The sequence below is a fragment of the Bombina bombina genome, chromosome 5 (assembly GCF_027579735.1).
Source record: "Bombina bombina isolate aBomBom1 chromosome 5, aBomBom1.pri, whole genome shotgun sequence".
NCBI lineage: Eukaryota > Metazoa > Chordata > Amphibia > Anura > Bombinatoridae > Bombina > Bombina bombina.
In genome coordinates, this window is record NC_069503.1 from 96890182 (window position 1) to 97141123 (window position 250942).

Below are 250942 nucleotides of genomic sequence, written 5' to 3' on the forward strand. Positions count from 1 at the left end.
GAGTCTAAACACCCCTAATCTAACACTTATTAACCCCTAATCTGCCGCCCCCGCTATCGCTGACACCTGCATTATACTATTAACCCCTAATCTGCCGCTCCGGACACCGCCGCAACCTACATTATCCCTATGAACCCCTAATCTGCTGTCCCTAACATCGCCGACACCTATATTATATTTATTAACCCCTAATCTGCCCCCCCAATGTCACTGCAACCTAACTACAAGAATTAACCCCTAATCTGCCGACCGGACACCGCCGCCACTTACATTATCCCTATGAACCCCTAATCTGCTGCCCCCAACATCGCCAACACCTACATAATATTTATTAACCCCTAATCTGCCCCCCCAACGTCGCCGCAACCTAACTACAAGTATTAACCCCTAATCTGCCAACCGGACATCGCCGCCACGATTAATAAATGTATTAACCCCTAAACTGCCGCACTCCCACCTCACAAACACTATAATAAATTGTATTAACCCCTAATCTGCCCTCCCTAACATCCTCGTCACCTACCTACAATTATTAACCAGCCCCCAACGTCGCCGCTACTATAATAAAGTTATTAACCCCTAAACCTAAGTCTAACCCTAACCCTAACACCCCCCTAACTTAAATATAATTTAAGTAAAACTAAATAAATTTACTATAATTAAATAAATTAATCCTATTTAAAACTAAATACATACCTGTAAAATAAACCCTAATATAGCTACAATATAACTAATAGTTACATTGTACCTATTTTAGGATTTATATTTATTTTACAGGCAACTTTGTATTTATTTTAACCAGGTACAATAGTTATTAAATAGTTATTAACTATTTAATTACTTCCTAGTTAAAATAAATACAAATTTACCTGTAAAATAAATCCTAACCTAAGTTACAATTACACCTAACACTACACTATCATTAAATTAAATAAATTAATCCTATTTAAAACTAAATACTTACCTGTAAAGTAAACCCTAATATAGCTACAATATAACTATTAGTTACATTGTAGCTATTTTAGGATTTATATTTATTTTACAGGCAACTTTGTATTTATTTTAACTAGGTACAATAGCTATTAAATAGTTAATAACTACTTAATAGCTACCTAATTTAAATAATTACAAAATTACTTGTAAAATAAATCCTAACCTAAGTTACAATTAAACCTAACACTACACTATCATAAAATAAATTAACTATAAGTACCTACAATTAAATACAATTAAATAAACTAAACTAAAGTACAAAAAAAAACCAAACACTAAATTACAAAAAATAAAAAAAGATTACAAGAATTTTAAGCTAATTACACCTACTCTAAGCCCCCTAATAAAATAACAAAGCCCCCCAAAATAAAAAAAAATTCCCTACCCTAATCTAAATTACAAAAGTTAACAGCTCTATTACCTTACCAGCCCTTAAAATGGCTTTTTGCGGGGCATGCCCCAAAGTAATCAGCTCTTTTGCCTGTAAAAAAAAACACAATACCACCCCCCAACATTACAACCCACCACCCACATACCCCTACTCTAACCCAAACCCCCCTTAAATAAACCTAACACTTCCCCCTGAAGATCTCCCTACCTTGAGTCGTGTTCACCCAGCCGGGCCGAAGTCTTCATCCGATGGGGCAGAAGAGGACATCCAGACAGGCAGAAGTCTTCATCCAAGCGGGGCAAGAAGAGGTCTTCCATCCATCAGAAGTCTTCATCCAGGCGGCATCTTCTATCTTCATCCATCCGGAGCGGCAGCATCCTGAAGACATCCGACGCAGAGCATCCTCTTCTTTCTTGATCCGACGATTAAATGACAGTACCTTTAAGTGACGTAATCCAAGATGGCGTCCCTTGAATTCCGATTGGCTGATAGGATTCTATCAGCCAATCGGAATTAAGGTAGGAAAAATCTGATTGGGTGATTGGTGGTGGGTTGTAATGTTGGGGGGTGGTATTGTGTTTTTTTTTTACAGGCAAAAGAGCTGATTACTTTGGGGCATGCCCCGCAAAAAGCCCTTTTAAGGGCTGGTAAGGTAATAGAGCTGTTAACTTTTGTAATTTAGATTAGGGTAGGGAATTTTTTTATTTTGGGGGGCTTTGTTATTTTATTAGGGGGCTTAGAGTAGGTGTAATTAGCTTAAAATTCTTGTAATCTTTTTTTATTTTTTGTAATTTAGTGTTTGGTTTTTTTTGTAATTTAGTTTAGTTTATTTAATTGTTGGTAATTATAGGTACTTGTAGTTAATTTATTTAATGATAGTGTAGTGTTAGGTTTAATTGTAACTTAGGTTAGGATTTATTTTACAGGTAATTTTGTAATTATTTTAACTAAGTAGCTATTAAATAGTTAATAACTATTTAATAACTATTGTACCTAGTTAAAATAAATACAAAGTTGCCTGTAAAATAAATATAAATCCTAAAATAACTACAATGTAACTATTAGTTATATTGTAGCTATATTAGGGTTTATTTTACAGGTAAGTATTTAGTTTTAAATAGGATTAATTTATTTAATTAATTTAATGATAGTGTAGTGTTAGGTGTATTTGTAACTTAGGTTAGTATTTATTTTACATGTAATTTTGTATTTATTTTAGCTAGGTAGCTATTAAATAGTTAATAACTATTTAATAACTATTGTACCTAGTTAAAATAAATACAAAGTTGCCTGTAAAATAAATATAAATCCTAAAATAGCTACAATGTAACTATTAGTTATATTGTAGCTATATTAGGGTTTATTTTCTAGCGCCTAGATTTAGAGTTTGGCGTTAGCCGTCAAAACCAGCGTTAGAGGCTCCTAACGCTGGTTTTGGGCTACCGCTGGTATTTAGAGTCAGTCAGGAAAGGGTCTAACGCTCACTTTCCAGCCGCGACTTTTCCATACCGCAGATCCCCCTACGCCATTTGCGTATCCTATCTTTTCAATGAGATCTTTCTAACGCCGGTATTTAGAGTCGTGGCTGAAGTGAGCGTTAGAAATCTAACTACAAAACTCCAGCCGCAGAAAAAAAACAGGAGTTAAGAGCTTTCTGGGCTAACGCCGGTTCATAAAGCTCTTAACTACTGTGGTCTAAAGTACACTAACACCCATAAACTACCTATGTACCCCTAAACCGAGGTCCCCCCACATTGCCGCCACTCTATTAAAATTTTTTAACCCCTAATCTGCCGACCGCACACCGCCGCAACCTACATTATCCCTATGTACCCCTAATCTGCTGCCCCTAACACCGCCGACCCCTATATTATATTTATTAACCCCTAATCTGCCGCCCCCCAACGTCGCCTCCACCTACCTACAATTATTAACCCCTAATCTGCCGACTGCACACCGCCGCCACCTACGTTATCCCTATGAACCCCTAATCTGCTGCCCCTAACACCGCCGACCCCTATATTATATTTATTAACCCCTAATCTGCCGCCCCCAATGTCGTCTCCACCTACCTACAATTATTAACCCCTAATCTGCCGACCGCACACCGCCGCCACCTACGTTATCCCTATGAACCCCTAATCTGCTGCCCCTAACACCGCCGACCCCTATATTATATTTATTAACCCCTAATCTGCCGCCCCCAACGTCACCGACACCTACCTACAATTATTAACCCCTAATCTGCCGACCAGACCTCACCGCCACTATAATAAATGTATTAACCCCTAATCCGCCTCACTCCCGCCTCAATAAGCCTATAATAAATAGTATTAACCCCTAATCTGCCCTCCCTAACATCGCCGACACCTAACATCAAGTATTAACCCCTAATCTGCCGACCGGACCTCACCGCTACTCTAATAAATGTATTAACCCCTAAAGCTAAGTCTAACCTTAACCCTAACACCCCCCTAAGTTAAATATAATTTTTATCTAACGAAATAAATTAACTCTTATTAAATAAATTATTCCTATTTAAAGCTAAATACTTACCTGTAAAATAAATCCTAATATAGCTACAATATAAATTATAATTATATTGTAGCTATTTTAGGATTAATATTTATTTTACAGGCAACTTTGTATTTATTTTAACCAGGTACAATAGCTATTAAATAGTTAATAACTATTTAATAGCTACCTAGTTAAAATAATTACAAAATTACCTGTAAAATAAATCCTAACCTAAGTTACAATTAAACCTAACACTACACTATCAATAAATTAATTAAATAAAATACCTACAATTATCTACAATTAAATCTAACACTACACTATCAATAAATTAATTAAATACAATACCTACAAATAAATACAATTAAATAAACTAACTAAAGTACAAAAAATAAAAAAGAACTAAGTTACAAAAAATAAAAAAATATTTACAAACATTTGAAAAATATTACAACAATTTTAAACTAATTACACCTACTCTAAGCCCCCTAATAAAATAACAAAGCCCCCCAAAATAAAAAAATGCCATACCCTATTCTAAAATTAAAATAGAAAAGCTCTTTTACCTTACCAGCCCTTAAAAGGGCCCTTTGCGGGGCATGCCCCAAAGATTTCAGCTCTTTTGCCTGTAAAAAAAAAACATACAATACCCCCCCAACATTACAACCCACCACCCACATACCCCTAATCTAACCCAAACCCCCCTTAAATAAACCTAACACTAAGCCCCTGAAGATCTCCCTACCTTGTCTTCACCACACCGGGTTCACCGATTCGTCCTGGCTCCGACGTCTTCATCCAAGCCCAAGCAGGGGGCTGAAGAGGTCCATGATCCGGCTGAAGTCTTCATCCAAGCGGGAGCTGAAGAGGTCCATGATCCGGCTGAAGTCTTCATCCAAGCGGGAGCTGAAGAGGTCCATGATGCGGCTGAAGTCTTCATCCAAGCGGCATCTTCAATCTTCTTTCTTCTGAATCCATGTTCATCCCGCCGACGCGGAGCATCCATCTTCACCGACGACTTCCCGACGAATGACGGTTCCTTTAAGGGACCTCATCCAAGATGGCGTCCCTCGAATTCCGAATGGCTGATAGGATTCTATCAGCCAATCGGAATTAAGGTAGGAAAATTCTGATTGGCTGATGGAATCAGCCAATCAGATTCAAGTTCAATCCGATTGGCTGCTCCAATCAGCCAATCAGATTGAGCTCGCATTCTATTGGCTGTTCCGATCAGTGGCTTGGATGAAGACGTCGGAGCCAGGACGAGTTGCAGTGGCGGTAAATATGCTATACGCTTCCTTTTTGGAGCCTAACGCAGCCATTCTGTGAACTCTAAATACCAGCGGTATTTAAAAGGTGCGGGCGAAAAAAAGCCAGCGTTAGATACGCGGGTCGTTACCGACAAAACTCTAAATCTAGCCGTAGGTAAGTATTTAGTTTTAAATAGGATTAATTTATTTAATTATAGTAAATTTATTTCGTTTTATTTAAATTATATTTATGTTAGGGGGGTGTTAGGGTTAGACTTAGGTTTAGGGGTTAATAACTTTATTATAGTAGCGGCGACGTTGGGGGCGGGAGATTAAGGGTTAATTATTGTAGGTAGGTGGCAGCGATGTTAGGGAGGGCAGATTAAGGGTTAATAAAATGTATTATAGTGTTTGCGAGGCGGGAGTGTGGCAGTTTAGGGGTTAATACATTTATTATCATGGCGGCGATGTCCGGTCAGCAGATTAGGGGTTAATACTTGTAGTTTGTTTGCGGCGACATGGGGGGGGGGCAGATTAGGGGTTAAATAATTTTATGATAGTGTTTGCGATGTTGGGGGGCCTCGGTTTAGTGGTTCATAGGTAGTTTATGGGTGTTAGTGTACTTTGTAGCACTGCAGTTAAGAGCTTTATATTCCGGTGTTAGCCCATAAAGCTCTTAACTACTGACTTTTTTTGGTAGATTCGGATGGCCGTGTATTACACTATTGTACAGTATATTAGGTTTTAGGTTATATCACTCTGCTATGGGTTACACCTAATATACAGTACATAATACTAGTCTAATACACTATCCCACCTAACACATACCGAAATTCCGAATTTCGGAACCGAACCGAATTCAGCTAAATTTATTCGAATCCGAATAAATCCGAAACAAATTCATTCAAATTTTGCCGAATTCGAATCGATCCGAACCGAAATTCGAAAAAATCTGAATTAATTCGAACCGAAACAAATTTTTCGATCATGCACATATCTAGTTGTACTTCTTTTTTTACAGGTAAAAGAGCTGATTACTTTGGGGCAATGCCCCGCAAAAAGCCCTTTTAAGGGCTATTTGTAATTTAGTATAGGGTAGGGAATTTTATTATTTTGGGGGGCTTTTTTATTTTATTAGGGTGCTTAGATTAGGTGTAATTAGTTTAAACTTCTTGTATTTTTTTTTTATTTTCTGTAATTTAGTGTGTGTTTTTTTGTACAATAGTTTATTTTATTTATTATTTTTTATTATTTTTTTTGTACAATAGTTTATTTTATTTAACCCCTTAATGACCGCAGCACTTTTCCATTTTCTGTCCGTTTGGGACCAAGGCTATTTTTACATTTTTGCGGTGTTTGTGTTTAGCTGTAATTTTCCTCTTACTCATTTACTGTACCCACACATATTATATACCGTTTTTCTCGCCATTAAATGGACTTTCAAAAGATACCATTATTTTCATCATATCTTATAATTTACTATAAAAAACATTATTAAATATGAAGAAAAAATGGAAAAAAACACACTTTTTCTAACTTTGACCCCCAAAATCTGTTACACATCTACAACCACCAAAAAACACCCATGCTAAATAGTTTCTAAATTTTGTCCTGAGTTTAGAATTACCCAATGTTTACATCTTCTTTGCTTTTTTTGCAAGTTATAGGGCCATAAATACAAGTAGCACTTTGCTATTTCCAAACCACTTTTTTTCAAAATTAGCGCTAGTTACATTGGGACACTAATATCTTTCAGGAATCCCTGAATATCCATTGACATGTATATATTTTTTTTTCAAAGACATCCCAAAGTATTGATCTAGGCCCATTTTGGTATATTTCATGCCACTATTTCACCGCCAAATGCGATCAAATAAAAAAATTGTTCACTTTTTCACAAATTTTTTCACAAACTTTAGGTTTCTCACTGAAATTATTTACAAACAACTAATGCAATTATAAAATAAATGGTTGTAAATGCTTCTCTGGGATCCCCTTTGTTCAGAAATAGCAGACATATATGGCTTTGGCTTTGCTTTTTGGTAATTAGAAGGCTGCTAAATGCCACTGCGCACAATACGTGTATTATGCCCAGCATTGAAGGGGTTAATTAGGGAACATGTAGGGAGCTTCTAGGGTTAATTTTAGCTTTAGTGTAGTGTAGTAGACAACCCCAAGTATTGATCTAGGCCCATTTTGGTATATTTCATGCCCCCATTTCACCGCCAAATGCGATCAAAGTAAAAAAACGTTAATTTTTTCACAATTTTAGGTTTCTCACTGAAATTATTTACAAACAGCTTGTGCAATTATGACACAAATGGTTGTAAATGCTTCTCTGGGATGCCCTTTGTTCAGAAATAGCAGACATATATGACTTTGGCGTTGCTTTATGGTAATTAGAAAGTCGCTAAATGCTGCTGCGCATCACACGTGTATTATGGCTAGCAGTGAAGGGGTTAATTAGGTAGTTTGTAGGGAGCTTGCAGGGTTAATTTTAGCTTTAGTGTAGAGATCAGCCTCCCACCTGACACATCCCACCCCCTGATCCCTCCCAAACAGCACCCTTCTCTCCCCCACCCCATAATTGTCACCGCCATCTTAAGTACTGGCAGAAAGTCTGCCAGTACTAAAATAAAAGTTTTTTGTTTTTTTTTAAGAAAAAAAAAAAAAAGCATATTTACATATGCTGTGTTTAGGATCCCCCCTTAACCCCCAATCTCCCTGATCCCCCCAAAACAGATCTCTAAGCCTCCCTCTCAGCCTTATTGGGGGCCATCTTGGGTACTGGCAGCTGTCTGCCAGTACCCAGTTTGAACAATCAAATGTTTATTTATTTATTTATTTTTTTCTGTACTGTAGCTCAATCCCCCAAACCCCCCCCCCCACGGACCAACCCCCACCACCTAAATGACACCTAAGGTTTTTTTTATATATTTAAATTTTGTCCCACTTTTATTTTGGAACACATTTTTTCCGTAGTGTAGCGGTTCCCACCCGCTCCCTCCCCGTGCACGCGCGCGCCCCCGGACTTACCCGCCCACAATCCCGCCCCCCTCCACATGACCAGGGCCATCGATGGCCGCCACCCACCTCCCACACCGGCTCCCACCCACCAACGATACCGGCCATCGATGTCCGGTGCAGAGAGGGCCAGAGTGGCTCTCTCTGCATCGGATGGCCGTAAAAGGTTATTGCAGGATGCCTCCATATCGAGGCATTACTGCAATAACCGGAAAGCAGCTGGAAGCGAGCAGGATCGCTTCCAGCTGCTTTCCACACCGAGGACGTGCAGGGTACGTCCTCAGGCGTTAACTGCCTTTTTTCTGAGGACGTACCCTGCACGTCCTCGGTCGTTAAGGGGTTAATTGTATTTAATTTTAGGTAATTGTAGTTAATTTATTTAATTAATTTAATGATAGTGTAGTGTTAGGTGTAATTGTAACTTAGGTTAGGTTTTATTTTACAGGTAAATTTGTAATTATTTTAACTAGGTAGTTATTAAATAGTTAATAACTATTTAATAGCTATTGTACATAGTTAAAATAAATACAAGGTTGCCTGTAAAATACAAATAAACCCTAAAATAGCTACAATGTAATTATTAATTATATTGTAGCTATCTTAGGGTTTATTTTACAGGTAAGTATTTAGTTTTAAATAGGAATACTTTAGTTAATAATAGTAATATTATTTAGATTTATTTAAATAATAATTAAGCTAGGGGGGGTGTTAGGGTTAGACTTAGGTTTAGGGGTTAATAACTTTATTATAGTGGCGGCAACGTTGGCGGCGGCAGATTAGGGGTTAATAGATCTAATAGGCTTTGTGGGCTATGGCGGTTTAGGGGTTAATACTAGAATAGGGTTATTGCGGTGTGGGCTATGGCGGTTTAGGGGTTAATAATTTAGTTATTACTTGCGGTGTGGGCTATGGCGGTTTAGGGGTTAATAATTAGGCTTATTGCGTTGTGGGGGGTTGTCGGTCTAGGGGTTAATACATTTATTATTCGGAGTGAGAGGGGGGATTGCGGATATAGGGGTATACGTGTCTGGCTTATTTTTGGGAGGCGTGTTAGACAGTTACGGGAGATTTAAAATTTTAGTTACTTTTCTTAGGCGCCGGCAGTTTCTAAAGTGCCGTAAGTCACTGGCGACTCCAGAAATTTGTATTTACGCTTATTTCTGTACATAGCTAGTTTATCCGACTTACGGCACTTAGGAAATGCTGGCGCCTTATATGTAATACCCCGATGTGCGAGGTGAAATTACGGGCGGCGCAGGTTTCCACGCTTGCGTAGAAACCTATGCCGTATATTTGATTGCGCCCCTTGTAGGTATAGGGTGTACCGCTCATTTTTTATCCTCCCAGGCAAACTCGCAATACCAGCGCTATTGTACCACTGATTGTATATAACTATGTATTTAAAGGGACAATCTACATCTTGGTCATCTTAAAGTCTTACCTTAGATTAAGCTGCAAATAGCCTCCTGCACCTTTTCTATATCATGCAGCAGGAACAGTAAAAAAGTTATTTTAAAATGAATATTGTTTCTGGCCACTTTGAAATGGCTGCCAAGCTCAGTCCACTGATGACATCATGATCTGGGCTGCATATGGCATCCAATCACAAAAGGCTCACTAGTTGGATTTAACAGACTGTCATTGCTATTCAGCAGAGCAGTGGAGTATTTAGGTTTTGTGCTGCCCTAGGCACTCACAATTCTGTGCTGCCCCCCACACCCCCCTAGGTTTTAGGCTTTTTTCAGCCATATTTTTACACCCCAGGACTTGCATGTATGTATGTGTGTGTATGTGTATATATATATATATATATACACACACATATATACATAGTGTGTGTGTATATGTATGTATAATATGTATATATATACACGTAGTGTGTGTATATATATGTGTGTGTATGTATAGTGTGTGTATATATATATATATATATATATAGTGTTTGTGTGTATATATATTAGTTATGCTGTGTCTGTGACTGTGCATTGTGTGTGTAACGCGTCAGGTGTCCATCTGAACCTGCACCAGCTGTTTGGCAACCTTGCTGAATAAACATACCTTTTTGAAACAAGTTTCCTGTCTTCGGGTCTCCTACTTCTATTCCCTCATTGGGATACTTCGTCTCTCTCTCTCTCTCTATATATATATATATATATACACACACACAATGCACAGTCACAGCAGAACTAATATTTCCAGCAGTAGCCCATCACCTCTGGGAGCAAAGAGGTTAAAAAAGTCTGTTTTCTGCTGTGAGCAGGAGGGTGGAGGTATTTATGACCTGTCCTGCAGCAGCAGCACTCATGATTTACAACCAGGGATTGCTATAACATCCCCCTCTTACCACATTCACTGCAATATACTCTGATCACAGACCTGTCCTTTGCCCTGTCTTCAACGTGTTGTTCACTGCTACTGTCTTGATCTGCGTGGCTGCGTGCAGATGCTGTGAGTGAAAGCAATGTCGGCTGAGCACAGCACTTGGGGGGCCAGGAAGGGGGGAGGGAAGGAAACGGCTATGCTATTAGGCACTGTCTACACTCCTCGCTCTTTGTCAGCCCTAGCCTACCAGCCCGCTCTCATTAGTGTGCACTGTGCAGCAGCTAACACTTAATGCCTCCTCTGCTAGCAACATTAATATTTTATTGCCTAATGATTAGGCAATAAAATGTTGATGTCGCTAGCAGAGGAGGCATTAAGTGTTGCTGTCACAGTGCACACTAATGAGATAATTCCTCCTACCTACTGTCAGGACTCAGCCCGCCCATACCTGAGTTAAGTTAAAGTCCTCCTCCACATGAGTCTCCGTCTGTCTCTGTCCCCACTGACTGGACTCCTTGTTCTCCAACCCGTTGCTGCCAAACAATGTGCGTGCGTGCGCCAGTGTTAAAAAAACAAAGCAAATAAATGCAATTGGTTGAGATGAAGCGGCAGTTTCAAGTTTAATTTTTTTTTTTTAATGATCAGCCGCATATTCAGTGCAGCACGGCAAGTGCCGCCCCTCAAAATCTGCCATGCTAGGCACCGGCCTCATTGGCCTATGCCTTAATACTCCCCTGCAGCAGTGTTTTGTAAAACCTGATTTCAAAAAACCTTTTTTCCACTTTCTAATAGGGTTGCCACCCATCCGGGTTTCACCAGCAAAGTCCAGGTTTCAAATCATTTTAGTACCTCTCAACAGCACTCTTAGTCCAATATACTTTTTACTAAATAACAATAGTTTACAACCTCTATAAACTACCTACTGTGCAATCTCACCATTAAACCATCTGATAAGGGTGGAAATCTGGTACTACAAGATACTTCCAGATATAGGGAAGAGTGTTATAGACAGCTTAATGATAGGGCACAGTATAAACAACTTCATGATAACCCTATTAAAATGAGAACTATTCTACAATTTGGTTTAATGAACAATATTATTTCTAATAATGAATTTGATTTTTTATTTCCTCATAATCCAAATATTCCAACGTTCTATACCATTCCGAAGGTCCATAAAGAGGGGTGTAAATACCCCCCGGGAAGACCGATTATAGCAGGTATTGAAGGACCTTTGGAGGGTATAGGACAATATATTGACCACTTTCTTAAATCTTTTGTCCAGTACTTAACTACTTATGTACAGGACACACCTGATTTTTTAAGAAAGATTAGTGGTATCAGTAATGAGGAGGACATGATTTTGGAAACAATTGACGTAGAGTCGCTGTATTCCCCATACCAAGGGATTACAGGCTACACGATTTTTCTTACAGCAAAGGGGCAGCTCTTTTCAGAGACATACAGACTTTATCTGTGATCTTCTGGAATTTGCTTTAACTAACAACCTCTATGTATTCGATGATAGATATTTTCTCCAGATAAGGGGCACGGCTATGGGGGGCGAAATTTGTGCCCTCATATGCGTGCCTCTATCTGGGATTCTGGGAGAATATCTATGTACTTTACTCAACCACAATGAGTAACCATGTCCCTATGTGGCTTCGCTTCATAGACAACGTGTTCCTCTTGTGGAGGGGTACGGAATTACACTTGAGGTCCTTTGTTGAATCTTTGAATAATGAGACATTTAATCTCAAGTTTACTCTTACCTGTGATCCTAAAACAATTAATTTTTTAGATGTGACTGTTACAGCACAAGAAGGAATTTTGGTAACAAAGGTTTACCGAAAAATTACCTCTACAAACAGAATACTGAGAGCTGACAGTTTTCATCCCAAACATCAAATTAGAGGCATTCCGGTGTCACAATTCTTTCGGGCTCGAAGGAATTGCACAACTAATAATGACTTTATTGAAGAGTCTAGAGAGCTGACAAAATGTTTCAGGGATAGAGGTTATCCAAAAAAACTGATCAGTCAGGCATACCAACGCCAAAGTGATCAGTCTCAAGAAAGAAGTATTTTCAGTGTTTCAGCGAATAAATCTTATAAGAGGGGAGGACAACAAGGGACAATACGTTTTTTAACAAGGTATAATGAGAGTTGGGATGACTTACGTAAAATAATGCAGCGGTATTGGCATATTCTTCAGACTGATACCAAACTAAATCAAATCCTTACTACCCAACCGCTTATGACACCACGTAGGACACCTAATCTATGTGACAACCTGGTTCACAGCCATTTTATTCGACTACAAAACAGTCAAAATTGGTTGAATAGCACAAGCATAGAACCAGGCTGTTATCCATGCAAAGCCTGTAACTACATAGAGAGAATGTTTCTTCTCTGATGGCAAAGTTTACAAGATCCGTTCCAAGATTACATGTAGGACAGAAGGGTTGGTTTATCTTGCTAAATGTAATTGTCCCCTTTACTATGTGGGCAAAACCACAAGGGCCCTCCATGATCGAACTCTTGAACACATAAGGGACATTGAACATGATGTTACAACTTCCAGTGTGCCAAGACACTTTACAGAATACCATAACTCATCCCCGAAATGTTTTAGACTAATTGGTATTGACAAAGTCAGTTTGGGAATTAGAGGGGGCACTATAGATAAAATATTGCTTCAACGTGAAAGTAAGTGGATTTTCAATCTAGGAACCCTTACTCCCCATGGCCTTAACGAAGAAAACAATTTGGGTATTTTTTTTATAAATATAAGATTTATCACTGTAGTGTAAAATGTGTTCAGCTTAATTTAATTACCGTTACTTTAAGAGAACCGACCAGTGTAAAATGAGTCCTAAATAAGTATATCACTGTCACTTTAAGATAACCATGTCTGCCAATAAAACAGCATTAATCAAATATATAGCTACTAGTATGTATAAAATACTGGTGAGCAAAAATGGGTTAAAGTATTTATCACATGCTTAACACATATGATTATTAGCTGTATACAGAAGAGTTGGAATGGATTAACATATTTATTGCATTTATGTAACGAACTGTTGATATAGGAACCTATATTCACCAGCCTTAATTCCGGAGGTTGCACATTGTAAAGCCTTAAAAGAGGACAATGCTAAACTCTATTATACACTTGCTCGGATAAAGCCTAATCAGTGGTGAAACGTACGTTGGCAGAGCTCAGTCTGATTCTGAGCATCACAAAGGAAGACGCATTCAGCGGTTACAGCAGGAGACATTTCTGTTACGGTTTCCGGCCAAGCAGGAAGTGAGTCGGTGTAGGAGGAGAGAATGTCAGGATTGCGACACACGGTAGCGCCACGGCTTGCGTGTACTGGATTACCTGGTCTTCGGCCATAAGTGTCTGTGAGGAGCTCCTTCCATGATCACCATTTTCAACTGCACAAGTTACCCTGCTACAGGCCTGTATAACTGTATATGTTGACGGATTACAAATATGGAAACTTATCTATATAATACGGTTTACAGAAACAAGCTGAATCTTAAGGACTGCAGCTGCTTTTGGTCCTAAGCTTACAACTAACGATAAGTATCTTATACCACTGCTGCTTATCATGAACTTGCTGCTATAATACCGCTTAATTTATTTGCTTGTGTCTGTTCCTTTTTGTTCTCCCCTTCCCCTCTCCTCTGTTTTAATGTGAATTTGACAGGTAACTGCTTATACTTACCTGTTTGAATATTTTCCACATTTAGTATTGTGTCTACTGTGCACAGTAGGTAGTTTATAGAGGTTGTAAACTATCGTTATTTAGTAAAAAGTATATTGGACTAAGAGTGCTGTTGTGAGGTATCTTTTTTTTTTTTCTTTTCTTTATTTATGCATATGTATTGTTATACCTTAGCACCAATATTATCTTATATCTATTGTCCTAACTTATTATAGACCTGAGCAGAGTATATATTTTAGTATTTCAAATCATTTTGAGTCATGTGTCCGTGTGTCAGATAGGGTTGCCACCCGGACAGTGTAGGCTGCACACAGATCATCAGAAATCTGTTCACACTTTGTGTGTGACCAGATGCAGGAGGAAGGGGGGCGTTACACATACATCAAGCAGGAAGTCTACAGGGAGCTAAGGCAACTGTGAGGTCAGGAATTTAGGGTACTCTGAGCTGACCAAACTCACCCATGTGCAGGCACCTTGGAACAGCAGTTATCTGTTACACACGGAGCCTCAATAAACTGATGTGGCAGAGAGGTCAGTGGCTGCTTAGTGTTACATTACACAGTTCAGTGTAGCATCGAGGAAGCTCTAGTGAAGTAATGGTCCTCTAAGTGACACAGTAGTTCTTAGTCTGTTTACTAGAACCTGCATTACTTATATACTTTATTCTGAACAATAAAATATGTATCAGCAAAAAATCTAAATAAAAACGTCTCAGCATTTACATAATGTTTTTAATGCATTTCTTTGTTAATATAAAATGTTTAGTCATCAAGTTCAGTTTAAATCTTCCTTATATGTCTCTTCCTGCTCATCTTTCTGTATACCTATCTGTCTTTCTGTCTGTTTATCTATTTATCTCTGTCTATTTGTATTGCTCTCTATTATCTGTCTGTCTATTTTCTGTCTATATTGGTCTGTTTATAGGTAAGCACCTATATACTAGTCTGTATCTATTTATATATCTGTCTATCTCTTTATGCCTATCTCTTTTCTATCCATCTGTTTAAATGTCTGTATCTACCAATGTATGTATGTATATATATATATATATATATATATATATATATATATATATATGTATATATATATATATATATATATATATATATATATATATATATATATATAAATATATATATATATATATATATATATATATATATATATATATATAAATATATATATATATATATATATATATATATATAAATATATATATATATATATATATATATATATAAATATATATATATATATATATATATAAATATATATATATATATATATATATATATATATAAATATATATATATATATATATATATATATATATATATATATATATATATATATATATATATATAATGTCTCTCTCTCTGTTTATGTATATACCTTTCTGTTAGTCTGTCTACCAAACTGTATATATCTCTCTCTCATATCTTTGCTGGGTGTATTAAATTAAACATTATAACACTCAAACCTTAAATGGCAGACCAAAAAATGGTATATATCCACACAAACAAATGCACCCACAGGACTTTTTTTCAGGAACAACAGAGATAAAGTTTAATGAAACGTTTTCAGGTAAACACTACCCTTCATCAACATAACGTAAAATGACAAAAAACACACAAGATATAGGCAAACAAATCAATTCTTAATTACAACAAACACACTCCAACCTGTGTATTAATGAAAAAAGCGCCAAAGTGAGTAGCTGGCACGCACTGCTGCGTTCCACTGTTTCGTGTTACCGGAAGGGCAATTACGTCACTTCCGGTATCGCCGTATCTAACCGGCTTCAATAACATAAAAGGACACCTAAGGTCCCAACTAAAGTGTATATCAAAGACTAGTGTGTATAGGACAAACGTGCTACATGATGAACATAATACAGTGTTCAGAATACAAACATTAATCATTATTTATGTCATCAATATAATAGTGCACATACGTTTCCATGCCAACGAAACCAAACATCCGGTTTTGTATACCTTTGGCCATATATTAAATAGATATGTGATCACGCAAAGGAATCCTACTTATTATACATATCATCAGATTACATACACTCTAATACAGTGTCATCATCCCAAGTGTATCCTAACCCAATTTCTAAACAAAAAAGAAGAATGTTATATCGGAGGTAGGAGGGGGTAACCATGGCAACCAAACCGACAGATTTACACTTCTCAGTTAATGAATGAGTGTAACAAACCATTGAAAATATCATAGCTTCAAAAACATTAGTGTGTGTCCTAAGGCTTACTGTCAACTGCCACCTGTTCGCTACAATTACCCCTCTAAACCTCCTATAATGCTAAAATAAGAATGATGCAATAAGTGCTATTTAAGCAAAAATTGCAATAACTAAAATGTAATAAAATGTAGCACTTATGGACTTCACTATCAGCCAATAAAGCATTTGTTCACAAAGTATATTCTGAGGGACCACCTATACAATATACATGATCTTATTACTCAAAGGGAAAAAAAGGGAACAAGAAAAATTGTGGTTTACAGATGTTGTACTTCTCATATTTACTGGAATGTTGGTGAATAAATTATACTCAATCAATATATGAGACTTCTGTCAACCATTAATGATCCACTGCAGTCCTCCGAGACCCATGTAGAACCACATACCCACCCTATTATATGCAGCTTAAATCTGAAAAGGTTACTCAAACCCATGACATAGGTTAAATACACACATACACATGCACCTGTCAATGTTTGATAAAGGACACTGTTGGCTTACACTAGAAACATGTCTGGGTGGATGGTTGAGTGACCACCCAAGTAGCACGGACTAGCCCACACCCCCCGGGCATCCACTGTCCCAGGGGCTGCGGGCCACCGGACAGGGAACAGTCCAGACCCCCACTCTGTGAGGCCTCCAGAATGAACCCCCAGTGCGTCTCAGCACCACGGGCTAGCACCCCCAGTACGTGTTGCACCCACATGATCTAGATCAAAAGCTTCAAATCCGGTGTCAAACTAAGGCCACCAGGATGTATTGTGCCGAGTCTGTATATCAATTGGGCTTCCAGTAATAACAGCAATTTATTTCTATCTCTGCCTCTGTCTGGCAATGGTACATGATCGATTAAGATGTATCTGATTGAAGATACCCCGTGGCGCATCCTAGCACAGTGCCTCGCCACCGGCTGATCTGAATCTCCTTTCTCGAGAGCCACACAGATGGCCCTCCTATGGTTGGCCATACGTTCTCTAAGTGTTCCGCTTGTTTTTCCAACATAGGCACTTGAGCATGGACAGAGTAATAGATACACCACATGTGTGGTAGTGCATGTCAGCGAGTAGCGAATGGTGTATATCTTGTTAGAGTGAGGGTGATGAAAGGTCTTGATGTTAATGAGTCCACTGCATGTCAGATTCTTGGCAAACTACAACTTCTGATCTGACACAACGATCAGCCAATGAGTTCTCAGTATCTGTCCCGCACTGGCAGTAGTGGGTGCAAATGTAGTGTCCATAATCAGTTTACCCCTAGTGGATTTTGGAGGCTTTTCTTTAATCAAATCCTCCTGTGACAGTGTAGATACCTCTTGTAAGGTGTCCCGAATCTGCTGTGGCTTGTAGCCCCTCTGTAAGAACTTGTCCCCAACTCCAGACAGCTGGGAAATCCCAGTTTCTCTGTTAGAGTTGTTCCGTATAGCCCTGATCATCTGTGATCTGACAATTCCCTTTAAAAGGGCCGGCGGGTGACAACTCTCAGCTCTCAACAGCGAATTTCTATCTGTCAAATTAAAAAAGGTTGTAGAGAGTTGCGCCCATAAGTTTTAGGGATGAAGGTAGAATATAATCAAATATAGTATAATTGTATTTATACCCACAGTATTTCTGCAAATGTATATCTAAAAATTATTTATAGTTATATATAAACACTTAATCACCTAATACAGTATAAAGATTTTTATTTTATAAATGCATTGAAAATATATATATACATTCCTAAAATTAAATACAGTTTAAAAATACAGTTTAAAAGATTCAAGTTGTGGCCACAACTATCTGAATGTATAATACTGGAATATTCCGAAATGTATCCAAGTCCCAAAATTATATGTAACTGCAAAATTGCAACAGTTTAGTTGTTTGTTTAGAGTTAGATACTTGTATTATTCCAGGGTTTTTAATATATTAAATTTCCTTTATCAGTTCAGTGTATGTTCGTATATTTACCGCAATCAGTTTTCTATGAAATGTCTTTATATGAAAAAGGCTTTTCCCAGCCGTTAATAAGCTCAGACAAGCCGTGACAATAGAGTAGCCAATCAGCTTACAGGTCTTGAATTAAAATTTCAGTCCAGTATACAGGCAATTTTTTATAGTCCACAATACTTTAATATACGCCCTTAAGCTTGTTTCGGTAGCGTTAATTATATTGTTCAAATGTCTTGAGTAACGTAAATTTTGTTAACTTTTAATAAACGTTAAGACTCTTAGTTTGGTGCAACTTTCTAACCGCAGTGTTAGCGTGTAGGGGGGCTCTTACCTTTCTTGGTTCGTTCATCAGTTGCCGATATCCACTTAGGTGCAATATGAGGTTTATTACCGTATTTCAGCTGTATTTGAGCTTACCCCTTATTTGTAACCGGGTATCTTGGAAAGTGCCCAACAGATTCCATTGTATATCCTTCAGCTGAATTCATGTCAGCTTTTTCAAATGCGGTTCCAGCTGTCAGTGCCGATCAGCCGTTCTATAGTGAAAAACTTTTCTTTAGCCAGGATTTTGCTGAACTCGTATCAGCCGTTTGTTAGCACAATTTCACAGTCTCAAACTTCCTTCAATTCTATCTGTTGGCTTGCTATATAATGTTGTGCCTATTTTGTTACCCTCAATAGAAATATTAAGATCCAAAAAGTGTATCTCCTTTTTACTGTAAGTTAATTTGAATCTAACTGTTGTATCAGTACTATTGAATGTCTGGAACCACTGCTCAAGCTCTTGTTGCCCCCGACGCCATATTAAGAACATGTTGTCTATGTACCTTCTATAGAAGGTAATAGACTCATCACATTTACCCCAAAGATAATGTTTCTCGAAATGTGCCATAAAGATGTTCGCATATGACGGGGCCATACAAGAGCCCATAGCGGTGCCCGCTATCTGAAGATAAAAATTCTCTTCAAAGCGAAAATAGTTCTTACACAGGCACAGGTCAAGTAGCATTAGTAGAAATTCGATAGGAGGTCCACTGTATGTCTCATTCTGAGTGAGGTGTTCCCTTACTGCTGCCATACCAACCGTATGTGGGATGATAGTGTATAAACTGTTGACATCCAAGGTGACCAAAATGTCTCCTTCTTGGATGTCAACAGTTTTGAGACGCCTGATGAGGTAATTAGTATCCAGTAAGAAAGAACGGATGCTTCTAACCACTGGTTGGAGGAGAACGTCTATGTATTGCGCAATGGGTTGTAATAATGAACGAACCACCGACACTATCGGCCGTCCAGGAGGTTTGTGTAAAGTTTTGTGTATCTTCGGGATAGTTTATAGAATTGGGATTCTAGGATGTACCGTGGTGCAAAAATCCTGAATTTGTTCAGACATAAATCCCTGTTCAACCCCAAATTGAATACACTTATCCACCTTTTTCTTGAAAATATGTGTAGGGTCATTAGGAAGAAGTTAGTATGTATTCTGGTCAGCTAGTTCATCAAGAATGTCCCTTCTATAGTCAAAGTAGTTGGCCGGCCTAATGACTATAGAGGGGTCATTCTGGAGAGTCCACCCAGACATGTTTCTAGTGTAAGCCAACAGTGTCCTTTATCAAACATTGACAGGTTCATGTGTATGTATGTATTTATCCTATGCCATGGGTTTGAGTAACCTTTTCAGATTTAAGCTGCATATAATAGGGTGGGTATGTGGTTCTACATGGGTCTTGTAGTACTGCAATGGATCATTAATGGTTGACAGAAGTCTCATATATTGACTGAGTATAATTTATTCACCAACATTCCAGTAAATATGAGAAGTACAACATCTGTAAACCACAATTTTTCTTGTTCCCTTTTTTTCCCTTTGAGTAATAAGATCATGTATATTGTATAGGGGGTCCCTCAGAATATACTTTGCGAACAAATGCTTTATTGGCTGATATTGAAGTCCATAAGTGCTACATTTTATTACATTTTAGTTATTGCAATTTTTGCTTAAATAGCACTTATTGCATCATTCTTATTTTAGCATTATAGGAGGTTTAGAGGGGTACTTGTAGCAAACAGGTGGCAGTTGACAGTAAGCCTTAGGACACACACTAATGTTTTTGAAGCTATGATATTTTGAATGGTTTGTTACACTCATTCATTAACTGAGAAGTGTCAATCTGCTGGTTTGGTTGCCATGGTTACCCCCTCCTACCTCCGATATAACATTCTTCTTTTTTGTTTAAAAATTGGGTTAGGATACACTTGGGATGATGACACTGTATTAGAGTGTATGTAATCTGATGATATGTATAATAAGTAGGAATCCTTTGCGTGATCACATATCTATTTTATATATGGCCAAAGGTATACGAAACCGGATGTTTGGTTTTGTTGGCATGGAAACGTATGTGCACTATTATATTGATGACATAAATAATGATTAATGTTTGTATTCTGAACACTGTATTATGTTCATCATGTAGCACGTTTGTCCTATACACACTAGTCTTTGATATACACTTTAGTTGGGACCTTAGGTGTCCGTTTATGTTATTGAAGCCGGTTAGATACAGCGATACCGGAAGTGACGTAATTGCCCTTCCGGTAATACGAAACAGTGGAACGCAGCAGTGCGTTCCAGCTACTCACTTTGGCGCTTTTTTCATTAATACACAGGTTGGAGTGTGTTTGTTGTAATTAAGAATTGATTTATTTGCCTATATCTTGTGTGTTTTTGTCATTAATTGTTATGCTGATGAAGGGTAGTGTATACCTGAAAACGTTTCATTAAACTTTATCTCTGTTGCTCCTGAAAAAAGTCCTGTGAGTGCATTTGTTCGTTTGGATATTTGCTGGTATTCTTGCACCCAGGCAGTTGGCATTGGTGGTTGTAAGCTTTTTTTTCTTTTTTTTTATTAAAGGGACACTCCGGTCAAGATGAATTACATCTTTGGATAGAAACATATTTGGAATAAACATGCATTGGCAAAAATGTTTCTTGTAAAAGTTATCACTATTTTAGTGATAATATTTTTCTCTGCACGTGCATGTGAAGCATAATTATATATTCTCAGTTCACCAGCATTTTAAACACTGCAGCTGTTCATAGCACCAGTGGGTCTTGTATCATTTCAGCAATAAACAAATTGAGTCATTACTGTGCATACTTAAATACACTTTTGAAACAACTATAACTTTTATTAGAAGCATTTTTTCTAATACATGTATACAACAAAAATGCTTCTACTCAAAACTGAAATGCATACACGTGAGTTCCAAATTTGTCTGGAATGTCCCTTTAAGGTCATGTTTAGCCACACCCCTAATCACATCCTCAACCACGCCCATTTGCAAAGTGTCAGATAATCGGCTGTGCAAAAGGTAGCAACCATACTTTCTAAACATGTTAAAGGTTTCTTCCCTTGTGAATCCTTTCATGAGTTTTCAGACTACTCTTTTTTGTAAAACTTTTTCCACACTCTGTACATGTGAAAGGCTTTTCTCCTGTGTGAATCCTTTCATGAGTTTTCAGATTACTCTTTTTTGTAAAACTTTTTCCACACTCTGTACATGTAAAAGGCTTTTCTCCTGTGTGATTCATTTCATGAATTTTCAGACTCCTCTTTTCTGTAAAACTTTTTCCACACTCTGTACATGTGAAAGGCTTTTCCCCTGTGTGAATCCTTTCATGAGCTTTCAGACTACTCTTTTCTGTAAAACTTCTTCCACACTCTGTACATGTGAAAGGCTTTTCCCCTGTGTGAATCATTTCATGAGTTTTCAGATGACTCTTATTTGTAAAGCTTTTTCCACACTCTGTACATGTGAAAGGCTTTTCCCCTATGTGAATCCTTTCATGAGTTTTCAGACTACTCTTTTCTGTAAAACTTCTTCCACACTTTGTACATGTGAAAGGCTTTTTCCCTGTGTGAATCATTTCATGAGTTTTCAGTTGACTCTTATTTGTAAAGCTTTTTCCACATTCTGTACATGTGAAAGGCTTTTCTCCTGTGTGATTCCTTTCATGAGTTTTCAGACTACTCTTTTCTGTAAAACTTTTTTCACACTCTGTACATGTGAAAGGCTTTTCCCCTGTGTGAATCATTTCATGAGTTTTCAGACTACTCTTTTCCTTAAAACTTTTTCCACACTCTGTACATGTGAAAGGCCTTTTCCCTGTATGAATCATTTCATGAGTTTCCAGTTTACTCTTATTTGTAAAGCTTTTTCCACACTCTGTACATGTGAAGGGTTTTTCCCCTGTGTGAATCATTTCATGAGTTTTCAGACTACTCTTTTTTGTAAAACTTTTTTCACACTCTGTACATGTGAAAGGCTTTTCTCCTGTGTGATTCATTTCATGAATGTTCAGACTCCTCTTTTCTGTAAAACTTTTTCCACACTCTGTACATGTGAAAGGCTTTTCTCCTGTGTGATTCCTTTCATGAGTTTTCAGACTCCTCTTTTCTGTAAAACTTTTTCCACACTCTGTACATGTGAAAGGCTTTTCCCCTGTGTGAATCCTTTCATGAGTTTTCATACTACTATTTTTTGTAAAGCTTTTTCCACACTCTGTACATGTGAAAGGCTTTTCCCCTGTGTGAATTCTTTCATGAGTTTTCAGACTACTCTTTTCTATAAAACTTTTTCCACACTCTGTACATGTGAAAGGCTTTTCCCCTGTGTGAATCCTTTCATGCTTTTTCAGATTACTCTTTTCTGTAAAACTTTTTCCACACTCTGTACATGTGAAATATTTTTCCCCTGTGTGAATCATTTCATGAGTTTTCAGACTACTCTTTTCCTTAAAACTTTTTCCACACTCTGTACATGTGAAAGGCTTTTCTCCTGTGTGATTCATTTCATGAATTTTCAGACTCCTCTTTTCTGTAAAACTTTTTCCACACTCTGTACATGTGTGTGGTTTCTCACCTGTGTGAATTTTGTGATGTTCTAGTAGATGTGACTTAGATCTAAAGCTTTTCTCGCATTCTGTAGATTTGAATGGTTTCTCCTTTGTATGACTTATTTGGCTAGACTGTAGATTTTTCCCTTCTTTAATATGTTTTGAAAACTCAGTAAATGTGTGTGGTTTATCCTCAGGGATAATAATTTCACTAGATAAGGCATCAACGGTGTCCTCTTGTTTGATGTCTAAATTACTCTCTGTACATAATGATTGCTGCCCAGTTCCTGACAATACACCATCTCCTTTAAATATCTGCTGTGATATCCCCAATGTTTGTGAATAGTCATTGGTGTCTAAGACTTTTGGAGTTTTCGATATCATTCTGATGCTTCCTGTAGTGAAGGATAGATATGAACTATTGACGTGTTTGTCTACATAAAAATAAATGGAATAAAGAAAAAAAAAGAATGTTTATTCTTTATAATATAATCCATCTCAATTAAAAAAAAAACTTTTTTATACTAAAAAATGTCTTCCTTTTTGCATTTTTAAACTTATTTACCTGTAATCACAAATTAAAAAAGGAACACATAGAATGTAGACATTACTACATAATAGTAACCTAAATTACTGATGACAACAAGTTATAGGGCCGCAATAAACAAGGTGCGTGTGGATAATGTTCTCAGCCAGGGAACAAGTACATCTGTATTCTGGGCAAGAGAGGTGCATCCACCATTCTCATTTAACAAGCAACTGCACATACAGCTCTGCCCGGCTCATGCTCAACCAGTTGAGTGAGAACATGATGCCTTAATCATCACAGACAAATGATAAGTGTGAGATGTTTTGAGAGGGTGTGGTTGTTTGATTTATATAAACAGCCAAAAACTTTATTAGTTTAATAATAATAATCATAATAATAGTCACTGTAAAATTAAACACACAAATCAGTGGTGGTTCTGGGGTGGGGAATACTGGGGGAGTTGTGGGAACAAGGTAGGCATAAGTGTAGTAATGGGTGTTCCATGAGCGAGTTCAGGGCAGAGGAAGATGAAGTTGCAGGTGTTCTGAGTAATGAACCAGGTCTGGGGGTGAGGTTAAGTAGTTGGACATGATCTGTCTAAAAAGACAGAGGGGGGGGTAGTATTTTTTTACCCTACTCCTCAGCCCAATAGAGGTTGCTCTTTCTTTATAATGTCACTGACACAAATGTTCTTAAAAGATGCAGATATAAATTTAATAATAATATAAATATAATAGTTTATATGTTTAATGAGTGATCTATTCTATTTTCCTAGTAATTAAAGTCAGTATAATATCTATTTTACTCACCTAACACATATGAGTTCATGCTGATAACAGGCTCCAATGTCTGTGCTCAGGAAGAAGGTCCCCTTATTCACTCCAGTTACATCAATACCTGATATCTCTCAGTGCTCTGGCCATGTCTGTAAAAAGTATATTAAATGGTTTAAAGGGATAATAATAAATAATGGTTCTGATTAACTGTGCGTATGGTATAATTAAAGGCACGCATAACAATTAATGTGATACAGATCAGCTGATTATGTTATTACATATGTGCTATTGATTCAGCACAAGCATTTAGCACAGATATCTCTGTGTGTGTTATAATTGTCCCTTAAATATGAATCCTCCCAGAACTATACAACATAATGGTAGAAAATCTATTTAAGTGGGGCCATATCACAATGTTACAAATATATTATAACTTTGTTCTCTATCATTTATATGAAACAATATTTTCTCCTGAAAGAAATGTTAAAAATAATTTGTTTAAATATGTTAATTTGGATACTGCAGCATTGGTATTGTACTTCCTACTAATTATCACTGTCAGACATCTTGTCATGTGCTTCACCCCCAGTCCTTTAACTTCTCTTGGTCAATACTGAGTTGATTTAAATCACACTGCTAGAGGGTGTGGGAGAGATAGGCAGTAAAATGTTAATGTCAATTGTTTTCTTGGATAGAGTTAAGAAAACTTTTGTGTTTACATAGAGTGATAATATAATGAGATGTTATTTTGGAAAATTCAGTCCATTTAAAAGGACCATAAAATATAGAATTACAAAACCACAGATGCATAATAAAAATATAATGTAATAGGGGGGCTTCAGGGCGGCAGCCATCTTAATGGTCTCACTGAGCTTCAACTCCTTAAGTTATCTCCAAAAATCACTAATATTGTGAAGCTAAAACTGGATATATATTATTCAAACTATTGTAGAAACTGGTCTGTGGACAGCCTGATTTGAAAATTAGGGTTTTGAATCTTGATGTTGCTTAATTGCCCTCAGTACTGGGCTATTCATTCTGAGGCATTCCCCTCTCATAGAAGCCTCAACACCGTCCCCATAACAAGCTGTGCCGGAGTGCACAGTCCTTCCTCTGAAACTAGCACTGTCCCTATTGCTGAGAGGACTACATATTCTCAGCATACTAAGGCTAAAGTTTATGCTATCCCCTACATGCTAACTGAAAATGGAGGTAGCTTTCTTTCTTATGCAATTGCAAGCGACACTACAGTTGCATGTCCAGAAACTGGATGAAACAATGGCGGTGATCTTTTACCCAGCTCTCCACAAGCCGGATAGGGTAAGACCAACCGGCTTACAAGAGACCGACTACTTGGACTCCGACCCAACAGACACAGATACGGCGAGAGGGGACTACCCCACAGCAGGGAAAAGAGCTTCCTCTCTGGCAACCAGGATACTCTACATTTGGAGACAGTGGATATACCGATACAGCTTAGCCCCAACAGCCTGGCTATAACAGCAAGGGAAGAATCTGCGCCTGAAACTGCCACATTCCAGCTTTAAATCAACAAACCAACAGATGGAACAAACAGGAGCTGCGCAAGCATGGGAGAAAATCTTCCTCAGATGAAAGAAACTTGCGGTGGTTCTGCTGACATGGAAGGATCATCTCTCACAGCAAGCTTGGGATACACACTGTCAACAACCCCTGAGATTGCAGCTATTCTATTGAATACACCAAACACAGAGGTATGGCTGCATTTCCTCATCACTCTTGGCCCAGCCACCGAATTGATTAGCAGAGATGCTGCAAATTACCGGGTCTCCCGACAAATGCCAGCTATCTGTGAATACATGATGATGAGGAGTATACTCCGGGACTCAGACAATCTTTCCCAACTGAACCAAATGTCTTGCCTCAAGTTTGAGTTTGCTGAAATGGCTCCCAAAGCCACCTCGCTCCTAGAAAAAAAAACTCTTCCAATTATCCAGGTACTGAACTATCGCATTGGAATGGGCTGAGAATCCCCCCCGCCCTAATTTAACATGCTTCCCTTCTACGCTGAGAGCAGTTTGGGAGGCAAAAGTAAGAACATCAAGGATCTTAACCTATTAACTAAATTGTCATGTAAAGCCATGGACAACAATATGTTTTTGTATTTCATATTATGAGACATTATTATTCCTTTTCTAACTATTAAGTTCCCCTATGTATCTCACATGCCTATCACCTTTGTTTATTATGGATGAAATGTTTTCCTACATGGATAAGAGAAACCTATATGCACTACCAATGTGGTCTGGAGTAGGTCTTAACTTTATATTTGTTAAAATCTATGACTGGGTAATATATGATGTTCAGCGTACCCCTCTTAACATGGTGCTAGTGACGACCGCATGGTCTGACTGCAGTAATAACAGAGAGATCACCTGGGAGGTTGTATACCCTCATATTCCTCATTTCTTCTGCTCTAAATTACCAAATATATTAAACCCTCATAAGTTTATATCATGTATGTTTGTTACTGAGATCTTTGAAGTCCAATGTACATAAAATATACACTGCTGGGGGGCGGAGTTTAGCCATGCAGGATGATGGCTGCTTTCTGTTAGAGCTCCCATCTCCTTTCCCGGCTTACAGCACTCTAAAGGCATGTAATTAATTTTCCTCATCTCCCTAACCCTGCTTTGGGACAGCACAAGTTACCCCTACCCCTCTTAAGCAACTTCTAGGGCCGTCGTAGGGAGTAGCAAGCCATAGGTGGTACCGGACCTGAGACTAGCTGTTAACATACAGCCCTTGCACACCGGGACAGACCTTCCTGCCGGATCAATTCAGTTGCGGCCCCTAAGCCTACGGAACCTACCACCGCCCGGTCCGGGCTAACAACAAAGTCAGATGACCTCTTCGAATTGGGGAGTATACACCAGAGCTCCGTATCTGCGACATACGCTACAGCTCTCCTAGTTGCCATCTTGACCCCACGTGGCTGATCGCTAACACCTCTCATCAGGCAATCTCTCAGTCTGGACGGCGGCGGTGACAACTGGAGACATGCAGCTAAACATCAGTAAGTTCTTCTTTGCACAAATCACCTACAACTTGACTTGAGACTAGAGGTCTGAGGGGAACCTAAACCTTACGATTAAACAACTGGGCCCTTACATTTATTGCAGCCTGGCACCACTTCACTGCAGCATAACACACAACTTACAGGCAGAAACTGCTGCCTTGGACAAACTAACACCATAGAGAGAGTGAACTGCCTTTTTCTCATTACTATCTTGGTAGGGCTGGAATAGAATTACTCACTATAATCACGCACTCCACGCTAAGCAGTGAGTCTGGGGTTTGTTGAGATTGGTACACTGCCTTACATGACTCTCCTTCATCTTCCATTTATAACCACTGTGTCCAGTCACCAATGTAATGCCTTGTAAGAAGAATAATAAATCCGACAAACCCACTACCAACAAAACCCTCAATCACTACCTCAAACCTGCAGAGGGTCCCACGCCTGCTTGCCCAACCTACGTATTAACCCCCTCAACACTTATACCAAACCAAATGCAACCCGCTGAACCTCCTACTAATATGTACCTAACTAAAACAGACATTCTGCATCTCTCCTCAAAGGAGGACATTAAAGAAATCATGCAGGAGATGAGGAGCTTGTTTGGAGATCTCCGCAAAGACATTGGAGCGCTTGATCAGAGAGTTGCCTCCCTGGAAGAAAAGCAAGTTTCCACAGATATCAAAGTTCAGACACATACCACCCATATCCTGGAACACGACCATAAGATCAATCTCCTTGCCGACAAACTGGAAGACCTAGAAAATAGATGTCGGCGCAATAACCTGCTAATAAGAGGGGTCTCGGAGTCTGTTTCCCCTCCTGCTATAGAGGGATACCTACAAGCCCTATTTAAAATTATAACAGATAACCCATCTGCAGATAATATACCTATTGAAAGAGCTCATAGGGCTATTAGGCCCAAACCTCCACCAAAGGCCCCACCCAGGGACATTATAGTCAAATTCCTGCAATTTAAAGATAAGGAGGAACTCCTCCGCAGCGCACGGTCCAAACACCCTATCTACCATACTGGTGAAGAAATATCCTTGTTCACAGATCTCTCCCAGACAACTTTACAGAAATGGCGTGAAATGGCACCCCTAACTACCGCTCTGAGGAAACACAAGGTCCAGTATAGATGGGGGTTCCCTGTATCCCTGATAGTCTCCAACAATAACAGAACAGCCATCTGCAGACCTGGGGACGATCCTGAATCCTTCTGCAAGGAACTTTCCATCCCCATAATAATCCTACCCCCCATCCACTGGAGACCCACAGACCTGCAAAGAAACCCACAAGTGGAGAAACCCTAAGCTAAAGACACCCTCCAATTCTTTTGGCAAATAGCTTGACCCCATTTTGCTTCTTCAGGCGAGACTTTACTGCTCATAAGAGGCTGAACATAGCTCACTGTGCTTGCCTCCCTGGGGCATAGTGGACTCCCAAACTCTTCCAAGAACAATGTTTAACATCTTGACACGAAGGGCCCTTGGGTCCTTTCTCTGCAAGAAGATGTATCCTTTTTATTGAGGTGGACAATTGACAATCCACTACATCCTCTATATGTTATATGTTCTCACTTATGGTACTTTAATGTTGAAATGTTAACCTCTATGCATGTCTGGCAATTAGCTTAGCCCTGTTTTGCTTCTTTACGTGAGATTTTGCTACTCATAAGGGGCTGAACACGGACCACTGTGTCTGTCTTCATGTGACATTGCAGACTCCTTAATTCTCACAAGAACAATGTTTAGCATCTCGACACGAGTGGCCCTTGGGTCCTCTTTTTGCAAGAAGATGTATCCTTTTTATTGAGGTGGACAATTGACAATCCACTAAATCCTTTGTATGTTATTTGTTCTCATTTATGGTTCTTTAATGTTGACATGTTAATCTTTATGCCTGTTCAATCAGTTTCATGGATAATGAGTCCTCCAGACTCTATTATCGTTTACATTATTTTATCCCCTCTACTTTTCGCCATCACTATTGAAATTTTAGCCCAAAAAATTAGGAACAATAACAACATCAAAGGCCTTAAAATAGGACAAACAGAACATGACAGAGGCAGAAAGCTCTGTTCCCGAACGTTTATTGGAACTGAACGCCTACGGCATAGTGTCTAACTTTAAGCTCAATATCTCAAAGTCGGAAATTTTAAATATTAATACCCCGCATAAAATTTTACAAGATATCACAGATACCTACTGTATCCCCTTGGCCCAAAACAAATTAAAATACCTTTGAATACAACTGACCCCAAATACCCAAGAGCTATTCAAACATAACTATAGCACCCTAAAAAACGACATTGCACATGATTTGTCCTCCTGGAGAAACAAGCCCCTGTCCTGGCTAGGCAGGATAGGGGTGATCAAAATGAACGTTCTCCCCAGAGTTCTATATTTGATGCAGGCTCTGCCTATACCACTTCACAACAATTTTATCACCCAACTACAAAAGATTATAGAACAATTCATATGGGCAGGCACCCACCCAAGAGTACCAAAGAAAACACAATACCTTCCCAGAGACAATGGAGGACTCGGTGTCCCGAACCTCCTGGCTTACAAACAAGCAATCGTACTTAGACATGTAGTTGAGTGGGCACACAACACTGACAACAATATATGGCTCCAACTAGACAGAGACATCCTCAAAGTAAACAACATAGCATCACTAGCATGGACACCCCATCAACAGAGACCCAAGCACATACAGCAGTATCTCATCACGGCACATACTCTGTCTGAATGGGACAAGCTTCTATTCACCAACACACACATTTCCTCTAAATTTGGACCGCTTTCCCCGCTCCTGGAGTATGTAGAACTCCCCTATCACAGACTGAAAAGTAAAATTCCGGTTTCATACCACCTTAGAACAGGCACCATCCAGTTTATCTCAGAAGAGGGCAAATTGAAAACGCAAAAGACCCTCGCGGAGACCCATGAGGGAATGTTCTCCTCATGGCTCCATTACAACCAACTGGTACACTACATTTCGCATCACAAGAAAAGACATGATTTTGGAAGAGAAACCACATACTTTGAGAAACTCTGCATACAACCTAACTACCCGGCACACTTGATTTCCAAATTATACAAAATTACTGTCGCACCTTCTGCTACCTCTCTTCCCTCATACACATTTTCCTGGCAACGGGAACTAAACCAAAATATAGACGCTGAAACATGGATGAGGACATTCAAACTTACAAGGCGCTCTTCAGTGTCAGCTAAAATACAAGAAATTCACCTCAAACTCACCAGCCGCTGGTATTTAACACCAGTGAGACTAAGCAAAATGTTTCCTAGAACGACCAACACTTGTTGGCGAGGGTGTGGGGAAGTAGGCTCCCTTCTCCACGTTTGATGTGGCTGCCCTCGCCTAACAGACTACTGGACGGCAGTATTTAACGCAATGACAGAAGTCTTAGGCACAACAATCCTACTAACACCACAAATCCTACTATTTTGTTCCCTGCCCCGGTAAGTGGGCCAGGGCAAACAGGCTCTACTGCTTTTAATGCTGACCGCATCCAAAAAAATCATTCCAAAGTACTGGAAAACCCAGACGGTCCCCACTGTACAAGAATGGAGAAATCAAGTGAGTGACCTACTGATACTTGAGAGATACCACTACCTAAAAACCCATAAGCTAGAACAACACGAACTAATACTTGCGTTCTGGAACAGAACCATCTAGTGTAACCTCCCACCTAGTAATGAGACTGATGCCTCCCTTCTGATTGCGTGATCTGGATCCCATCCCCACCCCTCTCCCCCTTTTTTTTTTTCTTTCATGTAATTAGCAAGAGTCCATGAGCTAGTGACGTATGGGATATACATTCCTACCAGGAGGGGCAAAGTTTCCCAAACCTTAAAATGCCTATAAATACACCCCTCACCACACCCACAATTCAGTTTTACAAACTTTGCCTCCTATGGAGGTGGTGAAGTAAGTTTGTGCTAGATTCTACGTTGATATGCGCTCCGCAGCAGGTTGGAGCCCGGTTTTCCTCTCAGTGTGCAGTGAATGTCAGAGGGATGTGAGGAGAGTATTGCCTATTTTGAATGCAGTGATCTCCTTCTACGGGGTCTATTTCATAGGTTCTCTGTTATCGGTCGTAGAGATTCATCTCTTACCTCCCTTTTCAGATCGACGATATACTCTTATTTATATACCATTACCTCTGCTGATTTTCGTTTCAGTACTGGTTTGGCTTTCTACAAACATGTAGATGAGTGTCCTGGGGTAAGTAAGTCTTATTTTCTGTGACACTCTAAGCTATGGTTGGGCACTTTGTTTATAAAGTTCTAAATATATGTATTCAAACATTTATTTGCCTTGACTCAGGATGTTCAACATTCCTTATTTTCAGACAGTCAGTTTCATATTTGGGATAATGCACTTGAATCAATTATTTTTCTTACCTTAAAAATTTGACTTTTTTTCCCTGTGGGCTGTTAGGCTCGCGGGGGCTGAAAATGCTTCATTTTATTGCGTCATTCTTGGCGCAAAAAATCTTTTCCGTTTCCGGCGTCATACGTGTCGCCGGAAGTTGCGTCATTTTTGACGTTCTTTTGCGCCAAAGATGTCGGCGTTCCGGATGTGGCGTAATTTTTGGCGCCAAAAAGCATTTAGGCGCCAAATAATGTGGGCGTCTTATTTGGCGCTAAAAAATATGGGCGTCGCTTTTGTCTCCACATTATTTAAGTCTCATTTTTTCTTTGCTTCTGGTTGCTAGAAGCTTGTTCATTGGCATTTTTTCCCATTCCTGAAACTGTCATTTAAGGAATTTGATCAATTTTGCTTTATATGTTGTTTTTTCTCTTACATATTGCAAGATGTCTCACGTTGCATCTGAGTCAGAAGATACTTCAGGAAAATCGCTGTCTGGTGCTGGAACTACCAAAGCTAAGTGTATCTGCTGTAAACTTTTGGTAGCTATTCCTCCAGCTGTTGTTTGTATTAATTGTCATGACAAACTTGTTAATGCAGATAATATTTCCTTTAGTAATGTACCATTACCTGTTGCAGTTCCATCAACATCTAATGTTCAGAATGTTCCTGATAACATAAGAGATTTTGTTTCTGAATCCATCAAGAAGGCTATGTCTGTTATTCCTCCTTCTAGTAAACATAAAAAATATTTTAAAACTTCTCTTTATACAGATGAATTTTTAAATGAACATCATCATTCTGATTCTGATGACTCTTCTGGTTCAGAGGATTCTGTCTCAGAGATTGATGCTGATAAATCTTCATATTTATTTAAAATGGAATTTATTCGTTCTTTACTTAAAGAAGTACTAATTGCTTTAGAAATTGAGGATTCTGGTCCTCTTGATACTAATTCTAAACGTTTAGATAAGGTCTTTAAATCTCCTGTGGTTATTCCAGAAGTTTTTCCTGTTCCTAGTGCTATTTCTGAAGTAATTTCCAGAGAATGGGATAAATTGGGTAATTCATTTACTCCTTCTAAACGTTTTAAGCAATTATATCCTGTGCCGTCTGACAGATTAGAATTTTGGGACAAAATCCCTAGAGTTGATGGGGCTATTTCTACCCTTGCTAAACGTACTACTATTCCTACGTCAGATGGTACTTCGTTTAAGGATCCTTTAGATAGGAAAATTGAATCCTTTCTAAGAAAAGCTTATCTGTGTTCAGGTAATCTTCTTAGACCTGCTATATCATTGGCTGATGTTGCTGCAGCTTCAACTTTTTGGTTGGAAACTTTAGCGCAACAAGTAACAGATCATGATTCTCATAATATTATTATTCTTCTTCAACATGCTAATAATTTTATCTGTGATGCCCTTTTTGATATTATCAGAGTTGATGTCAGGTTTATGTCTCTAGCTATTTTAGCTAGAAGAGCTTTATGGCTTAAAACTTGGAATGCTGATATGGCTTCTAAATCAACTCTACTTTCCATTTCTTTCCAGGGTAACAAATTATTTGGTTCTCAGTTGGATTCTATTATCTCAACTGTTACTGGTGGGAAAGGAACTTTTTTACCACAGGATAAAAAATCTAAGGGTAAAAACAGGGCTAATAATCGTTTTCGTTCCTTTCGTTTCAACAAAGAACAAAAGCCTGATCCTTCATCCTCAGGAGCAGTTTCAGTTTGGAAACCATCTCCAGTCTGGAATAAATCCAAGCCTTCTAGAAAAGCAAAGCCAGCTTCTAAGTCCACATGAAGGTGCGGCCCTCATTCCAGCTCAGCTGGTAGGGGGCAGGTTACGTTTTTTCAAAGAAATTTGGATCAATTCTGTTCACAATCTTTGGATTCAGAACATTGTTTCAGAAGGGTACAGAATTGGTTTCAAGATGAGACCTCCTGCAAAGAGATTTTTTCTTTCCCGTGTCCCAGTAAATCCAGTGAAAGCTCAAGCATTTCTGAATTGTGTTTCAGATCTAGAGTTGGCTGGAGTAATTATGCAAGTTCCAGTTCTGGAACAGGGGATGGGGTTTTATTCAAATCTCTTCATTGTACCAAAGTAGGAGAATTCCTTCAGACCAGTTCTGGATCTAAAAATATTGAATCGTTATGTAAGGATACCAACGTTCAAAATGGTAACTGTAAGGACTATCTTGCCTTTTGTTCAGCAAGGGCATTATATGTCCACAATAGATTTACAGGATGCATATCGGCATATTCCGATTCATCCAGATCATTATCAGTTCCTGAGATTCTCTTTTCTGGACAAGCATTACCAGCTTGTGGCTCTGCCATTTGGCCTAGCTACAGCTCCAAGAATTTTTACAAAGGTTCTCGGTGCCCTTCTGTCTGTAATCAGAGAACAGGGTATTGTGGTATTTCCTTATTTGGACGATATCTTGGTACTTGCTCAGTCTTTACATTTAGCAGAATCTCATACGAATCGACTTGTGTTGTTTCTTCAAGATCATGGTTGGAGGATCAATTCACTAAAAAGTTCATTGATTCCTCAGACAAGGGTAACCTTTCTGGGTTTCCAGATAGATTCAGTGTCCATGACTCTGTCTTTGACAGACAAGAGACGTCTAAAATTGATTTCAGCTTGTCGAAACCTTCAGTCACAATCATTCCCTTCGGTAGCCTTATGCATGGAAATTCTAGGTCTTATGACTGCTGCATCGGACGCGATCCCCTTTGCTCGTTTTCACATGCGACCTCTTCAGCTCTGTATGCTGAATCAATGGTGCAGGGATTACACAAAGATATCTCAATTAATATCTTTAAAACCGATTGTACGACACTCTCTAACGTGGTGGACAGATCACCATCGTTTAATTCAGGGGGCTTCTTTTGTGCTTCCGACCTGGACTGTAATTTCAACAGATGCAAGTCTCACAGGTTGGGGAGCTGTGTGGGGATCTCTGACGGCACAAGGAGTTTGGGAATCTCAGGAGGTGAGATTACGATCAATATTTTGGAACTCCGTGCAATTTTCAGAGCTCTTCAGTCTTGGCCTCTTCTGAAGAGAGAATCGTTCATTTGTTTTCAGACAGACAATGTCACAAATGTGGCATACATCAATCATCAAGGAGGGACTCACAGTCCTCTAGCTATGAAAGAAGTATCTCGAATTCTGGTTTGGGCGGAATCCAGCTCCTGTCTAATCTCTGCGGTTCATATCCCAGGTATAGACAATTGGGAAGCGGATTATCTCAGTCGCCAAACGTTGCATCCGGGCGAATGGTCTCTTCACCCAGAGGTATTTCTTCAGATTGTTCAAATGTGGGAGCTTCCAGAAATAGATCTGATGGCGTCTCATCTAAACAAGAAACTTCCCAGGTATCTGTCCAGATCCCGGGATCCTCAGGCGGAAGCAGTGGATGCATTATCACTTCCTTGGAAGTATCATCCTGCCTATATCTTTCCGCCTCTAGTTCTTCTTCCAAGAGTAATCTCCAAGATTCTGAAGGAATGCTCGTTTGTTCTGCTGATGGCTCCGGCATGGCCTCACAGGTTTTGGTATGCGGATCTTGTCCGGATGGCCTCTTGCCATCCGTGGACTCTTCCGCTAAGACCAGACCTTCTGTCGCAAGGTCCTTTTTTCCATCAGGATCTCAAATCCTTAAATTTAAAAGGTATGGAGATTGAACGCTTGATTCTTGGTCAAAGAGGTTTCTCTGACGCTGTGATAAATACTATGTTACAGGCTCGTAAATCTGTATCCAGAGAGATATATTATAGAGTCTGGAAGACTTATATTTCTTGGTGTCTTTCTCATCATTTTTCTTGGCATTCTTTTAGAATTCCAAGAATTTTACAGTTTCTTCAGGATGGTTTAGATAAAGGTTTATCCGCAAGTTCTTTGAAAGGACAAATCTCTGCTCTTTCTGTTCTTTTTCACAGAAAGATTGCTAATCTTCCTGATATTCATTGTTTTGTACAAGCTTTGGTTCATATAAAACCTGTCATTAAGTCAATTTCTCCTCCTTGGAATTTGAATTTGGTTCTGAGGGCTCTTCAAGCTCCTCCGTTTGAACCTATGCATTCATTGGACATTAAATTACTTTCTTGGAAAGTTTTGTTCCTTTTGGCGATCTCTTCTGCCAGAAGAGTTTCTGAATTATCTGCTCTTTCTTGTGAGTCTCCTTTTCTGATTTTTCATCAGGATAAGGCGGTGTTGCGAACTTCTTTTGAATTTTTACCTAAAGTTGTGAATTCCAACAACATTAGTAGAGAAATTGTGGTTCCTTCATTATGTCCTAATCCTAAGAATTCTAAGGAGAAATCGTTGCATTCTTTGGATGTTGTTAGAGCTTTGAAATATTATGTTGAAGCTACTAAGTCTTTCCGAAAGACTTCTAGTCTATTTGTTATCTTTTCCGGTTCTAGAAAAGGCCAGAAAGCTTCTGCCATTTCTTTGGCATCTTGGTTGAAATCTTTAATTCATCATGCCTATGTCGAGTCGGGTAAAACTCTGCCTCAAAGGATTACAGCTCATTCTACTAGGTCAGTTTCTACTTCCTGGGCGTTTAGGAATGAAGCTTCGGTTGATCAGATTTGCAAAGCAGCAACTTGGTCCTCTTTGCATATTTTTACTAAATTCTACCATTTTGATGTATTTTCTTCTTCTGAAGCAGTTTTTGGTAGAAAAGTACTTCAGGCAGCGGTTTCAGTTTGAATCTTCTGTTTATGTTTTTCATTAAACTTTATTTTGGGTGTGGATTATTTTCAGCAGGAATTGGCTGTCTTTATTTTATCCCTCCCTCTCTAGTGACTCTTGCGTGGAAAGATCCACATCTTGGGTAGTCATTATCCCATACGCACTAGCTCATGGACTCTTGCTAATTACATGAAAGAAAACATAATTTATGTAAGAACTTACCTGATAAATTCATTTCTTTCATATTAGCAAGAGTCCATGAGGCCCGCCCTTTTTTGTGGTGGTTATGATTTTTTTGTATAAAGCACAATTATTCCAATTCCTTATTTTATATGCTTTCGCACTTTTTTCTTATCACCCCACTTCTTGGCTATTCGTTAAACTGAATTGTGGGTGTGGTGAGGGGTGTATTTATAGGCATTTTAAGGTTTGGGAAACTTTGCCCCTCCTGGTAGGAATGTATATCCCATACGTCACTAGCTCATGGACTCTTGCTAATATGAAAGAAATGAATTTATCAGGTAAGTTCTTACATAAATTATGTTTTTTCTTTCCTTTCTGCTTTCTTCCTTCTTCTCTTCCTTTTTCTACCAGAACCTTCTGGTCTGTTTAATTACCCACTCATACATACATTATATTTATTCAATAAAACGTTATACAAGTGAATTTTTGACAAATCAACTAATGCATACATAAAGCATAAATAGAACAAAAAAAACAACAGCACAACTTTAACGTGTGTTCAAATGTGTTTCTGCTTGCAAACTGTGATGTGAACAAATATCTATTATAAACACTGAATAGTGGCAAAACTTTGTGATTGGATTTAAATTGAACACAGGCTCTAAATTGATACCCTAAAATTTGAATCTAAAGGGCTCAGAGTTGCTAAGCTAGATATAAGGGACTTGCTCAAAGGGCCTTGAGATGTTAATTAAAAGAGACCATATAATAACAGTGGTTTAAAAAACGGATGATATAACATAAAATGCTTAAAAGTATAAATAAATATTCAAATTGGATAATAAGAATCTTGCTATAGTCTATCTCAATATGGATCCCAACTGCTGATTATGTAGACATCTTCTTGGGCGGTAGTTAACAAATAATTCCAACTTGCAATGTTGTCCCTTACCTGCCAAAAAAGGAAAGACAAACAAAAAAGGAAAGGTAAAAAAGGAAAGGCAAACAATAGTGCAGATGGCTTCTTAATGTGATCACAATTAAAATACTCCTTACCAGTCAACCGGTTTCGGTCTCGACTGACCTTTCTCAAGACTGTGTCTTGAGAAAGGTCAGTGGAGACCGAAACCGGTTGACTGGTAAGGAGTATTTTAATTGTGATCACATTAAGAAGCCATCTGCACTATTGTTTGCCTTTCCTTTTTTGGCAGGTAAGGGACAACATTGCAAGTTGGAATTATTTGTTATTTACCGCCCAAGAAGATTTCTACATAATCAGCAGTTGGGATCCATATTGAGATAGATTATAGCAAGATTCTTATTATCCAATTTGAATATTTATTTGGACTTTTAAGCATTTTATGTTATATCATCCGTTTTTTAAACCACTGTTGTTATATGGTCTCTTTTAATTAACATCTCGAGGCTCTTTTAGCAAGTCCCTTATATCTAGCTCAGCAACTCTGAGCCCTTTAGATTCAAATTTTAGGGTATCAATTTAGAGCCTGTGTTCAATTTCAATCCAATCACAAAGTTTTGCCACTATTCAGTGTTTATAATAGATATTTGTTCACATCACATCACAGTTTGCAAGCAGAAACACATTTGAACACACGTTAAAGTTGTGCTGTTGTTTTTTTTTGTTCTATTTATGCTTTATGTATGCATTAGTTGATTTGTCAAAAATTCACTTGTATATCGTTTTATTTTGAATTCATTGTTTATTTTGAAAATAAGGTTCACACACCCCTGCAATATTTTTCTCACATTTTTTCACTTATTAGGATTTACACCCTTTTTGGATAAACACATAGGCACAACCTCAGGTCTTATATTTTGAATTCAGGTTCTAGACATTCCTGTAACATTTTTTGTCCACCTGTTAGGATTTACACAATTTTGGATAAACACATAGGCAAAACCCCAATTCGGAGCCACTTACATTTCACACCCACCGGTTTCAAACAACCTGGAATCTATCCACCTGTGCATTGTAACCCATTGTTTTTATAAATAGAGTGTGCATAAGCGCTCCTAGCATTCACATATTAGAATTTAAGCTTTATGCGATAGACATTATTTGTTAGATTTTTTTTGTTGTTATTTATTGTTCCACAAGCATTTTTAAATTGTTCCAAGTGTTTCAATATATATTTTAAAGTGTAACATGGATCCATGACTAAGTGTTGTATAATTTTAAATGTACCAACTTTTTTATCTTATGTATTAAATCATATTATTTCAACCTATTGTTACCTTTGGTATTTGACTATCTACCCATAGACCCTGCCTACGTTGTTTGGCGCTCTGATATCCAATCTTAAAATTGAATCCACCCTTGGCAACTAGGTGCCAATTTATTAGAGCTGGAGGTCTGTTGCGTTATATAGTTGGTGCTTAGTTATCACCTTTCCATAAACATAAGGTGTACCTGCATGCGTGACCAGAGGGGAGTGATGAACAGCTCTAGGATAGTGGACAATTATGTAATAAGTGAGAAAGGTATCTTAGGATCAATTTGCACCAGGTAAATTAGAAATTAACCTAAGTGGTTCATATGTAATGTGAAGCCTGATAGAGTTGCGCCACATTTATCCTACATAAAAAACATCAGTTCTAGTTTAATAGGATCAGACAGGAGTTAGTGTGTGTAGGTAGTAAGAACTATAATGATTGTGTGATCAGTTCAGCTGACATGTCTTGGTTGGCGGCTATGGGTATACGAAGGACAGAGTACTTTGATGTGTCACAAGAAATATAAATACTAAATGCCATATTATGTGTACAAGGGTATAACAGCGCTTAAAGATTCCTCATCTAAAACAAGAAACATATAAAATAGTAACTGTGTGGATAGGATTGAAGAAATAAATAATAAAACGTAATTATACAGTCTTGTAGGATATCAAGTGCAAAATATAATGCAAGATTAGTAAGTGTCAATTTAAATATTCTCTTAAGTATTCTCTTGTAATGTAGATCCCGTTACCAGAATTTACCTCAATCTAATGAGGTAAGTTGCCGCACTGAAAGGGGTACTCATATACTGGTACAGTTAGGTCCGGTGTAGCGAGGGGTGCCTTACAGATCTCATCCACCGTTTGTAGTGATGAATAGATTCACATCCAATACTTTCCTCCCAGGATATTCAAGTATGCCATCCACCTCTTGGAGTATGTAGCTTTAAATTTTGTTTCCACCTCCTCTTCAGCCATTTCAATTCTCTCTTAAAGTCTAGGTCAGGGTATTCAGTAGGCAGCAATCACTTTGTTTCCTGAAGAGGGGGACTTGTGCAAATATAATCCACGGCTATTATGTGCAGTACTAGTGGCCGTGTCCTCCACTGATTATAGCCTTAGTGCTGGCAGAGATTGCCAAATCCGGATTCCTCCTTGAGGTAACGTCAGTAAGGCATGGGAGGTAGGTGAGTGACGAGATTGTCTCGCAGCCAAGAAAAGTATGCATGAGCAATATTCTGTTCAGGAATATTCCTCATGCATGCTTTTCTTTTTCTTTTTTTCATCATAGTTTTTTATTAGAACATTAGAGAGTGTACAATAACAAAAGAAAAAAAAGAAAACAGGAAAAATAGATACATAATAATACATTTTGCAATCTCTCTATGACTGAAATAAATAAATTAAATTAGCTTCCATTTTTAGTAAAATAAAGACATAGCTTAATCTTTCCTGCTTATCCTCTATCAAAGAGTTTCCTTTGTCACCAGTTGTCAATCGTTAATAAATTATATCCATACTTATATATAGCTTCAAACAACACATATCGACATCAGTGTTCTCTTCATCATTGGCACAATATATCTACACCTCTAACATCCTTAAAGGGACAGTCAACACCAGAATTTTTTTTGTTTTAAAAGATAGATAATCCCTTTATTACCCATTCCCCAGTTTTGCATAAACAACACAGTTATAATAATACACTTTTAACCTCTGTGATTACCTTGTATCTAAGCATCTTCTGACAGCCCCCTGATCACATGACATTTTATTTATTATCTATTGACTTTCATTTTAGCCAATTAGTGCAGTGTCTGCCACAATCCACGGGCGTGCTCACAATGTTATCTATAGGGATTACCTGGACTAGCTCTCCCCTGCTGTGAAAAGCATGTGATTAGAGGCAGCCTTCAACGCGGTTAGAAATTATCATATGAGCCTTCCTAGGTCTAGCTTTCAACTAAGAATACCAAAAGAACAAAGCAAAATTGGTGATAAAAGTAAATTGGAAAGTTGTTTAAAATTACATGCCCTATTTGAAACATGAAAGTTTTTTTTGGACTTAACTGTCCCTTTAATTTTCACAAATTAAATTATACAGGATTTAGTTTGTCACCTCATCCTAGAGCAATAAGTACTTGAAATTGGGGTCATTTTAACATTTAACATATTTAATTTATAAGGTATTCTAGAATCACAATTTAGCAATGAGAACAAAACAAAAGTAACAAAAAAAACAAAAAGGAGGCTCTTTTCCTCTCCCCCTCCCCGCACTCTCCCTATCCCTCCGCTTCATCATTAATTCGTACCTGGCTCCTCTGTAGTAAATACTCCACATAATTACATGTGTAAAAGGGAGCTAGAAACTTAGCTTGAGTATTTTTATCATATGACTGTATAAAACTGTACCATTTGTTGCAATATTTCTTTATACGTTGTTCTGAGCCGGTAGAACAGTCGAATTGCTCTATTACCGCTTGTTTCATCATTAGATGTATTAAATTGTGAATAGAGGGATTTTTTTTTATCTTTCCAACCTTTAAGAATCAAATATCTACCACCTAGGATCATGCAATTAATAAAGTGTACATTTAGTTGTCTATGCGTATCATAATCGACTAAAAAAAAATATATGCTTTTTTTCCCCAACTTAACCGTGACCTGTAATACTTTACTTAGCCAATAACTTATCTTGACCCAAAATTGATAAATTTTGGGACATGTCCAAAACATATGTATTATATCAGCATTGATATTTGTACATCTAGAACACACATGTTCAGAGTTATGTGACCACTTATTTAAGGTGGCAGGAGGAATATAACTACAATTTATGTTTAAATCTTTTATTAGTTTTATAGATAGGTAAAACAATATAACAGATCATTAAGGCATATTTATATAGGTATGTGCATAACCATAGGTCCTGACATGTCGACAAATATCCTTCTTTTAATAAAGACAACTATTCAGGACTTATTATCCAAATATCAATATGCATCAAAATATACAATTATATATAGAGAAGGAAAAAAAACGAAGAGAAAGAGGATAAGAGAAAAAAACAAAGAAGGAAGAAGAAGAAGAGAACTCAAAGACTCAGTGGAACTCCTAACAACATCCAGCTCATATGTTTATTATCACTTATCTTCCTTATGTGGGATATCTGAGAGAGCAAGAGTAAGAGAAAAGTAGGGAGAAGCGGGGTAGGGGGTGCAGGATCGACATGGGAAAGGGGTAAGTTAGAGTAGTGTAGGACTCCCGGGCTCCTCCCGCCTCCCCCCCCCCACGGTCATTGCAGCTTATGGGTCCTGTCTCACTAATAAATCTCAACGAAGACTAAGTAGCTAAGTTACTATTAAGTGTCCAATAAAACCAGACTCTCTCAAACTGGGTTTGAGTATCTAATATTTTCGAAGCTGCCTCATACATACGATACGTCAGGTTCAATTTATTCCTCACCTCCTCCCATGTTGGGGCCCTAATTTTCCAGTATCTTGCAATACACATTCTAGTGACCGTACACGCTATCTTGATGAATGTATTTATCTGTTTGTTGTATTGTGGTAACGGTTCATGTAGTAGAGCCTGCATCGGTTTTAATAATATTTGTTCCTCCAAGATCACCCCTAGGAGGGAGGACAACCGAGCCCAAATAGGCTGTATTATGGGGCAGTCCCACCACATGTGGAGATATGAGCCTACCTCTCCACATCCTCTATAACAGAGTCTGTTGTTTGTGTTGGTCATATGATATGTTCTAGTCGGGGTCAGATACCATCTATAGATGGTCTTAATGGTATTTTCTCTGAAGTCAGCACTAAGGAGGCCCGCGCATGCCGACTGTAGAATCTCATCCCACTCTTTTTTAAGTTTATGTATGTTTAAATCTTTTTCCCAACTTAAGATTATTGAGGGTTTTGTGGAGTTATTTTGGGATTGAATCTCCACATACAGTTTAGATATCATCTTTTTAGGTCTGTGAGCTAAGTTCATTAGAGACTCTGTAAGTGAAATGGTATGGGTCCCAGCTAATCTAATATAGTGTTGAATAGCGGAATTGACTTGGAGATATTGAAACCACAGCAACTTTTGAGGTGTTATTTGGGTTTGGATTTGTATGAATGTCTTAGGCTTACCCCTTTGCAACCAGTCTGCGACCCTGTAAAGTCCCTTATTTGCCCATTTATCCACCATCATTTGGGTGTCAGAAGTGAGGAGATATCTAATTGGGCGCATGGTCGATTGAGTGGGAGACAGTCCGAGTTGTTTACTTACTAGGGACCATAGGTGTGTGGTGTGGTCGTTGATATGTGAGCGATATCTGATTTGTGATATTTCTGTCGGTTGTTTGCACCACAATATATCATCCGTGTGAGTGGAACCCCTTAGGTCTGCTTCTAGCTCGGGCCAGAGGACTAGTTTTTCCTTTCCTCCCACAAGCAATGTCTGAGCAAATCTCGCCGCTTTGTAATAGTCAACTAAGTTAGGAGCCCCTATTCCTCCTAGACCCTTGTGTTTTGTTATGAGTGAGGATGAGATCCTAGCCATTTTCTTCCCTCTAATAAATGTCAAGATTTCCCCCTGTATTTTTTTCAAGTCTGAGATCGGGGCCTCAATGGGGAGTGTCCTGAATAAATATAGTAGTCGGGGCAGAATCGTCATTTTTACAGATGCAAGCCTACCCATCCATGAAAATGGGTGCAGCCTCCACCCAGTCAGGTCTCTCCTGATGTTTTTATATATGGCTTCATAATTATGTTTGTATAATTGATTGACTAGTGGGGTTAAGTAGATCCCCAAGTACTTAAGGGAGTGTGCAGGCCACTTCATATCAAAGTTGGCTTCAATTAGTTTTTTTGTGTGTGATGGTAGTCCTAGTGATAATGCCTCACATTTGTCATGGTTAATTTTGTATCCTGAGATTTGGGAAAATTCTTCTAAGATTTTGTAGAGATTGGGTAGGGAGATTAGTGGTCTAGTCAGTGTGAGCAAGATGTCGTCTGCAAATAGTGTTAGTTTATATTCCTGGTCCCCTATCGTTACCCCCGAGATATCCAGTGTCTGTCTAATTTTGGCTGCCAGTGGCTCTATGCACAAAGCAAAAATAAGGGGTGACAGGGGGCAACCCTGTCTTGTACCATTTAGGATAGGGAAAGATTTCGATTTATAACCTGATATGGATACCTGAGCTGTTGGTGTAGAATAGATCTTTCTCATAGCGGTAACAAAAGATCCCTGAAATCCCATCCGATGTAGAACTGCCATCATGAATTTCCAATCTATTCTATCAAATGCCTTCTCTGCGTCCAACGAGAGAAGCAGAGAAGGCATCTTGGTTTTTCCCACATATTCTATGATATTGATTAATCTACGAACATTATCTGGTGCTTCCCTGCCTGTAACAAATCCCACCTGGTCCAAGTGTATCAATTTTGGTAAGATAAGTTTAAGGCGATTAGCTAATATTTTAGTAAGGATCTTCAGATCTTGATTAATAAGTGAGATGGGGCGGTAACTAGAACAGAGTTTGTGATTTTTCCCTGGTTTTGGTATCACCACGATCCTTGCCTGCAAAAGGTCTTCTGGAATATCATGTCCCTCTAGAACACAGTTACAAAAGTCTGTAAGATGGGGTACCAGTATTCCCCTGAATGCTTTATAGTACTCACTAGCAAACCCATCCGGGCCTGCCGCTTTCCCTGACTTAAGGTCTTTGATGACCCCGAGAACTTCTATATTAGTTATGGGGGCATTCAAGCTCTCTAGGTCTTCCTGTGAAAGGGAGTCTAGTTTGGTTTCCTCTAAAAATTTCTCGCTTTGAAAAGCTACCTGTTGTGAGTGTATTACTTTGTTTCCATCATACAGTTTCCCGTAGAAATCTGCGAAGGCGTTCACTATTTGTTGTGGGTGAGAAACTAAGGTGCCACATGGAAGCATAATAGATAGTACCGAGGATGCCTTGCATCTCTCCCTGAGTTTGTGAGCCAGAAATCTGTCCGGTTTGTTTGCGTATATATAGTATTGTGTGTTAAGTCTCTGGATCGCTCTCATTGAGTGGTCATTTAGAAGTTTGGCTAGGTGTGTTCGTTTGGATTCCAGCCTGGGTAGTAATTCCTGCCTGCCAGTTAGTCTATGTCGAGTCTCCAGGTCTTGTATTTCGTTATGTAGTTGTGAAAGTAGGGTCTTAGTTTGTTTGTTGCGTATTGCTTTTTCCCTAATGAGTAGCCCTCTTAGGTATGTTTTGTGTGCTGCCCATGGGGAAATGGGGTTTGCTGTGGACCCTTTGTTAATATCCCAAAATTCTGTAAGTGACGTATGAAGTCTCTCCCCTATCTGGGGATCCTTGCTAAGTAGTGGGTTGTAGGTCCATGTTCGTGTTCTCAAAGTATCAACCAGACCTTCTAGGTGTAAAGTGAGGACAGAGTGATCTGACCAGACACAGGGATGGATCTTAGAATTACCATATAGGGGTTGCAATATTTGGCTTGTATATATGTAATCTATTCTCGTGTATTGTTTGTGAGCTGAAGAATAAAAGGTCGTGTCTGATGTTTGGCCATATAGTGTGGTCCAAGAATCTATGAGTGAGTGTGGGGTCAAGTGTTCCTTAATGGCATTAACTATTCTATTGTGTCTAAGCTGTTTGGGAGATAGCTTGGTACCCTTCTCAGTATGGTTAATCATTGTTATATTGAAGTCTCCCGCTACTATTAATTTGTGTTGGGACCAGTTGGTAAGTAAATCAGAGATATTCTGAAAAAACGTGTGCTGGTTTTCATTTGGTGCATAGATATTGCATAGTACCACTTCCGCGTCTTGAAGACGTCCTTTGACTATCAAATATCTGCCCTCTTTGTCTGCTATGGTGGATTCATGGTCAAAAAGTAAGCTAGAATGGATCAATATCGAAACTCCCCTTTTTTTTGAATCTGTAGTCGCGTGGTAGTGTTGTGTAAAATGTTTGGCCCAATATTTTGGGATAATAGCTTGTGTGAAATGGGTTTCTTGGAGAAATATAATATTTGCTCCCAAGTGTTGGTATTGATTCATCGCAGTGCGCCTTTTGAGATTCGTATTTAACCCTCGAACGATATAACTACAATTTAACAATTTAAAGTGACTTTCTCTCCAATTCGCCGCCAAAGTAGCATTTTCTACCCTCTGTATACTTCTAGTAATATCTTCTTTTTGTGTATCTTGGAAGTCTGCTGTCCACCTAACAAGCAAGCGTCCAAGATTCTCCTCACCTGACTGTTTTAATATTACCTTAAGCCAGGGGTGTCCAAACTTTGCTCTCCAGAGGTTTTGGAACTACATTTCCCATGATGCTCAGCTAGATAAAATGCTGGCTGAGCATCATCGGAAATGTAGTTCCAAAACCTCTGGAGAGCAAAGTTTGGACAGCCCTGCCTTAAGCCAATATTTTAGGGAATGGATACCTGCTTGATATAGAATTATTCCTGAGGATATATCAGAATTTACCCAAGTATGATTTGGTCTCCTAATAATTGAATTATACCAATACCGTAATTGTAGATATGCATAAAAGTCTGAGGCCTAGATTTGGAGTTTGGCGTTAGCCTTTCCTCCCACAAGCAATGTCTGAGCAAATCTCGCCGCTTTGTAATAGTCAACTAAGTTAGGAGCCCCTATTCCTCCTAGACCCTTGTGTTTTGTTATGAGTGAGGATGAGATCCTAGCCATTTTCTTCCCTCTAATAAATGTCAAGATTTCCCCCTGTATTTTTTTCAAGTCTGAGATCGGGACCTCAATGGGGAGTGTCCTGAATAAATATAGTAGTCGGGGCAGAATCGTCATTTTTACAGATGCAAGCCTACCCATCCATGAAAATGGGTGCAGCCTCCACCCAGTCAGGTCTCTCCTGATGTTTTTATATATGGCTTCATAATTATGTTTGTATAATTGATTGACTAGTGGGGTTAAGTAGATCCCCAAGTACTTAAGGGAGTGTGCAGGCCACTTCATATCAAAGTTGGCTTCAATTAGTTTTTTTGTGTGTGATGGTAGTCCTAGTGATAATGCCTCACATTTGTCATGGTTAATTTTGTATCCTGAGATTTGGGAAAATTCTTCTAAGATTTTGTAGAGATTGGGTAGGGAGATTAGTGGTCTAGTCAGTGTGAGCAAGATGTCGTCTGCAAATAGTGTTAGTTTATATTCCTGGTCCCCTATCGTTACCCCCGAGATATCCAGTGTCTGTCTAATTTTGGCTGCCAGTGGCTCTATGCACAAAGCAAAAATAAGGGGTGACAGGGGGCAACCCTGTCTTGTACCATTTAGGATAGGGAAAGATTTCGATTTATAACCTGATATGGATACCTGAGCTGTTGGTGTAGAATAGATCTTTCTCATAGCGGTAACAAAAGATCCCTGAAATCCCATCCGATGTAGAACTGCCATCATGAATTTCCAATCTATTCTATCAAATGCCTTCTCTGCGTCCAACGAGAGAAGCAGAGAAGGCATCTTGGTTTTTCCCACATATTCTATGATATTGATTAATCTACGAACATTATCTGGTGCTTCCCTGCCTGTAACAAATCCCACCTGGTCCAAGTGTATCAATTTTGGTAAGATAAGTTTAAGGCGATTAGCTAATATTTTAGTAAGGATCTTCAGATCTTGATTAATAAGTGAGATGGGGCGGTAACTAGAACAGAGTTTGTGATTTTTCCCTGGTTTTGGTATCACCACGATCCTTGCCTGCAAAAGGTCTTCTGGAATATCATGTCCCTCTAGAACACAGTTACAAAAGTCTGTAAGATGGGGTACCAGTATTCCCCTGAATGCTTTATAGTACTCACTAGCAAACCCATCCGGGCCTGCCGCTTTCCCTGACTTAAGGTCTTTGATGACCCCGAGAACTTCTATATTAGTTATGGGGGCATTCAAGCTCTCTAGGTCTTCCTGTGAAAGGGAGTCTAGTTTGGTTTCCTCTAAAAATTTCTCGCTTTGAAAAGCTACCTGTTGTGAGTGTATTACTTTGTTTCCATCATACAGTTTCCCGTAGAAATCTGCGAAGGCGTTCACTATTTGTTGTGGGTGAGAAACTAAGGTGCCACATGGAAGCATAATAGATAGTACCGAGGATGCCTTGCATCTCTCCCTGAGTTTGTGAGCCAGAAATCTGTCCGGTTTGTTTGCGTATATATAGTATTGTGTGTTAAGTCTCTGGATCGCTCTCATTGAGTGGTCATTTAGAAGTTTGGCTAGGTGTGTTCGTTTGGATTCCAGCCTGGGTAGTAATTCCTGCCTGCCAGTTAGTCTATGTCGAGTCTCCAGGTCTTGTATTTCGTTATGTAGTTGTGAAAGTAGGGTCTTAGTTTGTTTGTTGCGTATTGCTTTTTCCCTAATGAGTAGCCCTCTTAGGTATGTTTTGTGTGCTGCCCATGGGGAAATGGGGTTTGCTGTGGACCCTTTGTTAATATCCCAAAATTCTGTAAGTGACGTATGAAGTCTCTCCCCTATCTGGGGATCCTTGCTAAGTAGTGGGTTGTAGGTCCATGTTCGTGTTCTCAAAGTATCAACCAGACCTTCTAGGTGTAAAGTGAGGACAGAGTGATCTGACCAGACACAGGGATGGATCTTAGAATTACCATATAGGGGTTGCAATATTTGGCTTGTATATATGTAATCTATTCTCGTGTATTGTTTGTGAGCTGAAGAATAAAAGGTCGTGTCTGATGTTTGGCCATATAGTGTGGTCCAAGAATCTATGAGTGAGTGTGGGGTCAAGTGTTCCTTAATGGCATTAACTATTCTATTGTGTCTAAGCTGTTTGGGAGATAGCTTGGTACCCTTCTCAGTATGGTTAATCATTGTTATATTGAAGTCTCCCGCTACTATTAATTTGTGTTGGGACCAGTTGGTAAGTAAATCAGAGATATTCTGAAAAAACGTGTGCTGGTTTTCATTTGGTGCATAGATATTGCATAGTACCACTTCCGCGTCTTGAAGACGTCCTTTGACTATCAAATATCTGCCCTCTTTGTCTGCTATGGTGGATTCATGGTCAAAAAGTAAGCTAGAATGGATCAATATCGAAACTCCCCTTTTTTTTGAATCTGTAGTCGCGTGGTAGTGTTGTGTAAAATGTTTGGCCCAATATTTTGGGATAATAGCTTGTGTGAAATGGGTTTCTTGGAGAAATATAATATTTGCTCCCAAGTGTTGGTATTGATTCATCGCAGTGCGCCTTTTGAGATTCGTATTTAACCCTCGAACGATATAACTACAATTTAACAATTTAAAGTGACTTTCTCTCCAATTCGCCGCCAAAGTAGCATTTTCTACCCTCTGTATACTTCTAGTAATATCTTCTTTTTGTGTATCTTGGAAGTCTGCTGTCCACCTAACAAGCAAGCGTCCAAGATTCTCCTCACCTGACTGTTTTAATATTACCTTAAGCCAGGGGTGTCCAAACTTTGCTCTCCAGAGGTTTTGGAACTACATTTCCCATGATGCTCAGCTAGATAAAATGCTGGCTGAGCATCATCGGAAATGTAGTTCCAAAACCTCTGGAGAGCAAAGTTTGGACAGCCCTGCCTTAAGCCAATATTTTAGGGAATGGATACCTGCTTGATATAGAATTATTCCTGAGGATATATCAGAATTTACCCAAGTATGATTTGGTCTCCTAATAATTGAATTATACCAATACCGTAATTGTAGATATGCATAAAAGTCTGAGGCCTAGATTTGGAGTTTGGCGTTAGCCTTTCCTCCCACAAGCAATGTCTGAGCAAATCTCGCCGCTTTGTAATAGTCAACTAAGTTAGGAGCCCCTATTCCTCCTAGACCCTTGTGTTTTGTTATGAGTGAGGATGAGATCCTAGCCATTTTCTTCCCTCTAATAAATGTCAAGATTTCCCCCTGTATTTTTTTCAAGTCTGAGATCGGGACCTCAATGGGGAGTGTCCTGAATAAATATAGTAGTCGGGGCAGAATCGTCATTTTTACAGATGCAAGCCTACCCATCCATGAAAATGGGTGCAGCCTCCACCCAGTCAGGTCTCTCCTGATGTTTTTATATATGGCTTCATAATTATGTTTGTATAATTGATTGACTAGTGGGGTTAAGTAGATCCCCAAGTACTTAAGGGAGTGTGCAGGCCACTTCATATCAAAGTTGGCTTCAATTAGTTTTTTTGTGTGTGATGGTAGTCCTAGTGATAATGCCTCACATTTGTCATGGTTAATTTTGTATCCTGAGATTTGGGAAAATTCTTCTAAGATTTTGTAGAGATTGGGTAGGGAGATTAGTGGTCTAGTCAGTGTGAGCAAGATGTCGTCTGCAAATAGTGTTAGTTTATATTCCTGGTCCCCTATCGTTACCCCCGAGATATCCAGTGTCTGTCTAATTTTGGCTGCCAGTGGCTCTATGCACAAAGCAAAAATAAGGGGTGACAGGGGGCAACCCTGTCTTGTACCATTTAGGATAGGGAAAGATTTCGATTTATAACCTGATATGGATACCTGAGCTGTTGGTGTAGAATAGATCTTTCTCATAGCGGTAACAAAAGATCCCTGAAATCCCATCCGATGTAGAACTGCCATCATGAATTTCCAATCTATTCTATCAAATGCCTTCTCTGCGTCCAACGAGAGAAGCAGAGAAGGCATCTTGGTTTTTCCCACATATTCTATGATATTGATTAATCTACGAACATTATCTGGTGCTTCCCTGCCTGTAACAAATCCCACCTGGTCCAAGTGTATCAATTTTGGTAAGATAAGTTTAAGGCGATTAGCTAATATTTTAGTAAGGATCTTCAGATCTTGATTAATAAGTGAGATGGGGCGGTAACTAGAACAGAGTTTGTGATTTTTCCCTGGTTTTGGTATCACCACGATCCTTGCCTGCAAAAGGTCTTCTGGAATATCATGTCCCTCTAGAACACAGTTACAAAAGTCTGTAAGATGGGGTACCAGTATTCCCCTGAATGCTTTATAGTACTCACTAGCAAACCCATCCGGGCCTGCCGCTTTCCCTGACTTAAGGTCTTTGATGACCCCGAGAACTTCTATATTAGTTATGGGGGCATTCAAGCTCTCTAGGTCTTCCTGTGAAAGGGAGTCTAGTTTGGTTTCCTCTAAAAATTTCTCGCTTTGAAAAGCTACCTGTTGTGAGTGTATTACTTTGTTTCCATCATACAGTTTCCCGTAGAAATCTGCGAAGGCGTTCACTATTTGTTGTGGGTGAGAAACTAAGGTGCCACATGGAAGCATAATAGATAGTACCGAGGATGCCTTGCATCTCTCCCTGAGTTTGTGAGCCAGAAATCTGTCCGGTTTGTTTGCGTATATATAGTATTGTGTGTTAAGTCTCTGGATCGCTCTCATTGAGTGGTCATTTAGAAGTTTGGCTAGGTGTGTTCGTTTGGATTCCAGCCTGGGTAGTAATTCCTGCCTGCCAGTTAGTCTATGTCGAGTCTCCAGGTCTTGTATTTCGTTATGTAGTTGTGAAAGTAGGGTCTTAGTTTGTTTGTTGCGTATTGCTTTTTCCCTAATGAGTAGCCCTCTTAGGTATGTTTTGTGTGCTGCCCATGGGGAAATGGGGTTTGCTGTGGACCCTTTGTTAATATCCCAAAATTCTGTAAGTGACGTATGAAGTCTCTCCCCTATCTGGGGATCCTTGCTAAGTAGTGGGTTGTAGGTCCATGTTCGTGTTCTCAAAGTATCAACCAGACCTTCTAGGTGTAAAGTGAGGACAGAGTGATCTGACCAGACACAGGGATGGATCTTAGAATTACCATATAGGGGTTGCAATATTTGGCTTGTATATATGTAATCTATTCTCGTGTATTGTTTGTGAGCTGAAGAATAAAAGGTCGTGTCTGATGTTTGGCCATATAGTGTGGTCCAAGAATCTATGAGTGAGTGTGGGGTCAAGTGTTCCTTAATGGCATTAACTATTCTATTGTGTCTAAGCTGTTTGGGAGATAGCTTGGTACCCTTCTCAGTATGGTTAATCATTGTTATATTGAAGTCTCCCGCTACTATTAATTTGTGTTGGGACCAGTTGGTAAGTAAATCAGAGATATTCTGAAAAAACGTGTGCTGGTTTTCATTTGGTGCATAGATATTGCATAGTACCACTTCCGCGTCTTGAAGACGTCCTTTGACTATCAAATATCTGCCCTCTTTGTCTGCTATGGTGGATTCATGGTCAAAAAGTAAGCTAGAATGGATCAATATCGAAACTCCCCTTTTTTTTGAATCTGTAGTCGCGTGGTAGTGTTGTGTAAAATGTTTGGCCCAATATTTTGGGATAATAGCTTGTGTGAAATGGGTTTCTTGGAGAAATATAATATTTGCTCCCAAGTGTTGGTATTGATTCATCGCAGTGCGCCTTTTGAGATTCGTATTTAACCCTCGAACGATATAACTACAATTTAACAATTTAAAGTGACTTTCTCTCCAATTCGCCGCCAAAGTAGCATTTTCTACCCTCTGTATACTTCTAGTAATATCTTCTTTTTGTGTATCTTGGAAGTCTGCTGTCCACCTAACAAGCAAGCGTCCAAGATTCTCCTCACCTGACTGTTTTAATATTACCTTAAGCCAGGGGTGTCCAAACTTTGCTCTCCAGAGGTTTTGGAACTACATTTCCGATGATGCTCAGCCAGCATTTTATCTAGCTGAGCATCATCGGAAATGTAGTTCCAAAACCTCTGGAGAGCAAAGTTTGGACAGCCCTGCCTTAAGCCAATATTTTAGGGAATGGATACCTGCTTGATATAGAATTATTCCTGAGGATATATCAGAATTTACCCAAGTATGATTTGGTCTCCTAATAATTGAATTATACCAATACCGTAATTGTAGATATGCATAAAAGTCTGAGGCCTAGATTTGGAGTTTGGCGTTAGCCGTGAAAACCAGCGTTAGAGGCTCCTAACGCTGGTTTTAGGCTAACTCCGGTATTTGGAGTCACTCAAAATAGGGTCTAACGCTCACTTTTCAGCCGCGACTTTTCCATACCGCAGATCCCCTTACGTCAATTGCGTATCCTATCTTTTCAATGGGATCTTTCTAACTCCGGTATTTAGAGTCGTGTCTGAAGTGAGCGTTAGACATCTAACGACAAAACTCCAGCCGCAGGAAAAAAGTCAGTAGTTAAGAGCTTTCTTGGCTAACGCCGGTTCATAAAGCTCTTAACTACTGTACTCTAAAGTACACTAACACCCATAAACTACCTATGTACCCCTAAACTGAGGCCCCCCCACATCGCCGCCACTCGATTAAATTTTTTTAACCCCTAATCTGCCGACCGCCACCTACGTTATACTTATGTACCCCTAATCTGCTGCCCCTAACACCGCCGACCCTGTATTATATTTATTAACCCCTAATCTGCCCCCCACAACGTTGCCGCCAGCTACCTACAATAATTAACCCCTAATCTGCCGACCGCAAAGCGCCGCCACCTACATTATAGCTATGTACCCCTAATCTGCTGCCCCTAAAACTGCCGACCCCTATATTATATTTATTAACCCCTAATCTGCCCCCCACAACGTCGCCTCCACCTGCCTACACTTATTAACCCCTAATCTGCCGAGCGGACCGCACCGCTACTATAATAAAGTTATTAACCCCTAATCCGCCTCACTAACCCTATAATAAATAGTATTAACCCCTAATCTGCCCTCCCTAACATCGCCAACACCTAACTTCAACCGCTATTCTAATAAATGTATTAACCCCTAAAGCTAAGTCTAACCCTAACACTAGCACCCCCCCTAAATTAAATATAATTTTAATCTAACGAAATTAATTAACTCTTATTAAATAAATTATTCCTATTTAAAGCTAAATACTTACCTGTAAAATAAACCCTAATATAGCTACAATATAACGAATAATTACATTGTAGCTATTTTAGGATTAATATTTATTTTACAGGCAACTTTGTAATTATTTTAACCAGGTACAATAGCTATTTGCTGATCCAATCAGCCAATCAGATTGAGCTCGCATTCTATTGGCTGATCGGAACAGCCAATAGAATGCAAGCTCAATCTGATTGGCTGATCGAATCAGCCAATCGGATTGAACTTGATTCTGATTGGCTGATTCTATCAGCCAATCAGAATATTCCTACCTTAATTCCGATTGGCTGATAGAATCCTATCAGCCAATCTGAATTCGAGGGACGCCATCTTGGATGACGTCCCTTAAAGGAACCGTCATTCGGCTAGTAGGCGTCGGGAGAAGAGGATGTTCCGCGTCGGAGGTCTGCAAGATGGATCCGGAAGAAAGAAGATTGAAGATGCCGTTGATAGAAGACTTCATCCGGATCATGGACCTCTTCAGCTCCCGCTTGGATGAAGACTTCAGCCGGATCATGGACCTCTTCAGCCCCCCGCTTGGGCTTGGATCAGGACATCGGAGGAGCTCTTCAGGACGGATCGGTGAACCTGGTAGGGTGAAGACAAGGTAGGAAGATCTTCAGGGGCTTAGTGTTAGGTTTATTTAAGGGGGGTTTGGGTTAGATTAGGGGTATGTGGGTGGTGGGTTGTAATGTTGGGGGGGGGTATTGTATGGTTTTTTTTACAGGCAAAAGAGCTGAATTTCTTGGGGCATGCCCCGCAAAGGGCCCTGTTCAGGGCTGGTAAGGTAAAAGAGCTTTGAAATGTAGTAATTTAGAATAGGGTAGGGCATTTTGTTATTTTGGGGGTCTTTGTTATTTTATTAGGGGGCTTAGAGTAGGTGTAATTAGTTTAAAATTGTTGTAATATTTTTCTTATGTTTGTAAATATTTTTTTATTTTTTGTAACTTAGTTCTTTTTTATTTTTTGTACTTTAGATAGTTTATTTCATTGTAGTTATTTGTAGGTATTGTATTTAATTTATTTATTGATAGTGTAGTGGTAGGTTTAATTGTAGATAATTATAGGTATTTTATTTAATTAATTTATTGATAGTGTAGTGTTAGGTTTAATTGTAACTTAGGTTAGGATTTATTTTACAGGTAATTTTGTTATTATTTTAACTAGGTAACTATTAAATAGTTCTTAACTATTTAATAGCTATTGTACCTGGTTAAAATAATTACAAAGTTGCCTGTAAAATAAATATTAATCCTAAAATAGCTACAATGTAATTATAATTTATATTGTAGCTATATTAGGATTTATTTTACAGGTAAGTATTTAGCTTTAAATAGGAATAATTTATTTAATAAGGGTTAATTAATTTCGTTAGATTAAAATTATATTTAATTTAGGGGGGTGTTAGTGTTAGGGTTAGACTTAGCTTTAGGGGTTAATACATTTATTATAGTAGCGGTGAGCTCCTGTCGGCAGATTAGGGGTTAATGTTTGAAGTTAGGTGTCGGTGATGTTAGGGAGGGCAGATTAGGGGTTAATACTATTTATTATAGGGTTAGTGATGCGGATTAGGGGTTAATAACTTTATTATAGTAGCGCTCAGGTCCGCTCGGCAGATTAGGGGTTAATAAGTGTAGGCAGGTGGAGGTGACGTTGAGGGGGGCAGATTAGGGGTTAATAAATATAATATAGGGGTCGGCGGTGTTAGGGGCAGCAGATTAGGGGTACATAAGGATAATGTAAGTAGCGGCGGTTTACGGAGCGGCAGATTAGGGGTTAAAAATAATATGCAGGGGTCAGTGATAGCGGGGGCGGCAGATTAGGGGTTAATAAGTTTAAGGCTAGGGGTGTTTAGACTCGGGGTACATGTTAGGGTGTTAGGTGCAGACGTAGGAAGTGTTTCCCCATAGCAAACAATGGGGCTGCGTTAGGAGCTGAACGCGGCTTTTTTGCAGGTGTTAGGGTTTTTTTCAGCTCAAACAGCCCCATTGTTTCCTATGGGGGAATCGTGCACGAGCACGTTTTTGAGGCTGGCCGCTTGCGTAAGCAACTCTGGTATCGAGAGTTGAAGCTGCGTTAAAAATGCTCTACACTCCTTTTTTGGAGCCTAACGCAGCCTTTTTGTGGACTCTCAATACCAGAGTTATTTTTATGGTGCGGCCAGAAAAAAGCCGGCGTTAGCTACGCGGGTCGTTACCGACAAAACTCTAAATCTAGGCCTGAGTTAGCTAAGCCATATTGCTGCCTAATTTCTGCAAATGTTTGTATATTAAGGCCACTAGGGTTTTTTAATTGGTAAATATACTTTAGGCCCTTATTGGCCCAGTTTTTAAATAGTTTATTCTTAATTCCTGCTAAAAAATAAGGGTTTCCAACTATCGGTAAATAGTTGGAGACCGTATGATCAACTTTAAGCCAAACACATATACGATACCAAGCTTTTATAATATTACCTATAGTAGTATATTTTTTTATCTTAGGTGGTATCTTTCTTAAATGACAATGTAATAATGCTTGTAAACTGTATGGTGATACAATACTTTCTTCCGCCACCAAAGAGGCGATATAATTACCTTGTATGAGCCAATCTAGTGCCACTTTTCCTAAACAAACACAATTATATATCTCAAGAGAGGGAAGTGCTAGCCCCCCCGAATACTTAGCTTGCATTAGCGTATTCAATGCGATTTTATTACGTCCCTTACCCCATATAAACAGCCTAAAGTTTTTGTATACAATTTCAATATCCTTTTTGGGCATCAGAACAGGTATATTGTGCATCAGATATAAAAACTTGGGTATTAATATCATTTTAATTAAATTAACTTTTGCGGTGAGTGAGAGTGGTAACTTGGCCCAACTTTCTAGGTTCCGAATAATTTTATTAATCAACGGAATATAGTTTATTTTATACCAGAGTTTTGGATCACTACATACATTAATGCCCAAGTATGTAAATTGTGTATTTATTTCCTTAAATGGAGTTTGTATAATTTGTTTCCCATTTTGCAAAATCCAGAATAGTTCAGATTTTGCTGCATTAATCGGATTCCCAGAGAAGGAGCCAAACATCTGTATAATTTCCAATACCGTATCAACCTCTAGACTAGCATCTTTAATAAATAGCAGTAAGTCGTCCGCATATAGTAGCAGAATAAATTTCTGCTTTCCTAAGCATATTCCTTCTAAGCGCTCTCTAAGCTTGATTGCTAACGGCTCAATTGCCAAATTAAACAAGAGTGGTGAAATTGGACATCCCTGTCTTGTCCCTTTTACTAGATCAAAGTTATTTGTTCTAGTACCATTAATCAATAAAGCCGAAGATGCTTTAGAATATAAAGCTTTAATACAGTCTACAAACTGATATTTAATCCCGAATTGTCCTAAGGTAAAGAAAAGATGGTCCCAGATTATCGAATCTAATGCTTTTTGTGCATCTATTGATAATATAGCAGCATTCTGTAATAGCCTGCTTTCCTTCTTATTTTTAGCCAAATTTACACATGCATCCAACAATAGGAAAACTTTACGCAAATTAGCTGATGGATTATGATTAGGCATAAAACCAGTTTGATCAGTACTTATTAAAAGGAGAAATAATTTTTTTCAATCTTTTGGCCAATATACTTGTGAAAATTTTATAATCGGCATTCAATAAAGAAATAGGTCTATAAGAGTCTATAAATTCAGGGTTCTTCCCTTTTTTGTGTATCACTGTTATTAAAGATTCTGGAAAAAAACCTTGAAGGAACTCCTCCTTTAATAAGATAACTATTAAAAAGGTTCATCAAACTCGATGCAATCTGAGCTTTTAATATTTTATAAAATTCACCAGGTAATAGATCCGGGCCTGCCGCTTTTTTGAGTTTTATATTATTGATAGCCTCCTGTACTTCTATGAGAGAAATTGGGGTATTTAAAGTCTCTAAGTTTTCTGTATCTATTTGTGGTAGAGAGATACCCTGCCAAAAACTGGCCTTATTTATTATATTTATTTTTGGGTTGGAGTATAGATTTTTAAAAAATGTATAGAATTCCTCCTGTATCTTAACAGGATATGTTATATATTTATCATTTACTTTAATCCTTCTAATATCATTTTTTACACTCTGTATCTTCACACAATTGGCCAGTAAAGTACTGATTTTATCTCCAAAGCGATAGAATTTCGCACTGCGTCTAAGATCCTTAAAGGGACAGTCTACACCAGAATTTTTATTGTTTTAAAAGATAGATAATCCCTTTAGTACCCATTTCCCAGTTTTGCATAACTAACACATTTATAATAATATACTTTTAACCTCTGTGATTATCTTGTATCTAAGCCTCTGCAAACTGCCCCTTTTTTCAGTTCTTTTGACAGACTTGCAGTCTAGCCAATCAGTGCCTGCTCACAGATAACTTCTCGTGCACAAGCACAGTGTTATCTATATGAAATACGTGAACTAACACCCTCTAGTGGTGAAAAACTGTTAAAATGCAATCTGAAAGAGGTGGGCTTCAAGGTCTAAGAAATTAGCATATGAACCTCCTAGGTTAAGCTTTCAACTAAGAATACCAAGAGAACAAAGCAAAACTGGTGATAAAAGTAAATTGGAAAATTGTTTAAAATTACATGCTCTATCTGAATCATGAAAGTTTATTTTGGCCTAGACTGTCCCTTTAATATTATTTTTTTGTTCTGTTATTAGTGTCCATTCGGCTCTTGCTTTCATATACCTATCCCAATTTTCTTTGTTGGGAGTGCCAATATACGCATTATAACTATTTTTTAAATAATTTGAACACTGAGTTTCTTTCCGATGTGTCTCTTTCCTACAGTTCAAAGAGTATTTTCTGATGTCCCCCCTTAACACTACTTTGGCTGCTTCCCAAAAGGTTTCCTCTTTGTGTATGTCGGCTATATTATTTAATTTATATGTATGCCATTGCTGAATCAACCAGTTCTTAAATTTAAAATTATCTGCAAGATACGTTGGGAACCTATAACTCCTAGTTATATCATTGATTCCTTCCCCCCAATTCATCTTAAGTGAAATTATGGCGTGATCTGAGATTGTAAAGTCTCCGATAACTAATTCTGGTTTTAAACCTAACACTGCTGTTGAGACCAAAAAGAAATCAATTCTGGATAGTGACTTATATTTCTTAGCTTGGCACGTATATGCTCGCGTGATAGGGTTATAAAGACGCCAAGCATCAGTTAAATTAAGATCTTTACAAAATTTCTTAAGAGGTTTATTTGATGTCCTAACTTCAGCCTCCTTATTTGCAGTTTTCAATCTGTCTATATTGTTAAATGTCATGTTGAAGTCACCAGCTATTATCAAGGTACAGTTCAGAAATTGATATAATTTATTTCTTAAATCTAACCAGAAATTAGGTTCATTCTTATTTGGCCCATATACATTACAAATTACAAATATTCTGTCTTTGACTTGGATTTTGATTATTATATATCTTTCTTTACTATCAATATCTTTAGATAGAATTTGATATTCCAAATTTCGATGAAATAATATTGCCACCCCCCTTTTCCTAGATATGCATGATGTTGATATAACTTCTTGAACCCAATTTACCTTTAATTTTTCAGTTTCGGCTTTAGTAAGATGAGTCTCTTGAATTAAAGCTATATCAGCTTGACTTTTTTTAATATCAGCAAGTAATCTTTTCCTCTTTATCGGGTTAGTTATACCTCCCACATTCCATGATGTTATTTTAATGTTGACCATATCTACAAATTATCTCCTATCGGGAGAGAGAGTGAGAGCGAGAGAGGAGAGAGGAAAAAAAAAAAATTGAAAAAAATTGATAAAACCATAAAAATATATCCTATAAAACCAATTTTCAACAATTCCCTTCGCCATTTTTTAAAAAAAATTCTAATACCTATTGATTTGTTCTGAGAAAACTGATTTTATCCTCTGCAATGATCTTAATATTGGCAGGGTATATCATTCTAGCTAAAAAGCCTGCCTGTATCAATTTTGTGCAATACGGCGCCATTTCTTTTCTTTTAGACATAGTTTGTGTCGAGAAGTCTTGAAAGAGTAAAACCTTATTTTGTGCTATTTCCAAGTTATTTATTCCTCTGTATGCTCTGAGAATGTTTACTTTTCTTGGAAATTCAAGAACTTAATCATAATTGGTCTCCTATACACGCCATTTTCTGACGGAGCTTTTAAATATCCTGTTCTATGTGCCCTTTCAATTGGTATTACTCTATCTTGTATATCTATCCCTAGAGCGTGTGGTAGGATAGTGGATGCAAACTTAATTAAATCTTGAAACTCATTATTCTCTGGTATCCCTATAACCCTAAGGTTATTCCTACGGGACCTATCCTCAAGTTCCTCAATCTTCCTCTGCATGTCTGCTATTTGCTCACTGTGTATTTGTACATTCCGTTCCTGTGTGTCCAATGTGTCCTCTACTACTGAGATCCTACTTTCAGCCTCTGTAATTCTTGCCATAAACTGTTTAGTTTCAGTTGTTAATAGTGCTACATCTTGTCTAATCTTGTCCAATTGTGGTAGAAGCAAATTTGCTACTTGCTTTGAAATTTCACTTATATCTGCAGGGTTGATACCTGTTACAACAGTTTCTGTCCTAATTTCAGCGCTATTCTCTACGCTATTCCTTTTTTTTTTTTTTTTTAATCTTTTATTGTGAACCAACATTGGATACAGAGCATCAAAAACATAATAAGGTAATAAAATATGCCTAACAGAGTCTGTTATCCAAATACAAAAACAAGAAGAAGAGTTATCCATATTTTAAACAACTAATAAACACTTTTGTAATAACTTCAATATAATATATGCTCAATGCTGGTATTTTGTATGTAATCATAAAATAATAGAAAGAAAAAGAGAGAAGAGAGAAAAAAAAAAAAAAAAAAAAGGGGGAAGGGGGAGAAAGGGAGAGTCCTACATCTTCTATCTATCTCCGGGGTATAACATAGCCTAAGGGAGTAATGCTATTACCTAGGGTCATATTATTTGTTTTAATTTTAATTTTAATCAAGCCAGTTACAGGGAAAATATCCAGCATATATATTCATTTGAACAAAATCCAAGTTTATCAAGGGCTTAACTAATTGTCTTTGGGCTTGAATTGGCATAGATTTAATAACCACTAACCATTTTTTAAAATAATTTTCGAATTGATCGTTCTTTATATTAAGAATCTGCATCTGTTCTATTGTACTTTGGGCTATTATTATTTTTTTAAATTGTGCAAAACTGGGGGTTTTATGAGACTTCCATGATCTTAAGATAAGATTGCGAGCAATAAAAACCATAGTATTGATCAAATTATGATTTAAGCGATACTCTGAGTATTTAAGTAAAAAAAACACGTTTATTGAGGTCATCTTGAAATTTAAATGGAGTACCGTATTTATCCAATAATTAATTTTAGCCCAAAATTGGGCGATTTTCGGGCAAGACCAGAAACAATGAAAGATATTAGCATTACTGCTACTGCACCTTGTACATAGGTACTTAGTTTTATACCACTTAAATTTTTTTTCTGGTGTAATATAGACGTTGAATAGTAATTTTAGATGCGTCTCCCGCCAAGATGTCATAACCGCTGAATTTTCGGTAATTTTAAAACTATCAGATATATCATATATTGTAATATTTGGAAAGTACAATTGCCACTTAGTTTGAAGAAATTCTAATTGTGCCTTTGTAGAAAGGGCATTCAACATAGTATACAATAGGGAGATGGAATATATGCCATTTTGATATAGTTTAATTCTAGGGGTAAGATCCCCTAGGGACCAATTTAAGTTATAAGTTTGTTTCAGTTCATCAATGTAGTGGCGTATCTGTAAATATGCGTAAAAATCTCTCCTTGTAAGACCAAACTTACTACAAATATCGGTAAAGGATTCCACGTAAGAATCTGATCTAATAAGTTGGCTGATCCATTTTAAGCCTTTATTTTCCCATTCTAACAAAATACTGTTAGAATATCCAGGAATAAACTTGGGGTTACCCCTGATTGGTAGGAACTCAGAAACATAAGGGAGTATATGACATTCTAAACAATACTCTTGCCAAGCCCTAACTATATTTTTAATAGTTATTAAATTACAAGCCATAGATGGTAACTGGGTTAATGGACAATGTAAAATTGCTTTAAGACTAAAAGGAGCTATTAAGTTAGATTCACATTGCAGAAAAGAAATATATTCTTTTTCCGTGATCCAATCTAGCGCTATTTTTCTTAATGTTACTACGTTATATTGCTTAAGATTAGGAAATGTTAGACCTGCCGCTAATCTAGGATTCATTAGTCGTTTTAATGCAATGCGTGGTTTAGTACCTTTCCAGATAAACCGTGAACATAAACCATTAAATAATCGAATATCAGATTGGTATAAAAATAATGGGATATTTTGGAGCAGATACAAAATTTTAGGGAATAAAATGGTTTTAATTAACATTGCCCTAGCTGTTAGAGAGATAGGTAAATGTGCCCAATCTTCGAGTTTTTTTTTGCAAATTTTGAATACTTCCGGAAAATTTAAGTTATACCAGTCATGTGGGTTCTTACCTAGAGTTATCCCTAAATATGTAATTTGCGTTGTCTCTCTAAACGGATGACTAATCTTATTCCCAGGTAATTTATTAATCCATAAAAGTTCCGATTTAGAGAGATTAATCCTATATCCTGAGATTATACCGAACAATTTAATATCTAATAATATTTTTGGGAGACTCACACTAAGATTACTAAGGTACAGCAGTAAGTCATCAGCATAAAGTGACAGTACAAACTTCTCCCGACCTACCATTATACCACTTAAATTCTGACGTAGAAGGATCGCAAGGGGTTCTATCGCAAGATTAAAAAGAAGCGGAGAGATTGGGCAGCCTTGTCTAGTTCCTCTCTGTAAGCTGAATCGCTCAGTTAATGAGCCATTGACAATGATTGAAGATACTGGTTTACTATATATCGATCTAATACAATCAGCAAACTGACCTGCAAAACCAAATTGCTCCAAAGTAAAAAAAAGATGATCCCAACTGATGTAATCAAATGCTTTCTCCGCATCTAATGTTAGTATGGCTAGGTCTGTTGTAGATTTTTTTTTGAGATGTTTGAACTTATTCCAAAAGAAATCTAATGTTAACATCAACTTACGTATATTTTTAATTGGATTTCTACCAGTCATAAATCCCGTTTGGTTTTCATGGATTATTTGATTAAGATGCGGTTTAAGTCTATTAGCTAGAATAGCAGTTAAGAGTTTGTAATCACAGTTTAGAAGTGAAATTGGCCTGTATGAACCCGGCAGTTCAGGGTCTTTATTTTTCTTGAGAATTAGTGAGATGTTTGAAGCTGTAAAATAAGATGAACATTTAGTATCAGAAGAATAATAAAAATTAAATAGTTTATGTATTGTAGGGGCAATCTGGTCTTGCAGGATTCTATAAAACTCCGCAGGAAGAAAATCAGGTCCTGGAGCCTTATTCAGTTTAGCCGACTGAATTCCGTCTACAACCTCTTCTAAAGATATAGGGGAGTTTAATTGTTGTATAATGGCGGGTGAAAGTTTGGGTAGTGTAATTTGATCCCAAAATAATTCTCTCTTGTCTGGTGTTAACTTATCTGCTTTATATAAATCTTGAAAGAACTTAAAAAAAGTCTTCTCAATATCTACATTATTTGTAAATCTGTCTGTGCCAACTTTTATCGCAGTAATGATATGCTTATTTGTAATCTTAGTAATCTTTGCTAGGTATTTTGCAGATCTGCCTGTATGACCTCCATAAAGTGCCCTCTGTTTAATATCCTCTTGTGTTGTTTTTTGTTGTAGAAAAACATCTCGAGCTGATTTGGCATCAATATATTTCTGCCATAATACTTGTGTTTGACTGGCTACATAAGCATTATAAGTATTTTTAACGTTATTAGATAGTTGGGTTTCTTTATATCGTGTTTTTTTTTAAAGCAAACAAAGATATGCTTTAATATCCCCCCGTAACACAGCTTTGGCCGATTCCCAAAATATTTCAATTTTTCCCAGATATGATAAATTAAATTTATAGAATTCCCCCCACTTATTCTTAAGCCAGTTCTGAAATTTAACATTGTTTATTAAATATTTAGGGAAAAAAAATGTATTAGGGTTACGTGTTTGGAGGTCTCTAGTATTAAATTCTAGGGAGATAATGGCATGGTCTGAGATTGCAATTTCTTTAATATCTGGTGTCATGTTCATTCCACTAAGTACTTCTGATACTAAAAACATATCCAATCTAGAGAGTGTTTGATGTCCTTTTGAGACACACGTGTATGCTCTAGTGTCAGGATTGTGCACACGCCATATGTCCTGAAGCCCTAATTCAAAACAAAATTTCTGCAATATACGTTGCTTCCTATCTCTTCTAAAAGCTATCTTGGGACTTAACCTATCAAGATTAGGCATAGATATTATATTCATATCACCAGCAATTATTAAATTTTGGCCAGCATATTTTGACAGTTGTACTGACAGATTATTCCAGAAATTAAAATCTAAATTATTCGGACCGTATATATTACACAAGACGAACATTAATTTGTTGATGGTTATCTCAAGAACCAGATACCGGCCTTCCGGATCTATTTCACAAGCTTTTATCTTATAGTTTAGATTCTTATTAAAAAGGATCGCAACCCCTCTCTTCCTACCATCATAGGGGGCAGCAATAACCTCCCCAACCCATCTCATTTTAAGTTTAGGTGTTTCCAGGTCTTTTAAATGGGTTTCTTGGATCAATGCAATATCGGGTTTATATCGCCCAAGATGTTTAATGATCATTTTCCTTTTAATCGGGGATGTTATGCCCCCCACATTCCAAGAAAGAAATTTGACTATGGGGAGGAAGAGAAAAAAAAAAAAAAAAAAAAAAAAAGAGAAAAAAAAGAAAGAAAGAAAGAAGGCAAAAAAAAAACAAAACAAAAAAACACCAAACCATATAACAAGTAAAACGTATAAAAACAAAACAATACATTTTTAAACTCCATCACAGTGTCTTGACTCTATTGAAGTACAGTTTAAATTAACCTATACTAAACCAACTGATCTGCAAAACGTATCAGCTTCCGCTACACTATTCAAAGTTGTAGTCTTCCCCTCCCTTAAGACAATAAGCTTAGCTGGATATATTAGCCTTATATCAAAGTTGGCGTTCATAAGTTTGAGAAAAAAAGGTGACATCTCTCTCCTTTTTACTAATGTTTCGTTTGAAAAGTCTGAAAACAACATGATTTTATGGTGGTTAATTAGAAACGGATTAAGTTTCTTATAGTACCTAAGATATAGTATTTTATCTTGGAAATTTAGAAACTTAATAATAATGGGTCTGGGCTTGCTCTTGCCATCAGAATTAGAACGAATTGGGCCTACTCTATGAACCCTTTCAATATGCACTGGTTGAGGCAATTGTTGGATGTTCAATAGTTGGGGGAGACTAGAGGAAGCAAATTGCATTAAATCCTGGTATTCAGGTATTTCAGGGAGGCCAATAACCCTCAGGTTATTGCGTCTAGATCGATCCTCTAAATCTTCTACTCTCGCTTGTAATGTAGATATTAATTTGACATGGGATGTTACAATAGGATCTTGTAAGTTAAACCTGTCCTCTAGTTCTGACATTCTAACTTCAGCTTCATCTAGTCGTGTAGAAAATTGTCTAACCTCATTTGTTAACCCATTGATTTCTTGTTTGATTTCTTGTTTAAGTGAATCAAATTGAGGAGTGACCATTTTAGATATTTCTGAAACTAATTCCATCATGTCACAATTAGGTATATTAAGATCAGCTTTATCTTGGGAAGTATCTGCACATCCCTCTATTTGTTTATTACCTTTTCTATCTCCCCTAAGTTTAGGGGGCATGATTGGAGAACTACCTTTTCCCTGGGAGATAAATCTCTCCATGGACACAGCCCTTTAAAAAAAAAAAAAAAAAAAAACGTGATAAAGTGCAATTATAAGCGTGATTTAACTTATTTTACAGCTATAACTTATTTTACCGCTATATTGCTCCACAAACGTGTTGTTGATATGTCTTTAGTGAATTATGTCGTGACAATCAGTTACCTAGTCTAAGGTAATATTAAATTAGTTGTGTTTCTAGGGGAGTTTGCTGCACTAGCAAATAATTCTGTAACTATAATTAGTATACTACAAGTGGATAAAAAAAAAAAAAAGAAGCAAAAAATGTGAAGTTCGTGCTATTAAACAAAAGTAGGGCCATGTACTAGTTTGAGTATACCCAGGTAGACAGGTCCAATATCAATAAATACTTATTCGATGTTGTACAATAAATGCTGAAGATAATACATTATTATCAGTGTTTCCAATGAGAGAGCAATGCATTTATTACTCTAAGGGTTTTTAGGGCTTTTCCCCCTTTTTTTTCCCTTCTTTTCCCTTTAAAAAAGAAAAAAAGTTAGCTCTTATGCAATTTTAAACCTTGAGTACATATTACATACATATATCGTAAAGTCCCGGACTAAGGTATATATATGCAGTGGGGAGGGAGCAGGGTGTCTTTTCCCTGTATAAGAGTGTTTCAGTCACTGGATAATGTAGGCAAAGAAAAGGTACCACAAAACAATTCCCTTGGTTAGAGTTATTGTGAGTTATTGTAAGTCAGCATCCCCAATTGTACCCGTTTTCATTATGTTTTTAACGATATATGGAGATTAGATATCTACCACAGTTCACTTGAAGTCAGGCAATCCGAGTAGGAGGGCTCCTTTATTCCCCAAAACCCCACAGTCTGTACCTTAACTTCCAACGCAGGGTAACCTGTATTTTACTTAGGTCCTGTGGTCTTTGTAGAGGCAGCGCCAAACGTTTTTTGTGCAGTTTGATTCAGGTTTTTAATAAACCAGCCACTGGGAGCCGCGGGACTTATCCGTCCCCCTTCTGATCAGTTGTATGCACACGGTCCGTATACCGCGTCTGCCAAGTTTGGCAGGCACAGGGAGAGCACCTCTCTTGATTTCTTCAGCGCGGATAGCTATCCCACATAGCTCGGCAACTGCAAAGCTTGTATCTTGCGCCCCAAACCAGGTCAGGGTAAAGGTCTCTCTAGTGCCGAATTCTTGCAGGGATAACACCAACAAACTTCCCTGCTGTTTGGAGGAAGGAATGAAGCATCCACCAGGGAGCCACGATATCGGCCCGTCACCTGTCCGGGCAGCGTAAGTAGAGTCCGGTGACAGCGTCTGGCGAAACCGGCTGTGGAGGACCCCTCCTCGTCTCCTCACCTCGGAGCCCTGTTCCGGTTAGCTGTAGCGGGGTCTGATAGTCAGGGGAGAAAAGCACCGGTGGAGTTGCTTGAACCACTAAGCAGTGGTGTCTTGGGGATCTTCCGTCTCGCAGACTATGATAGTCACTTGCTCCAGCCCAGTCGACTCTCTCGGCTAGGCAAGGAGCACTGCGTAGTGGGGAGGTGAAAATGCTCACACCCGGGAGTCATACGAAGTTCCAGTTCACCTGCAGCACCTGTAGCACCTGCAGCACCTGGTAGCTCCGCCCCAACAGAAAGATCGTCCTCTCTACGCTATTCCTCATTGTTACCCTTTTATCCCTATTTTTGGCAGGCATTACGGGTGACTTATTAGATAGAAATCTATCCATATGTGAATATATAAGAAGAGAAAAAAATAATAAAAGAAAAAACTAAGTGAAATTAAGTGAAAAAAAGAAAAGTAAAATTGAAAAAAAAAACAATTTATAACTATATATCTACAAATATAGTGATGCACACTTTACAACCATCCACAGATGGGGTGTAGTAAACAAGCTTGTACTTTTTTTTTTTTTTCCTTATATTATTGTTGTTTCCTTTCCCTTTTAGAGAGCAAGGGTAAAAGGAAACAAAAAGAAAAAAAGAAAAAGTGTATAAATATAATATGTGATAGGTGTTTGTGTAGTATTAATAGTAATGCACTGCTACATTTATTGCATTATCCTCTCATAGAAGCATTTCTTACTATTGATTTTCATCACGTCAATTAATGAGAGTTTCACCTCTAATAATTTGGGATATTTCTATTAGGTACCGCCCTGCTTAAGAAATAATAAGTAAAGGAACCGGTTTTACAAATGGTTAATATTCTTCTACCCGAAATAACATTATTCCTTAGGCGGCCTACAGATATTATAACCTTTTTAAGCATGCAAGTTAACCTGTAATTCTTACTGATCATATATGCATATATAGATCATAAATATACAATATTAGCAAACCACCCAGCACAGCAACAGCGCCAACACCGCACAATACCCAAGGAAAAGTATAGCAAGGTGATCAGGATACAGTCACTTATCTTGACTCCCAGTCTCTTTCCAAAGCTCTCTTATCTTGTTTACTGGCAATTATTTATAGAAATGTCCCTGGGTGATATTTGGACTTTTATACCACGCTTTCCCCGATTAGGTTATAGTATAGTCCAGCATCCGCAGATTTATATTAGGCCTTGTTACTAGTAGATAGTTATAGCAGATGTCTCACATCCCCTGCTGCTTCTTAGCCTCCATATAGCCCCAACAATAAAACAGGGTAAGTTCTTTTCTTTTTCCTGGTGCTTTCCCTTCTATTGTGACCCTCTGCTTCTATAGGCCTACAGAGCTACAGGAACAATAGTTCAGTTAATTCTTACAGTGTACTTTAAGCCTGTAAAGGCAACACAGTTATTTCAGTGCACTTAGCTGTAGGCCGATCAACGGGAGCCGCAAATTTTAATGCCTTTTCTTTTTCTCCATCAAACCAATTTCTCCATAAAGCCCTCTAAGTGTCCACAGAGAGAAATAGAATAGCGTACTTTATAAGGTACGGCCCTACCTGTGACAGGGTACTTCACTCTTTTACCGACTCTGCAAGTTCCCGCTGCCAGCTAGAGCCTCACCTACCCCATAGGTTATACCCCTTCCTGCCAACTCCTCCGCAAGAAGAGAGGGACTGCCCAACCAGGGTCCACAGTGAATCCAAGCGTCAGGTTCTCCCTCCTGTCGTAGGGCCAGTACCGCCAGACTTGTGCAGCCTCCGCGATCTTGGGTCCGTATGCGACGGACTACCGAGAGTTCCTACTCGCGGTTCTGTATTGTGGGCTTCAGGACCATCCAGTGTCCTTGTGAGATGGGATCTTTTCCGGCCAGAATAGATGTAATCCTGGCCTAGGAAATGTACAGCGGTGTTTGGTAGCGCACACGACCACGCGTTCCTCACGCCTGCCAGCTCCTCCTCCTGAGCATGACGTCTAACACCGGAAGCCCCGACCTTGTTTCGTGTGCATGCTTTTCTTGGCTGCGAGACAATCTCGTCACTCACCTACCTCCCGTGCCTTACTGACGTTACATCAAGGAGGAATCCAGATTTGGCAATCTCTGCCAGCACTAAGGCTATAATCAGTGGAGGACACTGATATCCTATTAGACAGTATAATTACGTTTTATTATTTATTTCTTCAATCCTATCCACACAGTTACTATTTTATATGTTTCTTGTTTTAGATGAGGAATCTTTACGCGCTGTTATACCCTTGTACACATTTTTAACCCTTACATCTATTGGGGAGTTCTGTACTACCCTCTGATCTATTTGTCTTTTAACAGCTGCTAAAGACCTTCCTCTCCCTGATCATTGCTACTTTGAGTGCTGCTTGTTTACAGACCAGTACTCTGACCTGTTACATTCTACTTGTATTCATATATGCCATATTAGCCTGGGATTACCATATACAACTGGGAGTATTAAGCATTAAATAATCTCCTAATTTTCAATTGGTAACAGGACAGGGCATAGTAGTTTATAAATCAAGATCGTCATCCTACCACCCTGGACGCAGGAAGCAGGACATGAAAATAGTCATTTAAGTTGTTGCCCTTTCCACTATTTACACGACTGTACCTTACGTTGTTAAACTTTATAGACAAATCATAAAAAATCATAACATATTCTGACCCCTCTTAAACTAGCAGTAAAGAAGACTCTAAAAATATTTCAGGATCAAAGAACATCATTGAAAAGAACTTATTCTACGTCTCAGTAGCTTTTACTGTGCTATATAAAGTTATTTTTGGGACTATGTTGTAACACACTACTATTAATACTTCAGTGACCCAAGAAGTAGGCTCAATAAATCTAAGCAGGATATGAGGCTACTTATTACAAACCGGATCATGTCTCTCATAGACTTTATCGTTAGTTAGGAGATTGTCACTAATCAAAATAAAGACTTGACTGTCTCTGCTGAACAAGCCTGGCTCCGTGTACTGTGAGATGGCCCAGCGATGCATGAACCCTATATCCTGTTTCAGGGATCTAGCCACTCCGTACCAGGACAGGGGTAAAGGTAAGATAGTATCCCTCTCATCTGTATAGAGTACAGGCAAAGAGATAAGAGGACGCTTCTCACTTATAAGCTGTATATCTGAAGGAAGTCCCCCGGGATCTATTGATGCCATCTCCACATTTTACAGGAGAGGTTTAGGCTGAATATATAAGGGTAACTTGGTAAGGGGCATAGGCAGCGAGCTAGAGCGAAGCATCATTGTTTTATATGCATCGCCGGTCTGCAGTCCTTCCAGAACTATAACCGGCTGCTGCATGGAGGTCTGGTAAGAGGCTGCAGCAATAGCTCCGGTCTCGCCATGTGGTGAACCGCTACCTTTTAGTGTCGCCCATCTGCAGGTCTGTAGTGCAACATCAGAGTCTGTCCCTATTAGAGACCCTCGCAGCAGTAGGTTAGGGGGCAGGCTAGTAGTTTCCACCTCTGTATCGCTCATCTGCGCCACATCAGTAAATTGGGTACAGGAGTCCTGGTTAGTGACCGACTGCATAGATTTAAGTGAGTCCTCCTCAAATTGGGCAAAGTGCTGTAAAAGTAAGTTCTCCAAATCCTGAAGTATATGCTTCTCCATGTTTACCACAGCTGGTGAGGTTAGCAGTGTAAAAGCACTCTATACCCAGCGTACAAGATACGGCGGGGGGGGAGGTGTTGAGTGCCTCTTGTTGAAGAGTCTGCCTTAGGCCTCAATGCTCCCGATCAGTAGGGTATCAACAATTTGGCCACTCTCTGGTAAAACAAAAAGTGTTAATTTAAACAAAAATGGTTCCAGTGAGGACCCTTTGTGCCTGCTAAAGGGTTAAAGCTGAAATATTTCACGTGTCCCTTATATGCATCATCTGCTGTTCTGTATATAGCAGAATTGTATGGTAATTAAAGGGACAGTAAAGTCATAATTAGACATTCATGATTTAAACAGAGCATATCATTTTAAACAACTTTCCAACTGACTTCTATTATTTAATTTGCTTCCTTCTCTTATTATCTTTTGCTGAAAGGTTTATCAAGGTAAGCTCAGGAGCAGCAAGGAACCTAGGTTCTAGCTGCCGATTGGTGGCTGCTTATATATATATATCGATTGTCATTGGCTCACAAATGATACGAAGAGAATAAAGGAAATAAGGAAATTTGATAATAGAAGTAAACTGCAAAGTTGTTTAAAATTGTATGTTCTACCTAAATCATGAAATGTTTGTGTGTACTTCAGGTACACTTAAAGGACCAGTCAACACAGTAGATTTGCATAATCAACAAATGCAAGATAACAAGACAATGCAATAGCACATAGTCTGAACTTCAAATAAGTAGATTTTTTTTTTCTGACAATTTTAAAAGTTATGTCTTTTTCCACTCCTCCTGTACCATGTGACAGCCATCAGCCAATCACAAATGCATACACGTACCATGTGACAGCCATCAGCCATTCACAAATGCATACACGCTTATTCTTGCACATGCTCAGTAGGAGCTGGTGACTCAAAAAGTTAAAATATAAAAAGACTGTACACATTTATTTAATGGAAGTAAATTGGAAAGTTGTATAAAATAGCATTCTCTAGGTGACATGCCCTCTGATCTGGTTCTGGAGGAGGAGCTCAGGTGTATGGTTGTTTGTTGCACCTGTTCAGTACTACCTCTACTGCAAGCTGTTGGCGAACTTCTCGTGCCTAAAGCCCTTAGACCCTGGGTGGCTTGCCTAGTCAATTCATCGCTTCTGTAACTGATACAGTGCCATAACATTGCACTGAGCTGTAACCTGCAGCCGTTTGAAGATTTTTGTACTATTATTGATATAAGTATTGAAAGCTGGAAGATAATACTTAGCCCTGGTAACTTGGTATTATATCCCAGCTGGGGACGTACCCAGTCTGACCCTGGCGGGCTTGCTTGGCTGTGACTTACCCTTTGGCCAATTGTATGATAACCGCCAAACTGGGAGCAGAGAACCGGCTGTTTTTCCTACATGCAGAGTCTGTGAGTTCCCCAGCTGCCTCGACTTCTGTGCATGCCGCGCTGTCCTGTTGTGGAGCCGAGGCCTTCTGACCGGCCAGACCTGGGATGATTCGAGCTGATCTTTCTGGCTGCCTGTGAGAGAGAGAGGAGCAGAGGGGTTGTGATACCCGTTTTTGGTGTCCCCTCCCACTGGTGCTGCGTGAGGGGTCTTGAGCCTGCTGCCTTCCACCTTCTACTCTCAGGTGCTGGCCTGGAACCAAGGTAATCGGGCAGTATTTCTGGTTTCTGGTGGACCCGTCTGAAACCCCCCCCCACCGGTGCTGCGCGAGGGGGACCGCACTGGAGAAAGACATTTCATCTAATATGGATATGCTTGGAACCTGCAGCGGGTAACATATCTATCCCTGCAATTATAACTCACGTTCCTTCTCTCCTCCTTTCCCTGATACGGCTATATTTTGTACAAAATAGGGGTAAAACCTGGCCAAGGGAAGGAAAAAACCAAACGGACAGGATCTTGGTTGTCTGGGGCAAACTAGGGAAAGGCTAATTAAGAGGACACAGTTTTATTTTTTGCAAAGCCCTACTAAATCTGACTTTTGTATTGTTTCTACCTGGACTGAGGTTAAAATATTCATAACTGCCTAGAATAGTTACTCATAAGTATGTGGGTATTGGATCCCATAAAGATACCGCTCAGATATTATAGTATCTCTTCCTGCCTTGCTTGATGACAGGCAATAAGTAGTTTTTCTGAAAAAAAAGCCTAACCTGGTTAAAAATTTAACTTAGCAGGGGGACTGCTTACTTTCCCTCTTAGCTGTACTGGACAGATTGGGAAAAAAAGTGCTAATAAATTACTATTTTAGGTTTTGGTTAAACTGTGTATAGCAACCCAGGTGGTTATAGTTTTATTGAGGCTTTCTCTTATTTGTATAATGTTTGGCTGAAGCGGGAGAAATGTACAAATTCCACTGGTTGTAACACAATGTAACAAACTGTATTTACTGTGAATTAAAGGGAAAGTTCACCCAAAAACTTTCTCCCCTTTAAATTATTCCCAATGATCCTTTTTACCTGCTAGAGTGTATTAAATTGGTTGCAAGTAGCTCCTTTACTCATATTTCAGCATTTGAAATAGCTGATTTAGCTTGTGGTTTCCCAGCCTATACTGAAAGTTTTGATACTGGCGTATACGCTATTGAATAGCCTAAGTAAACACAGCCAGCAGAATAGATTACACCCTCAGTGGGGGGCATGATAGTTAAGTAATAAAATGATAATTTTCCATTGTTCTCTCTATGTATTGAGTTGGTGTTCCAGACAAATATAAGATAAGGAAGCAAGTCTGTGTACATAAAAGTGATAACATAAAGAGATCTGATATTACCTGAAGCTCAACCCATTGTAATAGGCTGTGGTTTCAAAGCACAAAACCAGCTACTTCAGATACACAAATATACCCGAAAATGCAATTTCTCAAATATTTTATACTCTGCAGTTGGTATAACAAGTCATTTAAAATACATTTATGGAAAAACAATTTTACAGTGTACTGTCCCTTTAAGGATACATAACTTCTAGATTCCATCTAAGCTAATCTTTTCTTTATACATATTCCATCAAACTATGTTTAACCCTTTAAGGACACAGCTTTCAGTTTGCTCAATTGTTTTATGACGGAAAAATTCCGTCATATGTCCTTAAGAGGTTAATGAGATTAAGTGATGCAAAATTGGTAGAGATATGGTCAATTCTGTTATCTTGCTAAACTGATCCAAGCTATGAGTTTGTCAAAATGATTGAATAGCTATGTAAAAACTGCAGTTTTTTTTCAAAGTGTATCTAGGGATAATCTAGGAAGGGAAACTTTATTTTCTGTTTCTTTTTGTTGCTGTTGAGTTTTATGAAAATTAATTGGGCGCAGGTATAGGCTAATACAGATCCCTTTTTTGCAAATAAACAATTTTTAAGGCACAAGTCCACTAGGATTTCTATCTGCAACATATTCTAACAAAGTGCACTCAAAGTGAACCAAAGATGCAAAATCACTAGAGCTAGGACGTTTACAGTGTAATAAGATTTTCAATTCCCTTCTTCCCTTCTCTTTCAAATTGAAGTTACAAAAATAAATCACGAAGGGTAGGGAGAAAGGGAAAAAAGATTTTTTTTTCTTTTTTTTTTTTTCTATCCCCCTATTTTTTAGAATCACTTGGAAATTAGTTTTTTTGTTATTCTTTAGAACAGTCATTTTCAACCTTTTTTTTGCCGTGGCACACTTTTTTGCATTTAAAAATCCTGCGGCACACCACCATCCCATTACAAAATCACACGTAGCCTAATACAGTATATATATATATATATATATATATATATATATATATATATATATATATATATATATATATATATATATATATTGAAAAATAGAGGAAGAAATACGGAGGGGACGCAACTGTTAGGAGCTTCTAGAAAGAGGCCATATAGTTCCAAAATAAATACTAGTATGGCTGTAATTGAATATGTGGTGCAGACCCTTAAATAAATTTCATGGTTTGACAAGAAAGAGAAAATCCTGGAAAAATTAGATACCAGGATAAAAGACAGGGAAATCAGCACTCTTTTAAAAAAGTTTTATTAAGCTCAAAAAAATGTAATAAGGTGTATCCAAAATGAAAGCTGTAGTGGTTTCAAGAGAGATCAATCTCTGACACTAGAATCCTAGGACAAAATTATCTTAGGAATATACTTAGCAATAGGTAAATACACAAATGACCAAGTAGTGTGTGTAATAGAAACATAAAACGTAATAATTAACAAACCTGACCGGTCAGGGGTGAGTGTTCAAGCATGAACAGGATATATTTATAAAAGACGTTACTTCTATATAATATTAGACAAGGGTATCTCATTGTACTCACAACGCTATAAGTGCAGTATATGTCTTGGGAAACTATAGTCAGACTGCTGCTTCTTACTGCAGTCGGCACCTTGTAGAAATATAAGGCAATCTGCCGAGCAGATATCAAAATGGGAACAGGAAAGTTTCTGACTATGTGCCTCAAGATATAGTACAAGTATATATGATACAGATTTGAGCAAAAGCAATGTGATAATCGTACAAAGTATTACTGAGATATATTAGTGAGGAACAATTATCAAACTACTACACCCTGCTGCGTACGGCACCTTATCAGATAAGGCTTAATGCTTTTATCCTGGTATCTAATTTTTCCAGGATTTTCTCTTTCTTGTCAAACCATTATATATATATATATATATATATATATATATATATATATATATATATATATATATATACATACAGGGCTCAAAATTTCCACTATTTACTAGCCATTGGCGAGTGGAAATTTAACTGTGGCGAGTGAAAGTTAGTAAGTGAAGTTGAATCAACATTCATTTACTGTGGGGTGTTGTTGTAAGTAGAAAAGTTAGCACATTGTATTTGCAAAATATACTCTCCTACTGCAGCACTGTTACACATTTAGGGCTATGTGCTAAAATATTATCTGAAGGGATATTATATTTCCATGAAAGGTTAATTCTTTAGTGATGTAGGGACCCCATTAGTGCTTACACTGTTACTTCTGAGAGGGTAAACAGGTGCAGAGAGAGGAATTGGAGAGGAAAAGTGAAATTGGAGAAGAAAGAGTTAAGAGAGTGGAGAGAAAAAAAATAAACACATGCAAAGAGAGGTAGAGAGTAGTGGGTGTGGGCAGGATCAGAAGTGGTGAGTGACATTTTGCCCTGGCTAGTAGCTTAGGACTTGAAATTTTGATGATTGTTTGTGAATGAATGTCAATATGTCACATATAGTTTGTAGGAGGCATGGCATGACAGTACAGTGTGTGTGTATATGTGTATATATATATATATATATATATATATATATATATATATATATATATATATATATATACACATATATATACACATATATACACACATATACACACACACTGTACTGTCATGCCATGCCTCCTACAAACTATATGTGACATATTGACATTCATTCACAAACAATCATAAAAGATTGTCTGTGAATGAATGTCAATATGTCATGGTTGTAAATTATGCTTGCCTTTCTGCCTGATGAGCCTGTCACATACCTCCCAATATTTCAAAAATTTGAAAGAGGGACACGCCCGCACTGGGAAAAGTGTTAGCTGTGGAGCACAAGATTATATGTGGAGCATGGTATGCTGTTCTGGTGGAGGAGCAAAGCTGAGCTAGCATGCATGGGGGATTGAAGTGTCGCGTGGTGCTGCGTGTAGAGCCGGCACTAGGCATGTACTGTGGGGGTTCCTTCCAAGTGTAAACACAGGTCGGGGAAGGCGAGCTGCCGCTGCAGTTATCCTCAGTCATCATCTCACTCAAAATAAAAAAACGGCCCAGAGTAAAAAACAAACAAAATTTAAAAAATATGTCACACTGTTGTCAGTCTGCCTATTTTTTTTTTTTTTTTTCCTTTCCGTGTTTCTCGTTCCCTCTCTCTTTTTCTCTTATATATAAATGGCTCAGATAGATAAATGTAAAATAGTGTCTTGGAATGTAGGAGGGATTTCTACACCTATTAAACGAAAGGCAATTCTCATACAATTATGTAAATTCCAAACTGATATTGGTTTCATACAAGAAACCCATCTAACCGCAGAGGAGTCCTTAAAACTAAAGACTTCCTGGGTCAAGGAAGTATATTTCGCTCCTGGAATTAAGAGAAAGAGGGGAGTAGCAATATTAATTGGCAAAAAGACCAACCCAGAAGTGGTACACTCTGTGGCCGACCCGGGGGGAAGATATGTTTTATTAAAAATAAAGATCGCTCAGAAGAAGTATACGCTGTGTAACACGTATGGTCCAAATGTGTTCGATCCAGAGTACTGGAATACTCTTCAGTCGAAGCTGTTATCTTATACAGAATGTCAGAAGGTTCTTTACTTATCTGTGGTGATTTTAATATGGCACCTCAATGCCCATTAGATAGGTTGAGACAAGATACTAAGCACCAGAAACAGAAAAGAGATAACCTAGAGTCTAAAATGTATAAAAAAATTATGTATAACTTAGCGTTATACAATATATGGAGGAACCAGAACCCATCCACTCAGATGTTTACGTGCCTTTCCAAGGCTCATAAAACTCTATCTAGAATTGACATATTTTTGATCGATGAGCGTATTTTATCAGCACAGGTCAAGGCTGAAATAATGCCGATACTTATTTCAGACCATGCACCTATTTCTGTTGTGCTACAATTAGCTCACACACATCCCACCTCAGCTCGCTTTTTTTCCCATATTACCTAGCATCCGACGCAAAATTTAAAAACCAGCTTCTAAGTAAGTATAAAGAATATGCATATAGAGAACATCTGAAAAGCCATGAAATATTCTGGGAGACTGCTAAAGCAGTGATGAGGGGGGAAATTATTGCATACAATGCTGCTTTGCTTAAAAAAACTAGACTCAGAGAAAAAGAATCATGCAAATGTTTGCTTAATTTTTACAATCAATATCTACTTAACAAAACCCCTCTTAACTGGGCAAAATATGTGAGAGCCAAAAATGAGAGGGATACTTTTGTTCTATCCCAAGAAACTCAAAAAGAGCTGAAAACTCAGGCCAGAATGTACAGATATGGTAACAAGTCTGGCAGAATGCTGGCTAAATTAATTAAAAATGAAAAAAAACAAAACAATCTAACATAGATAAACTCCAGCATAAAGGGGGATTTCTCACCAAAACTGATGATATTCTGGGCATATTTTATCAATATTATAAGGAGCTTTATACCCTCAAAGTTAATGATGTAAAGAAATCTGTTGATTTCTGGAGCAAGATTAAGTATCCTATATTGGCCCCAGAAATTTCTAACAGACTTAACACCCCTGTTACTGCAGAAGAGATTGGAAAAATAATATCTAAATTATCTTTAAATAAAGCAGCTGGCCCTGATGGTCTCCCCAGCGAATTTTATAAAATTGTGGTTAGTGAAGCTACTTCACATCTTTGTACTCTTTTCAACAGTTTTTTCATTGATGGTAAATCTATTCCCCCTCTTTTTCGCATTCTTACACAACATTGATACTGAAAGGAGGCAAGGATCCCTCTTCCAAGGAGTCATAGAGACCAATAGCTCTTCTTAACGCCGATTATAACATTTTAGCTGCAATTCTGGCGTCTAGATTACAAGGGGCACTTGAAAAAATTATCCATACAGATCAATCAGGGTTCCTAAATAATAGGAACTCTGCTGTAAAAATTAGGGAGGTCCTGGTTGTGACAGAGTACTATGAGAAAATGACTGGTACAGATAGCGGGGGAGAGGACACACAGGACCTTGCCATCATATCTATTGATGCCGAAAAGGCGTTCGATTCTATTATTCATGAACACATCTATTCCTCATTAAATTATTTCGGTATCAGGGGAAAATTTACTGATTTTATAGCGAATCTTTATACTCAACCCTCTACAAAATTGATAGGAAATAAAAAAAATTCTTCTCCTATCTTTTTAGGTAGAGGGACGGGCCAGGGTTGCCCTCTCTCCCCCCTTCTCTTCGATATTTCTATCGAGCCTCTGGCAATTAAAATGAGACAATCACTAGATGGTATTAAAATTTACAATCATGAAATAAAAATTGGGCTCTATGCAGATGATCTGCTTGTTTATATGTCAAACACCAAATTAAACATGCCAAAGCTTTTTCATATATTAGATCACTTTGGTTCCTTTTCGGGATATACAGTGAATATGATGAAATCTGAAATATTTTGGCTTAGGAACAATAAAAATTCTGTATCAAATATCCCCTTTTGACAGGTTAGGGATTCCTTTAAATATCTAGGAATCCATATTCCGATTAAAACTGCGGATCTTTACAATTTCAATATTCCCCCAGTGCTGAAAGAGATTAAAGAGAAACTTAAGAATTGGCAAAACCTACCATTATCAATATCTGGCCGGATTGCCTTATTTAAAATGTCTCTCTTGCCGAAATTATTATATATTCTTCAAAACACGCCATTAATATTGTTAGGAAAAGATATTCGATCAATGCATTTATAGAATTTCTTTGGCAAGGGAAAAGATCAAAAATTTCCTTTGGAAAACTTTCATTGCCAAGAGAATGCGGAGGATTGGCTCTACCTGATATAAGGTTTTAGAATTTGTTTCCTTGCACGTGTAGTCACAGACTGGATTTCGTGTAACAATTATGTTTTAAATAACGATCTGGAATCCAATGTCTGTTACCCGTATCGGCTATCTGCACTGATCCACCTAGATCTAAAAGAAATTCCGAAAGAAATTAAGAAGCTTAAAACAATTTACAACCCACTTAAAGCGTGGTTAAAAATAACTAAGCTCCTCTCAATTAATAGTAAAGCCTCTATATATCTTCCGATACAAGGAAATCCTAAATTCCAAGCAGGCATTCAATCTGGGGTATTTAGAAGGTGGGATTCTGTGGGTTTAAACAAGGTCTATCAAATAATAGATAAGGAGAGAAAATGCATTAAATCATTTCAGGAATTAAATATAGAATTCAACCTGCCAAGCAAAGATTTCTTTGCTTTTTTGCAACTTAGGCACTTCGCGTTGGAATTAGTTAAAGAACAAGGTTGGAATTGGAGTTTGAGCAAACTGGAAGACTGGTTAGTGTTAACTAAGAATGTTCGTATGTCCATTGCACCATGTTATTTTTTAAGTTTAAACAATGGTGCCCCTGTCTTAACACAATTGTCCTTGTATTGGAATACATTAATCGTTCAGAATAATATAAACCCAACAACTCTCCAACTCTCAATTAAAAAGGTTGCCCAGAATACACTCTCGGCTACATGGCATGAGGGCCATGTCAAATTCCTCCATAGAGCATATTTTACCCCCGAGAAAGGCCATAGGTGTGCCAACTTAGGGTTTAATAAATGCCCTAAATGTTCATACATTGGTATGGCACTGTCCAAAAGTTAAGATTCTCTGGCTCAAAGTAGAATATTGGTTAAAGAATGTACTAAAAATAGCCCCTCTTTCTCTAACATTTTATCAGATAGCATTTTGTTTTAAGAAAGAACCTGGCAAACAAAACAATGAAAAAAATTGTAATTTCTACTATCCTGGCCAATAGATATCTTATCTGCAAAAAATGGAAGAGTCGGTCAATTCCAAGTCTCTCTGAAGTGAAAAATTGCATGAAAAAACAATGTATGCTAGAACAAAGAGACACAAACATAGACAATGATCAGGAGATCAAAAGGTTCTATAATAAATGGGCAACATTTCTAAAAATATTTCCTTCTACTGAAATAAATCACATAATTTTTCAGTTTCAAAATACAGAAATTGTTTTATTGGGGAACTGGTAGGTACTAGAAATGGGTTGATAGGAGAGGGAGGGAGATAACAAGTAGGAAGGGTTTTTTTTGTTTTTTTTTCTCTCTTCTTGTTTATTATTATTTTAGCTTTTTGCTTTCCGCACGGGGGGGGGGGGAGGGGAGGTTAGGGATGAAAAAGTAAAATCCCAAGACGATTTCAGAGACAAATATATAAGATGTAATAATACTTTGAATGATATAAAATATAACCTTAAACCTTTTTTTTTTGTTAAGTGTAATTAACATAATATTGTTTAAGTTAAGCAAGGCCATTAGGTCATACTGCGCCTTAACAGTTTGTTTACTGTCAATCTTTTTATTTTCTGTTTTTGTATAAGATAACAAATGTATTTGTTGTTTTTCTTTGGATTATGTTTTGGCTTATAAATAAAAAAAAATTAAAAAAAATGGCACTCTCTATCTGAATAATGAAAGTTTAATTTTGATTGAGTATCCCATTAACACTACTCAGTGGGGTCTACACCTGGGTTGGCTCAAGCAGAATACATATACAATGTATTATAGATTTATTATGGCCATGACGGAAACTAAAGTACAGACCAGTGATTTCTCAATTTTATGCATCTAATTATTCCCTAGACCATGCACATGGGCTCTCACAGGTGGGTTTTCTATGTGTTTCTCTTTTTTGGGATCATCTATGTGAAATTAGGGTGGATAACGCATTTATTTGAATGCACATCTATAGGGTTTCTGTTTTGCTTGGGAGCTCAGCAATGTAAATCTGCAGGGAATGACAGCTCTAATCTTTGTGGTCAGAGTAAAAATGCTTATTTGGGCTCTAGGGACTCAATCACATATGCAGCGTTGCCCGCAAAATCCTCCGCCGCCTGTTTTAATGCGCTTTTGGTATTACATATACGGCATAGCATACAAGTTACGTACATATATTTCACCCGTCGGCCGTATTTTTTTCTCCCATGGATTAACATATAACAGCCGTGCAATTTGGTATCCAATATACAGCGTAAGGACTTACGCACGCAGAATTAAAAAAAAGCTACTCCATTCTCTTCTCGACCCACATTGCAGGTGCAGCAACCCTTGCACTGACTAAAAGAGCAACATAACTCCCTGGAAGCCTTAACAAACACATACATTTAAGCAGCATCATAAATAGGGACAAAGGGACAGTAAACTATGATATTGTTTTTTAAGGTTTATTTGTGTATTTGAAATAGCTGAATTTCTATTTTGAAGCCACAACCTAATCAAATGGATTGAGCTTGTAGGTATAATCAGATCTCATTACTTTATCACATTGTGTACATATACTTGCTTCTTTACTTTATATTTGTTCTTAAAACAATCACCAATACTTGGAGAGAACAATGGGAAATCATAATTGTATTACCTTTATCTCTTTAGAACCCACTGGGAGTGTAATTTATTCTAATGTCAACACAGCTTGGCATTGATGCCAAAATATATAAAGGAACAGTCAAGTCCAAAGAAAACCTTCTTGTTTCAAATAGGGCACCAGCCAGGAGATGGAGTTTAAAATAAACAAATTTTATTGAAACACTCATTAAAAAAGCCAGGATACCAGGCCATATAGTAAAATAGGGAGGTCAGCAAAGCAAACAGCTGACGCGTTTTGGCTTAGAGCCGTAATCGAAGCTGGCAAACTTTGCCCTAGGAAATTCTTACAAAACCCTAAGCTGCCTCCTATTGGTCAATGGATATTTTAATTTGCACATAAGTACACTTACAGTGTTTATTTTAAACTCCATCTCCTGGCTGGTGCCCCTTTACTCTGTACTTCTATTATGCTTGCCCTACCTAGTGAGCACAGCCAGTGATGATACTGGATCACTGATACAGCTCCAGGCGATGAGGTATAGGAGCCAACCAGATACGGCCCAATCACGGAGAAGTGGGACCTACACACCCCCGACACCATCACAAGGGAAGTTATCCTATTGGAGGATTATTGACAAAGGGGCAGTTACATCCCATCTAACTGACCACACACAGAGGATCTGTACAGACGCGCCCCCAGTGACGTCAGAGGAGATCACAACTTGGAAGCGTTAGTGTGAGACACAGAACACTACGCTCCGGCAGGGCATTTGATGCAAGTTAAATACTGCAGGAATCGAGTGAGCCCGGTGAGTCCGTTTCTATAGATCGACTTTTGTACTACTGCAATAGGGTAAGCTGATATGCTTGGTCTGTCATAGCCTCATACGTTGTGGACACTTTGCGACATGGCCTGTATTTGAACTTTATTTTGATGAACTTTGTTTGTTCCCTCCTTACGCTGTTAAGACTACTAGGAGATACCTGCCTGTGTTATTACACTATTATATATACCCATGTGTCAATTTATATTGGATGTGAGATACATTGATTTACATCTTAGAAGTGAATATTACTATATGTACCCTTCATAAACAACTATTGTGGATGTGAGTTATAGTACAAAAATATGTCATAAACATTATATTACCTGTTTTTATTGCCATTTCCACACAGGTCATATTATATGTTTTAACAATATTAGTGTAATAAAACACACCTCACATGGATGTTGATGACAATTATATGGTAAATAACTGAGGACAAGGTTTATGGTGAACTAAAAGAATATTTTATTTTTTTTGGCTTCTTGGATGAGAGAGCCGAGGTGACTGTATTGGATTTCCTTGTTCTCCTGGTTTTAGAAGATTCTGGTGTTTCTGCTGGTGTGCTGGCCACAGATGATATGCTTGAGACAGTGTCCTGCTGGTGTGTAAAGTGCTCAACCAACACACCCAAGAGTTGATTTTGTTCTCTCCATCTACTGTCCATTTGCATCTGCATATCAGACAGAATTCACATTATCTGTGACTGGTTTTGAACACTTGCACTTAATGATGCTGCCATGTCCCTCTGTATAGCTCTATGCTACATTGTTGGATCCTATCTTGGCTCCTGATTAACCTTTCTTGGTTCCTGAAGAACCTCTCTTGGCCTCTTTGTATGCTCTCAGTGCTTGTTATGAGCCTCCTCTGGAGTGCAATGTATTCCTCACCCAGGGGAGAATACAATCCATCCACAGGCTCTTGAGCAGCAGGGCTTCTAGTTGCTTGTGGGGCAGGGTCACCTGCATCTCCTGGTGCAAGGTCAGCTACATCTGCTGGTTCTTGTGGGGCAGGTTCAGCTACATCTGCTGGTTCTTGTGGGGCAGGTTCAGCTGCAACCAATGGTTCTTTTGGGGCAGGTTCAGATGCATCTGATGGTGCTTGAGGTGCAGCTGTAGTTTCTGCTATATTTCCATCTGCAGATGGTGGAGCTCATCCAAGTGATGAGGATGGTGGAGCTCGTTCAAGTGATGAGGATGGTCGAGCTCTTATGGTTGATTGATAGTCCCACTGATGACCAGTGTGTGACCACTCAGCCTGTCCAATTGGCACTTCTTGTGACATAGTCTGTGGGTAAAATCCATGACTGCCATGAGATTGTGTTGTGGGGGGAGGGTAAATACATGGACCCTTTGTGGCTGTCTTGGCTCCCCCTCAAAGCCAAAGGGAGGATATTCCTCTGGCCAGGAATCTTGTCAGGGGTCATATGGCAATGGTGGTGGCATCAGTCCCAAGTCCTCAACTGAAGCCATCCAACCATGCTCATGCCTAGGAGCATACTGTGGTGGTGGTGGTGGCATGGATATTTGTATCATCGTAACAGGAGGTTCTGTGGAGGAGTCAAAGGATGAGAGGGATTAATACAGTAAGATATATGGCCATGTGGGCATACAATGTACATTGATACATGCTAGGGCCTATACTGATTCTCATGTCAAACGTTATAACATGCATGTGAACATTGTGAATTGTTCTCTGATTTAAATATGAGCAGTATACAGGGATGTACAGGGATGTGTTTCATACAATAGTTATGTGTTCATTCAATGAAAACTCTACATGTGACTTGTGTTACTCTGAGACATGTTAGTATTGCACTATGCCACCTCATATCATGAATTTCATTGTGTTAAGTAGCAGTAATGTCAAGTACAATTGTAGATGTTTTTGTTAGTACGCCAAATACCATGCTCCTCATTGTGTACATGAATGTGCGATATTAAAAGATGTTATATCTCAAATACATATAATACTGGTGTGTGGGATGTTACTCACCAGCATGATGTGCTGTGGTTGCAGCCCCTGAGTCATGAGCCCCTGGAAGTCCATGGATTGCTGTGATACTCAGGGACCTGCGTATCACCTCCTGTTCGCTTCTGGTGCATAGCTGCCAGCCCCATCTTTTCTTTGACCTGCCTCTTGTAGTCATTCTAACGTTTTTTAAGGCACTCAGCAGTCCTCCTCTGCGGGGGCCACACTGTTGATGGCATCCTCTAGCACCAACCATGCCGTTTTTCTCTTTTTGGCAATGCCTTTGCCCTTCTCCTGCCCGAAGAGGTCACTGTAATTGTCCATGATGGCCTGGACAAGGGCAACTTTTTCAGCAAATGAGAAGTTGGGACATCTCAGCCTCTCATCCTCCATGGACACTTGGCTTTCTCCCTGTGATGTCCCTGGTGTGGGTTCCTCCCTATCCTCTCCCTCCTCCCCCCTTCTGTCCCCATGTGCACCCTCTGTCCCTCTCTTAGATGTGCCTGCTCTCTGCCAGTACTTAAGATGGCGATGACAATTGTGGGGTGGGGGAGGGAAGGGAGCTGTTTGAGGGGGGTCAGGATGTGTCAGGTGGGAGGCTGATCTCTACACTAAAGCTAAAATTAACCCTACAAGCTACCTAACACCTTAACTGCTGGGCATAATACACGTGTGGTGCGCAGCAGCATATTGCAACCTTCTAATTAACAAAAAGAAATGCCAAAGCCATATATGTCTGCTATTTCTGAACAAAGGGGATCCTAGAGAAGAATTTACAATTACTTGTGCCATGATTGCACTAACTGTTTGTAAATAATTTCAGTGAGAAACCTAAAATTGTGAAAAAGTTTGTGACAAAGTTAACGATTTTTTTTATTTAAACGCATTTGGCATGAAATATACCAAAATGGGCCTAGATCAATACTTTGGGTTGTCTTCTAAAAATGTGGCGCCCTCTTTTTTATTTCTAATTTTCAGACTCTTCACTCCGAGGACCAGAGGAGCCGCCGCTTCACATTTGTGCTACACTTTTGCCCGTCCACACGCATTTCATTCACGATTTACGCTCACCTTTAACAGAGCCACACAGAGTTTTACCTGCCTTGGACTAGACGCAGCATACCATTGACTCACCAGTGTGCTAACCACTGAGAGTGCTAGTCTGCCTGATAGCACCGGTCACAGCACGGTGCATATCCTTTCGGTAAGCCTTTTGATTGTATCTACTTTGACTCAGATCCAACAATATTACGCTATGCGGCGCCCTCTTTTTTATTTCTAATTTTCTACTTGTCTTCTAAAAAAATTCATATACATGTCAAGGGATATTCAGGGATTCCTGACAGATATCAGTGTTTCAATTTAACTATCGCTAATTTGGGGGGGGGGGAAATGGTTTGGAAATAGCAAAGTGCTACTTGTATTTATTGCCCTATAACTTGCAAAAAAAGCAAAGAACATGGAAACATTTGGGTATTTCTAAACTCAGGACAAAATTTAGAAACTATTAAGCATGGGTGTTTTTTGGTGGTTGTAGATGTGTAACAGATTTTGGGGGTCAAAGTTAGAAAAAGTGTTTTTTTTTTCAATTTTTTCCTTATATTTTATACTTTTTTTATAGTAAATTATTGATGAAAATAATGGTATCTTTAGAAACTCCATTTAATGGCGAGAAAATCAGTATATAATATGTGGGGGTACAGTAAATGAGTAAGAGGAAAATTACAGCTAAACACAAACATAGCAAAAATGTAACAATAGCCTTGGTCCCAAACGGTAAGAAAATGGAAAAGTGCTGTGGTCCTTAAGGGATTAAACTAAGGAAATTGTGGGTTTTCCCATCATTAGAATTATAAGTGCACACTACAGGCTTCATAAACCTGACCCTGCTACATGTCTTCCCCTAGTAAGTCTGCGCAGGGGTGATAAGATCATGTAAAACAATACAAGTGTTACTAACAAAATACCAGTGACAACCCTTTGTCTACTCAGTAACAAGATCAAATTGTCTCCTACAAATAAGGCAAACTATGTGTGTGTGGGTGTGGGGGGGGGTTCGCCATTAAAAAACTAAGTGTTAATCTGTTTGGAAAGTGTATTCACTAGGCTTGTATGTTAGATTAATGGAACACCACACACAAATCTCATGAAAATATATTATACTTGCCAGCATTTTAAAATGAATCGGGAAATAACATGAATGTGCCTGCACATGCTAGATGTGCACTCCCTTGCAAGTCCTGGGACTAAAATATCTTTACAGTAGCGTGTGAATATTTTGAGGTAAATATCTTTCTGATTTAACATAAATGTGAAAGCGTGAGTTAAAGTAAAAAGTTCATTCAATAGTGGAAGGATATGTCCATTCCTAGAGGGATCTCTTGGGACAGTGCTCTTCAATATATTCCTCAAAATGGAAGAGAGGAAAAAATAATAGTGTAACTTTGGAAAGTGGAAGACCTATTTAGGGATGTAACAATTTAAGGGTTCATTTTCTGAAAGGAAGGAGAAAATGGGATTGTGTTAAAAAGGAAGTGTTCCCTGCAGGGCAGGGCAGGGGGAGGGAGCGTTAGGAGGAGGAGGAGATTCAGAGCTGATCATAGAGCTGCAGAACTGAAAGTAAAACCACTAACCTGTTTCTTGTCTTGCAGGTTTCAGCATGGAGAGGTCCAAGCGTTCTGCGAAGGCCCCACGAAGATTCGTTGAGGAAGAGGATGCCCCTGCAAGAAAGAAAAAGCCTGGGGTTACTGCTAGTGGTGATATCCCTCTCTCTACTATGGTGGTTTCTGTAGTTTCTAACTTTCCTGTCTCTCAAGCTGTTTCTGTTCCTGTGTGCTCTGTGTTTTCTACTGCTTTTTTCCCTTCTTATTCTATTTCTCTTCCTGTCCCTGCTCCTGGCCCTGTTTTTCCCTCCCCTTCTGTTTCCTAATGTTTCCGTTTCTTCCTCTTCACCTCTTGTGTCTCATCACCCCCCCCCTCTCTTTTCCCCTCTTCTGTGATATTATCTGTCCCTACTGTTTCCTCTCTGTCCCTGTCTAATGCCTCTCAGTTGTTAGGTTTAGTGGGGCAGCCGGTTCCTAGTTGGAATCCGGCTGTTGCTCCCCAATCAGTGGCGGATCAGCTACTGTACTCCCCGAAGATGCTTTTCTCTACGGGGAGTGTCAGGGAATCACCATCCCCCACTTGTGTGTCTGGTCAGAGGGGAATGCAAGGTAGGCCATGCGCTCCTATTATTGAGGCTCCATGTGGGGATCCAGCTTCTTTCTCTGTGCAGCTGCGCACGTGCGCCCGCTCTAGCCCTGCCCACAGCACTTCCGGTCGCCATCTTGGGACCGTCTACGCAGGCCAATTTCTCTGCGGCGATGTCTGGGGCAGGAGCATCTGCAGTTATCTTTGAGGCCCTGGGTCATCAGGTCCCTGCGGTCTGTATCAATCAGGTAGGTGGAGCCACAGGAGGCAGCGGGGTGTCCTTCACTCGTAGGGGAAGTGCTATGAGCAAGGGGAAGGTAACTAAAAAAGGAGTACATAAGCCTAAAAAGAACAGTAAGAAGGGTCATACTGCAATTAAGGGGCCATTAGGGCTTTTTGGGACACCAGTGCATGGGGGGTCAGTTGAGATCTGATGGCAAGTCTGAGGAAAAGATTGATATCTAGGCATATTTCAGGGGGGCATACTACAGGGACTATGATGCTCAGGGGTACGGCTGGGGAGTCCTCAGGGCAGCTTGTTTCTCCCTACGTTGCTCCTACTTTTCCTTTTGTGTCACAGGTTCCCAACACTGCGGAAAGTGCGCAGGATGGCGGAGTGGATGCTGGCAGGGCGTCAAAAGGCAGACCAACGGCTGGAGAGCAGGTAATGGTGGGTGCATCCGGATCCTCGCAGACCGGGGCGACGGCAGTCGGAGTGGTATCGGCATCTGGAAACGGTGAGCTTGCACTTACACAACACACTAGCAGCGTTTTGTGGGAAAGGGTTCACGCGCCAATGAAACTCGGGGCAATCTTCAGGGCACTTAGGGATTACCCGGATAGGGAGATGGCGGATTTTTTGCAGGTAGGTTTAGCTTATGGTTTTAGAATACCAGTTAAAAAGTTAGTTTGTCCCCCATTTGCGGTTCGCAATTTAAAATCGACATACCAATTTCCGGAAGCCTTGCAAGAGAAGATAGATAAGGAGGTTAGATTAGGTAGAGTGGCGGGCCCTTTTTTGTCCCCTCCGCTTGAGAATTTAGTGGTGTCCCCATTGGGCATTGTGCCCAAGAAAGAACTGGGGAAGTTCAGACTCATTTAGCATCCATCACACCCGAAAAGGAATTCGGTGAACGTTTGATGAGGCTGACATGTCAGTGGCCTATCAATCGTTTGAATCGGCATTAGCTATTGTACAGAGTTTAGGGGTGGAGACAGAGATGGCTAAAGTAGACATCGAATCTGCATTTCAGCTTCTACCGACACATCCAGATAGTTTTCATTTGATGGGTTGCAGGGCTGGGGGACGGTACTATGTAAACCGTGCCTGCCGATAGGATGTGCCATCTCTTGTGCATATTTTGAACGTTTTAGTTCATTTCTTCATTGGGCAGTGGTACGCAGGTCTAGCCTCGGTCAGGTGGCTCATTATCTGGATGACTTTCTGTTCTTAGGGGCTGCAGGGTCTGGCGAATGTGCTTACCTCTTAGGGACGATGCCATCTCTGTTGGCAGAGTTTGGGGTTCCTTTAGCTAGTGAGAAAACGGAGGGTCCAGCTACATGTCTTGTTTTCCTGGGCATCAAGTTGGATACAGTGGCTAAGGAGTGTAGACTTCTGCTGGAAAAAATTTGGGCTGCCACTGCGTCCATTTCGGTTTTCCTGGAGACAGATCATGCTACCTTAAGAGAGTTTCAATCATTGTTGGGTACACTAAATTTTCCTACTAGAGTCATGCCTATGGGTAAGATATTTAACCATAGGATGGAGGCCGCTACAAGGGGTTTAACCAACCCGGGGGCACGTATCATGTTATCTAAGGCAATCATTGCTGATTTGCGTGTATGGTTGTAATTTTTGAAAGACTTTAATGGGATTAGGATCTGGAGGACTTCTCCGGTTTCCATTAGAGTTACACCTGTACACGGACGCTGCGGGTAGTGCAGGTTTTGGGGCGTATTTTGACGGCATGTGGTATTCTTCACCTTGGCCGCAGGATTGGAGCAGTGCAGGTTTAGTTAGGAATTTGACCCTCTTGGAGTTATTCCCTATCTTAGTTGCTGTTGAGCTATGGTGGGAAAAGTTACAGAAAAGAGTGGTAGTTTTTTGGTGCGACAATCAAAGCGTGGTTTATGCCATTAATGGGCTTTCTGCTAGTTCTCCACCTGTGGTGAATGTTCTAAGGCAGTTAGTGCTTAGATGTTTGAGGCATGACATTGTGTTCAGCGCTAGACATGTCCCAGGGGTTCAGAATGAGATCGCAGATGCTCTTTCTCGGTTTAAGTGGGATAAGTTTAGGGAACTAGCACCAAAGGCAGAGGTCCGGGGTAACGGGTGTCCAACATATCTCTGGCAGGTGGTGAGTTCTGGGGAGCTGCGGTAAGGCTGTGGAAGGGTTCGCTAGCACCTAGGTCTTGGTAGGCAGTGGGGTACCTTTTTAAAGCTCTTTGATACTACTTGGAGTACACCTTTTGTGCAGTTGTTCATTACTTGGTTGGGTTCAATATAAATGGCAGGTTATCCAATGGTGCTATAGGAGGTAAGGCAGCGGCATTTTTTCTCTAAACTGCATGGGGTAGAGGATGTCACTAGAAGATTGTAAGACAGGGCGGCTTTGAAGGGAGTGCGTAGGTTAGGGGGTAAGAGGAAAAATCTGAGGGAGCCATTTGGGCAGCATCCCAGACAGGAGGTCAGCAGTTAAGATTACTGGCTGACAAAGTGTCAATTAGGTGGTTGGGTAGGAGGGACATGTTGTGGTCACATCTGCACGAGCAGGTTGCTGAAGCCAGAAGGAGATGGGGCAGGCCTCATTTTATTCTCCTAAAGGGTTCCCAAGTGAAGAGGAAACTAAATAGGGATGTCAGTAAGGAGGTGCTGGCTTCAGGGGGGGAAGGTAGTTATGCATTACAATATTCGTATTGATCATGCTGGACTGTTCAGGAAGGATCAGGTGCATTTGTCCGATAGAGGTACTGATTTGTTCCTGGGAAATATTAGGCAGGTCCTGGCTTCAGGTTATGTTTAGTGGGGCAAGAGTACCTTGTCCTCTTTTTGGTGGCGGAAAGGGGTTTGGTATAAAATTCCAATTGGCCGGTAGCATCATAGAAGGAAAAAACAGCGGGCATTCAGGACCCTAGTCATGAGGGGCTAGGGATAGGTCGGCTCGCTGGTCGATCTTCCTTGGGCTGAGACATAGGCGGAATGAGAGCGTCCTCATTCCCAGGGCGACCACACCCTTTAGAGGGTTAATTAGGACAAGATCATCTTGCCAGCTGGGTAGCTATGCATTATTAAAGTTATTTATTTACCTATTTAATAAAGCAACCCCTCCCCCCGCTGGGGAGGTTTTTTTTTTCTCCCAACCCTGAGTGTTGTGTCTTTATTGTAAGTTTGGTATTGTGTAGGGTTGGTATTATGTTGACTGAATTTAGCTAAAAAAAAAAAACCCTTAGGAAAGTGGAGGACCTATTTAGGGATGTAACAATTTAAGGGTTAATTTTTTTAAAGGAAGGAGAAAATGGGATTGTGTTAAAAGGAAGTGTTCCCTGCAGGGCAGGGGGGAGGGAGCTTTAGGAGGAGGAGAAGATTCAGAGCCGATAATAGAGCTGCAGAACTGAAAGTAAAACCACTAACCTGTTTCTTTTCTTCCCTCCCAGCCCTCCCTGTTTTATTGTTGTTCGTTGTGGTTCCTTTACAGGTTCTGAAGCAGATGGAGGTGTGCAGATCTAAGGCAGCTGGCTTAGTTTCCTTTGGCGAGGGGCTACAGTCATGTGGACCTTTGTAAGCTCAAAGGCGCTAATTGGTAGTATGGGGTCTCCCTTCTGAAATAACAGTCTTTTGGCTGGGGGACAGTTGACTATCAAGTGTTGGACACTCCTTTAGCCCTAAATTGTTAGGTTGGGGGTCTGCATGGTGGCATGCTTTCCCAAGTGTTGCGGAAAGGGGTGTGGCATAAAATTCCAATTAGCCGGTAGCATCATAGAAGGAAAGTACAGCGGGCGTTCAGGACCCTAGTCACGAGGGGCTAGGGATAGGTTAGCTCGCTGGTCGATCTTCCTTGGGCCGAGACGTAAGCGGAATGAGGGCATCCTCATTCCCAGAGCGGCTACACCCCTTAGAGGGTTAATTAGGACAAGATCATCTTGCCAGCGATGCAGTATTAAAGTTATTTATTTACTTATTTCATAAAGCAACCCCTCCCCCCGTTGCATATATGTAAGTTTGGTATTGTGTAGGGTTGGTATGATGTTAACTGAATTTAGCTAAAAAATGTAACCCCTTAGTAAAAAAGCAGAGAACACTTGTAGGTAAGGACAAATTCTTCCACTATTGAATGAACTTTTTAGTTTAATTTACGCGTTCACATTTATGTTATTTTGTTTCACTTTGTGAATCATTTGTACATTTATTTTTTATCTTTTTGTTTTAGATTGAGATGTTTGAGCACGTTATACTGACCAATTTGTAAAGTCTGCCCAAGATCTTTCTAGGATTATTAGAACTAAACAGAATAATAATATGATTGAGGCAATAAAAAAAATCAAGGTGTAAGATATACAAATACTAGAAATATTAATACATTTTGAGTATTATAAAAATATCTATAATAAAAGGTGAGGTAAATCAGCGGAATAGGAATAAAATTTTGGGATAAAATATCTTTGCGCCCCAGATTTCTTTTGATGATTTGCAATTCCTGAATCAGAAGTCTATCCATAAAAGAAATGCAGACGTTGATTAAACAAAATGTAAAAAAGCATCTGGCCAGAGTAACTCCATATGGAAGTTTACAAAATGATGCCAGCTGTCATTATATCTACCTTAGTTACATGAATATTACTGTGAACAGGATTTAAAATCTTTATATTGTTCATTCTCTAATATAATTACCCTTAAATATTAATCTTCCAGATCTATACAACATAATGGTAGAAAATCTATTTAAAGGGACATAATACTCATATGCTAAATCATTTGAAACTGATGCAGTATAACTGTAAAAAGCTGACAGGAAAATATCACCTGAGCATCTCTATGTAAAAAAGGAAGATATTTTACCTCACAATTTCCTCAGCTCAGCAGAGTTAGTTCTGTGTAAAAAGTTATACTTCACCTGCTCCCAGCTGCAGGTAAAAATAAAAAAATAATGAAGAAATGAACAGCAGCCAATCAGCATCAGCAGTGCTGAGGTTATGAACTCTTACTGTGATCTCATGAGATTTGACTTAACTCTCATGAGATTTCATAGTAAGCTTCCTTTACCTGATTGGTGAAATAATATGAGAGTTCACGATGCTCATTCCCTAAGATGTCCCAGGACAGACATACTAATATGCTGCTTAGAAATCCTTTACAATGGGAGGTGGCTACTGAGGAACTTTTGAGGTAAAATATCTTTCTTTTTTACATAGAGATGTTCAGGAGATATTTTCTAGTCAGCTTTTTACAGCTATGCTGCATCACTTTCAAGTGTTTAAACATTTGGGTATTATGGCCCTTTAAGTGGGGCCATATCACAACGTTACAAATATATTATATTCTTTGTTTTCTTTCATTTATATGAAACAATATTTTCTCCTGAAATAAATATTAAATATCAGTTGTTTAAATATATGGATCCTGCAGTATTGGTATTTTTTCTTCCTACTAATTCTCACTGTCAGACATTTTGTCATGTGCTCCACCCCCAGTCCTTGGTCAATACTGAGTTGTCTTAAATCAAACTGCAATAGGGTGTGGGAGAGATAGGCACTAAAATGTTCATTTCAATTGGTATATTGGTTAGAGATAAGGAAAGGAAGCCTGTTTAAATAGAGTAAAAACATCATGAGTTATGGTCTCCTGGCAAGCTCAGTCCATTTAAAAAAAGACTATAAAATATAAAATGTGAATTTCAAAAGATCAGTAGATTATTTTTCCTGATATTATTTTCTGCCTCTGTACCATGTGACAGCTATCAGCCAATAACAGACTCATATTTGTATATAATGTAAACTCCTGCATATGTTAAGTAGGAGCCGCTGTCTCAGGTCATTTAAAGGCTGTGTACAATTTAATAATGAAAATAAATTACAAACAGCAAACAGTTATTTCACATAAAAACTAAAGCTAAAAGGTGAAATTTCCCATACACTATTTTATACACCGGTAAAACAAGTCATTAGAAACAAATTAAAGGGACAGCAAAGTCACAATTACACTTTTATGATTCAAATTAAAACAACTCTACAATTTCCGTCTATTATCAAATCTGCTTTATTTCCTTGGGGACCTTTGTGGCAAAGCTTATAATGCACTATGGTGCGCTAGCTGCTGATTAGTGGCACATACAAGCCTCTTGACATTGGTTCACCTTATGTGCTCAGCTAGCTCCCAGTAGTGCATTGCTGCTGCTTCAATAAAGGATACCTAGATAATGAAGCCAATATCATAATAGAAGTATAGTGGAAAGTTGTTTAAAATTATCTGTTCTATTTAAATAATGAAAAACCATTTTGGGTTTCTTACCTAAGATGGCAGAAATTATTTAAAAGGTGGAGGGCTGGAGAGCTTTTTGGGAGGGATCAGGGAGGTGGGAAGGTAAGGGGGTAATCATACACTGAAGAAAATAATAAATACAAAAATGGTCTAAAACTGCGAACTGTCTGCTAGTACCTTAGATGGGGCGACCAGTGGGGGGAGAGGAGCAAACAGAGCTGTTTGAGAGGGGTCATGGGGTGGGAAGTATCAGGCGGGAGAGCAATTTCTACACTAAAGCTAAACTTAACCTTACAAGCTACCCGGTTAACCCCTTCACTGCTGGGAATAGTAAGCGTGGTGCCCAGCAGCAATTCACTTTCTTCTAATTACCAAAAAGCAATGACCATGTCTGTTTGCTATTTTTGAACAAAAGGGAATCCAAATAAACTTTTATAACCATTTATGCTATGATTGCACAAGCGCTATGTAGATAATTTTAGGGAGAATCCCAAACTTTGTGAAAAAGTTTTTTATTTGATCACATTTGGCTGTGAACTGGTTGCATTTACTATACCGAAATGGGCCTAGATCAATACTTTGGGTTGTCTACTAAAAATAACATAATTTATGTAAGAACTTACCTGATAAATTCATTTCTTTCATATTAGCAAGAGTCCATGAGCTAGTGACGTATGGGATATACATTCCTACCAGGAGGGGCAAAGTTTCCCAAACCTTAAAATGCCTATAAATACAACCCTCACCACACCCACAATTCAGTTTAACGAATAGCCAAGAAGTGGGGTGATAAGAAAAAAGTGCGAAAGCATATAAAATAAGGAATTGGAATAATTGTGCTTTATACAAAAAAATCATAACCACCACAAAAAAGGGCGGGCCTCATGGACTCTTGCTAATATGAAAGAAATTAATTTATCAGGTAAGTTCTTACATAAATTATGTTTTCTTTCATGTAATTAGCAAGAGTCCATGAGCTAGTGACGTATGGGATAATGACTACCCAAGATGTGGATCTTTCCACGCAAGAGTCACTAGAGAGGGAGGGATAAAATAAAGACAGCCAATTCCTGCTGAAAATAATCCACACCCAAAATAAAGTTTAATGAAAAACATAAACAGAAGATTCAAACTGAAACCGCTGCCTGAAGTACTTTTCTACCAAAAACTGCTTCAGAAGAAGAAAATACATCAAAATGGTAGAATTTAGTAAAAGTATGCAAAGAGGACCAAGTTGCTGCTTTGCAAATCTGATCAACCGAAGCTTCATTCCTAAACGCCCAGGAAGTAGAAACTGACCTAGTAGAATGAGCTGTAATCCTTTGAGGCGGAGTTTTACCCGACTCGACATAGGCATGATGAATTAAAGATTTCAACCAAGATGCCAAAGAAATGGCAGAAGCTTTCTGGCCTTTTCTAGAACCGGAAAAGATAACAAATAGACTAGAAGTCTTTCGGAAAGACTTAGTAGCTTCAACATAATATTTCAAAGCTCTAACAACATCCAAAGAATGCAACGATTTCTCCTTAGAATTCTTAGGATTAGGACATAATGAAGGAACCACAATTTCTCTACTAATGTTGTTGGAATTCACAACTTTAGGTAAAAATTCAAAAGAAGTTCGCAACACCGCCTTATCCTGATGAAAAATCAGAAAAGGAGACTCACAAGAAAGAGCAGATAATTCAGAGACTCTTCTGGCAGAAGAGATCGCCAAAAGGAACAAAACTTTCCAAGAAAGTAATTTAATGTCCAATGAATGCATAGGTTCAAACGGAGGAGCTTGAAGAGCCCCCAGAACCAAATTCAAACTCCAAGGAGGAGAAATTGACTTAATGACAGGTTTTATACGAACCAAAGCTTGTACAAAACAATGAATATCAGGAAGATTAGCAATCTTTCTGTGAAAAAGAACAGAAAGAGCAGAGATTTGTCCTTTCAAAGAACTTGTGGATAAACCTTTATCTAAACCATCCTGAAGAAACTGTAAAATTCTCGGAATTCTAAAAGAATGCCAAGAAAAATGATGAGAAAGACACCAAGAAATATAAGTCTTCCAGACTCTATAATATATCTCTCTGGATACAGATTTACGAGCCTGTAACATAGTATTAATCACAGAGTCAGAGAAACCTCTTTGACCAAGAATCAAGCGTTCAATCTCCATACCTTTAAATTTAAGGATTTGAGATCCTGATGGAAAAAAGGACCTTGCGACAGAAGGTCTGGTCTTAGCGGAAGAGTCCACGGATGGCAAGAGGCCATCCGGACAAGATCCGCATACCAAAACCTGTGAGGCCATTCCGGAGCTATCAGCAGAACAAACGAGCATTCCTTCAGAATCTTGGAGATTACTCTTGGAAGAAGAACTAGAGGCGGAAAGATATAGGCAGGATGATACTTCCAAGGAAGTGATAATGCATCCACTGCTTCCGCCTGAGGATCCCGGGATCTGGACAGATACCTGGGAAGTTTCTTGTTTAGATGAGACGCCATCAGATCTATTTCTGGAAGCTCCCACATTTGAACAATCTGAAGAAATACCTCTGGGTGAAGAGACCATTCGCCTGGATGCAACGTTTGGTGACTGAGATAATCCGCTTCCCAATTGTCTATACCTGGGATATGAACCGCAGAGATTAGACAGGAGCTGGATTCCGTCCAAACCAGAATTCGAGATACTTCTTTCATAGCCAGAGGACTGTGAGTCCCTCCTTGATGATTGATGTATGCCACAGTTGTGACATTGTCTGTCTGAAAACAAATGAACGATTCTCTCTTCAGAAGAGGCCAAGACTGAAGAGCTCTGAAAATTGCACGGAGTTCCAAAATATTGATCGGTAATCTCACCTCCTGAGATTCCCAAACTCCTTGTGCCGTCAGAGATCCCCACACAGCTCCCCAACCTGTGAGACTTGCATCTGTTGAAATTACAGTCCAGGTCGGAAGCACAAAAGAAGCCCCCTGAATTAAACGATGGTGATCTGTCCACCACGTTAGAGAGTGTCGTACAATCGGTTTTAAAGATATTAATTGAGATATCTTTGTGTAATCCCTGCACCATTGATTCAGCATACAGAGCTGAAGAGGTCGCATGTGAAAACGAGCAAAGGGGATCGCGTCCGATGCAGCAGTCATAAGACCTAGAATTTCCATGCATAAGGCTACCGAAGGGAATGATTGTGACTGAAGGTTTCGACAAGCTGAAATCAATTTTAGACGTCTCTTGTCTGTCAAAGACAGAGTCATGGACACTGAATCTATCTGGAAACCCAGAAAGGTTACCCTTGTCTGAGGAATCAATGAACTTTTTAGTGAATTGATCCTCCAACCATGATCTTGAAGAAACAACACAAGTCGATTCGTATGAGATTCTGCTAAATGTAAAGACTGAGCAAGTACCAAGATATCGTCCAAATAAGGAAATACCACAATACCCTGTTCTCTGATTACAGACAGAAGGGCACCGAGAACCTTTGTAAAAATTCTTGGAGCTGTAGCTAGGCCAAACGGCAGAGCCACAAACTGGTAATGCTTGTCCAGAAAAGAGAATCTCAGGAACTGATAATGATCTGGATGAATCGGAATATGCAGATATGCATCCTGTAAATCTATTGTGGACATATAATGCCCTTGCTGAACAAAAGAAAAGATAGTCCTTACAGTTACCATTTTGAACGTTGGTATCCTTACATAACGATTCAATATTTTTAGATCCAGAACTGGTCTGAAGGAATTCTCCTTCTTTGGTACAATGAAGAGATTTGAATAAAACCCCATCCCCTGTTCCAGAACTGGAACTGGCATAATTACTCCAGCCAACTCTAGATCTGAAACACAATTCAGAAATGCTTGAGCTTTCACTGGATTTACTGGGACACGGGAAAGAAAAAATCTCTTTGCAGGAGGTCTCATCTTGAAACCAATTCTGTACCCTTCTGAAACAATGTTCTGAATCCAAAGATTGTGAACAGAATTGATCCAAATTTCTTTGAAAAAACGTAACCTGCCCCCTACCAGCTGAGCTGGAATGAGGGCCGCACCTTCATGTGGACTTAGAAGCTGGCTTTGCTTTTCTAGAAGGCTTGGATTTATTCCAGACTGGAGATGGTTTCCAAACTGAAACTGCTCCTGAGGATGAAGGATCAGGCTTTTGTTCTTTGTTGAAACGAAAGGAACGAAAACGATTATTAGCCCTGTTTTTACCCTTAGATTTTTTATCCTGTGGTAAAAAAGTTCCTTTCCCACCAGTAACAGTTGAGATAATAGAATCCAACTGAGAACCAAATAATTTGTTACCCTGGAAAGAAATGGAAAGTAGAGTTGATTTAGAAGCCATATCAGCATTCCAAGTTTTAAGCCATAAAGCTCTTCTAGCTAAAATAGCTAGAGACATAAACCTGACATCAACTCTGATAATATCAAAAATGGCATCACAGATAAAATTATTAGCATGTTGAAGAAGAAGAATATTATTATGAGAATCATGATCTGTTACTTGTTGCGCTAAAGTTTCCAACCAAAAAGTTGAAGCTGCAGCAACATCAGCCAATGATATAGCAGGTCTAAGAAGATTACCTGAACACAGATAAGCTTTTCTTAGAAAGGATTCAATTTTCCTATCTAAAGGATCCTTAAACGAAGTACCATCTGACGTAGGAATAGTAGTACGTTTAGCAAGGGTAGAAATAGCCCCATCAACTCTAGGGATTTTGTCCCAAAATTCTAATCTGTCAGACGGCACAGGATATAATTGCTTAAAACGTTTAGAAGGAGTAAATGAATTACCCAATTTATCCCATTCTCTGGAAATTACTTCAGAAATAGCACTAGGAACAGGAAAAACTTCTGGAATAACCACAGGAGATTTAAAGACCTTATCTAAACGTTTAGAATTAGTATCAAGAGGACCAGAATCCTCAATTTCTAAAGCAATTAGTACTTCTTTAAGTAAAGAACAAATAAATTCCATTTTAAATAAATATGAAGATTTATCAGCATCAATCTCTGAGACAGAATCCTCTGAACCAGAAGAGTCATCAGAATCAGAATGATGATGTTCATTTAAAAATTCATCTGTATAAAGAGAAGTTTTAAAATATTTTTTATGTTTACTAGAAGGAGGAATAACAGACATAGCCTTCTTGATGGATTCAGAAACAAAATCTCTTATGTTATCAGGAACATTCTGAACATTAGATGTTGATGGAACTGCAACAGGTAATGGTACATTACTAAAGGAAATATTATCTGCATTAACAAGTTTGTCATGACAATTAATACAAACAACAGCTGGAGGAATAGCTACCAAAAGTTTACAGCAGATACACTTAGCTTTGGTAGTTCCAGCACCAGACAGCGATTTTCCTGAAGTATCTTCTGACTCAGATGCAACGTGAGACATCTTGCAATATGTAAGAGAAAAAACAACATATAAAGCAAAATTGATCAAATTCCTTAAATGACAGTTTCAGGAATGGGAAAAAATGCCAATGAACAAGCTTCTAGCAACCAGAAGCAAAGAAAAAATGAGACTTAAATAATGTGGAGACAAAAGCGACGCCCATATTTTTTAGCGCCAAATAAGACGCCCACATTATTTGGCGCCTAAATGCTTTTTGGCGCCAAAAATTACGCCACATCCGGAACGCCGACATCTTTGGCGCAAAAGAACGTTAAAAATGACGCAACTTCCGGCGACACGTATGACGCCGGAAACAGAAAAGATTTTTTGCGGCAAAAAAGTCTGCGCCAAGAATGACGCAATAAAATGAAGCATTTTCAGCCCCCGCGAGCCTAACAGCCCACAGGGAAAAAAAGTCACATTTTTAAAGGTAAGAAAAATAATTGATTCAAGTGCATTATCCCAAATATGAAACTGACTGTCTGAAAATAAGGAATGTTGAACATTCTGAGTCAAGGCAAATAAATGTTTGAATACATATATTTAGAACTTTATAAACAAAGTGCCCAACCATAGCTTAGAGTGTCACAGAAAATAAGATTTACTTACCCCAGGACACTCATCTACATGTTTGTAGAAAGCCAAACCAGTACTGAAACGAGAATCAGCAGAGGTAATGGTATATAAATAAGAGTATATCGTCGATCTGAAAAGGGAGGTAAGAGATGAATCTCTACGACCGATAACAGAGAACCTATGAAATAGATCCCCTAGAGGAAGACCATTGTATTCAAATAGGCAATACTCTCCTCACATCCCTCTGACATTCACTGCACGCTGAGAGGAAAACCGGGCTCCAACCTGCTGCGGAGCGCATATCAACGTAGAATCTAGCACAAACTTACTTCACCACCTCCATAGGAGGCAAAGTTTGTAAAACTGAATTGTGGGTGTGGTGAGGGGTGTATTTATAGGCATTTTAAGGTATGGGAAACTTTGCCCCTCCTGGTAGGAATGTATATCCCATACGTCACTAGCTCATGGACTCTTGCTAATTACATAAAAGAAATATAGTTTTATATAGGTAAATAAAAAAATAAAAAACAAGGCTCTATTTCTGTTTAAATGTAGTTATGGCAAAAATGCTCTGGTCTTTTGGGGAAGATTTAGTCTGAAATGACCGGTCCTTAAAGGGACACTAAACCCACATTTTTTATTTCATGATTCAGATGGAGAATACCATTTTAAACAACTTTCTAATTTACTTCTATTATATAATTTGCTTCATTATCTTGATATTATTTCCTGAAAAACATATCTAGATAGGCTCAGTAGCTTCTGATTGTTGGCTGCACATAGATGTCTCATGTGATTGGTTTACCCATGTACACTGTTATTTATTTAACAAAAGATATCTAAAGAATGATGCAAATTAGATAATAGAACTAAATTGGAATGTTGTTTAAAATTGTATTTTCTATCGGAATCATGAAATAATTTTTTTGGGTTTAATGTCCCTTTAAGGGGTTAAAGTAAAGTTTTTGCTAATGTGTTATATATATTCACATATACATACACATGACAAGAGGAAACAGAGAGATATTAATAAAACACAGACCAGTAAAGTAACAAGAGATATAAAACAAACAGTAAATAACAGACAGAACCCCAAGGCAGAACATACAGTGATCTGAGATGTCATCACAGAAATGCCTAATTTAAAATTTTATTTTAGTTAAAAATGACCTGCAGAAAGTTTTTCACTAAAAAAATCTCATCGCAGAAAGTGAATAAAAGTTCTGCCTCTGGGGACAGAATATAAAACAAACCACAATATTATCTGAGAATACACAAATAGGGAGAATATGACAATCAGCACAAGGTGTTGTGTAACTGGAAGGAATAGGTGCTGGGGAAGGTGGGGTAGATAAGGTAAGAAGGGAGATAGGGAAGGATAATGTATAGGGGAGTATAGAGCACAGAGGCAGTAAATGACATAAGGTGCTATTAGACACAATGTATTGTCTGTACCTGATCACATATAACAGCCAATGACACTAAATACTGAGCATGGGCTAAATTAGCATCACTGGAGTGAAGCAGTTGGTGCTGTGCACAGACCAACTAATCGATTATGAGATTCGCTGACAACTATTTTAATAATCTATTATTATCGATTATACTGATTAGTTATTGCAGCTCTAAATTACATTGTGTAGTTCTGTATTTAGTTTAAAGGGACAGTATACTGTAAAATAGTTTTTCCCTTAATGTGTTTACAATTGCTTTTTTGTACCAACTGCAAAGTAAAAAATTTATGAAAATTAGCTTTTTAAGGTTTATTTCTGTATATTAAAAAAAATGAAGAAATATTTTAGGTTTAATGTCCCTTTAAAACTGACCCTGCTACACATCTGCCCCTAGTTAGTCTGAGCAGGGGTGATAAGATCAAGTAAAACAATACAAGTGTTGCTAACAAAACAGCAGTGACACTTTGTCTACTCTGTAACAAGGTCAGACTGGCTCCTACAAATAAGGCAAACTATGACCGGGCGCCCCTCTGCGCTAGTTACCGGGCGCCCCTCGATAAAGCAGGGCTGATAATGTTCGGTTTGGGGGCACAGTGTGTATTAACCCTTCACTGGAACAGAGAGCCACACAGTATGTATTAACCCTTCACTAGCACAGAGTGTATTAACCCATTCACTAGCACAGAGAGCAGCACAGTGTGTCTTAACCCTTCACTAGCACAGAGAGCAGTACAGTGTGTATTAACCCTTCACTAGCACAGAGAGCAGCACAGTGTGTATTAACCCTTCACTAGCACAGAGAGCAGCACAGTGTGTATTAACTCTTTACTAGCACAGAGAGCAGCACAGTGTGTATTAACCCTTCACTAGCACAGAGAGCTGCACAGTGTGAGTTAACCCTTCACTAGCACAGAGAGCTGCACAGTGTGTATTAACCCTTCACTAGCACAGAGAGCAGCACAGTGCATATTAACCCTTCACTAGCACAGAGAGCAGCACAGTGCATATTAACCCTTCACTAGCACAGAGAGCAGCACAATGAGTATTAACCCTTCACTAGCACAGAGAGCAGCACAGTGTGTATTAACCTTTCACTAGCACAGAGTGCAGCACAGTGTGTATTAACCCTTCACTAGCACAGAGAGCTGCACAGTGTGTATTAACCCTTCACTAGCACAGAGAGCAGCACGGTGTGTATTAACCCTTCACTAGCACAGAGAACAGCACAGTGTGTATTAACCCTTCACTAGCACAGAGAACAGCACAGTGTGTATTAACCCTTCACTAGCACAGAGAGCAGCACAGTGTGTATTAACCCTTCACTAGCACAGAGAACAGCACAGTGTGTATTAACCCTTCACTAGCACAGAGAACAGCACAGTGTGTATTAACCCTTCACTAACACAGAGAGCAGCACAGTGTGTATTAATCATTCACTAGCACAGAGAGCAGCACAGTGTGTATTAACCCTTCACTAGCACAGTGTGTATTAACCCTTCACTAGCACAGAGAACAGCACAGTGTGTATTAACCCTTCACTAGCACAGAGAGCAGCACAGTGTGTATTAACCCTTCACTAGCACAGAGAGCAGCACAGTGTGTATTGACCCTTCACTAGCACAGAGAGCAGCACAGTGTGTATTGACCCTTCACTAGCACAGAGAGCAGCACAGTGTGTATTAACCCTTCACTAGCACAGAGAGCAGCACAGTGTGTATTAACCCTTCACTAGCACAGAGAGCAGCACAGTGTGTATTAACCATTCACTAGCACAGAGAGCTGCACAGTGTGTATTAACCCTTCACTAGCACAGAGAGCAGCACAGTGTGTATTAACCCTTCACTAGCACAGAGAGCAGAACAGTATGTATTAACCCTTCACTAGCACAGAGAGCAGAACAGTGTGTATTAACCCTTCACTAGCACAGTGAGCAGCACAGTGTGTATTAACCCTTCACTAGCACAGAGAGCTGCACAGTGTGTATTAACCCTTCACTAGCACAGAGAGCAGCACAGTGTGTATTAACCCTTCACTAGCACAGAGAGCGGCACAGTGTGTATTAACCCTTCACTAGCACAGAGAGCAGCACAGTGTGTATTAACCCTTCACTAGCACAGAGAGCTGCACAGTGTGTATTAACCCTTCACTAGCACAGAGAGCAGCAGTGTGTATTAACCCTTCACTAGCACAGAGAGCAGCACAGTGTGTATTAACCCTTCACTAGCACAGAGAGCTGCACAGTGTGTATTAACCCCTTCACTAGCACAGAGAGCTGCACAGTGTGTATTAACCCCTTCACTAGCACAGAGAGCTGCACAGTGTGTATTAACCCCTTCACTAGCACAGAGAGCTGCACAGTGTGTATTAACCCCTTCACTAGCACAGAGAGCAGCACAGTGTGTATTAACCCTTCACTAGCACAGAGAGCTGCACAGTGTGTATTAACCCCTTCACTAGCACAGAGAGCAGCACAGTGTGTATTAACCCCTTCACTAGCACAGAGAGCTGCACAGTGTGTATTAACCCTTCACTAGCACAGAGAGCAGCACAGTGTGTATTAACCCTTCACTAGCACAGAGTAGCACAGTGTGTATTAACCCTTCACTAGCACAGAGAGCAGCACAGTATGTATTAACCCTTCACTAGCACAGAGAGCTGCACAGTGTGAGTTAACCCTTCACTAATACAAAGAGTTAAACAGCACTTAGTAACCCATTGCCTGGCACAAGCAGATGAATAACATGCACTAAAAGAACAACATTTATAACAATTATAAACTTTTTAAGAAGACTAGAAAGTGACTAAAACGTTTTATCACACAATACACACAGCCTGACTCACTCACCCAGCAGCAGCTGCACAGGAAGTAAATGGGAGGGGAACAACAGAACAAAACACTGGAGCTCCACTATAGACAGGAAACATCATGTGACCTCCACTCAAAGGTTTTTTTGTTTGCTTTTTTTTTTTTAAATCAACTTTAATGTAACAAACAACCAGTAGACAATAATTCTGAAAACTAAACATTTTGCAGCTATCTTGTGCTTTAACCCCTTAATGACCACAGCACTTTTCTGTCCGTTTGGGACCAAGGCTATTTTTACATTTCTGCAGTGTTTGTGTTTAGCTGTAATTTTCTTCTTACTCATTTACTGTACCCACACATATTATATACCGTTTTTCTCGCCATTAAATGGACTTTCTAAAGATACCATTATTTTCATCATATCTTATAATTTACTATAAAAATGTTTTATAAAATATGAGGAAAAAATGGAAAAAACACACTTTTTCTAACTTTGACCCCCAAAATCTGTTACTCATCTACAACCACCAAAAAACTCCCATGCTAAATAGTTTCTAAATTTTGTCCTGAGTTTAGAAATACCCAATGTTTACATGTTCTTTGCTTTTTTTGTAAGTTATAGGGCCATAAATACAAGTAGCACTTTGCTATTTCCAAACCACTTTTTTTTCAAAATTAGCGCTAGTTACATTGGAACACTGATATCTTTCAAGAATCTCTGAATATCTATTGACATGTATATATTTTGTTTTAGAAGACAACCCAAAGTATTGATCTAGGCCAATTTTGGTATATTTCATGCCACCATTTCACCGCCAAATGCGATTAAATAAAAAAAATCGTTCACTTTTTTACTAATTTTTTCACAAACTTTAGGTTTCTCACTGAAATTATTTACAAATAGCTTGTGCAATTATAGCATAAATGGTTGTAAATTCTTCTCTGGGATCCCCTTTGTTCAGAATTAACAGACTTATATGGCTTTGGCGTTGCTTTTTAGTAATTAGAAGGCTGCTAAATGCCACTGCGCACTACACGTGTATTATGCCCAGCAGTGAAGGGGTTAATTAGGGAGCATGTAGGGAGCTTTTAGGGATAATTTTAGCTTTAGTGTAGTGTAGTAGATAACCCCAAGTATTGATCTAGGCACATTTTGGTATATTTCATGCCACCATTTCACCGCCAAATGCGATCAAATTTAAAAAAAAAAACATTACATTTTTCACAATTTTAGGTTTCTCACTGAAATTATTTACAAACAGCTTGTGCAATTATGGCACAAATGGTTGTAAATGCTTCTCTGGGATCCCCTTTGTTCAGAAATAGCAGACATATATGGCTTTGGCGTTGCTTTTTGGTAATTAGAAAGCCGCCAAATGCCGCTGCATTTCACACGTGTATTATGGCTAGCAGTGAAGGGGTTAATTATGTAGGTAGCTTGTAGGGAGCTTGCAGGGTTAATTTTAGCTTTAGTGTAGAGCTCAGCCTCCCACCTGAAACATGACACCCCCTGATCCCTCCCAAACAGCTTTCTTCCCTCCCCCACCCCACAATTGTCCCCGCCATCTTAAGTACTGGCAGAAACTCTTCCAGTACTAAAATAAAAGCTATATTTGGGCTTTTTTGTGTGTTTTTTAGCATATTTACATATGCTGATGTGTAGGATCCCCCTTAGCTCCCAGCCTCACTGATCCCCCACCAAACAGCTCTCTAACCCTCCCCCTCTGTCTTAATGGGCGCCATCTTGGGTACTGGCAGCTGTCTGCCAGTACCCAGTTAAGTAAAAATATGTGCCTTTTTATTAAAAAAAATGCCCTTTTCTGTTGTGTAGCTTCCCCCCCCCCCCCCAAGATCAACCCCCACCCCTTCCAGGTCCCTTAGCTGTTTATTTACAGCTTTTAAAACATTTTTTTTTTAACTTTTCCCAGTTTATTTTTCTGTAGTGCAGCGGTTCCCTCCCGCTCCCGCCCCGTGCACACGCCCGCCCGCCGCCCCCCGTGCACGCGCGCTCCCGCCGCCCCCCGTGCACGCGCGCTCCCATGCGCGCTCCCGCCCCCCCGCTCCCGATCCCGCCCCCCTCCATTCGGCACATCGATGGCCGCCCACCCGCCTCCCAGACTTGCTCCCACCCACCAACGTTACCGGCCACCGATGTCCGGTGCAGAGAGGGCCACAGAGTGGCTCTCTCTGCATCGGATGGCCAAGGGGGGTTATTGCAGGATGCCTCGATATCGAGGCATCACTGCAATAACCGGAAAGCAGCTGGAAGCGTGCAGGATCGCTTCCAGCTGCTTTCCAGACCAAGGACGTACGCCACACGTCCTCGGTCATTAACTGTATTTTTTTTGAGGACGTGTGGCGTACGTCCTTGGTCATTAAGGGGTTAATGGACACTGAACCCAAATTTTTTTCTTTCTTGATTCAGATAGAGTATGCAATTTTAATCAACCTTCTAATTTACTCCTATTATCCATTTTTCTTCATTCTCTTGCTATCTTTATTTGAAAAAGAAGGTATCTAAGCTAAGGAGCTAACCAATTGTTGGTTCAGAATAATGGACAGCACTTGTTTATTGGTACTGTTCAATCAGTAAGGACAACCCAGGTTGTTCACCAAAAATGGGCCGGCATCTAAACTTTACATTCTTGCTTTTCAAATAAAGATACCAAGAGAATGAAGACAATTTCATAATTGGAGTAAATTAGAAAGTTTCTTAAAATTGCATGCTCTATCTGAATCACAAAAGAAAAAAATTTGGGTTCAGTGTCCCTTTAACCCCTTAATGACCACAGCACTGTCCCATTTTCTGTCTGTTTGGGACCAAGGCTATTTTTACATTTTTGCGGTGTTTGTGTTTAGCTGTAATTTTCCTCTTACTCATTTACTGTACCCACACATATTATATACCATTTTTCTCGCCATTAAATGGACTTTCAAAATCTACCATTGTTTTCATCATATCTTATAATTTGCTATAAAAAAAAAATACAAAATATGATGAAAAAATGGAAAAAAACACACTTTTTCTAACTTTAAACCCTAAAATATGTTACACATCTACAACCACCAAAAAACACCCATGCTAAATAGTTTCTAAATTTTGTCCTGAGTTTAGAAATACCCAATGTTTACATGTTCTTTGCTTTTTTTGCAAGTTATAAGGCAATAAATACAAGTAGCACTTTGCTATTTCCAAACCACTTTTTTTCAAAATTAGCGTTAGTTACATTGGGACACTGATATCTGTCTGAAATCCCTGAATATCCATTGACATGTGTATATATTTATTTAGAAGACATCCCAAAGTATTGATCTAGACCCATTTTCGCATATTTCATGCCACCATTTCACCGCCAAATGCGATCAAATAAAAAAAATTGTTCACTTTTTCACAAATTTTTTCACAAACTTTAGGTTTCTCACTGAAATTATTTACAAACAACTTGTGCAATTATTGCACAAATGGTTTTAAATGCTTCTCTGGGATCCCCTTTCTTTAGAAATAGCAGACATGTATGGCTTTGGCGTTGCTTTTTGGTAATTAGAAGGCTGCTAAATGCCACTGCGCACCACATGTGTATTATGCCCAGCAGAGAATGGGTTAATTAGGGAGTATGTAGGGAGCTTCTAGGGTTAATTTTAGCTGTAGTATAGTGTAGTAGACAACCCCAAGTATTGATCTAGGCCCATTTTGGTATATTTCATGCCACCATTTCACCGCCAAATGCGATCAAATTAAAAAAAACGTAAAATTTTTCACAATTTTAGGTTTCTCACTGAAATTATTTACAAACAGCTTGTGCAATTATGGCACAAATGGTTGTAAATGCATCTCTGGGATCCCCTTTCTTTAGAAATAGCTGACATGTATGGCTTTGGCATTGCTTTTTGGTAATTAGAAGGCCGCTAAATGCTGCTGCGCACCACACGTGTATTATGCCCAGCAGTGAAGGGGTTAATTAGGTAGTTTGTAGGGAGTTTGCAGGGTTAATTTTAGCTTTAGTGTAAAGATCAGCCTCCCATCTGACACATCACACCCCCTGATCCCTCCCAAACAGCTCCCTTCCCTCCCCCACCCCACAATTGTCCCCGCCATCTTAAGTACTGGCAGAAAGTCTGCCAGTACTAAAATAAAAGGCATCTTTGAATATTAAAAAAAAAAGAGCATATGTACATATGCTGCTATGTAGGATCCCCTCTTAGCCCCCAACCTCCCAGATCCCCCCTAAAACAGCTCTCTAACCCCCCTCTGCCTTATTGGGGGCCATCTTGGGTACTGGCAGCTGTCTGCCAGTACCCAGTTTGCATCAAAAAAAGTGTTTTATTATTTTATTTTTATTTTTTTCTGTAGTGTAGCTTCCCCCCCACAGACTAACATCCCACCAGCCATACCGATCTAGCTAAATTAAAAATAAAATCCCCCTTTTTCCCCACTTCAAATTCAAATATTTCTGTAGTGCAGCGGTTCCCACCCGCTCCCTCCCCGTGCACGCGCCCGCCCCCGCCTCCCCGTACACGTGCGTCCGTGCGCGCCCCCAGGCATCCCCGCCCCCGATCCCGCCCACCTCCGCATCATCCAGGGCCATCGATGGCTGCCACCCGCCTCCCACACCGGCGCTCCCACCCACCAACGAACTTAGCCGTTAATGTCCGGTGCAGAGAGGGCCACAGAGTGGCTCTCTCTACATCGGATGGCTAAAAATGGTTATTGCAGGATGCCTCAATATCGAGGCATCACTGCAATAACCGGAAAGCAGCTGGAAGCGAGCAGGATCGCTTCCAGCTGCTTTCCACACCGAGGACGTGCAGGGTACGTCCTCAGGCGTTAACTGCCTTTTTTTTGAGGACGTACCCTGCACGTCCTCGGTCGTTAAGGGGTTAATGTTCACTCACAGTGGTTTATGCTGGTTGTCATTTATAAAGTAACCACTGTGAGTGAACATTAAGCACAAGAAAGCAAACTGAACAAGGCTGAAATTGTCTTCTTATTCAGTCAGCTTTGTATTCTGCAACCACTTGCAATTTGCAAACTAAAGCTTTATAAGCAAAATATCTAGCATTATTTTTATTTAAATAAAATAATACACTTTCTAAATATCTAAACAAACTTACAGCAGACATCCCAACTGCACAAACTTGTTACATGATCTTATATTGCAATAAACAGATGGCAAACAGGACACAATTGTGATTATGTTTTGAATAAGTAACTGGTATTTTAAAAAGGTTAAAATCCTTTGTACCACTCATTTATGTGGATATATACAGGGCGTGCTAGGGTTACCACCTCGGCCATGTTTTCCTGGACACTTAAAATCGGGTAAAATCCTTTGGGCCACTGATTTCTATGTGGTTATAGGATGTGAGCCCCTTTATACAATCATCGTGTTTTTAGACTGTTCCAAAAATTTCTATGACACAGAAACCCTTCTCAACATATCAGTAATTTATTTAGAAAAGGTAAAATATGTGATTTGACAAGGTTGGCACCAGTTTGCAGTTTGTTAGTCATAAAAAGTTTTGGGCCAGGCTGAAAACATGTCTGTCCTATGAAGGGGCTCACTCCCTGTATATATCCATACAGAAATGAGTGGCCCACCGGATTTTAACCCTTTTAACATACCACTTACAGAAAAGGTCAAATATATGAAGTGGCAAGTTTGGCACCAGTTTGTTTACCATAGAAACCGTTTACCAGTCTGAAAACATATGGATTGTATAAAGGGGCTAATGCCCTGTATATATCCACACAGAAATGCATGTCCAAAAAGATTTTAATCCTTTTAAAAAATACCAGTTACTTAGTCAGAAAAGGTAAAATATATGAAGTGCCAAGGTTGTGACCAATTTGTTTTTCATAAAGAGCCTTGGGCCAGGCTGTTGACATGTCTGTCCTATGATGGGTTCATGGCACGCCTTGTATATATCCACACATAAATGGGTGGCTCAAATGATTTTAACCCTTTCAAATTACCAGTTAATATTCAGAAAAGGTAAAATATATGAGATGGCAAGTTTGGCATGTTTTTTTGCTATAGAAAGCATTGGGCCAGGCTGTGAACATGTCTATCCTATGAAGGGGTTCACACCCTGTTTATATCCACACAGAAATTAGTGTCCCAAAGGATTTTAACCCTTTTTAAATACCAGTTACTTATTCAGAAAAGTTAAAATATATGAAGTGGCAAGGTTGACACCAGATTGTTTGCCTCAAAAAGCATTGGTCCAGGCTGAAAATATGTCTATTCTATTAAGGGGTTCATGCAGTGTATATATCCACACAGAAATGAGTGACCCAAAGATTTTAACCCTTTTAAAATACCAGTTTCTTATTCAGAAAAGGTAAAATATATGAAGGGGCAAGGTTGGCACCGGTTTGTTTGCCTTAGAAACCGTTGGGCCATTCTGAAATCATGTGGATTGTATGAAGGAGCTCACACCCTGTATATATCCACACAGAAATAAGTGGCCCAAAGGATTTTTACCCTTTCCAGTGGCAACTCAAGGAACAATATATAGGGGGAGCACATAAGATACCACAGTCAAAACTGGGGGGCAGCAATAATTTTTATCACAAAATCATACCCCTGAATATACATACACACTCACATACTCATACATACACACTCACTTATACAGTATCCCACAAAAGTGAGTACACCCCTCACATTTATGTAAATAAAAATTAAGGAAAAATGCAGCTAGGCATCAGTCCCATAGGGGGTGCTTCCTAAGTATATACCACTATACACATATATAAATAATAATTGCTATATAGTATATATACACAATAAATTAGTCAAAACATAATTAAAAAAACAACCATTTATCACAAAACAGATGTTAGCCAAATGAAACAAAAAAACAACAAGCAATTCCAGTAATAAAATCTTAGGGTTCCAATGTTGTGGCCACTCTCTGATACAGGATGGTCAATCCCTGGGAATGCGAAATTCTGAAGAAAAAAAGCGACAGAGGCGCCAATGGCCTAGTACCGTCAGGCAGAAGGATGTTAGAATATATGAGATAGGGTACTCACATTGGGTGCGCTGTGTTTGTGAGTACCCTATCTCATATATTCTAACATCCTTCTGCCTGACGGTACTGGGCCATGTTGGCGCCTCTGTCTCTTTTTTTCTTCAGAGTTTTGTAAATATTTTATTATATCTTTTCATGTGACAACACTAAAGAAATGACACTTTGCTACAATGTAAAGTAGTGAGTGTACAGCCTGTATTACAGTGTAAATTTTCTGTCCCCTCAAAATAACTCAACACACAGCCATTAATGTCTAAACCGTTGGCAACAAAAGTGAGTACACCCCTAAGTGGAAATGTCCAAATCAGGCCCGATTAGCCATTTTCCATCCCCAGTATCATGTAACTCGTTAGTATTACAAGGTCTCAGGTGTGAATAGGAAGCAGGTGTGTTAAATTTGGTTTTATCGCTCTCACACTCTCTCATACTGGTCGCTGGAAGTTCAACATGGCACCTCATGGCAAAGAACTCTCTGAGGATCTGAAAAAAAGGATTGTTGCTCTACATAAAGGTGGCCTAGGCTATAAGAAGATTTCCAAGACCCTGAAACTGAGCTGCAGCATTGTGGGCAAGACCATACAGTGGTTTCACAGGACAGGATCCACTCAGAACAGGCCTAGCCATGGTCAACCAAAGAAGTGTAGTGAACATGCACAGCATCATATCCAGAGCTTGTCTTTGGGAAATATGAGTTCTGCCAGCATTGCTGCATAGGTTGAAGGCGTGGGGGTCAGCCTGTCAGTGCTCAGATTATACACCGCACACTGCATCAAATTGGTCTGCATGGCTGTCGTCCCAGAAGGAAGCCTCTTCTAAAGATGATGCACAAGAAAGCCTGCAAACAGTTTGCTGAAGACAAGCAGACTAAGGACATGGATTATTGGAACCATGTCCTGTGGTCCGATAAGACTAAGATAAACTTATTTGGTTCAGATGGTGTCAAGTGTGTGGCTGCAACCAGATGAGGAGTACAAAGACAAGTGTGTCTTGCCTACAGTCAAGCATGGTGGTGAAAGTGTCATGGTCTGGGCCTGCATGAGTGCTGCCGGCACTGGGGAGCTACAGTTCATTGAGGGAACCATGAACGCCAACATTTACTGTGACATATTGAAGCAGAGCATGATCCCCTCCCTTCGGAGACTTGATAAAGGTGATGGACTGGCCAAGCATGTCTCCAGACCTAAACCCTATTGAGTATCTGTGGGGCATTCTCAAACAGAAGGTGGAGGAGTGCAAGGTCTCAAACATCCACCATCTCCGTGATGTCATCATGGAGAAGTGGAAGTGGACTTCAGTGGCAACCTGTGAAGCTCTGGTGAACTTCATGCCCAAGAGGGTTAAGACAGTGCTGGAAAATAATGGTGGCCACACAAATTATTGACACTTTGGGCCCAATTTGGACATTTCCACTTAGTGGTGTACTCACTTTTGTTGACTGTGTGTTGAGTTATTTTGAGGGGCACCAAACTTACACTGTTATACAGGCTGTACACTTACTACTTTAGATTGTAGCAAAGTGTCATTTCTTCAGTGTTGTCACATGAAAAGATATAATAAAATATTTACAAAAATGTGAGGGGTGTACTCACTTTTGTGGGATACTGTACATACCTACACACTCACTCATACATATACATACATACACACACTCACTCATACATACCTATACATACACACTCACTATTACATACATACACTCATACATACAATGCATACACACATACACACTAATGCATAACATGATCACTCATACACACTCACACTAATACACATACACACACTCATACATGCAGGCGTGTATTTATGTATAGACCAACAAAACCGGTGCCTAGTTCGACAGATTTGAGGGGCAGCACTGGCACTGATATGTTTGCAATTGGCAGGTTGGCATTATCATTTTATTAAAAAATAACTTTCCCTTGCGGCGGTCACGTGTCCCGGCTTTTGCTGACATCACGTGACGTTTTCCTCCTTCCGCCCACCTTCCTGTCTTCTAACACGCCACACATGGATTGAGGGAGCCACAGCCACACACGTGCACACGTGATCTCTAAGCAGGCCCGGGCATTGGACTCCTCTCCATGCGGTAAGTCACAGTGACAGATGTGTGAGACGTTGACGGTCACGGACACGGACTATAGACTGCAGTGCAGACAGACTCAGTCAGTCAGTGAGTGCTGTCTGTGTGAAGTGATTGATTGGAGTGGAGCAGAGCCTGGCTAAGAGTGATGAGGACTGGACTGGAGAGGAGGAGGTGAGGCGGCACATAGCAGTGAGTGCACTGTGAAGAGTTTGCAGACACAGATGGTCACGACGCAGGTCAAAAATTGCAAGCCAAGGTACTTTTTGTTTTGTGGTTAGCATTGGGTCATTGCTCCTCGGCTCTATTCTAAGCTAGTAAGCTCTAAATAAATAAGTAAGTCATCCGGCTGAAGTCTTCATCCAAGCGGGGCAAGAAGAGGTCCTCCATCCGGCTGAAGTCTTCATCCAAGCGGCGCAGAAGAGGTCCTCCATCCGGCCGAAGTCTTCATCCAAGCGGCGCAGAAGAGGTCCTCCATCCGGCCGAAGTCTTCATCCAAGCGGCGCAGAAGAGGTCCTCCATCCGGCTGAAGCCTTCATCCAAGCCGGCATCTTCTATCTTCATCCAACCGCGGCTCCATCTTGAAGACCTCTGACGCAGAACATCCTGCTGGCCCGACGGACTAACGACGAATGAAGGTTCCTTTAAATGATGTCATCCAAGATGGCGTCCCTCAAATTCCGATTGGCTTCTATCAGCCAATTAGGATTCTATCAGCCAATTGGAATTAAGGAATAGAAAAATCAGCCAATCGGATTGAGCTCGCATTCTCTAAGGTAGGGTGATTTCAGGGGGTTAGTGTTAGGCTTTTTTAAGGGGGGGTTGGGTGGGTTTTAGAGTAGGGGTATGTGGGTGGTGGGTTGTAAATGTTGGGGGGGGTATTGTATTTTTTTTACAGATAAAAGAGCTGATTACTTTGGGGCAATGCCCTGCAAAAAGCCCTTTTAAGGGCTGGTAAAAGAGCTGATTACTTTGTAATTTAGAATAGGGTAGGGCATTTTATTATTTTGGGGGGCTTTATTATTTTATTAGGGGGTTTAGATTAGGTGTAATTAGTTTAAACTTCATGTAAAAAAAAAAATATTTTCTGTAATTTAGTGTTTGTTTGTTTTTTACTATAGTTTAGTTTATTTAATTGTATTTAATTTTAGGTATTTGTAGTTAATTTATTTAATTAATTTATTCATAGTGTAGTGTTAGGTGTATTTGTAACGTAGGTTAGGATTTATTTTACAGGTAATTTTGTAATTATTTTAACTAGGTAGCTATTAAATAGTTATTAACTATTTAATAGCTATTGTACCTAGATAAAATAAATACAAACTTGCCTGTAAAATAAAAATAAATCCTAAAATAGCTACAATGTAATTATTAATTATATTGTAGCTATCTTAGGGTTTATTTTATAGGTAAGTATTTAGTTTTAAATAGGAATACTTTAGTTAATAATAGTAATATTATTTAGATTTATTTAAATAATATTTAAGTTAGGGGGAGTTAGGGTTAGGGGGTAATACATTTAATGTAGGTGGCGGCTGTGTAGGGGGGTCAGATTAGAGGTAAATATATTTAATGTAGGTGGTGGCGGTGTAGGGGGGGTCAGATTAGGGGTTAATACATTTAATGTAGGTGGCAGCGGTGTAGGGGGGTCAGATTAGAGGTTAATATATTTAATGTAGGTGGCGGCGTTGTAGGTGGATCAGATTAGGGGTTAATATAATTAATGTAGGTGGTGGCGGTGTAGGGGGGTCAGATTAGGGGTTAATACATTTAATGTAGGTGGCGGCGGAGTCCGGGAGCAGCGTGGTGGGGTAAGGGAGCGGCGGTTTAGGGGTTAATATTAGGATAGGTTTATTGCGGTGTGGGCTATGGTGGTATAGGGGTTAATAATTAGGCTTATTGCGTTGTGGGGGGTTGTCGGTCTAGGGGTTAATACATTTATTATTAGGAGTGAGAGGGGGGATTGCGGATATAGGGGTATACGTATTGGGCTGAGATTTGGGAGGCGTGTTACGGGAGATTTAATATTTTAGTAATTTTTTTTAGGTGCAGGCAGTGCCGTAAGTCACTGGCGACTCCAGAAATTTGTAGTTACGCTTATTTCTGGACATCGCTAGTTTATCCGACTTACGGCACTTTAGCAACTGCCGGCGGGGTATATGTAATACCCCGATGTGCGAGGTGAAACTACGGCCGGCGCGGGTTCCCTCGCTTGTGCCGAAAACTACGCCGTATATCGGATCGCGCCCCAAATATCCTTTTTAATCCTTCCTAATACAACCTACCTGAGACTGTATGCAAGCTTTTTACGAGCCCTGGCTGGGGAAAATGTAATTTTAAAATGCAGCAACAGCAAAAAAAAAAGTAAGTCACAACTCCCTAACCAAACAATGATATGGCCAAAAAAATTAGTGCCTAGGGAAGCACAAAACCTAAATACGCCCCTGGTTAATATACACTGTTCTGCTCTCTGTGCTAGTGAAGGGTAAATACACCCTGTGCCGCTCTCTGTGCTAGTGATGGTTTAATACAGACTGTGCTGTTCTGTGCTAGTGAAGGGTTAATATGCACTGTGCTGCTCTCTGTGCTAGTAAAGGGTTAATACACACTGTGCTGCTCTCTGTGCTATTGAAGGGTTAATAAACACTGTGCAGCTCTCTGTGCTAGTGAAGGGGTTAATACACACTGTGCTGCTCTCTGTGCTAGTGAAGGGTTAATACATACTGTGCTGCTCTCTGTGTTAGTGAAGGGTTTATACACACTGTGCTGCTCTCTGTGCTAGTGAAGGGTTAATACACACTGTGCAGCTCTCTGTTCTAGTGAAGGGTTAATACACACTGTGCAGCTCTCTGTTCTAGTGAAGGGTTAATACACACTGTGCAGCTCTCTGTGCTAGTGAAGGGTTAATACACACTGTGCTGCTCTCTGTGCTAGTGAAGGGGTTAATACACACTGTGCTGCTTTCTGTGCTAGTGAAGGGTTAATACTGTGCTGCTCTCTGTGCTAGTAAAGGATTAATACAAACTGTGCTGCTCTCTGTGCTAGTGAAGGGTTAATACAAACTGTGCCGCTCTCTGTGCTAGTGAAGGGTTAATACACACTGTGCTGCTCTCTGTGCTAGTGAAGGGTTAATACAGACTGTGCAGCTCTCTGTGCTAGTGAATGGTTAATACACACTGTGCTGCTCTCTGTGCTAGTGAAGAGTTAATACACACTGTGCTGCTCTCTGTGCTAGTGAATGGTTAATACACATTGTGCTGCTCTCTGTGCTAGTGAATGGTTAATACACACTGTGCTGCACTCTATGGTAGGGAACAGTTAATAGACACTGTGCTGCTCTCTGTGCTAGTGAATGGTTAATACACACTGTGCTGCTCTCTGTGCTAGTGAAGAGTTAATACACACTGTGCTGCTCTCTGTGCTAGGGAAGGGTTAATACACACTGTGCTGCTCTCTGTGCTAGTGAAGGATTAATACACACTGTGCTGCTCTCTGTGTTAGTGAAGGATTAATACACACTGTGCTGCTCTCTGTGCTAGGGAAGGATTAATACAGACGGTGCAGCTCTCTGTGCTAGTGAAGGGTTAATACAGACGGTGCAGCTCTCTGTGCTAGTAAATGGTTAATACACACTGTGCAGCTCTCTGTGCTAGTGAAGGGTGAATACACACTGTGCTGCTCTCTGTGCTAGTGAAGGGTTAATACACACTGTGCTGCTCTCTGTGCTAGTGAAGGGTTAATACACACTGTGCTGCTCTCTGTGCTAGTAAAGGGTTAATACACACTGTGCAGCTCTCTGTGCTAGTGAAGGGTTAATACACACTGTGTTGCTCTCTGTGCTAGTAAAGGGTTAATACCCACTGTGCTGCTCTCTGTGCTAGTGAAGGGTTAATACACACTGTGCTGCTCTCTGTGCTAGTGAAGGGTTAATACACACTGTGCTGCTCTCTGTGCTAGTGAAGGGTTAATACACACTGTGCTGCTCTCTGTGCTAGGGAAGGGTTAATACCCACTGTGCTACTCTGTCAAGGAAAAGCACTGGTCATTAAAGGGACAGTCTAGTCAAAAAATAATCTTTCATGATTCAGATAGGGCAGGTCATTTTAACTACTTATTCTCCATTTTACTTTTATAAACAATTTTGCTTTGTTCTCTTGGTATTCTTAGTTGAAAGCTAAACCTAGAAAGCTCATATGCTAATTTCTTAGACCTTTAAGAACGCTTCTTATCTGAATGCATTTTGACAGTTTTTCACCAGTAGAGGGCGTTAGTTTGTGTGTGTGTCATATAGATAACATTGTGCTCATGCATGTGGAGTTACCTAGGATTCCCCACTGATTGGCTAAAAAGTAAGTCTGTCAAAAGAACTGAAATAAGGGCCAGTTTGCAGAGGCTTAGATACAAGGCAATCACAGAGGTAAAAAGTGCATTAATATAACAGTGTTGGTTATGCAAAACTACGGAATGGGTAATAAAGGGATTATCTATCTTTTAAAACAATAACAACTCTGGTGTAGACGGTCCTTTGAAGGGGTTAAAGGGATATGAAACCCCCAAACAAATTATTATTCAGACAGAACAAACCATTTTCAAAAAGTTTCAAATTTACTTCTGTTTTCAAATTCGCTTTGTTCCCATGATATTCTGTGTAGAAGAAATACCTAGGTAGGCATCTTGTGCACTACACAAAAGGAAATAGTGATACCATTCTTGCAAAACTGCTGCCATATTGTGCTCCGGAAATGGGCCCACTCCTAAGCTTATGTCCTTGTTTTCAACAAAGGATTACAAGAAAACGAAAGAAAAATTGAAGTAAATTATAAATACACTTGAAATTTCTCTGATGGTTAGAGACTTTATTCTCAACACCTCACCCCAGGTCCGCTGCCTTGTAGTGTATTGCTGCTCTGTAGCTGACTTAGGGACATTGCACACTACATTTTTCTTTGCATAAATGTTTTGTAGAGGGTCCATTTATATAGCCCATACAGTTTTTTGTTTTTGTTTTTTTTTAATGTATAGTTTTGCCTATTTTCTCAAATAACATTGTGCTGATTTTCAGACTCCTAACCAAGCCCCAAAGTATTAGATGTATACTGATGTATACAGACTTCAGCTTGCTCCTATTTGTATAAAGAGTCTTTTCATATGCAGGGTAATTGGGGGAGGGGGGACTTCTTTTTTTTGCTTTCCAAACCATCTCACTGGGTGTCCCAGCTAACCTCATCAACAGTGCTAAATTGGGAGCTTCTAAGTACATTTTTAAAAAGGTTTTATACTAGATATTTATATTATGATCTGTGCATATTCTTCTTTGTAGTAGTGTTTATTACATTCAGTTATATGAAAATTGGTGTATACTGTGCCTTTAAATGATTAATCTATTTGCAAGAGTTAAACACAAAATTGTCAGTGGTATGGAATTTTTTAAAAAAAACTACTTGTCCAAGGGACTAAAGCAGGAGCCCAATCTACTTGTCCCTTGTGACAATCTACTTGTCCTGATCTACAAAATAATTTAAACCAAAACGGGGTAATGGGTGGGATCAAAAGTTGTGAGTGGCGAATATAAAGAAATGACTGCACAATAAGGGGGGCTCCTTGCATATGTCTAGCCAATGTGAAACACCTTATTGTGCAGTCTTTTTGTATATTATTTTTGTTTTCTACCATAAATGAAATAATACTACATAAATGAACAAAAAATAAGTGCATAGCAGTTAGCAAGATCAGCTAGGGTTCTGGAGAAGACAACAGCAGGACAGAAAAAGGAAATTGTTGAACTGAGAGAAAGCAGAGTGTGTTGACATTAATGTGAGGTCATAGCAGACCAGGGGATTTTTTTATAATTATAATCTCTCATCTATCTTTTTCCACTCACTCTCCGAATGGAGCTTTAATGGCCGTGTTTCTGGCGAGTCTTCAGACAGTTATGAAGCAGCGGTCTAAAAAACGCTACTCCATAACCCTGTCCGCCTGTTTTGAGCAGGCGGACAGACATCGCAGCAATTCAACCTGATTGAGTACGATTGGATTGATTGACATCTCCCTGCTGGCGGCCCATTGGCCGCCAGTCTGCAGGGGGTGGCGTTGCACCAGCAGCTCTTGTCAGCTGCTGGTGCAATGCTGAATACGGAGAGTGTATTGCTCTCCACCTTCAGCAAGGTCTTGCGGACCTGATCCGTACTGTCAGATCAAGTCCGCAAGATCTTTGATAAATTGGCCTCCTAATCTTCTCTTTACCCTCTCTTCTCTCTCAGGCCATATCTGCTCTTTGATAATTAAATCAGGGAGGTAAGGGTTAGTGAACAATCAAACAAATCCCTCCTACCGTAGTACATACCTATAGGAGGGCAGTGCCTAGTGCCTATATAGATATAATAAGAGAAGAAGAAACACTATTGTGGCACACTAATGCTATAAGCGGGTAATATGTCTAAATAGCCGAAGAGGATTGGAAGACTGGATTTGATATTTAAAACTTAACTTTTACTATGATTATTCTATAAAAAAGGGTGAAAAAACACAAACATTTAAAAACAACTAAAAAAACATATAAGATTGACTGCTCCCTGAGTGTCACACCATATACTATAAGGTCCCAAGACCGGCTTGATAATTACAGATACATATCATAGAATATAAGGATGGTAATTCCTAAGCAAGTAGCTTGAAAAGACACAATTAAAGGTATCGGCCAAAATGGCTGATATAAATTACCATGAAAATCTGAATAGTGCTTATTGTAATTTTACCTTTATAGAAAGGACACTGAGCCTACAAAGGTGAGGGGGGTATGTAGAGAAAGGTATAAACTTTATTACAATGAAAGAGATAGACAGTGTGGTGACTAATATGACAGGTGTAAAGGAATAAAGCTATTGGTCCTCCAGTTAAAGGTTGTGTTCAAATCCTGTTTCAAAATACATGGGTACTATAGGTACCAACCATAGCTCATATATCAATATATATAGTCAATTTATCAGTCTGTTAGTATCACAGTAAAAAGTGACTTGAGTTATACCTCTTAATACCGTATTGCAATAGTAGCCAGAATAGATAAACTAGTAGTATCACAGCCAAAGGGGCTGGATAGTACTTATTAATACTTTTTAATCAAAATATCAGTCTGTTAGTATCACAGCCGAAAATGACTGAAGTTATACCTTATAATACCGCATTAATTAATATTGCCACTAAATATTGCAGCCAAAATTTGCAGTAGACAAAGTGGAGAAAAAGATTAATTTAAAAATCCGGACCCACGTACATATTACAGCAGTTGGGAGAGAGAAGGCTATCAATAGGACATAAAAGCAGGGAGCAGTGCGAACGTCTGACAAACGTTTCGTAATTTCGTAATTGCTTTTTCAAAGGCACCAGTCATTAACCAAAACCACTCCTTTATACCAGCAGAAGCCAATCATATTTGGGAAACACTGCTCGTCACTGAGCATCACTATTCGAGAGATGTCCCTAGAGAGGTAAAATATTGAAGACGATTGGTCAGGGTGAGGGGGTGTTGGCACCAATCATATTAACTGATTCAACACACGCCTTTTTTCTGAGCATATAGTCAGAGCATACATTGCACTGACAGGAGGCGTGTCATGATAATACTTGTAATGGAGGTCCCGATATAGCTGTCATTGTTCAACTAATAATCCTTACTTGATGGTATGTCAAAAAGAGCAAAAATGGCTCTGTATGTACCGTGATCTACTGCTTTATTCACAAATTACCTCTGATCTAATGTAGTCATATATGATGCCACCCCTCTGTGGTTGACAGAAAAGGGTAAGACAGGAGTGTTAGCTTTGGAATTACGCACTAATCACTATAGTTTGAGAAACGAAGGTTTCTGATCTAGGATATAAATTATGTTTTATAACATTAATTTCATTTTATTTACTCTGTCCTATATTATCACATATATTGTGTGTACAGAGTGCCAACAAGTTGTTTCTCTATTAGGACATGTTGTATGTCCTTTATAACGATTGTTAATTCAGGTCAAGTAGTTGTCATTGTTCATATATTAATATTTTATATCAATAAAAGTGGCCCGCATTATTCTCAAGAAAAGAGCGGGGTGGGGAGGGGAAGAGTGCATAGATATTATTACCCAGATGTCCAGGTATTGAAATACATCTGAAAAATATATAAATCATTACGTGGGGGAAAGGTTAAGCAGAAACCCTCTTTTTATATATATATATATATATATATATATATATATATATATATATATATATATATATATATATATATCATATATATATATATATATATATATTGTTAACACAGAAAGGCACTGTAGCTAATTTGTCAATTCATTCATGGTTTCTGCTTTCAGAAGTTCTTTTTCAATATCACCTCCACGTATCCCTAGTTTGATTTTCTGGAGTATCCAGCATTTTAGTTTGGGTTTTCCGTTGTGGTGCTCCAGGAAATATCTTGCAACAGTGGTCAACTTTTTGTTCCTATCTTTTTGCAAATCTTTTTGTGCATTTTTAATGTTGCAGTTATGTTCCCCAAGTCTAGTTCTCAGTTCCCTTGACGACATCCCCACATACCTTTTGCTGCACCTGAATTCAATGCAATATATTATATTTGATGTTCTGCAGTTGTATAATTCAGTCATTTGTCTTTTTCCACTTTGGAAAATATCCATTTCCTTTACATTGGACATATATGGGCAGAACTTGCAAGTGCCACACGGGTACATGTCTTTTAGTTTGTCTTTTCTTCCTGAGATATTTTTGAAGAAATTACTTTTCACTATTTTGTCCCTTATGGTGGGAGCCCATCTCCATGTGACTGCTATTTTGTCACCTAAACTTTTCGCCATATCTTCATCTGTATGTAGGATGCGGAGATGCTTGTTAAGGATCTTGGTAATTTCCTGATTGGCATTGTTGAAAATACCAATGAATCTGATGCGGGTATCTGTGGCCTGTTTGTCCTTAGGTTTAAATAAATCAGTTCTAGGGGTATGAGGTGCCCTGTGATATGCCAGTTTCAGAAACCTACTAGGGTATTGCCGTTGTTTGAGTCTATTTTCATGATTCTTGTTTGAATGTTTCTTTATCTGAACAGTTTCTGCGTAGGCATAGAAATTCTCCAAAGGGTATCCTGTTTTTGGTATATATATATGGTGAGCGCTTTAATAACTCAGGAAATAAGATGGTTGCTGTCTCTTTATGAAAGAGATAGGTTTCCACTCTCACAAACATGTCTCAGTATATGGTGAGATCAAGGAAATTGACTTTCTCGAAGTCAATCTCTGTAGTTAGTCTCATATTCATGTAATTCTTGTTCAGGGTATCGATAAATTGATCGAAAAGATTTCTCTCTCCTCTCCAAAGGATGATAATATCATTGATTATATCTCAACTAAAGCATTACATGCTCAGTAAAGATCTAATTTGAATCACAGAAGATTATCTCCCCCTCCCACCATCCTGGTGCGCATGCCGGGCCCATGAAAGTTCCCCTTGTCTGCAGATAAAAACTGTCATTAAAAAAACGAAATAATTGTGGCTCAACACGAATCTCAGTAACTTAATGATGCAATCACTCTTCAGTGCCATCTAAAGAGTGATTTCATCATTAAGTTACAGTGTGTTCCATATTTAGGAAATACTCCACCACATGGTAACCTCTGTCATGCTCGATTGAGGTATAGAGGGACTCTGCTTCGCATGTTGCCAGCAAGATTTGATCGTCTATAACAATTTCTTCAATCTTACACAAGACATCCATTGTGTCGTGTATATATGAATGTAGTGTAAGTACTGTATTGCATAATCTTATATCAAGGTATTTCGATGCTTGCTCACATAGGCCACCCATACCCAACACAATAGGTCTTCCAGGTGGGACGGCTTTATTTTTGTGTACTTTGAGCTAGTGAATGGTTAATACACACTTTGAGTTAGTGAAGGTGTTACATACTGTGCAGCTCTCTGTGGTAGTAAATGCTTAAAGGGCCATAATACCCAAATGTTTAAACACTTTAAAGTGATGCAGTATAGCTGTAAAAAGCTGACTAGAAAATATCACCTGAACATCTCTATGTAAAAAAGAAAGATATTTTACCTCAAAAGTTCCTCAGTAGCCACATCCCATTGTAAAGGATTTCTAAGCAGCATATTAGTATGCCTGCCCAGGGACAGCTGAAGGGATGAGCCTCATGCACTCTCATGTTATTTCCCTATTTAGTTTAGGGAAGTTTACAATGAAATCTCACAAGAGTTAAGTGAAATCTCATGAGATCACAGTAAAAGAGTTCATGACCTCAGCACTGCTAATGCTGATTGGCTGCTGTTAATTTCTTCATTTTTTTTATTTTTAGAACTTACTCTGCTGAGCTGAGGAGATTGTGAGGTAAAATATCTTCCTTTTTTACATAGAGATGCTCAGGTGATATTTTCCTGTCAGTTTTCTACAGTTCTACTGCATCAGTTTCAAGTGATTTAGCATATGAGTATTATGTCCCTTTAATACACACTGTGCTGCTCTCTGTGCTAGTGAAGGGGATAATACACACTGTGCTGCTCTCTGCGCTAGTGAAGGGTTAATACACACTGTGCTGCTCTCTGGGCTAGTGAAGGGTTAATACACACTGTGCTGCTCTCTGTGCTAGTGAGCGGTTAATACACACTGTGCTGCTCTCTGTGCTAGTGAAGGGGTTAATACACACTGTGCTGCTCTCTGTGCTAGTGAAGGGGTTAATACACACTGCAGCTTTCTGTGCTAGTGAAGGGTTAATGTACACTGTGCTGCTCTTTGTGCTAGTGAAGGGTTAATACAGACTGTGCTGCTCTCCATGCTAGTGAAGGGGTTAATACAGACTGTGCTGCTCTCTGTGCTAGTGAAGGGGTTAATACACACTGTGCTGCTCTCTGTGCTAGTGAAGGGGTTAATACACACTGTGCTGCTCTCTGTGCTAGTGAGGGCTTAATACACACTGTGCTGCTCTCTGTGCTAGTGAGGGCTTAATACACACTGTGCTGCTCTCTGTGCTAGTGAGGGGTTAATACACATTGTGCTGCTCTCTGTACTAATGAAGGGGTTAATACACACTGCAGCTTTCTGTGCTAGTGAAGGGTTAATGCACACTGTGCTGCTCTTTGTGCTAGTGAAGGGTTAATACAGACTGTGCTGCTCTCCGTGCTAGTGAAGGGTTAATACACACTGTGCTGCTCTCTGTGCCAGTGAAGGGTTAATACAGACTGTGCTGCTCTCTGTGCTAGTGAAGGGTTAATACACACTGTGCTGCTCTCTGTGCTAGTGAAGGGTTAATACACACTGTGCTGCTCTCTGTGCTAGTGAAGGGTTAATACACTCTGTGCTGCTCTCTGTGCTAGTGAAGGGTTAATACACACTGTGCTGCTCTCTGTGCTAGTGAAGGGTTAATACACACTGTGCTGCTCTCTGTGCTAGTGAAGGGTTAATACACTCTGTGCTGCTCTCTGTGCTAGTGAAGGGGTTAATACAAAGTGCAGATCTTCTCAGTTCTAGTGAAAGTGCTAATATATATTGTGTAGCTTTATGTATATAGTGTAGCTTTATGTATATAGTTTAGCTTCAATATACTAGTAGAGGATATGGCAGTGACACTGTGCTCAGTTATTAATGTTATGAATTTGCAGAATGTAACCCCTTAACTGCCGACGACGTACAGGGTACATCCTCAAAAAAAATACAGTTAATGACTGAAGACGTACAGGGTACATCCTCTAAAAAAAATACAGTTAGCGACCGTCGGTCTGGGAAAGTGGTGGAAGCGATCCTGATCGCTTCCAGCCGCTTTCCGGTTATTGCAGTGATGCCTCAATATCGAGGCCTCCTGCAATAACACCACTTGGCCATCCGATGCAGAGAGAGACACTCTGTGGCTCTCTCTGCAACGGACATTGATGGCCGGTATTGTTGGTGGATTGGAGCCGAAGTGGGAGGTGGGTGGGCGGACATCGATGGGCCGTGTGATGTGGAGGGGGCAGGATCGGGGGCGAGGTCAACAGGGGTACGCACTGACGAGCGCGTGCCAGGGGGAGGGAGCGGATGGGAACCGTTACATTACAGCAAAAATCTAAATGTAAAAATTGGAGAAAGGGGAGAGGCAATAGTTTTAAAAAAATGACTAAGGGATCTGTGAGAGGGTGGGGGGTTGATCTTTGGGGGGGGAAGCTACACTATGGAAATTTTTTTTTTTATTATTGTAAACTGGGTATTGGCAGACAGCTGCCAGTATCCAAGATGGCCCCCAATAAGGTAGAGGGGGAGGGTTAGAGAGCTGTTTGGGGGGGATCAGGGAGGTTGGGGCCTAAGGTGGGATCCTAGACAGCAGCATAGCTTTTATTTTAGTACTGGCAGACTTTCTGCCAGTAGTTTAAGATGGTTGGGACAATTGTGGGGTGGGGGAGGGAAGATAGCTGTTTGGGAGAGATCAGGGGGTCTGAAGTGTCAGATGGGAGACTGATCTCTACACTAAAGCTAAAATTAACCCTGCAAGCTACCTAATTAACCCCTTCACTGCTAGCCATAATACACGTTTGATGAGCAGCGGCATTTAGCGGCCTTCTAATTACCAAAAAGCAATGCCAAAGCCATATATGTTTGCTATTTCTGAACAAAGGGGATCCCAGAGAAGCATTTACAACCATTTGTGCCATAATTGCACAAGCTGTTTGTAAAAAAATTCAGTGAGAAACCTAAAGTTTGTGAAAAAGGGAACAATTTTTTTTATTTGATCGCATTTGGCGGTGAAATGGTGGCATGAAATATACCAAAATGGGCCTAGATCAATACTTTGGGTTGTCTACTACACTGCACTAAAGCTAAAATTAACCATACAAGCTCCATAATTAACCCCTTCACTGCTGGGTATAATACACAGCATTTACAACCATTTGTGCCATAATTGCACAAGCTGGCCTAGATTTGGAGTTCGGCGGTAAAAGGGCTGTTAACGCTCCGCGGGCTTTTTTCTGGCCGCACCATAAATTTAACTCTGGTATCGAGAGTTTAATCAAATGCTGCGTTAGGCTCCAAAAAAGGAGCGTAGAGCATTTTTTCCGCAAATGCAACTCTCGATACCAGAGTTGCTTACGGACGCGGCCGGCCTCAAAAACGTGCTCGTGCACGATTCTCCCATAGGAAACAATGGGGCTGTTTGAGCTGGAAAAAAACCTAACACCTGCAAAAAGCAGCGTTCAGCTCCTAACGCAGCCCCATTGTTTCCTATGAGGAAACACTTCCTACGTCTGCACCTAACACCCTAACATGTACCCCGAGTCTAAACACCCCTAACCTTACACTTATTAACCCTAATCTGCCGCCCCCCGCTATCGCTGACCCCTGCATATTTTTTTTAACCCCTAATCTGCCGCTCCGTAAACCGCCGCCACCTACGTTATCCCTATGTACCCCTAATCTGCTGCCCTAACATCGCCGACCCCTATATTATATTTATTAACCCCTAATCTGCCCCCCTCAACGTCGCCGACACCTGCCTACACTTATTAACCCCTAATCTGCCGAGCGGACCTGAGCGCTACTATAATAAAGTTATGAACCCCTAACCCGCCTCACTAACCCTATCATAAATAGTATTAACCCCTAATCTGCCCTCCCTAACATCGCCGACACCTAACTTCAATTATTAACCCCTAATCTGCCGACCGGAGCTCACCGCTATTCTAATAAATGTATTAACCCCTAAAGCTAAGTCTAACCCTAACACGAACACCCCCCTAAGTTAAATATAATTTTTATCTAACGAAATAAATTAACTCTTATTAAATAAATGATTCCTATTTAAAGCTAAATACTTACCTGTAAAATAAATCCTAATATAGCTACAATATAAATTATAATTATATTATAGCTATTTTAGGATTATATTTATTTTACAGGCAACTTTGTAATTATTTTAACCAGGTACAATAGCTATTTAATAGTTACCTAGTTAAAATAATAACAAATTTACCTGTAAAATAAATCCTAACCTAAGATATAATTAAACCTAACACTAGACTATCAATAAAATAATTAAATAAACTACCTACAATTACCTACAATTAACCTAACACTACACTATCAATAAATTAATTAAACACAATTCCTACAAATAAATACAATTAAATAAACTAGCTAAAGTACAAAAAATAAAAAGAACTAAGTTACAGAAAATAAAAAAATATTTACAAACATAATAAAAATTATTACAACAATTTTAAACTAATTACACCTACTCTAAGCCCCCTAATAAAATAACAAAGCCCCCCAAAATAAAAAATTCCCTACCCTATTCTAAATTAAAAAAGTTACAAGCTCTTTTACCTTACCAGCCCTGAACAGGGCCCTTTGGGGGGGCATGCCCCAAGAATTTCAGCTCTTTTGCCTGTAAAAGAATAAATACAATACCCCCCCCCCCAACATTACAACCCACCACCCACATACCCCTAATCTAACCCAAACCCCCCTTAAATAAACCTAACACTAAGCCCCTGAAGATCTTCCTACCTTGTCTTCACCATACCAGGTTCACCGATCCGTCCTGAAGAGCTCCTCCGATGTCCTGATCCAAGCCCAAGCGGGGGCTGAAGAGGTCCATGATCCGGTCAAAGTCTTCATCCACGCGGGGCAGAAGAGGATCTTCCATCCGATTGAAGTCATCATCCAGGCGGCATCTTCTATGGTCTTCCATCCGGAGCGAAGCGGCAGGATCCTGAAGACCTCCAGCGCGGAACATCCATCCGGACCGACGACTGAACGACGAATGACTGTTCCTTTAAGGGACGTCATCCAAGATGGCGTCCCTCGAATTCCGATTGGCTGATAGGATTCTATCAGCCAATCGGAATTAAGGTAGGAATTTTCTGATTGGCTGATGGAATCAGCCAATCAGAATCTAGTTCAATCCGATTGGCCGATCCAATTAGCCAATCAGATTGAGCTCGCATTCTATTGGCGGTCAAATGGTGGCATGAAATATACCAAGATGTGCCTAGATCAATACTTGGGGTTGTCTACTACACTACACTAAAGCTAAAATTAACCCTACAAACTCCCTACAAGCTCCTTAATTAACCCCTTCACTGCTGGGCAAAATACACGTGTGGTGTGCAGTGGCATGAAATATACCAAAATGGGCCTGTATCAATACTTTGGGATGTCTTTTAAAAATATATACATGTCAGGGATATTCAGGGATTCCTGATAGATATCAGTGTCCCAATGTAACTAGCGCTAATTTTGAAAAAAAGTGGTTTGGAAATAGCAGTGCTACTTGTCTTTATTGCCCTATAACTTGCAAAAAAAGCAAAGAACATGTAAACATTGGGTATTTCTAAACTCAGGACAACATTTTGAAACCATTTAGCATGGGTGTTTTTTGGTGGTTGTAGATGTGTAACAGATTTTGGGGGCCAAAGTTAGAAAAAGTGTGTTTTTCCTCATATTTTTTTTTTATAGTAAATTAGAAGATATGATAAAAATAATGGTATCTTTAGAAAGTCCATTTAATGGCGAGAACAACAGTATATAATATGTGTGGGTACAGTAAATGAGTAAGAGGAAAATTACAGCTAAACACAAACACCGCAAAAATGTAAAAATAGCCTTGGTCCCAAACAGACAGAAAATGGATAAGTGCTGTGGTCATTAAGGTGGATGTGCACCAATATATTCTATTTTGTGTAATTATTTGGTTTTGTCAGCTGCACCCCTAAGAAGTAAAAAATAATAATTTTGTAAGGTGTGCTAATCCATATGGATTTGTATGTGTGTGTATATATATATCTATATAATAATTACGTTTGTAATGGCCGTCGACAGTTGCGCACGCATCCTCAAAGGAATGTTGGATGCATGTGCAGCCGCCTCACGGGCGACAGACAGCTTCAGGAGCTCCAACTCTCAGCTGTAACATAACAGCTTAGAGCTGGAACTTCTGAAGCTTCAGGCATCTGCCGCATATGGAGCCGGAGCGTGATCGGTGCTATGCCTCCATATGAGGCCAGATGCCTGATCGTTACAGACGGTGACACTGTGTGTGTCACCATCTGTAACGATCTTCTGCTGGTGGAGGTGTGGGCAAACTAACCTGGTGTAGACGACCGGGCGTGGCAGGGGCGTGGCCAGTTGGGTGTGACTGGGGCATGACCAGCCAGGCTTGACATGGCCGGGTCCAGGCAGGAGAGGCCGTTGCTGTCTTCGTGAGAGCGCACAAGAGGGGTGAGAGAGAGCATAAAAGGGGGAAGATAGAGAAGGGTGGGAGAGAGCAAAAGAGAAGGGGGAGAAAGGAAAAGAGACGGGGAGAGAGCAAAAGAGGGGGGAGAGCAAAAGAGAGGGGAGAGAGAGCAAAAGAGAGGGGGGGAGAGAGCAAGCAAAAGAGAGGGGAGAGAGAGCGAGCAAAAGAGAGGGGAAAGAGAGCAAAAGAGAGGGAGGGAAGAGAGCAAAAGAGAGGGGGAGAGAGCAAAAGAGAGGGGAAAGAGCAAAAGAGAGGGGGAAGAGAGCAAAAGAGAGGGGGGAGAGAGAGCAAAAGAGAGGGAGAGAGAGCAAAAGAGAGGTAGGAGAGAGATCAAAAGAGAGGGGGAGAGAGACGGAGCAAAAGAGAGGGGGAGAGAGCGCAAAAGAGAGGGAGAGAGAGCGCAAAAGAGAGGGGGGGAGAGAGAGCGCAAAAGAGAGGGGGAGAGAGAGCAAAAGAGAGGGAGAGAGAGAGCGCAAAAGAGAGGGAGAGAGAGCGCAAAAGAGAGGGGGGGAGAGAACAAAAGAGAGAGAGCAAAAGAGAGGGGGAGAGAGAGAGCAAAAGAGAGGGGAAGAGAGAGAGCAAAAGAGAGGGGGAGAGAGAGAGCAAAAGAGAGGGGGGAGAGAGAGCAAATGAGAGGGGGAGAGAGAGAGCAAATGAGAGGGGGAGAGATAGAGCAAATGAGACAGGGAGAGATAGAGCAAAAGAGAAGAGGGAGATCAAAAGAGGGGGGAGAGGGAGAGCAAAAGAGGGGGGGGGAGAGGAGAGCAAAAGAGAGGGGGGAGAGAGAGCAAAAGAGAGGGGGGAGAGAGAGCAAAAGAGAGGGGGGAAAGAGAGCAAAAGAGAGGGGGGGAGAGAGAGCAAAAGAGAGGGGGGAGAGAGAGCAAAAGGGGTGGTGAAAGAATCCACCTGGATGGCAGGGTGGTGAAAGAATCCACCTGGATGCAGCTCCTTTTATCACCCTGCCATTTTTGGAATCCACCTGGATGGCAGGGTGGTGAAATAATCCACCTGAATGCAGCGTAAGCTGAATCCAGGTGGATTCTAAAAATGGCAGGGTGGTTCTGTCACCACGATAAACCGCCCTTTCCGAAAATGGCAGGGTGGTTCCATCACCAAAAAAGACTGCCCTCTGGGCAGGCTTTCCCACTTATTTATATAAAAAAAGAGTTACAAAATAGGTTGTTTCTACATCTGTAGTGTAAACAAAAATTAGACTGCGCTCATAGAAGGGAGAGAACAAAAACAAAGAAACAAATTATGGTGCAGTATGAAAACACTGGTGTGTCGTGTGACAAAAAAGTGAAAGAATATTGCTCACCTTTTAAAACCTCAAACATTTGAGGTATGTTGGAAACATGGAGGGGATTTAATTCCTATCTGTGTTAAAGCTGTTTTACCGTTTGGGTGATCACTTGTAGTGTGGTGCTTCCTTCTTCCAGTACCTAAAGGTATGGGTGGCTTCTTCTCTGTTGAGTAAGGTAAACCTTTCCTTCTGCAGGATGTGGTGAGCCTCCCTGTTGTGAAAGAGGTGTACTTCTTCCCCCTGGAGTAAGGTGCGCTTCTTTTAAATAGACTTCTCCTCTATGGAGTATGGTGTCATTTTTATGTATAGTTGGAAGCCTATACAATGTGGTAGTGAGGGTTAACAATCCTCCTGTGTATAAAAAATGAGGTGCCCTGGTCACGTACGTTTCTGCTTACGAAAAAAACGCTCCATTGTGCTAATTCATTAGAACTCTATATGAAAATTTGCCTAAGATGGCACTACATTCCTAAGAAGTTAGCACAGTTTTCCCCGACCCACACGTCTCTATGCTGGAGACAATGCGGCCAGGTGGGCTCAGACCTCCAAGTGGTGGTCCTGCCCGGTACTGGGAAAGCTATGGCAAGAGGGTTTATGGGCTATGCAGGTCAGTTTGGATATGTCCATTATGGAAGAACCGGGAGTAGCTCTCCTAAACATTTTCCCGAGACATACACCCAAGAGCCTTACCGGCCAATTAGGCCATCTTTATTTTCGCTGCCACCAAAATCACCATTAGCCAGAAATGGAGACGGCCAGATCCACCTACCCTGTCGGATGTTAAACAGACCTTGGGAACATATGCCCTGATGGGAAAGAGGATTCTACCAACACCTAAACAAAATGGACTCTTACTGGAAAATTTGGGATCCTTGGGATCCATAGGCAAACCCCCTGGAGACCGCTAGATTTTACCTGGACTTTTGGGCCCTGCATTAAATTTAATCTCTACTTAGAGGCCTTCCAAGTTAGGGAAGACCCCCTTGTCCCGCCATTTCTTCTTCTCTCTCCTTTCCCCCCTTGTCCCGGTCCCCTCCTTCCTACTTTTCTTCCCCATCCCCAGGAGTCTCACTATGGGTGGCTTCTAGTCTGTCTACCATGCTTACCCTCTTAATCTGTGTACTTCTATTCCCCCTCCCTTTCCTTCTCAATGTTTCTGGCTCCACCTGCCTGTGCGCCCGAATGATGAGTGGTGGGGGGACGACTGGTGATCCCGGGCGTAGCCCTGACCTGCCTGGGGGAAAAGATACTCCCGTATAGATTATGGTTACCTACCTGAGCGTACTTGGGAGAGTGACAGCCTCTTGGGAGGTCCATAGCCCTGATAGGCAATAGATCAGAAGTTTACATTATTAACTGATGGCCGAGGTGGCTAATGCCCCTCCTGTCCAATGATTCCCATCTACCCTCCCTTCCCATAGGAGCTGAAACATCTTGATAAACCTTTATTATTGACAGAGGGCTAGTACTTGAGACCCATATTTGACCTTTCCATCTAGTGCAAGAAGACTAATCCCCCCCTACTAACCCTATTTAAGAAGTTTAATTGCATTCGCCCAAATAACTACAATGAGCTAATAATCTGATTTGAGAGATACTTTCTTTATTTAAGATGATATTGTTGTCTATCTTTTAGATTAAAACCACATAGGTTTAGACTAATGCTCTAGGTTTTATCATAACTCTACAGGTTTCTTGTTATAAGCAGCGATGGCTTTATTCCTCATTGAGATCTTTTCTAACTGTACAGAGTTTTAACGGAACATGACTTTGTAAACGCTGTTGGCCACTTGTGGCTGAGAAACGACCTAATTGGGGTGCAGTTAACCCTCCGTGTTCTTTTGTAACTTTTGTGAGTGTTATGGACAGGGCCTCCTGTCACTCAGGAAGTTGTAAGAGCATTAACCAATTTGCCTCGCATTTCTGTATTGTACTATTGTTTTTATCTCACTGGTTCATATATGATGGCATGTATTTGTTGAATTTAAAAAAAAAAAAAATAAAAAAAAAAAAAAGTGAGGTGCATAAATTATGCAAAGCCAAATGATATATTGGAGACAACCAGGGTGGCTGTTAAAAACGACTTTATTAAATAATGTCTAAAAAACATAACACAATTGTTTGTGCTAGTTGTATGTGATGTTCTCCTTTTAAACAGTCCCAAAAGAAGTAAGCTGTTGAAAGTAAATTGCAAAGGGTATGGTAAATGTCCTGTTTGCCAAAACGTTGTGTATGATTTGTGGCTTAATGTTCAAATGATGATGGAGGTGGTATCCTGTTTCTTAGGTGCTGTCCTGAAATTGGAGACCGCAGATCAATTATATAGGATGTTTTCTGTTACCTATTAGATAACACTTTTGATCTAGGTAGTTTTATAGAGTCTGGATGTTCTTCAGTAATTCGGATGGCTGTGGAATTGAAAAGGCCTGTCTGTGACAGGGTCCGTTTCTGCTGTATGATGAACAATGGGTGTCGCTCTCTGCTTTCCTCATTAATATTCAGATTCTGGTCTTTAAAGTTAGCAGAAAATCACAGTAACAAACTACATAGCAGTACACTTACACATGCACATACAAAAAAACACTACATACCATACATTTACTACATGCAGAGATACACACACACCTACTTAGCATACACTTACACATGCGCATACACACACACTACATTGCATACACTTACACATGCAGACACGTGCTACATATCAAACACCTATACATACAGATACATACACACACTACATAGCATACACTTATACATGCAGATATACATACACACACACACTACATACCATACATTTACACATGCACATACACACACTACATAGCATACACTTACACATGCAGACACACTACATATCATACATTTATACAGACAGATACACACACACTACATAGCACACACACACACAATTAATTTAGACAGGTACATACAAATCCAAGTATTTTCAACCCAAACACACATCCAGACATTCCTGGATCCAAAGCTATGTACACAAAAATATCAGGATCCTACCAGAACCAACTCTCTGCTGAATCCAGTGATATATTTATACACAAATACAATGTGTTGGTTCTGAAAGGACCTAGATGTTTTTGTGTAAAATATGGTTGGATTCAGAAGTGTCTGAATGCGTTTGTCTGGAAAACACTTATAGACATGGATCTGGTAGGATCCAGCTGTTTTTGTGTGAAAAAAAAGTTAGTTCTGAAAGTACCCAGATGTTTTTGTATAAAATATTAATAAATAAAATATTAAAAATTATTAAATTATTATTAAAAATAATATATATTGTTGGATCCAGAAGTGTCTGGATGGGTTTGTCTGGGATAACAGTTACATTTCTGTTATCTGTCTAAGATTAAACATGGATCCCACTAAATTAGACATGGATCTGTCAGGATCTGACTGTTTATTTTATAAAAGTATTGCTTCTGAAAGGATCCAGAAGTTTTGTGCAAAATATTGTACATCCAGAAGTGTATGGATGCGTTTATGTGGAAAACATTTAAATTTGGTGTGTATCTGTCTAAAATTAGACATGGATCCGGCAGGAAACGGCTGTTATTTTCTGTAAATAAAAGTGTTGGTTCTGAATACCACAGATGATTTTTGTGTTAAAGAATTGGTGGATCCAGAAGTGTCTGGTTGGTGTTTGTGTATAAAACAGTTACATTTGTGTATCCCTGTCTAAACTAGACATTGATCCAGCAGGATCCAGCTGTTTTTCTGTAAAAGTGTTGGTTCTGAAAGAACCCAGATGTTTTGTGTAAAAAATTGGTGGATCCAGAAGTGTCTGGATGTGTTTGTGTGGGAAACATTTAAATTTGTGTGTATCTGTCTAAATTAGACATGGGTCCGGCTGTTTTTTTCTGTAAAAAAGTGTTTGTTATGAAAGGACCCAGATGTTAATGTGTAAAAAAAAAAAATTGGTGGGGATCCGAAGTGTCTGATGTGGTTTGTGTGGGAAAAACTTACATTTGGTGTATATCTGTCTAAATTAGGACATGAATCCGGCAAGATCCGGTTTTTAACCCACACCCCTCTTCTAGCAGTATTTTTTTTTCTGAACTTCTCTAGAATTTGATCCCATCACAATTCTATCTTTTATCATCACAGTCATGTAAGGCAACCGTCTTTAGCTTTGAGATATAGCTGTGTGACCCACTCATCTATAGATTCTGTTGTACCTGATGTCTTTCATAAAACACTTTTCTCTGTACAGTTATGTTTTTTCTTAGGATTACAGTATGCCTCAAACTTCTCTAATAACACATTGGGGATCCTTTTTTACCTTCAGCAGATACAGCTCCACTAGGGGCACTCAATGATCTGCAGATATCTCAGCCTTTCTCTCCAATGCAAATGAAAAACTGGTGCAGCCTTCTGCTCCTGTGTCCACTTGTCAGCATCAGGGCCAGCAAATAATAATTCCATGAGCTCTCTCCATCTTGTCCAGTGCTCAGATACATTACCTTTATCAAAGTCCATAGGAGGCACTTGCAACAAATATAAACAGCAACAACTGAAAGAAACCATTATGATATATTCATTACACACTACATTATATTTTGCGGTCTGACCCCCTTGTTAATTTTCAGAGCGCTTATTGCTACTGAGAGCTTATAGTAGCATTGCCCAGCCACTTTTAATGGCTGGTTATTTAATTTGCACCAGTTATAGACAGGTGAATTTGCCTGCTTACAGCAGGAATGTTTAAATTAGCTCTCCACTTGTAATCTAGCCCTTAATGTTTAAACGTCTCTTTAAATGAAAACCTCATTTACAGGAACACTGTCCCCTTTAGGTCTGTGATCATGTGACATAAACAGGCAGCAGCTGAAGGTGCAGATTTTACTTGCTAAGGTCCTTTACCAACAACAAGAATCAGTCACAGATCAATGGGATTAAACGTTCTGATGATAAACAGGTGCAGCAAATGGAAGTGGAGGGCCTCTAGTGGGCCTGTAGCAAAATTAAGGGGATAGCGACTTGAAGTCTGGGAGGGTTTCTAGAGTGTGTGTATTTACAATGTTGCAAGTGGGGTGGGCGTTTGTACCTCTTGCTTTATAGGGTCCTGTTCCAGTGGATCTGGCCTCTTCCTGCCTCCAGACTTCGGAGGAGAATTTTCCCCGCCCGCCGTCCCTGGATGAAGGTATGGTGGCGCCAAGGTAGTTAAGGGTAAGTCTGTCCTCGGCGGGGGGTAGGTTTAGTTGAACCAGCCCCATAAGCCCCGAGGTTGTAAGATAGGTCATCACCTCTCTCAAGGCGTGTTGGACGACTCGTTTAGAGGGGACGCCTTACTGGGTTGGTGAAGTTGTGCCCTAGCTGGCGGTTGGGCAAGGCCCTGGGAGCAGGCACAGAGAGAGCAGAGTGACGGTTCGAACACAGGGAGAGGTGTCGCCCCACTAAGTGCGGCTTAGGGGATTCCTTTCCCTTTAAAGAGCTGCAGGAGCCGAAGAGCTCTTCGTAACAAATCTCTCTCACTGTGCCAATGAGCTTGCACAACCCCTGTGCCACGTTGTAGACATCGGAGGGGCCTTGACCGGCAATCAGTAGGGGTTAGTTAGTTAGAAGAAGATGCCGCCACCAACTGGAAGGAACTTGTTACAAGTTCAGTGATAAGTTGAAATGAGCTGCCTAATTATTGGCTAATATTAGGCAGAATTAAATATGTTTATTTAATAAACGCGACCGTGACCGGTCTTTTCCCCAAGCAGTTGTGTTGTGTTTTATTTTACGTAGTATAGCACGTAGGACGTAATAGGAGGTTTATCCCTTACAGAAATAAGAAATGTATTATAAAATAAAGTCACCAAATCATAACCATCCAAATGATGGTAGCAAAGGACAAAGGCGCCCTCCATAGGCTATCGTTGATGGTAAACGGTCACCAAGGTCAGCTCTTTTTAAATACAGATGGTCATTCTAAACATAAAAACAAAAAGAAGGTGCAGTATGTTACAACAGATAGGTTCCATATTCCCAAAGACACCCTCTCTAAAAGCAGGTACTCACAAAGGGGAGAGCACTATAATGCAGTGCTATCCAACCGGCTGGATTAATCAGAGCCCCACCAGCTAACTCACATAGGATCCAATGTACCCTCGACTATGTAGTAGTAGGAGAGTAAATTGGGGGGGGAGAGAAAAACACTCCAATAGTGCAGATGGGTCTATTTTAAAGGAACAATGCTCCCAGTAATAAATCCCCACTGAGATTGAATACTCACATACGATGTGCACTATAATGCAGTGCAAGTTGAGCAGGCTGGTATATCTGAGCCCACCAGCTGGCTCACTCCAGTACACAGGAACCAATATATATGCAAGAAATAGGTCCACAGAAGGAATTTATTCCTCAAAAGAAGCTCACAAATCATAAAAGATAAATATCACAAAACATGGGATATAGTTTATTAAAAAATGAATTAAAATCAATACAAACAATCTGCTACGCGTTTCAAGGTGCTAATGGCACCCTTTCATCAGACAGTGATAAGTGAGCTATAAAATACACAACATATATATAGAGCATAACATTATACAATAATTAGAATAACATTAAGAGCACATGGTGACACCAAGTCACATGATTCTGATCAATGATGGTCTGCTGCTGAATGGAGATAAACTTGTTACACTCCCCCTCCACTGGGACAGTGTTTTATAGCAGTTATAAAAATACTTACGGCTACATTACGAGTTTCGTCAGTAAAGACTTGCGTTGCTAACGAGCATTTTTTTTTTCCAGCGCTCACTTTAAACAACGCTGGTATTACAAGTTTTCTAAATGGCTGTGTTAGCCTCAGAAAAGTGAGCGTTGAGCAAATTTAGCTCCACTTCTCACTGTAATACCAGCGTTGCTTACGGTAGCGGTAAGCTGGCTAAAAAGTGCTTGTGCACGATTTCCCCATAGGAAACAATGGGGCTGAGACGGCTGAAAAAAACCTAACACCTGCAAAAAAGCAGCGTCCAGCTTCTAACGCAGCCCCATTGATTCCTATGGGGAAATACTTTTAATGTCTACACCTAACACCCTAACATGAACCCCCGAGTCTAAACACCCCTAACCCTACACTTATTAACCTCTAATCTTCCGCCCCGACATCCTTGCCACCTACATTATATTATTAACCCCTAATCTGCCGCTCCGGACACTGCCGCCACCTACATTATATGTATGAACCCCTAATCTGCTGCCTCTAACACCGCCGACACCTACATTATATTTATTAACCCCTAATCTGCCACCCCCAATGTCGCCACAACGTAACTACACTTATAAACCCCTAATCTGCCGCCCCCAACGTCGCCGCCACTATAATAAAGTTATTAATCCCTAAACCTAAATATTATTTAAATAAATCTAAAGAAAATTACTATAATTAAATAAATTAATCCTATTTAAAATTAAATACTTACCTATAAAATAAACCATAATATAGCTACAATATAACTAATAGTTACATTATGTCATACTTCCCCTTTAAGATCATAGTATCCACCTCCTTCACATCCCTATAGGTAGGTATTATCAACACCTGCATGTTGCTTGATTATTGAAATTGTCTTAGCTGATGCAACAAGCACACGCATTATCTGAAGAAATCTCTCAAGCCTTTATTTGCTTACAATCTCCAGCAGCTCATACCAACCTCTACAAATATCTGGAGTTTTGTACTCACACACAGTAACCGGATCAAGTTACCTGCAAAAGCCGTTCACCTCTCCCATAGTCTGGTTCTCTGACGTCATCTGCAAAACCACCTCAGCTGTGAACTAGTTTACCGCCGCTCACTACCGAGCTCTGTCTATCTCTCCGCATCTAAACTGTGCTTCTACTTTCAACAACTCCTGAGTGGGGTTCGGAGGACTAACTACAATTTACAAGTAAGATCTAATACTTTGAACTGCTTACTATTTCCGTCTATCTAACGGATTTACCCATAGCGTGATCCACGCCACTTAAAAGTAAAACCGCAACTTTGTTACTTGTCAGTTTTCTGTGCTGCAAGAAATAACGGTTTCTACCTCAGTTACATTTCTTAACTCATATATGAATGTCCCTGAATCAGTCTGGTATCTAACAAATATCACACAAGAGTCATTCCATACAACCTGTTTATTTATTTTTGATGATCTAAAACCTATACCGTAAATATCTCAGAAGAGAAGTACCTGTAAAATCCTCTTTAAATTACTGTATATAACTCGGTTAAGAGATTCACTATCAATTTGTTTTATTATATGAACTGCTATTCCTGGTGGATAATTCGCTTATTTAACCCCCGCATAAGATGGACTGAAGAATAGCTACACAAACACTAATTTGAATTTAAAAGTGGTCAGCTGTTTATGATACATAATTAGCTCTATTTAGGATTTATTTCTTATTTTACAGGCAACGTTGTATTTATTTTAACTAGGTAGAATAGTTATTAAATAGTTATTAACTATTAATATTATTATTAGCGGTTATTTGTAGAGCGCCAACAGATTACGCAGGCGCTGTAACTATTTAATAACTACCTAGCTAAAATAAAGACAAAATTACCTGTAAAATAAATCCTAACCTAAGTTACAATTACACCTACCACTAACTCTATAAATGAAGATGAATTAACTAAATTAAATTAAAATAATTACAATTAATTAAATAAACTAAATTACCGGAAAAAACCCCCACTAAATTACAGAAAATAAAAAAAGAAATTACGGGGGCGTGTCCTAGCAGCCGCCATGACCAGATGCAAAACACAGAAGCTCCGGACCTACTAAAGCCAATATTTCACTTATCAGTTCTACAATGGGAAAGTCCGTATCATACTTTGGAGTACAAGATTCACAAGACTGAGCTGAATTCACTAATACCCATTTTATGACAATTACTGCTAAAAGTACTGTGTTTGAGGTGTTTGGACAGAAACAGTGGCGACCTACTATCATCTGCACAACCCCCCCCCCCCCCCCCCCCCCTGTCTGCTGGGTTAAACAGAATTATTCCACTACTAATACTAAGGGGTACAACTATATCTCACTATGGAGGAGTCTTCACCCAGTGGATTACAGGCCCTTTTGATCGCATGAGATCGGAAAATCGATAGCAACTTTGAGCAATTATTATCAGTTCTAAAAGCCTGCCCGAAAGGCAATTGCATACAGAGGTGCAAATGGCGACTGAAACCTATTTGTGTCTTACAGTCTAGTTTGCTCTAGACATCCACTAAGTTCGATCAAGGCTGCTCACCCCGCTACAGCCCATGGGAATCTTTGCACAGTCAGCCGCAGGACACACAGTTGCGACATTGCAGTAGTGGAGGGCCCAGATGACCACGCTTGTCTTTACTACTCTGGAGATCGAGTGCACAGCTAATAGGAGGACCAGACGCGGCGAGATGGGGAGATACGACTGAACACCCACTATACTACAGGAGTTACCCACGGTCCTTGTGGACTAGAGTCACTAAATTTTCCTATTTAAGCCTTGTTAGTAGGGCCCACCAGGCGGCCCCGGTCTCTTCTATCTACCTACAGTCTTCAACCTCGGTAGCTCTGATCCGAATTGAGCAAAGCTTCAGAAGGAACCTAAACACAATACCTTTCATTTTGAGTCCCCACGGGTATGAAGAGAGTTTCGGAAGCACCCGAAAAGGGAATTGGATAAACTCATACTAAGATGGATGATCTTAGTCCTTTTGCAGCACCATATAGGAGACGGGTGGCTCTCTAATCTATATACCTAACTATAAATTTGACAGACCCCCGCGCACCCTATACCCAAAAGTGGCCTATAACTCTATAACTTAAGACTTGTCTCAAATAGTTTTGGACATTTTCCTTTAATACCAGTGCAGATATGGGGGCTGGTAGCGCTTCTCTTTCTTTGGCCCTCCATTTATTAATGACAACTGCCCAGTTTGAAAATAATTGAGGGACTGACTACTATGTTAGCTAATTTTTGCTTAATCCAGGCTGTTAGCATTTAGGTGTCTGAATGATATAGATTCATATTTTATAAACTATGTGGGCCTTTAGGGTTATAATGCTTTTTTGCTCCTCTACTTGGGAATGCATATAAGAATTGCCTATGTATATAGTAAGGTTATGTAAACACTCTTTAATCAAGGTTAAAGAATATACCCTTAAGCTATTGATGCATGTACCCCCTTAAGCACATGTTGTGTAATGAGGTCTGTTGTACTAGTGCTTGTTTCATGTTGTTACTAATCTTGCGCACAGAGTATTAATTCTAAATCTTATAACATAACAATTTATAGGAAAGTTGGAGTTTCTAGATAATGACACTTGTATATACCTCTTAGTTAAACTCCCCTACCATCTATTCATTCAGAGATGGCGGTAAAGATCTGCTCAAGGTAGCCTCCCTAGAATGATCTGCCACAGCAAACGTACTATCCTTGGTTTAAGGTACAAGGCTTCTCTTATGCACTCATAGAACCTGTACCTCCCTAACAACTCTTACTTAAAAGGCAAATCTATAGTCTAAACCATTTAGGAAGTTTTGGCATTTCATCTAACTTAGGTAAGGGAGATTTCATATACTGAAGTATTACCTACACCCCAATCACTATCTATGCAGTTATATGCATTGTACAAATATACTCAACATAATATTAGTCCCTTTTCTAAATATCAGAGAAGCTGCTGTCACTAACACAAGAACCTTAGTCATATGGGAAGTATGGGAATATAATTAGCTAACCACATGTTTGTGGAAATGTAGTCTCAATTTATGAGTTTTGGGTTATAATAGTGTCAGTCATATCTTATTATAAAAAAAGGTCCTATGTAACTAATTTGACTTCATTGTATATGCCCAAAAGATATCATTATATTTTTGAAGCACTTGACTTTATACTTGAATTCCTGCGCATATAACTATAACTTTATATTATTTTGGTTAGTTGAGGCTTGGTCAAGGGTTATCATTGGATACTTCCCTCTCCTTTGTACATTACTATTATTTGCTCGCTCTTAGTTGAAACAGTTAGAGGCTTAATTAGAAGAGAAAACCTATTAGTCTTATAAATGTAACAGAAAACCGCCTGCAACTTTACGCCAAGTTATATATATATATATGGTTAAAAAACTATACTGTTCGGTTATAAGACACTGTTGGCTCTGTCTATGTCATACTGGTTTAAGCCCTGCAGGCCCACCGTATTTCATAATTTTTGGCTAACCTTGCCCTTTTTTTTTTAACAGCCATGGTTGCCCCGGATATTTAGATAGCTGCACAGTTCATTGGTTTGTAAGCCCTTCTCACGTGAAGGCCCTCCTCCCAACCATAGTACACCTCTAACATTACTAGTATGGCAAAGTTCCTTAGAGACCACAACCTTTAGTTGTTACCCCTTAACCAGTTGCTAGTTCCCCTCTCCCCTCCCTATTTGATCATGCATATAACCTATACCCCAAGCGGTGTTTACCCGCTGACTGTTATATGCTATTTGTAGGCCCAAATGAGGCCGCAGATCTGACTACCTTATCCCCTTACATTTTTATAAAGCTAGAGATCTCTTAAGTGACCTCATAACTAGTCAGCCAGCTATGCTAGTATATCAAGAAAACAAAATTTATGCTTACCTGATAAATTTATTTCTCTTGTGGTGTATCCAGTCCACGGATTCATCCATTACTTGTGGGATATTCTCCTTCCCAACAGGAAGCTGCAAGAGGATCACCCACAGCAGAGCTGTCTATATAGCTCCTCCCCTAACTTCCACCTCCCAGTCATTCGACCGAAGACAAGCAAGAGCAAGGAGAAACTATAGGGTGCAGTGGTGACTGTAGATTAAAAATTAAAAAACACCTGCCTTAAAATGACAGGGCGGGCCGTGGACTGGATACACCACAAGAGAAATAAATTTATCAGGTAAGCATAAATTTAGTTTTCTCTTGTAAGGTGTATCCAGTCCACGGATTCCTCCATTACTTGTGGGATACCAATACCAAAGCTATAGGACACGGATGAAGGGAGGGACAAGGCAGGCGCTTAAACGGAAGGCACCACTGCCTGTAAGACCTTTCTCCCAAAAATAGCCTCCGAAGAAGCAAAAGTATCAAATTTGTAGAATTTAGAAAAAGTATGAAGCGAAAACCAAGTCGCCGCCTTACAAATCTGTTCAACAGAAGCCTCATTTTTAAAGGCCCATGTGGAAGCCACCGCTCTAGTGGAATGAGCTGTAATTCTTACAGGAGGCTGCTGGCCAGCAGTCTCATAAGTTAAGCGGATTATACTTCTTAACCAAAAAGAAAGAGAAGTTGCTGAAGCCTTTTGGCCTTTCCTCTGTCCAGAGTAGACAACAAACCATGCAGATGTTTGACGAAAATCTTTAGTAGCTTGTAAATAAAACTTTAAAGCACGAACCACGTCAAGATTGTGTAATAGACGTTCCATCTTTGAAGAAGGATTAGGACACAGTGAAGGAACAACAATCTCTTGATTGATATTCTTATTGGATACCACCTTAGGAAGAAACCCAGGTTTGGTACGCAAAACTACCTGATCTGCATGGAAGATCAGATAAGGGGAATCACACTGAAAGGCAAATAACTCTGAAACTCTTCGAGCCGAAGAGATAGCTACCAAGATCAGAACTTTCCAAGATAAAAGCTTGATCTATGGAATGCAGAGGTTCAAACGGAACCCCTTGAAGAACTTTAAGAACTAAATTTAAACTCCATGGCGGAGCAACAGGTTTAAACACAGGCTTGATTCTAACTAAAGCCTGACAAAACGCCTGAACGTCTGGAACATCCGCCAGATGCTTGTGCAAAAGAATAGACAGAGCAGAAATCTGTCCCTTTAAGGAACTAGCTGACAATCCCTTCTCCAATCCTTCTTGGAGAAAATACAATATCCTGGGAATCCTGACTTTACTCCATGAGTAACCCTTGGATTCACACCAATGAAGATATTTACACCATATCTTATGATAGATTTTCCTGGTGACAGGCTTTCGAGCCTGAATTAAGGTATCAATGACCGACTCGGAAAAACCACGTTTTGACAAAATCAAGCGTTCAATCTCCAAGCAGTCCGACGCAGAGAAATTAGATTTGGATGTTTGAAGGGACCTTGAAGTGGACTCTGCCGCTGAGGCAGGATCTTCTAAGGTGGAAAGGATGACATGTCCACCAGATCTGCGTACCAAGTCCTGCATGGCCACGCAGGAGCTATCAAAATCACTGAAGCTCTCTCCTGCTTGATCTTGGCAATCAGACGAGGGAGCAGAGGAAACGGTGGAAACACATAAGCCAGGTTGAAAGACCAAGGCGCTGCTAGAGCATCTATCAGCGCTGCCTTGGGATCCCTGGACCTGAACCCGTAACAAAGAAGCTTGGCGTTCTGACGAGACGCCATGAGATCCAGTTCTGGTTTGCCCCAAAGTTGAATCAATTGTGCAAACACCTCCGGATGGAGTTCCCACTCCCCCGGATGAAAAGTCTGCCGACTTAGAAAATCCGCCTCCCAGTTCTCTACTCCTGGCATATGGATAGCTGATAGATGGCAATAGTGAACCTCTGCCCATAGAATTATTTTTGAAACCTCCAACATTGCTAGGGAACTCTTTGTTCCCCCTTGATGGTTGATGTAAGCTACAGTCGTGAGGTTGTCCGACTGAAATCTGATGAACCTGACCGCAGCTAGCTGAGGCCAAGCCTGAAGAGCATTGAATATCGCTCTTAGTTCCAGAATGTTTATCGGAAGGAGTGTCTCCTCCTGAGTCCACAAACCCTGAGCCTTCAGGGAGTTCCAGACTGCACCCCAGCCCAGAAGGCTGGCATCTGTCGTTACTATTGTCCAATCTGGCCTGCGGAAGGTCATACCCTTGGACAGATGGACCCGAGATAACCACCAGAGAAGAGAATCACTGGTCTCTTGATCCAGATTTAGTAGAGGGGACAAATCTATGTAATCCCTATTCCACTGACTGAGCATGCAGAGTTGCAGCGGTCTGAGATGTAGGCGGGCAAACGGCACTATGTCCATTGCCGCTACCATTAAGCCGACTACTTCCATACACTGAGCCACTGAATGGCGAGAAGTAGAATAAAGAACACGGCAGGAATTTAGAAGTTTTGACAACCTGGCCTCTGTCAGGTAAATCTTCATTTCTACAGAATCTATCAGAGTTCCTAGGAAGGAAACTCGTGTGAGAGGGGATAGAGAACTTTTTTCTTCGTTCACTTTCCACCCATGCGACCTCAGAAATGCCAGAACAATGTCCATGTGAGACCTGGCAACTTGAAAAGTCGACGCCTGTATCAGAATGTCGTCTGAGTAAGGGGCTACTGATATAGCCCACGGCCTTAGGACCGCTAGAAGGGACCCTAGAACCTTTGTAAAGATTCTTGGTGCCGTGGCCAACCCGAAGGGAAGAGCCACAAACTGGTAGTGCCTGTATTGACCCTCCTGGATCAAAGGAAGGATGGTTCGAATAGTCTCCATCTTGAAGGATGGGACTCTGAGAAATTTGTTTAAGATCTTGAGATCTAAGATTGGTCTGAATGTTCCCTGTTTCTTGGGAACAACAAACAGATTTGAATAAAAGCCCTGTCCCTGTTCCTCCTGCGGAACTGGGTGGATCACTCCCATAACTAGGAGGTCTTGAACACAATGTAAGAATGCTTCTCTCTTTATCTGGTTTGCAGATAAAAGTGAGAGATGAAATCTCCCTTTTGGGGGAGAGGTTTTGAATTCCAGAAGATAACCCTTGGACACAATTTCCAATGCCCAGGGATCCTGGACATCTCTTGCCCAAGCCTGGGCGAAGAGAGAGAGTCTGCCCCCTACTAGATCCGTTTCCGGATCGGGGGCTGCTCCTTCATGCTGAGCAGCAGGCAGGCTTCTTGGCCTGTTTCCCCTTGTTCCAAGCCTGGTTAGGTCTCCAGACTGGCTTAGACTGGGCAAAAGTTCCCTCTTGTTTTGTGTTAGAGGAAGTTGAAGCTGCGCCACTCTTGAAGTTTCGAAAGGGCCGAAAACTAGACTGTTTGGTCCTTAATTTGTTGGACCTGTCTTGAGGAAGGGCGTGACCTTTTCCTCCAGTGATGTCAGAAATGATCTCCTTCAGTCCAGGCCCGAATAGGATCTGTCCTTTGAAGGGAATGTTAAGAAGTTTAGACTTTTAGACCAGGATTTAAGCCATAGCGCCCTACGCGCCTGAATAGCAAAACCTGAATTTTTAGCCGTTAGCTTGGTTAAATAAACAACGGCATCAGAAACAAATGAATTGGCTAGTTTAAGGGCCCTAAGCTTGTCAATAATATCTTCCAACGGGGTTTCAACCTGTAGAGCCTCCTCTAGGGACTCAAACCAGAAAGCCGCGGCAGCAGTGACTGGGGCAATGCATGCAAGAGGCTGGAGAATAAAACCTTGTTGAATAAAAATTTTCTTAAGGTAACCCTCTAATTTTTTATCCATTGGATCTAGAAAAGCACAACTGTCCTCGACAGGGATAGTGGTACGCTTAGCTAGAGTAGAAACTGCTCCCTCCACCTTAGGGACCGTCTCCCGTGTAGCGGCGTCTATAGGAAACATCTTTTTAAAAACAGGAGGGGGAGAGAACGGTACACCTGGTCTATCCCATTCCTTAGTAATAATTTCAGAAAACCTTTTAGGGATTGGAAAAACATCAGTGTAAGTAGGTACTGCATAGTATTTATCCAATCTACATAATTTCTCTGGGACTATAATAGTGTCACAGTCGTCCAGAGTTGCTAAAACCTCCCTGAGCAATACGGAGGTGTTCAAGCTTAAATTTAAATGTAGACATATCAGAATCAGATTGAAGTATCTTCCCTGAATCAGAAAAATCACCCACAGATTGAAGCTCCCCTGCTTCAGCTTCATTATATTGTGAGGGTGTATCAGAGATAGCTACTAAAGCGTCAGTGAGCTCTGTATTTATTCTAGTCCCAGAGCTGTCTCGCTTTCCTTGCAATCCTGGCAGTTTAGATAATACCTCTGTAAGGGTATGATTCATAACTCCCGCCATGTCTTGCAAGGTATACGCAATGGGTGCGCTAGATATACTTGGCGTCCCCTGAGCGGGATTTATAGGATCTGACACGTGGGGAGAGTTAGACAGCATAACTTCCTCCTTGTCAATTTCTTCTGGTGATAAAATTTTTAAAGCCAGAATATGGTCTTTGTAATCTATAGTAAAATCAATGCATTTGGTACACATTCTAAGAGGGGGTTCCACAATGGCTTCTAAACATAATGAACAATGAGTTTCCTCTATGTCAGACATGTTTAAACAGACTAGTAATGAGACCAGCAAGCTTGGAAAACACTTTAATAACTGTGAACAAGCAAAAAATAAAAACGGTACTGTGCTTTTAAGAGAAATAAACAATCACAGAAACTGCTAAAACAGTGAAAAAAGCAGTAAATCTTACGAAATTTTTACAGTGTGTATAATAGGCTGAAAGAGCATTGCACTCACTTGCAAATGGATGATTAACCCCTTAGTTTCAAAACCGGATCAAAAAAACGATATAAACGTTTTTAAAAAGTCACAACAAACTCCCACAGCTCTACTGTGGCCCTACCTGCCCATACAACGACTTTGGAAGGCAGAAAAACCCCTTAGAGAGGTCCTATATGTTCAGGGGACTCCTTCAGGGAAGCTGGATGTCTCAAGCTGCAAAAACTAATGGAAAATAGGCCCCTCCCAACCTGTACTCACAGTAAGAGGGCCTTAAAAAACTATCCCTATGCAAAATCTAGTCAGCCATGTGGAAAAACTGGGCCCCAGAATAAAGTTTTATCACCAATATGAAATAAACGTTTATACACCTCAAGCAAACGTTATATCTATTCAGTAATGTGAGTAAATAATAAAAATATTACCCTTTACAGCAAGCATGATACCAGTCGTTATTAAATCACTGTAATCAGGCTTACCTTAAATAAATCCGGTATTGTCAGCATTTTCTAGCTTATCATTTCTCTAGAAAAATTTAAAACTGCACATACCTCAGAGCAGGAGACCCTGCACGCTATTCCCCCAGCTGAAGTTACCCATCTCTTCAGTTATGTGTGAGAACAGCAATGGATCTTAGTTACAACCTGCTAAGATCATCAAAGACCACAGGCAGACTCTTCTTCAACTTTCTGCCTGAGGCTAAAATAGTACAACTCCGGTACCATTTGAAAATAACAAACTTTTGATTGAAGATAAACTACATTAATGCACCACATCTCTCTAGCTGCTTCCCTTGTCGAGAGCTGCAAGAGAATGACTGGGGGGTGGCAGTTAGGGGAGGAGCTATATAGACAGCTCTGCTGTGGGTGATCCTCTTGCAGCTTCCTGTTGGGAAGGAGAATATCCCACAAGTAATGGATGAATCCGTGGACTGGATACACCTTACAAGAGAAAATAGAGGTTTGAGAAGCCTATTTGTTGACATGCAATGTTGTATTCCAGTCTCGTTCTTGTCTAATAATTTCTTTATATTGCATGTAGTTTACGGATGCATAATTTCTGTGTCTTTCCTGTTGCAAGGCTAACACAGTATGTTGTATTTTATCGCACAACCTCAATAAAAAAAAAAAAAAGAAATTACATTTTTTTAAACTAATTACACCTAATAAAGCCCCTAATAAAATAAAAAAGCCCCCCAAAATAATAAAAATCCCTAACCTATACTAAATTACAAATAGCCCTTAAAAGGGCCTTTTGCGGGGCATTGCCCCAAAGTAATCAGCTCTTTTACCTTTAAAAAAAAATACAATACCCCCCAACATTACAACCCACCACCCACATACCCCTACTCTAAAACCCACCCATTCCCCACTTAAAAAAACCTAACACTAACCCCCTGAAGATCACCCTACCTTGAGCTGTCTTCACCCAGCTGGGCCGAAGTCTTCATCCAATCCGGCCAGAAGTCTTCATCTGATCGGGGCAGAAGAGGTCCTCCAGATGGCAGAAGTCTTCATCCAGGCTGCATCTTCTATCTTCATCCTTCCGGCGCGGAGCAGGTCCATCTTCATCCCAGCCAACGTGGAGCATTTTCTTCATCTCGAGTCTTCTTCAACAATGACCGTTCCTTTAAGTGACGTCATCCAAGATGGCGTCCCTTCAATTCTGATTGGCTGATAGAATTCTATCAGCCAATCGGAATTAAGGTAGGAAAAATCCTACTGGCTGATGCTATCAGAAAATAGGATTGAAGTTCAATCCTATTGGCTGATTGGATTAGCCAATCGGATTGAACTTCAATCCAATTGGCTGATTGCATCAGCCAATAGGATTTTTCCTACCTTAATTCTGATTGGCTGATAGAATCCTATCAGCCAATCGGAATTCAAGGGACGCCATCTTGGATGACGTCATTTAAAGGAACCTTCATTTGTCGTTAGTCCGTCGGCCAGGAAGGATGCTCCGCGCTGGATGTCTTCAAGATGGAGCCGCTCCTCGTCGGATGGAAGAAGATAGAAGATTCTGCTTGGATGAAGACTTCTGCATGGATGGAGGACCACTTCTGCCCTGTTCGGATGAAGACTTCTGCCCGGCTGGAGGACCACTTATGCCCAGATCGGATGAAGACTTCTGCCCGGCTGGGTGAAGACGGCTCAAGGTAGGGTGATCTTCAATGGGGTAGTGTTAGGTTTTTTTAATGGGGGATTGGGTGGGTTTTAGAGTAAGGTTGGGTGTGTGGGTGGTGGGTTTTAATGTTGGGGGGGTTATATTTAGACATGTGCGATTCGTTTCGGATTGATTCGGAAATTTCTGTAAATTCGGAGATTCGGATCGATTCGAATTTCCAAATTAAAATACTTCCGAATCTACCGAATGAATCCGAATTAGCTGCCGAATCTACCGAATAAGTCCGAATTAGCTCGGTAAATTCGGCATTCCCCCATAGGAAACAATGGGGCAGTTTCGGCTGAAAAAAACCTAACACCTGCAAAAAAGCAACGTTCAGCTCTTAACGCAGCCCCATTGTTTCCTATGGGGAAACACTAAGTCTACACCTAACACCCTAACATGAATGGTAAAAAGAAAGACAGCGCCTCATAGTGCAAGTGGGTTCCAACAGTAGTGGATCACAGTGTGAAAATAACAAGTGGTAATATACTCACAAGGATATTGGCACCTTTGTTGAAAGAGGTGCAAATAAGCAGACTGACAATTGAATCAGCAGTCAGTACGCTGGAGCCAAATAGATTCAGATTTCCTGGATGGGCCGCCGTGGACTCTCCTCTGTGAATGAAAGCAGGATCCTCTGGTGTTGTGCTGTGTAAACAAACAGCAAGCGGTTGGTCTATGCGTGTAGCACACGCTAGAGACAGGGACGTTGAAAAGGGCAAACCTCCCAAATAATCGGAAGAATAGTATTGTCTGATAATGACTAATAAAACTTGGCAGGCAGAGTAAAGTAAAAAGCAAATAATGCTTAGGTGAATAAAGTTAAAAACACTTTATTGTACGAGCTTAGGACGCGTTTCTCGGCCGCAAGCTCCTGGCCGTTTCATCAGGTAAAATGTATTACACGTGTGGTTACAGAAAACATTTAAAAAGCCTGCCAATATGTTTGATTGGTCACAGTCTAACCAATCCCAAAATAATACGGTTTGCAAAGCAACAATGTTTAAACGCATAGTGTATAGTTAAAAGACTGAATAGGTTACAATACCAGCTGATATGTTTATACACATATAACAAAGAATCTGCGAACCTGAATAATGAATATTTAATCTAATGGATACTAAATGTGAACATTGTCGACGTATATATAAAAGAACCTAAATGTATATATTTCTAACTAAAATTTCAGATGAATTGCATTTGATCTGAGGAATACATCCAAATCTTTTCTCCATAATAGATCTATGAAGATTAAAGAATCGAAGCAATATAAACTATGAAAAAAGTGTATATTTAAAAACAAAGAGTAAAGCAAAAGAAAGGGAGGAGAAGTGTTTGCTTCTTCTCATCCATGGGATTTTCAAAATTAGCAATAGGTTAAATAAAAGCAGTGCATGAGTCCGCCAGCAATAAGTGACAGCAATATTTCGCCTGTTGCATAGCATGTTTTTCTCATATATCCTATATCCGAATATATATGAGAGATTGCTAAGGTATTTAAAAACAATACACTATAAAAGGGTCTCTGGTTGAGGAGTGTGTCAGGGGACATGAAAAGAACTGCCATTCGTTTTTATGGAGATACTATATAGATAATATTAAAAGCCTGGCAGCATCCGCCGTTATCGGAGTGTGTGGTATCTGATTTTGTGTCATGGACAATGGCTATACTTGATACTCCGATATAGTGAGTGTAGTATCAGACAAGAGATGATGTCAGATGATACTAAAATGTATTTGATTGTTTCAAAAAGGAGATGAGTATAGTATTTTGGTGAATCTAAAAAAATATATATATAGGGTGTAGGGTAGAAAGTGAGATTGGAAGGAAATAGTAATAGGTATAAAGGAAAAGAAAGAAAAAAAGGGTGTGAAAGTAAAAAATAAATTGGTGTGATGGCATAAGGTAGGATAGTAATAAAATAAATCGAGATGTTATGGCCAAATGATGTTACTATTTTAAAGAATGTGCTGCTAAAATTATGACGTATAAGTGCGGGTGACCAGCGAATAGAAGAAATGGAAGAATAGTTTAATTGAATGCTGCTAAATCTAAATTGGAATTGAGGCCCAGTGGGTGTAGGGTTTTTAGTTTATGGATCCAAAAGGTTTCACGGATCCTTAACTGAATTATTCTATTATAGTCTGTGGAAGGTGGGATATAATCAATAGGGTAAAATTTGAAAATATCAAAATTTCCCTTGTGCTTATTTAAGCAATGCTCGGGAATGCTGTGTTTTATCTTCTTCTTGGTACAGTTTTTACAGTTGCGCCAATGTTCCCCCCAGCGTACCTTGGCTTTTCTGGAGGTACGTCCTACGTACTGGATTCCACAACAGCACTCTAGGACGTATACTACATATACTGAATTACAATTCATAAATCTACTGATGGTAAAAACTTCTCCACTGACGAATGATTGAAAGGTCTTTTTCCCAGATGTTATGACTTTACATGTATTGCACTTCTTTTGTCCACATTTATAAACTCCTATTCTATCCAAAAAAGAGGGAATGTTTTTTTGTTTTATTGTCAATTGTGTATTGCGTAATATGTGTTTCACCTTTTTGCTTGGTGCCAATTTACTCCTAAGTGTCGGTGCTCTGGTGTATACTATCTTTGGGTGATCTCCCACAAGTGTTTTTAGAACAGGGTCTTTCCTAATGATATGCCAATTTTTGTTGATGGCTATTTTTATATTTTTTTGTTTTTGGTTTTCCCATATATATGTCTTTCTATATGAATTGATTCAATTACCTGGTATTGATTTTTGCACCTATTATTGGTAACATTTTTCTTTCTTGGACACATCACATACTACTATTTAGGTAATCTTACCCACATCACAATAAGAAAATAATCTTACACAATTCCCACGAGTACTTAATTTATATTTTACAGCACACTTACTTTTACACATCCTTCACGTCATCATTATATATATTCTTTATCTTTTCACCACAAACACATTAGGCGCATGCTATTACCTATTCGTTAATTGGTATCTTTTTCACCCTAACATGAACCCCGAGTCTAAACACCCCTAATCTAACACTTATTAACTCTAATCTGCCGCCCCTGCTATCGCTGACACCTGCATTATACTATTAACCCCTAATCTGCCGCTCCGGACGCCGCCACCTACATTATCCCTATGAACCCCTAATCTGCTGTCCCTAACATCGCCGACACCTATATTATATTTATTAACCCCTAATCTGCCCCCCCCCCAACGTCACCACAACCTAACTACAAGTATTAACCCCTAATCTGCCGACCGGACACCTCCGCCACTTACATTATCCCTATGAACCCCTAATCTGCTGCCCCCAACATCGCCGACACCTACATAATATTTATTAACCCCTAATCTGCTCCCGCAATGTCGCCGCAACCTAACTACAAGTATTAACCCCTAATCTGCCGACCGGACCTCACCACCACTATAATAAATGTATTAACCCCTAAACCGCCGCACTCCCGCCTCGCAAACACTATAATAAATTTCATTAACCCCTAATCTGCTCCCCCAACATCGCCGCAACCTAACTACAAGTATTAACCCCTAATCTGCCAACCGGACATCGCCGCCACAATTAATAAATGTATTAACCCCTAAACCGCCGCACTCCCACCTCACAAACACTATAATAAATTGTATTAACCCCTAATCTGCTCTCCCTAACATCGCATAGTTAAGTTGCGGTGACGTTGGGGGGGCAGATTAGGGGTTAATAACTATAATGTAGGTGTCGGCGATGTTAGGGACAGCAGATTAGGGGTTCATAGCTATAATGTAGGTCGCGGCGGTGTCCGGTCAGCAGATTAGGGGTTAAATAATTTTATGATAGTGTTTGCGATGTGGGGGGGGGGCTCGGTTTAGTGGTTCATAGGTAGTTTATGGGTGTTAGTGTACTTTGTAGCACTGTAGTTAAGAGCTTTATATTCTGGTGTTAGCCCATAAAGCTCTTAACTACTGACTTTATTCGGTAGATTCGGATGGCCGTGTATTACACTATTGTACAGTATATTAGGTTATATCACTCTACTATGGGTTACACCTAATATACAGTACATAATACTAGTCTAATACACAACATATCCCACCTAACACATACCGAAATTCCGAATTTCGGAACCGAACCGAATTCAGCCAAATTTATTTGAATCCGAATTCATTCAAATTTTGCCGAATTTGAATCAATCCGAACCGAAATTCGAAAAAATCTGAATTAATCCGAACCGAAACAAATTTTTCGATCATGCACATATCTAGTTGTATTTCTTTTTTTACAGGTAAAAGAGCTGATTACTTTGGGGCAATGACCCGCAAAAAGTCCTTTTAAGGGCTATTTATAATTTAGTATAGGGTAGGGAATTTTATTATTTTGGGGGGCTTTTTTATTTTATTAGGGGCTTAAATTAGGTGTAATTAGTTTAAACTTCTTGTATTTTTTTTTTATTTTCTGTAATTTAGTGTGTGTTTTTTCTGTACAATAGTTTATTTTATTGTATTTAATTTTAAGTAATTGTAGTTAATTTATTTAATTAATTTAATGATAGTGTAGTGTTAGGTGTAATTGTAACTTAGGTTAGGTTTTATTTTACAGGTAAATTTGTAATTATTTTAACTAGGTAGTTATTAAATAGTTAATAACTATTTAATAGCTATTGTACATAGTTAAAATAAATACAAAGTTACCTGTAAAATAAAAATAAACCCTAAAATAGCTACAATGTAATTATTAATTATATTGTAGCCATCTTAGGGTTTATTTTACAGGTAAGTATTTAGTTTTAAATAGGAATACTTTAGCTAATAATAGTAATATTATTTAGATTTATTTAAATAATAATTAAGTTAGGGGGGTGTTAGGGTTAGACTTAGGTTTAGGGGTTAATAACTTTATTATAGTGGCGGCGGCTGATTAGGGGTTAATAGATTTAATAGGCTTTGTGGGCTATGGCGGTTTAGGGGTTAATACTAGAATAGGGTTATTGCGGTGTGGCCTATGGCGGTTTAGGGGTTAATAATTAGGCTTATTTAGTTGTGGGGGTTGTCGGTCTAGGGGTTAATACATTTATTATTAGGAGTGAGAGGGGGGATTGCGGATATAGGGGTATACGTGTCGGGCTTATTTTTGGGAGGCGTGTTAAACAGTTACGGGAGATTTTAAATTTTAGTTACTTTTCTTAGGCACCGGCAGTTTCTAAAGTGCCGTAAGTCACTGGCGACTCCAGAAATTTGTATTTACGCTTATTTCTGTACATAGCTAGTTTATCCGACTTACGGCACTTAGGAAATGCTGGCGCCTTATATGTAATACCCCGATGTGCGAGGTGAAATTACGGGCGGCGCAGGTTTCCATGCTTGCGCCGAAATCTACGCCGCATATTTGATCGCGCCCCTTGTTGGTATAGGGTGTACCGCTTACTTTTTATCCTCCCAGGCAAACTCGCAATACCAGCGCTATTGTACCACTGATTGTATATAACTATGTATTTAAAGGGACAGTCTACATCTTGGTCATCTTAAAGTCTTACCTTAGATTAAGCTGCAAATAGCCTCCTGCACCTTTTCTATATCATGCAGCAGGAACAGTAAAAAACATAATTTATGCTTACCTGATAAATTCCTTTCTTCTGTTGTGTGATCAGTCCACGGGTCATCATTACTTCTGGGATATAACTCCTCCCCAACAGGAAATGCAAGAGGATTCACCCAGCAGAGCTGCATATAGCTCCTCCCCTCTACGTCACTCCCAGTCATTCGACCAAGAATCAACGAGAAAGGAGAAACCAAGGGTGAAGTGGTGACTGGAGTATAATTTAAAAGATATTTACCTGCCTTAAAAAAACAGGGCGGGCCGTGGACTGATCACACAACAGAAGAAAGGAATTTATCAGGTAAGCATAAATTATGTTTTCTTCTGTTATGTGTGATCAGTCCACGGGTCATCATTACTTCTGGGATACCAATACCAAAGCAAAAGTACACGGATGACGGGAGGGATAGGCAGGCTCATTATACAGAAGGAACCACTGCCTGAAGAACCTTTCTCCCAAAAATAGCCTCCGAAGAAGCAAAAGTGTCAAATTTGTAAAATTTGGAAAAAGTATGAAGCGAAGACCAAGTTGCAGCCTTGCAAATCTGTTCAACAGAGGCCTCATTCTTAAAGGCCCAAGTGGAAGCCACAGCTCTAGTAGAATGAGCTGTAATTCTTTCAGGAGGCTGCTGTCCAGCAGTCTCATAGGCTAAACGAATTATGCTACGAAGCCAGAAGGAGAGAGAGGTAGCCGAAGCCTTATGACCTCTCCTCTGACCAGAGTACACGACAAACAGGGAAGACGTTTGTCGAAAATCCTTAGTTGCCTGCAAGTAGAACTTGAGGGCACGAACTACATCCAGATTGTGTAGAAGACGTTCCTTCTTTGAAGAAGGATTCGGGCACAGGGAAGGAACCACGATCTCTTGATTGATGTTCCTGTTAGAGACTACCTTAGGTAAGAACCCAGGTTTAGTACGCAGAACTACCTTATCTGAATGAAAAATCAAATAAGGAGAATCACAATGTAAAGCTGATAACTCAGAGACTCTCCGAGCCGAAGAAATAGCCATTAAAAATAACACTTTCCAAGATAACAACTTTATATCAATGGAATGAAGGGGTTCAAACGGAACTCCTTGTAGAACGTTAAGAACAAGGTTTAAACTCCATGGCGGAGCAACAGTTTTAAACACAGGCTTGATTCTAGCTAAAGCCTGACAAAAGACCTGGACGTCTGGATTTTCTGACAGACGCCTGTGCAACAAGATGGACAGAGCTGAGATCTGTCCCTTTAATGAACTAGCCGATAAACCCTTTTCTAAACCTTCTTGTAGAAAGGACAATATCCTAGGAATCCTAACCTTACTCCAGGAGTAACCTTTGGATTCGCACCAGAATAGGTATTTACGCCATATCTTATGGTAAATCCTTCTGGTAACAGGCTTCCTAGCCTGTATCAGGGTATCAATAACCGACTCAGAAAAACCACGTTTTGATAAAATCAAGCGTTCAATTTCCAAGCAGTCAGCTTCAGAGAAGTTAGATTTTGATGTTTGAATGGACCCTGTATCAGAAGGTCCTGTCTTAGAGGTAGAGACCAAGGCGGACAGGATGACATGTCCACTAGATCTGCATACCAAGTCCTGCGTGGCCATGCAGGCGCTATTAGAATCACTGATGCTCTCTCCTGTTTGATTTTGGCAATCAATCGAGGAAGCAGCGGGAAGGGTGGAAACACATAAGCCATCCCGAAGTTCCAAGGTGCTGTCAAAGCATCTATCAGAACCGCTCCCGGATCCCTGGATCTGGACCCGTAGCGAGGAAGTTTGGCGTTCTGGCGAGACGCCATGAGATCTATCTCTGGTTTGCCCCAACGTCGAAGTATTTGGGCAAAGACCTCCGGATGAAGTTCCCACTCCCCCGGATGAAAAGTCTGGCGACTCAAGAAATCCGCCTCCCAGTTCTCCACTCCCGGGATGTGGATTGCTGACAGGTGGCAAGAGTGAGACTCTGCCCAGCGAATTATCCTTGATACTTCCATCATTGCTAGGGAGCTTCTTGTCCCTCCTTGATGGTTGATGTAAGCTACAGTCGTGATGTTGTCCGACTGAAACCTGATGAACCCCCGAGTTTTTAACTGGGGCCAAGCCAGAAGGGCATTGAGAACTGCTCTCAATTCCAGAATGTTTATTGGTAGGAGACTTTCCTCCTGATTCCATTGTCCCTGAGCCTTCAGAGAATTCAAGACAGCGCCCCAACCTAGTAGGCTGGCGTCTGTTGTTACAATTGTCCAGTCCGGCCTGCTGAATGGCATCCCCCTGGACAGATGTGGCCGAGAAAGCCACCATAGAAGAGAGTTTCTGGTCTCTTGATCCAGATTCAGAGTAGGGGACAAGTCTGAGTAATCCCCATTCCACTGACTCAGCATGCACAATTGCAGCGGTCTGAGATGTAGACGTGCAAAGGGTACTATGTCCATTGCTGCTACCATTAAGCCGATCACCTCCATGCATTGAGCTACTGACGGGAGTTGAATGGAATGAAGGACACGGCATGCATTTAGAAGCTTTGTTAATCTGTCTTCTGTCAGATAAATCTTCATTTCTACAGAATCTATAAGAGTCCCCAAGAATGGAACTCTTGTGAGAGGAAAGAGAGAACTCTTCTTTTTGTTCACTTTCCATCCATGCGACCTTAGAAATGCCAGAACTAACTCTGTATGAGACTTGGCAGTTTGAAAGCTTGAAGCTTGTATCAGAATGTCGTCTAGGTACGGAGCTACCGAAATTCCTCGCGGTCTAAGTACCGCCAGAAGGGCACCCAGAACCTTTGTGAAGATTCTTGGAGCCGTAGCCAATCCGAATGGAAGAGCTACAAACTGGTAATGCCTGTCTAAGAAGGCAAACCTTAGATACCGGTAATGATCTTTGTGAATCGGTATGTGAAGGTAAGCATCCTTTAAATCCACTGTGGTCATGTACTGACCCTTTTGGATCATGGGTAAGATTGTCCGAATAGTTTCCATTTTGAACGATGGAACTCTTAGGAATTTGTTTAGGATCTTTAAATCCAAGATTGGCCTGAAAGTTCCCTCTTTTTTGGGAACCACAAACAGGTTTGAGTAAAACCCTTGTCCTTGTTCCGACCGCGGAACCGGATGGATCACTCCCATTAATAACAGATCTTGTACACAGCGTAGAAACGCTTCTTTCTTTGTCTGGTTTGTTGACAACCTTGACAGATGAAATCTCCCTCTTGGGGGAGAGAATTTGAAGTCTAGAAGGTATCCCTGAGATATGATCTCTAGCGCCCAGGGATCCTGAACATCTCTTGCCCAAGCCTGGGCGAAGAGAGAGAGTCTGCCCCCCACTAGATCCGGTCCCGGATCGGGGGCCCTCGATTCATGCTGTCTTAGGGGCAGCAGCAGGTTTCCTGGCCTGCTTGCCCTTGTTCCAGGACTGGTTGGGTTTCCAGCCTTGTCTGTAACGAGCAACAGCTCCTTCCTGTTTTGGTGCAGTGGAAGTTGGTGCTGCTCCTGCTTTGAAATTCCGAAAGGGACGAAAATTAGACTGTCTAGCCTTAGCTTTGGCTTTGTCTTGAGGCAGGGCGTGGCCCTTACCTCCTGTAATGTCAGCGATAATTTCTTTCAAACCGGGCCCAAATAAAGTTTGCCCTTTGAAAGGTATATTAAGTAATTTGGACTTAGAAGTTACATCAGCTGACCAGGATTTTAGCCACAGCGCCCTACGTGCCTGAATGGCGAATCCTGAGTTCTTAGCCGTAAGTTTGGTTAAATGTACTACGGCCTCCGAAATGAATGAATTAGCTAGCTTAAGGACTCTAAGCCTGTCCGTAATGTCATCCAGCGTAGCTGAACTAAGGTTCTCTTCCAGAGACTCCATCCAAAATGCTGCCGCAGCCGTAATCGGCGCGATGCATGCAAGGGGTTGCAATATAAAACCTTGTTGAACAAACATTTTCTTAAGGTAACCCTCTAATTTTTTATCCATTGGATCTGAAAAAGCACAGCTATCCTCCACCGGGATAGTGGTACGCTTAGCTAAAGTAGAAACTGCTCCCTCCACCTTAGGGACCGTTTGCCATAAGTCCCGTGTGGTGGCGTCTATTGGAAACATCTTTCTAAATATTGGAGGGGGTGAGAACGGCACACCGGGTCTATCCCACTCCTTAGTAACAATTTCAGTTAGTCTCTTAGGTATAGGAAAAACGTCAGTACTCGCCGGTACCGCAAAGTATTTATCCAACCTACACAATTTCTCTGGTATTGCAACAGTGTTACAATCATTAAGAGCCGCTAAAACCTCCCCTAGTAATACACGGAGGTTCTCCAATTTAAATTTAAAATTTGAAATATCTGAATCCAATCTGTTTGGATCAGAACCGTCACCCACAGAATGAAGCTCTCCGTCCTCATGCTCTGCAAGCTGTGACGCAGTATCAGACATGGCTCTAGTATTATCAGCGCACTCTGTTCTCACCCCAGAGTGATCACGCTTGCCTCTTAGTTCTGGTAATTTAGCCAAAACTTCAGTCATAACAGTAGCCATATCTTGTAATGTTATCTGTAATGGCCGCCCAGATGTACTAGGCGCCACAATATCACGCACCTCCCGGGCGGGAGATGCAGGTACTGACACGTGAGGCGAGTTAGTCGGCATAACTCTCCCCTCGCTGTTTGGTGAAATTTGTTCAATTTGTACAGATTGGCTTTTATTTAAAGTAGCATCAATACAGTTAGTACATAAATTTCTATTGGGCTCCACCTTGGCATTGGAACAAATGACACAGGTATCTTCCTCTGAATCAGACATGTTTAACACACTAGCAAATAAACTTGCAACTTGGTTACAATCTTATTTAACAAAAACGTACTGTGCCTCAAAGAAGCACTAAACGATTAAATGACAGTTGAAATAATGAACTGAAAAACTGTTATAGCATCAATCCTTGAAAACAACACAACTTTTAGCAAAGGTTTGTTCCCATTAGTAAAGTAACAATAATTAAATTTGAAACGTAAAAATTACAGAACAACGTTTTTAATCACAGTCAATATATAAGTCTCACAGCTCTGCTGAGAGAATCTACCTCCCTTCAAAGAAGTTTGAAGACCCCTGAGTTCTGTTAGAGATGAACCGGATCATGCAGGAAATACAAGAGTAACTGACTGGAAATTTTTGATGCGTAGCAAAGAGCGCCAAAAACGGCCCCTCCCCCTCACACACAGCAGTGAGAGAGAAACGAAACTGTCACATTAAAACAAGCAACTGCCAAGTGGAAAAATAATGCCCAAACATTTATTCACTCAGTACCTCAGAAAATGCAAACGATTCTACATTCCAGCAAAAACGTTTAACATAATAAATACCTATTAAAAGGTTTAATGTACATTTTACAGAGTAATTCCAGTGAAGTACCATCCCCAGAATACTGAAGTGTAGAGTATACATACATGTCATTATAACGGTATGGCAGGATTTTCTCATCAATTCCATTCAGAAAATAAAAACTGCTACATACCTCAATGCAGATTCATCTGCCCGCTGTCCCCTGATCTGAAGCTTTTACCTCCCTCAGATGGCCGAGAAACAGCAATATGATCTTAACTACTCCGGTTAAAATCATAGTAAAAACTCTGGTAGATTCTTCTTCAAACTCTGCCAGAGAGGTAATAACACGCTCCGGTGCTATTGAAAAATAACAAACTTTTGATTGAAGTTATAAAAACTAAGTATAATCACCATAGTCCTCTCACAGATCCTATCTAGTCGTTGGGTGCAAGAGAATGACTGGGAGTGACGTAGAGGGGAGGAGCTATATGCAGCTCTGCTGGGTGAATCCTCTTGCATTTCCTGTTGGGGAGGAGTTATATCCCAGAAGTAATGATGACCCGTGGACTGATCACACATAACAGAAGAAAAGTTATTTTAAAATGAATATTGTTTCTGGCCACTTTGAAATGGCTGCCAAGCTCAGTCCACTGATGACATCATGATCTGGGCTGCATATGGCATCCAATCACAAAAGGCTCACTAGTTGGATTTAACAGACTCTCATTGCTATTCAGCAGAGCAGTGGCGTATTTAGGTTTTATACCATTCCGAAGGTCCATAAAGAGGGGTGTAAATACCCCCCGGGAAGACCGATTATAGCAGGTATTGAAGGACCTTTGGAGGGTATAGGACAATATATTGACCACTTTCTTAAATCTTTTGTCCAGTACTTAACTACTTATGTACAGGACACACCTGATTTTTTAAGAAAGATTAGTGGTATCAGTATTGAGGAGGATATGATTTTGGCAACAATTGACGTAGAGTCGCTGTATTAGAGTATTCCCTATACCAAGGGATTACAGGCTACACGATTTTTCTTACAGCAAAGGGGCAGCTCTTTTCAGAGACATACAGACTTTATCTGTGATCTTCTGGAATTTGCTTTAACTAACAACCTCTATGTATTCGATGATGTATATTTTCTCCAGATAAGGGGCACGGCTATGGGGGCGAAATTTGCGCCCTCATATGCGTGCCTCTATCTGGGATTCTGGGAGAATATCTATGTACTTTACTCAAACACAATGAGTGACCACGTCCCTATGTGGCTCCGCTTCCTAGACGACGTGTTCCTCTTGTGGAGGGGTACGGAATTACAATTGAGGTCCTTTGTTGAATCTATGAATAATGAGACATTTAATCTCAAGTTTACTCTTACCTGTGATCCTAAAACAATTAATTTTTTAGATGTGACTGTTACAGCACAAGAAGGAATTTTGGTAACAAAGGTTTACCGAAAAATTACCTCTACTAACAGTATACTGAGAGCTGACAGTTTTCATCCCAAACATCAAATTAGAGGCATTCTGGTGTCACAATTCTTTCGGGCTCAAAGGAATTGCACAACTAATAATGACTTTATTGAAGAGTCTAGAGAGCTGACAAAATGTTTCAGGGATAGAGGTTATCCAAAAAAACTGATTAGTCAGGCATACCAGCACCAAAGTGATCAGTCTCAATTAGGAAGTATTTTCAGTAATTCAGCGAATAAATCTTATAAGAGGGGAGGACAACAAGGGACAATACGTTTTTTAACAAGGTATAATGAGAGTTGGGATGACTTACGTAAAATAATGCAGCAGTATTGGCATATTCTTCAGACTGATACCAAACTAAATCAAATCCTTACTACCCAACCGCTTATAAAGATTTTTATTTTATAAATGCATTGAATATATATATATGAATGTATAATACTGGAATATTCCAAAATGTATCCAAGTCCCAAAATTATATGTAACTGCAAAATTGCAACAGTTTAGTTGTTTGTTTAGAGTTAGATACTTGTTGTATTATTCCAGGGTTTTTAATATATTAAATTTCCTTTATCAGTTCAGTGTATGTTCGTATATTTGCCGCAATCAGTTTTCTATGAAATGTCTTTATATGAAAAAGGCTTTTCCCAGCCGTTAATAAGCTCAGACAAGCCGTGACAATAAAGTAGCCAATCAGCTTACAGGTCTTGAATTCAAATTTCAGTCCAGTATACAGGCAATTTTTTATAGTCCACAATACTTTAATATACGCCCTTAAGCTTGTTTCGGTAGCGTTAATTATATTGTTCAAATTTCTTGAGTAACGTAAATTTTGTTAACTTTTAATAAACGTTAAGACTCTTAGTTTGGTGCAACTTTCTAACCTCACAGTTAGCGTGTAGGGGGGCTCTTACCTTTCTTGGTTCGTTCATCAGTTGCTGATATCCACTTAGGTGCAATCTGAGGTTTATTACCGTATTTCAGCTGTATTTGAGCTTACCCCTTATTTGTAACCGGGTATCTTGGAAAGTGCCCAACAGATTCCATGGTATATCCTTCAGCTGAATTCATGTCAGCTTTTTCAAATGCGGTTCCAGCTGTCAGTGCCGATCAGCCGTTCTGTAGTGAAAAACTTTTCTTTATCCGGGATTTTGCTGAACTCGTATCAGCTGTTTGTTAGCACAATTTCACAGTCTCAAACTTCCTTCAATTCTATCTGTCGGCTTGCTATATAATGTTGTGCCTAGTTTGTTACCCTCAATAGAAATATTAAGATCCAAAAAGTGTATTTCCTTTTTACTGTAAGTTAATTTGAATCTAACTGTTGTATCAGTACTATTGAATGTCTGGAACCACTGCTCAAGCTCTTGTTGCCCCCCACGCCATATTAAGAACACCTTGTCTATGTACCTTCTATAGAAGGTAATAGACTCATCACATTTACCCCAAAGATAATGTTTCTCGAAATGTGCCATAAAGATGTTCGCATATGACGGGGCCATACAAGAGCCCATAGCGGTGCCCGCTATCTGAAGATAAAAATTCTCTTCAAATCGAAAATAGTTCTTACACAGGCACAGCATTAGTAGCATTAGTAGAAATTCGATAGGAGGTCCACTGTATGTCTCTTTCTGAGTGAGGTGTTCCCTTACTGCTGCCATACCAACCGTATGTGGGATGATAGTGTATATACTGTTGACATCCAAGGTGACCAAAATGTCTCCTTCTTGGATGTCAACAGTTTTGAGACGCCTGATGAGGTCATTAGTATCCAGTAAGAAAGAATGGATGCTTCTAACCACTGGTTGGAGGAGAACATCTATGTATTGCGCAATGGGTTGTAATAATGAATGAACCGCCGACACTATCGGCCGTCCAGGAGGTTTGTGTAAAGTTTTGTGTATCTTCAGGATAGTATATAGAATTGGGATTCTAGGATCTACCGTGGTGCAAAAATCCTGAATTTGTTCAGACATAAATCCCTGTTCAACCCCAAATTGAATACACTTATCCACCTCTTTCTTGCAAATATGTGTAGGGTCAAGAAGTTTGCATGTATTCTGGTCAGCTAGTTCATCAAGAATGTCCCCTCTATAGTCAGAGTAGTCCAACAGGACTATGGCCCCGCCCTTATTGGCCGGCCTAATGACTATAGAGGGGTCATTCTGGAGAGTCCACCCAGACATATTTCTAGTGTAAGCCAACAGTGTCCTTTATCAAACATGGACAGGTGTATGTGTATGTGTGTATTTATCCTATGCCATGGGTTTGAGTAACCTTTTCAGATTTAAGCTGCATATAATAGGGTGGGTATGTGGTTCTACATGGGTCTCGGAGGACTGCAATGGATCATTAATGGTTGACAGAAGTCTCATATATTGACTGAGTATAATTTATTCACCAACATTCCAGTAAATATGAGAAGTACAACATCTGTAAACCACAATTTTTCTTGTTCCTTTTTTTCCCTTTGAGTAATAAGATCATGTATATTGTATAGGGGGTCCCTCAGAATATACTTTGTGAACAAATGCTTTATTGGCTGATAGTGAAGTCTATAAGTGCTATATTTTATTACATTTTAGTTATTGCAAATTTTGCTTAAATAGCACTTATTGAATCATTCTTATTTTAGCATTATAGGAGGTTTAGAGGGGTACTTGTAGCGAACAGGTGGCAGTTGACAGTAAGCCTTAGGACACACACTAATGTTCTTGAAGCTATGATATTTTGAATGGTTTGTTACACTCATTCATTAACTGAGAAGTGTCAATCTGCCGGTTTGGTTGCCATGGTTACCCCCTCCTACCTCCGATATAACATTCTTCTTTTTTGTTTAGAAATTGGGCTAGGATACACTTGGGATGATGACACTGTATTAGAGTGTATGTAATCTGATGATATGTATAATAAGTAGGATTCCTTTGCGTGATCACATATCTATTTAATATATGGCCAAAGGTATACGAAACCGGATGTTTGGTTTTGTTGGCATGGAAACGTATGTGCACTATTATATTGATCACATAAATAATGATTAATGTTTATTTCTGAACACTGTTTTATGTTCATCATGTAGTACGTTTGTCCTATACACACTAGTCTTTGATATACACTTTTGTTGGGACCTTAGGTGTCCGTTTATGTTATTGAAGCCGGTTAGATACGGCGATACCGGAAGTGACGTAATTGCCCTTCCGGTAACACGAAACAGTGGAACGCAGCAGTGCATTCCAGCTACTCACTTTGGCGCTTTTTTCATTAATACACAGGTTGGAGTGTGTTTGTTGTAATTAAGAATTGATTTGTTTGCCTATATCTTGTGTGTTTTTTTGTCATTTTATGTTATGCTGATGAAGGGTAGTGTATACCTGAAAATGTTTCATTAAACTTTATCTCTGTTGTTCCTTAAAAAAGTCCTGTGAGTGCATTTGTTTGTGTGGATATTTGCTGGTATTCTTGCACCCAGGCAGTTGGCATTGATGGTTGTAAGCTGCTGAAAGAGTGTGTATGTATATATATATTTATATATATATATATATATATATATATATATATATATTATTTTTTTATTTTTTTTTATTAAAGGGACACTCCGGTCAAGATGAATTATATCTTTGGATAGAAACATATTTGGAATAAACATGCATTGGCAAAAATGTTTCAAGTAAAAGTTATCACTATTTTAGTGATAATATTTTTCTCTGCACGTGCATGTGAAGCATAATTAGATATTCTCAGTGCACCAGCATTTTAAACACTGCAGCTGCTCATAGCACCAGTGGGTCTTGTATCATTTCAGCAATGAACAAATTGAATCATTACCAGATGGTAAAAGCACCTTAGGCTCTCTGAGCAAGTGCTGTGTTTAAAATGCTGGTGCACTGTGCATACTTAAATACACTTTTGAAACAACTATAACTTTTATTAGAAGCATTTTTTCTAATACATTATACAACAAAATTGCTTCTACTCAAAACTGAAATGACATACACGTGAATTCCAAATATCGCTGGAATGTCCCTTTAAGGTCATGTGACCCACACCCCTAACCACATCCTCAACCACGCCCATTTGCAAGTGTCAGATAATCGGCTGTGCAAAAGGTAGCAACCCTACTTTCTAAACATGTTAAAGGTTTCTTCCCTTGTGAATCCTTTCATGAGTTTTCAGACTACTCTTTTTTGTAAAACTTTTCCACACTCTGTACATGTGAAAGGCTTTTCTCCTGTGTGAATCCTTTCATGAGTTTTCAGATTACTCTTTTTTATAAAACTTTTTCCACACTCTGTACATGTAAAAGGCTTTTCTCCTGTGTGATTCATTTCATGAATTTTCAGACTCCTCTTATTTGTAAAGCGTTTTCCACATTCTGTACATGTGAAAGGCTTTTCCCCTGTGTGAATCCTTTCATGAGTTTTCAGACTACTCTTTTCTGTAAAACTTCTTCCACACTCTGTACATGTGAACGGCTTTTCCCCTGTGTGAATCATTTCATGAGCTTTCAGTTGACCCTTATTTGTAAAGCTTTTTCCACACTCTGTACATGTGAAAGGCTTTTCCCCTGTGTGAATCCTTTCATGAGTTTTCAGACTACTCTTTTCTGTAAAACTTCTTCCACACTTTGTACATGTGAAAGGCTTTTTCCCTGTGTGAATCATTTCATGAGTTTTCAGTTGACTCTTATTTGTAAAGCGTTTTCCACATTCTGTACATGTGAAAGGCTTTTCTCCTGTGTGATTCCTTTCATGAGTTTTCAGACTACTCTTTTCTGTAAAACTTTTTTCACACTCTGTACATGTGAAAGGCTTTTCCCCTGTGTGAATCATTTCATGAGTTTTCAGACTACTCTTTTCCTTAAAACTTTTTCCACACTCTGTACATGTGAAAGGCCTTTCCCCTGTATGAATCATTTCATGAGTTTCCAGTTTACTCTTATTTGTAAAGCTTTTTCCACACTCTGTACATGTGAAAGGCTTTTCCCCTGTGTGAATCATTTCATGAGTTTTCAGACTACTCTTTTTTGTAAAACTTTTTTCACACTCTGTACATGTAAAAGGCTTTTCTCCTGTGTGATTCATTTCATGAATTTTCAGACTCCTCTTTTCTGTAAAACATTTTCCACACTCTGTACATGTGAAAGGCTTTTCCCCTGTGTGCATCCTTTCATGAGTTTTCAGACTACTCTTTTCTATAAAACTTTTTCCACACTCTGTACATGTGAAAGGCTTTTCCCCTGTGTGAATCCTTTCATGCTTTTTCAGATTACTCTTTTCTGTAAAACTTTTTCCACACTCTGTACATGTGAAATATTTTTCCCCTGTGTGAATCCTTTCATGCTTTTTCAGAGTACCCTTTTCTGTAAAACTTTTTCCACACTCTGTACATATGAAAGGTTTTTCCCCTGTGTGAATCATTTCATGAGTTTTCAGAATTCTCTTTTCTGTAAAACTTTTTCCACACTCTGTACATGTGAAAGGCTTTTCCCCTGTGTGAATCCTTTCATGAGTTTTCAGACTATTCTTTTCCTTAAAACTTTTTCCACACTCTGTACATGTGAAAGGCCTTTCCCCTGTATGAATCATTTCATGAGTTTCCAGTATACTCTTATTTGTAAAGCTTTTTCCACACTCTGTACATGTGAAAGGCTTTTCTCCTGTGTGAATCCTTTCATGAGTTTTCATACTACTATTTTTTGTAAAACTTTTTCCACACTCTGTACATGTGAAAGGCCTTTCCCTGTGTGAATCCTTTCATGAGTTTTCAGATTACTCTTTTCTGTAAAACTTTTTCCACACTCTGTACATGTGAAAGGCCTTTCCCCTGTGTGAATCCTTTCATGAGTTTTCAGATTACTCTTTTCTGTAAAACTTTTTCCACACTCTGTACATGTGTGTGGTTTCTCACCTGTGTGAATTTTGTGGTGTTCTAGTAGATGTGACTTAGATCTAAGCTTTTCCTCACATTCTGTAGATTTGAATGGTTTCTCCTTTGTATGACTTATTTGGCTAGACTGTAGATTTTTCCCTTCTTTAATATATTTTGAAATCTCAGTAAATGTGTGTGGTTTATCCTCAGGGATAATAATTTCACTAGATAAGGCATAAACGGTGTCCTCTTGTTTGATGTCTAAATTACTCTCTGTACATAATGATTGCTGCCCAGTTCCTGGCAATACACCATCTCCTTTAAATATCTGCTGTGATATCCCAAATGTTTGTGAATAGTCATTGGTTTCTAAGACTTTTGGAGTTTTCGGTATCATTCTGATGCTTCCTGTAGTGAAGGATAGATATGAACTATTGACGTGTTTGTCTACATAAAAATAAATGGAATAAAGAAAAAAAAGAATGTTTATTCTTTATAATATAATCCATCTCAATAAAAAAACATTTTTTATACTTATTTACCTGTAATCACAAATTAAAAAAGGATGACATAGAATGTAGACATTACTACATCATAGTAACCTAAATTACTGATGAAAAAAAGTTATAGGGCCGTATTAAACAAGGTACGTGTGGATAATGTTCTCAGCCAGGGAACAAGTACATCTGTATTCTGGGCAAGAGAGGTGCATCCACCATTCTCATTTAACAATCAACTGCACATACAGCTCTGCCCGGCTCATGCTCAACCAGTTGGGTGAGAACATGATGCCTTAATCATCACAGACTAATGATAAGTGTGAGATGTTTTCAGAGGGTGTGGTTGTTTGATTTATATAAACAGCCAAAAACAGAATTTATGCTTACCTGATAAATTACTTTCTCTTACGGTGTATCCAGTCCACGGTTTCATCCTTACTTTGGGATATTCTCAATCCCTACAGGAAGTGGCAAAGAGAGCACACAGCAAAGCTGTCCATATAGTTCCCCTCAGGCTCCACCCCCCAGTCATTCGATCGACCGTTAGGAGAAAAAGGAGGAACCATAGGGTGCAGTGGTGACTGTAGTTATTTTAAAAATTAAATTTGAACCTGACTGAATTGCCAGGGCGGGCCATGGACTGGATACACCGTAAGAGAAAGTAATTTATCAGGTAAGCATACATTCTGTTTTCTCTTACTTGGTGTATCCAGTCCACGGTTTCATCCTTACTTGTGGGATAACAATACCAAAGCTTTAGGACACGGATGAAGGGAGGGAACAAGTCAGGTAACCTAAACGGAAGGCACCACTGCTTGCAACACCTTTCTCCCAAAAATAGCCTCCGAAGAAGCAAAAGTATCAAATTTGTAAAATTTGGCGAATGTATGCAGGGAAGACCAAGTCGCTGCCTTACAAATCTGTTCAACAGAAGCCTAATTCCTGAAAGCCCATGTGGAAGCCACAGCTCTGGTGGAATGAGCTGTAATTCGTTCAGGAGGCTGCTGTCCAGCAGTCTCATAAGCCAATCAGATGATGCTTTTCAGCCAGAAGGAAAGAGAGGTAGCAGTCGCTTTCTGACCTCTCCTTTTACCAGAATAGACAACAAACAAGGATGATGTTTGTCTGAAATCTTTAGTTGCTTTTAAATAGAATTTCAAAGCACGAACCACGTCAAGATTGTGCAAAAGTCGTTCCTTCTTAGAAACTGGATTAGGACACAGAGAAGGAACAATGATTTCCTGGTTAATATTCTTATTATAAACCACTTTTGGAAGGAAACCAGGTTTGGTACGCAAAACAACCTTATCTGCATGGAACACCAGATAGGGTGAATTACACTGCAAAGCAGACAATTCAGAAACTCTTCGAGCAGAAGAAATGGCTACTAAAAACAAAACTTTCCAAGATAATAACTTAATATCTATGGAATGCAAAGGTTCAAACGGAACCCCTTGAAGAACTGAAATAACTACATTTAGACTCCATGGAGGAGCCACAGGCTTGTAAACAGGCTTGATTTTAACTAGGGCCTGTGCAAACACCTGAACGTCTGGTACAGCTGCCAGACGCTTATGTAACAGGATAGACAGAGCAGATATCTGTCCCTTTAAGGAACTAGCTGACAGACCTTTCTCCAATCCTTCGTGGAGAAAAGACAATATCCTTGGAATCCTAACCTTACTCCACGAGTAACCCTTGGATTCACACCAACAAAGATATTTCCACCATATCTTATGGTAAATTTTCCTGGTGACAGGCTTTCTGGCCTGAATCAGAGTATCTATAACTGATTCAGAGAAACCACGCTTAGCTAGAATTAAGCGTTCAATCTCCAAGCAGTCAGTTGCAGAGAAACTAGATTTGGATGCTTGAAAGGACCTTGAATTAGAAGATTGCAGATAGATGGCAGGAGTGATCCTCCACCCATTTGATGATCTTGGATACTTCCTTCATCGCTAGGGAACTCTTTGTTCCTCCCTGATGATTGATGTACGCTACAGTCGGATGTCCGACTGCAATCTGATGAATTTGGCCTCCGCTAGTTGAAGCCACGCCTGGAGCGTATTGAATATCGCTCTCAGTTCCAAAATGTTTATCGGGAGAAGAGATTCTTCCCGAGACCATAGACCCTGAGCTTTCAGGGAGTCCCCAGACAGCACCCCAGCCTAACAGACTGGCATCGGTCATGACAATGATCCACTCCAGTCTGCGGAAACTCATTCCCTGAGACAGGTGATCCTGAGACAACCACCAGAGAAGAGAGTCTCTGGTTTTCTGGTCCATTTGTATTTGAGGAGACAAATCTGCATAATCCCCATTCCACTGTTTGAGCATGCACAGTTGCAGTGGTCTGAGATGAATTCGGGCAAAAGGGACTACGTCCATTGCCGCAACCATTAAACCGATTACCTCCATGCACTGAGCCACAGAAGGCCGAGGAATGGAATGAAGAACTGGGGCAAGTATTCAACAGTTTTGACTTCCTGACCTCTGTCAGAAAGATTTTCATTTCTACCGAGTCTATTAGTGTTCCCAGGAAGGGAACCCTTGTGAGCGGGGACAGAGAACTCTTTTCTACATTCACCTTCCACCCGTGAGACCTTAGAAAGGCCAGGACAATGTCCCGTATGAGCCTTGGCTCTGTGAAAAGACGACGCCTGTATTAAGATGTCGTCTAGGGTAAGGTGCTACTGCAATGCCCCGCGGTCTTAGTACCGCCAGAAGGGACCCTAACACCTTTGTGAAAATTCTGGGACCGTTGGCCAACCCGAAAGGAAGGGCCACAAACTGGTAATGTTTGTCCAGAAAAGCAAACCTTAGGAACTGATGGTGATCTTTGTGGATAGGAATATGTAGGTACGCATCCTTTAGATCCACGGTAGTCATATATTGACCTTCTTGGATAATCGGCAAGATTGTCCGAATGGTTTCCATCTTGAAAGACGGAACTCTGAGGAATTTGTTTAGAATTTTTAGATGCAGGATTGGCCTGAAAGTTCCTTCCTTTTTGGGAACTACAAACAGGTTTGAGTAAAATAGAAAAGCAACGTCCCAAGCACCCGGCAGCTGTATGTCAGCAAACATAGAAAGAAGGACAAGACTCAGGCTTACTAAGTTTTTTGGCGTTCGTGTATTTCAATCAATCAAGATGTGGCATAAATGCAGGTAATAGACAGGCAACAGCTATAGGGTCAAACGCGTTTCATATAAGTAATATAAACTTCATCAGTGACCATACCTGATTTCCCATAATGCCTGTTAATTTAAAGGGATTACAAAAACACGCCCTTCCTTATTCTACCAATTAAATTATTTAACACTATTATGGGCGTGCATGTGGGGGGATGTGTAATTAGAATGTGAACACAATAGAAAAAATTAACTCCTTCTTATCCAAGAGCTCAAGCTATTCTATATACATATTTCACTTGTACTTTTATTCATAAATTGGACTTGCTCAAAAAAATATAATGTTTCATAATATAAACAGAATTAATGCTGGGTATTAAATAAACCCAACATAAGCTAGTATCAAATTAGATCAAAATTTAAATATCTGATTAATTTCTAATGGTTGTCAACAAACAATTTGACATCCCATTCAGAATTCAAACCTGCTGGCATCCTGGTATCCAGCTGAAATATCCAGAATATTTCTCTTTTACTTAAAGTAATGGCTCTGTTTCCACCTCTTGGATGTCTGGAAATCAGCTGGATACCCTGGAATGTCAGCAGGGAACTGTCAGAGTTATGTACCTTTTTAAAGTGCAGGGAGATTGGCGTAGTTGATTCAGGGTCCTTAATTGAACGTAAATGTTCTAGGATCCTATCTTTTAAGGCCGTTGTCGTTTGACCTACATATTGCTTATAGCACCCCCTGCAGGTCAAAAGGTATATGGACATAACATGAATTGCATGTTATGTGTTCCTGTATCTTAAATTGTTTTTTTGTTTACAAGAAGTATACAAAATCAGTTCCAAGTGTGGCATAGGAGCATGATTTACATCTCCTACTGCCACACTTGAAAAAACCTGGTTTTATGGACAACCAATTAGTACTTTTGACCCCTGGCAACATTGAAGGTGACAAAATGTTGCCAAGAGTCTTAGCTTTACGTGAAACAAAATGAATCCCTTCTTTCAATACAGGTTGTAGGGCTTCATCAGTCTCTAGGATTGGAAGCGCTTTACGAATAATGTTACAAATTACACCATATTCTTCACTGTAAGTTGTTATAAATTTTGGCTTAGAAAGCCTTTTTGTGTCTTTTGGTCTCCTTGTATGAAACAAGGTAGACCTGTCAATCTTGTCAATCTCCTCTTTAGTTGTCATTAATGTTTCCCTACAATAACCTCTCTCAATTAATCTGTTTGTCAAATCTTCTGAGTGTTTATTGTAAACCTGAGTTTTAGTGCAATTCCTTCTGACCCTAATGTACTGGCTTTTGGGTATTGATTTAATGATATGTTTTGGGTGACAAGATTGAGCATTTAATATGGTGTTTCCCGCTGTATCTTTGCGGAATAGTTCCACATCAATGCTCGAGCCAGCCACGTTAGACACTAATCTGATGTCCAAAAAGGACATTGAAGTTTTACTCATGTCCATGGTAAATTTCAAGTTCATTGAATTATCATGAAGGTATTCTAAAAATGTTTCAATCAAATCTTCAGGACCTTTCCAGATTAATAACATGTCGTCAATGAAGCGACCAAAAAATACATTTAAGATACAGGAACACATAACATGCAATTCATGTTATGTCATATACCTTTTGACCTGCAGGGGGTGCTATAAGCAATATGTAGGTCAAACGACAAGGGCCTTAAAAGATAGGATCCTAGAACATTTACGTTCAATTAAGGACCCTGAATCAACTACGCCAATCTCCCTGCACTTTAAAAAGGTACATAACTCTGACAGTTCCCTGCTGACATTCCAGGGTATCCAGCTGATTTCCAGACATCCAAGAGGTGGAAACAGAGCCATTACTTTAAGTAAAAGAGACATATTCTGGATATTTCAGCTGGATACCAGGATGCCAGCAGGTTTGAATTCTGAATGGGATGTCAAATTGTTTGTTGACACCCATTAGAAATTAATCAGATATTTAAATTTTGATCTAATTTGATACTAGCTTATGTTGGGTTTATTTAATACCCAGCATTAATTCTGTTATATTATGAAACATTATATTTTTTTGAGCAAGTCCAATTTATGAATAAAAGTACAAGTGAAATATGTATATAGAATAGCTTGAGCTCTTGGATAAGAAGGAGTTAATTTTTTCTATTGTGTTCACATTCTAATTACACATCCCCCACATGCACGCCCATAAAAGTGTTAAATAATTTAATTGGTAGAATAAGGAAGGGCGTGTTTTTGTAATCCCTTTAAATTAACAGGCATTATGGGAAATCAGGTATGGTCACTGATGAAGTTTATATTACTTATATGAAACGCGTTTGACCCTATAGCTGTTGCCTGTCTATTACCTGCATTTATGCCACATCTTTGATTGATTGAAATACACGAACGCCAAAAAACTTAGTAAGCCTGAGTCTTGTCCTTCTTTCTATGTTTGCTGACATACAGCTGCCGGGTGCTTGGGACGTTGCTTTTCTATTTTGATTCCTAAGCGGTGGTGGATCGCTTTACTCTTAGCACCGGCACAGCTGTTTTCTTCAAGACACGTCATTGGGACGTCAAAGAGGGGGTGTGCCGCCTACGTGAAGCACGCAACACAGTAATCGGCCACACACAGTGAGAGTCTGAGCGCTCCCTGGATGCTGCATTAGGTTTTAGTAAAAGCCCAGTCCTTGTTCTGCAATTTGAACTGGGTGTATCACTCCCATTTTTAGAAGATCTTCTACACAGCGTAAGAACGCCTGTTTCTTTGTTTGGTCTGAAGACAAACGAGAAATGTGGAACCTTCCCCTTGGGGGAGAATCCTTGAATTCTAGAAGGTAGCCCTGAGCAACTATTTCTAATGCCCAGGAATCTGGAACATCTCTTGCCCAAGCCTGAGCAAAGAGAGAAAGTCTGCCCCCTACTAGATCCGATCCCGGATCGGGGGCTACCCCTTCATGCTGTCTTGCACATGATCCCAATGCTTTGAAATGATTGCACACAAATTTTCAAGTCAATTAACCCCTTATTGCCCAAACCAGAGCCAATTGTAGTAAACTACCGGTTTAACACACTACAGCACGGTGCCACAGTCTTTGCTGTGGCCCTACCTTCCTTTTGGGTTATTTGTAGAAGAATATAAGCCTCCCTGAAGTCCTCCTGCACTCTTAGGACTCTACACGTGAAGCTGCCTTGCAAAACAACTGCGCAACTGAGGCGCGAAAATGAGGCCCCCTCCCTCTTCATTCCAGAGTTATGGGGCCTTCCTGAGTCAGATTAGGTGTCTTACAATATGCCAGGCGTAATAAAAACCCCAAAAGTGTTATCAACGTCTAAAACACTGAACAAATATAAGATTACCCTAATAAAGTAATCGATTTAGCCCATCACAGTGTCTACCAGTATTTAAGCCCTTAACTGAAGCCATCCTTTTATACTGCGTCTCAGAAAATGGCTTACCTTCCCACATCGGGATTTCTATCAGTCTTCTAGCATTACCGGGTCTTGTTAGAAAAAATGACTGAGCATACCTGAAGCAGTTAAGCCTGCAAACTGTTCCCCCCAACTGAAGTTCTCCGGTACTCAACAGTCCTGTGTGGGAACAGCAGTGGATTTTAGTTACAACATGCTAAAATCTTTTTCCTCTCAGCAGAAATCTTCATCACTTTATGCCTCAGAGTAAATAGTACAAACCGGCACTATTTTAAAATAACAAACTCTTGATTGAAGAAATAAAAACTACAAATCTAACACCACATACTCTTTACCCTCCCGTGGAGATGCTACTTGTTAGAGCGGCAAAGAGAATGACTGGGGGGGGCGGAACCTGAGGGGAGCTATATTGACAGCTTTGCTGTGTGCTCTCTTTGCCACTTCCTGTAGGGATTGAGAATATCCCACAAGTAAGGATGAAACCGTGGACTGGATACACCAAGTAAGAGAAAACATAATTTATGCTTACCTGATAAATTTATTTCTCTCGTAGTGTATCCAGTCCACGGATCATCCATTACTTGTGGGATATTCTCCTTCCCAACAGGAAGTTGCAAGAGGATCACCCACAGCAGAGCTGCTATATAGCTCCTCCCCTCACTGCCATATCCAGTCATTCGACCGAAACAAGCCGAGAAAGGAGAAACCATAGGGTGCAGTGGTGACTGAAGTTTAATTAAAATTTAGACCTGCCTGAAAAAGACAGGGCGGGCCGTGGACTGGATACAATACAAGAGAAATAAATTTATCAGGTAAGCATAAATGATGTTTTCTCTTGTTAAGTGTATCCAGTCCACGGATCATCCATTACTTGTGGGATACCAATACCAAAGCTAAAGTACACGGATGATGTGAGGGACAAGGCAGGAACTTAAACGGAAGGAACCACTGCCTGTAGAACCTTTCTCCCAAAAACAGCCTCCGAAGAAGCAAAAGTTTTAAATTTGTAAAATTTGGAAAAGGTATGAAGCAAAGACCAAGTCGCAGCCTTGCAAATCTGTTCAACAGAGGCCTAATTTTTAAAGGCCCAGGTGGAAGCCACAGCTCTAGTAGAATGAGCTGTAATCCTTTCAGGAGGCTGCTGTCCAGCAGTCTCATAGGCTAAACGGATTATACTCCGAAGCCAAAAAGAAAGAGAGGTTGCCGAGGCCTTTTGACCTCTCCTCTGTCCAGAGTAAACAACAAACAGGTTAGATGTTTGACGAAAATCTTTAGTAGCCTGTAAGTAAAACTTCAAGACACGGACTACGTCTAGATTATGCAAAAGACGTTCCTTCTTTGAAGAAGGATTAGGACATAATGATGGAACAACAATCTCTTGATTGATATTCTTGTTAGAAACCACCTTAGGTAAAAACCCAGGTTTTGTACGCAGAACTACTTTATCTGAATGAAAGATCAGATAAGATCAGATAAGGAGAATCACAATGTAAGGCAGATAACTCTGAGACTCTTCGAGCCGAGGAAATAGCCATCAGAAAAAGAACTTTCCATGATAGAAGTTTGATATCAATAGAATGAAGGGGTTCAAACGGAACCCCTTGAAGAACTTTAAAAACCAAGTTTAAGCTCCATGGAGGAGCAACAGGTTTAAACACAGGCTTAATTCTAACTAAAGCCTGACAAAATGCCTGAACGTCTGGAACTTCTGCCAGACGCTTGTGTAAAAGAATAGACAGAGCAGAAATCTGTCCCTTTAAAGAACTAGCTGATAATCCTTTGTCCAAACCCTCTTGGAGGAAGGACAATATCCTAGGAATCCTAACCCTACTCCATGAGTAATTCTTGGATTCACACCAATGAAGATATTTACGCCATATCTTGTGGTAAATTTTCCTGGTGACAGGCTTTCGTGCCTGTATTAAGGTATCAATTACTGACTCAGAGAAGCCATGCTTTGATAGGATCAAGCGTTCAATCTCCATGCAGTCAGTCTCATAGAAAGTAGATTCGGATGATTGAAAGGACCTTGTATTAGAAGGTCTTGTCTCAGAGGCAGAGTCCATGGTGGAAAGGATGACATGTCCACTAGGTCTGCATACCAGGTCCTGCATGGCCACGCAGGCGCTATCAATATCACTGATGCTCTCTCCTGTTTGATTTTGGCAATCAGACGAGGGAGCAGAGGAAACGGTGGAAACACTTAAGAAAGGTTGAAGAACCAAGGCGCTGCTAGAGCATCAATCTGTGCTGCTTCTGGGTCCCTGGACCTGGATCCGTAACAAGGAAGCTTGGCGTTCTGGCGAGACGCCATGAGATCCAATTCTGGTTTGCCCCAACGGAGAACCAATTGAGCAAACACCTCCGGATGGAGTTCCCACTCCCCCGGATGAAAAGTCTGACGACTTAGAAAATCCACCTCCCAGTTCTCTACACCTGGGATATGGATCGCTGACAGGTGGCAAGAGTGATTCTCTGCCCAGCGAATTATCTTGGAGACTTCTGACATCGCTAGGGAACTCCTGGTTCCCCCTTGATGGTTGATGTAAGCCACAGTCGAGATGTTGTCCGACTGAAATCTGATGAACCTCAGTGTTGCCTAAACTGAGGCCAAGCTAGAAGAGCATTGAATATTGCTCTTAAACTCCAGAATATTTATTGGGAGGAGTTTCTCCTCCTGAGTCCATGAACCCTGAGCCCTTCAGGGAGTTCCAGACTGCAACCCCAACCTAGAAGGATGGCATCTGTTGTTACAATTGTCCAATCTGATCTGCGAAAGGTCATACCTATGGACAGATGGACCCGAGATAACCACCAGAGAAGAGAATCTCTGGTTTCTGATCCAGATTTAGTAGAGGGGACAAATCTGTGTAATCCCCATTCCACTGACTGAGCATGCATAATTGCAAGCGGTCTGAGATGCAGGCGCGCAAATGGCACTATGTCCATCGCCGCTAGCATTAAGCCAATTAGTTCCATGCACTTGAGCCACCGTGGGGCGCGGAATGGAGTGAAGAACCCGGCAAGCATATTATGAATTTTTGATAACCTGGACTCCGTCAGGTAAATTTTCATTTCTATAGAATCTATTAGAGTCCCTAGGAAGGAAACCCTTGTGAGAGGAGAAGAGAACTCTTTTCTTCGTTCACCTTCTTCCACCCATGCGACCTCAGGAATGCCAGAACTATCTCTGTATGAGATTTGGCAATTTGAAAGCTTGACGCCTGTATCAGGATGTCGTCTAGGTAAGGAGCCACCGCTATGCCTCGCGGTCTTAGAACCGCCAGAAGGGAGCCCAGAACCATTGTAAAAATTCTTGGGGCTGTAGCCAACCCGAATGGAAGAGCTACAAATTGGTAATGCCTGTCTAGAAAGGCAAACCTCAGGAACCGATGATGATTCTTGTGAATCGAATGTGAAGGTAGGCATCCTTTAAGTCCTACTGTGGTCATGTACTGACCCTCTTGGATCATGGGTAAAATGGTTCGAATAGTTTCCATCTTGAATGATGGAACTCTGAGGAATTTGTTTAGGATCTTTAGATCCAAAATGGTCTGAAGGTTCCCTCTTTTTTGGGAACCACAAACAGATTTGAATAAAACCCCTGTCCTTGTTCTGTCCACGGAACTGGATGGATCACTCCCATTACAAGGAGGTCTTGTACGCAGCTTAGGAATGCCTCTTTCTTTATCTGGTTTGCAGATAATCTTGAAAGGTGAAATCTCCCTTGTGGAGGAGAAGCTTTGAAGTCCAGAAGATATCCCTGAGATATGATCTCCAACGCCCAGGGATCCTGAACATCTCTTGCCCACGCCTGGCGAAGAGAGAAGAGTCTGCCCCCCTACTAGATCCGTTGCTGATAGGGGCCGCTCTTCATGCTGTCTTGGAGGCAGCAGCAGGCTTTCTGGCCTGCTTGCCCTTGTTCCAGGACTGGTTAGGTTTCCCAGGCCTGCTTGGATTGAGCAAAAGTTCCCTCTTGTTTTGAAGCAGAGGAGTTGATGCTGCACCTGCCCTTGAAATTTCGAAAGGCACGAAAATTAGACTGTCTTGGCCCTTGATTTGGCCCTGTCCTGAGGAAGGGTATGACCCTTACATCCACTAATGTCAGCAATAATTTCTTTCAAACCAGGCCCGAATAAGGTCTGCCCCTTGAAAGGAATGTTGAGTAATTAGACTTTGAAGTCACATCAGCTGACCAGGATTTAGCATAGTCAAATGAATCAAGTTCGTTTAGTCAAATGAACAATGGCATCAGAAACAAATGAGTTAGCTAGCTTAAGTGTTCTAAGCTTGTCAATAATTTCAGTCAATGGAGCTGTATGGATGGCCTCTTCCAGGGCCTCAAACCAGAACGCCGCCTGCAGCAGTGACAGGCGCAAGGCATGCAAGGGGCTGTAAAATAAAACCTTGTTGAATAAACATTTTCTTAAGGTAACCCTCTAATTTTTTATCCATTGGATCTGAAAAAGCAAAACTGTCCTCAACCGGGATAGTGGTACGCTTTGCTAAAATAGAAACTGCTCCCTCCACCTTAGGGACTGTCTGCCATAAGTCCCGTGTAGTGGCATCTATTGGAAACATTTTTCTAAATATAGGAGGTGGGGAAAAGGGCACACCGGGTCTATCCCACTCCTTACTAATAATTTCTGTAAGTCTTTTAGGTATTGGAAAAACATCAGTACTCACCTGCACTGCATAGTATTTATCCAGTCTACACAATTTCTCTGGCACTGCAATTGTGTCACAGTCATTCAGAGCAGCTAATACCTCCCAAGCAATACACGGAGGTTTCTCAAGCTTAAATTTAAAATTAGAAATCTCTGAATCATGTCTCCCCGATTCAGAGACGTCACCCACAGACTGAAGCTCTCCGTCCTCAGTTCTGCATATTGTGACGCAGTATCAGACATGGCTCTTACAGCATCTGCGCGCTCTGTATCTCGTCTAACCCCAGAGCTATCGCGCTTGCCTCTCAATTCAGGCAATCTGGCTAATACCTCTGACAGGGTATTATTCATGATTGCAGCCATGTCCTGCAAAGTAATCGCTATGGCGTCCCTGATGTACTTGGCGCCATATTAGCGTGCGTCCCTTGAGCGGGAGGCGAAGGGTCCGACACGTGTGGAGAGTTAGGTCTGGGCTGCATAACTTCCCCCTCGACAGACCCCTCTGGTGACAATTCTTTTATAGATAAAGACTGATCTTTACTGTTTAAGGTGAAATCAATACATTTAGTACACATTCTCCTATGGGGCTCCACCATAGCTTTTAAACATAATTGAACAAGTAGTTTCCTCTGTGTCAGACATGTTTTATACAGACTAGCAATGAGACTAGCAAGCTTGGAAAACATTAAACCAAGTTAACAAGCAATATAAAAAACGTTACTGTGCCTTTAAGAGAAACAAATTTTGCTAAAATTTGAAATAACAGTGAAAAAAAGGCCAGTTACACTAAAGAAATTTTTTCAGTGTATGTAACAAGTTAGTAGAGCATTGCACCCACTTGCAAATGGATGATTAACCCCTTAATACCAAAAACGGAATAATAAATGACAAAAACGTTTTTAAACACAGTCACAACAACTGCCACAGGTCTACTGTGGTTGTTACCCTCCTCCTTTTGAGCCCTTCAGAGATGTCCTGTATCATGCAGAAGGAAGCTGAGTGTCTCTGTCTGTAATTCTAGCTGCGCAGAAAAGCGCTAAAATAGGCCCCTCCCACTCATATTACAACAGTGGAAAGCCTCAGGAAACTGTTTCTAGGCAAAAATCAAGCCAACCATGTGGAAAAAAACTTGGCCCAATAAGTTTTGTCACCAAAACATATATAAAAACGATTAACATGCCAGCAAAACGTTTTATATTACATTTTTATAAGAGTATGTATCTCTGTTAATAAGCCTGATACAGGTCGCTATTAAATCACTGCATTTAGGCTTAACTTACATTAATCCGGTATCAGCAGCATTTTTCTAGCAAATTCCATCCCTAGAAAACATAATTTATGCTTACCTGATAAATTCCTTTCTTCTGTTGTGTGATCAGTCCACGGGTCATCATTACTTCTGGGATATAACTCCTCCCCACAGGAAATGCAAGAGGATTCACCCAGCAGAGCTGCATATAGCTCCTCCCCTCTACGTCAGTCCCGCTCATTCGACCAAGAATCAACGAGAAAGGAGTAACCAAGGGTGAAGTGGTGACTGAGTATAATTTAAAAGATATTTACCTGCCTTAAAAACAGGGCGGGCCGTGGACTGATCACACAACAGAAGAAGGAATTTAACAGGTAAGCATAAATTATGGTTTCTTCTGTTATGTGTGGATCAGTCCACGGGTCATCATTACTTCTGGGATACCAATACCAAAGCAAAAGTACACGGATGACGGGAGGGATAGGCAGGCTCATTATACAGAAGGAACCACTGCCTGAAGAACCTTTCTCCCAAAAATAGCCTCCGAAGAAGCAAAAAGTGTCAAATTTGTAAAATTTGGAAAAAGTATGAAGCGAAGACCAAGTTGCAGCCTTGCAAATCTGTTCAACAGAGGCCTCATTCTTAAAGGCCCAAGTGGAAGCCACAGCTCTAGTGGAGTGAGCTGTAATTCTTTCAGGAGGCTGCTGTCCAGCAGTCTCATAGGCTAAACGTATTATGCTACGAAGCCAAAAAGAGAGAGAGGTAGCAGAAGCTTTTTGACCTCTCCTCTGTCCAGAATAAACGACAAACAGGGAAGAAGTTTGGCGAAAATCTTTAGTTGCCTGCAAGTAGAACTTGAGGGCACGAACTACATCCAGATTGTGTAGAAGACGTTCCTTCTTTGAAGAAGGATTTGGACACAAGGATGGAACAACAATCTCTTGATTGATATTTCCTGTTAGTGAACTACCTTAGGTAAGAACCCAGGTTTAGTACGCAGAACTACCTTGTCTGAGTGAAAAATCAGATAAGGAGAATCACAATGTAATGCTGATAACTCAGAGACTCTTCGAGCCGAGGAAATAGCCATTAAAAAGAGAACTTTCCAAGATAACAATTTTATATCAATGGAATGAAGGGGTTCAAACGGAACACCCTGTAAAACGTTAGAACTAAGTTTAAACTCCATGGCCGGAGCAACAGCTTTAAACACAGGCTTGATCCTAGCTAAAGCCTGACAAAAAGCCTGGACGTCTGGATTTTCTGACAGACGCCTGTGTAACAAGATGGACAGAGCTGAAATCTGTCCCTTTAAATGAACTAGCTGATAAACCCTTTTCTAAACCTTCTTGTAGAAAGGACAATATTCTAGTGATCCTAACCTTACTCCAGGAGTAACGTTTGGATTCGCACCAGTATAGGTATTTACGCCATATTTTATGGTAAATCTTTCTGGTAACAGGCTTCCTAGCCTGTATCAGGGTATCAATAACCGACTCAGAAAAACCACGCTTTTGATAAAATCAAGCGTTCAATTTCCAAGCAGTCAGTTTCAGAGAAGTTAGATTTTGATGTTTGAATGGACCCTGTATCAGAAGGTCCTGTCTTAGAGGAAGAGACCAAGGCGGACAGGATGACATGTCCACTAGATCTGCATACCAAGTCCTGCGTGGCCAGGCAGGCGCTATTAGAATCACTGATGCTCTCTCCTGTTTGATTTTGGCAATCAATCGAGGAAGACAGCGGGAAGGGTGAAAACACATAAGCCATCCCGAAGTTCCAAGGTGCTGTCAAAGCATCTATCAGAACCGCTCCCGGATCCCTGGATCTGGACCCGTAGTGAGGAAGTTTGGCGTTCTGGCGAGACGCCATGAGATCTATCTCTGGTTTGCCCCAACGTCGAAGTATTTGGGCAAAGACCTCCGGATGAAGTTCCCACTCCCCGGATGAAAAGTCTGGCGACTCAAGAAATCCGCCTCCCAGTTCTCCACTCCCGGGATGTGGATTGCTGACAGGTGGCAAGAGTGAGACTCTGCCCAGCGAATTATCTTTGATACTTCCATCATTGCTAGGGAGCTTCTCTTGTCCCCTCCTGATGGTTGATGTAAGCTACAGTCGTGATATTGTCCGACCTGAAACCTGATGAACCCCCGAGTTGTTAATTGGGGCCAAGCAGAAGGGCATTGAGAAACTGCTCTCAATTCCAGAATGTTTATTGGAAGGAGAGTCTCCTCCTGATTCCATAATACCTGAGCCTTCAGAGAATTCCAGACAGCGCCCCAACCTAGTAGGCTGGCGTCTGTTGTTACAATTGTCCAGTCTGGCCTGCTGAATGGCATCCCCCTGGACAGGTGTGGCCGATAAGCCACCATAGAAGAGAATTTCTGGTCTCTTGATTCAGATTCCAGAGTAGGGGACAAATCTGAGTAATCCCCATTCCACTTGACTTAGCATGCACAATTGCAGCGGTCTGAGGTGTAGGCGTGCAAAGGTACTATGTCCATTGCCGCTACCATTAAGCCGATCACCTCATGCATTGAGCTACTGACGGGTGTTGAATGGAATGAAGGACACGGCATGCATCTTGAAGCTTTTGTTAACCTGTCTCTGTCAGGTAAATCTTCATTTCTACAGAATCTATAAGAGTCCCCAAGAATGGAACTCCTTGTGAGGAGGAAAAAGAGAACTCTTCTTTTCGTTCACTTTCCAATCCATGCGACCTTAGAAATGCCAGAACTAACTCTGTATGAGACTTGGCAGCTTGAAAGCTTGAAGCTGTATTAGAATGTCGTCTAGGTACGGAGCTACCGAAATCCCTCGCGGTCTTAGTACCGCCAGATGGCACCCTAGAATCTTTGTGAAGATTCTTGGGGCCGTAGCCAATCCGAATGGAGAGCTACAAACTGGTAGTGCCTGTCTAGGAAGGCAAACCGTAGATACCGGTGATGATCTTGTGAATCGGTATGTGAAGGTAAGCATCTTTTAAATCCACTGTGGTCATGTACTGACCCTTTTGGATCATGGGCAAGATTGTCCGTATAGTTTCCATTTTGAACGATGGAACTCTTAGGAATTTGTTTAGAATCTTTAAATCTAAGATTGGCCTGAAAGTTCCCTCTTTTTTGGGAACCACAAACAGGTTTGAGTAGAACCCTTGTCCTTGTTCCGACCGCGGAACCGGATGGATCACTCCCATTAATAACAGATCTTGTACACAGCGTAGAAACGCTTCTTTCTTTATCTGGTTTGTTGACAACCTTGACAGATGAAATCTCCCTCTTGGGGAGATAATTTGAAGTCTAGAAGGTATCCCTGAGATATGATCTCTAGCGCCCAGGGATCCTGAACATCTCTTGCCCAGGCCTGGGCGAAGAGAGAAAGTCTGCCCCCCACTAGATCCGGTCCCGGATCGGGGGCTCTCGGTTCATGCTGTCTTTGGGGCAGCAGCAGGTTTCCTGGCCTGTTTGCCCTTGTTCCAGGACTGGTTAGGCTTCCAGCCTTGCCTGTAACGAGCAACAGCTCCTTCCTGTTTTGGTGCAGTGGAGGTTGATGCTGCTCCTGTTTTGAATTCCGAAAGGACGAAAATTAGACTGTCTAGCCTTAGCTTTTGGCTTTGTCTTGAGGTAGGGCGTGGCCCTTACCTCCTGTAATGTCAGCGATAATTTCTTTCAAACCGGGCCCAAATAAAGACTGCCCCTTGAAAGGTATATTAAGTAATTTGGACTTAGAAGTAACATCAGCTGACCAGGATTTTAGCCACAGCGCCCTACGTGCCTGTATGGCGAATCCTGAGTTCTTAGCCGTAAGTTTGGTTAAATGTACTACGGCCTCCGAAATGAATGAATTAGCTAGTTTAAGGACTCTAAGCCTGTCCATAATGTCGTCTAGCGTAGATGAACTAAGGTTCTCTTCCAGAGACTCAATCCAAAAATGCTGCCGCAGCCGTAATCGGCGCGATACATGCAAGGGGTTGCAATATAAAACCTTGTTGAACAAACATTTTCTTAAGGTAACCCTCTAATTTTTTATCCATTGGATCTGAAAAAGCACAGCTATCCTCCACCGGGATAGTGGTACGCTTAGCTAAGTAGAAACTGCTCCCTCCACCTTAGGGACCGTTTGCCATAAGTCCCGCGTGGTGGCGTCTATTGGAAACATCTTTCTAAATATTGGAGGGGGTGAGAACGGCACACCGGGTCTATCCCACTCCTTAGTAACAATTTCAGTTAATCTCTTAGGTATAGGAAAAACGTCAGTACTCGCCGGTACCGCAAAGTATTTATCCAACCTACACAGTTTCTCTGGTATTGCAACGGTGTTACAATCATTGAGAGCTGCTAAGACCTCCCCTAGTAATACACGGAGGTTCTCCAATTTAAATTTAAAATTTGAAATATCTGAATCCAATCTGTTTGGATCAGAACCGTCACCCACAGAATGAAGCTCTCCGTCCTCATGCTCTGCAAGCTGTGACGCAGTATCAGACATGGCCCCTAGTATTGTCAGCGCACTCTGTTCTCACCCCAGAGTGATCACGCTTGCCTCTTAGTTCTGGTAATTTAGACAAAACTTCAGTCATAACAGTAGCCATATCATGTAATGTTATCTGTAATGGCCGCCCAGATGTACTAGGCGCCATAATATCACGCACCTCCCGGGCGGGAGATGCAGGTCCTGCCGCGTGAGGCGAGTTAGTCGGCATAACTCTCCCCTCGCAGTTTGGTGAAATTTGTTCACATTGTACAGATTGACTTTTATTTAAAGTAGCATCAATACAGTTAGTACATAAATTTCTATTGGGCTCCACCTTGGCATTGGAACAAATGACACAGATATCTTCCTCTGAGTCAGACATGTTTAACACACTAGCAATAACTTGCAACCTGGTTATAATCTTTTTTAGCAAAAACGTACTGTGCCTCAAGGAGGTACTAACGATAAAATGACAGTTGAGATAATAAACTGAAAAACAGTTATAGCATCAAACTTTAAAACAACACAACTTTTAGCAAAGGTTTGTTCCCATTAGTAAATAACAATAATTAAATTTGACATAAAAATTACAGAGCAACGTTTTTATCACAGTCAATATAAAATTCTCACAGCTCTGCTGAGAGAATATACCTCCCTCGAAAGAAGTTTGAAGACCCCTGAGATCTGTCAGAGATGAACCGGATCATGCAGGAAATATAAGAGTAGCTGACTGGAAATTTTTGATGCGTAGCAAAGGAGCGCCAAAAACGGCCCCTCCCTCTCATACACAGCAGTGAAGAGAAACGAAACTGTCACAATTCAAAAGCAAACAACTGCCAAGTGGAAAATAATGCCCAAATATTTATTTCACTCAGTACCTCAGCAATGTAAACGATTCTACATTCCAGCAAAAACGTTTAACATGATAAATACTTATTAAAAGGATTAGTGACCTTTAACAAAGTAGTTCCGGTGAAATACCATCCCCAGAATACTGAAGTGTATACATACATGTCATTATAACGGTATGGCAGGATTTTCTCATCAATTCCATTCAGAAAATAAAAACTGCTACATACCTCAATGCAGATTCATCTGCCGCTGTCCCCTGATCTGAAGCTTTTACCTCCCTCAGATGGCCGAGAACAGCAATATGATCTTAACTACTCCGGTTAAAATCATAGTAAAAAACTCTGGTAGATTCTTCCTTCAAACTCTGCCAGAGAAGTAATAACACGCTCCGGTGCTATTGTAAAATAACAAACTTTTGATTGAAGTCATAAAAACTAAGTATAATCACCATAGTCCTCTCACACATCCTATCTAGTCGTTGGGTGCAAGAGAATGACTGGGACTGACGTAGAGGGGAGGAGCTATATGCAGCTCTGCTGGGTGAATCCTCTTGCATTTCCTGTTGGGGAGGAGTTATATCCCAGAAGTAATGATGACCCGTGGACTGATCACACATAACAGAAGAAATATGTTTACTGCACATACCTTATTGCAGGAAAACCTGCACGACATTCCCCCTCTGAAGTTACCTCACTCCTCAGATGATGTGAGAACGGCAGTGGATCTTAGTTACTTCTGCTAAGATCATAGAAATCACAGGCAGATTCTTCTTCTAATGCTGCCTGAGATAAAACAGTACACTCCGGTACCATTTAAAAATAACAAACTTTTGATTGAAGTTAAAAAACTAACTATAATACACCACTCTCCTCTTACTACCTCCATCTTTGTTGAGAGTTGCAAGAGAATGACTGGGTATGGCAGTGAGGGGAGGAGCTATATAGCAGCTCTGCTGTGGGTGATCCTCTTGCAACTTCCTGTTGCGAAGGGGAATATCCCACAAATAATGGATGATCCGTGGACTGGATACACTTAACAAGAGAAAACTTTATTAGTTTAATAAAAATAATCATAATAATAGTCACTGTAAAATTAAACACACAAATCAGTGGTTGTTCTGGTGTGGGGAATACTGGGGGAGTTGTGGGAACAAGGTAGGCATAAGTGTAGTTATGGGTGTTCCATGAGCGAGGTCAGGGCAGGGGAAGGTGGAGTTTCTGGTGTTCTGAGTAATGAACCAGGTCTGGGGGTGAGGTTAGGTAGTTGGACATGATCTATCTAAAAGGACAGAGGGGGAGTAGTATTGTTTTACCCTACTCCTCAGCCCAATAGAGGTTGCTCTTTCTTTATAACTGTCACTGACACAAATGTTCTTAAAAGATGCAGATATAAATATAATAGTTTATATTTGTTTAATGAGTGATCTATGCTATTTTCCCAGTAATTAAAGTCAGCATAATATCTATTTTACTCACCTAACACATATGAGTTCTGCTGATAACAGGCTCCAATGTCTGTGCTCAGGAAGAAGGTTCCCTTATTCACTCCAGTTACATCAATACCTGATATCTCTCAGTGCTATGGCCGTGTCTGTAAAAAGTATATTAAATAGTTTAAAGGGATAATAATAAATAATGGTTCTGATTAACTGTGCGTATGGTATAATTAAAGGCACGCATAACAATTAATGTGATACAGATCAGCTGATTAGATTATTACATATGTGATGTTGATTCAGTACAAGCATTTAGTACAGATATCTCTGTGGGTGCTATAATTGCCCCTTAAATATGAATCCTCCCAGATCTATACAACATAATGGTAGAAAATCTGTTTAAGTGGGGCCATATCACAATGTTGGGAAGGATAAGACTCTTAAGCGCTACTGCTTAATTACCCGATATGGAAAGATAGTCTTACTATGTAATTTGAATCAATAAATTCTGTTTATTTTGAACAAAAACATAATTTATGTAAGAACTTAACTGATAAATTAATTTCTTTCATATTAGCAAGAGTCCATGAGCTAGTGACGTATGGGATATACATTCCTACCAGGAGGGGCAAAGTTTCCCAAACCTCAAAATGCCTATAAATACACCCCTCACCACACCCACAATTCAGTTTAATGAATAGCCAAGAAGTGGGGTGATAAGAAAGGAGCGAAAGCATCAAATAAGGAATTGGAATAATTGTGCTTTATACAAAAAAATCATAACCACCATAAAAAGGGTGGGCCTCATGGACTCTTGCTAATATGAAAGAAATGAATTTATCAGGTAAGTTCTTACATAAATTATGTTTTCTTTCATGTAATTAGCAAGAGTCCATGAGCTAGTGACGTATGGTATAATAAATACCCAAGATGTGGAACTTCCACGCAAGATTCACTAGAGAGGGAGGGATAAAATAAAGACAGCCAATTCCGCTGAAAAATTAATCCACTACCCCAATAAAAAAAAATTCAATTTTTATAATGAAAAAAACTGAAATTATAAGCAGAAGAATCAAACTGAAATAGCTGCCTGAAGTACCATTCTACCAAAACTGCTTCTAAAGAAGAGAAAACATCAAAATGGTAGAACATAGTAAAAGTATGCAAAGAAGACCAAGTCATTGCTTTGCAAATCTGATCAACAGAAGCTTCATTCTTAAAACAACCCAGGAAGTAGAAACTTACCTAGTAGAATGAGCCGTAATCCTCCGAGGTGGGAATCCACCCGACTCCAAATAAGTATGATGAATCAAAAGTTTAAGCAAGATGCCAAAATAAATGGCAGAATCCTTTTGACCTTCCTAAATCTAGAAAAGATAACAAATAGACTAGAAGTCTATCTGAAATCTGAATAGCTTCAACATAGAATTTCAAAAACTCTTACCATATTCAAAGAAAGTAAGAATCTCACCAAAGAAGTCTTAGGAAAACAATAAGTCCTCCCTAATGTAATGTAAGAATTTACAACTTTAGTTAAGAATTGAAATGAGGACACAAAAAACCACCTTATCCTGATGAAAAAATCAGAAAAAAGAGATTCACAAGAAAGAACAGATAATTCAAAAACTGTTCTAGCTGAAGAGATGTCCAAAAAGAACAATACTTTCCATGAAAGTAATTAATGTCCAGAGCAAACATATACTCAAATAGAAGAGCCTGAAAAGCCTTCAGAACCAAATTAAGACTCCAAGGAGGAGAAATTGGCTTAATGACAGGTTTGATACAAATCAAAACAAAAAATGATGAATATCAGGAAGTAATACTGCCTTATCCTGATGAAAAAATCAGAAAAGGATATTCACAAAAAAAAGAGCAGATAACTCAAAAACTCTTCTAGCAGAAGAAATAACCAAAGGAACAATACTTTTCCAAGAAAGTAATTTAATGTACAGAAAATGCATAGTTTCAAACGGAGGAGCCTGTAAAGCCCTCAGCACCAAATTAAAACTCCAAAGAGGAGAGATTGAATTAATGACAGGCTTGATACGGACCAAAGCCTGTACAAAACAATAAATATCAGGATGATTAGCAATCTTTCTGTGAAAAAAGAACAGAAAGAGTAGCGATTTGTCCTATCAAAGAACTGAAGACAAAACCTTATCCAAACCAACCTGAAAAAATTATAAAATTCTATGAATTTTAAAAGAATACCAAGAAAAGTAGGTCTTCCAGACTCGATAACAAATCTTTCTAGAGACAGATTTACGAACCTGAAACATAGTATTAATCAATGAGTCAGAGAAACCTCTATGACTAAAAATCAATCGTTCAATCTCCATCCCTTCAAATTTAATGATTTGAGATCCTGATGGAAAAAATGGGCCTTGAGAAAGAAGGTCTGGTTTAAACGGAAGTGTCCAAGGTTGGCAGCTGGCCATCCGAATGAGATCTGCATACCAAAACCTGAGAGGCCATGCTGGAGCCACCAGCAGAACAAACAAATATTCCATAAGAATTTTGGAAATCACTTTGGAAGAAGAACTAGAGGCGGAAAGAAATAGGCAAAAAGATAATTCCAAAGAAATTTCAATGCATATACTACTTCCGCCTGAGGATCCCCGGACCTGAATAGGCCCCTGGGAAGTTCTTTATTCAGATGAGATGCCAACAGATCTATTTCTAGAAATGCTCACATCTGAAAAACATATCTGGGTATGAGAGACCATTCTCCCGGATATAAAGCTTGATTAACAGAGATTATCCGCTTCCCAAATATCTATACCTGGGAAAAAAACACAGAATTTAGATAGGAGCTGGATTTAGCCCAAGCTAATATCCAAGACACTGCTGTCACAGCCTAAGGACTGATAGTCCCACCCTGATGATTGACATACACCATCGTAGTGATATTGTCTGAAAACAAAAAAACGTCTCTTCTTCAAAAAGAAACTAACTGAAAAACTCTGAGAATGCACGGAGTTCTAAAATATCAAATGGTAATCTCGCCTCCTGAGATTTCCAAACCCCTTGTGCTGACAGAGATCCTCAGACAGCCTCCCAACCAAAAAGACTCACATCTGTAAAGATCATGGCCCAGGTTGAAAGAAACAAAGAGACCTGTAGAACTAAATGATGGTGATCTTAACCACCAAATCAAGATAGATAAATATTAGGATTTGAAGATTTAAAATGTAAAATCCTAGAATCCCTGCACCATAATTCAGCATAAAAAAACTGGAAGAAGTTATCTCTATTGAAAATGAGCAAAGGGAATTGAATCTAATGCTGTGGCCATAAGACCTAAAACTTCTATGCATATATAGCAATTGAAGGAAATAATAGAGACTAAAGGTACCGACAGACGGAACCCAATAAAATTGTCCCTTGTCTGATAAAGACAAAGACAGTGACACAAACTATCTGGAAACCTAAAAAAAGGTGACCCTTGTGTGAGGAATCAAGAGCTTTTGAAAAAAAGATCCTCTAACTATGTCCTGAAAGAACAAAGTTGAATCATATGAGATTCCACAGCCTCAGAAAATAATCTGAATGAAAACAGAAAATGAAGATATGCATTTATTGTATCTAATGAAAACAAATAATGCCATCACTGACCAACAAAAGGCAGAATAGACCATTTATACATGATACATTTATATAACAAAAAGATTTTCTATCTTTGGAACAATGAATAAGTTTGAATAAAACCCCAAAACCCAGTTCCTAAAAATGGAACTGGAAGAAATACCCCAGAAGATTCCAGGTCTGAGCAGCACTTGAGCCCCAACGGGTGATCAGCCGCGCTTCAACATTATCCCAAAATATATAGGACCGAAACACACTAAAAGTGTTAGCCTTACTGGAATAGCTGGAATATCAAAGAGAAAAAAGACTTCTCACAGACGGTTTTACTCTGAACTTTATTCTGTATCCAAAATCAAAGAAATTTGCAAAACAACAAATTTCAAAAAATTGAATGAAAAAAAAATTCCAATTAAAAACATGTTACTTGGGAATTTGTTCCTTAATAAGAACAACCAAACTAATATAAGCTTAAAGTTTAGTCTTGGAACTCAATCTTGAAGCCCAGAGTAACAGTTAAGAATTGAATCCAATTATAAACCAAATAATTGATTATCTTAGAAAAAAAAAAAGAAATATGGATTTTTTAGAAATCACAAAATTCTTCTAGCTAAAACAGCTAAAGACATAGAATAAACCTCATTTGCAAAAATATTCAATAAAATGAAGACACAAATGAAAAATATTAGCATGATAACCCAGTTAAAGGACCAGTCAACACACTGGACTTACCTAATCAACAAAAGCAAAACAACAAGACAAATGCAACAGCACTTAGTCTAGTAGATTTTGTCCTTAACAATGCTAAAATAAATCATAATCTAATACTTGATTTTAAAGTAAACAGAAAAAATGAAGCAATTGCAACATCATTCAAATAAATCACAGGTCCAAGTAAAGTACCTGAAAATAAATAATTTTCCTTAAATAAGATACAACCATCTAAAGGAAAAATAAATACTATTTTGCTATAGAAACAATAGCATAATTAGTAGAAGTAGAGATAGCCCCATTAAATTGGAGAACCTTCAAAATTGAAATGAATGCCGGCAAAGAATATAGTTTAAAAACTTTAAAGAAGGAATAAAAGAAAATTCTCAGACTATTCCATTCCCTAGTATGAGGAACTGGAAAAAAAACCTCTGAAAATACAGAAGAATAAATAAGAAGAAATAAAATGTTAGTTAGACTTGAAAGAACTAATTATCTTAATATCCAAAATAATCAACACCTTTTCAACAAAGAACAAATGTACTTTAATAAAAAAATAAAAAAGTGGATTTGTTAGTGTCAATATCTGATGAAGAAAATTCTGAATGAGAAAAAACATCATCAGAGAAGGATAAATCATTATGTTGTTGGTCATTTGAAACTTCAATAATGAAAAAAGAAGTTTGAAAAAGACCTAAACATTTTATTAGAAGGCACAATGTCAGACAAAGCCTTTAAAATAGAATCAGAAAAATAGTCTTATAAATCTTCTAAGTAATTCTTGTACATAAGATGTAAAAAGAATAGCAAATATATAAAGCATAAATACTAACGGATTCTGCATGTAAAAGTTTATCATCATAACTTATTACAAACCATAGCTAAAGAAAAACATTCATAACATTTTAAAATAAATGAACTTAGCTTTGGTAGGACTGAACTCAGTCAACAGGAATCCCTTAGAACATTTTTGAAACAGGAACAGTGAAATCTTGCAATATGTAATAGAAAAAAAAACAATATTTAAAGCAAAATTATCAAATTCCTTAAATGACAGTTTCAGGAATGGGAAAAGAATGCAAAATAATAAGCTTCTAAAAACCAGAAGCAATAAAAAAGTGAGGTTTAAATAATGTGAGGAAAAAATGGAACAAATACGCCCACATTTTTTGGCGCCAAATATGACGCCCACATTTTGGCGGGAAAAAAATGTCTGAATACACATGCGTCAAAAAAATGACGTTACAGAAAACAACTTCCGGCGTCAACTACGGCGCCGGAAATCAAAAACATTTTTTGCGCCAAAAAAGTCCGCGCCAAGAATGACGCAATAAAAAGAAACATTTTCTGCCCCTGCGAGCCTAACAGCACACAGGGAAAATGGTCAATTGAAAATTTCCAAGGTAATGAAAAATAAATTGAATTAAAATGCATTATCCCAAATAATGAAACTGACAGTCTGAATTATAAAGGAATACTGATTATCCTGAATCATGGCAAATATAAGTTTAAAGACATATATTTAGAACTTTACATATAAAGTGCCCAACCATAGCTTAGAGTGTCACAAAAAATAAGATTTTACTTACCCCAGGACACTCATCTACATATAGTAGATAGCCAAACTAGTACTGAAACGAGAATCAGTAGAGGTAATGGTATATCGTCGATCTGAAAAGGGAGGTAAGAGATGAATCTCTACGACCGATAACATAGAACCTATGAAATAGATCCCGTAGAAGGAGACCATGGTATTCAAATAGGCAATACTCTCTTCACATCCCTCTGACATTCACTGCACTCTGAGAGGGAAACCGGGCTCCAGCCTGCTGCGAAGCACATATCAATGAAGAATCCAGCACAAACTTACTTCACCACCTCCATGGGAGGCAAAGTTTGTAAAACTGAATTGTGGGTGTGGTGAGGGGTGTATTTATAGGCATTTTAAGGTTTGGGAAACTTTGCCCCTCCTGGTAGGAATGTATATCCCATACGTCACTAGCTCATGGACTCTTGCTAATTACATGAAAGAAATATAGATACAAACAGTTAGATCTAAAAGTTTGAAATAAAAATATAGTCTAAATCACTGTTAGTTAAAACAAATATTTAAAACAGATAGTTAAAACAAATAGGTTGGCCAACCTAAAAACATGAGTCGGATGGAAACGCTTAATGTTCCTTTCAAGCGTTATGTTTGTAGATCAGATCAGATGTTGGCTTTGCGGTCCACTACAAAAGTGAACTTGTGGAAATCTTCAAGGTAGCAAGGAGTTAGCAGTAGTTTGCGGTTTATTTGTGGAAACGCTTAATGTTCCTTTCAAGCGTTAGGTTTGTAGATCAAATCAGATGTTGGCTTTGCAGTCCACTACAAAAGTGAACTTGTGGAAATCTTCAAGGTAGCAAGGAGTTAGCAACGCGTTTCAGCTGTTTAAAACAGCCTTTTTCAAGCATGTCCTTGCCATTGTGTGTGTAGGGTTTTTATACCCCATGTTGTGATTCTATTGGGTTCCATCTGTTTCATACGGTGCATCCTATTGGTTGTTGTGTGGATACTTTTGATTGGTTCCTGATGTATCTTATTCCTCATTTAGTTGCCACATTTGTTTTTGACAAGAGTGTAACGATGTATCTCTTATGTTTTGGGATAAGTTTAACTTGATATTTTGGATGATCGTAATCAGTATTGTTTTCAATTATTCCAATATAAATATAAACATTTTTGACAAACATATGTACATAACTTTAGTCTTATCTGAAAATCTTTCCTTATGGGGTTGGTGAGTCAGTGTACAATTTTAATAAAACGTAGTAAAATTATATACGGGGTTGGATGTTTTTGCTTATGCATTTTAGATGTTTTCTTTCAAAAGGGTGTTTGTTCGTTAGTTCAAAAAAGGTTAAATAATCCGATTTCAGGATAGTGTTTACGTTTAAATATGGGATGAAATATATTTTATTTAGGATTATTTTGTTTGATCTTTCACAATCGTTTGTTGAAAGATACATCCTCATTTAATTTGGCATATTTGTAATATTTCTAATTGTGAACTTCCTCTATATATGTTCTTGTATGATCTTTTCTAGTCTCAAAATCGAAGGTTTGTGTATTTTTATTCAGTCTTTCATTGTCGTTTATTGAAAGATGCATTTTAAATTACATCGTCATTAATCACTGTCGTTTTTTGAAAAGTACATTTTCATTCTATAATCTGGTGTTTAACCAATATATCCCACCTATTTTCGTTATTGCTGCAGTTATTTCTTACTTGGTCTTTTGTGCTCTTTTGTTGAAAAACAAGTGCTTTCCCATTTTTATTGTTGTATTCTTGGTACAGTGATAGATAATGCATAATTGTCAATAGTGTTAAACTGTGAAATATCTCCTTAGATTTTTCTTCTAGTTTTTAGGTTTTTGTTCTCTTTTAACGTTTGTTGCAAGTGTGTGCAGCTTGGTTTTGTTACAAGAAAATATAACGAGGTTTTGTTTTAGTTCAATAATCTGATTTCAGGATAGTTTTTACGTTTAGATATGGGATGAAATATATTTTTAATTTAGGATTATTTTGTTTGATCTTTCACAATCATTTGTTGAAAGATACATCCTCATTTAATTTGGCATATTTGTTATATTTCTAATTGTGAACTTCCTCTATATATGTTCTTGTATGATCTTTTCTAGTCTCAAAATCGGTTTGTGTATTTTTATTCAGTCTTTCCCTGTCGTTTATTGAAAGATGCATTTTAAACTATATCGTCATTAATCACTGTCGTTTTTTGAAAAGTAAATTTTCATTCTATAATCTGGTGTTTAACCGATATATCCCACCTATTTTCGTTATTGCTGCAGTTATTTCTTACTTGGTCTTTTGTGCTCTTTTGTTGAAAAACAAGTGCTTTCCCATTTTTATTATTGTAGTCTTGGTACAGTGATAGATAATGCATAATTGTCAATAGTGTTAAACTATGAAATATCTCCTTAGATTTTTCTTCTAATTTTTAGGTTTTTGTTCTCTTTTAACATTTGTTGCAAGTATGTGCAGCTTGGTTTTGTTACAAGAAAATATAACGAGGTTTTGTTTCAGTTTATTAATGAATTATTTATGGCGTGTTATTTCAGTTGGGTTAGTGATATAAATTATTGAGTTTATCTGGTCTTAAGTGTTAAAAAAACAGTTCAGACTAAAATCTATATTCAGACCTTTTGGTCTTAGGGTTTGCATTTCGAAGATCCATTTTGCTTCTTTTTTAAGTAGGTTGTATGCCTGGTCGCCCCCTCTTTTGTTATTTTTAATTTTTTGTATAGCTGTATAATTGAAAAATTTCAAGTTGCTGTTATTACAAGTTCTGAAGTGTTTGGGCACTGGAAGGTCCTTGTTTCTATCCAGTCCCGATTTTTCTATTGATAATATGTGTTCCCTTATCCTTTCTTTTATCATCCTTTCTGTTTCGCCTATATATTGTTTGTCACATTTTGTGCATGTTATGAGGTATATAATGTTGGTGTCTGTGCATCTGATGGTTTCTTTTATTTTATATTCTTTGTTTGTTTGGCTTGATTTGAATGATTTGGCTTTCTTTGCATGTCTGCAAGCTTTGCAGAATCCACAGGGGAGGAATCCCTGTTGTGATTCCCCTTGAACTCCTTTTTGTATCTTTGGTTTATTGAGTTTCATAGTGGGGGCTAAAGCACTTTTTAGATTTTTCGCTTTTTTGTAGATACATTTTGGATTTATTGGTAGTTTCTCTCCTAGGTGAGGATCTTGTTGTAATATTTTCCAGTGAGTTTTTATGATTTTTTCTAATTCATCTCTATCCTCACTGTATTCAGTGATGAAAGGAATGAACCATTCTTTTGATTCTTCTATTGCGTTTGTTTTGGCTTTGGGTTTGTACTTAAGTATATCTTTTCTGTCAGTGTTCTGTACTTTGAGTCTTTCAGCTTCAATTTCGCTTTCTATGTATCCTCTTTCTACAAATTTATCTTTTAATATCTCTGATTGAGTTTCAAAGTCTGTGTCTTTTTTGCAGTTTCTTTTAAGTCTTAGAAACTGGCCTTTTGGTATGTTTTGTTTCCACCGTTGCAGGTGGCCACTGGTTTTGTGTATAAAATTGTTTGCGTCTACTTCTTTGAAATAAGTTTTTGTGAGGAGTTTGTTGTTTTCTATACTGATTTCTAGGTCTAAGTAATGTATTCTCTCTTTACTGTAATCTGCCGTGAATTTTAGGTTGAGATGGTTTTTGTTCATATGTTCCAGGCATGTATCCAAGTCCTGTGTTGTGCCTTTCCAAACAAAAAAGATATCGTCTATGAATCTTTTGTATATGATGAAGTTATTTTTTAAAGGGGCTCTCGTGCAAAGAATTGTGTTTTTCCATAATCCCATGAACAGATTTGCGTAGCTAGGGGCAAATTTTGTGCCCATAGCTGTGCCGCAAATCTGTTCATAGTATATGTCTTCGTACATGAAGAAGTTGTGAGTTAGAATAAATTGTATACAGTCTAATAAAAACTCTCGTTGTTCTTTTAACATAGTTGGATCTTTAATTAAATACTTTTTATATGATGGCAGGATTACACCGTAATTTTTTTATAGGTGTTTTCATTCTGTATCAGTGTGTGTACCATTTCTTTTGTATTTGTTTGTGTCTAGGATGACTATCCCCCCTCCCTTATCCGCTGGCTTTATTACTATTTTGTTGTTATCTTCTAGTTCTTTTATGAGGTTTTTTGTTTTAGTGAGATGTTATGTTTTATTTTTTTCTTTTGTGGAATGTTGCAGATGCCTTTTAGGATAAGTTTTTCGAAAGTTTCTATGTAGTTTACCTTTCTCATGTTTGGGGTAGAAAGTTTTGATTTTTCTTTCAACCTGAGTGTATGAATTGTCTGTTTCGGTCTTATTGATATCATTGGTGAATAGTCTTTCAGTGAAGTCTTTTGAAAGTATTCTTAAGGGGTTAGTTTCCTGATAAATTTGCTGGCGTCTATATAGTTTCAAATTTGTTCAGTTTCCTTGTTGGTGCAAAAGAGAGACCTTTATTTAGGATTTATATTTGTGAGGTGTTTAGGGTGACTTTGCTAAGATTTAAAGATGCCATTTTGCTTTATCTCATTCTTTTCGCTTCTCTGTTTTGGCGTTGGGGTCTCTCTCTTTCTCTTCTCTGTTCCCCTCCCTTTCTTTCCTCTTCTTCTGAGTGGTTTCTTTTTCTTCTGTTGTTTGGGTGTGTTCCTACCCCCTAGAAAATGTGGTTTCAGTGGTGTTGGTGGATTGGTCACCTTTTTTTATTGTATTTTCATTCTCTAGAGGGGGAGTATTTGTTGTAAGTGGGCAATGTCCAATTATCTTTCTCTACCCTGTTGCTCTATTGTTCCAACTTTGGTTATAGGTAGTTATTTGTTTTTGTATTCTTGGTTTCTATTGTGGTAATTGTGGTTTTGTTGGTTGCTGTAGTAAGTGGGTTGGTGCCAGTAGTCTGTTCTATTTTGTCTGTGGTGATCTGTTTCTTTCCTATTTCTCTGGTAGTATTTCTGGTGGTTGTGAAAATTGTTTTGTTGTCCTGATCTTTGCCAGGTAGGTCTGAAGTTATGTTCTCTTGTTGAGCAGGTCTCTTGGTTTCTTTTATAAGTATTGTATGAGTTATGGTTATGTGCCTCTTTTTTACTGTATTCTTGATGGCTATTCTGTTGTATCCTGTTGTTTCTGTCATCACTATAGTTATGTGTGTGGTATTTGTTTTTAGGAGTATCATTATATACAATGTCCTTAGGTCTATGTGGTGCTATTTCTGTGATTGGTCTATAATTTGTTTCAGATTGGTGTTCATTTTTGTGTTCTATTGTAGTTTTAATAGCATCTCTTCTCCAACTGTGGCTTGTGTATTTATTTGAGTCAGGTTTTTTTTAATGTGTTATAGTCTTCTCTGTCTCTTTCAAATTTGTTAAGTTTAATTTTTATCAGTTCGTCCTTAGTCTCCCTCATTAGTTTCTTGAGTGAGTCTTCCTTTCTTTTATACTCATCTAGCTCTTTGAAAGATAAGAGTTTACTTTCTATTTCATTAATTTAATTTCCTAATCTAATCAGGATCTCTTCTCTGTGTTCTTTGATTAGTAACATTAATTTGGCCGATGCCTCATCTAAGATTTCAGCCCATCTTTTTTTTAAATTCCTCAGAGTCTGTTTTAAATGTGCAATCTTTTTTAATCCGTAGTCCCCTAGGTACTCTTTTGGCACTTAGATATTCGTTAAGAAAAATGCATTCTGTTTTGTGTCTGATTTCTAGAATAAGCTTTTTTTCTAGTAGATTCATAAGTTCTTTAATTTTTTCTTTGTCGCTGTTATTAGCTATAGTGGGTAATGTGTGATTGGTTTTATCAAAGATATTGTGTATATTGTCATATATACTAGATCTAAGTTCAAAGATAACAGTTTTGTCTGTTTTGTCATTTTCTTTTCTCATTGATGTAAGGGTTTCCTGTGTTTCTATTGTGTGCAATTTTGTGCTATTATTTTCCATCACTGCTACAGATTCATAGACAATCTCTTTTTTGTTTGGAAAGGCACAACACAGGACTTGGATACATGCCTGGAACATATGAACAAAAACCATCTCAACCTAAAATTCACGGCAGATTACAGTAAAGAGAGAATACATTACTTAGACCTAGAAATCAGTATAGAAAACAACAAACTCCTCACAAAAACTTATTTCAAAGAAGTAGACGCAAACAATTTTATGCACAAAACCAGTGGCCACCTGCAACGGTGGAAACAAAACATACCAAAAGGCCAGTTTCTAAGACTTAAAAGAAACTGCAAAAAAGACACAGACTTTGAAACTCAATCAGAGATATTAAAAGATAAATTTGTAGAAAGAGGATATATAGAAAGCGAAATTGAAGCTGAAAGACTCAAAGTACAAAACACTGACAGAAAAGATATACTTAAGTACAAACCCAAAGCCAAAACAAACGCAATAGAAGAATCAAAAGAATGGTTCATTCCTTTCATCACTGAATACAGTGAGGATAGAGGTGAATTAGAAAAAATCATAAAAACTCACTGGAAAATATTACAACAAGATCCTCACCTAGGAGAGAAACTACAAATAAATCCAAAATTTATCTACAAAAAAGCAAAAAATCTAAAAAGTGCTTTAGCCCCCACTATGAAACTCAATAAACCAAAGATACAAAAAGGAGTTCAAGGGGAATCACTACAGGGATTCTTCCCCTGTGGATTCTGCAAAGCTTGCAGACATGCAAAGAAAGCCAAATCATTCAAATCAAGCCAAACAAACAAAGAATATAAAATAAAAGAAACCATCAGATGCACAGACACCAACATTATATACCTCATAACATGCACAAAATGTGACAAACAATATATAGGCAAAACAGAAAGGATGATAAAAGAAAGGATAAGGGAACACATATTATCAATAGAAAAATCGGGACTGGATAGAAACAAGGACCTTCCAGTGCCCAAACACTTCAGAACTTGTAATAACAGCAACTTGAAATTTTTCAATTATACAGCTATACAAAAAATTTAAAATAACAAAAGAGGGGTTAAACACCAGATTATAGAATGAAAATGTACTTTTCAAAAAACGACAGTGATTAATGACGATGTCATTTAAAATGCATCTTTCAATAAACGACAGTGAAAGACTGAATATAAATACACAAACCTTCGATTTTGAGACTAGAAAAGATCATACAAGAACATATATAGAGGAAGTTCACAATTAGAAATATTACAAATATGCCAAATTAAATGAGGATGTATCTTTCAACAAACAATTGTGAAAGATCAAACAAAATAATCCTAAATAAAATATATTTCATCCCATATCTAAACGTAAACACTATCCTGAAATCGGATTATTTAACTTTTTTTGAACTAACGAACAAACACCCTTTTGAAAGAAAACATCTAAAATGCATAAGCAAAAACATCCAACCCCGTATATAATTTTACTATGTTTTATTAAAATTGTACACTGACTCACCAACCCCATAAGGAAAGATTTTCAGATAATTTACATATGTTTTTCAAAAATGTTTATATTTATATTGGAATAATTGAAAACAATACTGATTACGATCATCCAAAATATCAAGTTAAACTTATCACAAAACATAAGAGATACATCGTTACACTCTTGTCAAAAACAAATGTGGCAACTAAATGAGGAATAAGATTACATCAGGAACTAATCAAAAGTATCCACACAGCAACCAATAGGATGCACCGTATGAAACAGATGGAACCCAATAGAATCACAACATGGGGTATAAAAACCCTACACACACAATGGCAAGGACATGCTTGAAAAAGGCTGTTTTAAACAGCTGAAACGCGTTGCTAACTCCTTGCTGCCTTGAAGATTTCCACAAGTTCACTTTTGTAGTGGACCGCAAAGCCAACATCTGATTTGATCTACAAACCTAACGCTTGAAAGGAACATTAAGCGTTTCCACAAATAAACCGCAAACTACTTAGTCCTTTTTTTGGACCGCCAAGAAACAACAGAAGCACACTTAACATTAATCGTTTCCACAAATAAACCGCAAACTACTGCTAACTTCTTGCTACCTTGAAGATTTCCACAAGTTCACTTTTGTAGTGGACCGCAAAGCCAACATCTGATCTGATCTACAAACATAACGCTTGAAAGGAACATTAAGCGTTTCCACAAATAAACCGCAAGCTACTTAGTCCTTTTTTTCGGACCGCTAAGAAACAACAGAAGCACACTTAATAACAGCCAGCAAGAAGGAACCTGCTGACACCTGCAAAGGGAAGTACTCTGAAACAAAGAGAGTACGGAGCTAACTCCCTGCTATTTGGAAGATTTAGGAGTGGTAACAGTAACCACACACCATTGCAACTATTCCAGCATTCACTCCACCACGAACACACAGTGTGGACAAAAGGCACTCAAAAAAAGGGACAACATGAAAATTAAAACAACAGAGATAGACGAACAGGAAAAACCGCTAAAGACACCTGTAACTGTGAGTACATTAAGAAAGTTCATGTAAAAAGCGGATCACGCCAATCACAAAGCAGTACTCTATAACTGTACTTTTGCCGACTCCAAAAACTTGCCTAGTGACACACCCACACATAAAAATTTACGAAGGACATAACAGCGAAGCTTAATAAGCAGTTCATTGTCGAGCATACAATTGCCGCAATAAAGACTTCCACTCTTTTAACACTTACCAGCTTAAGCAGTATACTACTTTCATCCTTTCAGTATTTTACTAAATTATTTTATGTAATCATTTATACGTTTAAGGCTGATACTATTGATGAAAATTGTTTGTATGTTTTTATTTTTACACTGAAATAAATATCACTAAACATTGCAAATATTCTTTGTGAATAATTTATTGTATCATAAATTGCGCCACATCAGATCCACAAATAATATCTGCAATCTTTACCTAGGCTCAAATATATCCAGACATATATAAATATATTAACTTGCTTATTCAATACATCTATGAGATTATAGCATATTATATCAATTCATCCGACTCATGTTTTTAGGTTGGCCAACCTATTTGTTTTAACTATCTGTTTTAAATATTTGTTTTAACTAACAGTGATTTAGACTATATTTTTATTTAAAACTTTTAAATCTAACTGTTTGTATCTATATTTTGTTCAAAATAAACAGAATTTATTGATTCAAATGACATAGTAAGACTATCCTTTCCATATCAGGTAATTAAGCAGTAGCGCTTAAGAGTCTTATCCTTCCAAGAATTTACCTTCATTTGAAGTTTTTGAGATTACTTCTTTTAGACTCAATAGCTTTTACCCCCACAGCGCATAGTTTATTAACCCATCTCACCACCATATCACAATGTTACAAATATATTTTAACTTTGTTCTCTATCATTTATATAAAACAATATTTTCTCCTGAAAGAAATGTTAAATATCAGTTGTTTAAATATAAGTTAAATTGGATACTGCAGTATTGGTATTGTACTTCCTACTAATTCTCACTGTCAGACATCTTGTCATGTGCTTCACCCCCAATCCTTTAACTTCTCTTGGTCAATACTGAGTTAATTTAAATCACACTGAAAGGGTGTGTGGGATAAATAGGCACTAAAATGTTCATTTCAATTGTTTTCTTGGATAGAGTTAAGAAAACATTTGTGTTTACATAGATTGATAATATAATGAGATGTTATTTTGGCAAATTCAGTCCATTTAAAAGGACCATAAAATATAGAATTACAAAACCACAGATGCATAATAAAAATACAATGTAATAGGCGGGACTTCAGGGCGGCAGCCATCTTAATGTTCGCACTGAGCTTCAACTCCTTAAGTTATCTCCAAAAATCACTAATATTGTGAAGCTAAAACTGGATATATATTATTCAAACTATTGGAGAAACTGGTCTGTGGACAGCCTGATTTGAAAATTAGGGTTTTGAATCTTGATGTTGCTTAATTGCTCTCAGTACTGGGCTATTCATTCTGAGGCCTTCCCCTATCACAGAAGCCTTAACACCGTCCCCACAACAAGCTGTGCCTGAGTGCGTAGTCCTTCCTCTGAAACTAGCACCGTCCCTATTGTTGAGAGGACTAAATACGCGCAGCATACTAAGGCTAAAGTTTACGTTATCCCCTACATGCTAACTGAAAATGGAGGAAGATTTCTTTCTTACGCAATTGCGAGCGACACTAAAGTTGCATGTCCAGAAACTGGATGAAAGAATGGCGGTGATCTTTTACCCAGCTCTCCGCAAGCCGGATAGGGTCAGACCAACCGGCTTACAAGAGACAGACTACTTGGACTCCGACCCGACAGACTTAGATACGGCAAGAGGGGACTACCCCACAGCAGGGAAAAGAGCTTCCTCTCTGGAAACTGGCAACCAGGATACTCTACATTTGGAGACAGTGGATATACTGACACAGCTTAGCCTCAACAGCCTGGCCATCACAGCAAGGGAAGAATCTGCACCTGAAACTGCCACATTCCAGCTTTAAATCAACAAACCAACAGATGGAACAAACAAGAGCTGCGCAAGCATGGGAGAAAATCTTCTTCTCAGATGAAAGAAAACCTACGGTGGTTCTGCTTGACATGGAAGGATCATCTCCCGCAGCAAGCTTGGAGCACACACTGTCAGCAACCCCTGAGAATCGCAGTTTATTCTATTGGATACATCCAAACACAGAGGTATGGCTGCATTTCCTCATCACCCTTGGCCCAGCCACCGAATTGATTAGCAGAGACGCTGCAAATACAACCGGGTCTCACAACAAAATGCCAGCGATCTGTGAATACATGATGATGAGGAGTATACTCCGGGACTCAGACATCTTTCCCAACTGCCATTACCTCAAGTTTGAGTTTTGCTGAACTGGCTCCTGAAGCCACCTCGCTCCTAGAAAAAAACTCTCCCAATTATCCAGGTACTGAACTATCGCATTGGATGGGCTGAGAATCCCCCGCCCTTATTTAACATGCTTCCCCTTCTACGCTGAGAGCAGTTTGGGAGGCAAAAGTAAGAACATCAAGGATCTTAACCTATTAACTAAATGGTCATGTAAAGCCATGGACAACAATTATGTTTTTGTATTTCATATTACGAGACTTTATTATTCCAACTTCTGACTATTATGTCCCCTATGTATCTCACATACCTAACATCTTTGTTTATTGTGGATGAAGTGTTTTCCTACATGGATCTGAGAAACCCAACAATTTTTGCTGCCTACTGTATATAGAATATGCACTACCGATGTGGTCTGGAGTAGGTCTTAACTTTATAATTGTGTAAAAGTCTATGACTGGGTAATATATGATGTTCAGCATACCCTCTTAACATGGTGCTAAGTGATGACCGCATGGTCTGACTGCAGTAATAAACAGAGAGATCACCTGGGAGGTTGTATGCCCTCATATCCTAATTTCTTCTGCTATAAATTACCAAATATATTAAAACCCTCATAAGTTTATATCATGTTATATCATGTATGTTTGTTACTGAGAGCTTTGAAGTCCAATGTACATAAAATATTACACTGCTAATATGGTCCGGTTCTACTATGAGCGCATAACTTAGCAATATCCATTCTCAGCTTCCCCTCTCAATATGGTATCAATGACGACCACTAGGTCTGATCAAGACTCTCATGGAGAGACCCACGTAGGGGGATAGGTGTGCTTAAATTGCTTCTTTCTCTCTCCAATTCCCTCAGTTTTATCTGCATATAGTTTTAACTCCACCTTATTTATCAGCCAGCAAGGTCCGTCTCAATATTAAAATAGGTCAGAGGTCCATTTAAGCCATATATTAATCATACTCACATCCCCCAGCTTCCCATTACTATATGATGTCATAATGTAGCCCACACTTGCTAGCTGTGAGAAGTCTATATGTAGGCTATACATTGATGCAGATCTAAAAGTCATTGCTGTCTCATATACCCCCCTTCCTTATGTCTAGCTCTATTTTCCAGTCCAAGAGGACTCTATATTTTTTTATCATTGCACAGCTGTAGAAATCTCCTCTTATAATTACTTATTGACAGCACTTTCCACTAAACCTTTATGATACATTTTGCTATAGTGTTCCATGACTTCCTGCTACCTATATATATCCATATCTCACTATCTAACCATACGCATGACTATATCAAATCAACCAGACCCCCTTCTCTATTAGATTTGTGAATATCAATGGTCCCAACAAGAATCAGTCACAGATCAGTGGGATAAATGTTCTGATGATAAACGGGTGCAGCTAATAGAAATAAGAACAAAATACAGAACAATATTTTCTCATCATTATATAAAACACAACAGTGTGAGGCTGTTAATAAAGATTAATGTCAGGGTTTGCTATATACCGTTTAGCAGAAGCTCTGTAAGTATGAAGTCTCTCTGGTTTCCTCCTGTGATATCACTGAGTGTTACACAGATATTTATACTAATGCGGGAGTGTCACCCTTCAGGGTGTGATTATCATATGGATAAGTAAGGAGGAAACAAATGGGTTTATTTAAATGTGAGAGATTTTTCTGTTTGTGTCCTAAAATATCTCAGGATACAGCATTATTTTATGTTTTTATTGATGGGAATTATTTTATCAGAACTCAGTTGCACACAGATGTATAATATTAACATGTTATTAGACACATATGAGATACAAAGCTGAATATGTCAATACTAATAACTGACCCTTTTATTGTTTGTTAACTAACAGTATTATCTAATCTTACTTTTTTTAATCTTTCTAGGATAAATTATATTTCTTCTGACTATTTTATTCTACACATATACATTGCTGTACTCTGCAGCTAACTGTAAGTTTTTTTTTTATTGTATTACATATTATTTTAAATGAAGCCCCATAGATATGGGATTTTTTAATGAGGTACATCTTGAGGCATACAAACAATATATGAATCATATAAATCATTGCAATGTGATAAAGGTATCAAAACAAATACTACATCAGCACTGAGAAATTTCCACATTACTCGCTATAGTTATAAACCTAAAATATAACAATTTTCACTGTTTCCAAGTAAAAGCTTTAAGTCTGAAAAGAACTGTATATAAATAGTATGCCGATAAAATTCTAAACCCTCCGATCATCTGGTGAGGCCACTTATGGACCTCCAAAGCTTATAAGGCATTTTAAAATAGTGGTGGGTATGCTAGAAAAAAGGAGACTACTCATGAGCCTCTAGTGAGAGATCTCATTTTATTTTATTATGTTATACTGATAACAAGATGATAGAATAAAATGTTCTGATTAGAATGTGAAAGGTCCCCAAGAACAAAGGAGGTTATGATAGACCTCTTTAAGCTAGAGATATGCAACATTAAGGGGGTAGTAAACTATGGTTATATAAAGTTGAGTTAAGATATTTTTAACTTGTATTTCAGGAGATTGTAAAGTATCTAGGTAGAGGATTTTTGTATGCAGATAAACATAAGGCGTACATGCATGCGTGACCAGAGGGGAGTGATAAACAGCTCTAGGATAGTGGACAATTATGTAATAAGTAAGAAAGGTATCTTAGGATCAATTTGCACCAGGTAAATTAGAAATTAACCTAAGTGGTTCATATGTAATGTAAAGCCTGATAGAGTTGCGCCACTTATTTATCCTACATAAAAAACATCAGTTCTAGTTTAATAGGATCAGAAATTAGTTAGTGCGTGTAGGTAGTAAGAACTATAATGATTGTGTGATCAGTTCACCTGACATGTCTTGGTTGGCGGCTATGGGTATACGAAGGACAGAGTACTTTGATGTGTCACAAGAAATGTAAAGTATATGCCATATTATGTGTACAAGGGTATAACAGCGCTTAAAGATTCCTCATCTAAAACAAGAAACATATAAAATAGTAACTGTGTGGATAGGATTGAAGAAATAAATAATAAAACGTAATTATACAGTCTTGTAGGACATCAAGTGCAAAATATAATGCAAGATTAGTAAGTGTCAATTTAAATATTCTCTTAAGTATTCTCATGTAATGTAGATCCCCTTACCAGAATTTACCTCAATCTAATGAGGTAAGTTGCCGCACTGAAAGGGGTACTCATATACTGGTACAGGTAGGTCCGGTGCCTTACAGATCTCATCCACCTCTTGGAGTTTGTAGTGATGAATAGATTCACATCCAATACTTTCCTCCCAGGATATTCAAGTATGCCATCCACCTCTTGGAGTATGTAGCTTTAATTTTTGTTTCCACCTCCTCTTCAGCCATTTCAATTCTCTCTTAAAGTCTGGGTCAGGGTATTCAGTAGGCAGCAATCACTTGTTTCCTGAAGAGGGGGACTTGTGCAAATATAATCCGTGGCTATTATGTGCAGTACTAGTGGCCGTGTCCTCCACTGATTATAGCCTTAGTGCTGGCAGAGATTGCCAAATCCGGATTCCTCCTTGAGGTAACGTCAGTAAGGCACGGGAGGTAGGTGAGTGATGAGATTGTCTCGCAGCCAAGAAAAGCATGCATGAGCAATATTCCTGAACAGTATATTGCTCAAGGAGGAATCCAGATTTGGGCAAACTCTGCCAGCACTAAGGCTATAATCAGTGGAGGGACACTGATATCCTACAAGACAGGTATAATTACGTTTTATTATTTATTTCTTCAATCCTAATCCACACAGTTACTATTTTATATGTTCTTGTTTTAGATGAGGGAATCCTTTAAGCGCTGTTAACCCTTGTACACATTATTAACCCTTACATCCTATTGGGGAGTTCTGTACTACCCTCTGATCTATTGTCTTTTAACAGCTGCTAAAGACCTTCCTCTCCCTGATCAGCGCTACTTTGAGTGCTGCTTGTTTACAGACCAGTACTCTGGACATGTTACATTCTATTTGATTCATATATGCCATATTAGCCTGGGATTACCGTATACAACTGGGAGTGTTTAAGCATTAATAATCTCCTAATTTTCAATTGATAACAGGACAGGGCATAGTAGTTTATAAATCAAGATAGTCATCCTACCACCCTGGACGCAGGCAGCAGGACATGAAAATTGTCATTTAAGTTGTTGCCCTTTCCACTATTTACACGACAGTACCTTACGTTGTTAAACTTTATAGACAAATCATAAAAAATCATAACATATTCTGACCCCTCTTAAACTTGCAGTAAAGAAGACTCTAAAAATATTTCAGGATCAAAGAACATCATTGAAAAGAACTTATTCTACTTCTCAGTAGCTTTTACTGTGCTATATAAAGTTATTTTTGGGACTATGGCCTCTAGTTATCAACGTGTCTACTTACCTGCCATCGCCGGCCCCAATACGCCCGCCTAAGCTCGCCTACCATCGCCGCCGCGGACCTGAATAATCTCGCCAAAGTTATCAATAAATCTGTCAAAAAGCCGCGCACCAAGTACGGGGCGATGAGCAGCGGACTGTGATAGTTATCACTCATCCGATCTCGCTGCTCTTCGGCTTTTTGACAGCTTTATTGACAAGCTGTCACTAAGCACCCACACTAAACTACACTGTTCTACCCCCTATACTGGCGCCCCCGGAGCCCCCCGCAACTAAATAAAGTTATTAACCCCTAAACCGCCAATCCTGGATACCGCCGCAACTATAATAAATGTATTAACCCCTAAACCGCCGCTCCCGGAGCCCACCGCCACCTACATTATACCTAGTAACCCCTATCCTGCCCCCCCTATACTGCCGCCACCTATAAGAAATTTATTAACCCCTATCCTGCCCCCCCTACACCGCCGCCACTATAATAAAATTATTAATCCCTAAACCTAAGTCTAACCCTAAACCTAACACCCCCCTAACTTAAATATTAATTAAATACATCTAAATATTATAACTCTTATTAACTAAATTAATCCTCTTTAAAACTAAATACTTACCTTTAAAATAAACCCTAATATAGCTACAATATAAATAATAATTATATTGTAGCTATTTTAGGATTTATTTTTATTTTACAGGCAACTTTCAATTTATTTTAACTAGGTACAATAGCTATTAAATAGTTATTAACTATTTAAAAGCTACCTAGTTAAAATAAAGACAAATTTACCTGTAAAATAAAAACAACCTAAGTTTACAATTACACCTAACACTACACTATACTTAAATAAATTATTTCCTATTTAAAACTAAATACTTACCTGTAAAATAAACCCTAAGATAGTTACAATGTAATTAATAATTACAATTGTAGCTATTTTAGGATTTATATTTATTCTTTACAGGTAACTTTGTATTTATTTTAGCTAGTTAGAATAGTTATTAAATAGTTATTAACTATTTAATAACTACCTAGCTAAAAGAAATACAAAAATTACCTGTAAAATAAAATCCCTAACCTAAGTTACAAATAAACCTATACACTACATTATCATTAAATAAATTAAATAAATTACCTACAAATAACTACAATTAAATAAACTAACTAAAGTACAAAAAATAAAAAAACTAAGTTACAAACATTTAAAAATATTACAACAATGTTAAGCTACTTACACCTAATCTAAGCCCCCTAATAAAATAACAAAGCCCCCCAAAATAAAAAAAATGCCCTACCCTATTCTACATTAAAAAGTTACCAGCTCTATTAACTTACCAGCCCTTAAAAGGGCCTTTTGCGGGGCATTCCCCAAAGAAAACAGCTCTTTTGCCTGTAAAATAAAAATACAACCCCCCCAACATTAAAACCCACCACCCACACACCCCTACTCTAACCCAAACCCCCCTTAAATAAACCTAACACTACCCCCCTGAAGATCATCCTACCTTTAGCCGTCTTCAGCCAGCCGACCACCGATGGAACAGAAGAGGACATCTGCAGCGGCCGAAGCCTTCATCCAAGGGGCGCTGAAGAAGTCTTCCATCCGATTGAAGTCTTCATCCAAGGGGCGCTGAAGAAGTCTTCCATCCGATTGAAGTCTTCATCCAAGGGGCGCTGAAGAAGTCTTCCATCCGATTGAAGTCTTCATACATCTTCATCCATCCGGAGTGGATCGGAGCCATCTTGAGACGAGCCGACGCGGAGCCATCCTCTTCTACCGACGGGACTAACGACGAATGACGGTTCCTTTAAGTGGACGTCATCCAAGATGGCGGTCCCTCGAATTCCAATTGGCTGATAGGATTCTATCAGCCAATCGGAATTAAGGTAGGAAAAATCTGATTGGCTGATTTAATGAGCCAATCAGATTGAAGTTCAATCCCGATTGGCTGATCCAATCAGCCAATCAGATTGAGCTTGCATTCTATTGGCTGATCGGAACAGCCAAGAGAATGCAAGCTCTTATCGGATTGGCTGATTTAAATCAGCCTAATCAGATTTTTCCTTACCTAATTCCCATTGGCTGATAGAATCCTATCAGCCAATCGGAATTCGAGGGACATCATCTTGGATGACGTCACTTAAAGGAACGTCATTATCATTAGTCCGTCGGTAAGAAGAGGATGGCTCCGCGTCGGCTCGCTCCGGATGGATGAAGATTGAAGGCGCCGCCTGGATGAATGACTTCAATCGGATGGAAGACTTCTTCAAGCGCCCCTTGGATGAAGACTTCGGCCGCTGCTGGATGTCCTCTTCTGTTCCATCGGTGGTCGGCTGGCTGAAGACGGCTAAAGGTAGGATGATCTTCAGGGGGGTAGTGTTAGGTTTATTTAAGGGGGGGGTTTGGTTAGAGTAGGGGTGTGTGGGTGGTGGGTTTTATAATGTTGGGGGGGTTGTATTTTTTATTTTACAGGCAAAAGAGCTGTTTTCTTTGGGGCATGCCCCGCAAAAGGCCCTTTTAAGGGCTGGTAAGGTAAAAGAGCTGGTAACTTTTAATGCGAGAATAGGGTAGGGGCATTTTTTTTTATTTCTTGGGGGGCTTTGTTATTTTATTAGGGGGCTTAGATTAGTGTAAGTAGCTTAAAATTGTTGTAATATTTTTGAAATGTTTGTAACTTAGTTTTTTTATTTTTTGTACTTTAGTTAGTTTATTTAATTGTATTTATTTGTAGTTATTTGTAGCTAATTTATTTAATTAATTTAATGATAGTGTAGTTTTAGGTTTAATTGTAACTTAGGTGTAGGATTTATTTTACATGTAATTTTGTATTTCTTTTAGCTAGGTAGTTATTAAATAGTTAATAACTATTTAATAACTATTCTAACTAGCTAAAATAAATTGAAAGTTGCCTGTAAAATAAATATAAATCCTAAGATAGCTACAATATAATTATTATTTATATTGTAGCTATATTAGGGTTTATTTTAAAGGTAAGTATTTAGTTTTTAATAGGATTACTTTAGTTAATAAGAGTTATAATATTTAGATGTATTTAATTAATATTTAAGTTAGGGGGGTGTTAGGTTTAGGGGTTAATAATTTTATTATAGTGGTGGCGGTGTAGGGGGGGCAGAATAGGGGTTAATAAATGTATTATAGGTGGCGGCGGTGTAGGGGGGGCAGGATAGGGGTTAATAGGTATTATGTAGGTGGCGGCGGGGTCTGGGAGCGGCGGTTTAGGGGTTAACATATTTATTAGAGTGGCGGCGGAGTCCGGGAGCGGCGGTTTAGGGGTTAATCAGTTTATTAGAGTAGCGGTGGGCTCCGGGAGCGGCGGTTTAGGGGGTAATAACATTATTTAGTTGCGGCGGTGTAGGGGGGGACAGATTAGGGGTGTTTAGACTCGGGGTACATGTTAGGGTGTTAGGTGCAGACATCTCACATAGGAATCAATAGGATGTCGGGCAACAGCGAACATGAACTTTCGCTATGGTCAGACTCCCATTGATTCCTATGGGATCCGCCACCTCCAGGGCGGCGGATTGAAAACCAGGTACGCTGGGCCGGAAAAGTGCTGAGCGTACCTGCTAGTTTTTTGATAACTAGCAAAAGTAGTCAGATTGTGCCGAACTTGTGTTCGGAACATCTGGAGTGACGTAAGAATCGATCTGTGTCGGACTGAGTCCGGCGGATCAAAGCTTACGTCACTAAATTCTACTTTTGCCGGTGTGTAGGGTTTGATAACTTAGGCGAATCAGCCTCACCACAAATACGCTGCGGAATTCCAGCGTATTTGAGGTTGATGGTTTGATAACTAGAGGCCTTTGTTGTAACACACTACTATTAATACTTCAGTGACCCAAGAAGTAGGCTCAATAAATCTAAGCAGGATATGAGGCTACTTATTACTTGGAAGCCACAGTTGAAGAAACAGGCTTTGTATAGGATTAAAGCATAAGAACACAGAAGATCTCAGATATTACCAAAAATAAACTGCTGATATATAAATAGCAATAAAAAGACATAATATATTATTTCAGCCAGTATATGGTACAGCCTTACAACAAAAGAAGTTTTAGGCTGAATATAAGGAGAGATATTATTCATCAAGAACAGACATGAGGATTAGCCTACTCCAACTATTCTGATGGGCTGCAACCGAGTTCGATGGCCATAACGCAAGTACAAAAATACAAAGACCAAATAAATGTTAGCCTTAATCTCTTTGTAGGGCTTGACCCCAAGCCGCCAAACCCGATCATGTCTCTCATAGACTTTATCGTTAGGAGATTGTCACTAATCAAAATAAAGACATGACACTGTCTGCTGAACAAGGCTGGCTACGTGTAATGCGAGATGGCCCAGCAATGCATGAACCCTTATATCCTGTTTCGAGGATCTAGCCGCTCCGTACTAGGACAGGGGTAAAAGTAAGATAGTATCCCTCGCATCTGTATAGAGTGCAGGCAAAGAGATAAGAGGACGCTTCTCACTTATAAGCTGTATATCTGAAGGAAGTCCCCCGGGATCTATTGATGCCATCTCCACATTTTACAGGAGAGGTTTAGGCTGAATATATAAGGGTAAGTTGGTAAGGGGCATAGGCAGCGAGCTAGAGCAAAGCATCATTGTTTCCTATGCATCGCCGGTCTGCAATCCTTCCAGAACTATAGCCGACTGCTGCGTGGAGGTCTGGTAAGAGACTGCAGCAATAGCTCTGGTCTCGGCATGTGGTGAACCGCTACCTTTTAGTGTCGCCCATCTGCAGGTCTGTAGTGCAACATCAGAGTCTGTCCCTATTAGAGACCCTCGCAGCAGTAGGTTAGGGGGCAGGCTAGTAGTTTCCACCTCTGTATCGCTCATCTGCGCCACATCGGTAAATTGGGTACAGGAGTCCTCGTTAGTGACCGACTGCATAGATTTAAGTGAGTCCTCCTCAAATTGGGCAAAGTACTGTAAAAGTAAGTTCTCCAACTCCTGAAGTATATGCTTCTCCATGTTTACCACAGCTGGTGATGTTAGCAGTGTCAAAGCACTGTATACCCAGCATACAAGATACCGGGGGGGGGAGGTGTTGAGCGCCTCTCGTTGAAGAGTCTGCCTTAGGCCTCAATGCTCCAGATCATTTGGCCACTCTCTGGTAAATCAAAAATGGTTCCAGTGAGGACCCTTTGTGCCTGCTAAAGGGTTAAAGCTGAAATGTTTCATGTGTCCCTTATATGCATCATCTGCTGTTCTGTATATAGCAGAATTGTATGGTAATTAAAGGGACAGTAAAGTCATAATTAGACATTCATGATTTAAACAGAGCATATCATTTTTTTTTTTTAAATTCTTTATTTACAACCAGCATTATACACAGTTCAATATATAACAACAACAAAAAAAAAGAACAAAAAACAAGAACATATCTTACGCCGCACAGGGCAGGTCATTTTAACAAAACAAATCTGAGCCAGAAAGGCAGTTATTGTCAATGCTCTTGAGTATTATGCAGACTTTGTAGCAATATACATTAATAGTATAACATAACAAAAAAAAAAAAAAATGCAAAAAGCAAAGGTTAATTATGTTCTCTGCTGGGTTTTTCATTCAATTTTCTCACCCACCATGAAAACCAATCATTCTAGTAAGGAATCAATTTAAGAAAAAGATACCCGGCCAGACCACCCAACCAGCCAGCCAAAACACAACAAATCAAAACAGAACTAATACAAAACAAAACAAACAGGAAAAAGCAAAAGGGAAAAAAAAAAAAACTCCTAACTTATCTCTCTCCCCTCTCCCCGCCTACCAGATACCAAGAAGAACTATCTCTGAGTTTTTAAATGGGAAGATCAAATAATCAATTTCACTTTCATGGAGTGTTTTTATAAAAGCTTGACCCATTTATTGAAGAAATTCCTTTTATCTGGTTCTTTATTGATGTTGTGTCCTTCTGTTTCTAGTACACATTGCTTTTTTAAATAGTTCTTGACTTCAGTGATTGTAGGAAGGGGCCCTCTCAATTTCCATTCTTACAGATCAAATATCTGTGGCTAATATAGAAAGGGTTACCAGTTTATCATTATCCAGATAGCTACCTTCCGGGCTTCAGGCACAGAATAATTTTGATATAATGACAAGGAGAGTGACTTAATTTTTAGCGTAGTTTTTAGCCCAGTACTCTAGTCTGTTCCAAATGTTTTCTTATTTTTGGGCAAGACCAGAACATATGGATCAAGTCGGCCGCTGGGTAGAAACACTTAGGACATTTATTAAATTGCTGATTATGGGATTCCTATGGCCTTTCTCGGGGGTGAAGTATGTCCTGTGAAGGAGCTTAAGATGAGACTCTCGCCATGTGGCCGATAATGTAGAAGATGCAACTTTATTAATTGATAATTGCAAATTTTCCGGTTCAATGTTGCCTGAGGTATCAGTGAGCTCCATATTAAGCCAAATTATCTAATAATGGAACTCCTTTCTCATTGATAAGTATTTGATAGCATGGGAAATAGACATAAGGACAATTTTTGCTAAGGCGAGCCAGCTTTCCAGCTTGCCTAATGTCCAGCAGTAGCCTTGTTCTTCTAAGTTATTCGGTAGCGAGGTGCCTTGTTTGCAGGTAGCGAAGAAGTCTTTATTAGGTAGATTAAATTCAGTTTTAAATTCCTCAAAGTTTTAATACAATTCCTACCTTTGTCTATTATATAAATTATTTATCCAGGCCATTATTATGCCAGTCTATCAAAAACTTCTGATTTTAAACCTGCTTGGAATCGTGGGTTCCCTCTCAAGGGGAAGATGTTTTGAGGCGCTGCTGGACACTGAAAGAGATCTGGTTAACTTCGCCCATGCCTTAATAGGGGTTACGATATAGTTTTAAGTCTCTTGATATTTGCTGGCAGTTCTTTTGGTAGAAGAGTGGATCAAAGTCACAGGGGAATAATGGGGCACAGACGTTTAGTTCTAATTCATTGTTTACAATGTAGTTTTTAATTGTGATCAGTCCATGCAACTATGCGTGCTAAGAAGCTGAGGTTATATGCTCTAATATTTGGCAGTGCCAGGCCTCCAGTATTCCTTGACACAGTAAGTTTAGTGAGAGATATCTTAGGCCTTTTCCCTTGCCATAAGAATTGTCTGATTGCGGTATTAAAGAAGCGAACGTCTTTTTCAATAGGATCAGAGGTAGATCTGGAGATATAAAGAAGCTTGGGAAGGAGATCCATTTTGACCAGTTCTGAACGACCAGAGACTGATAAGGGCAGATTCTGCCAAGTTTTAAGTTTCTCCTGATAGTAGAAAGTATAGGGGATATATTAAATTTGTATAAGTCTTTTACACTAAACGGTATATGAATCCCTAAATACTTGAAAGAATCTTAACCACATTGAATGAGTAGTTAAGATAGAGCTACTATTTCTTCTAAGCAGAGTATTTCGGATTTTGATTTATTCACCTTATATCCCGAGAAGGAACCAAAGGTGATCAGTTATTTGAAGAAGTTTTGGTATATTTAATTTTGAGTTGGGACAGATAAATTAATAAATCATCAGCATATAAACCTATTTTTATCTCATAGTTTTGTATCTTTTACCTTCTAGATGTTTTCTTATCATAATCGCTAATGGCTCGATAGCAATGTTGAAAAGAAGAGGGGAGAGAGGGCACCCCCTGACGTGTACCCCTATCCATTGTGATTGGAGATGAGACAATGTCATTTATTATTAATCTCGTTTGAGAATGGTTATGTAAATTTTTCACAAATTAGGGAAGTTACCCAGGATCCCAAATTTTGTTCGAGAGGTTATTAGATGATTGAATATTACAGAATCAAACGCTTTTCTGCGTCAATTGACAGGATGGCTAGGTCAGGGGAGGCCCTCCCCCCCTCGAAGGAAGATTCTGAAAATGATCCATTACAATAAGAAGCTCTCTGATTTTTGCCGCCGAGTTACGCCTATTTCAGGAAACCAGCTTGATCCGTATGTATTATTTTTGCTAAGAATGGGCTGAAGTCTAGATGCAAAGAATAGAAGACATAATTTTAAAATCGGAATTAAGCAGAGCAATTGGTCTGTATGATTCTTTTTTGCATAGGGTCTTTCCTCCCTTTAAGATCAGAGTTGTAAATGAGGAGGAGAAGGAAGGTGAAACGATTTACCATTAACGTAGATCTCATTATAAAGATTGCCCAAAAAAGGCCCTACTTCAGCTGATAAAATTTTATAAAATTCATTTGGCAGCCCATCTGGGCCTGGAGCTTTATTTGGGGAGAGCTTAGAAATTGTTTTCTCTATCTCTTCCTTTGTAATAGGAGAGTTAAGACTGATATTGTCTTCATCTGATATTGTTGGATGAGTAATTTTATTCCAAAACTCATCAGCCCTCGAAACATCGTACCCCTTGCAGGTATATAGATCCCGGAAGTATTCTGAAAATAAATCAGAGATTTCCTCAGACTTTGATATTTGCTTCCCGTTATTGTAAAGTTTTTCAATAGTATGTTTCTTTCCTTCGGTTTTAACTAATTTAGCTAACATTTTTCCAGATTCGTTGCCAAATCTGTATAGTTTAGCTTGAAATCTAAGTTCCCTGTGTGTTTCCTGGGTCATTATAAATGTGTCTCTGGCATTTTTAGCCCGAATATATTTCGCCCAGTTTAAGGGATTTTTTTCAAGTAGGAAATGGTTATATGAATTAATTAATTGACTATTGATCTCTTTTTCCCTTTATTTCAATTTTTTAGTTAAGATGGCAACATAGGCAATGATTTCCCCTCTTAACACTGCCTTAGCAGTCTCCCAGAAAATATCTGGACGTCCAATATAATCCATATTAAAGTTCACATAATCATTGAACTTATTTCTAATCCATTCTTTAAATTTTAAGTCTGTTGTTAGATGATACGGGAAGAAAAACTGTGATATTTTGGGTTTTGAGTGACCAAGATGTAAGTCTAAGAAGATAGGCCCGTGGTCAGAAAGAAGAACCGGCAATATTCCTGCTTTTACTTTTGTAATAGGTAAGCGCTCATCTGTAAGAAATAGGTCAATCCTAGAAAGTGTTTTGTGGGCTTTGGAGAGACAAGTGAAATCCTGAGTGTCAGGATTTTGGATTTTCCAAATATCACGAAGTGCCAAGTTTTGCTTGATTTTATTAAAAATCTTAGTGTCTATGTTATCTTTTTTCTGTTTCAATTGCATGGAGTCTCTAAGCCTGTCTAGGGGAGATTGAGGTGCCATATTAAAATCTCCCCCTAGAATCAGATGTCCTTCAGACAGTAATAAAAGTTTAGACTGAATATGATCCCAGAACCCTGAGTCAGAGATATTTGGTCCATATATATTACATAGTGTGTAGATCTTCTGAGCAGCTCTAAGTTTCACCAGGACATACCTCCCCTCCAAATCAACCTCAGACTGTAATATTTCTACTTGAGACTTTTTCCCGCTTAATATAGCTTACGCCTCTTTTTTTCTTGATACTTGGTGCTGCAAAGACCTCTCTAACCCATTGCGTTTTTAATTTAAGAGATTCCTCAAAATTTAAATGGGTTTCTTGTATGAAACCGATATCTGCTTGGGCTTTACCTAGATGGGTGAGTATTGCCTTCCGTTTAATAGGAGTCGAAATCCCCCTACATTCAAGCATATTATTTTTAATTTATTTACTTTTGAAGCCATTTAACTTAGGGGGGAGGGGGGAGAGAGTGAGAAGAGGAAGAGAAGGAAAAAAAAAAAGGGGAAAACCAAAACGATAAAGTAAACTAAACATTCCCTATACCGAGGGAATTCCCTAGGTCCATAGATCCTAACCTCTTTTATAACAGAAAGTCATCGTTCAGCTAAACTTGTGATTTTAGTGGTCTTGAAGAAATCCTCAGCTAATTGAGCATCCTCAAATAAATGTATCGTGTCATCCACTTCGACTCTAAGTTTAGAGGGGTATATTATGGTGGCACGATGTCCATTTTGTATGAACTTAGTGCATGTTGGGTGCCATTCTCTCTTCTCTTAGATGCTGATGGGCAGAGAAATCTTGAAAGATTCAAGATCCTAGTATTATCAATTAGAAGTGCTGATTTTTACGATAAAGTTGTAGCAACATACTTTTATCCTGGAAATTAAGCAATTTTGGCAATAACAGGTCTAGGGACGGTTCTTATCTTTGTTGTCTAGGCGAGGAGGGCCTATTCTGTGAGCCCTTTCTCACTAAGATCGGATGGTAGGTTGGGAGGGACATTTAAGGCCTTAACAAGCACGTTTGATATAAAATGACACAACTTGTCATATTGCTTATCTTCTGGAAGGCCTATTAGCCGAATGTTGTTTCTTCTGGAACGATTTTCAAGATCCTCCAACCTATCATTGATCTTGTGAATATTAGCATTTGAGGTCTCAATTTTAGAATTATGTGCTGTTGTTAAGTCTTCTAGGTCTGACCAGCGCTGTTCTATCTCCTGTAATCTATGGGAAAATTGTCTGATCTCTTGAGTAATAAGGAGATATCTTGCTTGATTTCTGTCCTTAATGTGTCAAATTTAGGTGTTAGAGCTCTCAGAAATGCTGGTAACTAGGCTCTGAATATTAGTTACCTCAGGGGTACTGTTATCATCGTGCGTATTTGTTGATTCTGTAAAGGAATCTTGTGTATTCTTAGGTTTCCTCTCTCTATTTCTCGCTGCCATGCCTGGTGAGGATGTCTTAGGAGAGATGGAGAGAAATTTGTCCATGTGCTATGTATCTCTCTTTTCCTCTCCTTCTCTTTCCCCTCCCTCTCCCCTTCTTGGTGGAGAAAGGGAGTTGTTGAGTGAACCACTTATCAGTGGAGTGCAGGAAAAAAATAAAGTGTGACTAAAAAGGTAATTATCAAGTGAAGATGTGATAATGTGAGATAGTGAAGGGAAAGGGGAGTGATGTAGGTGAGGAAGGGAAAGAGAAAAAGAAAAAAAAAAAAAAAAGAAGGAAAAGAAGGTGTTTTAAGTGATAAAAATTAGGTGGGGTGTGGATTTATCTTTATTTAGGTTACTCTATTAGTAATTATTGTGCTATGGTGTGAAATGTGAGTTTCTCTTTTTTTTTCTTCTTTTTTCTCCTGTTTCTAGTTTCAGTGTTCAGATTCCCCCTTTCTTTTCTCCTTTTGATTTAAAATTAGTAAGGGAGGAGGGAGAGATAACGAAATTTATATGTTTGTGATTCTAGTAGAAATTTAAATATATGAAGTTAGCAGCAATTTAAACACTACAGAAATTATTCAACTCAATAAACCTTCTACAGATTTCTTGGTAGTAATATTAACAGATTAGTTAGTCTGACACTTTACCTGTGACTGAAGGTGTTCATGACTAGGGAGAGAGAGTCGTGCAATGCAAATTCATGCAGGTTCTCTTTTCATAGAAGGATAGATTAATTCTCTTATTTCTGACTATTTAGCAGCTTGTTCCCTATTTAACTCTAAGGAGTGTATGAGTTTATAGTGAAGCAGAGTAGTCTCTGAGGTTATATTTTCAAGTGCAAGCTATATATAGCAAGTATAAACCGTAGACAAGCAAGCAGAGAGAGATAACACTTTGTTAAGTTTTTTAGCTTGCTTTTAAGTTACAGTTCAGATAAAAAGACAGAGAACAAAGAGAAAAAGAGTTAATTCCTCCTATTTCTTATTTTCTACCAGCTTGTTTAAGTTAACTCCAGGAGGTATGTGGGTTTTTAATGAGGCAAGGAGCCTTCTAAGAATATGCTTTCAAATGTAATCCTATCTAGAGCAGGTATAAACGAAAGAAAAGCAGGCAGAGAGAGACAACACTGTTACATTTTCAAGTCAAATCATTTGTCAACTTCTAGCTATAGCCCTCGGGATTATAGCAATATATTATACTCTTTCTTTCTCCTTCTCTCTTCAGTGTGGTCTGTCTGATACAGCTCAAGAAAAAGAGAGACAAAGAAAGAAAAAAGAGCAATTAAGCTTCCTACAGGTTTAGTGCTGGTAACAGGAACATATTTAGCTAAACAATGCTTGCTTTAGATTACAGTTCAGATAGAGGAAAACAGAGAGCAAAAAAGAAAAGGGTTAATTCTCCTATTTCTTTTTTTCTAACAGTTTGTATCTAAGTTAACTTATGATAGATAGACAATAAAAATTATAATACTCATATAACATTATAAATACAATATCAATATAGTTATACTAGAACATTTCTCAAGGTGACTTCTTTTTTGTGTGTTTAAGGAGCATAAAAAGAAACGGGAGTCAAACACAATATGTCGATATGTCTAAGTTCTATACACTTTTTAACATATATAGTGAAGTCCCAAATTAGATATTTGGTAGTTTGTAGTTCAGTGTTAATTTCCCTTTGTTTCTTTTTCCCTCCCTTCCGTTCCCTTTCCCCTACTTTTTGCCCAAAATCTTGTTGTAGAAAATGCTAGCTGCCAGACCTTGGGGTAAGAAGGTTTTTCTTTTTTTTTAAAGGGTACGGAGCCAATACAGTTCAGGTAGAAGCATTAATGGCAGTTTGCTTGTAATATACAATTAATGTGCAGATAAGTTGTGTTTAACAGAAAGCAAGACTGAAAGGGTACAGGTGTAAGTCAATTAGATACTTTACCGGCCCCTGGCCAGAGATATGGGATGTCCGTGGAGAGTTCCTTATGAGACCAGACTCCCCCTACACGCAGCACCGGTGGGAGGGGGAGTACTGGGTAGGCAGAGGTAGCTGAAGAAGTCCTGAAGATTACTGCACGTTAGAGACAGATCCAGGGGGACTGCAGGAAGGGTCGCCGCGACCCAGGACAGGATTGGCAGCGCAACAGATAGACGTGACCCGGGCCCCTCACGCAGCACCGGTGGGAGGGGACGTCCGGGCCAATGGGGATAAGCGCTCAGGAATTCCCTGCGCCTCCTCACTCTTCTGTCATCAGGGACGCTGCGGCTCGATGTACCCGGTGTACAGTACTTACTTGCAGTCCTCCAGGCGGCCAGAGATTCCCACTTCAGAGCCAGGTAAGAGTGCAGGGGCCAAAGGGAAAGCTGTACCACAGACCAGTGCCCGATTAAGCTGCTAAGTTCAGCTCCGCTGCCACAGGGTGTTTAGAGAGGTAAAAGTGAGATAGAGTCCCAGACGGCCGAGGTTCCCGGCGTTAGACACGTCTCGTCTTTATATCTAGGCAGGTAAGGGCATTCTATACCTAGAATTGGTAGAGCTTTCTGCGTATATAGCTGTCAGGAAAGAGATGTTTGGGACAATAGCAACGTTAAGTATGGACAGCGGGCAGAGAGTCGTCCTTTTTTTTCTCCTTCTCAGCTTTCTACCAAGGTATAGCAGTTTTTGATTAAGTCTCTACTGGGGATTGATAGAAGAGATTAAGTCCATGTAAAGGCTGCTACGTGCAGCTTAGTGCAATGGAGTGGCACCAAAAGGGATTCCGGTAGCGATAATTCTGGCTATGCAAGCCGCCCAGGGTCTAAGGGTTTAGGCACAGAGTTCCCGCCACTGAGCTTGCAGGAGAGGTGAGCCAGAACAGGTGTCTCACGTGACCACACACCTGAGCTCCTCCTCCGGAACCAGAGCCCAGAGCATATCATTTTAAACAACTTTCCAACTGACTTCTATTATTTAATTTGCTTCCTTCTCTTGTTATCTTTTGCTGAAAGGTTTATCTAGGTACGCTCAGGAGCAGCAAGGAACCTAGGTTCTAGCTGCCGATTGGTGGCTGCATATATATACCGATTGTCATTGGCTCACAAATGATACGAAGAGAATAAAGGAAATAAGGAAATTTGATAATAGAAGTAAACTGCAAAGTTGTATAAAAGTGTATATTCTACCTAAATCATGAAATTTTTGTGTTTCAGGTACACTTAACACTACTCAGCAGTGTCTACACCTGGGTTAACTCAAGCAGAACACATATACAATATATTATAGATTTATTATGGCAATGACGGAAACTAAAAAGTACAGACTAGAGCTGCAACAACTAATCGTCATAATCGATTATGAAAATAATTGTCAACGAATCTCATAATCGATTAATCGATTAGTTGGTTTTTTCAACCTTTTAAGTATATATTCGTTATTTTTAGAGCGGACTAGATATTTCCCCTAACCTTATAGCTGGTTATTTACCATTGCATATAGATATTCAAGATATTTTTATGTTAGAATGAAGTCAAGGGTTACTTTATTCAGAGGCCCCTTGCCAAGGTAGAAAACACTTAGCATTGGTGAAGAGCTAAGATAAATATCCCACTTGGTGAAATTGGCAAAACCCTACTTATACACCTCAACAGCCTTTTCTCTGCTGCAGGAAATATAGCTGCAAACAGAGAACTAAGCCTTAGCCAAAAGCATGTGGACATGTTGAGATTTTAGCATTTCAATGCAAAGTTTCTGAAAGAGTGAATAACAGAATATTATTAACAGTGATAGTCTAATTCTTTCTAGTTCTACCTCTATTTCAAACAGTTTATGGTTTTGTTTTAATTATAAAACTGTGCTCTGCTGCTTAAACATTGAAGAAACATTTGTGTTAATGTAAAGTTTTAGTCTGAAGTTATATTTGTAACACTCATTTATGTGGATTTTATTTAAAACATAGAAAACTATTATTGATTCTCTTTTTATCCGATAGTCGATTATCGAAAATAATAATCGGCGATTAATCGATTATGAAAATAATCGTTAGTTTGCAGCCCTAGTACAGACCAGTGATTTCTCAATTGTATGGATCTAATTATTCCCTAGACCATGCACATAGACTCTCACAGGTGCATTTTCTATGTTTTCTCTTTTTTTGGATCATCTATGTGAAATTTGGGTGGATAACACTTTTATTTGAATGCACATCTATAGGGTTTCTGTTTTGCTGGGGAGCTCAGCAATGTAAAGTCTTGCAGGGAATGACAGTCTCTAATCTAATCAGAGTAAAAATGCTTATTTGGGCTCTAGGGGACTCGATCGACATATGTGGCATGGCCCGCAAAATCCTCCGCCGCCTGTTTTAATGCGCTTTTGGTATTACATATATGGCGATAGCATACATTTACTTACATATATTTCACCCGTCGGCCGTATTTTTTTTCTCCCATAGATTACATAGAACAACCGTGCATTTTGGTATCCAATATACAGCGTAAGGACGCAGAATTAAAAAAAGCTACTCCATTCTCATCTCGCCCACATTGCCGGTGCAGCAACCCTTGCACTAACTAAAAGAGCAACATAACTCCCTGGAAGCCTTAACAAACACATACATTTTAAGTAGCATCACAAATAGTTAAAGGGACAGTAAACTATGATATTGTTTTTTTAAGGTTTATTTGTGTATTTGAAATAGCTGAATTTCTATTTTGAAGCCACCAACCTAATCAAATGGATTGAGCTTGTAGGTATAAATCAGATCTCATTACTTTATCACATTGTGTACATATACTTGCTTCTTTACTTTATATTTGTTTCTTAAAACAATCACCAAACAGGTGGCCCTCGGTTTACGATGTTCAATTTGCGCCGTTTCAGAATAACGCCTTTTTTTTTGCTATTGAAAAGCATTGACTGCTATAAAAGCATTAGCACATGCTTACATTAAAATAGCCAGTAGGTGGGAGCTGTCCGCTTGTGTTGCAGCAAACACATGCAAAGAAAAGCAAGCCAGACATGATTAAGGGGATCAGCTTTCAAAGGAACAAGATCTAGCAGCCACTTCCCTTAGCTCAGACTCAATGCAGAGAACTGTTTGCAGAAAAAGGCAAGTAAAAAACGTTTTTGTTCATTAAACTTAGTTTGATGATGATACAGTCTGTTGTGTGATTTTGTTTTTGTTCATTAAACTTAGATTGATGATGATACAGTCTGTGTTTGTGTGATAATTTTAATTAGGTGCGGTTTAGCAAATGTTTTTGTTTATTAAACTTAGTTTGATGATGATACAATCTACAGTATATTTTAGGTTTATAATGCTGTTACCTTTTAAAGTCTTCATTTCAAAGCTTTAAAAATAATGTATTAGGTGTTACTTATGACAATTTGAGAGGGGCCTGGAACCTAACTCCCTCACTTCCCATTGACTTACATTATAAACTGGGTTTCAATTACAACGGTTTTCAATTTACAACCATTCCTTCTGGAACCTAACCCCGGCTTAAACTGAGGGCTATCTGTACTTGGAGAGAACCAATGGGAAATCATAATTGTATTACCTTTATCTCTTTAGAACCCACTGGGAGTGTAATTTATTCTAATGTCAACACAGCTTGGCATTGATGCCAAAATATATAAAGGAACAGTCAAGTCCAAAGAAAACCTTCTTGTTTCAAATAGGGCATGTAATTTCATACAACTTTCAAATTTAATTCTAACACCAATTTTTCTTTGTTCTCTTGGTATTCTTAGTTGAAAGCTAAACCTAGGTTGGCTCATATGATAATTTCTAAGACCTTATTGAAGGCCGCCTCTTTGCTAATTGTGTCAAACCAATCACAAACACACAACCTCTCACCTGCAGCCTTAAAACACCTGATAATGCACACCCTATCAGTAACATCACTATTATATATAGAGGTACAGAGTAAAGGAGCACCAGCCAGGAGATGGAGTTTAACATAAACAAATGTTATTGAAACGCTCATTAAAAAAGCCAGGATACCAGGCCATATAGTAAAATAGGGAGGTCAGCAAAGCAAATAGCTGACGCGTTTCGGCTTAGAGCCGTAATCGAAGCTGGCAAACTTTGCCCTAGGAAATTCTTATAAAACCCTAAGCTGCCTCCTATTGGTCAATGGATAATTTAATTAGCACATAAGTACACTTACATTGACAAGTGTTATTCAACAACTGCAGATAAGCCCAAAACTCTATATTATTCAGGTGACAGTAAATACAAAATTCACACAATAGGATAAAATAAATACTAACATCATGTGCACAAATGTAATGTAAACCTGTGGCTACATCATTTCTCAACATTTCAGTTTGATTTATCTTTCTTATGTAAACAAAAGATTAAAAACAAAGCTATAATATGAACAGAGTATGTCCTATAGTTAGAGCTACAGCAACTCTTCAAAAACTTTGTGAGAAAGTCTTCTATTTTGTATTTGTTTCATAGATGCAATAAAATGAAATTAGATTATTGCAAACTGTTATCTTTGTTCAAACGATTTGCGTTAGGATAAATACTAACATCAGGATATACAATGGAATGTGAACCTAAGATTGCTTAAATTTAACCCCTCTCAGTTTCAGTTATACTTTATATATGGGGGGGGAATAAAAAAAAATATAAATTTCAATATTAACAAAAACAGCCCTATATAAGGGCTACATGATTTCTCCAAAGATTTTTTATATAAAGCTGCCTTGTATTTAATATATTATGTTCATTACAGAGTACACTGAACAATACAATCAAATTTGTGACATAATTAGGAAACATTACCCAATTCTGAGAGCTGATGATGGGCTCGCTAATTTAACAAACAAAGATTGCAAATTTGCCTATAAGAGAAGTAGGACAATTGGAAACTTTGTGGCACCTATCAAACTTCACTCCACAAGACAGAGTAATTCATCTTGGTTGTCCTCTGTGGGGATGTACAAATGCCACAATAGTTCATGTGTGGCCTGTGAAAAAGTGGAAGCAGGAGTTGTGTTTAGATCCTCAGTTAAAGGGCAGACTTATCACAGGCGTTCATGTCTGAATTGTAGGTCCATTTTTGTTGTGTAAATGATTAATTGTGTGGTATGTAACAAACAGTATGTAGGTCTCACAACACGCGAGGTGAGATCCAGAATCAGGGAGCACCTCTCCAGTATCAAATATGGTACTGCCAGTACTCCATTGGTACAGCACTTCACTCGTGAGCACAACAAAAATGGGGACTCTTTTAAGTGGTCCTGTATAGAGAGTATCTTGCCCCCCCCAGAGAGGGGGTGATAGGGAAAATTGTTGGGTAAAAGAGAGGGATTTTCAAGTTAAAAAGTAGATTTCCAGAAGGATTCAATTCAGATTATGACTTAATTAATTTCTGGCAGTGATTTTCCAGCCTCAACTACTTTAGTAGAATCCAGTTTTGTAGCAATTTATGTTCATCCCATTGTATTTATGAAAAATATATTAAATACAAGGCAGTTTTATATAAAAAAAACCTTTGGAGAAATCATGTAGCCCTAATATAGGGCTGTTTTTGTTAATATTGAAATTATATATATATTTTTACATATATATAACTGAAACTGATAAGGGGTTAAAATTTATGCAATCTTAGGTTCAAATTCCATTGTATATCCTGATGTTAGTATTTATCCTAACGCAAATCGTTTGAACAAAGATAACAGTTTTCAATAATCTAATTTCATTTTATTGCATCTATGAAACAAATACAAAATAGAAGACTTTCCCACAAAGTTTTTGAAGAGTTGATGTAGCTCTAACTATAGGGCATACTCTCTTCATATTATAGCTTTGTTTTGAATCTTTTGTTTACATAAGAAAATCAAACTGAAATGTTGAGAAATGATGTAGCCACAGGTTTACATTACATTTGTGCACATGATGTTAGTATTTATTTTATCCTATTGTGTGAATTTTGTATTTACTGTCACCTGAATAATATAGAGTTTTGGGCTTATCTGCAGTTGTTGAATAACACTTGTCAATGTAAGTGTACTTATGTGCTAATTAAAATATCCATTGACCAATAGTAGACAGCTTAGGGTTTTATAAGAATTTCCTAGGGCAAAGTTTGCCAGCTTTGATTACGGCTCTAAGCCAAAACGCGTCAGCTGTTTGCTTTGCTTGTTTATTTTAAACTCCATCTCCTGGCTGGTGCTCCTTTACTCTGTACCTCTATTATGCTTGACCTACCTAGTGAGCACAGCCAGTGACGATACTGAATCACTGATACAGCTCCAGGCGATGAGGTATAGGAGCCAACCAGATACGGACCAATCACGGAGAAGTGGGACCTACACACCCCCGACGCCATAACAAGGGAAGCTATCCTATTGGTGGATTATCGACTAAGGGGCAGTTACATCCCATCTAACTGAGCACACACAGATTATTATTTGTACAGACGCGCCCCCAGTGACATCAGAGGAGATCACAACTTGGAAGCGTGAGTGTGAGACACAGAACACTACGCTTCGGCAGGGCATTCGATGCAAGTTAAATACTGCAGGAATCGAGTGAGCCCTGTGAGTCCGTTTCTATAGATCGACTTTTGTACTACTGCAATAGGGTAAGCTGATATGCTTGGTCTGTCATAGCCTCATACGTTGTGGACACTTTGCGACATGGTCTGTTTCTGCTGGTGTGCTGGCCACAGATGATAGGCTGGAGGCATCTGTATTTGAGCTTTATTTTGATGAACTTTGTTTGTTCCCTCCTTACGCTGTTAACACTACTAGGAGATACCTGCCTGTGTTATTACACTATTATACATACTCATGTGTCAATTTATATAGGATGTGAGATACATTGATTTACATCTTAGAAGTGAATATTACTATATGTACCCTTCATAAGCAAATATTGTGGATGTGAGTTATAGTACAAGAATATGTCATAAACATTATATTACCTGTTTTTATTGCCATTTTCACACAGGTCATATTATATGTTTTAACAATATTAGTGTAATAAAACACACCTCACATGGATGTGTATGACAATTATATGGTAAATAACCGAGGACAAGGTTTATGGTGAACTATAAGAATATTTTATCTTTTTTGGCTTCTTGGATGAGTGAGCTGAGGTGACTGTAGTGGATTTCCTTGTTCTCCTGGTTTTAGAAGATTCTGGTGTTTCTGCTGGTGTGCTGGCCACAGGTGATAGGCTGGAGGCAGTGTCCTGCTGGTGGGTAAAGTGCTCAACCAACACACCCAAGAGTTGATTTTGTTCTCTCCATCTATTGTCCATTTGCATCTGCATATCAGACAGAATTCACATTATCTGTGACTGGTTTTGAACACTTGAACTTAATGATGCTGCCATGTCCCTCTGTAGCTCTATGCTACATTGTTGTATCCTCTCTTGGCTCCTGGTGAACCTTTCTAGGTTCCTGAAGAACCTCTCTTGGCCTCTTTGTATGCTCTCGGTGCTTGTTATGAGCCTCCTCTGGAGTGCAATGTATTCCTCACCCAGGGGAGAATACAATGCATCCACAGGCTCTTGAACAGCAGGGCTTCTAGTTGCTTGTGGGGCAGGGTCACCTGCATCTGCTGGTGCTTGAGGTGCAAGGTCAGCTACATCTGCTGGTTCTTGTGGGGCAGGTTCAGCTACATCTGCTGGTTCTTGTGGGGCAGGTTCAGCTGCAACCAATTGTTCTTTTGGGGCAGGTTCAGCTGCATCTGATGGTGCTTGAGGTGTAGCTGTAGTTTCTGCTATATTTGCATCTGCAGATGGTGGAGCTCGTCAAAGTGATGTGGATGGTGGAGCTCTCATGGTTGATTGATAGTCCCACTGATGACCAGTGTTTGACCACTCAGCCTCTCCAATTGGCACTTCTTGTGACATAGTCTGTGGGTAAAATCCATGACTGCCATGAGATTGTGTTGTGGGGGGGGGGTAAATACATGGACCCTTTGTGGCCGTCTTGGCTCCCCCTCAAAGCCAAAGGGAGGATATTCCTCTGGCCAGGAATCTTGCCAGGGGTCATGCAATGGTGGTGGCATCACTCCCAAGTCCTCAACTGAAGCCATCCAACCATGCTCATGCCTAGGAGCATACTGTTCTTGCGGTTGCCTGAAGACTGGTGGTGGTATGGATATTTGTATCCTCGTAATAGGAGGTTCTGTGGAGGAGTCAAAGGATGAGAGGGATTAGTACAGTAAGATATATGGCCATGTGGGCATACAATGTACATTGATACATACTGATTTTCATGTCAAACGTTATAACATGCAGTATGAGCAGTATACAGGGATGTGTTTCATACAATAGTTATGTGTCCATTCAATGAAAACTCTACATGTGACTTGTGTCCTGTGTTACTCTGAGACATGTTAGTATTGCACTATGCCATCTCATATCATGAATTTCATTGTGTTAAGTAGCAGTAATGTCGAGTATAATTGTAGATGTTTTTGTTAGAACGCCAAATACCATGCTCCTCATTGTGTACATGAATGTGTGATATTAAAAGATGTTATATCTCAAATACATATAATACTGGTGTGTGGGATGTTACTCACCAGCATGATGTGCTGTGGTTGCAGCCCCGAGTCACAAGTCCCTGGAAGTCCATGGACTGCTGTGATACTCAGGGACCTGCGTATCACCTCCTGTTCTCTTCTGGTGCATAGCTGCCTGCCCCATCTTTTCTTTGACCTGCCTCTTGTAGTCATTCCAGCATTTTTTAAGGCCCTCAACAGTCCTCCTCTGCGGGGCCACACTGTTGACGGCATCCTCTAGTGCCAACCATGCCTTTTTCCGAATTGGTCACTGTAATTGTAAATGATGGCCTGGACAAGGGCAACATTTTCAGCAAATGAGAAGTTGGGACATCTCAGCCTCTCATCCTCCATGGACACTTTGCTTTCTTTTTGTGATGTCCCTGGTGTGGGTTCCTCCCTATCCTCTCCCTCCTCCCCCCTTCTGTCCCCATGTGCACCCTCTGTCCCTCTCCTAGATGTGCCTGCTCTCTGCCAATACTTAAGATGGCGGTGACAATTGTGGGGTGGGGGAGGGAAGGGAGCTGTTTGAGGGGGGTCAGGATGTGTCAGGTGGGAGGCTGATCTCTACACTAAAGCTAAAATTAACCCTACAAGCTACCTAATTAACGCCTTAACTGCTGGGCATAATACACGTGTGGTGCGCAGCAGCAGTTTGCAACCTTCTAATTAACAAAAAGAAATGCCAAAGCCCTATATGTCTGCTATTTCTGAGCAAAGGGGATCCTAGAGAATGATTTACAATCACTTGTGCCATGATTGCACTAAATGTTTGTAAATAATTTCAGTGAGAAACCTAAAATTGTGAAAAAGTTTGTGACAAAGCTAACGATTTTTTTTATTTAAACGCATTTGGCATGAAATATACCAAAATGGGCCTAGATCAATACTTTGGGATGTCTTCTAAAAGAATTCATATACATGTCAAGGGATATTCAGGGATTCCTGACAGATATCAGTGTTCCAATGTAACTAGCGCTAATTTGGGGGAAAAAATGGTTTGGAAATAGCAAAGTGCTACTTGTATTTATTGCCCTATAACTTGCAAAAAAAGCAAAGAACATAAAACTTTTGGGTATTCTAAACTCAGGACAAAATGTAGAAACTATTAAGCATGGGTGTTTATTGGGTGGTTGTAGATGTGTAACAGATTTTGGGGGTCAAAGTTAGAAAAAGTGTTTTGTTTTCCATTTTTTCCTTATATTTTATAATTTTTTTATAGTAAATTATTGATGAAAATAATGGTATCTTTAGAAAGTCAGTATATAATATGTGGGGGTACAGTAAATGAGTAAGAGGAAAATTACAGCTAAACACAAACATAGCAAAAATGTAAAAATAGCCTTGGTCCCAAACGGTCAGGAAATGGAAAAGTGCTGTGGTCCTTTAGGGATTAAACTAAGGAAATTGTGGGTTTTCCCATCATTAGAATTATAAGTGCACACTACAGGCTTCATAAACCTGACCCTGCTACATATCTGCCCCTAGTAAGTCTGCACAGGGGTGATAAGATCATGTAAAACAACACAAGTGTTGCTAACAAAATACCAGTGACAACCCTTTGTCTACTCAGTAACAAGATCAAATTGGCTCCTACAAATAAGGCAAACTATGTGTGTGTGTGTGTGTGTGGGGGGGGGGGGGTGTTGGCCATTAAAAAACTAAGTGTTAATCTGTTTGGAAAGTGTATTCACTAGGCCTGTGTGTTAGATTAGTGCAACACCACACACAAATCTCATAAAAATAAATTATACTTGCCAGCAATTTTAAAACAATTTATTATGCAAACTATTTTTACTTAATTAGCACTTTTAGGATATGCACATATGGCATTTTAAACTGAATAGGGAAATAACATGAATGTGCCTGCACATGCTAGATGCACACTCCCTTGCAAGTCCTGGGACTAAAGTATCTTTACAGTAGCGTGTGAATATTTTGAGGTAAATATCTTTCTGTTTTAACATAAATGTGAAAGTGTGAGTTAAAGTAAAAAGTTCATTCAATAGTGGAAGGATATGTCCATTCCTAGAGGGATCTCTTAGGACAGTGCTCTTCAATACATTCCTCAAAATGGAAGAGAGGAAAAAATAATAGTGTAACTTTGGAAAGTGGAAGACCTATTTAGGGATGTAACAATTTAAGGGTTAATTTTTTGAAAGGAAGGAGAAAATGGGATTGTGTTAAAAGGAAGTGTTCCCTGCAGGGCAGGGGGGGGAGCTTTAGGAGGAGGAGATTCAGAGCTGATAATAGAGCTGCAGAACTGAAAGTAAAACCACTAACCTGTTTGTCTTGCAGGTTGCAGCATGGAGAGGTCCAAGCGTTCTGCGAAGGCCCCACGAAGATTCGTTGAGGAAGATGATGCCCCTGCAAGAAAGAAAAAACCTGGGGTTACTGCTAGTGGTGATATCCCTCTCTCTACTATGGTGGTTCCTGTAGTTTCTAACTTTCCTGTCTCTCAAGCTGTTTCTGTTCCTGTGTGCTCTGTGTTTTCTACTGCTTTTTTCCCTTCTTATTCTATTTCTCTTCCTGTCCCTGCTCCTGGCCCTGTGTTTTCCTCCTCCTCCCCTGTTTCCTAATGTTTCTGTTTCTTCCTCTTCACCTCTTGTGTCTCATCACCCCCCTCTCTTTTCCCCCCTCCTTCTGTGATACTATCTGTCCCTACCGTTTCCTCTCTGTCCCTGTCTAATGAGTCTCAGTTGTTAGGTATAGTGGGGCAGCCGGTTCCTAGCTGGAATCCGGCTGTTGCTCCCCAATCAGTGGCGGATCAGCTACTGTACTCCCCGGAGATGCGTTTCTCTCCGGGGAGTGTCAGGGAATCACCATCCCCCCTCTTGTGTGTCTGGTCAGAGGGGGATACAAGGTAGGCCATGCGCTCCTTTCATTAAGACTCCATGTGGGGATCCGGCTTCCTTGTCTGTGCAGCTGCACGCGCCCGCTCTAGCCCCACCCACCGCACTTCCATCTTGGGACCGTCTACGCAGGCCAATTTCTCTGCGGCGATGTCTGGGGCAGGAGCATCTGCAGTTAGCTTTGAGGCCCTGGGGCATCAGGTCCCAGCGGTCTGTATCAATCAGGTAGGTGGAGCCACAGGGGGGAGCGGGGTGTCCGGGGGGCCCTTCACTCGTAGGGGAAGTGCTATGAGCAAGGGGAAGGTAACTTAAAAAGGCATACATAAGCCTAAAAAGAACAGTAAGAAGGGTCATACTACAATTAAGGGGCCATTAGGGCTTTTTGGGACACCAGTGCATGGGGGGTCAGTTAAGAGATCTGATGGCAAGTCTGAGGAAAAGATTGATATCTAGGCATATTTCAGGGGGCCATACTACAGGGACTATGATGTTCAGGGGTACGGCTGGGGAGTCCTCAGGGCAGCTTTTTTCTCCCTGCATTGCTCCCACTTTTCCTTTTGTGTCACAGGTTCCCAGCACTGCAGAAAGTGCGCAGGATGGTGGAGTAGATGCTGGCAGGGCGTCGAAAGGCAGACCAACGGCTGGAGAGCAGGTAATAGTGGGTGCATCCGGATCCTCGCAGACCGGGGCGACGGCAGTCGGAGTGGTATCGGGATATGGAAGCGGTGAGCTTGCACTTACACAACACACTAGCAGGGTTCTGTGGGAAAGGGCTCACACGCCAATGAAACTCGGGGCAATCTTCGGGGCACTTAGGGATTACCCGGATAGGGAGATGGTGGATTTTTTGCAGGCAGGTTTAGCTTATGGTTTTAGAATACCAGTTAAAAAGCTAGTTTGTCCCCCATTTGCGGTTCGCAATTTAAAATCGGCGTACCAGTTTCCAGAAGCCTTGCAAGAGAAGATAGATAAGGAGGTTAGATTAGGTAGAGTGACGGGCCCTTTTTTGTCCCCTCCGCTTGAGAATTTAGTGGTGTCCCCATTGGGCATTATGCCCAAGAAAGAACCGGGGAAGTTCAGACTCATTTAGCATCTGTCACACCCGAAAGGGAATTCGGTGAACGATGCGTTTGATGAGGCTGACATGTCAGTGCCCTATCAATCGTTTGAATCAGCATTAGCTATTGTACAGAGTTTAGGGGTGGAGACAGAGATGGCTAAAGTAGACATCGAATCTGCATTTCGCTTTTACCGATACATCCAGATAGTTTTCATTTGATGGGTTGCAGGGCTGAGGGACGGTACTATGTGGATCGCTGCCTGCCGATAAGATGTGCCATCTCTTGTGCATATTTTGAACGTTTTAGTTCATTTCTTCATTGGGCAGTGGTACGCAAGTCTGGCCTCGGTCAGGTGGCTCATTATCTTGATGACTTTCTGTTCTTAGGGGCTGCAGGGTCTGGCGAATGTGCTTACCTCTTAGGGACGATGCCATCTCTGATGGCAGAGTTTGGGGTTCCTTTAGCTAGTGAGAAAACGGAGGGTCCAGCTACATGTCTTGTTTTCCTGGGCATCAAGGTGGATACAGTGGCTAAGGAGTGTAGACTTCCGCTGGAAAAAATTTTGGGCTGCCACTGCGTCCATTTCGGTTTTCCTGGAGACAGATTATGCTACCTTAAGAGAGTTTCAATCATTGTTGGGTACACTAAATTTTGCTACTAGAGTCATGCCTATGGGTAAGATATTTAACCATAGGATGGAGGCCGCTACAAGGGGTTTAACCAACCCGGGGGCACGTAGTATCATGTTATCTAAGGCAATCATTGCTGATTTCCGGGTATGGTTGTGCTTTTTGAAAGACTTTAATGGGGTTAGGCTCTGGAGGGGTTCTCCGGTTTCCAGTAGAGAGTTACACCTGTACACGGACGCTGCGGGTAGTGCAGGTTTTGGGGCGTATTTTGACGGCATGTGGTGTTCTTCACCTTGGCCGCAGGATTGGAGCAGCGCAGGTTTAGTAAGGAATTTGACCCTCTTGGAGTTATTCCCTATCTTAGTTGCTGTTGAGCTATGGTGGGAAAAGTTACAGAAAAAAGAGTGGTAGTTTTTTGGTGCAACAATAAAAGCGTGGTTTATGCCATTAATGGGCCTTCCGCTAGTTCTCCACCTGTGGTGAATGTTCTAAGGCAATTAGTGCTTAGATGTTTGAGGCATAACATTGTGTTTAGCGCTAGACATGTCCCAGGGGTTCAGAATGAGATCGCTGATGCTCTTTCTCGGTTTAAGTGGGATAAGTTTAGGGAACTAGCACCAAAGGCAGAGGTCCGGGGTAATGGGTGTCCAACATATCTCTGGCAGGTGGTGAGTTCTGGGGAGCTGCACTAAGGCTGTGGAAGGGTTCGCTAGCACCTAGGTCTTGCCAGGCATACAGTGTGGCTTGGCGGGAGTGGGGTTCCATTTTAAAGCTCTTTGATACTACTTGGAGTACACCTTTTGTGCAGTTTTTTATTACTTGGTTGGGTTCCCTATAAATGGCAGGTTATCCAATGGTGCTATAGGAGGTAAGGCAGCGGCAGTGCCATTTTTTCTCTAAACTGTATGGGGTAGAGGATGTCACTAGGAGATTTTAGAACAGGGCGGCTTTGAAGGGAGTGCGTAGGTTAGGGGGTAAGAGGACAAATCTGAGGGAACCAATTACTAGGGTTCGACTAGTGCAGTTGATAGGGCAGCTAGGGGTGGTATGCGACTCCAGTTTCGAAGTTTTGTTATTTTCACTGGCATTTTCTTTGGCGTAATTTGCAGCCCTTAGGATTAATGAATCGGTCGCGCAATCCAAAACTTTGCTGGGAACGGGTTTATTGAAAGGACACGTTAGATTAGTTGACCAGGTGGTTCTAGTGTTTGTGGCATAATTCGATATGTCCAGTTTTGCTTTGCGAGAAATTTAAAAAAAAAATCAGGCCTGGGGTAGATGTGTTTTTTTTTAGTGCATGAGGAAGGGTCCTTTTTATCTCAGTTTCAATTTAGATCTGTGTTGCGAAGGGTAGTTTGTAGTTTGGGATGGGATCCAGCGGTTGTGGCTCATCATTCTTTTCGCATCGGGTCTGCCACCGATGCGGCCATGTTGGGATGTTCGGAGGGGGAGATCAAGGCTATGGGGCATTGGTCTTCGGAGCAGTATAAGAAACATATCAGGCCCTTGAAGCAGTTGTAGGTTAGAGGGCGCGCTAGTTGGTTGTTCAAGGGTTAGCGGCTTTGGTGGTTTAATTTTTGGGAAGCCAGGACCTTATTGTTTGTTGGTGTTTTTTCAGGTCAGGACACGGGTGGGAAAGAATTTTGAAGGTTGACCATTCATATATACTTTGGGCGGCCATTCGGGCAGCATCCCAGACAGGAGGTCAGCAGTTAGGATTACTGGCTGACAAAGTGTCAATTAGGTGGTTGGGTAGGAGGGGCATGTTGTGGTCACATCTGCCCGAGCAGGTTGCTGAAGCCAGAAGGAGATGGGGCAGGCCTCATGTTATTCTCCTAAAGGGTTTCCAAGTGAAGAGGAAACTAAATAGGGATGTCAGTAAGGAGGTGCTGGCTTCAGGGGGGAAGGTAGTTATGCATGGCAATATTCGTATTGATCATGCTGGACTGTTAAGGAAGGATCAGGTGCATTTGTCCGATAGAGGTACTGAGTTGTTCCTGGGAAATATTAGGCAGGTCCTGGCTTCAGGTTATGCTTAGTGGGGCAAGAGTACCTTGTCCTCTTTTTGGTGGCGGAAAGGGGTGTGGCATAAAATTTCAATTGGCCGGTAGCATCATTAAAGGAAAGTACAGCGGGCGTTCAGGACCCTAGTCACGAGGGGCTAGGGATAGGTCGGCTCGCTGGTCGATCTTCCTTGCACAGAGACGTAGGCGGAATGAGGGCGTCCTCATTCCCAGGGCGGCCACACCCTTTAGAGGGTTAATTAGGACAAGATCCTCTTGCCAGCTGGGTAGCTATGCAGTGTTAAAGTTATTTATTTACTTATTTAATAAAGCAACCCCTCCCCCCCATTGGGGAGGTGTTTTTTTTCTCCCAACCCTGAGTGTTGTGTCTTTATTGCATATATGTAAATTTGGTATTGTGTTGACTGAATTTAGCTAAAAAATTTAACCCCTTAGGAAAGTGGAAGACCTATTTAGGGATGTAACAATTTAAGGGTTAATTTTTTCAAAGGAAGGAGAAAATGGGATTGTGTTAAAAGGAAGTGTTCCCTACAGGGCAGGGGGGAGGGAGCTTTAGGAGGAGGAGATGATGAGCTGATAATAGAGCTGCAGAACTGAAAGTAAAACCACTAACCTGTTTCTTGTCTTCCCTCCCAGCCCTCCCTGGTTTTTTGTTGTTCGTTGTGGTTCCTTTACAGGTTCTGAAGCGGATGGAGGTGTGCAGACCTAAGGCAGCTGGCTTAGTTTCCTTTGGTGGGGGGCTACATAGTCATGTGGACCTTTTTAAGCTCAAAGGCACTAATTGGTAGTATGGGGTCTTCCTTTGGAATTAACAGTCTTTTGGCTGGGGGACCGTTGACTATCCAGTGTTGGAGACTCCTTTAGCCCTAAATTGTTAGGTTGGGGGTCTGCATGGCGGCATGCTTTCCCAAGTGTTGCAGAAAGGGGTGTGGCATAAAATTCCAATTGGCCGGTAGCATCATAGAAGGAAATTACAGCGGGCGTTCAGGACCCTAGTCACAAGGGGCTAGGGATAGGACGGCTCGCTGGTCGATCTTCCTTGGGCGGAGACGTAGGTGGAATGAGGGCATCCTCATTCCCAGGGTGGCCACACCCCTTAGAGGATTAATTAGGACAAGATCATCTTGCCAGCTGGGTAGCTATGCAGTATTAAAGTTATTTATTTACTTATTTAATAAAGCAACCCCTCCCCCCGTTGGGGAGGTGTTTTTTTATCCCAACCCTTAGTGTTGTGTCTTTATTGCATATATGTAAGTTTGGTATTGTGTAGGGTTGGTATTATGTTAACTGAATTTAGCTAAAAAAATGTAACCCCTTAGGAAAGTGGAAGACCTATTTAGGGATGTAACAATTTAAGGGTTAATTTTTTTGAAAGGAAGGAGAAAATGGGATTGTGTTAAAAGGAAGTGTTCCCTGCAGGGCAGGGGGGAGGGAGCTTTAGGAGGAGGCAATTCAGGGCTGATAATAGAGCTGCAGAACTGAAAGTAAAACCACTAACCTGTTTCTTGTCTTCCCTCCCAGCCCTCCCTGGTTTTTTGTTGTTCGTTGTGGTTCCTTTACAGGTTCTGAAGTGGATGGAGGTGTGCAGTTCTAAGGCAGCTGGCTTAGTTTCCTTTGGCGGGGGGCTACATAGTCATGTGGACCTTTGTAAGCCCAAAGGTGCTAATTGGTAGTATGGGGTCTCCCTTTGGGATTAACAGTCTTTTGACTTGGGGACCGTTGACTATCCAGTGTTGGAGACTCCTTTAATCCTAAATTGTTAGGTTGGGGGTCTGCATGGCGGCATACTTTCCCAAGTGTTGCGGAAAAGGGTGTGGCATAAAATTCTAATTTACCGGTAGCATCATAGAAGGAAAGTACAGCGGGTGATCAGGACCCTAGTCACTAAGGGAAAGGTCGGCTCGCTGGTCAATCTTCCTTGGGCGGAGACGTAGGTGGAATGAGGGCGTCATCATTCCCAGGGCGGCCACACCCCTTAGAGGGTTAATTAGGACAAGATTATCTTGCCAGCTGGGTAGCTATGCAGTATTAAAGTTATTTATTTACTTATTTAATAAAGCAACCCCTGCCTCCATTGGGGAGGTGTTTTTTTTCTCCCAACCCTGAGTGTTGTGTCTATATTGCATATATGTAAGTTTGGTATTGTGTAGGGTTGGTATTATGTTGACTGAATTTAGCTAAAAAAAAATTAACTCTTAGTAAAACTGCTGAGAACACTTGTAGGTAAGGACAAATTCTTCTACTATTGAATGAACTTTTTAGTTTAATTTACGCTTTCACATTTATGTTATTTTGTTTCACTTTGTGAATCATTTGTACATTTATTTTTTATCTTTCTGTTTTAGATTGAGATGTTTGAGCACGTTATACTGACCAATTTGTAAAGTCTGCCCAAGATCTTTCTAGGATTATTAGAACTAAACAGAATAATAATATGATTGAGGCAATAAAAAAAATCAAGGTGTAAGATATACAAATAATAGAAATATTAATACATTTTGAGTATTATAAAAATATCTATAATAAAAGGTGAGATAAATCAGCGGAATAGGAATAAAATTTTGGGATAAAATATCTTTGCGCCCCAGATTTCTTTTGATGATTTGCAATTCCTGAATCAAAAGTCTATACATAAAAGAAATGCAGACGTTGATTAAACAAAATGTAAAAAAAAAAAGCATCTGGCCAGAGTAACTCCATATGGAAGTTTACAAAATGATGCGAGATGTCATTATATCTACCCTAGTTACATGAATACTACTGTGATCAGGATTAAAAATCTTTATATTGTTCATCCTCTAATATAATTACCCTTAAATATTAATCTTCCAGAGCTATACAACATAATGGTAGAAAATCTATTTAAGTGGGACCATATCACAACGTTACAAATATATTATAATCTTTATTTTCTATCATTTATATGAAACAATATTTTCACCTGAAAGAAATATTAAATATCAGTTGATTAAATATAAGTTAAATCGGATACTGCGGTATTGGTATTGTACTTCCTACTAATTCTCACTGTCAGACATTTTGTCATGTGCTCCACCCCCAGTCCTTTAACTTCTCTTGGTCAGTACTGAGTTGTCTTAAATCACACTGCAATGGGGTGTGGGAGAGATAGGCACTAAAATGTTCATTTCAATTGGTATATTGGTTAGAGATAAGGAAAGGAAGCCTGTTTAAATAGAGTAATAACATCATGAGTTATGGTCTCCTGGCAAGCTCAGTCCATTTAAAAAAGGACCATAAAATATAAAATGTGAATTTCAAAAGATCAGTAGATTATTTTTTCCTGATATTTTTTTCTGCCTCTGTACCATGTGACAGCTATCAGCCAATAACAGACTCATATTTTTATATAATGTGAACTCCTGCATATGCTAAGTAGGAGCCGCTGCCTCAGGTCATTTAAAAGGCTGTGTACAATTTCATAATGAAAAATAAATTACAAACAGTTATTTCACATAAAAACTAAAGCTAAAGGTGAAATTCCCCATACACTTTATACTATTTTATACACCGGTAAAACAAGTCATTAGAAACACATTAAAGGGACAGCAAAGTCACAATTATACTTTTATTATTCAAATATAAACAACTCTGCAATTTCCTCCAATTATCAAATCTGCTTTATTACCTTGGAGACCTTTGTGGCAAAGCATATAATGCACTATGGTGCGCTAGCTGCTGATACAAGCCTCTTGCCATTGGCTTGTCTTATGTGCTCAGCTAGCTCCCAGTAGTGCATTGCTGCTGCTTCAATAAAGGATACCTAGAGAATGAAGCAAATAACTTAATAGAAGTTTAGTGTTAAGTTGTTTAAAATTATCTGTTCTATTTAAATAATGAAAAACATTTTGGGTTTCTTACCTAAGATGGCAGAAATTATTTAAAAGTTGGAGGGCTGGAGAGCTTTTTGGGAGGGATCAGGGAGGTGGGAAGGTAAGGGGGTAATCATACACTGAAGAAAATAAATTAAAAAATGGTCTAAAACTGCAGACTGTCTGTTAGTACCTTAGATGGGGCGACCAGTGGGGGGAAGAGGAGGAAACAGAGCTGTTTGGGAGGGGTCAGGGGGTGGGAAGTGTCAGGCGGAGGGCAATTTCTACACTAAAGCTAAACTTAACCTTACAAGCTACCCGGTTAACCCCTTCACTGCTGGGAATAGTAAGTGTGGTGCCCAGCCGCAATTAGCTTTCTTCTAATTACCAAAAAGCAATGGCCATGTATGTCTGCTATTTTTGAACAAAAGGGAATTCAAATAAACTTTTATAACCATTTATGCTATGATTGCACAAGCGCTATGTAAATAATTTTAGTGAGAATCCCAAAGTTTGTGAAAAAGTTTTTTTTATTTGATCCCATTTGGCTGTGAAATGGTTGCATTTAATATACCAAAATGTGCCTAGATCAATGCTTTGGGTTATCTACTAAAAATATATAGTTTTATATAGGTAAATAAAAAAACAAAAAAACAAAAACAAACAAGGCTCTATTTCTGTTTAAATGTAGTGATCGCAAAAATGCTCTGGTCTTTTGGGGAAGATTTAGTCTGAAATGACCGGTCCTTAAGGGGTTAAAGTAAGGTTTTGCACAGACCAGTCAAATAAGAAGATATATAAAACAAACAGTTAATAACAGACACCCCAAGGCAGAACATACAGTGATCTGAGATGTCATCACAGAAATGCCTAATTTAAAATTTTATTTTATTTAAAAATGACCTGCAGAAAGTTTTTCACTAAAAAATCTCATTATAGAAAGTGAAAAAAAGTTCTGCCTCTGGGGACAGAATATAAAGCAAACCACAATATTATCTGAGAAAAAACAAATAGATAAGGGAGAATGTGACAATCAGCACAAGGTGTTGTGTAACTGGAAGGAATAGGTGCTGGGGAAGGTGGGGTAGATAAGGTAAGAAGGGAGATAGGGAAGGATAATGTATAGGGGAGTATAGAGCACAGAGGCAGTAAATGACATAAGGTGCTATTAGACACAATGTATTGTCTGTACCTGATCACATATAACAGCCAATGACACTAAATACCGAGCATGGGCTAAATTAACATAATTGGAGTGAAGTAGTTGGTGCTGTGCACAGACCAACTAATTGCAAACCAACTAATCAATTATGAGATTCGCTGACAACTATTTTAATAATCTATTATTATCGATTATACTGATTAGTTATTGCAGCTCTAAATTACATTGTGCAGTTCTGTATTTAGTGTAACACTGAAAAATGAAAGAAATATTTTAGGTTTAATGTCCCTTTAAAACTAACTGACCCTGCTACACATCTGCCCCTAGTTAGTCTGAGCAGGGGTGATAAGATCATGTAAAACAAAAAGTGTTGCTAACAAAACAGCAGTGACACTTTGTCTACTCTGTAACAAGGTCAGATTGGCTCCTAAAAATAAGACAAACTATGACCGGGCGCCCCTCTGCGCTAGTTACCGGGCGCCCCTCGATAAAGCAGGGCTGATAATGTTCATTTTGGGGGCACAGTGTGTATTAACCCTTCACTGGAACAGAGCCACACAGTATGTATTAACCCTTCACTAGCACAGAGAGCAGCACAGTGTGTATTAACCCTTCACTAGCACAGAAAGAAGCACAGTGTATATTAACCCCTTTACTAGCACAGAGAGCTGCAGTGTATATTAACCCCTTCACTAGCACAGAGAGCAGCACAGTATATATTAACCCCTTCACTAGCACAGAGAGCAGAAGTGTGTATTAACCCTTCACTAGCAGAGAGAGCTGCACAGTGTATATTAACCCTTTACTAGCACAGAAAATAGCAGTGTGTATTAACCCTTTACTAGCACAAAGAGCAGCACAGTGTGTATTAACCCTTTACTAGCACAGAGAGCAGCACAGTGTGTATTAACCCTTCACTAGCACAGAGAGCAGCAGTGTGTATTAACCCTTCACTAGCACAGAGAGCAGCAGTGTATATTAACCCTTCACTAGCACAGAGAGCTGCACCTTGTGTATTAACCCTTCACTAGCACAGAGAGCTGCACAGTGTATATTAACCCTTCACTAGCACAGAGAGCTGCACATTGTGTATTAACCCTTCACTAGCACAAAGAGCTGCACATTGTGTATTAACCCTTTACTAGCACAAAGAGCAGCACAGTGTGTATTAACCCTTCACTAGCACAGAGAGCTGCACATTGTGTATTAACCCTTCACTAGCACAGAGAGCTGCACAGTGTGTATTAACCCTTCACTAGCACAGAGAGCTGCACATTGTGTATTAACCCTTCACTAGCACAAAGAGCTGCACATTGTGTATTAACCCTTTACTAGCACAGAGAGCAGCACAGTGTGTATTACCCCTTCACTAGTACAGAGAGCTGCACAGTGTGTATTAACCCTTCACTAGCACAGAGAGCAGCACAGTGTGTATTAACCCTTCACTAACACAGAGAGCAGCACAGTGTGTATTAACCCTTCACTAGCACAGAGAGCAGCACAGTGTGTATTAACCCTTCACTAGTACAGAGAGCTGCAGTGTGTATTAACCCTTCACTAGCACAGAGAGATGCACAGTGTGTATTAACCCTTCACTAGCACAGAGAACAGCACAGTGTGTATTAACCATTCACTAGCATAGAGAACAGCACAGTGTATTTACCATTAACTAACACAAAGAGTTGAACAGCACTTAGTAACCCATTGCCTGGCACAAGCAGATGAATAACATACAATAAAAGAACAACATTTATAACAATTATAAACTTTTTAAGAAGACTAGAAAGTGACTAAAACGTTTTATCACACAATACACACAGCCTGACTCACTCACCCAGCAGCAGCTGCACAGGAAGTAAATGGGAGGGGAACAACAGAACAAAACACTGGAGCTCCACTATAGACAGGAAACATGTGACCTCCACTCAAAGTTTTTTTTTAAAATCAACTTTAATGTAACAAACAACAAGTAGACAATAATTCTACTTTCTTGTGCTTAAATGAACACTGAACCAAATATTTTTCTTTCTTGATTCAGATAGGACATGCAATTTTAATCAACCTTCTAATTTACTCTTATTATCAATTTTTCTTCCTTCTCTTGTTATCTTTATTTCAAAAAGAAGGCATCTAAGCTAAGGAGCTAGCTAATTGTTGGTTCAGTACAACGGACAGCACTTGTTTATTGGTACTGTCCAATCAGTAAGGACAACCCAGGTTGTTCACCAAACATGGGCCGGCATCTAAACTTACATTCTTGCTTTTCAAATAAAGATACCAAGAGAATGAAGACAATAAATTAGAAAGTTGCTTAAAATTGCATGCTCTATCTGAATCACAAAAGAAAAAAAATTGGGTTCAGTGTCCCTTTAATGTTCACTCACAGTGGTTTATGCTGATTGTCATTTATAAAGTAACCACTGTGAATGAACATTAAGCACAAGAAAGCAAAATGTACAAGGCTGAAGTTGTCTTCTTATTCAGTCAGCTTTTTATTCTGCAACCACTTGCAATTTGCAAAATAAAGCTTTATAAACAAAATATCTAGCATTTGTGGAGTTATAAATTCATGATTAGAATAAATTATATAATCATGATTAGAATAAAATATACAAAGGAGAATTACACATTAAATATGTTCTTCATAGATAAAACATTTAGATATAAAATAAAATATAGAATATGGAATAAATAGTTATAAATGAAATTAACTAAGATAGGATTAGTCAGAAGTTAGTAATGGGTTAAATTCTGTTTTAAGGATAATGTATTTAGAACTGTGACATTTACATTCAGTTGCTGTTGTCAATCAAAACACCTATACTGCTAGCTAGACATAGTATTATTAACACTCTAATGCACTGCGCATGAACAAGTTAAAATAGTATTTTCTATATGTCAGCCAAAATTATAAAGTCTTTTAAGGAAGTTAAAATATACAAAGATAGCCTTTTCATTTATGGTATGCTTTGATTTCATTGGCTCAAAATTTGTATATAAGCTTTACATTTGTATGAGTCTATTGCTATCTTCTGCCTTCAGATCTCAAGGTATGTATTAATCTTGTTGTGATTAATAAATGATTTATGTCAACTAATATTTGATAAATATGAGTATTAATTTAATCTGTTAGATAACCCAGATGAAATATGTGTCTATAGTTAGGATTTTCCTGTCTAACCAAGGCACATAATAAGTCATATTAAAGAATAATTCTTACAAGCATCTCATTTTTATCCTCTTTTGCGAGAATCATACATATACATCTGTTGCTAAAACACTCATTTAGTGACAGCCCTTAGACAGGAGGTATATAGGACACTTTGGGGGCAGCGTCCTTTTGGAATTTGAAACCCTTGGACCACAGTGCATTCTTAAGCTGGACTTTGAACACTGTGTGTGTCTACTGCTGCTCAGTAAGTATTTTTTCTTTTTTATCAAATAGAGTTAAATTATGGCTGTGCACACCATGAATTTTGACTTCATTGACATAGATCAGAGATTAACCCCTGTATTGTATAATCTCCCTCATGTGTTTAAAGATTGTGTAATTGCTAGTATAAAAAAACACGGTGGTCCTTTTAAAATGCAAGATGCTTCAGAGCCTGCTTTGCATGAATGGTTGAATTCTTTAAGTGATATTGTAGATATCAAAGACAAGAGAATTAAGAAAGGAAAAATGTTACAGGGTCTATTAGATACCATACTGCAATCTTTGTGTTTAAATGAGCAATTACATATTAATTATAATCTGCAGGCATCTCTTTTAGATTCCTTAAATATACAGTTAGAAGACAGTAGGAAGCAGAGTATGTTATCAGCACATACATGTGGTCTTCTGAATGATAAACTTTCTACATTAGAAAATACTAATACTTCTCTTGAGGAAGTTGTTGAATCTTTGCAAAATTTGCGACAAACCTCTGCAAATGTTAAATTCTCTGATAGTACATATGGCAGTGGTATTTTTATGTTGTATATTGTACTAAACAACATGGTTTTATTCAAATTGGTACTTTAAATCTCGATCTCCCTAATAGTTTAAAACAAAATGAGAATGTGTTTTTAGACAATTCAGATGCATGTGTTACACCATCTGCTCCTCCCCTGTTTCAAAAAACATATTCTAATTTTCAAAGTTCTGAGACTATTCCAAGCCCTCCTGCTTTATCAGAAAATGAGGTAATCTCAGCTGCAAAGTTACAATCTCTAATGGCCCATTATGTTAAAATATCTAAAGATTTTGATGATATGGAGATTGCTTTGCATAAGGCAAAAGGGTCTCTGGGTAAGGAAATAAATGCTAAATCAGACTTAGAGCGTCAATTACAAGCTTTATCTCAGGAACTAATTTCTGTTAAAACTGCAACTGACAGATATAAAACTGATTTTGCTAACCTGAGACATACTTCTGATGCTAAATTAGGAAAAACTGACAAATTGTTACAAGAACTAACTTCTGTTAAATCTGTAAATGAAAAATATAAAACTGAGTTTTCTAACCTAAGAAATGTTTCTAATGCTGAAATAGGAAATACTGACAGATTTGTAAAGGAACAGCTGCTCTTAGTTCCCTTTTCACAGTTGATTGATAGATGCTGTAAAAAGCAGTTTGCTGTGACATAGGTTTTAAGTTACAAAATGAATCCTTTACATTGATTCTCTTCCTAAATGATTTTTTGTAGTCTATTTCAGGAACAACAAAGTGATTTTAACATCTTTTTTCTTAGACTACAGTGGTTTGTATATATGTAAATAAGCATGCTATGCAATATAAATTGTGTGAAAACTAAGAAAGCATGAAAAATGAAAAAACACACAGTTCTTTTTGAGAAAAAAAAAAAGTTTATTTTTCAGGTATATATGTATAATACTTGTGAATCCTCAGTCTGTTCAAGTCTGCCTTTAACTGTGATAGGATTTGAACAACTATACTGTGAATGACACTGCTATAAAAGGATCAAAAGAACAGTTTGTTATTTGTTTGAACAATTCCTACACTCTAAGACTACCTTATAGTATGCCTGTTATATTTATGCTTATAGTTTTCATATAAATTGTTGTTGTCTAAGAAAATACATATATATTTTATTTTAGTTGTTAATATATTTTCTTGGACCATACGGTTGCCTGACATATTTAAGCCATATTATATTTTTATTATATTATCCCCACATAGTTTATTCTAACCATTTAATATATTTTCTTTAAAAGCATGTGCATGTTGTTTTTTGACTGTAATGCTTATCTGTTTTTGCTATTCTAATATATTTGTTTCCCAAATAATTCATAATAAAGTAAGGAGTTTACCACAGAATGATAATTATACTAAAAAATTTGATTATCAGCCTATGTTTCTTAAATCTCACTCCACAGCTGATACTAGTATAATGACTCTGATGTTATCAAATTTTAATCATCTTGTCCTTTCACCTTCAAGACCTATTTATCATATTTCCCATCCTTCTATTTCTCCTCAGTTTGTTGCACTTTTTGTTGCTAGTGTGAAAAAGTTTGATTATTTACAAGAATGGTATATTAATGCTTCTCATCTTATTATTCCAGGATATGGTGGCATACCCCATACAGGAAAGAACATCTGTCTCCTATGCAGTATTGATTTACTTTCTTCTCCTGCAGGAATTCTACATGATGATAAACAAGTTCCTTTGGTTATGTCAGATAATATTCTATCTTGTGATACAAGTAGCACAGTAGATTTCTCTAATATTTCTTATATACCTGCTACTTTATTAATCATTTGAATCCTTTTGATTCTGTAGGATTATGGCAATGTATGGACCATGGTATTTCCCAATTTTCTGTTCATATTAGTATATTTGTACATACTACTACTTCACTTCCTTTGTCTAAACCTATACCTACCTCCTTAGATAAACCTTTTCATGAATGTGATCCTATTCAGGTACGTTTAGATTCTGCGACACAAGTTGCTTATGATGTTGAATATCGTTTAGTTACTTGGCATCTTCAATTGTTAAGGTGGATGGTTTCTACACAATATTCAAACTGCACTCCCTTTGTGTCTGTACAAGAAAAATCATTCCAATGGTGGTTTTATGAAAGTTTACTGCAAAATGTTTCTCTTCGATCTAATCATAGACCTAGGAGATATGTACTTGCGACTGGCTTGGGAGCATATGGTAGTATGATTGGCTCTACTGCACAAATAAATTCTGAAATATTAAGATATAAATTAGCAAATTTTGTCTCTCATGCAGCTACAGGCTTAGATACTCAATATGGAATTAACAATAATATTGCTAATCTCCAGCAACATCAAACTTATGTTATGGTGGATATTACTAATATTATTAAAGATAAATTTAATGTTGTATTAAATGAATTATATAATTTTACACATGAAACAGCCTGGGCTATGTTATGCTCTCAAGTACAATCTGATCTATCTACTGACTTAAAGATTCAACTTCAAAGTTTATGGTCTGGAAAATGGCCAGCTTCTTTAAGTTTAGCTGCATCTAAGTCAGTCACTAATTTTGCCATGACACATCTTTTATGGTGGTAAGTAATTTTATCTGACTGCACCACTGAATTTTGTATGATTCATACATTAATTCCTTGGTCTGGTAAAGATACTATTATGTATCGCTTAGCAACAATTGGTCTTCCTGCTAATGGTTCAATACTGTTTCCAGTATTGTCACATCAATGGGTGTCGCATAACATTGATGAATCAAAGTGGACACTTGTTGATGTATCATTGTGTCATTCCAATGCAAATTTGTTTATCTGTTCCCTTTCACAATTCCATACAACCAATTAAACATGTTGGGAAAATCAAAAGATTTGTACCTTACAAAGTCATTTTAATGTTTATGATTTACCTTTGGGTATGGGATCACAAATGAAGAAATGGTTAACTGATTCTACTATAATTTCTTCCTTGTTGCAAAATCTAAAACATGTTTCTGTAGATACTAAAATTACAGTTGAACATGAACAAGGGATTGTAAAATCAGCTACTTCTAGTATTTTACAGGATGCAAATATATCTTGGTGGGAATCTGTATTTGGATATAGTAGTACAGCTACTCAATTTTTTAATATTATGTTACACCCTGTTATTGTTTTAACTATTGTTCAAACTTTTATGTTTATTTTTAGGTGTGGTTGTGTTGTTATCAAAAGCATTTAAACAAAAAATTAGTTAGACAACTTACAACCCTGGAACATCTTAATTCACAACAAAAATGTTATGTACCTTTATATTCTGCTTATTCAGTTTCGCTTGATACAACTAGGCTTCCTAATCCAATTTGACTGACATATAGAATAATTTGATATCAATACTTATACTTATACTTTCTTTTAATTTTCTAGGATACTCCTATCTCTCTCTTTTTTTGGTGTCTGGATGGAATTCTTTTGATTTGCACTTGGGCTCTTCTGAAGTGATCTGCCGGACTACTACTGGACATGCTGAGGCCTTGTGACAAGTTTACCTATGGTTGCTGCAATCGTTACCTGCAACCAACTGTGTCATCTACTTGTTTCACTCTATGGTTCTTCCTTGGCCTTTTCAGTGGTTATATACACTATTGTTCCTGTTTGTAAGCACTGTGAAGATTACACATGTTGTATTTCTTGCCGGAACTGCTCCTACAGACTTTATTGCTTTCAATTCTGCAACAAATGTATCTTACTTCTAAGGTAGTTAGGAACTGAACTTTCTATGCAATGAATCTGCTATTGATTTGATTCCTTCAATCAAGATTTGAACATCTTTACTTATGAACTATGTAATTGTTGGAACATTCTTTATTGTAGTGTATGACGTCAAATCCACTGTCTATTGTTTGAAATATGTCTGGTAGTTTCTTCTGTGTTGGCCCTTAGTGTTTTATCATTGGGATTGTGTCTGACAAAAAGAAAAGAAAGTGGGGGAATGTGGAGTTATAAAATCATGATTAGAATAAAATATACAAAGAAGAATTACACATTAAATATGTTCTTCATAGATAAAACATTTAGATATAAAATAAAATATAGAATATGGAATAAATAGTTATAAATGAAATTAACTAAGATAGTATTAGTCAGAAGTTAGTTAGTAATGGGTTAAATTCTGTTTTAAGGACAATGTATTTAGAACTGTGACATTTACATTCAGTTGCTGTTGTCAATCAAAACACCTATACTGCTAGCTAGACATAGTATTATTAACACTCTAATGCACTGCGCATGAACAAGTTAAAATAGTATTTTCTATATGTCAGCCAAAATTATAAAGTCTTTTAAGGAAGTTAAAATATACAAAGATAGCCTTTTCATTTATGGTATGCTTTGATTTCATTGGCTCAAAATTTGTATATAAGCTTTACATTTGTATGAGGCTAATGTTATCTTCTGCCTTCAGATCTCAAGGTATGTATTTTTTATTTTTATTTTTTTTTTAAATATTTTTATTTTGGTTTAGTTCAAGGCATACAAACATTGAATGTCATTTCGGCTCTAGATACATAATAACTGCAAAAAACAATAGTAAGTCCATAGTTAACAGCTGAACTGAAATAAAAGCAATACAAGGACATGACATGAAAAAAGAAAAACATTGTTTCCCAAACATTTCTATATACCTACAAAATAAATGGAGAAGGCCTCTCATGGATCTTTCAACACTGTATGAGCAGCAATACTTTAGTAGGTATGTCTGAGATAGAGGAGACCACTCTTGGGTCCCCTAGGGAAACCACTATTTTGTATTTTATATAAATTAAATTGTGTAAACAGGGTAACATAGTGTATACACATTAGAGCATTGAAACAAGGAAGTTAAAATAATATAGCTATTAAACCTCATAATAAGATAAAGGTAAGTATGTCTGTGCTGACCATCATGGAAAATAGAATACTCTCAGGACATTTTGTGAAACATATTTAAAGCGTAAGTGGCTGCTCTGCTTAAACTAGGAATTGCTCCAAGTCCCCTGCAAAATTTAAAGGTTAGCCCTGAA

The 250942-nt window shown here is 39.3% G+C and overlaps 1 long non-coding RNA gene and 1 pseudogene across 1 annotated transcript; both read right to left on the reverse strand.

The window, feature by feature from the left end:
- Positions 1–21587: 21587 nt before the first annotated feature.
- On the reverse strand, positions 21588–232892 carry LOC128659972 (zinc finger protein 585A-like; annotated as a pseudogene).
- On the reverse strand, positions 83392–104889 carry LOC128659974 (uncharacterized). Its single transcript, XR_008402493.1, has 4 exons — positions 104863–104889; positions 87552–87638; positions 84943–87413; positions 83392–84496 (listed from the first exon to the last, which is right to left on the reverse strand). It is a non-coding gene; the product is annotated as an uncharacterized LOC128659974 (long non-coding RNA).
- Positions 232893–250942: the final 18050 nt, after the last annotated feature.